The sequence below is a fragment of the Micromys minutus genome, assembly GCF_963924665.1.
Source record: "Micromys minutus genome assembly, chromosome: 9".
NCBI lineage: Eukaryota > Metazoa > Chordata > Mammalia > Rodentia > Muridae > Micromys > Micromys minutus.
In genome coordinates this window covers 53,311,537-53,599,894 of record NC_137978.1, presented here as the reverse complement: position 1 = coordinate 53,599,894, position 288,358 = coordinate 53,311,537, and the positions used below count along the sequence as shown (strand labels likewise).

The window sequence follows — 288,358 nt, the reverse complement described above, 5'->3', positions numbered from 1 at the left end:
TCAGCAGATTACCCAGCCTGTCCTTGTCCCGGCTTTTTGCTCAGTGACATGACATTCTGCTCTGTCGCAAAAGGGTGGCGGGAGGGAGGTGGGAATATCCTCCCTCAACAACCAACAAGAAACAATTAGCACACATTGTGTCATTAAACACTAGACTTTAATTAAATTGCGTGGGGATAAACAGTTGGAGAGACAGGAATGGAGGAGCCCGGCTCGGCCGAGCACTCGGCATAATGGAGTAATAGAGCCCCGAACAGCGCCAAGTCAGGGATTCTGACGCGATTAAGATGCTGACTAAATTGGGTTGTCACCTCACAGGCTGCGCCGACCACCTGAAAATTGCTCATTATCTTCTACGTTTGATCTTCCGGGAGCTAACAAGCCTCTGCACAAATCGCTGCGGTGATCAAAGGACCCGCTTGTGTGGGATTTTTGTCCCTTGTCGGGGTCCCTGGCTCTATCTCCATGTTCTCATTTGTAATGAACCATCGGCGACAGCAGCCGCTGGGGAGACTGGGTGAAGGTGACCAGTGTAACTCCAGAGATGATCGGCTTGGGGAAAGCATTTGTTCTCCCAGTACGGCTGATCAGAGTTCGAATCCAACTCCAGACGCCTCTCCCCCGTGGCTGATTTCTTCTGCCGGGGCTCCCAGATGTCCACAGTGACGTCAGTGTAGGACGCCACTCTGTCTTTATCTGTTCCCACGGTGACAGGGCGACACCTGTCAAAGCACAGAGCTTGTGAATAGAATTCCAGCACACACACCCGACCCGGTGCTTGAACTTGGACCCTTGTGTATGCTAAGAACAAGTCAGATGTCAGTGAAGGCTGGAGACCGCATCATCAGGGATGTGCGCACTGGTCAGGGAGAGCTGAGGGCAGGTAAGGCAGTTCAGGGTTTTCCTCAGACCTCTTTAGCATGTGGGCCTTCCCTTGGAAGGTACCACTCGGTGTGAGGGAGAGCCTTCTGCCCTCAGCTAACCCTTTCTGGAAATGTCCTCATGGACTGTCCCAGAAATATGTCCCTTAATTGGTTTTGGGCCACCAAAATAACAACGAAGACTGACCATCATAAGAGATTTGAGAGTTTGATTCAGCGGGAGGGGGCCCTGGTCTGGGATGTGAGTCCAGGGTTCTGTGTGAGTCAGGGGGGGAGGAGAACCTGGTTGGGGAGTGGGCCCAGGGTGCTTAGGTTCAACTAAATCCTTCTCTCTGGGTGCTGTGAAGGGCCTCAGATGTGCCCGGCTGTGAAGCTGAGGATGCTCATACCTCATGACTCATACCTCCGGGATGAGCTCAGGACAGACTATGATGGCGGAGCTGACACAAAGGTCACCCCAGAAAAAGGCTGTGCCCTTCCCCAGCACACCCCACCTAAGAACAGAGCGCTGCTCTGTGTCGCACTACAAGCCACTTGAGGTCAGCGAACATAGGGACTCAGTTTCCTCTTCTGCAGAAGGGGTGTGCGATCACAGGCCTGCCTGGTAGACCAGGGGGAGGAATCTTTACTAGGACAGTGATGGCCATGGGGCTGCTGTGGATGCAGCTGTTACTGTTTCGCCCGTGACGGTTCTTTTCATTCAGCCATTCGCTCATTCATTCATTCTTTTATTCATTATCTCATCATTCACCTTCTCATTCATTTATTCATTATGTCATTCACTAACTCATTCATTATCTCATCATTCATTCACTCATTCACTCATTCATTCATTCATTTATTCGTTATCTCATCATTCACCTTCTCATTCATTCATTCAATATGTCATTCACTAACTCATTCATTATCTCATAATTCATTCATTCATTACCTCATCATTCATTCACTCATTCATTTATTCATTACCTCATCATTCATTCATTCATTCACTATCTCATCATTCATTCACTCATTCATTCATTCATTCATTATCTCATCATTCACTCACTCATTCATTCATTCATTATCTCATCATTCATTCACTCACCTATTCAGCAGATGATTAATGTGCTTCCACCATGGGCAGGCATTGTGCTAGGTACTTGGGATCTGTCTGAGTTCGCTTTCTAATACACCATGACCAAAAGCAGCCTGAGGGGAGGAGCTTATTCCAGCTACAGTTGTAACCCATCAGAAAGGGGATCCAGGGCAGGAACTCCAGGCAGGAACCTTGGGCAGGAACTGAAGCAGAGGTCATGAAGGAAAGCTGCTTACTGGCTTGCTCCTATGGCTTGCTCAGCCTGCTTTCTAGTACAACTTAAGACCACTTACTTAGGGATGGCACCACCCATGGTGGGCTGGGCCCTCCCACATCAATCACTAATCAACATGATGCCCCCACAGACTTGCCCATGGGCCAATGTGACAGAGGCATGCTCTTAGCTGACCTATCTTTTCAGATGACCCATGCTTGAGTCAAGTTGACAAGAAAACCTAGCCAGCACAGGATCTATCCACAGCTAGAGAGGGAATGCTACAGCACACTGGCAGGGTGAAACGACGGGAACTAGAACGACTTTGGTGTGACACAGACACATGTGTGGTCTATATTCACACTCAGCCTCACGTGAGAGGAAACTGTCCTTTCCTTGTGCCATAGCTCATCCAAATCACACAGAACAGCTAACCTTCCCTTACACCATAGATAAGAGTGGTTTTAATTGTTGGAAAGTAATGAAAAGAAGGGGTCCAGGTGAGGGCCAGCTAGTACTGGACTCACTTTTGAGGAGGCCAAGGGTAATGAGAACAATCACTCTGTGTGTGTGTGCGTGTGTGTGTATGTGTCCTATGTATGTATAAGTATGTATATGTGTGTATGTGTATCTGTGTACTTTGTATGTAAGTGTATATATGTGTGTATGTGTATATGTATATATGTGTGTATGTATGTATGTGTATGTGTATATGTGTATATATGTATGGTGTGTGTATATGTGTATGTATGTGTGTATGTGTATGTATGTGCATGTATGTGTGTATGTGTATCTGTGTACTGTGTATGTAAGTGTATATACATGTGTATGTGTATATGTATATATGTGTGTATGTATGTATGTGTGTGTATGTGTATGTATGTGTGTATGTGTATCTGTGTACTGTGTATGTATGTGTATATATGTGTGTATGTGTATATGTATATATGTGTGTGTATGTACATATGTGTATGTGTATAAGTGTGGTGTATGTATATGTGTATGTGTATATGTGTGTGTGTATGTATGTGTGTATGTGTACATGTGCACTATGTATGTGTGTGTATGTGTATGTATGTATATTTGTGTATGTGTATGTGTATATGCATGTGTATTTGTGTGTATGTGTGTATATGTGTACTATGTATGTGTGTGTGTGTTTGTATGTATGTGTATATATGTGGTGTGTGTATATGTGTGTGCGTGTAACATGTATCATAGAATCATGTGCGTGTCAGAGGACAAGTTGCAGTAGTTGATTTCTTCTTCCAGTTGAGTACTGGGGATCGAACTCAGGCCGTCAGGCTTGGCTGCAGATGCCTTTGCCCAGGGATCCAGTGACAGATTTGCACACAGCACTTGTGATAGCTAGTGTTGATTTGACATCATTCGAGACACCACTTGAGAGCATCTGGGATCACCTAGGAGACAGGCCTCCACCCAGGCATGTCTGTGAGGGACCATCTTGATAGACTAATTAAGGTGGAAAGACGTTTCTTAAAAAAGGGCAGTGCCGTACCCGGGCTGGGGTCCCAGGCCACATACAGAGGAGAAACAGAGCTGGGCCCCAGCTCTCATCTCTCTCTGACTGCTGACACAATGTGACCAGCAGCCTCAAGTTCCTACCTCAGTGACTTTCCAACCATGACGGCCTGCAGCTAAGCCAAAATAGACCCTCCCTTCCAATGCATTTGCTGGGTATTTGACCACATCCCTGAGCAAAGTAACCGAGGCAACAGGTGATCATTAGAGGGTCCAGGCCTAAAACCAACAGAATCTGTCAAACATCCAGCCACACTGTGTCGACTAGCCCCCGGGAGAGATAGACAGATCACATCCTTCTGGTCCTGATGAAAGTCCCGCCCCATTCTTGCCACAGATGTCCTGCTCCAAGGACAAGGTCTCTCTGGAGGCATGGAGAGGAGATTGGACTGCAGCTGAAGAGCAAACATGAGGCTGGGGCATGACAGTAAGTTGAGCCCACGTAGGCTGACTCAATAATTCACACAGCTCCGTTAAATATTTACATCCCCGGCTGCTTAAAACGTACAACTCCATCTTTGAATAGATGCCTGCGGTTTGATCACAGAGCTGAAGACAGCTGCTGGGCTCCGAGGTGGAGGGCGTGGCCAGGCTGGGGACCCTTAGGGGCCATTCAGAGTAGCTAGTTTAGTTAGAGGACGAAGCTCCGTGTGGGTATTTGTGATCACCTGGAACGTGGACCGCAGTGGGGCGTGTGTGCAGGGTATCTCTTACTCTATCCATTCACTTTCTCATTAGTCTTGCTGGCTCTGGAGCCAGACATCCCAATTTCATACCTTGGCTCCATCCTGTGGGCCTGGCTGTGTGACCTGGGGCACACACTGTCACCCCTCTGGTTCCAGGTGCCCTCTGTAAAACGAAGAAGTAAGCAGGATTAAATGAGCACACCGTGTGTGGAGGCCCAGAGAATACTGTTGCTCAGATAGTAAGATGGCCGTTCATTCATTTACTCTCCGAGGAAATATTTGCTGAATGCCAGTGATGTGCTAGATGCCCTGAGAGTGAAGCAGGAACTTTAAAAGAAAGAAAGAAAGAAAGAAAGAAAGAAAGGAAGGAAGAAAGAAAGAAAGAAAGAAAGACGCAACTCTGCCTCACAGAGGCTCCACTGGGACCCTGGTCCTCTGTCAGGCAGAAGTCAGCAAGGCCAGATGACATTGCCTCGGGGCTTGAACGAAAACAGCCCAAAAGGAGCCTGAAGCCGGACACAGAGTCCCCAGACTTGGGAAGGTGTCTCAGCAGGGGTCAGGGAGATCCTGTCTAAAGCATGACCTTTAATTTGAAGTTTGCAGCATAAAAGGGGGCCCAGGCCAAAGAGCCCAGGCAAGAGCTCTGAAGTAGGGGGGTAGCCGTGTACTCGGTGTGTTTGAAGAGAAAGAAAGATGGACCGGACTCAGGAGTAGTGTGGTTTCCGGTAAAGCCATTGGGATGGGCTGCAATGTCTCTGGGGTGAGGCAGACTCAGGAAAGTGCGCAGTGGTTTGCGTTTCCCAGGTGGGTTTAGTAAGACCAGAGTGTGAAGTGAGGTCTGCCTGATTCCCAAGCCTGTGCCCTCAACAAACCTGCCAGAGCACCCCCCATGTAGGACCTCATAATTCGGGTCTGAGGCAACACGGACGGCCTGGCAGCCATGCAATGCCGCCTTCTCCAAAATGCTGTCAAGGAGATACTACAACAGGAGCATCCCACTGAACAGCCCTGGGTGGCCACACCGAGCAATTCCAGTGTCTTCCTGGAGGCTCTGGAGTGCTAGGTTCAGGAAGCAAGCTGAACTCTGATAATTTTACAGTTTCCCAGAGCCTCATCTCATCACCCCTCCCCCACAAGTCTTAAAGGACCTTTGATGAAAAGACAGATGCTCAGAGAGCGTGAGCAGTCTGCCCAACCTTGCACAGCACAGCACAGAGGCTCGTGTCTCAGATGGAGCTGGGAGCTGGGACACAAGGTGCACAAGGGAGGGGAGCCGCAGGGTCAGAGCTGCAGACTGGGAAACATCTCTTGCAGGCATGGGACTCCTACTGGAAGAGGCTCCAGCCCAGAACTATTTATAAAGGAATAGTTTATAAATATTTTATAAATAAAAATACCTCTTTCTGTGCCCCAGCTCATCCCCGACATCAGAAGTCTTCCATTTCGAAGTCATGGTCAATCGATTCCAGCCTAATGTAGGAACTGTCCCCACCATTGGGTCTCATTTCAGACAAGGCGGGGGGAGGGCAGTTGGCCATGCTGGTCCTGCAGTGGAGAGGACCTGAACTTGGTCTGCCTTTGATCCCAGAACTCGAGTGTGCACACGGCGGGCTGTGCGTGCTTGCAATCCCAACCAATGACAAGATAGGCGGGTATGTAGGGCATGCTGGCCAGCAAGGCTGTCCCAGTTAGTGAGATCCAGGCTAATGAGTGACAGACACTGTCTCAGAAACAAACAAATCAGTAACAGAAACCTAGGTGGATGAGGACACCCGAGAGTGACCTCTGGCTTCTGCGTACATAGGCACACATACAACCACAATCACACACTCACACCCACACACTCTCTCACACACACAACCCCTTTACCCACAATAGTCATACCCACACATCAGACCCACAAGGATGTGCATGCACTCCCACACGCTCGCACATGTATTTCCACACACACTCACACTCATACACACACTCACATATTCACATGCATATACACACTCACACATATGCAGTCACACACATGCACACATTCATATACATACACACACTCACACACACATACACACACATACACACACTCACTCACACACACATACATATACACACATACACACACATACACTCACACACATACACACACATACACACACTCACACTCACACACTCACACACATACACACACATACACACACTCACACACATACACACACACATACACACACATACACACACTCACACACACACACTCACACACACACACACATACACACCCATATGTACAGACACACAGTATTAACTGCCTCATATTGCATTTTATAAACCACTGAGCTGAGAGGCTGGCTGACACCTGACTTTCCTCTTCTCACCCTAAATATCCTCTATCTTGGTAGGGTCTCCTAATCACCATGTCCTGCCCGAACTCGTCTTTGGTTCTGCAATCTCTCTCTTCCTCCGTTCACCAGTCCCGTATCTCCCCCAGCACCGGGCTATCTCCTGCAAGCAGAAGCATCTTCTCTTGGGTAGCCAGGCATCACACAGCAGCAAGAACAGGTCCTGAATTCCTGTTGATTTTCGCTTCCCTTAATGTAAAACAGGATTGCCTTCATTTCCCATTTCGTGGGTTTATCTGACATAGCCAAAGCCCTGGTTATCTCTGCTCCACTAAGTCTTGAGATTGGTTTGGAGTGTAAGCATATATTCTCAGAAACTATTAAAAGTGCTTTAATTGGCTGTCCTGGGGTGTCTTCCACCCTGCGGTCCAAAATGCATCTTCTTTTGTCTTTATCGAGATTGGGGGTGGGGCAGCCAGAGTCTGAGGATCTGGGTGTATTTCTTTCTCTCTGAGGCCAGGAAACCTAGGCTCCAAGCAGCAGAGCCTAAATTTGTTCATGGCTGCGCATCCAAATTCTTCACCAGACACCCACTGAAGCATCCAAGGAGGCTTCTGGGGAAAACTCTGACTTAAAACATGGGGTACCAGCACGCTTAAGAGACGGCACCATCAGTAAGGCATTCGCCACATAAGGGCAAGGTCCTGGGTTCAGATCTCCACCTCCCATTTCCAAAATCAAACAAGGCGGGTGCCACACGGCCTGCCTGCCATCCTAAGGCTGTGGCGGCAGAGGCAAGAAGGTCTCCAGGGATCCGGCAGACTAGCTGAATCAGTGACCTCCAGGCTCAAGAACAGGCCTGTCTAAAACAAGGTGGAGATTGACTGAAGACCCTTGACAACAGTTTCTGACTCCCACATGCAGGCAGGAGTGTGAACACATGGGAAAAACAGCCCTGACTGGGAAGTGATGTGGGCATTCAAAAGGGGGTTCAGAGAGTCAGGGAGACAGACAGACCCTCCTGGCTTATGAGTCACAGTAGGAAGATCTGAGTGTTGTCAGGATGATCTGGCCTGTGGCTCTGCCGTCATCCATTAGTGGGACAACATGTCATGGGGCCTGGTTCCCATTCAGACTCTTCCAGCTCAGAATAGTGAGACCAAGAGAGAGTCACAAACCCCCCTGGGGCCCGTCTCTGTCAGATTCTTGGACAGTCAAGTGAGGGTTTTGGGTGTGCACACAGCACTAAGCAGGGAATCGGCACTATGTAGCTACCACGTGTAAATCTTCCGTGGCACAGAATGGGGCTCTGTTTGCGTTCCTGCAAAAACCAAAACCAGCCAAACAACCAAACCATGCAAGGAGGTGCACAGACAGAGATGGGCACTTCCTTGAGTCTTTCTGGAGCCCTTCTAGAATATTCCTACACGTTGATGAAGTGGCTGGGATGGGCTAGACACAGGGTGTTCATTTATTAAGTGACCAGCTATGAGAATCCATGATTGGGGAGAAGTCATGAGTGGCTGTGTTCTCTCAGAGCCACACCGTGATGAGGGGCAAGATTATGATCAAATAAAGCCAGTCAATATACTGCTTAAAGGTGGATTTAAAATTTTAATTTAATAACATGGGGATGGAGAACTGGCTTCATAGTTAAATGGTCCCTTCAGAGGACCGAGACAGTTCCCAGCACCCTGTCAGACAGCTCACAACTGCCTATAACTCCAGCTCTGGGTATCTGGCGCCCTCTTCTGGACCCTGTATGTAACTGCAGCCACACATGCACATACCTACACATAGGCATACAAACGTGCATGGATTATAAAGTAATAAAAACAAAACTTAAAGATGACACCACTCTATGGTAGAAATACATCCTAGATACTATATAATATAATCAAACATTATCAGGATCTTATTTATATAGAGAAATTATTTACAATGCATCATTAAAAGAAAAACAATTTGCTACTCAATCCTTCTGGATTATTTGTCCCTGAATTCTACATGGTTTAGACCCCATGAGAAGACCCAGAAATCATTAGTGTTTATTTAAGCGTTTTGGGGGGTGGGGAAGAACAATAAAATAAGACCCTATAATCTGGCCTTTGACCATATAGTTCCTCAAATCCACACTTGTAACCTGAGTGCCTGCTGGGCTCCTCCCCCACTCCATCTCCACTGTTGTCTGGTCAGGTCCCTTAGGTACTTGTGTTCAGCTAAGGTTCATGGCTAGGAACATTGCCTTAGTTCACCTTTAGGATTAGGCCAATCTTCTCAAATCACGCTAAACATAACCACCTCCCTTATCTACAGGATCACACTGCAAAGCCCTGAGTGGAACCCTAAACCCTGCACCATCTTCAGTCCTGGCGATAATGTGGTTTTTTTTTTCATCGGGTACTAAGAAAGCCAGGGGCAGGTAGCTTATGCTATGGGCATGTAATGTCAGAGATGACTCAGGTCCTGGGAGGGATGGAGCCCGGAGGTGGGAGACTTCCTGAAGACACTCAGAATTGTCTTAATAGTTAATTAAGCACACACGATTCTTAATAGTTAATTCTAGAACTTCTCAGGCCCTGGCTCACCTAGGGTAAAAGGAAGAGACATGCAGATGAGTTCGTTAGCAGCTGCTGGTTCTGCTGCAGCCTCGCCCCTGCCCAGGACACTGACTGCTTCCCTTCCTCCCCCCTGGAGCAGCTGGGAGGCTCGGGAGAGCTAAGTGCCTGGACAGGTTGTTGGGGGGGCTGGCTCTCCTTCTCTTTTAACACTGGCTCTTCCCCAGCCTGTGTGTGTGTGTGTGTGTGTGTGTGTGTGTGTGTGTGTGTGTGTGTGTGTGGAGGGCCCTGATTGCATGGTTCTCTATGTTCATTGATGTGTCCTCTAAGAACCTGTTGTTGCTTCATGGAGCCTAGCTCTGGAGGCAGAAAAGATGTGTTGGGAAGCCAGGAAGCTGGGAAACCAGGAAGCCACAGGAAGTATGGGATGGCCTGGTTCTCCTGTCTTCAGTGCCACAGTTTCCCTCCCTCAACCCCTGCAGACCCCCCACAATAGCCTTAGAAGTTCAGCTGAACCAAAGTTATGGACCAGGGGTCCAGACCACTGTTTACACATTTCAGAGAACCTCATGCCTAGGGCTGGGCCATCTTCTGTTGCTCTGGGTGTGCATGGAGACAATTTGAAACCCAAGCTCAGCTTGGGAAAGGCCAGTTGCTCTTCAAACTGTTCCCAACTTTCATGCCACCAAGTCTTCCCAGTAGCCCCAAAGGTTAGGCCACACGGCCTTCTGGAAAGTAGGTGACTAGGTTCTCTGTCCTCCAGTGTCCTATCCCTTTGTCCTTCAGTTCCTCTCTGCCCCCCTCCGCCATCCCTGTTCTTCTCTACCTGCCTCCCTCCTCCCCTCCCTCCCTCCTCCTCCCCTCTGTCCTCCCCTCACTCCCTCCTCCCCTCCCTCCTCCCCTCCCTTCCTCCTCCCCTCCCTTCTCCCCTCCCTTTGTCTTCCCCTCCCTCCTCCCCTCCCCTCCCTCCTCCCCTTTCTCCTTCCCTCCCTCCTCCCCTCCCTCCTCCCCTTCCTCCTTCCCTCCCTCCTCCCCTCCCTCCTCCCCTCCCTCCTCCCCTCCCTCCTCTCCTCCCTCCCTCCTCCCCTCCCTCCTCCCCTCCCTCCTCCCTCTTCTCCTCCTCTCCCTCCTCCCCTCTGTCCTCCTCTTCCTCCTCCCCTCCATCCTCCTCTCCCTCCTCCCCTCCGTCCTCCTCTCCCTCCTCCCCTCCGTCCTCCTCTCCCTCCTAGTGTTGCAGTATGCAGAGTCTCCTGCACTCCAGGTAAGCACTGTACCACTGAGCTGCATCTCCAGTTTTTGTTGCTTCTTATTCTCAGTGACTTCCTAAGTTTCCCAGTCTGACCTTGGACTCACCCTATACCCAAGACTGGCCTTGAACTTGAAATCCTCCTGCCTCAACTTCCTCAGTATCTGAGCTGACAGGCAGAGCTATCAGACCTGTACAAAACCTTGTTTCTAAATGTCTGGGCCCAGAGGAAATAGAATTCTAGAGAATTTTGACCCCCAAGTGCAGGGCCCCTGTTGCCCTGGGTCTAACTTTGTGCTTCTGGTTATTATTTGGACTCATCCAAGTCTGAGGTCGAACTCAGGATTCTCCCTGCTTTCATTTGGGACCAGAGTGATTGGCTCTCGCCCCCTCCGTGGCCACTGGGTGAACTTGGGTTTGCCACAAAATCTGTCCCTCGCTCCTACTCTCTGAGGTAAGTATCTTCCCCACCCCCTGAAGCTGCAATCTTTTTCCTGGGCAGTGTTTTCTTTATTTCCCCCTCCATGAATCCAGAAGATCTCCCTGGAAATATTAAAAGCAGCCTACAGTCACTAAACACGCTGTTTATCGTCTGAAGGCAAACGGGCCTTGGGCTTCTGCAGGGTTGTGCTTGCTAGGAGACGTGAGAGACCCTGCAATGGCCATTGCTCAGGAGATTCGCTGCACAGCCTCAGACACCGTTTCTGGGGCACAGGAAGCCTGTGAGGGCAAGAAGGAGACAGAGGAGAGGGTGTTTGTCCCAGAGGAGGACTCCACTGCTGTCTGTCCTGCAACAGTTCTGATGCATGCCTTTAGTAGAAAAAAGGGAACAGGATGGGGAGGGCTGTCAGCCCCCACCAGGATGCTACTCTGGAATTTCTGAAGCACTCACCTTACCCTTCCTCCACTCCCAGAGCCTGGCCTCTGGTGTTCACCCAGAGCCTCAGGAAAGAACCAGTATAAGGACTTGGGGGACAGATCAATGGTTCTTGCTAGACTTTCAGCACTTGGGAGACAGAGGCAAGAGGGTCTCAAGTCTGAGGCTAGCCTGGGCTACATAGTGAATGCTGGATCATCCTGAGCAACAATATGAGACCGTGCTTCAACCTGCTTTCCCCCAGCCCTCCCCCAAAAAAATGGAAGGTTTGAGGTTATATGTTTATATCTGCCTTTCCCCCTCCTATGACCCTGTTTGGGGTTAGGGTGTCACACTGGCAAACATTGCTAAGAGCTCTACAGTGTAGGGGTAGTCTAGGGCTCTGTGAGTCTGGAGGGGAGAGAAAGTGGAGGACCTGGTGTGATGGAGGAGGGAACCTCAGAGCTCAGGCAGCTTCGATTCTGGTGGGGGAACTCTGCACATGGGCTGAGAAGGTGCTGGTGGGTCCCTGACCTCCCAGTGGCTGGGAGCTCCAGGCCAGGGACAAAGATGCTTGTCTGGTCCCAGGGAACTGCACAGTGAGTAGAGAAGGAAGGGATTGTAGAAGTTAGACCTCCAACAGAGCCATCCCATGGCTGGAGGAAGGTGTTACAATGCCCACCAGTCCTCTGACATCACCTCCAGGGTGGCCTCCAGACTTTTGCTCCCAGTCCTCTGATGGCTCCTAGTCTGACTGCGTAGATCTCTCCCACTACCACTGAGAACTCATCCATCTGTTCCCATTTCCCACCTCTGGTAGTGGATGAGCAATCACACCTTCTAGAATGTGCTGGGTTCCCACGCCAGGCAGGCTCCTGGCTCCTGCAGCTCCTCACACCATCCCTGGTCACGTGTGTATACAACGCTGTGGGAGCCTCTGCTCTGTGCCTCTGCTTCCCCCGCAGCAGATGAAATCTTGCTGCTCTTAGGTCTCAATCCCCTACTTGGAGCTTTCTTGCTGACTTTTCTTATCATCCCTCATTCTCCCGGGGGAGAGGGAGGGGTAGCAGGGAGGAAGGGAGGGGTCTTGGTATCACCAGTTACACCCCCATTTAATAAATGACACCTGAGATGGTTGACTGTCTCCCGGCTCATCCTGAGACTACCGGAGAAAGGAAATGTATCTCTAATGTTTACTGCCTGGCCCCGGGGCTCAGGACGACAATGGCTGGGAAAAGTCCCTGGGGATCCTCACTGTTTGTCTGGTGATCTAGAGGCTTCTCTGAGCAAGCGTGCAGCCAGAGCCTTCGGGTCTTCCCTTGCATTAGAAACAAAGCTCGAAGACCTGTTTCCCCAGAGAGCTCACTCCGAGGACACTGTTTAGGTTAGGTCCCAGAAAAACACATCAGAAACACCACTTCCCTTCTTCAAATTGAGCTGGGCCCCCTCACATGCACCTTGGGGAATTGAGAAAGCGGGGTCGTGCCACAGATGGACAGCACAGTGGAGAGGCAAACGGGGTGCTGCTGAGAGAAAGGAGCACAGGTGCTATGCACTGAGCCACCCCACCATGCACCCCGATAGACTGGAGAAAGACCTGGCGTAGGTTCCCCCCAACCCAAGTGGTGAGGCATGGGGTCACCTGACACCCACTAGGGGGGAATCAGACTCTAGAAATATCTGCGGCAGAAGAATTGAAGATTTATGGGGCACGGCAGGTAGATCCCAAAACACAGCATTAAGTGGAAAAAAAAAAACTTAAGGCACAAAATGAGATCTATAGCCTGGTACAATTTATGTAAATTAAAACGCATCCGCACGATAAGCCACAACGAATATTTCACCAGAAGCATCCATGTCTAAGGATATGGATCAGGATTGCTAAAATGGGAAGGCGGGAGGGGGGCTTTGTGGAGGGAAGGGGATGGAACACAGCCAAGACAGGGAGAGGTGGGGCTGCGCATCCCAATGTCATGGCTGCTGTGGGGGCGCAGGGCTGCACCTCACTAATTCAGCAGTTTCCGGGAGATAGAAACAAAAGTGATACCCAGTCAACCTTCCTTTGCTGGAGCCCAGCACGATTCCAGAGTAGGGTTAACAAGGGTTCCCAGCCCCAGCAGTCTGACAGCTTGGGCCCACTAACTTTTTCTGTGTGTCCTAAGGGTGTTCAACAGCATCTCTGGTCTCCACCCTTCTGATGTCTCCAGCTATTGGTTAATGTATCCCCAGAAGATAGATCACCTCTAGTTGAGAGTCAGCCAGTTAGAATGAAGCCTGGTAACCTGGTCCGGGTCTTTCAGGAAAGCAGCCCATACTCGCTGATAGAGACCCACGTAATAAGAAACTGCATTCTTTCCTCAGAGCCTCAGGGTCCTCAGGGCTCTGTGAAGACTCCAGTTAACAGCTCACAACTTCTACAGTCCACAACTTCATCTGCCTCCAGCTCTTTTCTCATTTTAACCCTATGGTCCACTTGCATAGGACATTTGCATCTGAGATTACCCATGATTCTTGGGGAGACCCAGTCTCAGGCAGACCATAGCAAATATATATGTATATGTGTATGTGTATGTGTATGTGTGTGTGTGTGTATGTGTATGTGTATATGTATATGTATATGTGTATGTATATGTATGTGTATATGTATGTATATATAAACATACATATATAATTTCATTCTCCTTGCAGAGTAAGATGGAGAAAGGCAATGGAGGCTCAAGGAGAAGGTACTGGAAGGACCTTTCATCATCTATATTCAGGGGAGATGGGATGTGAACATCTCTTAGTCATCGGGTAGGGAAGGCAGTCGGTGCCGATATGAGGCATGAATGGGTAACTGTGGTGAATGAGTAAGACTCCTGGACTCACCAGGAATGGCTGTTGCTCCTGGCTAGGGAGAAGGTACAGTCTAGCGCCACTACCCAGGCCTTCTGTATCAAGACAGCATGATATGGAAGCTTTCTCTGTAGGGACCACTTCCTTCGCTCATCGGGAGAAGTGCTGAGGAGAGAGTCTTCCATAAACAGCCAAGCAGCTGTTTGTGGGTGTGTGCCGACTTACAGATTTATGAGCCAGGACATCACAGGAACAAAGCAATGGCTGAGCTAAGGCTCCTGTCACAGCTCAGCCCTTCCTGCTCAGTGCTGCGCTCAGACGGACCAAATGCCCTGCGTGGGCCAGTGCTTTGCTGGCTCCTTCCATGTTTCCTTCAGGAGCCCCAGGAACCCCAGGGAGGCCACACTGTCCACCCACTACCCAATGCCACCCCTCGTCTGGTGAGCAAGCTGCTGGCACTGACTGCTTAGTGCATGCACATTTACTTTAGATTTCTCTTCCACCTTTGACTGTGAACATCCTAGAGGCAGAAGACCAAGCCATCCACACTATTCCAGTCAGCAGCCCACTTGTTCTGAAGAGTTTCCTGGTCCCCAAGATGAGAAAACATCTTAGATGAAACCTTCTGCCACGCTATGGGTAACAGGAAGTGTGCTCGGTCACCTGTATCCCTGTGCATTTGATTCCTCCCCCTACAGTACACTGAGGGACCCAGAGAGCCCCTTATCTTATTGTTTCTTCATTTTTGGTTCCTAGAGCAGAAATTTTCAGATAGGAAATGGCCATGGATAGAAAGATGGATAGATGAAAGAATGGATGGACAGATGGATAGATTGACCCATGGGTGAATAGATGACTAGATCAACTGACAGATGGACTGATGAATGAATGAATAGACAAATAGATCAATGGACAGATGTATGTGTCTTTAGATGTATGTATGTATGTATGTATGTATGTATGGGTAGTGGATGACTGGGTAGACAGATGACTGGATAGATGGATAGGTGGATGAGAGGGTGGGTGGGTGGATGGATGGGTAGGTGGGTGGGTGGGTGGGTGGATGAGTGGGTGGATGAATGGATGGATAGGTGGATGGATGGGTGGGTAGATGGATAGGTGGGTGGGCGGGTAGGTGGATGGATGGATGAATGGATGGATAGGTAGGTGGATGGGTGGGTGGGTGGATGAGTGGGTGGGTGGGTGAATGGATGGATGGGTAGGTGGGTAGGTGGGTGGGTGGATGAGTGGGTGGGTAGATGGATAGGTGGGTGGGCGGGTAGGTGGATGGATGGATGGATGGATAGGTAGGTGGATGGGTGGGTGGGTGGATGAGTGGGTGGGTGAATGGATGGAAGGGTAGGTGGGTGGGTGGGTGGGTAGATGGGTGAATGGGTGGGTAGATGAATGGGTGGGTGAATAAGTGAGTAAGTGGATGTGACGGTGAATGGATGGGTAGGTGGTTGGATGTATGGATAGGTGAACAGATTTTTGGCTGATAAAAATATAAGCAAAAATCAGACAGCTGATAACACAGGCACGTGGTTGGGTGGCAGCTTGGTAGTTAGGTGGGAGTATATATTTATGAATGAGTGATCAAAGAAGCAGATGCGTGGGCGGAGCCAGAGTGGCGTTTGCATGAATGAGAGAGAGAAAGTTGGGGAAAGGATGAGTAGTGGGTGGACTTCAGGGTGGGCGCATTGCTGGCTTGCAGGGCGAGGGAAGTTCATATGGTGGGCGGTGCAAATAGGGTGGGTGGCTCCATCGCAGCTGGTGCTGTAACGGGGATACAAACACACAGGTGCTCTGCAGCTCCCAACATCTCACTCAGACTTCTTAAGAGAAATGGCCCTTCTGAACTCCATCTCGTCAAGTCCCATCCCAAGCCTCCCTTCTTTTCCGGCTCTCCTCCCCTTCCAAAGCTAGGCTATTGCGTGCCAGATGGAAGCCTTCCCAGGAAGTTGGGCTCCAGTCCCTGCCTCTGCACTTAGCGCTCGTAGCGAACAGATTTAATACTTAACTCCGGCGTCTCTCCGCTCCTCACCTGCCTGAGGAGGTAGAGGCAGCAATTTGCATATTTATTAAATATCTCTTAGCAGGGTACACAGCCGCATTGCTGTATCCCGCTCCTGCTGCCAGACGAGCCGCGCGATCAGCGCCACATCACCGCCCGATAAATAGCTATTAGGACCCGGGATGCTGGGAGGCGATACAGGGGCTGCGGGAAGCAGGGACCTTGCTGAGGAAGAGGCTCTGGGGGCCCAGCAGGCAGTTGTCACACACTTGCTAGGCAGCAGGCGCTGCCGTTTGTGGCCCAGGCAGAAAGGGCTCCTGGGGCATCTGTTCAGTCTCTACCTCCATGGGACACCTCTGGAAATCAGCTGTTCCTTCAGAAAGCCCCAGGAGACGAGGTTTCAAAGCACGTGTGTTTTGTGTTTCGTCTGCTGTTCAACATACCTGAAAGCTCCCCCTACCGTCTGCACCAAAGAGCGCCAACTTGCACACAAGTTGACTCCTGACCATGCTTTTGGGCAGAAACAGAGGTGCAACAGAGTATGTTGGGCAACTTTGGTCCAAAATAAGTCACTTCATGAGACCCAGCCTTGGTTACAAATATCCAGAGCCCTAGTGACAGGTGCCTGAATACATGCTAGGTGCTCTTCTGGGGATCAACAGGTTCCTGCAAGAAGCCAGGATGAACTAACTACCTCGGTACCATTCATGCTGGGGGAAGGATACAACCCATCTTTTTGCCTTCTGCCATAATGTCTAGGCTGGGTTTTAGTTAGGGTTTTACTGCTGAGAACAGACACCATGACCAAGGCAACTCTTATAAGGTCAACATTTAATTGGGGCTGGCTTACAGGGTCAGAGGTTCAGTCCATTAGCATCAAGGAGGGAACACGGCAGCATCCAGGCAGGCATGGTGCAGGAGGAGCTGAGAATTCTACATCTGAAGGCTGCTAGTGGAAGACTGACTTCCAGGCAGCTAGGAGGAGGGTCTTAAACCCACATCCACAGTGACACACTTCCTCCAACAGAGCCCTACCCTCTAATAGTGCCACTCCCTGGGCCAAGCATATTCAAACCATGCCAAGGATCCAACCTGTCCTGGTGTGGGTCTCTGTTTATTTCTTTCCATCTGGGTGACTTTGGGAAAGTGTCAGAACATCTTAGAGTCTCTCTCCCATATCTTCAATGTGGGTGACAGCCTTACCCTCCCAGGCTTCTCTGAGAAGTTTGGTACAAAGATGACCACCTGAGACTCAGCACCAAGCCCAGCTCTGGTCCAGCATCCGGGACATGTTTTCTATTGTTAATGAATCACAGAAAGTTCTAGATACAAAGTCAGGCTGGCTTAACTCCCTACGGTCAACTGGGGTCTGAAAATATGCAATGGAAGATTCCAGAATTCAGCAGTTCGTAACAAGGTTTCAATCTGATGCCACTCTTAATGACAGCTTTGCTGCCTCTCTCCTGCTTGGGGATGTGAGTTGACTCTCTGTCTGGTATGCCCATGCTGGATGCATTACCCATCCACTGGTCACTGAGAAGCCTCTTTGTTTACTAGACCAGCGGTCTCAGAGTCCCATGCCAAGTTCAGAGGACACTTGTTTTATTAAGTATTGACTCCAACAGCAGTAGGGGACAGAAAGGTGGAGCTGGGTCAGGACTACACTAAGGGATGGGTTAATTCTGGTTCTCCAGGGAAACACTGTAGGGCACGAAGAATGAACAGGATAAACAGAGCTCACCGCTACCCAGTTTGGACTCCCGTTGGGGATCTTGGACCCCGTCCATCATGGATAAGGGAGCTGCTATACTTTGTAGGTTGTATGCTGGCTTTGCACAGAGGGTGAGTCTTCACAGCTCTTCGGGGTGGGTGATAACTACATTCTCATTTTTCAGGTGATGAAGCCAAGTCGGAGAATAAGAAAAAAAGCTCACAGCATTACACAGGACTGGTCTCCTCATCCAGGGAGACTTACAAAAAGCCGACCTGGACTGGGGTGAGCCAGCTAGGAGACCCGGGGACGTTCCTAAGCTCTCTGGAAAGTTCTCATAAACATAAAGCCCACTTCTTGTATGGCTGCTACAGATAGATAAAAAAAATCTCTGGTCATAAAGTATTCCTCATAAAACAAAGATGAAAAGAAAAAAGAAACACAATAAAAGCAGCAATGTCCCTTAGGGAAGGAGCAGAAAGAGACGGAGTTCTGCAGCCGCCCCTGCAGGCTGGGTAAACCCAGGCTCAAGCCAGGAAAGCAAGTTTGCAGCCAGCACCGGGAGCCATTGCTGTTACTGTGGCTTGGATAGGGGTTGCTGCGAGATGGTCCCAGGTGTCTCCAAACACGTTCCCGAGTGTCCCTTTGTCACTTGTAGTTGGAGAGGGCCTGTCCTATCTCTCCTGGGAGGATGAGAGGAGCCGACTGTGCAGTGTGAGATCTGAGCTTGCTGAGGGTGGGAGTGGGGTGTGGTCAGGGTGGGATGTTTACGGGGTGGTAATAGGCTGTCAGGGCTGAGGGATGGGTAGGTTCTCATGGGTGAGAACGGCCTGTAGCTGGGTATAGCCCAAGCCTCTTCTGCCCATCTTTAGAGCCGCCCACGGAAGCAGCTCTGCTAAGTGAAGCCTCAGACTCCGGTGTCTTCTGTCCCTTCAGCTCCTGGCTGTTCCTTACATTTGACTTTATGTGCTGGGTCCCTGCTTCTCCACCTTGAAGGAAAGTCACGTTCCGTCTTCTCTCAGGCTTTAGGGTTCAAAGAGCAGTGTCACCCTTGCTGACAGAGGACCATTCTGTCTCTCCCTGTGCAAGAGCTGCTGCTTCTTTGGTCTCTTGCTATCCAAATCCCCTCTTAACCTCAGTAGATCCCTTAGGTGCCCATCCCAATGCCCCAAGGATGACCCCTTCGAACAAACCCCCTCTTCATCGAGCAGGGACCTGTTTCCAGGAGAATTCTGTAAGAAGCACCCTGACCCCTTCCCAGCATGCACCTCACTTATCTCTCTCATCCATCTTTCTTCTGAACAGAGCCAAAGGGCCACGCCATCCTCTTAGGAAGAGTGAGTTTGGGATGCATGGCTCCTTGAGAATCCTGGAACCTCCTAGGCTGAGACATGTTAGCCTGCTCCTTAGAATGCAGTCTCTCTCACAGTCAGATCCCAGACACATCTGTCAGGTGTAAAACCCTGTCCTCTCAAAGGCTTGACCCCACACCCTGCACAGAAATACTGTGAAGGGAGAGGGCCGCCAGGCTTGGGGCTGGAGAGAAATGGGCACAAAGCTTGCAGGGACCACAGTCTTACCATCTGGAAAATGGGATCTTATTATCTATCACCCCACAGAGCTGCTTGGAGTTAATGCAAACGTTCCAAAGAGAGTTCCAAGGCCCACAGCAAGTGAGGGTTTTTTCCGTCAACCGCTGTGTGGCCATGGGTGGTGACGTTGTCCCCAAAGAGGCAGTTGTCACAGTGGAAATAGGAATGACCACATCACACCAAATGGTACCCCCAGTACCTTGTGTTACCCTCACCATAATCTGAGCAGGGATTACCACTGTTCCCTGGTTCTCCCAGAGCAGTGGAGAGGTAGCCCCAAGCACAGTCAACATCTGTCTGCATCTGGATGGGACCTTGTCGTTGAGAGACTATGGACTAACCACACTTGTTTTCTGAACCCCCATTTCACCATCTGTGAAATGGGGTTGAGGAGGAACAGCATTAGTCAAGTTTGACTAGATGACCAGCCGGTCCCCTGCACAAGGAGCCTCCTGACCCTGAACTGCACAGAGAGACCAAGAGGTCGGTAAGGCGGATGGCAGGCACCAAGGAGCCTGCAGCGTGGTTCTGGTTACAGGTAGATGTGGGAAAGATGACAAGGTGACAGATTTAGAGGCTCAGAGCCCATCAGTGGCCGAGCCAGACTGAGAGAGGTGAGCCCTCTGCACCCGGTGACTAGAGTAACAGAGGGGGTCTAACCTTGGCTACACTGTGACAGCTTCAGCACCTCTGTGTGTGGCGCCTGGTGATCAATCCTGGCTGTCCTTAGGGCAGAAATCTGTTCGCCCACCTTGTTGGACTTAAAAACACGCTATGAGGTCAGTCCAGGATCACTTTGGAACCTGTGTGGCCTCCTCTGCCTGTGCGTGCTCTGAGAAGTCAGATCACTTCGTCCAGGTGAATGGGTCCAAGTCCTCTCTTTTGCATATTGTACAGGGTTGGGGTGGAGGGTGGGAGACGCACCACAGGACCTGGGGGTGGACTGACCTGGGCTGTACTCCTGGTCCATGGGAACCCTGGTGTCAGTGACATTTGTGAGTATCATATGACACATACAACTCTCTCTCTCTTTCTCTCTCTCTCTCTCTGAGTGTGTGTGTGTGTGTGTGTGTGTGTGTGTGTGTGTGTGTGTGTGTGTGGTTATTTGACTGATTGAGAAACATGGGCATTCCCTGCATGCCCTGGCTGAGACTGAGGGTCCACAGCAACCCAGTTCTCTAGGCTGAGGACTGTTCTCATACCTCATCTGTGTCCCAGAACCTTCCAACAGGCCTGAGGCTCTTCATTCTGGCCGGTTTCTGAGTCTGGGAGATGTCCTCCAAGCCCGGCTGTCTTACTCAGTTCTCCAGCTGGTTCCTTCAGGAAGCTGTACCTGATTTCCCTCGGCACTTAGGGGTGCCCGCCTCCTGTCTGCCCTAATGGCACCTTTAACAACCGTCTCTTCCTGGTAATTGCCAATTACGTGTCTGTCTGGAGTACCTCAGGGCAGGAAAGATGTCATATCCGTCCCTGGCACCCTGCATCTGGACTGGTTGCAGAGCAGATGAACAATTGAACCAATGAACAAACAAATAAATAGAAAGTGACAGGGAAGCCATCACAAACAGCCCCGCCACCCAGCCTCCTTCTGGGGTCACAAACATGAGTGACAGCCTCTCTCTCCGCCCCTACACCCCAGCTCCGATCACCAGAGGTTCTTCATTTCAGCACTTCACTCTTGTCAGTCTCTGTAGAGGAGGTTGTCTGGCTACCCACGAGGACTCATGCCTGTGGTACCCGGCACTCAGAAGCGGAGGCAGGAGGATTAGGACTGCCATGAGTTTGAAGCTCACTTGGGATACATAGTAAACGCATTTCTCAAACAGGGGAAGGGGGTGGGGCTTGAAAATTAAAAACAAGTTACCTGTACTGCCTGGTTTGGTGTCAACATGACACAGGCTGGAGTTATCAGAGAGAAAGGAGCCTCAGGTGAGGAAATGCCTCCATGAGATCCAGCTGTGAGGCATTTTCTCAACTAGTGATCAAGGGAGGAGGGTCCAGCCCATTGTGGGTGGTGCCATCCCTGGGCTGGTAGACCTGGGTTCTATAAGAAAGCAGGCTGAGCAAGCCAGGGGGAGCAAGCCAGTAAGTGACATCCCTCCATGGCCTCTGCATCAGCTCCTGCTTCCTGACCTGCTTGGGTTCCAGTCCTGACTTCCTTTGGTGATAAACAGCAATGTGGACGTGTAAGCTGAATAAACCCTTTCCTCCCCAACTTGCTTCTTGGTTGTGATGCTTGTGCAGGAATAGAAACCCTGACTAAGACACTACCAGGCTCATGAGTCTGAAAGGTCACATTACAGGACCCCTCTACAGCTAGGGGTTCAGGCCATGCTGAAGTGGGAGGATCCGTGAGATGCTTATGACAGCCTCTTCATTCATTTCCATCCTTGCACTGTCAGCCCACTGTCCAGCATCAGCGTCCAATCCCTTACCCTGGGCGTTCCCCACGGGTCCTGCATCACCAGGAGCATCACCAAGAACCGGCCACGCCCTCACCCCACCCCCTCACAGAAGTTCCCCTGGAGCCTGCGAGGAGAGACTTCTGGACTTCCAAGCCCTGTCTTCCTGGAGTTTGGACGCGATCTCTGGGTGGTCTGTCCAGAGGAGACAGTCACACCGCCACTCCCCATGTCGTAAAATGCCAGGATGTCTGTGCTTGTTATTTATAGACATATTGCTTTTCAACTTTTCTCACTTCAACATTTCAGCGTGTTATTTCTGAAGATAAATGCACATTACGGTTTCATAATAGAAACTGCATCTCTCCCGTGTGTCACCTCTAAGCATGTATATACATAAATATGGCGCATTGCCTCTGACAGTAATTTAAAAGGCACTTTGGGGAACATATTGATCATGACCGAGGAGCTGAGCTGGCACGGTCTGGATTTCATAGAATCTGCCTCCTCCCAACCCTGGAGTTGGAAGCTGGGCACTTATGGTTTTCATTAATCTTTGTATATCGGGGTGCTTGCTTATACGCTCTATGAGTGTTAGGAGGAGGGAGAACAAAATGTTATAGCGAGAGTGTAAACAAAAAATTAGGGGACAGTGCAGAAATGAATGCAGACTCCACACCACAGCAAGTGGCCAGGGCACCAGCATTCCTTACCCAGATGAACTTCAGGTTTTCCTGGGGGAGGCCATCCGAAGCTGCCCAGGGGCCCCGGAGCCTTTCAGCGTAGTATCCCAGTTTTCAAGGATGGCATGTATGGTCCAGACAGAGCATCCTCTAGAACAGGACGAGCAGCCGCTGTCATCATCATTTACCTCCTGAAGACCCCAGAGGCTCACCTTGATATAGCCAGCTATTCCCTTGGAGCTAATCATCCTTTGGAAACTGCTAGCATCCCATCTCTAGAAGTGTTCATGGCTACTCAGAGCTGCATCCCAGCATCTCATTCTCTCTGTGGTACCCTGGGTTCATCTTAAACATAATTTCTCTCTTAGTAACTTTGAAGATGGCATTGTCTGTCCTGAACCAGGTCCCTTTGTGTGTCACAGTAAAGGACACTAGCATTTGCTGAGGGTCTCTCGTCCACCAGGAAAGTTTCTTTGGCCCTTCTCGGTCACCTATGACAACCCTGAGGGATTCATTTATTCCCATTTTGCAGAAGAGAAACAGGCTGGGTAATTTCAACTAACCCTCACCATAAATCTTGAGATCTGAGAGGACATAAATCTGCCGCCACTGCTGCCGCCGCCACCACCGCTACTGCTACTGGGGTTTCATGTGAACCTTGTAAGATGCCAACCATCCATCCAAAGAAGGGTTTGCTGTGGGATCATGGGGGACTGAGTTTCATCCATCCAGAATGCCAGGCATGGTGGTGGGCTTATAATCTCAGCAGCAGGGAGGTAGAGAGAGATGAATCCCTGGGGTTAGCAGACCAGTCAGTCAGGCATAATCTGTGAGCTCCAGGTTTGTGAGTGACCCTGTCTCAAAAAAATAATAAGATAGCAAGGTGGAGAGCTATTGACAAAATACCAGATACCCAATGCACACAGGATATGTGCGCGCACACACACACACACACACACACACACTTGTTTTAAAGTGTGGTTGGCTGCTGCAGCTCCACTATGGCTATGAAACCAGAACCATTTTCCTTGGCTTGTTTGATGGTCTCCTCTAGGCTGGTCAACAGGTCGCCCTCTGCTTCTTCATCCCTCTCTCCAGCACGCTCTCTGTCTGCTGGTCCCTCATTAGTTCAGAGCACGGCCAGATCAAGCTGCAGTCACCACAATGGCTTCTCTACCCCCCTCCCAACGCCACCCAACTCAGTTGTCTTCTGGCACACACTGCACGTGGAAACCTAAGGGAGGTTTCTCAGGCAGAAATGGGTCAAGCCATTATCTTGCTGAAAACCCATTAGTGTGTTACAATGGTCCTGTTAATGGTCAGTGGGTGTGGCTCTACTGTGCCCCGCCTCTCAGCTCAGACATAGTAGATGCCCAACAAACAGTTACCAAGTGCAATCCTTCGTCAGCTCCCTCAGTAGGGAGTCTACTTCCAGGGTTCTGTGCCCATTAACTTTTCCTTCCAGAATCTTCTGAGAATGGTTCTTTTCCACTCCCTCAGCTCTGCCTTGAAGCCAAGAGCGAGAAGGGTTGAGCTGGCCTTTGCCTCTGCCTTCCCCTCTCAATTACATGGTAATCCCTGTTAAAATTACAAATTTATTTATGGCTTTTTTTTTTATCTTCTTCTTTTTCTCCCCACCCTGCAATTTTTACGGCTCATCGGCCATAACAAATTCTACTTCATAACGCGGAGGCTTGCCGTTATTACCACGTGGAAATAGAAGGGGGCAGTGACTCCTGTTCCCAGCCAGCGTGTTGTCTCCGCACATCCATAATAGCTTCAATCAATACCCTCGGGGGATTTGTTCTGCTCTGCGGGGACAAGAGCATTTGGAGCTGCGATTGGGGCTTCTGCCTTCTATTCAGCTGGCAGAGGTGGCCTTGCCCCATGAGAAACTGTTGACAGAGAAGTCTGGACTATTCTCCTTTCTGGAAACAAAGGAGACACGGGGTGCATGAAACCTATGGAATCACCGGGTGACCGTCATAATAGAAACTGTAAGACACTAGCTAATTATCATCCCATTTCCCAGAAGGGGAAAGTGGGACATCTGAGCTGGGCATAGTGATCTGAGCCAGGTTCCTGTGATCCTAGCGCTTGGGAGGTGGAGGCAGAAGGACCAGGTGTTCGAGGATAGTCTTCACAATACAGAATGCTCAAGGACAGCCTGGGCTTCGTGAGCCTTTTCACAAACATCAAAAAAAAAAAAAAAATACATGTAAGTCACCCTTAAGAAAACCTTAAGGGTGCAGACACTGGTGGAGGCATGTTTCTCCGGGCTCAAGACAATAAAAATCCTTGGGTTCCCTCCAACTTATTTCCTGAGCTCCACTGAGGGAGACCACTATGTCCTCCTCGCATTCACTCATTAGCTCATTCATTAGTTCCTACATTTATTCATTCATTCATTAGCTCACTCATTAGTTCATTTATTCATCCATTAGCTCATTCATTCATTAGTTTATTCATTCATTAGCTCATTCATTCATTCACTCATTACCTCACTCATTCATACAAACATCTTGGCACTTTCTGTTTGCCATGTGCTCTACCAGATTTCTGGATATTATGATATGACAACTGCTGTCAAAAGGGGACCGTTTCCTCCTCTGTCACGTGGAAGGGCATTTGTATAACATTTTAATGAGAGAAAGAGGAGGAGGCACAGACCGCTCCAGCTATTGAATCCAGTGTCAGCATCTTGGTATCATAAAGAGCAGGGACTGAGGGCCCTTTATTCATGATCTTGAACCGGAGACTGACATCCACTTTCTGTGAACAAAATGAGGGTTGTCCTGACACCCACCTTGCTGTGCCCCATCTTTAGTAACTCAAGCCAGATTCGTGAGGCTGAAGAGATGGCTCCGTGGGTAAAGAGCTTGCCTCATGAGCATGAGGGCTGGAGTTCGAATCTCCAGCCCCCATGGAAAAGCCAGGTGGGCGTGAAGGAATGTACCTGTAAGTCCAGTGTGTGCTGGAGAGAGATGGGTGAATCACCAGATCTAGCTGAACCGGTGAGCCTCAGACTCAGGGAGGGACCCTGTCTCAGACCATAAAGTAGAGAGCAGTCAAGGAACATGCCTAATGTCAGCCTCTGGACTCCGTATTCACATTTGTGGAAGCCTGTGTACACACATAAATGTGAGCACAAGCATGTGTGCGAGCAAACACACACACACACACACACACGCGCACGCACACACACCCATGCACACACACTGAGTGGAAAAGAAAAAGGGTTCTTACAAAATCAATGTGTGGACGGTACTCACAGCGCTCAGTCACATTCTTAGAAATTGTGCCAGAAAGTATTGTTTGTGACCGTATTTTACAGGGAGGTAAGGTGGGCCAAGGTGCCTGCAGTGATGCCTTTAGGGACAGTGGTGAAAACTTAGAGCCCTCAAGCTTTGCCTCCTTACCTGTCATCTTCAGAGCCTTCATGTTACCACCTTCTTATGTGTTGGTTTAGTGATCAGCCTTGGGCTCACCCTGGAGAAGTATGAACCACAGCCAAGTCCCCTCTCCCGTGGGTACATGGTGGTGGTCTGGGAGGTGGGAGCGTGCCTTTGACCAGGTAGCAGGGGCGATGGCACAGGGAGACTGAGAATTGCTGTCTTAGAAGTCTGGGAGGAAACGTGCTGCGGATGCAATGGACCAACCCAGCTCTTCCATTACCTGAGATGTCTCCACAGCTGCAATTTCTGGAACAATCTCGCTGTCAGTCAGGGATGCTCCTGAACAGGCTCCTCCCAGTGTGCCATGCCCCTGCCATTCCCCGTTGCTCCCCATCATGTTTGGCTTGAAACAGCCATATTCTCTTCCCCTCCCCACATCCAAGATCCCCTCAGTCCTAAATCCTCCAAGAACAAGTGGCCGCAGTATGCTATAAATAAAAGTGTTTAAGCAAATGTAGCGCGCATGCCCATTACCAGACGGTTTTCCCAACTACACAATGATTTCATTAAGGTCTTCCTTGGTTCTTTAATGCGTGCAGATCCACATATCTTCCTTTGTAGAGCAACAGTAGTCAGAGGGTCCTCCATGGGGGAGCATAGGCATGCCTCTTCTTTCAGACTGGGTTTGGGGATTGGGAGGACAGGGTTTATAGAAGGGATGACCAGTGTCTCTTGAGGGACCTGATTAAACTGTTGATTTTTCCTGTTTCTGCCTCCAGGTCTAACTGTATTAGGAAAAATAATCTATCATTAACAGGGAGTAACAGCACCCCAGTGCTTGGGCATATAGTGGGAAGTGAGTGACAAGGTCTAGCTTCTCTTGTATGCCTCCACAGACAGGCAACTTATTTCTGAGCTGTCCTGGGGTATCTTCTGATGGCTGACAAGGTGACTTCAGCTTATGGGACCCACTTCAGCTCCTGGATATCTCAAGACCAGTCTAATGTCTCCCATCCATGTCAGCTGACCAGACTCCTGGGGGTAGGATCTTCACATTCCAAGCTCACTCTATTGTATGATGAGGCCATAGGCACTGTCTGTCTTCCTGGAAGAAGGAAATGGTGTTGGACTTGGCTCTAATGCCACCCTGTTGGTTGTTTTAATTAACCCAGGATATATATGGGTCTAGCCATGCCTTTGCCTCTTGGCTAGAACTTGTTCTTGTGCCTATAGCAATCCTCACTTAAACCTGGGATGCTGGGTGCTAGGTTCCATCTGTCTGATTCAGTGGCTGACAGGTGTAGCTTAGCACATGGCTGGTGTCCTTGGGACCCTGAGTTCTTCCATCTCAGTAACTCTTAGATCTACTGAGACATGAAAGGAAGCTGGCTGGGTGGTACATGCATGTAATCTGAACACTTGAGAGGCACAGGGCAGAAGTTTAGTAGCTAAAGATTAGCCTTGGCTACATGGAAGGCAAGGCTAGGCTGGGCTATGTGACAAAACAGGCACATATTGTTTTTTTTAATACAAACAAATATTTTTAAACATGGATAGGGATTGCTATTTGTTTTCTCCTCCCACTGAAGTCAGGCTAGGAACTCAAAGTCCCTTCCAAGGTCCTCAAGGTAATTACTCTGTGGGTACCAGAAGGATTCTAGTGAAGCAGAAAGACAGGGATTGTAGGAGTAAAGAATGACCTAGAATCTGCCTCTTCTCCTTCAGATGTGTGTCCAACTCTAAGCTTCTCTGCTGGGTCTCACTCTCCACATTTGTAAAAGATAGGTAAAGACACCACACTAAAAAGTATCTTGTGAGATTTTTATTTTTATTTATTTTCTTGTTTTGAGACAGGGTCTCCTAGTGTACCTCAAGCTGGCCTCTAATTCTATGTAGCCCAAACTGGCAAGCTTACAGTGAACTTCCTGCCTCAACCCCTCTCAAGTGCTAAGATTACAGATGCAAACTCCAGGCCCCACTTGATTCTTAAACTTTTTAATATAGAAAAAAAGAGTACCACATGTGGGTAATGTGCTGTGCAGTTCGCAGTAAACTCTAGAAGCCTTGGACTTCCTCATCTTATTCCCTGCACACCCACCCTGGTTCTCCTCAAATTCCTCCATATCTGAGCTTTCTCTGGATCACTCTTAGATGAAGATGTTACCATGGCAACATCCACAGACAGTAAGGCGCCTGGTCTCTGCTCACCCAGCCCCATCCCTTTTTGTCCTTTCGCCCTGGCCCATTTCCATCCTTGTAGCTGCCAAGGCAACAGATCATATGAGATGCAACCAGCCTCTCATCCTGGGGCAGCGCCCTCTTCCTGGAGGTCTCAAGGTTTAGAATTTAGCAGGCACCATGGGCTTTTCTCAGCCTGACCCTCTCTGAGACATATTCTGCAGTAACCGGGACAAAGCATCATTATGGAGCTAAAAGCTGAAGCAGGCTGCCTCACTCCTCTGGAGGCAGACACTGAGAGGGAGGTGTTGAGCCATTGATAAGACTGTCTCCGGATGAGACCATGAACCTGTTGCAGCCTCTCTCCTTGTGGTAGCTCATTGGCAGTGTCTGGCTCCACTCGGCTTCTTGATGTCTGCTCTCACCTTTGCATGGCATTCACTCAGGGAAGGGAGTAGAGGCTGCCTTTTGTTTGCCTGACTGTTCCATTTTACTGAGGACACTGGACAACCTGAGACTGGGGCTCTGTTCAATGATGTTTTAACCTGATTATTTTCATCAAGATCTGGTTTCCAGGCATAAAGAGATAGCTCTGTCAGTAAAGTGCTTTCCTCCCAAATGCACGGAACATGTTAATACATGAAATCCATGTTAAGAATAAGTTGGATTGTTAGCCCATGCTTGTAATGCTGTCACTTAGGAATAGGGGACAGGAAGCCATACTCACACTCACACACACACACACACACACACACACACACACACACACACAGAAATGGTGGCTAAGGGAGGGCTGGGTATAATCCAACCTCTACCACTAGCTGTGTGGCCTTGAGAAAATTGTGTCACCTCTCTGAGCACCAGAAATGCTTTGCTGGCAAATGAGGATTAAAATAGCAACATCCCTGCAAGGTTCTTGCAAAAATTCCAAATGACAGAGGGGTACTGCCTGTCAATGGCTCCATAGTTGATGTGGCAAATGACAAGTGCTTTCCACATCTAGTAACAATGGTGTGAGGTACAAACATCACCAATTTATAAGTAAGGACATCCTTGCTATGAGACTGGTGTGGTTTCCCCAAGGCATGGTAGAACTCTGCTTAGCAGTTAAACAGCAAGCATGTGCCTAGCCATGGAGCCTCTCCCAGGGGAATTGATATCTTTTTTCCACTGTGAGGCTCTACAGATCCTTCAAGCCCAAGATCCTGGTCCTGTCAGTCCTCCCATCCCAAAGGAGTACTTCCACACTCCTACACCAATGGCACCCTCCGATGTCACCTCAGCACAAAGCCCCTGGTGATCTGTCTGATATTTTTATCTTCTCTCTGCTTGCCTTCAGTTGTTTATTGGTGCAACGCAGCCTGCATACATGTTAAATATATATGCGTCCCTGTGTGTGCGCCTTCGAGACTATATTTACACAGCTCCTCAGAAGATTAATTTAACCAAATAACCGGAGCTATTTAGGTAGCTGACATTCACGTGGAGTGAAGTTGGGGAGGTGCTGGCTGTACTCCCAGGCCTCAGTTTCCCCATAGTCAGGGCCCAATGCACATGGGGTGCAGCAGCTGGTCTGGTTCACAGTTCTAATCCAGACCCATAATAAAAATCTGTGTGGTTCTTGGAAAAGCCAAATGCTAAGCCTCTGTTTGTTCAGCTAAAAATGTCACCCCACCCCCAGCCCCTGCAAGAGCTGACATAATAACTAGTGGGTTGGGTATATCTGAGGCTTTCCTCATTGTGGGTATGTTGGTGGTGGTGGGATTTTCTGTCCCTTATCCCTTTACAGGGGAAGCAAGTGATACATAATGTGAAAGCAAAGCCCCCTGACCTGACACTGGGGGAGGGGGATGGTGTCCTCGGGTCTCTGGTTTAGGTTGCTTTTCCTTCCTGAAGAATATTCTAGCAATGTTACTTTCCCTGTGCTTAGGCACAGTGCAGTTCACTTGAGACAGCTGATAGTAAGGTGCGCTGTCAGTCAGTCATTGTTTCCACGATGCTGGGCTTTCTCTGGTAGCCCCCTATCCTTACAAGTAGTCTGCTTGGGTATGGGGTAGATAGAAGGCATTCTCACAGAGGCCATTATCCATGGTCAAGAGAGCTGTAGATCTGTGCTGCCCTCTTTCCTACTTTCCCAATGTTGGAAGATCTGGTTACCCTTAAATATGTGCACCCCATAATGTTCCTTGTTGATTTCGTCTACATCTCTCTCCCCCTGGGGACCCTTCAGAATAAATTCAATATACTAAATTTTTGTCTCAGGGGATCTTCTCCTTGTAACCCTTCCTTAATATCAAGCATGGTTGTGCATACTAACAACACCCTGGGCTCTGGGACCTTAAAGCTCACCTTAGAATCTGGATTTAAGAGGTAACAAGAAGTGATTAAGACTTTCTGAGGTGCATTTATATCACCCCTGTGACCAAAAGTGGTAATCACTGTGCATGCTCCACAGAGACACAGATGTAAGCAACCCCCTAGCCATCTAGCTTCAGTGAAGTCTGGTCACAGCCGTGGATCAGCACGTTGGACAGCTGCTGTAACCACAGAACACCTTTCAGCACTTTGGACAGCTGGTCTACTGGCCGGAACACTGTTCAGGACTATGGGCAGCCATTGGTCTTTTCTTTATTCCCTGTTTCTCTATTCAGCTGCATCCTCAGTGGCCCACACTGGGAACTTGTTTCCTGAGGTGAGTGCTGTCACTTCTCACCCTCCTTTCAGAGTCTGGCAGGATGTATTGGCACCTGCAGCCTGTGTCTCTCCTCAGGACCCAGCACAGAGGTATCAAGGAACTCCAAGCCCCTTATACTGACACATTCACAGGGTCTCCATGCTGCCCTCTCTCCATCACATCCTCACAGGCTGACCTGACAGACAGTTGGGCCATCAATCTTAGATCTGCATCCACTCTTCAGTACTGCTTGGTCACATCTCCTGGCTATGTGGCTTTTCACCTTTTCTCTCATAATGGCTGGAGCATCTCTGAACACCGCGTGGGAAAACTAAATTTGATTAATCAAATCAAACTAAAACTGTAACTCTTTGTGGGTGCAAAAGTATTGATTTAGCTTGGTGTGGTGGCGCACACCTTTAATCCCAGCACTCCTGAGGCTGAGGGAGGTGGGTCTTTACAAGTTCAAGGCCAACTTGGTCTACATAGTAAGTTCCAGGTCATCCAGAGAAATATGGTGAGACCTTCTATCAAAACAATAATAACAAAAGGATCTTGGCTTGTCAAATTATTTTCTCCATGATCTCAAGGAGTTCTTTGCCTCACTGTGCCTCAGTTTCCCCATATGGACTCTGCATCACGTAAGAGTTTTGCTCTGGTTAATTCTTTCAGCAGAGTAGAAGTATTCCCCTGCTAAGTATTAAGAAAATATCAGATCATGGTTGTACTGGCTTGTTTTGTGTGTCAACTTGACACAAGCTGAAGTTATCACAGAGAAAGGAGACTCCCTTGAAAAAATATCTCCATGAGATCCAACTCTAAGGCATTTTCTCAATTAGTGATCAAGGGTGGGAGGGCCCCTTGTGGGTGGTGCCATCCCTGGGCTGGTAGTCCTGGGTGCTATAAGCAAGATAGCTGAGCAAGGTAGGGGAAGCAATCTAGTAAACAGCACCCTTCCATGGCTTTGGCACGAACTCCTGCCCTCTTCCTGACTTCCTTTGGTGATGAACAGCAATGTGGAAGTGTAAGCTGAATAAATCCTTTCCTACCCAACTTGTTTCTTGGTCATGATGTTTGTACAGAAATAGAAATCCTGACTAAGACAGTGGCCATGATGCTGGTCCATCTCTGTCCAAGTAGTTTAGCAACTGCCCCTGCCCCCATCCTCATGGAAAAGAGTGGAAGGGGATGGAAGCCCTGGAGATAGGTTGTGTGGCCTGGTATCAATCCTCCCTGGGAACAGATGGCAACTGAGTCCGGAGGAACTGCCAGAGTCTTGCACCAGGATCCTCCCTGTGCTGCTGCCAACCTGTCCCTCAGAAGCAGAGATCCCCAGTGGTCTCAGTGGGGCCCCCTGGGCTTGGTGTATGTAGCTCTCTTTGTCTGGGATGTGACGCTTTCAGCACATGGCTTCATGCTTGACTGAGGCCAACTGCATCAAAGAGAAAGGACCCTGCCTCAGGCTGATGGAAAGCCATCCCCCGAGGATCCTTAACCACAGTGTGAGATTATCCTGTCATCCACGTCCTGAGGTGCACTCACAGTGTAAGAGTTAGCCTGTCCTCATGGCCACCCCTCAAGGCCAATACTGTGATCATCACGACCATTCCACAAAAGGACAAAGGATGCTGGAGGCCTGGCAGTTTGTTCGTGGCTGGGGTTTGGTTCACGTTTGTCTGACTGCTGAGCAGGGCCCGGGAACGCCTCCATCCTCCCTGAGGCTGGCACCTCACGGAAGCCTCAGTTCGCTCAGGTGACACCAATGTGTCCTTCTTACTGCTATGAGAGACAGGCAGGCTGGGACAATACAAAGTAACAATCTCAGAGTGAAAGAAAGACAAGAGAAGACAGGAGGCCATGGAAGCCTCAGGGCTGGGGCTGGGAACTGAGAGAAACAAAGAAGCAAAGAAAGTCCCAGTCTGGGGGGGCATGCTTCTCTGGGACTTCTCTACTATTCCTAGTATTTAGCATGAGCCAGGGCCCCACTCATGAGCACAACCTGTGCTTATTTTGAGCCTGCTCTTGTGGTGGTCCAATGTTTTCCCATCCCTAGAGAAGCTTCAGGGTGTCTCTGTGGCAACCTGAGTAACCCCTGCCCAGATGTTCCTGACAGCACTACCACACTCCACACACTAAGAATGTCCCTCCACCCTGTCACATAACACTTCAGGGGACCCTGTGCCACTCCCTATGAGAGTATCAGCATCCTCCTGCTGATACTCACCAGGAAGACATGGCTGAGAAAGAGGCAAGCCTTGGCTCATAGATCCACCCACCATCCTCATCCCCCACCCCTTTGTGATCTTGACTAATGGCACTATCCCTGTCCCCAGCTCCACTGTGATGACAGTGCTCTCACAACCCTCGTCTACCTCTCAGTAGGCACAGAGGGAAAACCCCTCCACACCAAGACAGTCTCCAGCCTCCCCAGATGGTATCTCCCAGAAGTTGGCTAGGGGCGGGCCTGTCTGACTTATTTGGAAATCTTAGAGGTTTGTTTGTTTGTTTGACTCCTTGTCTTTAAAGCTGAGCTGACACCCAGGCCCACGAAAGGAAACACCATAGAAAATGTCAGTCCCAAATCCCAAACCACACTCCACCGCCAGAGGGGATGGGCAGAAGGCTGGAGCCTCGGGCAAGAACCTCTGAAAGGTTAACTTAAGGGACAATTCAGAGCAGGGACGGGCATCTTAAAAGTCCATCCGCTTCCCACAGGGTCATGTGGCTGCGGTTTCCCTGTATCCTGATTCCTTCGAACCCCCTGCTCTGTACTACAGAGCGCACCATCAGCTAACAGCTGGGATTTATTTAAATGGCCAGTGAGACACATGGCTAATATACATATTAAGCAACATTTATGAAAATCAATACATTAAGCCCATAATTAATTCAGAGATTGATTAACAGGTGGAGAAGGCCAGACTTCAGGAAGAACAGAATGCCTGTAGCCCTGAGAATGACTACTTAGTTGAGGCTAGCCCTCAAGGGATAGACAGTGGCCCAACATGCACTTGTCTTTCGTATTTTCTTGTCTCTCGTATTTTCTCTTGCCTTTGCCTGGAGAAGCCTTGGGAAGAGCACATGGCTGCCTTGGCATCATGGGAATGCAGGATATTCGGGGAGCAGAGACATGACTTGGGGGACCAAATTTGCCACTGCCGGGACTTGGTGGAGAAGGCTTCTGGGTTTCTCCTGCTGACCTCTTTTCTCACGAGACTATGGCAGATTCAGATACCTGGATGCCTGGATGCCTCTTGTCTGAAGGGTTGAAGAGGACATAGTCAACATTCCAAATGCCCTAATGTAGAGGCTGTTTTTAGAAGCTTTGTGTGTCTCCATATTTACATGTGTGTGTGACTGTGGATAAGTGAACATAACCATGTGTGTATGCATGTGCTAGAGACCCCCTTAGAACCCGGGGACCAGGACCACAGGATTTGGTGTAGGTAGGTTTGCTCTGGGCATCCTGTCTCAGCACCTTGAGTGCTGGGACTACAAACCAGCCTCCATGCCCATGTGGTATTTATGTGGGTGCTGTGAATCTTCCATCTGGTTCCCATTCTTGCATAGCAAGTACTTTACCTTGCTCCTCTGCCCCTTTACCTTATCTTTTGGTGTAGGGTGTCTCACTAAACCTTGGGCTTACCTATTTCCCTAAACTGGCTGGTCAGCAAACCCCAGAATTCTTCTGTCTCCTCGCACCCAACCCTGGGGTTACACTAGGCATTTTTATGTAGGTGCTGGGAATCAGAACTCTCAGGTCTTTTTGAGCATCAGCCATATTTACTGACTGAGCCACCTCCCCATCCTGAAGCTGCTTTTACCTGTGGACAGTGTAACATCAAGAACAGCTATGCAACTTAACAGTTTTTTAAAATCTCCTCCGCCTTGGTATTCCCAAAGTTCTTGGTTCAAATCCCAGCTCTGCCCCTGTCTTCAATTAGTCATCCACTGTCTGAGAAGCTGCCACCACCTTGTGTCTAAGTGTGGTAAATAATGTCCTCCTCCACCCTGCAGTGCTTCAGAAGGGGAACACAGTGAGTGACTGACCAGAAGTGCTGAGCATGGGGCATGGTTAGGGTTCAGCAGATTCGACTTACTGGGGGATTCCAACAATGGCTCCTAAAGTCCTTACCCCAACCTTCAGACCTTATATGTGTGACGTTGTGACCAAGGGGACTCTGCAGATGGGATCAAGTCAAGGATCTTGGCAGGTATCTTGAGATTAGCAGCTCACTCAGAGTCCTTGTGGAGTGTTTATAACAGGGACAAGGAGAAGCCCAGATTAAGAAAGAAAAAGATAAAATAAAGCAGGGGGGAGTCAAACCTGTCACCCTAGTATTCAGAAGACTAAGACAAAAGGATCACAGGTTCAAGACTAGCCTTTGACTCTGTCTCAAAAAGCCAAGGCAACCTACCACAGTGACCGTGTGCCTCAGAAACCTTGGGAAAAGCCTGGGGAATTGTTAGGACATATTGGAAGTTTCTTTCTCCCAAAGATTGTTCTGTTTTGCACAAATGCACACGGGGCTGGGCTCAGGAACCTCTTGTGGAGGCAGAGGCTCCTGACTAGCTCACACAGTAGCTTGCTCAGCAGTGACTCAGACAGGGAAGCAGTGGGTGGCCACCTCCTTCTCTTTTGTTGCTTCCACCAGGCTGCTAGCTCTGCAGTTTCCTTGCCTGTCCCAGAAAGGGCCAAAGGGGGTGGGGATGGGAGGTACAGATAGAGGAGGGTGCTGGAAATGTCATGAGGTGGGGAAGTATGTAGGAAAGAGAGTGAGTAGTCACTACCACTGCAGAAAATTCTAGAACTCTGCTGAGAGCCCCCACATAACATTGCTAGAACGTGTGCTCAGGAACTTCACTGGATTTTATATGGAGGGAGATAAATTTGGAGACCAATAATCCCCATGTTAGTTTGTACCTGAAAAACTTGCACATTGGTTTTGAATGAGCTATGTCCACAGGGAGCCCCTGAGCTTGAAGAAGACAGCGAAGATGAACAGGAGCCATGGGGAGGAAAACAGGCAGAGACATAAAGAAAAGACTTGAGTCTGAGATGGTACTTGTGTCCAGTCAGAGCCCCCAGCAAGCAAACTTGAGCCTGGAACTTTTCCTCACCAGTCAGCACCAAGAAGGCTTGTCCATGCTCAGGGTGTCTGCCTACAGCAGCTGCCTGGGTGACCTCCTGTAGGCACTCTGCTCCATGCCAGCCATCCTCTGCACTTTGATGGCAGCTGCATTCCTCCCTGAGGGTCCTGGCCCTCCTTCTTGTCATTAGAGAGGTTCCTCCCCAGACAAACAGCTATACAGCCAGTGGTGTCCCAGAATGTGGACTCTGGGCATTTGCCTTTCTCTACACTGAGCCAAGAACTGGGGCAAAGCATGAGGCAGGAGTAGAGGGAAATCCTCATACTCGTCTTTATCTTTGGTTTAGGCTGACATTCCAAGAGTATGGCAGGCAGGAATGGATCCCATCCTAGATATGGGACCATAGTCTCATCAGGAAGGGTGGGAGGAGGAGGAAGTGGTGTTTTCTTCATCTTGTGACATACAGACGACACAACAGAACCATGGGTGTGAATCTCCATGAAGTATTTCTCCCTAACAGTTTGTATTCCTTGTTGTGGGGGTTGTTCTGGGTAGTGGGATGGGTAGCAGCACCCCTGTCTTCTTTCTACCTGTTCCCAGTCACAGTACCCTCAAAGTATACCCAGACAGTTGTACCTGAGGGGCAAAATGTCTCCAGCTACAACATTGTTCTGAATGCCAATGGCCAGCCACTAAGGTGGTAGACCAGTTGTCCTTTCCTCTTCTGATCTCTCAACTGTATTATGCCACAGTCTCTTATAGAGAGATAGGTGAAGTCTGTTTCCACATGTCAGTGATGTTGGCTTCAGCCACAGGCTGACTCTAGATGGTAGAGTGAGAACAGAAGAAAAAAATGGATCATGATGGCATTACTTGGTTGTATCCTTCACTTAGCCACAGCCTCTGGGGGTGTGCTCTGGAAACATCTTAATGGTGCCAAGAAAAAGTCATTCATATATGACAGAAACCTGCTCTCCCTCCTCTAGTTGGGGCTAAACCCAGCCAAACCTTCTAAACCAGGCTATGTTGAGCCAGGTTGCATTCTTGGGGAGACAAATGATTGATTTTCGCCTGCAGGCTATTTGTTACACAGCATCATGGCAACAGCTGACTGATAACACCTTCCTCTAGTAACCAGGAGACATCACATACCCCTCTCTGCCCTCACACACCCTGCATCATGTGGTGGCCTCCTTGCTCTTTCTGGAGTGAGGTCAGAGCAAGCACAGCAGGTGCTAAAAGGCACTGAAACAGGACAATGCTGGGTTGTCCTCAGGACTGAATTGCTAGTCAGGGAGGAAAGTGTGGCCACAGGCTCTGCTTTCTGGAGAACTCAGACTACAACAGTTATAAACAAAAGTAAAATCTCCGCTACTCTGGATGAAGAGGTGGCCTAGTTGATAAAGTTTTCACCATTCAAGCATGAGGACCTGAGTTCAATTCCCGGAACCAGAGTAATGAGCCAGGTGCTGTGACACATACTTGTAATTTCAGCACTGCAGAGGCAGAGACAGGAGACAGGTGGATCTCTGGAGCTCACCGGCAAGCTGGCCTCACTGAATTGGCAAGGCCGGTAACATATCCTGTCTCAAAATTATAAGGTGGTGGGCTGGAGAAATGGCTCAGCAGTTAAAAGCACTGACTGTTCTTCCAAAGGTCCTGAGTTCAATTCCCAGCAACCACATGGTGGCTCACAACCATCTGTAATGAGATCTGGTGCCCTTTTCTGGTGTGTCTGAAGACCGCTACAGTGTGCTCACATACATAAAATAAACATTTTATGAATGAATAAATAAATAAATTAAATAAATAAATAAATAAATAAATAAATAATGCTGGGTGGCACCCAAGGATGACTCTTGAGGTTGACCTCTGGCTTTCACATATATATGCACACACACACACACACACACACACACACGTACACGAGAATGCACACAAATTTTTAAAACAGTAATTCTAATTTTTCACTCCCCACCTTAGCTCTGAAACCACAGGCCAAGCTGATCACTGTGTGTTCATAGGTCTCCAGTGAGCACTCTCTAAGCCTGGGATACATTCAGTATGAAACATTCGTGATGGTGGGGGAGGGACGACTCTACCTGTTTCACACACAGCAACATCATCCATGAAGTCTTCCCTAATCCACCGGGCTTCCTACCTTCCTCTACATACCTTGTCCCTTGTCCATCACAGGCTGACTCCCAGCCATCCCTGACCCCGAGGGAAACACCCAGGGCCTCAAGCCCAACCTCCTCTCTCTTGATTGTTGTCCCACTAAAAGGCAGCTCCATCCACTCAGGGACCAGACAGGGAAGGTATGGAGAGGACTCAGTCAGGCCCTGGGTGGTGTACTCAGTCTTGGGTCTGCTGTTTAGACATGAAGTGCACTGGCTCCCACAAAGGAGCCCTTTAACCTCTCCAAGCCTGTTTCCTAAAGTGAAAGATTGGACAGTCATCCCCCTGCATCTCAAAGTCAATGACACAGTGCGTGACAAGTGCTTCGTGTCCTGTACCCAACCAGCTCCCAGCCCATCCATCCCGGCTCCTCAGTAGCAAAGTCACATCCTTCCTCCCTCATCCTGAGTACCAAGATGCAGGTCAATACCTATACCCAGGGCAATTGCATGCAACAGCAGTGGTGTGTGTGTGTGTGTGTGTGTGTGTGTGTGTGTGTGTGTGTGTGTGTGTGTGTTTGTGTCTGTGTTTCTCTCTGTGTGTCTGTGTGTATGTCTGTCTATCTGTGTTTCTGTCTTTGTGTGTTAGTGTGTGTGTGTGCATGTGTTAGTGTGTCTGTGTCTCTCTGTGTTACTGTGTGTGCCTGTGTGTGTGTTAGTGTGTATGTGTGTTTACGTCTCTCTGTGTGTGTCTATATGTCTGTCTGAGTGTGTGTCCATGTGTGTGTCAGTGACTGTGTGCATATGTTAGTGAGTGTGTGTGTGCGTGTGTGTGTGTGCATGTTTGTGTGTGTGTGTGTGTGTGTGTGTGTTTGCATGTGGGAGCACCCATGTGGCAGCCAACAGACACTTTCTGCGTGTCATTCCTCAGCCACCATCTACCTTTCACCACCATGCTCGGCTCTTTCCACATGGGTTCTGGGACTTGAACTCAGTTTCCTAGGCTTATAAGGCAAGCCCTTGTGGACTGAGCCATCTCCCCAGTAAGCTGAGTCCTTCTGATGTTTAAAGTCTTCCATGACTCCCTCCAGTCCTCAGCATGCCGTCTTGTTCTCTGTGAGCCCTTTAACACTGTGCCTGACCTGGCCTTGGCCTCCACAGCTTCCTGTCGTCCCTCAGTTTCCCCGTCTGTTTTTGTCTCCATCTCATTCTCTCTCAGATCCTCTGCTAATCTCCATGCGTCTTCCTCTGGACTCCTCCCACTCATTCTCAGAGCTGAGCTGAGCTGGGGCTGCCGTGGGGACACCAGCTTCTTAGCTCCGTGTCCCACTGTCCACCTGCTATGTTCCCCTTGTCAGCACCATGTCCTAATGTCTGGTTCCGGCTGCAAACACAGGCTTCTCGGCACAAAGTGAACAGCTGAGAATGCTTTAGTGTTCAGTTTCTGCCATTCCTTCATCTCTGCTGCTTTCTGGTAGCTAAGGCAGCATTGTACACACACACACACACACACACACACACACACACACACACACCTATACCACTCACATGCACATACAAACTGTATTACACACAACACCTGAATCATACACACACCTGCATCACACACACACACACCTATACCACTCACATGCACATACAAACTGTATTACACACAACACCTGAATCATACACACACCTGCATCACACACACACACACCTATACCACTCACATGCACATACAAACTGTATTACACACACACACCTGCATTATTCATATTCACACACACCTGCATCACACATACACAGACACACAGACACAGACAGACAGACAGACAGACATACACACACACACACACACACACACACACACACACACACCTGCATCCCATGCCTGCAACTTAGACATTCTCCTCTCTGAAGAGGCTTGGGCTAGCCCAGCCTTAGGCCTGGGTCAGCTTTAACCACTAGAAGGCCATGGGAGCAACAGATATGGGTTCTGAGCTCAGGCTTCAGCAGAACTCAGCTGTTCCCACGCTCTCCTTGGCTTTTTGCCTTCACCATGGGGGTATCCTCAGCTGGCTTGTCATAGCCTATGATGAGCCATGAGAGTTTCCAGAGAAACACCAGCATCTCACCCCCATCACACACACACACACACACACACACACACACACACACACACACACACACACACACAGCTATTCCACACACATACAGCTACTCCCTCCCACACAGCTGCTCCACACACACATACTACTTCCACACACACAGCCACTCCCTCCCACAGCTACTCCACACACATACAGCTACTCCCCCCCCCCCCCACACACAGCTGCTACACACACACATAGCTACTCCCACACAGATAGGCACTCCAGCTGCACAGAATCAGCAGTCACATGCCTGATATGCAGGGGGCCATGGCTGCAAAAGGAAGCCCTACCGCAGAAGCTTTTTGAGTTGGGTGTTTAGTGTCCTTTGCCACTGGGCTGGTAGACACTTTTTACCTGGCACTGTTCAGTCATTTACTGACTCAGAAGATACCCAACAAAGAGGCAGCTACGTGGGAGAGAAACAGCCTGTGGTCCGTTAAAGCATGCGTATCTGTGAGTGTGCAGCTCACCTTGACTCTCACCTTCTCTGCCACCATCCCTGCGGAGCTCCCAGACAGCGGCACCACTCAGACCCCTCCTCTCCAGCGGCAGAGGATAGCAGCATGGTGCTAAAACCCCCAGGGCAAAACCCAAGCTGCTCCCAACATGCCTTGGGCAACAGTGATGGGGAGACAGTGAAGGCTGAGTCGTTTGGGGAATCCCAGAACCCAGCCACACTGAAGCCCGCCTGCTCTGGTTTATGGCTCTCCATGGTGGCTTCTGGAGAGGCCCCATGGACTCATCTCTGTCCTCTGTATTAGGACAGTATGGTGAGCCTTTCCGTCTCCCGAAGGGTAGATGCTTACGATGACTGTCTACCTATGGACCCGGGGCGTTGTTTCCTGGCTGCCCTTCCACCTTGGTATCCATGGATACCACCTGTTCATGGAAGGTCCAAGAGAAAGTAAAAGTTAGGCTTGGAGATGTGATGCTCAAGCCAATGTCTTTCTTTGAGAAAGGGAGATAGAGAAGGAGTCGATTTTACAGAGGCCAGATTTTGTTGTATGTTATTTGCACCTGGCTGAGCTGGGCCTGAAGAACGCTGCTCAGCTTCAGCATCATAGCATGGAAGATGTCCCTCCTGACTCTTTGAAGCCACCCATATAACTCCCCGTGGTGGTATTCAAACTTGAGACCTTCCAAGTACTGAATACCTACTGGCTTAATGCTTGCTGCAGAGAACATTTAGCTGTCCAAAGAGAAGTGTCTTCTGAGTGTTCCAGAGGTTTGTTACTTGTTTTGATACTTGTTTGATAAGAATCAAGATGTCTTCAGATTACAGATGTGGTGGTACAGGTGGTACAGGGTAGCACAGGTGGTACAGGTGATACAGGTGGTACAGGTGGTACAGGTGATACAGGTGGTACAGGTGGTACAGGTGTGATGGTACAGGTGCAACATATATGTGACTGAGATTTCCATATTCAAGCACCTGTACCACCACACCTGTAACCCCAGAAATCTGGAGGCGGAGGCAGGTGGCCCGGGAGTTCAAGGTAAACCTTGAACCTTTAATAATAAGTTCAAGAATACCCTGAGAGGCATGAGATCTTATTTTTAATAAATGTATATCATGCAGAGGGTCTTGCTGTTTCATAGATGTACCTGGGCCTGAAAGAGGATTGTGAGGAGTGCCTGTGTATGTTGAACTGACAACCCCACACCAGTCTATACACTAAAGAGCCACACCATGTTAGTAACAGTGATACTGAACAACAGCTAGGAGGGTGTGCAGGCCAGGTGCTCATTAGTGAATACCTGAGTGAAGGCGGTGTGGGCTCTACATGCAGTGGATATGTGACTCAGCCTTTCATCTTCCAACAGGCACTTGAAGCAACAGCTCAAGGGAGGAAGGTTTTATTCTGTTTCCGTTTCAGAGTCCAAGGATGCTTGATGTATCCCTTCTGGCCTGAGCCTGGGGGGGGGAGGGCACTGTGGTGGTGCTAACTGTGTGGCGAAATGTGCACCTCATGTTAGTCAGAAAGCATAGAGGTCTCATAGGGGCCAGGGGCCAGGGACCAAGGGCCAGAGGTCAGGGGCCAGGGGTCAGGGGCCAGAGGTCAGGGGTCAGAGGTCAGGGGCCAGAGGATAGTTTCCTGAGGTACATCTCTAAGGATTTCTTTCCTTCCTGTTCCAAAATTCTACTCCGTCCCCAACACTCTTACACCTTGAACTTGCCACAGAGATCTTTCTACACCACAGTTTCCCACCACCTCCTTCAAGAACCCATCAGCCCCCATGCCAGTCAGAGTCTCTGTATCTGAGCCAAAATCCTGGCCAAAAATCGCTCCCAAAGACTAATATTGATAATTTACTTAAACCCTCTGGTAGCTTCCGAGAAGGTCCTGTTAGCTTCCTTATTTTATACAGAGAAAAACAGTCCTGCAGTGCCTTTGGCACTGGCCAAGCCTCAGTAATTGCTTGGTGGTACAGCAGGCTTCCCACCTATCACTGGGCCCAGGACCAGGTGGCATTTGTCATCAGCAATAATCTGGATGTGACTAGCCAAGTCCTTATCTGTGGACACTGAGAGGCTCTTTATCCTCTCTCTCTCTCTCTCTCTCTCTCTCTCTCTCTCTCTCTCTCTCTCTCTCTCTCTCTCCTAAACATAAACCTGTGTGGATTTGCATATGCACATGTGTGTACATACATGTGTGTGGACATGTGTATGGATATGCTTGAAATGCGTGTTCTGTATGTGCCTACACAGGTGTTCATGTACCAAGCATACATGTGTGGATATATATGCACACATACATGTGTGAGCCAGGCCGGTGTGTGCACTCACGCACAAGTGGTGGCACGTGTACACACGTCTGTGTAGGTATGTCTCGGTTTGTGTGCATACGCATCCTCTACAGAAATATCAGTGGGAATCCGTGAGGGGATGTCCTAGATATGACAGGTTATAGGGTTTGGTATCATTGCACAATTTCCTCAGACACAGTAGAATCAATCCACACTTCCGTCTGTGACGTACAGAGGGGCTGGCAGGAGACGCTTCTGAAGAATACTGTGGTAACTCAGGGGAGGCCCAGCCTCCTCAGTGAAGCTAGCCTCTCATGTGCCAGCCCCTTGGGGGAGACTAGGGTCTAGATCTGGATCCAGAATTAATACCACCCCAAATCTGGAGGCTGCAGAAAGTGGTGTCAAAATGTGCTGGGCTTTTCCCAGTGAAAGAAGCTGCTTTATCCAGAGAGTTCTGGGGACACCCTCCATGTGGTAATCAGGCAGGACGAGATGGCCTCTGGGTTCACAGCCCCCCCCCCCGTCACTGGCTGTGTGAACCCGTCTGTGCATTCCTTCGGCCTGCATCTTGGTCTCCGTTATGAGAGGAAGATGTCAGTGCTGAGACTCATCCAGACTGTCTTTAGCTCTGTGAATTTCAGCAGACACAGGGGATCCTACCATCCCCCTTCAGCCTCAGGCATCCCTCTGAAACGCAGCAAGACCTTCATATAACCCTGCAGCCAGCCTTCACTGAGCCCATATGCGAATCTTTCCAGACCTTCTCGATGGCCCTTCATCCAGCTGAGACTAAAAGCGGCTGTGTCTGTCAGAGCCAGGTGTGGTGACACACATCTGCCTTCCCAGAGCTCTGGAGGTTGAGGCCACAGGATTCTGAGTTTAAGACCAACGTGGACCACAAAATAAGACTATGAAAACAAAACCTAAGAGAAAATAATTCTAGGTGAGAGCTGTCAGGGGGTTAGTAGAGAGACCTATGCATTCTGTTTGACCCATTTAATCACTCAGGGGTTGCTCCTGCACTTTTTCTTGGCACCTGCAGTAAAGAAAAGGGCGGGGCAGCTGACGCTCAGATTCTGGCTGTCCAGCTGGCCGACCACTGGGGTGCCTCGCGGTGCTTCGAATCCATCCGTAAATGAAGCTTCTGTGGCACATGCCAAGGGCATCTTGGAGAGCGGATGAATGCAAGTTTGCATTTTCACCTAATATTAGGAAAGGGCATGGGGCCAAATCTGTAGAGAGAAGGTATTCAGAAATGCAAGGAGACTGGCACCTTTCCAGACCTCAGCTCCTCGGGGCTGGGCAGCGCTGGGGAGTGAAGAGGAAATTGGGGGCTTTGTTTCTCGCTCTGTGTTGGTTGTGAGAACCTCCTGACCCGGAGTCCAGGCTGCCCAGGGCATCAGCAGCTTATGTGCCAGGGTGAAGAGCTATGTCCCCCAAACCTCCTTTTCTCTGAGAATTAGGGAACCACTGTATTGTGGAGCTGGAATGACAGAAACATTCACATGCCAAGGCCTTCCCCAAGTGATGCTCAGCCCTCATTACTGATCATTCTCCCCTCTTTCTTGAAGGTCAGGTAGTCCCCCCTGCCCTGTCCCCCAAAAAGTTCAGGCCAGCACACCATGGACGGTCTATGGGAAGCAGCAGCCACAGTCCCACCCACAGGAGATGCCCAACCCAAGGTGCCATGGTCCCCACTCTTGACCATTAAAGGTCTCATTTGTCTTCTCTGAGAAGCAAGCACAGTGTGTGCAGAGCCCGGACCCACAGCCCCCGCCTCCCACGGGGCCCCACACCTTGACACTTCAGGTGTGAGACCTGGCACTGGAACAAGCCTCCCTTGTGACTCATGGTTTGAGAAGCCTTGTGTGACTGACCAACCAAATCCTCCTTATCCCATGGGCCCTCTCTATGGGCCAAAAAAGAGACAAAGGAAAGTACATGTCTGTCCAACAGTGGGGTATGGGTGGAATATGGGTCCCATATTACCAGAGCGGTCATCGGCTCCGCAGAGGACAGGACAGGAGACAGCTTCATCCTTACTTGTAGAGTGCTCTGGAGAGATCAGGTGATAGGGCGCAGTCTGTACCTCCTTCAGGACCCTTTGCTTTAGCTTCTCTCTCCACCTTGTTTCCAGAGTGATCTGGGGAAGACAAGGCGATCAGGGCTAGTGACGTTTAATGTGCCAGCCCCTCAGAAGGCACATTAAGGACGGCCACTTGATCCCACTTCAATAACCTGCCAGTCTGCAAGGCTGAACTCGGCTGCGAAATTGTTGAGCGAGAGGGGCCATCTCTTATTATTTTTAATAAAGAGCTTTTCATAACTGCCTTTGTCGGTGCCATTAACATGCGGCGTGAATAATAAGGCTACATTGTAACAAGGGGCCTGCCTCGTTACTTATGTGTTTGAGAACCCAGAGCAGCTGCGGGCCCATCAGCCTTCACGCTCCAGCAAATACCTGGGAGGGAGCCGACATGCCAGGCCTGCGAGAAAGCCCAGTCACTTTTGTCCCCATGCTCATGTGGGGCACACACCTGTTCTTGTAGGCTGTACAGATCATACACAGTCTTCACACACATGCAGGCTCTACACTCAATCAAATGAAACAGACCTGACCACAGGAGATGGGCATATGAAGGGACATATACCTGAATACACACACACACTCATACACACTAATATATGTGTGCCCATACATGTACACATACAAACATATGCACATATACATACTCATGTACACACATTCATATGCACACAAACAGGTACATATAAACTCATGCTCACACACACACAAACACTCACACACACAAACACACACACACACACACACACACACACACAGGGTTTTCCAATCCATGACCAGTTGGGACATCTGAAACCACTGCAACAGACCACCAGATGTCTCTGTCATAGCCTTCAGAGCAGTAACACTGGTGGAGGATGCCTAGAGGCCCCCACTCCCTGTGTGTGTCAAGCAGATGTGACTACACCAACCCAAAATGAGCATGAAGAGAGAAGACACTGCCTCCCTCCCTCCCCCTCTATCAGCAAGCAGGCCGCATTTTTTTTTTCTCAGTACAGTCCCTGGACAAGCAGGCTTTGGGCCCGAAGGTGCTCAGACCACACCCATGGCCAGCCTGGCTGAGGATTCGGGATGGAAAAATGGGAAGGAGGAAGACAGAAACCGGAACAGGTGAGTTGTCCGAGTCACCCATTGCCCTGGGTCAGCTTCACGTCAGCCCCAAGGTGGAAGAAAAGCAGTGACCTCATTTCCACACCTGAGACCTACAGAACTGTCATGTGCCTTTGACTCAGGGTTGTCGTGGGGCGGGTGCTTTGCTCAGGTCTGCTGATTTCGGTGAGACCTCAAAGGGTAACCACCTCCTGCCAACCCAACCCGTGCTGTGGGCCAGCTGTTCCTCTGTGGGCTGAAAATAACAGCTGGTATCCTCTGCGCATCCCTCCTCTGGCTACTGTGACAGGCACCTGTCAGCCTCTTGTCCCCGGCCTCTTCAAAAGGGATGAGAGGGGCCCTTTGTGGAGCCGCACGGAGTGGGGATGAAAAGAAGGGGCCAGCATGAAGGGGCGGGGAGACGGGAACAAAACCATCTTTTGCAAAGGAACACGCGTGCATCTCGGCCTTCTGATCTGTATGCCTCTGAAAACTGGGGTCTGTGGGGGTCCCTCTGAGCATCTGTTTTTATCCCGGCCTCTCTGTTCTGCCAAGCGGCTTTCCAGACCCATCATCGAGCAGACTCCCAGTGGAGCCATCGACAAGTCCACAGAAGACAAAACGGTGAACCCCTCTGCCTTCCCCAGGCACTTGGAGCAGGCAGTGACAATCGACGTTTTAATAGCTGTAGTCAGCGTGGCACCGGACACCCCTGGCCCAGACAAAGGCACTGGAGGCCTGTGTCTCCCTTCACAACCTCAGCCCAGCTTCTTTCTGGCTGGCAGCCCCCCCCGGCCCTGTTCAATGTTGGCCTCCCCCACACTGGGCCCTCTAAAAGGTCAGAGGGGCCATCCTGCTGCACTGAACCCGGACCTTGAACTTCAGAGGAAACAGTGAGAGGGTGCATGAGAGTCGAGGGCTGGCAGATGCTGATTCAGAAGAGGGGCCTGGGGAGGAAGGTCGCTCAGTGCTGGGAGCAGAGGGGGCAGGTGAACAGCGAGGGGGAGGGCATTGGTAGAAGCTTCCAGCGTCTGCTCAACAGCTCTCAAGTCAAGCGGAGCTGCCAACCCTCCAGCTACTGCGCTGACCTAGTTTTCCAAATCTGCATCTCCCTGCTCCTTTGCCCAGATCTACCCCATATCTCTGCCCCTCACACAGCCAAACCCAATAACAATAACAGACGTGCATAGGAACACCCCAGCACCCCCATCAGTGCCCACTGTCCCAGCACATGTCTCTGACCGAGTTTGGAAGCTCAGCAGGCCTTGGGGAAAGGCATGAAACATCAGAGGGGACCATAGTTGAGTGCGGACTGTCTGATGAGCAGGAAGGGAGGAGTCTTGTCATGTTATAATCTCCACCACGGAGACTTTGACAGCCCTGAGTTAGCCATTTACAAAAATCTGTTTAGTGTAGATACGATCTCAAAGGGAGATGTGATAATCTTTCTTTATCAGGTGGGGAAACTGAGTCTGAGAGGTGCCCTGAGACCATGCACAATGAGGAACTGAGGTTGAGTTGAGCCTGAGTCACCTGACTCCCAACATCAGGGATCTGGACACGTAGTGGGTGCTCTACCTGGAGGGCTTTATCCGAAACCTCTCTGATGAGGGTGGCTGTCCCTCCTATCCTTCCTATACTGATCTGATCACCCCCAAATACTCATGCTTATTGTTTTCTTGGACAAATGGACCCCCCCAACCCCATCAGATGTTGAATAATCAATAATGAACTGATTTCAGCTATCCTCAAAAAGCTAACTGAAGACTCTGTACCCTCATTCCCTGCTGGGGATGAGTACGGGCCTTTGAACCAGCTTCCCACTAAGGCACCCGAGAGGTGGAGCCTGGGATGTGTAAGGGGTGAGGAGATGAGCCTCATCTTAGGGAATAAGCAAGAACAGGGGTCTGCCTATAGGCACCGGGTTAGTTATGTTTCTCATGACTGTGACGGAATAGCTGTCACAAACAGCTTCAGGAGAGGTTGAAGATGAGGAAGGGAAGGCAGCATGAACAGGAGGCAGCTGGTCACATTGCGTCACAGTCAGGAAGCAGAGGGGGATGCATTCGGGCACACAGCTAAAGTCTTCTCCTGCTGCAGTCCAGGCCTTTGGCCATTGGGATGGTGTCAATCACATTCAAAGTGGCTCTTCTCATCCCAGAACTTTTGTAATCATCCTCACAGATGTGCCCAGAGGCGTGCCTCCTAGGTGATTCTAAGTCCAGCGTAGTTGACAAGGATGGGTCATCGCACAGCACAAGAGGGAACACCCAAAGGATGGGTGGCCTGTTTTCCTCTGCCTGTGAACTATGCAGGGAGACCTCTGGCCACCAGCCATATTGAAAGTCACCCTTGGTCATTGAGGGACAGCAACAGTAGGTCGCCTGGAGCTCACACTGGGCAAATAGACAGCCAGATCTAGCTTGTCCTGCTGTCTTCATGGTGTGACTTTGGCAAATAGCTCCACCATAACTGTTGACAAGACCCGGGGATGGCCCTATCTCCTGCTGTCTCTGGCACTAGACATGCTACCACACCTGGCTTTTATATACAGCATGCCCCCGATCCTCACATGTTTTTGTAGGGAGGCCCAGGTTCAATGAGAGACTACTGTCTCAAAAAAAAAAAAAAAAAAAAAAAGTGGAGACTTGTCTTAGTTAGGGTTTCATTGCTGGGAACAGACACCATGACCAAGGCAACCCTTGTAAGGACAATATTTAGTTAGGACTGGCTTACAAGTCCAGAGGTTGAGTCCATTATCATCAAGGTGGATGCATGGTAGCATCCAGGCAGGCATGGCATGGGTGAAACTGAGAGTTATATATCTTGATCTTAAAAATAAAAAAAGCCTCCAGGAGAAAATTTGCCTCCTCAAGCAACTAGGATGAGGCTCTCTCAAAGCCCATCCCACAGTGACACACTTCCTTCAACAAGGCCACACCACCTGATAGTGCCCTTCCTGGGCCAAGCATTTTCAAACCACCATAAGACTTACTGAGAAAGACAACTGGTGTTGACCTCCATGTACTTAGTACTTGTGCCCACTTGCACGCATGTGTATGCGCGCGCGCACACACACACATCTGTTTTAAAAAATGAAAAGCAAACACCACAGCAAAAAATAAGGAGGAGGGGGTGGTGGAACAGGTGGAGGAATAAGAAGAAGAAGAAGAAGAAGAAGAAGAAGAAGAAGAAGAAGAAGAAGAAGAAGAAGAAGAAGAAGAAGAAGAAGAAGAAGAAGAAGAAGAAGAAGAAGAAGGATAAATCTCTTGCTCTTAGGCTGTCTTGGCTCACTCTAAGGAGCTGATTTCAACTTACACCTCCAGAGTCTCTGTTGCCAAACACAGTCACATTCTGAGATAATTGGTGACAGCATATGAAAGGGGCACAGACTCAGCAAAGGAAGGTTGGTGGAGACAGGTGGGAGATGAAGCTGGAGGGATGAGACACTCAGAGTGCACACAGGAAGGGTACATTTGAGCTTGTGGAGGCTCAGGGGAGACCACAAGGAGGATGCTAGGCTGGAACTTCCTCTCTTTGCCTCTTCTGGACCAAGGTTGGAGCACAAGGGTGCCAGGTGTGCACAGTTGATGGCTGTAAGCAGAAATCCTGCTGATGCCAACGCATAGCCTCCCAAGGTACCACGCATGCATGCTTCAGCCGGTGATGCTTGGTAGATCCTCAAGGTAGAGCTCAAGAGTTTGCAAACAAACGGAAAAGCAAAACTAAACCATTCCCAGCACACTCCACTGAAAACGGCAAAGACAAATCAGTGACTCTCGGAGATTACAAGGTCTGTGTCCTGAGCATCCACCCCAGCTTCCATGTCTGCCCTGCCGACCCTGACAGCAGGCATCTCCCCAGGCAGACCAAAGCGGAAGTCCACACGGAATGGGAGTGGGTATGGCAGAGCCCAACAGCCACGTGAAGCTCTCAGTGCAAAGGACACTCTGGTTTCTTCAAAGACAAGGCTTGACCCAAGCATTTGACCAGCATATTGAGGTCACTGCTGGTAACTTGGCAGAGGTGGGGTGGGGTGGGAGGATGAGGGATGGGAGGCACAGATTGTAGGTTGGTCACAAAGAGATCTGAGTTGATGTCAAAATAAAAGTCTGTGGGAACCTGAGTGGTGAGCCTGGTAGGTGGAAGGAAAAGATTTCCATAACAAGCTAGTCCCCTCTCTCCCAATGTCTCTTGGTGTGCAGCACACACACACTCACTCACTCACTCACCATGAACTACAATTGTCATCTGACCTCTGTACTGGTCCACTACTCCAGATCCATACCAGGACTGTCTAGAAGGATACAAGAGCCACAAATAGCATTTTTCTGACATGTCCTCAGTGAGGGAGACGATATTTTAACTTGATAAGATTCATAATCACATTGGAGACAAACCTCTGGGAGTATCTTCGAGGGACTGTCTAGGTTAGCTGAGGTTAGCCCCCCTGAATGTGGGCAGCACTCTGTTATAGGTTATGGTGGGAGGATGGGTTAGAGGGGGGAAAGTAAATTGAGCACTAGCATTCATCTCTCTGGAAATACAATGTGACTAGCCACCTGGTTTCCCAGCATCATCTCTCTGGAGATACAATGTGACTAGCCACCTGGTTTCCCAGCATCCATCTCTGTGAAGATACAATGTGACCAGCCACCTGGTTTCCCAGCATCCATCTGTGTGAAAATACAATGTGACCAGCCACCTGGTTTCCCAGCATCCATCTCTCTGGAGATACAATGTGACCAGCCTCCTCATTTCTGGCAAGATGGGCTATGTTCCCTAGAAGTGTGAGCTGAAATAAACTTTCTTTTGGGGGTTATTTTGTTCAGAGTATCTTATGGTAGTAATGAATAGAATGTGAGTGGTAAATATCTCCTAGTCTATATTTAAAAGTATCCACAAAGGTTGTGGCAAGGTTACAAACCAGACCCTAACAGGAAAAGCCCAGACAGGAAGCCAGAAACCTGGGTTTTACTATTAGACACCAGGTTGGAGGTTTCTCTTCCCTCTGACTCCAGGGCATGTCCAACTTGCCTATATCTCTCCAACCTATTCATTCCTTATGTGAGTCAGCTGTTGGTGCTTAACAAGCATGCCAAAAAGCCAGAGGGTGAAATTACATTTGCTTGTTACTGTATAGTTCATACGGGTCAAGAATCCAGTTCCCATGGCTTGGAACCTGTTACCACTCCTGGTCATAGATAAAGATTCATCTGGAGATAGACCTCTTGGCTCTGGTGGTACTGGGTGGTATCCCACCTCTCTTCCTTGTGAGCTGGTACCAGGAACTCCTTCAGTTGTTGGCCACAATGGCATTGCCACAGGGCTGCTAATGTGGCAGCTAATATTACATGGCCAGAAAATGACAGGCCTGGAGAACACCAGCAATCTCTCATAACCTGGTCATGGAGAAGACATGGCTTCCCAGCCCCCATCTCACCCCTGAGAAGCCAGCATGAGTCTCCTCAATGGGAGGGAACTACCTGGCTTCTACTGTCTTTTCTCCTTGTCCTCTGCATCATTGAAGGCCAAGGTTCCTCCCTCCTGGACTTTCACAAGGTTCACCATGAAAAGGGGCACAGAGCCTAGGAAGTTGTAGCTGGAACCTGGGAGGCAGATGAACCCAGCAGCCCCTGGAGCAGGCGGCCATCGGAGAGGGAGCTGGGCATCTCAGCATCTATGGCCCCATCACCACGATCAGGTGCTTATCCAAATTGCATTTGGGGTACTATATCCTAATGTCTTAGATAGCAGAGTTAGGGCTGTGACTCGGCTGGTAAATCTGGTATGCGTGAAGCACTGGGTCTGATACCCAACACTTCATAAGTCTGGAATGGTGATGCATGCCTGTGATCCTAGGACTTGGGAGGGGGTGGCAGGGGATTAGAAATTCAAGACTAGCCTGGGCTATATAACACATCCAAGGCTAGCCTGGGCTATATGAGAGCCTGTGTCTAAAGGGGAGCAGTGAGTGAGATAAAGAAGCACCAGAGAACGATAACTGTTCACCTCTCATGTTTTCAGGGTTCTGGTGGCCTGCTAAACCCTAATTCCAAGTTACCAAGGCACTAGTGGGTGCTTCTGTTTCCCATATCTGTGCCTTCAGGCTGTCAAAGGCTTGGCCTCTGGGAGAAGGCGGCTGCAGAAGCCCCTCCAGCGTGTAAGGAGACTTTGGCATTGAAAGAAGCTGAGGACAAGGCATTGAGGAAGACTGGAGGAAAGGCCAGCATGGGTCCCCAAGGTCTTGCTTTCATTCTGTCTTAACAGGTGGCAAGGAAGACCTGGGACCTTGAAGTTGGGAAAGCCAAGTGTCCTTCCAAGCTCCCGAGAATGACAGATACATTGTCACAGGCAAGCCCCAGCTACCTGAGCAGGATAAACACTGAGACCTTGGCATCTGGTTTCTCCTCCCCTGGTCTAGTCTCCAGGGATCAGACAGGCAGAGAAGCTCCACAGACCCTCAGGCCTCATGAACGGTCTCATAGTCCCATGCTGGGCTGCACTGGGCTAGGTCTCTGGTAAGGCATGGAAAGGACGTATACGTGTCACCTTTGCTCTGGAGCTCTACAGTGGGGTGCAGTGCAGTGAGCCTCTGAGGCTGACCGATCGGCTGTGCGATTATTCCATCAACGTCAGCCTTTCTATTTGTGCGGGGAAGTATGTCTGGTCTTGTTTAGTGTGTGTTTTCAGCATCTCCTTCGAGGTCTGGCACTTGTACAAGGGATGAAGGAAGGAGACAATCAATCCATCAACCTGTGAGCTCTCCACTGAGAGAGGACCTGGCTTGGGGTGCTTCCTCGCGGATAGCTTTTCTCCCGTCTGAGCTGCTGTTATCTCAGGCCTCACAGCATGAACTGGCCCCCCATTACTGAGGGGTTCTGGGGCTCAGAGCACCCCAGCCATGTTTGAGCTTGCTTTTGTACTCCAACCGTTATGAGTTCAGCGATGTTGGCCCATTTGCTGGTCCTCTCTAGCCCAGTTCCATTCTCTGTAAAGTATGCTTGGTAACAATGCCTTTTAGGGATGGAACATTGAACACTCGGGATGGTGACGAGCACATAGTAAGTGCTCAACTGACACTAGCACCAGCATGATTACCACCCCCCAGCGTGAAGGCTCCAGCTGTTTACTCTGGCTGCCCCTGTAGTAGGTCATACATCCTGCATTTGCTTGTGGACACACATTTGATTTGGGAGGACAGAAAATCCCTGAACACACAGTCTAGTCCCTCAGCCGTTCATCTCTCCTCACTGCCCCGGCACCCCTCGATCTACACCCTGAAGAGAACTCTGGGTCCCTGGCTCCCTTGTCTTAATTTTTCATTAATCTTAATTCCAGAGTCCCAGCTCCTGGGTTGATTTTCCTGGGGGATGCTGATCAGTCGTGAGGAGGGATGTTCTCCTGAGCTAAGAAGGAATCAGGGCCTCATTATGGTATAACTTAGCTAATTAATACAGAGAGTTGGGAGAAAGGTTAGAATAAGAAGGCAAATAAGGAAAAACTGTGGTATGACTGAGGCTCTGGGCAGGATAAATACTGAGATCCTAGATTCTGGCTTCTCCTCCCCTGGACCAGACTCCAGAGATCAGGCAGTCAGAGAAGCTCCAGCATCTCTCCCTTGAGAGACACAGGAAGTCATCTTACTCTACTCAGACCATCGAGCTCTGGCGTGTGGATATGACCAACCTGGCAAATAGGATGTGGAGGCCAGTGGGACAGGGTGTAGGACAGGCCAACCTGAGGGCAGGGGGGTGGAGGGCAGCAGGGTGGAGGGCAGCGGGGTGGAGGGCAGCGGGGTGGAGGGCAGGGGGGTGGAGGGCAGGGGGGTGGAGGGCAGCAGGGTGGAGGGCAGGGGGGTGGAGGGCAGAAAGACAGGAGAACTTCAGGGCTGCCCGGCTTTAGTATGGGAGACATCAAAGCCCGACCAACATCTAGGAAATCAGAGATGCTGAACTGAGGCTCCTGTGCTCACTGAGCTGGTTCTCATTCCTCTGCTCTGTACTGCCCCACCCCCACCCCACCCCACCTACACCCACCCACACACCCATACTGTCACTCACACCCTACCCACACACACACACACCCCACACACACCCATACTCACACTCCCACCCCACCTACACCCACCCACACATCCATACTCTCACCCACACCCTACCCACACACACACCCCACACACACCCATACTCCCACCCATACTCCCACCCACCTACACCCAAACATACCCATACTTCCACCCAAACCCATGTTCCTTCCCACACTCACACCCCACCTACACCCACACACACACCCATACTTCCACCCACACCCACACCCATTCTCCCACCCACACCCATACTCCTACCCACACCCCACCTACATCTACACACACACCCATACTTTCACCCACACCCATGCTCCCGCCCACACCCACACTGATTCTTCCACCCACATCTACACCCACACCCATACCCCACCCATGCTCCCACCTATACCCACACCCCACCTACACACACACCCATACTCTCACTCACACCTACACCCCACCCCTACCCACACTGCCACCCACACCCCATCTAGAACCCCCACACACCCATGCTCCCACCCACACCCACACTGATTCTCCTACCCACATCTACACCCACACCCATACCCCACCCATGCTCCCACCCATACCCACACCCCACCTACACACACACCCATGCTCCCACTCACACCCACACCCCACCCCCAACCACACTGCCACCCACACCCCATCTACAACCCCCACACACCCATGCTCCCACCCACACCCACCCACACACCCATACTCCCACCCACATCCACACTCCCAGCCCCATCCACTGGGCTGCTAACATCAAAGGTTCTGCCTTTACCAGCAAGCAAGCAAGAAACAGAGATGGACAGATTGTCACCTGTGATCACCTCAAACGGGAACTGACACCCATTACTTTCCCCACCTGTATCTAAGATGTCATTCTAGGGCCAACCCAGGCTCCAGGGAAGGGTCGGGTGTGAGCTCCCGGGGACAGTACAATGGGAGTCACACCAGAGGCAGCCTTCTGCGCCTGGACTCAGCCTGCCTGGGAGAAAGGACTCAGAAAACAAGGACTTGCATTTCTACCCCTAGAAAAAATGGCTGGCATCAGAGAGACACTATGATTTTCTGCGGGCCAGCCCAAGGCTCCCTCCGTCAGGAAGAAGACTACAAAGAGTGATCTCCGCTCTCTGCTCTCTTCTGTGCTCCAGGAAGGATCTATTGCCCAGGGGACACAGCTTTCCTTCCCAGCCAGCCCGACCACCCACACCTCAAGAAAGCAAGCTCCACCCAGTATACCATGTGAAAGCCAGACTTGCGGCTGGGTAAGGCCTCACTGTGTTTGATCTGGGCCGTCGCTTGCCTTAGATATTGTTTCTTCGAGCGACTCCTCTTTGCTAGAATCAGATTCCATCTCTGGCTGTTTCTGTGATTCTATTAATTGCCACCTCCTCCAAGAAGCCCTCTTATCTGTACCACATTGCCTTGGCTACTATGCACATTATCTGAGACAAGTTACAACCTAAAAGCATATTAGCCTTGCTGTTGTCTTGGAGATTGTCTTTCCCCTGCCAGCGGACACCCATTGAAACAAGGTGGTCTCAGCTGTGTCTTCAACACAAGCATACTTTAATTAATCCCCACTTCCAGAGGATAGAAGCAGCTTTGCTCGAAAACGTGTCTAAGAGCTCAAGTCCTCCAGCCTTCCCTGGGCGTGGCTGCCAGATAAATCCAGGGAGGCACAGCTTGGAGCCTGTCCCTTGGCGGTTCCTGTCACTCCTGGTTTCTCATCTACAGTGTGACTGTAAAGTCTTGTTGAGTCACCTCTTCTAGGAAGTTTTCCCCGCCCCTGACTCTGTTGTAGAAATTGGGAAGAACCAGGGATTCCGAGCCAGAGTGGGGTTCACATCTCTGTTTTGCTATTTGCCCCAGTGCAGTCAGGAGCCCAACCCTGCTTAGAAGGCACAGCCCTGGCTAACCTCTAGAAGTAAGGCTCTCACCTAAGCAGGTAGGAGTAGCCTGTGGTTCTTGTAGATTTAATAGAAACATATGAGTTCCCCCCCCCAACTACTCAACTATCCCACAATGCACTTATTCTGTTCCTTTTGGTAATGAGCTACTTCCATCGAGACCTTCATAGGTGAGCAGTGTTGGCTTGATCTGGCTGGAGAATGTGGGGGTGGTCAGAGTTCCAGAGAGACACATCCAGACAAGGTCTGGTAGGTGGCTTCCTCCTCCCACCCCTTCTCCCAAACAAGCTTTCTTTCTCTTGGACCTTTTCTTGCCTATCGAAGCCTTTGGTCTGTGTCTGGCGATGTTTGGGTTTGTTTCCTTGCTTCTTTATTGTCCTCTGAAATTCCTTCTTCATGGCCATATGTGTTCACTCCTTCTCTGTGCTCCCATCATGAGAACAAGAAGAAGCCTTACTAGCACATCCTATCTAGAATGCTCTAGCCACCCCCACTCACTTGGTCAATCTTTTGGGAAGATAATGTATCTGAAATATCTCCTGCAGGCTCCTGTGTTCGAACCCTTGGCCCACATGTGGCGGTGCTGCTTGGGGGTTTGTGGCACTTGGCCTGCTGAGGTGGATCACAGGGGCAGTTTTTTGATGGTGCTATCTCAGCCTTGCTTCCAGGATGTCCTTTCTCAGTCTGAATCTGCCGCATAAATGACCTGTGAGCAAGCTCCTCTACCATGAACAGAGCCACCCAAATCACCATGGAGCGAGCCACTCGGACACCACCATGAACCGAGCTGCCCAGCCACCACGCTACCATGGACAGAGCCACAACACGCCACCATGGACAGAGTCACAACACGCTACCATGGACAGAGTCACTCAGACACCACCATGAACCGAACTGCCCAGACGCCATGCCACCATGGACAGAGCCACCCCTCATGACCATGGACAGAGCCACCCCTCATGACCATGGACAGAGCCACCCCTTATGACCATGGACAGAGCCACACCACACCAACCACCTTCTCCAGCAGGAAAGACTTGTATCCTGTAAAATGGTGGGCAAACTGTTTCTTTCCTCTGGGCAGTTGTTTGCCAGGTATGTAGTTGGAGCTGTGGGAGAGGAGAACCTGTCTGACCCTATAGAACTCTCATCCCCAGCAGCCCTTTGTGGTTAATTAGGACTGGCGCCTCTCTGCCATAGCTCGGTCTGCATTTGGGGCTACACTGCATGGGTTATTAGAGGAGCACCGTTTCTTTCCCCAGGGAAGGAAAATGCAGTGTCCACATGCAAAGAATATTCTTCAGCCTGAAAGGGGGAAGTCCTGGAGGTGGGGCTCAGTCGGTAAAATGATTGTTATGTAAGGAAAAGGAGCTGGGTTCAAGTACTCGGCACCTATTACAAATCTTGGCACACATCTGTAATCCCAGGGCTGTAGAGACAGGACTCCAGCCAGCTAGTCTAGCCAAATCTGTGAGCTTTGTATTCAGTGAGACCATTCTCAGAAAAGGCATGTAGAGAGATTAACCTCAGGCTTACACATGACTGTACACACATGTGTATGCAGATATGCACACATGCACACACACAGCAGTGGTAACATGTATCGTCACATACATGAACCACAAGAACATTGTGCTAAGAGAAAGAATCCAGTCATAAGAAGATGTATACCACACTTCAGTACTCACAGGGTGGATGAACCTAGTAACCCCAAACTCAGGGCAGAAAAAAGGGCTCTGGGTAACTGGAGCACCAGAGGGGGGAGAAATGGAAAGTCAGAGGGACGGAGGTGTTCAGTGTGTGTTCTGCAAAATGACCGAGTCCCGGAGATTGACTGAACTATGATGGAATTCCATGGAACGTTCCGACCTGAGCTCTTTAAAATGTGGAGGCTACTGGTTCTCTGTGGGGTTTGTTTGGCTTCTCACCAGACAGAGACACAGGGATAAGGAGCAAGGACTCAAACACCGGGGCAGGTGGGTATGGCCACAGGACCCATCCTGGTTGCTGAGCCTCACCTAAGGCCACCAGATCCTGCTTCTGCCTTAACCTGCTCATCAGCCTGCATGAATGTAGCTCCACCACCACCAACTGGTAATGTAACATGGCCAACTTGGCCTGTTCTTTTAAATTTCCTGAAGTCTTAAGTAAATCTGAAAGAGAACAGAAGTAACCAAGGACAAAAGGATGGGCTTCTGAATCTGATTGAGATCCCTTTCCCCAGCCTCCTTCCCCAGGGTGACTCCACCACCAGCCATGCCTGACAGCCACACTAGACTCTACAGAGAACCATGATGCTTCTCCTAGCAACCCCCCCCCCACCTCACCCAGCCTCTGCAGATGCAGAAGACACTCACGATAAAGCCAACTGTCCCGGTTGATTGCTGATGCCAGCATCTTAGGCTCTGCCTTCTCTAACTGGCCCAGAGCTTTCTGTAAGGTCAACTGGGATTACTGAATGATACCCTAGAAAAGAAAAGGGGGAAATAAAACTTAAAGTAAGAAGGATGGAAGATAGAGTAGGAGTGAGAAAGAGAGGCAGAGCTGAGGGACTGAAGTTCAGTGTCTTTGGATCTTTTGAGCACCTCCCCTCAAATCAGAACTGCAATTGTTCTTACATGCCCCCCCATGGTTCACTGTCTCTCTGACTCCTTTTTCTGTCTCTGTGTCTCTGTCTGTCTCTGTCTGTGTCTCTGTCTCTTCCTCTCTGTGTCTGTCTCTCTGTGTCTCTGTCTCTTCCTCTCTGTGTCTGTGTCTCTGTGTCTCTGTTTCTTTGCCTTTTTCTCTGTGTCTCTGTGTCTGTCTCTCTGTCTCTGTCTCTCTCTCTCATTCTCTCTCTCTCTCTCTCTCTCTCTCTCTCTCTCTCTCTCTCTCTCTCTTTCTCTATGTCTCTCTTTTTGGTGGATGAAAGTCTGTCTGCTTTGGCCCAAGACTAATGAAAGCCAGCCCTGGAAGAAGAAAAGTAGCTTTCATAGATGTCTTCAGAACCCTTACTTCCACGGGCAGGTTCTTCTGACAGGTCCACGGTGGAATGCCGTGGCTAGACATTCCATGGTGTGATGTGGCCTTCCAGGAGAGAGCAGTCACATGTGGCCACCTCTGGGAAAACCTCCAAGTGACCTTCAGTCAATCCTGGGCCTTGCAGCTCATTAGCTGCTTTTGTCTTTCCAACCTCCGACCTCTTCCATGAGCACGCACCATGCCTCCCACACACTGCCACTGCCGTGTTCAAGTTCGGTAATGTATGTAAAGCGTCAGGCCCTGTCACAGGAGATCTGCCGCTGTTCTCCTTCCCCAACTCCTCTCCCGGTGGGTGAGGAGGCAGGAACAGCCAGAGCATCCATTGCTGGCATTACCACAGCTGGCCTGCGCCATCACGAAGCATGTCTGGGGAGGAATCTTGATAAGCCTCTTATGCTTGTGATATTAGCATTCTCAGAGCTTACTGCAAATTCTCCATCATATTTGTTACTTAAGAGAAAAGGGAGGCAGAGTTAACCTCGGGTACAGCTCTCCACCCCAAGGTAGACAGGGTGAATGCCTTTTCCAAGGTCACATGGCTGCAAGGTGGTAATGCCAAGGTTCCCACCCAGATTTTTTTTAAGTTGCTTACATTTTTTTTTTAAATGTTTTGCTCTGGAAAAACCGGCTCAAGCCTAAAGCAGACATTCCTCAAGGAGATGGGCCATGGAAGGTGGTGGGCATCTTTGTCCCCATGGAATCTGTGCCCTGCATGAACTTGTCCACTGCCCCATCCCTCTCAGAGCATCCTTCCAGAGACCCTAAAGTGCTTCTGTGTGCCTCGTACATATTTATATGCCTGCGTGCTCGATAAAAATAAAACCACTTCACCCACGGCTGAAATGCAGCCACTCGGGGTGTGAAATATGAGACTTATTGAACCACTGAGAAGAATGACTCTCAGAAGAGACCTCATCCCTCCTGACATTGCAAGGGGTCTGTGAGGCAGAGGGAGGGTTTGACTGTCTTGTTGGCAAAGTTCTAAACTTGTGTAGAAGCAGGTGCCGTGGACACCCTTGGTTTCAGTGCTCTGAAATGTGTCCTTCACATCTCTCTCACACACACACCCCTGAGCCTCACTCTCAGACAGGCCCACAAGCATCAGGGGCTCTGGCCACCAAGCACTCCCAAACCCCATGTCCCTCAAGAGTCACTTCATGCTTTTCAAGAGTCAGAGGCTGTGATGAGGTGAGAGGTGTCTGATCAAGGACCAGCACCTTTAGTGTTTTGGTAAGCACCCACTCTGGCTGTATAGCCTTCCCCAGCATGGTGATTGTTCTACATGCTGGGTCAGAGCCATACCTTAGCCTGAGGTTTCACAGCACGGTTTCCTTCTCTGCCCTTCTCACCATCGCCTCTAACCCACTGGGACAGCACAGCATAGCGAGAGCCTTGGGAATATGCCACCACAGGTGTGCAGAGCCCATGGCAGCAAAGCTGAGCTCTCTGAGGGTGAGCAAGGATAGCCAGCTTCCTGAGAATAAGGGCTCCCGTGTAGGGGTGGGGCAAGGGGGTCGGAGTAGGAAGGTGGACCAGGGAGGGGTGCTTCAGTCGGGGGAATAGCACGAATGAAGCTCTGTGGCTAAGAGTGGATATAACCCCAGCTACTTAGGAGGTTGAAGGTGGAACATTAGGTTCAAGGTCAGCCTAGATACCTTAGAAAGACCCTGTATCAGAATAAGGCAAAACAAATCGGAACAGGACTGGGGTTGTAGCTCAGTGGCGGGACATGTGCCTGGCATGCATGAAGCCTTATATTTGATCCCCAGAATGTGAAATGGGTGAGCAGTGTCCCAGCAGTGACCTCATATGACACAGGAGGCCTCAGGAGCCGGTCTGAGACTAGAGGATAGAATATTTGGAAGACTCCAAACAGGTCCTAGATGGCAGAAACTAGGTGGAAAGCAGGCATAGAAGTCTGACTAGCAAGCACAGGTGGGTAACCTGATGTCGGCATCCAGCCCTGCTAACCGCAAGCTCCTCAGGGCACAGAGCAGTTTCTTTTGCTCTGTATCCCGGACACTCAGTGTGGAGCCTAGTCTAAGTCTAAGCTCGATATTCCTACATGGTCTTTGGTTCCCTTGCAGTAGTGGTAAACTTTAAAAACCACTAGGGGGTGGGCTGGAGAGATGGCTCATTGGTTAAGAGCACCGACTGCACTTCCAGAGGTCCTGAGTTCAGTTCCCAGCAACCACATGGTGACTCACAACTATCTGCGATGGGATTTGATTCCCTCTTCTGCTATGCATGAAGACAACACACACACACACACACACACACACACACACAATAAATAAATAAATCTTTAAAAACAAAAGAAACCGCTGAGGATCCTGGGACAAACTTGGTGACAAAGAGTGTGAACTATGCTTATGTAATTCCAGAACTTGGAAGAGGGGTTGGCCACAAGTTCAAGGCAACCAGAGCTTCATAACAAGTCTATGTTTAAAACACCAAACACTAACCTAAAAAGGAGGCGGGCTTGGTAACATGAACCTGTGCTGTGTGCTGTCAAGCTTCATTCAATTCGGGCACCTTGGTTAGATGTCACATAAAGGACTGGCGAGTCTCTGTCTCTCCAGATGATGTCCATTGGTTCCCTCCCAAGAGACAGAAGCTTTGAGCACTGAGGCGCTCTCTGCTAGGCTTCCTACAGACTTCTTCTCTGGGAAAGCTCTCAGCCTCAGTCACCAGCAACTTCTCTGCTAGGTCACCACCCCCTCCCTGGACAGAGGATGGACAGAAGGACCAGAGGCAGCCATGGAGGGAGAGCTGGGAGACAGGCTAGTATTAGCATGTCTGTTTTAGTCAGTTTTCCGTAGGAGAGTGTGGGGCCTATGAGCTGCAAGGATGGCACGAACCCCCAGGGATCTGGGAAATGGTCATCCTGATAAGTCAGATGCCAAACATCACCAGATCCGAGGACCATTCAACCCCCGCATCCTCCTCGATGTCTCCCACACAATCAGTGCCATTTCTGTGGTCCTCATCCACACATGGCTCTTAGCTGTCTCTGGAGACTCTGACAAACTTGGCCTCCCCACCCAGGCTCCAACTGCCCTTTCATGGCGACTCTGGTGTGACCGGCATGTCTGGAATGCTTCCTATGACTGATTCTTCCCCCAATCTTCTCTTTCCCTAGCCAACCCAGAACCCCCAGAGCTCCAGAGTCACATCCCCTCCAGAAAGGCCAGCTCAGTGCCACACACAACACTCTGCTTCATTGGTGGCCAAGGAGGAATAGGACAGAAGGGAGAGAAAGCAGATCCCTGCTGGACAGGACATCTTCAGCGACAGCTGGCCCAGATGTTGCCTCCTCCCAGTGAGAATCATGATGCCCACAGGAACAAAGTCACCTCTCCATACTGTAAATGGGATGGGATTTTTCTCTGGCACTTTGGGACCTAAAGGCACAGACAGAAAGCAGGTTTACAGAGGGCAGAGGCTACGGGGCTTTACCCTGAGGCTTTTGTAATTAACCAAAGTCCTTAGGCACACACACCATTATGTTCCCAATTGCATAACTGACTTTAATAGTCAGACCTCCCTCCTCAGCTTTCCAGAATCACATGACCTGGGCCTGCATGAACCAGAAACAAGTGACCGAGGTCTGCAAGAAAAATATTCTCAAGGAATGTCATGAAGAAGTTCTCAAGGGACAAGGTGAAATGGACTGAGACCTTCTGCAACATTCAGTGAGACCTCACAGTGGGAAAAGGTCCATTCTCTAGAGGAAACAAGGTTTCCATCCATACAAATTGCAGTTTTCCGTCTACAATATTCCCTATCCCATCATATAATGGACTAACTGGGGGTATCGTGGCTTTTCTTGGAAACATGGACACCTAAGGAATCTGTAGACTAAGAGGTTGATTCATTTTATGGACCATAGACACTCCAATTCAAAAAGGGGGAGGGGGGAGGGAAAATCATATATTCCATGGCGCCACCTATTGGCGATTTGCAAAATTGCAGAGTGGTCCAGAAAGTAGAAAAGGGAGGATCCAAGAGTGGCCTCAGATTATCAGCCCCCAAAATGATAACCCAGAAACAAGCACCCAAAAACGGAAATGGGTGGGATAATTCTCTAAAGGGCCACATGGGGGGAGATGAATCGGCTTCCCCCCTTTGCTTTGGATTATGGCCAATACTTTCCAAGTCTCTTCAGACCTCCACACTGTAGTGAGCCCACTCTTCTTGCTCCACTGTAGAGGACCCTGCACTGAGGACCACAGAAGCACCCAAGCTATGGGTCATAACACCGCTGCGTCGCTGACTGCCTCAAGTGTGGATTGAGCAGCCACAGCGCATCCTTGTGGTTTGAGCATCTTCTGATGTGATCACAAGCCGCACTGGTCACTCTAGTCCCCATCAGTATTTCGCAGGCAAGGAGGGTACTGGCCCAGGCATGTCCCAGGTAGGTGACCAATGAATTTGTCATGCTGGATCGGAAGAGAGTGCTTCCTTCCTATTGTCTGCCCAGACATCGCCTTTCTGAGAGTCAAGACTGGGATTTGAGTCTAGGTACCTGACCCCAGAGCCTGTGTTTTCAGGCAGACACTTGAGTGTGTCTGTGGTACCTCTGGTAATGACAACATCTGCTTCCCTGCTCTGTCACAGGCAGACAGTGTAGTGTATAGGAAAAGAGTAAGTCCTGATGGTATTTTCTAATCTATATCCATCCACCCACAACACGTCTCTGTGCTCACCCACCAAGCCTTTCTCTGATCTGTATACTTGTTTATCTACTCCATTGCTCATCCATCAATCTATCCATCCATCCATCCATCTATTCATCCATCCATCCAACCACCCATCCATCCATCCATCTATCTATCCATTCATTTACCCACTCACACATACATATATACATACATACATACATCTATTCATCCATTCATTCATCCATTAACCCTTACATCCATCTATCCAAGCATCTATCTATCCATCCATCCATCCATCCATCCATCCATCCATCCATCCATCCATCTATTCATCCATCCAAGCATCTAACCAACCACCCATTTATCTAGGTATCTATCCCTCCCTCCCTCCCTCCCTCCCTCCTTCCCTCCTTCCCCCTCTCTCCCTTCCTTCCTTCCTTCCTTCCTTCCAACAATCACTTTCAATCATTCTTGACCCAGATGATCAGATAAGTCATCTGTGGCTTTGCACACATTAGCTCCACAATGCCCTATGAGGACAGAGAGCAGACATCTCCAGCTGCAGCATGGAGAGTGGACTGAGGACCGTGGGTTGGGAGACATAGGTCAGAAAGCAGAAAGACAGGTCAGCAAGGGGTCATCTATTTTTAGATGCCAGCTTTACCATACACCAGGAAGACGACCTTAGACAATGACTTCACTATCTGTCCTGTCACCTCCTTGTCTATTCTATGGACCCGCAGATAGAGTCTGCTCCACAAAGCCATACAGAGCTTGATCAACTAGTACAAGCCAGGCACCCAAACAAGCAGGCCGTGTTTATTTGGTGACACATGCCATCAGTCTCAGGGGTCATTCTATTCACTGTTGTTGTCACCTGTCTACCACCCACAGACATGTGGGGTCACAGGTGTTACTAAGGATTAATAGGAAGAGGGGTGTTAAACAAAGGGAGATCTCTACACAACAGAGCTAAGGAGTAGGAACATGGGAAGGACTTTGGGACTCCTTGGAGCCTTTACTGTGCCTTTGTGGGCAGAGTGGAAACTACAGGCATTTTCCACAAAGATTTAGCTATGGTACCCTCTTTCAAAGAATTTTTTCTTGCAGGCTCACAAGTGGTCTGTGTGTGAGACCCAGTTCGGGGGAACATTGGCCTCCAACTCCCTCCTCTGGGTGAATGATACCTAGACACCCTTTGTACATCTCTTGAGATTACCACCACAGCCCACGGTGCTTTCTTCAAGGGAGATATGTGGAAACTTGACAGTGCAGATGGGCCAAGATGTTAAGGACGGGATGTAAGACTTAATTCCAAGTGTCTGGCTCACAATCGATTTGGGTATTGCCACCATTTCTGGTTGTGTTTAATTTAGATAAACACTGGAGAGCTGGTTCTGCCTGGGATGCATGCTAGTGATGCTGATTGTCAGAATAAAGAGAAGCAAGGAGGGGGGGAAGGGAGGGAAGGAGGGAGAGAGAGAGAGAGAGAGAGAGAGAGAGAGAGAGAGGGAGGGAGAGAGAGAGGTCCTCTAGGCACGGGGAAGCCCATACCTGGTCCCCTCTTGCCTTACCCAAATCTTCACGATTCTTCTTGCATCTCTGCAACTTGTTTTCCTTACCTGTAAGTCATGTGCACACAAATTTGCCACGGAGGACTTTTACGATGATTAGATGGGATAAAATAAATAGACACCATAGTCCCGAGAATGTTTTCCACCTGGCATGTATTCACACACGAGTGTATGCACGAGGATCCCCGGGTGGCTATGGCAGACAGCCCGAGAAGAGCATGCAAAAGTTCAAAAGCTCTAGCCTTGAAGGAGATCCTGCATTCGAATCTGAGTCCATCACTAGCTGTGTCCTGGAGAGGTTGCTTCACCTCTCTGCTGTTTGGTTTTCTCATCTTTAAAGTGGGAGTCATGCCTGCACACACTGGTGCGTCAGTGTTTCACAAGCTGAAGTCTCTGATAAAAGTAGGTCCCCATGTTCTCTACTCCACCAAGTTGTAGCCCCCAAACTTACAAAGCCCACCCTTTGGGAACCAAGCTGTGGGAGCCAGTAGTACCCTCTCCCCAGAGAAGGGAACTTAAAGCCCCATTGTGACCTCCGGGGGTGGAGGGGGACATCTTCTGGAACTGGGCAGAGAAGGTTGCTTTGTGCGTTAGCACCCTCTGTCGAGAGAGCCCGTCTCAGCACCAAGGACAGAGGACTAGGCCCCGCTCGCTGCTGTTAGTGGCTGACTGGAGGCCCATGGTTTTTACTGGACCAGAGCCCAAGAGAGAGGTGTGGCTCACTGTGTCTCCAGAGTCTGAGCGCCAGGACAGCCAACTGCAAGCACCGCCTCCAGCGGGCAGCACATCCATTAATAGACACAAACTAAATCAAAAGCCTGTGGCTGCCCTGGGTGACTTTTCCTTTGCCTAAGTTACCCGGAGTCCCCCAATAACTGACTGTGCTTCAGAGTCGTTTTCTAAGCAGTAGAAAAGAGGGCTCCAGAGCTGTGGTTTACGAAGCCAAATGGGGCGGGGCTTTTGGTCGAGCTGGGAGGCGGGCCGTTGCTATTATCATTACCATATGGTAATAGGCATGCATTGGCAGCCTGGCTCCTTGGGAGAAACCAGCTCTGCACCTGGGCCCGGCTCTTTGGTGGGCGGGGCTGGGCTTTACAATCCTGGATGTCTGGGAAGGTTCGTGGCTACAGTTTGCCTCTGAGCACCCACAGAGTACCAGCTTGATCTCAGAGCTAATGAGCAAACCAACCAGTGATCTAATCTCATTCAGCCTTTCATCCATTCTTCCATCCATCCAATACTCAGTGAAGTCCTACTACGCGTCACGGGTGAGGGTGACCAGTACTTTTGACACAGGGTCATGTTCAAGGACAGCGTGGATCGTGAAGGTGATTTGGGCATGAAGGTGTGTCCGTTGATTCTCAGCCGTGCACCAAACTTCCTTGGTTTCAAACTTCTCCTTTCCACCCTCTCCACTGCCATTCTTAGAAGGCTCTATGAAGGCAACACCCTTCTTTCAGCTCCTCCCCCAATGACAGTGCTGGGTGGGTGTGGCCAGGAAGCCACGCCCATTTTGTCTTCACCAGAAGAACTCTTGCCTGTCCTCCCTCACCTGGCTACCTCCTATTGCAACTGGTCTCTAAGAGCATGAAAGAGCACACAGCAATGCATGCTAGCCCAGTACAAGGAGAGGGGGCATCTGGGCTTGGAGCTCCGCAGCCAGGGAACCTCTCACACAGAGGGCTTAGGATCCTGGATAGCTTTTTCCTGAGCCAGAAACATAGAAGTGGGAGAGAGAGATTGGCAGGAATGGACGAGCAAGGGTTGTGCTCTTCCCGTGGCTGACTTGGGGTGGGGGAGATCTGGGGAAAAGATGTTCTCAAGCTCCCCCTTAGCAGCTTGGGGAAGATGAGACTTAGAGGAGGAGCAAGAGGGAGCGAAGAACCAGGGAGCCGGGGAAAGGATAAAGGCCCAAGACTCCAGTGTTCAAGCCAGATCCAGCCCAATCACGCTAGCAACCAATTAGTCTGATTCAAAAAAAAAAAAAAATACCCACGTAGGGACAAACTGTAATCAAACACCTATTTATAAGGGTTTATTACGATCATTATTATTATTTTACTGAGAGGATCATTCTAAAGCCTGTCAGGTGAACGTATTCGCTCAGATCTAAATAAATGCAAATCGCTCCTTCCCTGGAGCAGGGAGGCTGGGCAAGCCTGAGCCTCAGCTAGCTGCCTTGAAAGGCCACGTGCCGCCAAGGCTTCAGAGGGTAAAGGAGGGGAGTGGGTCACTCCGTGGGGGCATCCTGGCACACGTTTCTCCCAGCAGCACCTGCCAAGCCATAACTCACCCCCCACTCCTCTCCCAAGGCAGTGTACCCATTGCCTATCTGAGTAAACTGAGTCACAAGGATGCAGAAGCTTAGGGGAGCTGGGACTTCATGGGAGACTGAAGTATAAGGAGATCTAGGTCCTGATTTGGGGACTCAGATTCACTCTCTGGTTCTCCTGTTCATTCTGGACCTTGTCGGTCTAACTTCTGGGCCTTTGTGTAGCTCCTCCTCCTCCTCCTCCACCACCAGCAGCAGCAGCAGCCCCACCACCCCAAGCGCTAGGAGCACCTGCCTCCTCCTCACGTGGGAGATCCCAGAGCCCACCCAGGCTCAATGATGTGTGTGTGCTTCTGTGGGTCACTATCAAAGCAATGATCTGACACAAGTTGCGACCCAACCCCGATTCTTAGGTGGAGGAGCTGGAGGTGTCAGACCTGGTTTTATAAAAAAGAAGAAGAAGAAGAAGAAAAAAAAAAGGTGACATCTTGGTCTCTGACCGAAGAGAAAGTCGATGCCTCCCTTGCCCGGTCCTGCATGCATGCACAATGCAGCTCTACTGCGCGGGGCGCGGGGTGGAGGGTAGCCCTTATTTGTGGAACACTGAGACCCTGAAGCCCCTAAGGAGGATGCTCGTAGGTGTCAAAGCCAGCCCTGATGACCTACATCGCTCCAAGGGAAGCATCTCTCCCCTGGAGGGAGGAAGGGTGCTAGCAACCAACAAGCCGAGAGAAGGGGCGTCCAGGGACACTGCCAGGTAGAGGGGGAGGTGATTCTGGTGGAGCGAAGCTTGGGGTGTGTATATGGGAGGATGTGGCTCACAATCAAGCAGTTGTGATGCGAGGGGGAACTGGGGTGGGGGGTGGCAGAGAGTAGAAACCGAGGGGGAGGGGGCGAGTTCTCCTCTCTGCAATAAATCGGCTTAGCGGACGAGAGCCGAACAGCCCAGAACGGATTAAAGAAAAGTCTGTAGAATACGGCAGCGAGCGCGGCGCGGGGGGGGGGGGGGGGGCGGGGGCGGGGCGGCAGGGAAGGAGGGAGGGGAGGGGGCGCGAGAAGAGCGAGCGCGGGGCAGAGCGCGGCGGCGCGGGCAGAGCTTCGGTTCCAAACTCCGCCGCTGCCACGGATCCGACTCTGGCCGCCGAGGGCGCCGCTCGCAGCCGAGCAGCCGGGAGCAGCTGCGCGCCCCAGCCAGGTCCTGCGCAGCCCAGAGCAGCCAGTGCGTCTGGTGCAGCCCGGAGCATCTTAGTACAGCCCAGAGTAGCCTGTCGGTGCATCCCGGAGCATCCCGGTACAGCCCAGAGCAGCCCCGGGTAGTCTGGTGGCCGAGCCACGGTAGCATGGGGACGTCCCCGCGGCGCCCCTCGCTGCTCGTCACCGCCACGGCCGGCGGCCTGGGTCACAAGCGCTTCTGAGCCCATGGCGAGGAGACCCACTGCCGCTACCGCGATCGCCGCTGCCGCTGCCGCCGCCGCCGCCTTGGCCAGCGCCGTCAGCTCCTGGGCACCATGCGAGCTGCTCCAAGCCTCCGCCGCGCCTCCTGCCTGCTGCTCGCCGCGATCCTGGACCTGGCGCACGGTGAGTGTGCGGGCGCCCGCCGGAGCCTGGGGCCGGGGGACGCGCGCGGGGACCGAGAAGGGCGCGGGCCCGGGTAGCTCTGGGAATCTCCGGCGCAGTCCAAGGGGGCTTCCGTGCGGCGAAGCTTGGCAAGAGAGGATAGATCTTTTGGAGAAAACCCTCGTTGGTTTGTGCCAGTGTGTGTGTGTGTGTGTGTGTGTGTGTGTGTGTGTGTGTGTGTGTCTTTATTGGGTCGGTGAGTGTCCGAGAATCACCTATGTGTGGAGAGGGCACGGGAGTACATTTAGATGTGGCTGTGTGATGGTGTGTGGGTCTGTATGTGTGAGGGGGTAACAGAGAGTCTAGATCAGTTGTTAACACGGAAGGGTGAGAAAGTCTGAGTGTCTGGTGGTGTGAACTCCTTCATGAGGGTAAGTGTGTGAGCATCTCCACATGTGTGAGCCTGTTAAGGAAAGGATGTCTGAGGTGTGGCAGTTCACGCCGATCCTGGGTGTGTTTGCTGGTCTCTAGAGGGCTGTGTGACAGCCCTGTGACTGTATTTCTGTTCTATCTGGGCAGGAGTGTACCCAGCTACACGTGGAAGTATGGGACTTCAGGTCCCATAAGCTTTTGGTCTGGGAGCAGGTGAGGATCGAGGGAACCTGGGTGTCTGGTGGGCAGGGAACTGTGATCTGGGGCTGGAGGGAGTCCAACAGTACCGCTCGTGTCTGTGTGTGACCTGCATGGGCTTGGTCACGGGCTAGGCTGAACCAGATGGAGAGAAACTGAAGCTCAAAGGGTTGTCCAGAGGCAGTGTGCGGGGCAGTTCTAAAGTGCCTGGCTGGGGCTGCCTGGGAGGAGCCAGCGCCGCCCTCTGGTGGGTCTTAAATGATGTGGAAGTCGAACTTGACGCCCCAGTGCCTTCCCGGCAGGGAACAGGGGGCAGATGCCAGCCCAGCAAGGCGGAGGCATGGCCAACAGAGTCATAGGTGGGACTCCAGACAGGCGGGAGTGGGGTGGGGGGAGGAGCTCCTTCTCGAGGTCAAGTCACAACCAACCATGGGCATTGAAATCAGAGCAGGGCTACCCTGGGCGGTGGGACAGTGTGGAAAAGTAGGTATTGTCTCTAGTGGAGCCTTGGCCTCTGTCCCATTTAGACCGTGCTGGAGGATCAATTCTTGTCCCGCATACTGAGGAAAACCTACCTATATGAGCCCTGAGATTGTCCTCCAAGGGGCGTGCCTCTAAAATAACCTACAATCTTCAACCTCCCGAGTCTTTGAAGACAGCCTAGTCCGCTGGTGGGAGAATTTGAGCCTTCGGAGGTGGTTCTGTATTCAGTGGGGGGAGGGGCCGGTGTGACCCACAGGAATGCCAGGCAGGTACTTTGTCCCTCCTACCCTCTCTGGGTGCAAATACTTTCTGAAGTATACCAAATCTCGCTGTAACTTTGGGGACAAGAGCACTCCCTTTGAGATGGGTGCCTCTAGAGGGAAAGATTCTAAGTGGAAGAATCGGGTTCCAGCGCCACCGAGAAGATGCTAGGCTTTATGGAAATGGAGCCCTCACCTGGACACTGCAGGGAGCAGGATTGGGGGATGGGGACCGAACGGGAAGCACTCCTTTTTCTCAACCTGGGATGCGCTTGGTGTAAAGAAGCGGGGGAGAGGAGGGGAAGAACCGGGTAGGGGAACCCGGACTGCGTCAGGACCCCACCCTTCGAGCTAGAGCCTGAGCAGCGAACCCCAGTCTGTGGCTTGGCTGCGGCGCCCTGAAGCTTTGGCTCGCCTTGCTAGCTTCCTCAGGCTGCGGGGAGCGCTTGCTCCGGGTGCCGGGATGAACGCGTGGAACCAGGGCACGTGGGTGGGGGTACACGCCGCCTCTCAGCTCCGCAGGCCCAGATCTCGGACTCGAAACTTTGTGCTGGGCGAAGGGACCCCGAGGAGCCGAGGCTCCTCTTCTCTGTGGAGGTGCAAAATCCTCAGGGTGGGATCCAGTTTCCCTTTGCAGGCTAGGTGCCACCGTGCGAGGTGGGAGCGAGAGAGTCCTCGCGAGGTGTGACCGGCATGCTGGGCCGGAGGAGGGCGCCCTTCCTGCAGGCTGCGGCGACGTCCGCGATCCGTGCACCTGGCTTAGTGTTGCGGAGCCAATCGGCCAGGGTGAAGGAAGCCTGAGAAGAGGCGGGAGGGTGGATTCAGGCATTGCACCCAGAAACACACTGGCCTTCCCCGAGAGGGACACAGTCACTGCAGCGGGAGGGGCACGACCAGTGCGGGGGCAGAGCGAAAGAAATGTGTACCGTTTGCAATACTCCCATACCCCAGTCCCTACTACTATGCTCTTCCAAGAAGGCCAGTTTCTCTGGTCATCGCCTAGGGACTCCCTGAAGCCACTCTGAACCGGGCAATAGGAAACTGCGCATTTGAACTTGCGCAGTGACCCTAAAGAGAAAAGTGCGCCAGGCTGAGGAGAGGGGGAGATGAGGCTCTTTGGTCTTGGCCTGGTTAAGCTCTGGACCATTCTCCCCTGAAAACAGTGGGCTCTGGAAAGACCTAATTAGAATTAAAGGGTCCAGAGACCTAGACTGTCCGAGTCCGTGGGGGGACGGAGGGGGTGGGACGCCCCTGCAAGCTCCCGTTCTGCAGTTGGGTGAGGTCTGAGGGTTGACTCGATGAGGCTCACGACGATGGGGAACTATGGCTCTGCGAACAGGTAGATGGGCTTCATAGATGGTCCTCTTTCTGCTCCTCTCTAAGCCCCGCCGCGTGGAGACACTACACTCCTCCCATCCACTGCTGGGGACTGAACGGGGGGGGGGGGGGGCGGCAATCTCACCCGTCCAGGTCTCCGTGGCCCCGCCCCTTTCTAAACCACGCCTCCTCACACCCAAGAACGCGTTCCTGAGAAGTCTAACTTACATAATTGGGGGTTTTCAGTTAGGCTCGGAACGACTTCCGACTTCTGAGTTCCTGGGTCACTGAACTTTGTGACTTTCATCTCTACCCCTAAAATCCCAATGCCTCGAGCAGGGAGCTTTGTTTTTGTGTTGCCCTAGAGGTCAGTGCCCAGAGCTGGAATAGTCTTGGTTCCTGACTTTTGTTTGTTTGTTTGTTTGTTTGTTTGTTAACACAATCTAAGACCCCTCTCTTCCTGGAATCCAGTGGTATTTTGAACTTGGACTTCCCCTCCATAGCTTCCACTGTACCAACATGTCCTCACTCCCACTGCAAGATGACTCTGCAAACCTATTGTTACAGATTAGGAAACTGAGGCTCCACTCTGAGATCACAGACAGGCAGAGCTCCTTTTAACTCCCTCCTGGCTTTGACCCGGGGCTCTCTTTCCATTCTCCCCTCTGGCAGCCAACTTCCAGGTGTGCTAGCCAAGGCTGCCAAGGGCCCTCTAAAGGATGTCTTCAGCCCGAATACCCTGGCTGATGCTTACAGCTCCACGGAAGGTGGATCCTTTGCCTTGTGGGGGAAGGAGTAGTGAATGCCCTGTGCTTTTTTTTTTTTTTTTTTTTCCTGGTTGTCCCATTCAGCAGAGGAGGAAACTGAGACTCAGGAAAGTTAAGTGACAGTCAAAGTCACTCAGTCAGCAAGGGGGGAGAAGGGGGCTAGCACTGTGCTCTCTGTCTCCCAGCCCCGGCTCTGCTCCTTGGGAAGACTGGCACTCCCTCCTTATGCCCACCCCTGAGGATAGCAGGGGAATTCACATCTCAGTGTGCCCACTTCATCCTTCACCAAACTCAAGGTGAAAGAATTATTCAGTGCGTTCATCTGCACAGATGGGAGAGGGTGTGTCCCCAGTAGATGCTGTCATCATTAAGAAAATCAGTGGGCATCTGCTGGGGGGCAGGGTATATCTGCAAAGAGAAGGGCCAACAGGCATGACCTCATTCCAATATGTGTGTGTGTGTGTGTGTGTGTGTGTGCATGTCCCTGAAGAGATAAATGTATCTCTCATTCTTCTTTTCCCTTCTCTCTCCCTCCTTTCTTTTCCTTCTCCTCCCCTTCCTCCCTTCTTTTCTCTCCCCTTCCCCTCCCTTCTTATTTCTCCCCTCCCCCAGTCTTCTTTTCTCTCCCCTCCCTTCCATTGCCCTTCTTTGTCCTTTCCTCCCCTCCCTTCTTTTTCCTCCTCTTCCCTCCCCTTCCCCATCTCCTCTCCCTCCCTTCCCTTCCCCTTACTTCTTTCTCTCATTTCTTTTCTTTGCCTTCCCACTCTTCCCCTCCTGTTCTTCCTGTATGCCCCCCTTAAGTCTCATATCACTTTCTTCTCTTCCTTTCTCTCCCCTTCTCTTCCATTCTTTTCCCTTCCCATTCCTTAAAACCACAAATTGGCAACCTTCTTTGTGTGTGGAGACTTGGAGTCTCTGAAGCAGTCTGCACACAGCTGCACTGTCACCCTTGGAAGCCACATGGAGCTATGTGCTAAGGGTGCTGGTTTTTCCATTTCAACCACAGATGGTGACTCCTGTGGTGTTGCCCCTAGGAGGTGCCCATATTTAGGAATAAGTTCCAGGGAGCAAACAGGGTGGCAGGCCCCTACTGTTTGTTTCCAGTGGAGCAGAGGCAAGAGGGAGGCCCTTAATCCCCAAGGTCTACTGTCTGGTCAAAGTTCCACAGAAGCCTCTCCTGGGTGTAAAGCTAGGAGCAGGAGACAGACACTGTGGAGCCCAAGGCAGCAGAGAATCATCAGGTCTGGAAGTTTGGGCTTGATCTCAGCCAAGGAAGAAAGCTGGCATGTCTGCCAGCCTCTCCCTGATCCAAGGCACATAGACCTTTTCTCAGTTTGACTTAGACACATTTGCAAACTAGTGAGGGAGCTGAGCCTCCACGGGTTGCATGCTTCTGGCCAGAGCTGCTCCCGGATGCACTCGGGTGTCTCTAGAGGAAAGCTGACCTCAGGGACAGGCAGGTGTGGCCCCTGTGGCCCTCACGTAAGACCCCAGACATCAGATGCTCTCTGGAAGCCGAAGAGTCTGCAGGGTCAAGTAGACCGAGAACCACTCTCCTTTCCAACGAGGCCCTCAGAAACTTTCCTCTACAGTTTCCAGAGCCCAGTGTTGGTGGGATGATGAGATTTGCCTCTCAGGGAGGAGGTAAGATGGAGCCAGCTAGAACATTTGATAGCCTGAGGGTTGGGGAGGGGGTCCCTGTGTCAGTCATAGTTACCTCTGAGCACTTCCAGCTCAAGAGAAAGATAAACAGCACTGGACCCTGTTTGTGGAACAGGATTATTCTTCTCCTGGTCACACTGGGAAGAGCGTGTGTTGTCTACTGGCTAGAGGTGGTTGGTCCCATCCCTGTTCTCTGCCTTTCTCTGGAGACCAAGCCACACTCAGTGATTTCTGAGACCCGTGCCGTCACCTCTGCTGAGTAGGACAGGGCCCTCATTTGTTTCCGTTCAGTATTGTGTCTCACCCTAACATGTAGTGGATGCTGAGAGCAGGACTATTTGGACCGATAAGTCACCTATAACTTTGGATACTCATGTCCTGGCTTAGAAAACCCAGCAGGCAGCTTTCTGTTTCAGCAAAAGGGCCCGAGAAGGCTTGCAGCTCTCTGAGCTGATCTGGACTTTCCAGCAAACTTCCTGGCATCAAAAGCCTTCTTCTGCCCTTGGAACAACAGGCTCCCTTGCAGAAGCCTGGCAGGTCACTGACCTGGTCACATGAATGAATGATGTTGTCCCTGGAGCTGGCTTGTCTCCTGGCATCTCTCTGCAACCTCTGGGAGTGTGAGAACTTGTCAGCACACACACACACACACACACACACACACACACACACACACACACACACACACACACACTGGCTGGAATCTGGGCAGGCCAGTCAAGTGTAGAAGACTGTGGGAGGACCAAGAGGTTTCCTGTTACCAATGGGCTCCCCTGGGGGAGGGAGGGTACTGCCCTTGGCTGGTGATAAATTTTGGAGATGAGAAGGGAGGGAAAGAGAAAGAGAAGGGAAAGCTACTACTGAACAGTGACTATGTACCAGACAGATGTAGCCGCAGTCTGTGTTACACCCTCTTGAAACCCCTATTTGTAAGGTGGGTACCCATTTTGAAGACTAGACTATGAGGTTTGGGTAGTTCCTGTGGTCCACCCAAGGCTACCCTGCGGCAAGAAGGGTGGCTCCACACCAGGCATCTCTTTACTTGTCTCTCCTTAGCCCCGAATTACAAATGTGAAACTGGCTGTGCTGGGTACACCGTCATCCAGAAATGGTCAGCGCTGTATCCAGAACCCAGAAGAACCGGGTGGAAAACACCAGGCAGAACGGCTGGGCCTGCTGGGTCTACATCTATTTCTTCCCTACGGCCCAGTGCCCGGTGGATATACGAGCTCCTGTCTCCACCTGAACTGGGCTCAGAGCAGGCCACTGACTGGCACAGTGTACCTGGGCTTGTCACTGCCTACTTCAGTCTTAGCTTCTTTGTCTTTTAGAAAGCAAGAGCTGGGGACAGAGGGATGACTCGATTAGAGTGTTGGCCTAGCATGCACAAGACCAACATAGGCAGGTGTGGGTTACATGAGATCCTGTTTCACATAAATAAATATAAATAAATATAAATAAATAAAAAGCAGAGACTGGGGGAGGGGTGAGATTTTACATGACACACTCCCCATGCAGTGAGCCCTAAGGGGTGTGGTCTGGAAGTTTCTGACAGGCTACATGGATCCGCCCATCCTTCACTTACACCCACTGCAGGCTGACTTTGTATCTATCAGCAGATGCCCTTCACTAGTAATGACTACCTCAGACCCAAAGGGACTTCCATGGAGGGTCCCAAGTGTGAGAACACTCCACATAGTACTGCTTGGCTTGAAAACATTCAGAGAGTAAACCATTCAACAGACAACACAGAAATGGCCCGGAGATGAGAGAGCTGGCCTAGGGAAGCTGTGAGGATAACACAGTCATGTCCGTCAGAGCTCTTGGTCAAGGGGTCGCAAGGTCACACTCAGCCTCAACATGCTAAGAACGTGGCCCAACACAAAATCATAAACTAACTTAAAGTCTTAAGAGGATGTGTGTGTGTGTGTGTGTGTGTGTGTGTGTGTGTGTGTGTGTGTCTAAGAAATATGGAAGAACAAAATTATGCCACTGAGCCTGGAAGGTGTGGCCAGCAATTGAGCTTGCTGCTGGACTGTGGATGGGTGGCAGGCGGAGTCTTCTGTTCGCCAGGCCCAGGATCTGGTCAGTACTTGGAGCCTGGGAGTCCAAGTGAATTTGGCCCTGTAGCTGGGAGCTCTCTGGAACCTCTGTTGAGTGATGAATGGTTATTGGGGCTCCCAGAGATAAGATATTCTCTAGGAAGGTTCACTACCTTTCAGGGACTTCCCATGGCTCCAGATGTTCTGACTGGGATCTTCCATGTCTGCGTAGCCCAAACCAAAGCCACAACTGATGGCTGTCTATGGAGAAACTTCTAGATCTCTAGAAGGCACCTGACTGGTCAGGTCTTATCTCCAACATGTGCCCCAATGGTGGCAGTCATAGCTCTCAGCCTTGGTTTCCCCAAAGGCACAAGTCAGGGAGGGCTGCTGGAATAGGCGTGTCAGGTAAAAGGAGGCGGCCATGATGCCTGGTGCAGGACAAGCGTGTGAGCTGCTGTTGCTGTATCCACAAGCCCTGCCCAGCAAGTTCGGAGGCAAGGTGATACAGTACAGACCCAGGCTGGCATTGTAAAGAACCTACTAAGTTCCAAACTCTTGGAGCTACAGAGTTCTGGAGTCAGAGGAGAGGGAAGTTTTCTGTTCCTCTCAGTGTTTGATTTTTTTTTTTTTTTAATTTTACTTATTTTGGGACTCAAGGCCTTGTGTGTGATAGGTGAATGATCTAGTGAGCTACGCCTCCTCCAGAACTTTTGTTATTGCTTCTGTTGTTGCTTAGATGGAATGTCTCTAGTGGCTGTCCAGGAACATTTTAATGCAGACCAGGCTGGATTCAAATCGTAGAGATCCTCCTGTCTCTGCCTCCTGAGTGCTGACAATGAAGGTGTATACTACCACGCCTGGACCTTTTTCTTTTTGATACAGGGGTTCAGTAAATTGCTTCTGCTGGCCTTGAGCTCACATAATCCCCCTGCCTCAGCCTCTCAGTAGTCCGCCTGACTCATTTATTTTCCCTGTTAATAACATGAACTCAGAGGCAAGGGATAGGAAGGACTGTTTCTTAAGAACATGTAGAGTAATGTGGGCATGGGTGGGGGCGTGTTCCAGCTTCTCATGCCCGGAGAGCTCACTGTGAAGAGTTCCAGGGGAGAGTTTCCAGTGCTTGGTGGGGATTTGGCAGCACATGGGGCGGTGTGTGTGTGTGTGTGTGTGTGTGTGTGTGTGTGTTGTAGGGGCAGTCCCCAGCTTCATAAATCACAGGAGCTACCAGAGGATAAGGCAGCCGAGCTGCTGGGTATTTGTTCTTTTCCCAGGCTGTCCCCTTTGCCCTTTTGTTTCTGTCACCTCGAGGCCCCTCTAATGGCCTTGTTTGTCTCTATTCGTGGGCTCTACCATTGTCTCCCCAGCCAGCTCTGTCCTTCCTTCCTCTCACCCACCCCACCTAAAAGGAAGGCATCCACTAGGCTGCCTTTACATTTTGCTGGGCTGGATAGGCAGAACAGAGGCTCTGGGGCACAGAGGCCAGGCTGGGCATTTGGGGGGTGCTGGCAACAGCATTTGTAGCTGGCGCTCATGCCTCCTCGCCTGAGCCAGCCCTGGTATTCCATCAAGCAGAAATTCAAGCCATATAATAGCCAAAGGCCAGGTGCCTAGCTCCAGAGAGCAGGTGAACAGCTGCTAATTGTCACGGGGCACCTACTGTCCCAGGCAGGGGCGGAAGGAGCACCGTGGGGACAGCCATGATGGCCACTCCACAAAGGCCTCTTTGTTCCCTCCGGCTGCAGAAAAGTGGGTCACTACTCGATGAGAGGGGAAGCGGTGTGAATGGGGGTGCGGGGGATGGGCCTGCCGCCTGGCTGGGGAGCTTGAGGTGGGGTGAGACAGAGGCTAAGCAGCCTGCATGGAGGCTCCTGAGGCTAGAGCTGCCTGAGAGAGAAGGGTTAGTGGCTTCTAAGTTAGCCCGAACTGCATCGAGGAGCTTTTTGGCTCAGGAGCCAGATACGTCTTTCCTCCTCCTCCTCCTTCTGCACTCCCTGTGCAGAGGTGAAGATGGAAGGGTTCTGTAAATCCAAAGGGAGGATGAATGGGCTTGTCCTGGCCATCATGGGATGTGCAGTCTTGAGCCATAGCCATTGGATGCCATAGCTAGAGTACTGCCCGCAGAATTCATGAGAAAGCCAGGTCTTGTGCACACCCATGATCCCTGGGCTGGGGTAGGTGGATCCTCGGGGCTTGCTGACCTCACAGTCTAGCCAAAAGAAAGCCTCTAGGATCCTTGAGAAGCTAGAGAAGAAACTGAAAATAGGCATTCCAACAATAGCCTCTGGTCTCCACGCATGCCTGCATGGGAGTCAGTCAATACAGTTGTGCACACACACAAATACACATAAATACATACGTGCACGCATACATACATATATACCTACATAATACACACATATACATACAGACATGCACACAAACATACACACACACAAGTACACATACACACAAATACACACAGACATGCACAGCAGTTACATGAATACAAACATACATATACACACGCTCACACATACATACAAACTCAGACTTACACACACGCACACACACAAATAAAAAGATAAATACTAAACAAAATGCCCATGTGACAGATGAACGAGCAAAATCCAGTCTCTACTTGGCAAGATCATCACAGGTGCTGGTGGCTGATGGCCACTGTGTAGGATGGTTGGGAGGGACATTTCTACTGCAGCAGGTCTCACAGGGGGCAGGGCTGTGCCATATTCCTTTTTGGTGAGGACAGGTGCTGTCACTACAAACGGGGTTGGGCAGACGCTCTTGCATCTTTCCTTTTTCAGGCTGTCCTTCCTGGCCCAGGACAACAACTCAGGGGATGCCACCCATCTTGAGATCTCTGCCACACCCTTCTAACCTCCTCATTCAGTTAAAGGATAACGAGCCGGAAGTTGGGCTGGGTTGAAATGGGCAGGACTTCTTGTTATCTTAGAACCCATGAGGCTGAGGCTACCCTGGGCTACACAGCAAGTACCAGGCTAGTCTCAGCTACCCAGCAGACCCTTTCTAGAAGGACAGAGTTGCCTCACGGGGGCCATAAGCCTTTTGTGAGTGAGAGACCTCATGCTCCCGTTTGGTTTTCTTTGCCACTCGGTCTATTTAAAGCAACTAGTGTTGCCTTGCCATTTGGGGGCTGTGATTTAAATTCTCTCTCTTTCTTTAAAGTGGCTTTATCTAAGTAAATACCGGGCAGAGTTAAAGAAAAATGTTAAAGGCAACACAGAGCAGGTGGCGAGGATCAGGTAGTCTGTGGCGGCGGTAGTGGGTGGGAACTGTGAGCCACTGGGTAGGGAGGGGGCAGCAGGCTTGGGCTTTGGGGGAACAGCCTGCAGGATCTCTGAGTGCCTCAGGGTGACATGGGGACTCAGGGCAGGGGCCATCACAGGGTCATTTATGAAGGGACTAGGTTTCCAGTAGCAAGGGGGAACCACGGAGATCAGGAAGCAATATGCAGTGAAGCTTTCTGAGGCCAGAGTGGGCTGGACAGAGGGGACTTGACAGGGACCTAAAGAGGGAACTGTTGCCTGTGGGGTTTGCTGCTGGGACCCACTGAGCACCAGCTAAAAGTACCAGGTCGGGCTCCGAGGTACTCAGAGGTACTCAAGGTACTCTAGCCTGGGAAAGAGTGAGCTATGCTGCTGGCTCAGGAGAAGTTGCCCACTCCTGTTCCAGCCTCAGTTTCCCCATCTGTCAGGGAAAAGATGCTCTCGGTGGAGGCCTGATGTGATGGTGGTGGTGGTGTGAGACCGGCTTGTTACATTAACAGTGGCACTGAACAGGACCCGTGACAGGTGTCCCCTGAGCCAGGAAGGAGGTGACCTTACTTCTCCAGGACATGGCAGTGGGTGTAATGTTTGCCAGCGTCCATGCTGCTGGCCTATGGCAGTCTTTGCCATATGTCCTTCCAACTCTGGATGCGTCGGGATCTCCGGCCCCCCTGTTCCACTGATGGATGACTTCACCCCAGGGCATGCCGCTTCATCATTCCCGGTGCATTTTCCACTCTGTTTCCCACAGAGATTCTCTTTCTCCTTAGATCCATTCTGATTGTCTTTCTGCACATCCCCACCGGCTCTTGCCACAAGCTACCCAAATGACATTCATCACCAACACGCTCCAACCTCACCACTCCAAGCAGTGACCACTACTCTGCCTGACAAATGTGGGCAAGGGAAGAAGACTCATGAGTGAGCTTTACTTCCTGGCTTTTTAAAGAGCTCTCTCAGTAGGGAGTAGCTGACCCCAAAGTCTCCCCTGGGAACAGCCCCACACCTGGCCACTCAGCTCCCTGCTTCTTGACCCCCAACTTTCCCATCCTAGCCCCTCCTCCGTCTACTGGAGGGTTCAAATTGACTTTGATAGCTGCTAATTTTGCCAGTTGAAACTCAGGAGAGAAGCTTATGCACATGGCGTTCGGCGAAAATTGCTGTGACAAATGCCAGCCGCAATTTCTTCTCTGGCACCTTCTCTAAAGTGCTGGGGGCAAGACAAAACTCCCCTGCCTCAAGCCGACTCACAACTGTCCATGCAGCCAGTACTGCCATTGGCTCTGCTTCTGAACAGGTCCTAGCTCAGCCTTTTCCTTTTTTACCCACCCCTCTTGGCTCTGTGACCTGCGTGATCCTTTGGGACATCTGGCACCACCTTGGGGACTAAGTTGTAGCAGGTGATATTTCCAAGCTATTACTTTTGCTCTGCACCAGACTGTTCAAATTGTTTAATAAGGACCTACTTCTGTGTTCTTTTGGTGTACTGGCTGGCTTGGTGTCAACTTGACACAAGCTGGAGTTATCACAGAGAAAGAAACCCCCTTTGAGCAAATGCCTCCATGAGACTCAGCTATAAGGCATTTTCTCAACTAGTGATCAAGGGAGGAGGACCCAGCCCATTGTGGGTGGTGCCATACCTCGGCTGGTCGTCTTGGGTTCTGTAAGAAAGCAGGCTGAGCAAGCCAGGGGAAGCAATCCAGTAAGCAGCATCCTTCCATGGTCTCTGCATCAGCTCCTGCCTCTAAGTTCCTGCTCTTTGTGAGTTCCTGTCCTGACTTCCCTTGGTTGACCAACAGCAATGTGGAAGTGTAAGCTGAATAAACCCTTTTCTCATCAACTTGCTTCTTGGTCATGAAGTGTTGTGCAGGAATAGAAACCCTGACTAAGACCGTGAGTGAGTCACTGTACACACTCCTTGGGCAGAGAGCTAGGCTGTCTAAGAATTCCATTTCCCTGGGCACTGGGTGCTGGTGGATCCTGCCTGCTTTTCACTCTGCTCTGGTAGCCAACCCAAGAGCCCTTTCCACGGCCTTTGTTCCTGGCACGTCCGAACACACTGGTCTTCACATGATACATCACAGAAAGTACCACTCCACTCCACTCGCTCTGGGTATAATGTACACCTTGCTAAACCGAGGGAAACATTCATAGTTCATACTCAAACAGTCATGGGGCTGGCTTTCCAAGAGACAGTTTCTAATTGACCTTGACATGGGTCAGAGTTGGTGGGAAGACCTCCAGCCTGGGTTTCCTAAGCCCTGGGGAGCTTATGTCTATAAAATACCTCACCCCCACACATTCTCTCAACTACCCTCCTGTAAGCTAAAGGAAGCGTGGATCAAGGTGTATGTGCAAGCCAAAGATCTCTACAGGAGGCCATACATGACTGGGTCTTGAAGATTGCACAGGAGTTTGCATGGGAAATGTGGGAGCTGCAGAAACCAAGTGTCTACAAAGGACCTGAGGTACCTGGAGTTCTGGGAGCCAGGGAAAGAAGGGAGCCAGGTGGCTTCAGTGGATGTTGGCTAGACCTGTTCTGAAATGGTTTCCCTGGTGCTCACTGCCAACTTGACAGGACCTGAGATTGTCTAGACTGAGTTGTCCTTCAGCAGGTCATTGAGGGGTTATCCCAATTAAGTCATTAAGGTGGGGAGACACCCTTTACCTGGGGTCCTGAAGAGAATGAAATGGATAAAGTAAGCTGAGCACCAGCATCCTTCGCTCCCTGTTTTCTGCCCGAGCATATCACATGACTAGCTGTCTCACACTTTTGCACACGTGCCTTTCCTGTCATGATGGGCTGCTGTTGCGGTCCATTGCTACTATTGTAGTGCTAAATATTGGCCCTGGTTGCCCTCAGGAACAAGGCAATGCTCACGGAGACCCTAGTGATGTGATGTGACATTGCCCTTCCCCAAGTTACCCTGATTGGTGAGTGAAGATGCTTACAGCCTATAGCTGGGCAGGCGAGAGATAGATGGGGTTTCAGTTCCAGGGCTTGGGATCTGAGAAGACCATGAGGAGAGAGAAGAGACTGGAGAGAGGAGAAGACACCATGGGGTAGGGGAGTTATGAAAACATGGCAGTGAGGGCTGGCCAGTTGTAGTTAAGAGTGGTCCGGATAGTACATGACAAGCTATAACTCAGGGTTATTGATGAGGAAGTAGATTCTAATAGCTTAGAGAGAAGATATCTGCCCCAGCTTATAAATATAAAAGTCTTGTGCCTGTTATCTGAATGTGTGCTGAATGATCAAAAGTGGGGTAGAAGCACCCAATTGAGATTTAAAAAAAAATACAACTGACCAAACCATTGAATTGTAAACTCAAACTCCTCCTCTTTACTGTGTTTGCTGGTGTGTCTTAGTCACACATGGGCTTCTGGGACCAGTGGTTGCTAAGTCTTCCATTAGCTATGTGAACCAGGGCACAGTTCTGGTCTCGTGGTCCAAGATGGCGCCTCCCAGGCCCAGGTCCACTGCAAGCAGTCCCAACAACAAATGTCCTTGAAGCGTCCTCTTTGTGTCCGGTGTTGCATCTGTTCTCGGCAGGCTGAATTCACTCCCAGGACACCTTCCTCTGCCAAGCACTTGCTGGTGTGGATTCATCATTTTGCAAAAGAAAGTGTAGCCCAGAGATCTTAAGTCACTTTTTCAAGGTAGCATGGCTAGTGTGTGGCCATGTTTGCTGCCTGCTTGTCTCTCTGCCAGCCTGGTTTAACTTGAGCTTTGCTTTGTCCTGGGTGGCTCCTGGTGGGGCTCTGTGGCTCTACAACCACTGGGGAAGGTCACTGGGACCAGTCCTCTGTGCATCTCTGTCAGTGGAAGATGCTCCCTGTCCTGTTGTCTCTGGCTACATGATTACTATTGCTTCTTTACGGGAAGTAGCTAACAGCTTCCTGCGGAGAGCAAGCTGGGACTTTAGACTTGAAAGAAGTTCACATAAGCAGCCTTGCTTCACACAGAAGGGAACCATACATGCAGATTGTATAGTTGTGTTTAATGCCTCATTTGAGGCTCAGCAGACGTGGTGTGGGGTTGGGTGGGTGGGTGGTTGACCGGGGATACATAGCCCATGGTGCCCGGAAAGCACACAAGGTCTACAACCATCTTTCTCTCTTCCTGAAACCTCAGAGAGCACAGCTTCAAGGAAACCCATTGCTTGGTGTTCTGGGAAGAAGTGGAGGATGGGTGGTCTACTCAGAAGGCTACCGAGGACACTCAAAGCTAGACAGAAGGGCCTGTGCTCCTGTGCTCCAAGCTGCCCAGGACTTTTGACTTTTGTACACCCATGTCCTTTATATGTAATATGTAATGTAATGCCTTATGAGCCGTTTCAGCTTCTCTCACACAAACCGGTGCCAGCCCTGGGACAATGCAGAAGCCTGCAGAGTTTGGGAAGATGGCAGATATGTGTGTGCTCCTTGGGAGCTTAGGACCTTCTCACCAGGAACACCCAAAGCTTTGGATGGGATCATGAGGCCTCCAGAGTCAAAGTAGCAAGGAAGCAAGGAAGTTTCTCACTTCCCAATGTTCTATTGATCCACCTCCCCATTGATCTATATATACACCTATCTATTGCATCTGTCTGCCATCTGTCATACATCCATCCTCTCATCCACTCACAGTGTCACCCACATACCCATCCACCCATCTATTCATCTGTCGGTCCATCCACCATCCATCTGTCCATCCACCATCCATCAATCTACTCACCCATTCATCCATCCACACATCTATCCACCCACCCATCTATCCATCCATCCATCCATCCATCCACCCACCCACCCACCCATCCATCCATCCATCCACACATCTATCCATCCATCCATCCACCCACCCACCCATCCATCCATCCATCCATCCATCCACACATCTATCCATCCATCCATCCACCCACCCACCCATCCATCCATCCATCCATCCATCCATTTATCCATCCATCCACACATCTATCTATCCATTCATTCATCCATCCACACATCTATCCACCCACCCATCTATCCATCCATTCATCCATCCATCCATCCATCCATCCATCCACCCACCCACCCACCCACCCATCCATCCATCCATCCATCCATCCACACATCTATCCATCCATCCATCCACCCATCCATCCATCCACCCACCCATCCATCTATCCATCCATCCATCCATCCATCCATCCATCCACCCACCCATCCATCCATCCATCCATCCACACATCTATCCATCCATTCATTAATCCATTCACACATTTATCTATCCATTCATCCACCCACCTACTCATTCATCCATCCTTCCATTCACTCACCCACCCATACATCCACCCATTCATCCATCCACTATCTATACATCCACACCCCACACACATACATACACTCACCTACCCTTCTACCCACCCACCCATCTATTCATCCATCCATCTACCCATCCATCCATCCACCCACCCATCCATCTTTCTCCAACAAGCATTAACTGGATTCTCACTGTCTTAAAAGCAGCACAGCAGACACTGGGTGTGTGGTGAATTAGACTAAGGTAGAGGCTTTCCCCTTGAGCTGCCTCCTCAAGGGCAGAACTAGAGAACAGGGTCTCCGTGAAAGGGATGAGGCACCTGCAAGGAGCAAGAAGGCGGCTGAAAGAAGCGATGGCCACATGTGGGTTCAGTGGGGAGCGTCACATCTACCACACATCTGCTCTCCTTCAGGTGTAGGAGCTGCAAGAACAACGCACTGGACGGCTGTCATGGCAGGACCGCGGGGTTGGAGGCTGGGCTCACAGTTTTACAGTGAAGGAAAGAGAGTCCGGTGAGCTTCGAGGGGCCTTGGAAGCAGAAAAGGGTATCCAGTATCTGACCGGTTCACAGCTTCCGGACTGTGCTCTCTGGAATCTCCAGTCTTCCACTAGATAACTTGCTACCACCATGGGAGGTGGCACATGGGCCATAATGGTAGCAGAGGAGTGGCTCATTCCTGATGCTGGGATTCATGTTGTGCTTTCCTGGCTGGGTTTCCCAGGCATCACTTTGGAAGTAACACAGCCTTCAGGGGTGAGGACAGGAAGGGAAGGGGTAGTCCCAACCTTAGGCTGCAGGGGGCAAGTTCCACTTGGGGAACACTGAAGCCTAGGGAGCCATGAGTTGTCCCAAGCCACCAGGAGGGACATAAATGTCTCAGATTCTTCCCACCTTCAATGCAGAGATGCCCCTCTCTATCTCCTTACCCTTCCCTAAGACACTCCCTATGCCCTGCCCTCCCCACTCCCAATCTACAGCTCTGCCTCGCCTCACGGGAGCCTTGAATTAGCAGAAATGTCCTAGGATCCCACGCTTCATTGTGTTTTATTAAGAGCACCCGAGCTGGCTCTGGCTGGCACAGCTGCTGGCTATTCCTGCCCCTCCTCTCAGAGCAGGGCCTGAGCCACGTGTTACACGCTTGTGTGAGAAGGAAACCCTACAGATGTGCACGGATTCCAGAGGGAGAGCCCTGTGAGGTGTTCACACAGCTCTAACCCATCTGGTCTTGTAGTAGCCGTGTGGAGGATGGGCTTATAGAGGCTGAGGGGCTGAGCCAGAGTCACACAGCACAGGGTTCATGCCCCTAGTCTTGAGTTCATGACTCTTCCCTTGAGGTCTCTGCAAATCTAGGGCCAGACCATTGTCCTCTCCCAAGAGGAGTTACTCTCTGTCCCCTGCTGACCACGGGGATGACTGGGACTCACCCAGCAGCTCCTGAGTTTGGGACCAGAGAAAGCACCTGGTTATATCTGATGGAGCAGCACCTTCTCCCCACTGCTGACAGGAGCCGTGGAGGGTGAAGGGTGTGGCACATCTGTTAGGAGCCATTGAACACACACCATGGCGGTGTCTACAGAACCCCCTTGAAGGACTGGAGGTGTCTTTAGGAGAGAGGAAGGAGGGCATCTTGTTCTCCATATTACAACTGCATTGTTACCATCTGCAACTTGCTTATCTGACACTGACGGATCTGCCATGTGCTGGCAGATGTGGCAATACCTGGGACCCCAGGACTGACACCGGAGCAGCTGTAACATCTGGCTGTGCCCTGCAGCGAACAGAATACCCCAGGACAGGAGTCAGTGAGGGGCCTGGGGTGGAAGGAAAGACAGTCCAGGGTGGCTTCTCAGCGGAGGTGTCTTTGAGTGGAACAAGGAGATGAAGGGAAGCGTCAAGAGATCAGCTGTTAGTCACTGGCCTTTTCCTCTGTGGGTCTTTACCTGTCATCTGCAGGTCACTGGTACCCTTTAGCCTTAGATGCCAGAAACAAAGTTTTTCAATCCACCCCCCCCCCAAATCAACAACAACAACAACAAAGAACCCACCAACGACAATAAAACCACAGGGCAGGAGGTGGGACCAAACTCGTACAGAACCAACCCTGGATGACTTTCTGTGAAGCTCCCTGGCAGTGCTGTGTTTAGGGGAGCTGGGTTCCCCAGTGTCTATCCGTCACTCCTGACTACACTTCTGCTTCCTGGTTGTGTGTGTTGATGGACTGAGAGTGAGGGCCCACCCCTCGCCCGGTCAGCTCGACTGGCTCTGACTGCCTCCGGTCTCACAGGGCCCAGCGAGGGCACTACGGGCTAGGTGGCAGAGAGCCACGTGTATTGATGTCCCTCCGAGCTGGCAGGCTACTGGAGGCAGAAAGGTATTAATTAGCAGTTATTTGCCGGCACTGTGAAGAAGGATAGAGATTAAGGTGTCGGCCCGCACATCCGTTTTGTAGCCGCCGAGAAGCAGAGGTAAATCAGGGCTATGAATCAATACTGTGAGAAGGAGATACGTTTTAATCTTATTAGTGGTGTAGCGTTATGGAGCTGGGCTAAGCCACACTCCGGCCTGGGAGGGAGAGGCTATTGTGTGTGGCGGACAGCGGGGGATGCCTGGCCGGGGGGGGGGGGGGGGGGGATTCCAGTCAAGGGGTCAGCAGGGGGACAGCTTCCTGGTGTCTTTGCTGTGGATCTGGTCTACGTTGTGTCCCTCTGGGGCCTTCTTGGGAGTAGGAAGCTCTGAGGTAGACCTGAGTCCGTCTGCATGGCCTAGCTGGGGTTTCACTTCAGTCCTGGATGACCAGCATCAAGACAGAAGAAAAACTGCCCCTGCCTCTCCGTGACGTGAAAGACCCGGCCTGGTGAGAGATTAGATGGTGATACAGGGTATGGATGAGAATCATGGCGGGTGCTACTCTGAGCAGCGTCTTCAGTCCTTCCAGTGACTCAGGATGGTGGGCAGGTTTGTGCGTGTGAGAGCAGGTACGGGTGTGTGTGACGGGCGTGTTGAGGTCGGACGGAGGCCTCGGGTGCTGGGGACCCGCCTCCTCTACTCTGAGATCCTATCATCCTGCCTACTCTGGGGTAGCTGTCCCTAGAGCTTCCAAGAGTCTCCTGTCTCTGGGTCACATGTCACCATAGGAGAGCGGGCACACCACCTTGCCCGGTTTCCTGCGTACTCCAGAGACTCTCACTTAAACTCTCACTCTCACAGGTACCTTACCCGTGGAGCCTCCTCCTACCCTAAAGTGTTCTCTTTCCCCATCCTAGACAATAGCACTGCCTACAAACTCGGGCATTTCCCTGGGCCCTCTTGTCCATCTGTGATAACAGGACAGCCATGGGGTTTTCTTCTTCCTTTCCCGCTTGTCTTAGAAATAGGAAACAATGGTGGTCCAGGGTTGACTTCTTGTCCCCTCTTCTACACGGAGAGGGAAGGGAAGATGTAACCCCTCTGGACTCCACCTTGACTCCCTCATCCACACCTCCCGCTGTGATCATGTCACCTGGATAGAGGGTGTGGGAGTCAGATGCCAGTCCTGACCATGTGTGGCCCTGGGTGAGTAACTTGACTTCCTTTAGCCTTGGTTTTCCAGGTTATAAAGGGGATTGAGGGGGGCAGCTGCCACACAGGGTTGTTTTGAAAGTGAAATTAAGTAATTTCCTCATGCACAGAATGGCTCTTTGTACGACAGCGTAGCAGTTAGCCATGTGGTGCTGTAATAAGCAAGCCTCCAGCTGCCCTCAGAGGGCTGGCCGGCTGTCTTGTCTTCTGCTCACACAAGGACCCATTGCAGCTGTCCTTCCTCCACACAGAGTCACAGAGATCCAGACGTCATCCACCTGGCAGCCCTGATTCCCCTCTCCTACAGTAACTTTCTGCCCAAGGAGGAGAAAAGAGAGAGGGGGAAGTCTTTCCCAATTATGTAGTTTGGTAGCCACATCCTTTGCTTGAACATCTGTCACGTGCCACACTTGCGTGCAGATTGGGGACAGATGGGCCACTGGGATAGCCTTGCTGAGGGAGGCCATGGGTGTCTGGGCTTTCTGTAGTCGGAGCTCCATGCGCTCTCCTCCTGCGGGCTCTGTGATAACAGAGTCTCTGTTGCTTGGACTCATCTGCTTCAAGATGCTTATTACCCCAGCACTGATCTGGGCACAGTGTTTATGCAGCATTGAGACAGACGCATGGCCCTGTGAACAGAAAGAGCCTGGCCCAGTCCACAGGGCCCTGCGGCTCTCCTAGGATTTACTGCCAGCCTGTGTGACTCTGGGGACCCAGCCTCCAACCTGTCTCATACTATACTGTTATGGCTCTCCCTCCCTCCCTCCCTCCCTCCCTCCCTTCCTCCCCCCCTCTCTGTGTGTGTGCGTGTGTGTGTGTGTGTGTGCATGCTTGCACACATACAAATGGCAGATCTCATGTCTGTGGAGTGGAAGCCTCTAGGGGGCCAGAAAGATGGCCGAGGTGATGGAAGAGACCCCCTTGATCCTTGCTTGGCAGAGCCCTGAAAACTAACTCCACCAGCAGCTATAACTACCCCTCTATGTTCCTCTAGGCTTAAGGCTCTGGAGAGTACTGTGGTGGGTGTGGCAAGTGTCCTTGGGGTCACTTTACCACCTGGGGTGTTCCTAGTGGCCAGTGGGACACGCAGATAGTATAGAGGGTTGGGCAGATGGAGGCAGGAGGGGAGCACCGTGACAAGTTGAGTGGGTTCCTCTTCTTTGCCAGGCTGGAGAGAACTTAGCTTTCAGTTCTTAACCTAAATAGAGTTGTCTCCAACCTGCCTCCCCCTAAGATGCAGAGCACTTTTTTTTTTGGAGCAATTAAGGAAAAGCATAAATCAGTCCGGGTTTAAAAGCTCCCTCCCTCTGTCTAACTCTCTGGCTGGCTAAAATTAGAGCCTTCATAAAGGAGGGGCAGAGAAAGCAGAGGTTCATCAAGGCTGAGGCTGAAGCCATGCTTCTGGCCAGAGCTAGAGCTGGCGAGCCAGCCCCTCCCCCCACGCCTCGGATGACTGCAGCCCCCTGGCTGGCTGATTCCAGACTTGGGTCTCCCAGATGGCCTTGCTGGTGGAAGCCGTGTTTGCAGACGGATGGAATGCACTCACACATATTTGCTGTGTGACCTTGAGCGAATTGCTCCACCTCTCTGAGTCCACAGGGTCTGCACTTAACAGCCCGTTGTGAGATCACAGATGGCGTGTGAGCAAGCCCTTCTGAGCAAGCTGCCAGGCAGGCTGGGTGCCCACACGAATGCCCTGGTGAGATGGCTCTCAGGATTTGGACCTCAGACTTGCATGTGCCTAGTGAGCTTCCTGGAAGTGGGGCCGGACTCCGGTCACTTGGAATTTGGTTTAGCTCATCGGCATTTTATATGAGGGGCCCACAGGGAAGTTCAGACAAGATCAAAATGGTTCCTGGCACAAGGCAAAGTTTTCCAGTGTGTAATTTCCCACAGACGTCCTAACACACTTTTTCAGAAAGTTGCACAACTCAGAGAATCTTGAATTTCAGAGTTTTGTATTACAGGTGCTTGACCTGGGTCAACAAACAGCCTCTGAGACTACAGCACCCTTCTGCCCTCCCCCCCCATCTGTGACGTTCCCACCATAGCACAGAGTAAGAACCAAAAATCTGACCCTCAGCTTAGCCAATAGTCACACCTCCATGGCAGAAACCCTCCCTCTCCAAGCATCCTAGGCTAGCCCACCGTACAGGCACAACAACAGGGTTCTCGGGATCTGTTCCCGATGCTCTCCCTCCACTGAGAGCCTTGGCATCCTAAACACAAAGGGCATGATGGGAGCATCCCTTTGGCAGGCGAGGACCACCTGAGACCCATCCCACACCGGAAGACCTCTGCCAGGTCCCTGCGTGCTGCTGGGCTTCAGAGCGCTCGCTACCCCCAGGGGAGCTTGTGTCAGTGGGGGAGAGGTGTTGGAGAGGCTGGGGAGCACGCTGCAGCTCTGAGGTGAGCGAATAGCTGGGGAGCACGCTGCAGCTCTGAGATGAACGAATAAGAGGAAGGGTGAGGGATAAGTGGGTGACTGAGTGAGCAAGAGTGTGTGTGTGCACGTCAGTGTGCTCATGTAAGCACACACACACACAAGTGGATGAATGGGTGAGTTAATGAGGGAGAGTGGGTAAGGGAATGAGTGAATGAGCGGCTAAATGGATAAGTGAAGGGAACACTGCTCCTCCCCCCCCCAGACTGTCTTATCCCACCCACAGCTCCCATTCCTGGGGAGTCCATACACGCTGTGGAGACATGACCCTGCCCACCCTCTCTCTTCCAGGCAATGAGTCCTTCCTCCACCCAGGCTCCACCATGGCTAGGCATCCTCCCATCTTCATACCCGTGACCCCAAAAGCCTTGTGTATGGACCACTGTGACAGCCCCCTCTGCAGGGTGGGTTCGTGGCTCCCTCTGGGTTGAGTTAATTGCTCCCAGCTTACCCGCTCATCTCCAGGCCTCTTATCTGGGAGTGAGCGTTTGGGCAAACACATTAGGGCCAGCTAGAGCCTTTGGATAAACACCTGCCGCCTCTCCTGGCCCAAAGCTGGGCGCTTGGCCGGCCGGCACCTTTCTGTCCCACACCACCACGCCTGTCCAGCCACCCAGCATCCACCCCCAGGGGTCCTGTCACTCTCTAGCTTTCCATCTTTGGCTGTGAGCGGATACGCAGCTGCAGCTTAGCCATGGCCCTTAGCCACCCCAGGGAAGCAAGGCGAAGAAAGCCTGCACGCAGTTCCAGGCTCAGCATCCAGCGCTCCCCTCGGCCAGCCCTGAGATGCATGTCACCGTCATTCCTGCTTCACACGTGGGACAACTGAAGCCCGATACACTCACTGGTAGGGGTGGCAGTGGCTGTCCCAGCTCTCCTGTTTAGACCTGTCTGTAGCTCCCCAATACCCAAGGCTCCAGTCAGTGGATCACCCTGGATATAGGAGACTCGGAGTCTGCCCTGAACATCCCTAACATTGCGCCCAGCGAGGGGAGCCGTCCTTGGGGTACTGGAGACCGAACTGGAGCTCACAGCTGCGCTCTGTTTGCATGGGCTTCTACCACGGAGGGCAGATTTTCACATGTTTATCGTCTGATGATCCCACCACAACCCTTCGAGGTAAGCAAGACATATTTATTTAACAAATATTTATGTACTGCTTACTGCGCGCTGGGCACACTTTGAAGCGCCTTATGAATATTAATATTCTTAATCGGCACTAAAAACCCTCCATCGGATCCTATTGTTTGCCCCCATGGTTTGAATGAAGAAACGGAGGCACAGAGAGGTTAAGACACTGACTCAAGGCCACACAGCAAGTGGAGAACAGAGGTAGACCATGAGGTTGCAACTCCTGCAGGTTCCTGTGCCTGCCCAGGCTAGGGCTGAGGCTGGAGATTAGGGATTCTATACTTTAGGATTGCCAGGGCAGGGGTTAACACATGGACACCAGCATCAGTGAACTTTAAGATCCGTATCTTGTGCAGCTATAACATAATCCCTCCCAGGATGCAGGACGCCTTTCTCCCCAGCTGCAACTTGGTTCCGGTGTGGGTTTTACATCTTCTATGACCAGGCTGGAGTGGCCAGGGCCAGGGAACACAGTGTGTTCCCTCACTTTGCAGGGTCATGAGGTTTTGGGAATTCCTTCAAAGCAGAGCCGGATGCAGGGGGTTTGAACGGTGCCGGTATCTTTGGGAGACAGCTGCAGTTGGAGATCTGTCGATCCGGTGGTGGCAGGGGACGCTGTGGAGCACAAAGTCCTGCCTGGCCCCATAGCTGGCAACTTCCTTGTGGTTGACAACATGTGTAGGGGGTTCCCAGTGTGCTGGCTAAACTTCTCCAGGTGGGGAAACTGAGGCACGGAGAGGAAGTCTGTGAGCAAGGCAGGATTCAGGCTGCCAACATGGAGACCTAATGGTGTGTCCTCTGTGTACTTCTTGGTAGCCTGACTCCTGACAGTGGTCTCTGTGGGAACCAGCAAAGGAGCCTTTGTCCCTTCTGGGCTCGGTCTGTATTTTCTTGGTTCTTGCAGATGGTCCCACTTGTAGATGTTTATCTGGTTCAGTGAAGATGTGGCATATGTACCCCCAGCACATGACATTTAAACCTCTATAAAATGCTCTGCATAAGTAAATTCACTGTGTCCTCTCCTCTGCCGATGCACGGGGAAGGAACATGGTCAGGGGACAGAACAGGGGTGCAGGCTGACTCACGCTCATAACCGTGGGGTTGCACCTGGGACCGCCCCATGACGGCCAGGGACTCCCAACCTCTCCACAGCTGGAAAGTTGTGGGACTTCTTGGGTGATGTCTCCCTCTTGCTCATCTCCTTAGTTGGGGCATAGCCTCTTTCTGGAACCCAGGCTTTCTCAAGGTCTTCTCCCCCGACACACAAGAGTCACACAGCTGGATGCAGCCGAAGTCAGTCCCCATGGCCTGCTGGTAACTTCTGGCCTAATTCTGTTGCTGTAACAAAATACCAGAGGCTGTGTCATTAATAACATGGAAGTTTGTTTGGCTTTTAGTTCTGCAAGCTGGGAATCTGGAGCCCGGGGATGGCACCCCAACAGACAACTTGGGGTGCAATTGGAGCTTCAGCCTGACCTACCCTGGGTTGAAGTCTGGCCCTGCTATGTGCCAGGATGTCACCCAGGACAAGCTAACTAGGTGTCCTGGGCCTGTGTCTTCCCTAGTGAGATGGGCTGACTAAATTAACTGTGCCTGCTTCTGCCTGTTTCTGCCTGCACCCCAACACTGTGGTACTTCTTGTGTCCCCAGCCCACTGTAAGACTAGTGCTATCTGAGGACCCAACCATGTGCTGAGAGTCTAAATCCAACTGTGCTTCTGGATCAAGAACAATGGGGGGAAGGGGGTGACAGTTCCCAATAGCACTGAGCCTAGTTGCCCACAGACCAGTTGGATGAACATGTATAGGAAGAGAAACATTTGTGGCAAAAGGGGTGGGGGTGACCGAGGCTCCTATCCGCTAATAATGACAAGTTGGCTTATAGCAAGAAAAATCGGGATCAGACACAAGAAGGCACTTCCCACTCTTCTGATGAGCGAGGTTGGCTATCTGCTTCTCCACTGGCTGTGAGTGGGATGGAGGTGGGGGAGGGGAAGAGCCCAGGCCTGAGCTCAGAAAATGAAGACAGGAGAGGGGAGAGAGGGGAGGTGGGAAGGCTGGTACCAAGAGCCAGCAAGCAGCTTAAAGGGTCCACAGAGGCCTTGTTCCTTGTTCTGCTCTTGCTGGAGGAAGGAGGCAGATGGCTTCACCTCTCTGGGACTTCATTTCCTTATTAGTAAAAATGGGAGATGTACTAGCAAAGCCTGCTAGCTAGTTCCACTCTGTCTTGGGGCTCCATCTAGAACTGTCCTCTGTGCTGAGCCCCACACTTGGAGGCCTTTTTTTTTTTTTTTTTTTTTGTTTTCACAGCAGCCCGATGGTCCATGCTGTTTGCACAGTCAGGTCCAGAACCTGAAAACTAACCTTCTGGCTTGGGATGGGATATTGGAGTCGGTCTGGGTCTCCAGTGTCCACTCCACTGGCTGCTGATGAGAAGGCTCAGGGTCCTGACCCAGCAGACAAAAATCACGGCCTTTGGTTAGTTTGTAGTCAGGCACCCAGTAGTGCTCAGCTGACCCCGCAAAGGATGGGCGACCTGCACCAGGCAGGGCACTGGCTCCACCGAGGCCCCTCCTCTGAGGAACCCAAGGGAGATGTTCAGTGCCTCTGTGCCTCAGTTTCCCCATCTGTGGCCTGGTGTCCAGATGGAGATGAGCATGGCCCTATAGTCTGGCATCAACCAGGGCTGTCCCGGGAGAGGAAGTGTCTGGGAAGCCAGGGCTTTCCCACAGCCTCAGATGAGCCCACTTTACAAAGGAACTCTCTGGTTTTATTTATTTATTTATTTATGACAGCAAGGCCTGAAAGCTGCCGGTAATCACAGAGTGTTGGAGACACACAACAGAAAATAGCGCCTTCACCAGGTGTCATTATCCTGCACCCGCCGTCCTGTGCAAGGGGGGGGGGGGTGTTGTCAGCTGGAAGGAAAACAGAGAGAACAGATTTCCACCTTAGATGCTGTCACCCCGCATCTAGATGTGGCGAGGCTGCCTCGGCCTTTGTTCCCTGGCTCTTACACAGGTGTCTAAAAGCCACCCATTAGCCTGTTTCTACCACCAATTTCCTGGAGGTGTCCTCTCGAACCACCTGGGGGACTTTATAGACACACAAAGGCATTCAAAGTTAATGGTGAAGCCAGTGTGGAAACTCAGCCATAAACCCGCCTCCTCCCTGTGCCCAGGATCCGGTCCCTCCCAGCTCCTGCCTGGCAGTGTGGGCTCTGCTGCCCCAGTTGGCACTGGTCCCTGGGACAGGAGAAATGATGGTAGCGGACGTCCTGAGGATGACCTTCTCCCTGCTAGGGACATTCATGTCTGCCCAACAACACACAGGCAATAAATACTGTCATAATTTATGTAGGTGTTTTGGAGTCCCATAAGAAAGATGGGTAGGGACGAGGACAGTCCTATTCCTTATGTCAGCTACGAGAGCAGTGAGTAGTTAAGTTCACAGTGAGCGTGCATATAAGCCCAGACCAGAGGGGCGCTGTGTGTCCTTAGTTGTCCTTGGCCCCCAAAGGTCTCTGGGAGGAGACAAAGCCCCGATGTGGAAGAGATGTTTAGTGTAGCTTTGGTATATCCAAGGTCTGTGTTCTTCCTCCTGGGAGGTTTCTTAGCTGGAAGAGACAGAAACTCAGTCTGCTCTGTTAGGGTGGAGTGGACCAGAGTTGAATCTGCCCGTGCTGTGCAACCTTGAACAGGTCTCCTACCCTTTCTGATGCTGTTGGGACAATTGAGGGACAGGTTTGGCACTGAGAAGAGCCAGGCAGAACTGGAGGCGAGACAACCAGTGCATTGGCCTGGCATTCTCCCACTTTCTTGCAAACTTGGGTGGACCAGACTGGTTACTGAATCTACCTCAGAGCCCCGAGGAGAAGCCCCTTGCTTCAGGCAGACTGTGCTGTGTCTGTTCTGGTGCATGCCCTGGAGGTGACCTTGGTGGAATCAGCTGAGCCCGTACCTCCTTCCCTTCCATCCCCTCCAGGGAGCTGGGAGGGTGGGCTGAGGGAGGGGAATGCCAGGCCCTTCTCCGTTGATGGAGGAGGGGCTCTTCTCATCCAGAGGGTGTGAGAGGAGCAGGGCGGGGTCCCCCAGTCAGCCTGCGCCATGGCCAAGACTGCACCCATGGAGCGTCTCAAGAGTCTGTAGGGTTTCAGATCCATCCTCCACCCTCCCCCACCCCTCTGAGCACCCTTCTTTAACTATCTTCCAGCAGATCCTGTGAGGGTTACATGGTTCCCCCAGGTCATGGGGGAAGAGCATAGCTCAGAGAGGTTAGGCGCCTACTCAAGGTCTCACAGTGAAGCCAGCGTCAGGATCCACATGCGCCTTCTCTTCTCAGTCACCCCTCCCCCCTCACATCCAAATCCGTTGCCAGGGCCACCCACCACCCCTAACCCAGGTCACCATCTGCCTTTACTGCTCCCTCCCAGCTGGCCCTTGCTGCTGCTCACCCTCCATCTCAGCTTCTCGAGGAGACACATTATTAAAATGTAAATCAGATCCGATTGCTTCCAGGCTCCGACCTTCCAAGGTTGTTGTACCTGACTCCTAACCCCACAGCTCATCCAGCGTGCGCTCAGGCTGCTGCCTCTGTGGCCTTACCTCTTCCCCTGTCTCACCCACACACTTACGGCTTCGGCTCCCCCAGGGCCTCCTGGCTGTTTCCCACTTCTTGTGAGGAGCTGAGCAACCAGAGATGTTAGGTAACTCGCCTGAGGTAGCCCAGCTGGTTAGTGGTAGAGCCAGGATTTGAACCTGGGCAGTTCTGCTCAGCGTGCAAACTCTGAGCTGGTTTGCCCAGGGTAAGGTTTGCTTACAGGATAAAGGGACATAGACCCAAATGAGCAAGACCCAGAGGGACCCTCAGAGGCTATATCCAGAGAAGCAAAAACCCAAGTTGAGGAGGCGAGTTTGGGCCACTTAAGGAACATACATTTTGCTGTCACTAGTGACTGAGGTTGTGTTTGCTACAAATTGAGACCCAAAGCCCACAGCATGAGCTCAAACAGGTCATGCCCTGTGAGACAGCCTGCTGGAAGACATGTGCCTGTCTCCCCAGGTCCCCAACAGGCTGAGTATGGGAACAGGGTTCTGGGTCTGTATTGGTCTGAAGAGCACCTCACTGGGACAACAGGAGCCATGTATGTGTCACATGTGTTCCCCTGAGCTCTGCCACTCAGTGCTGGGACCTAGAACAGCATCCCGCAGGGCCATGGGGCCATGCAAGGTAGTGATGCATAGAGAAATGGGAGTTAAGGGTGGCTGGGTGCTTGGAAGGCCAGGGCTGGAAGGTCCTGGAGACCTGGGGGTGGGGACTGTGTGGCAGGGAAGGTGACAGGGAAGAAGAGACATCAACAAGTCCAGGTGTTTGGCTGCATGGCTAAATTACTAATTACTAATCAGTGCTGTCAATACCGGCCTCAGTGAGACACAGGACTGTCGCTGCTTTCAATTGGTGTCATGTGTCTCATGGAGCTGGCTGGATGCCTGACCAGTGCCCCAGTGTCCCCAGTGTTGGCACACAGCAGCCAGCAGCACACGTGGCCAAGGGGACTCCTAGTGGGGTAAGCCCTGGGCTCAGCTCTCCTGGGCTTTACTTACTCATCCCGCCTCAGCTCCATGACCACAGCCCAGCAAGCCCTTGTCACTTTTCTGTAGAGCGGCAGTTTTAAGGTCTACTGTAGGACCCGAAGCTTCTGGAAACCCCAGTGAATCCCTGAGAAGAATGTGGGCTCTAAGCATCTGGAATCCAGAAACCCCAAATCTGAAATGATACCAAATCCAAGTGCCAGCCCAGGTCCATGCCGGGAAACTGTTTTCTGCTCTGTATGTGGCCTGATAGTGTGGCTTAGTATACACTCACATTGCAAAAGACAATCATCCATCCATCCATCCATCCATCCATCGGTCTGTCCGTCTGTCTATCTGTCTGTCTGTCCATCCATCTATCCATCTGTCCATTCGTCCATCCATCCATCCATCCATCCATCCATCCATGCATCCATCCATCCATCCATCCATCCATCCATCCATCCATCCATCCATGTATTTATCCACCTGTCCATCTGTCCATCTACACACAATGATATGAAATTACCATGAGACTGTGCCAGAACCACGTGTAAAGCAAACATGAATTTGGTGTTTAGATGATGACTAACCTTAGTTGTCAGCTGGACAGGGTCTAACATCACCCAGGAGACAAGCCTCTGGCCACGTCTGTGAGGAAGTTTCTAGATTGAATCAGCTGAGGAGCAAAGACTCACCCTGGGTGTGGGCGACACTGTCGTATGGGGTACAGGGCTGAAGAAAATAGAGAAAGTGAGCTGAGGACCAGCATCCATCTCTCTCTGCTTCCTGCCTGGCCTAGATGACATCACTCTCTTGCTGTCATGTCTACCCCACCATGGATGCAAACCCCACAAACCCTTCCCCCTTGTATCAGAAGTCTTGACAACAAAGTGAGAAACGAGCCCTTTCCAGGGTCCTGAATCATGGATACACGGTTACTGTTCAGTTGGCCTTTGGATAAGCATTGGGAAAACCCTCTGGCCAGCAGTGCTCTCTTGATGCCCTGGACCTCTCAGACCCTCAGTGTTTTCACCTGAAACAAGGGACTACTGATGCGACAGAGTGAGAATAGGGCAGTTTTCTGATCTGAGGGCCTGTTGGTGCCTTCACTCAGCCTCTTAGGAGCTATGGGAACTGGAGGCAGCTTAGTTCATTCAAGCCTCAGTTTCCCCACAGGAGGACTATTAAAGCTATCTTTGGGACAAAGGTGAGGACCAGCAGAGGGGATACTAGTGTAGAACCCACCTGCAGTAAAGATGGAGTGAGTCATACATGGCTATGTGTGCCACAGTCATGGTGACACCTCTGGGGGCACATGCAGCCTGCCCTAGCTGCCAACAGCAGTACCACAGGGCACCAAATGGACTGGAGTCCCAGCTTGCAGGTGACATAGCTGGGAGGTGGGAGGGTACTGGAAAGTGCACCTCTTCCCCACCCCAAGGAGAGTATTGTGGCTTTTCCCTCCTGGAACTGTTCCTTCCTATCAGCTTCAGAGGCCAACACTAACACCCCTGTCCTCGTTGGGCACAGAAGGCCTTCTCAATCCCCATCCAGTCATGCATCTGGCCCATGCTCAGCTCACACCCAGCCTCAACTGGGTGCTGTGCCCAGACCTGTGCTCAGCTGGGCCCTGGCACCTGGCTTCCCTCAGGGAGCTGCAGCCAGCACAGAGGCTGCTAATTAAACAGCAGTGTCTGGATTCTCACCCTGAGCCAGGTCCTCTGCTCCTCTCACCCTCTGGCTGGGTTGCTACCCCACTTCATAGATAAGGTTGCCTGGCTCAGGGAAGCCATGAGACCTGTATAGTGGACAGATGGAGATGCTGACTGTAAGGGGGTGGGGGTTGTGAGGGACAGAAGGACAAACACCTGAAAAGGAAGAATAAAGATTTGGGTTCCAGAGATCCAGACCTGTTTTCATTTACACAGCTGTCACCTCAAAGGGGGCGAGAAATGATTAACTCTGCAGCCAAGTATGAGTGATTGGGGCTGGGGAACACAAATCAAGGTCACCCCAAATACAGTGTTCAACAATTCGGAGATTTGGTAGTTAAGAGAACAGCAGCTGCAGCAAAAAGGAGTCAAGGAATTGTTCAGATACATTGTAACAAACTAGGAACTGTTCGGATACATCGTAACAAACAAGTATTTGCTCAGATACATTGTAACAAACAAAGAATTGTTCAGATACATTGTTACAACCACAGATAGAGAGGTTACAGCTGGAAAAGCCCTGTAGTTAGCCTCAGGTGGTATCTGAACACATTCTTAGCCTGTGACAGAATCTGGGGGCCAGTTTGTACATTCCAGGTTAAAAACTGGTAGGCAGCTGATGGCTACTCAGAGGGCTGGAGATAGCCCAGGGTACCTTGCTTAGGATTTGCAGCATTCCAACTCTCCAGAGTCACTGAAGTACTCATCCAGTTAGTCAACCAACCTTGCAGTTTTTGATGCAGGTGCAACTTGCATTCACGCTCCTCCCATTCCTAGCTCCGCTTCCATCCGGAAGATGTGAATCTGTCACCCTCATCCTGAGTAAAATTCTGGCGCCAAACTTCTTATCTCCTGACCTTCCATCTTATTCCCCAGCTGAGTTTACCTTTCACTGAAACTCAAAGCAGGGCTAAGCCCATGTGACTCAGGTTGTAGAGGTGACAAGCCAAAAGCCTTGCTTTCTCTCAGGCCTCGGTTCTGAGCCCTCGTCCCCAGAAACTGTCACCACGGGCATGCTGGCGCTGGTGAGAATTCACCGTCCTCTGTTGCCTTTACGTCTGCCTTCAGATGGGGCGTGTATTCTCCAGTACAGCCTGGTCTCCAACATGGATCTGGGCCGGTGCTTGCCTGAGCCAGGGCTCCCATGGCTGCTGCTTAGGGGAGGGGAGCAGACAGACTTGTGTTTGTAAGCCCCTACACTGTTTATGATCACATATGAAGCTGCTGTGTCTCTGGCCCGGGGGTCTCCCTCCTCCACAATTTTGACCCCCTCCATACACACGGCCTGAATGGCAATTGCATTAACAACCAGCTCAGGATGCACTTCAGACCCTCACCCTGTGGGAGCTGCCAAGAAGCAATGGCTTTAGGTCCTGGCATTACCCTCTTCGTGCTGTGTGACCCCGGCACCCTCTCTGAGCTTCTGCGCCTTCTTTCATGTTTACAAAGGAGATGATAATGACTGACTAACACAGTTGCATGGGAGTGAACCCCCAGTCTCAGCGCACACCCTGTTGGACATTTCTTAAGAACCCATCCAATACCAGCTGCAGCGCAGAGACTGGCTACCACCAGCTCCCCCATTTCTCCATAGGTGCTGCTGCTGAGCCCCAGAATGGAAAGGGCTCCGGGCCTTCAGAAAGCTGAGTTCCTGCAGAAGGGCATCCACCCAACAGGCTACAGGGACAGAGTGGTTTTGTCAACTCAAGGATGACCAGCCTGAGCTGGGGGCTGAGGGTGGACTTCGCTGTGGTCATGGGCACAGGGACAGCTCTCTGGTAGGCATGGAAGCAGGGTGGGTTGAGTTTTCTGAATGCCTGAGCAGAGACATGACCTTGGTGTGCCTCGCTCTTGGACGAGGGGGGAGGAAGCTAACAGTGAGTGGGTTTAAGGCCGGGAGGCTAATTGATTAATGCTGGGTAGTGTTTTGATGAGAGACATGGGGCTGGTGAAAGGTGAGATATTAGTGCTCACACACATAATTTTATGTCTGCCCGTGGCAGTCTGTGTAAATAGTTACCCAGTGGGAATTGATTTAGTAGAGCAGCCCACTGCACCAGGCCCCCCCAAGGCCCCAGGGCAGAGGCTAGCCCCCTTAGCCCTTTCTACTATGAGGGCACTATGACTGGGTAAGCTCATGCCCAAGACTGTGACTGTCATTATCTAAGGTGTTACCTCGATAAAGAAAGTCCCGGTTGAGAAAGGATGCACACATCCATCTTCTTGCTTATGTGACGTCTCCCTTGTTCTCTTCACAGACCAGGCGACAAGTTCAGAGAGACTAAGCAATCAGTTCAAGGATGCACAGCAAGTGGGTGGCAGAGCTGAGATTCCTGTCTGAGGCAGCTTGGCTCTACCCCTGAGCTCTGCCTTCAGAAAAGTGAGGCTGAGGCCTCTGTTCCCAGGCCTGAATTCCAGCAGAGGCCTTCCTCTGTGAGCCTCTGCAGAAGTTTATGCTGAGGGCACAGAAGGGGGCTGCGGCATCCTGACCGGGAGGGACAATCCCAAGTGGCACTGGGTTCCACTAACTTACAGGCATGGAACCTTCATTGCCCTACAAGTTTGTGTTGTCTGAGAGCAGCCTCCCGGGGGGACATGGAAGTGACGGGGGTAAACTGAGGCCTGGCTCCTATTCGGCAGGTCTGGTGAGAATCTCCTCCCACTGCCTTCTTTATCAGTGGCTTGGGACCTTAGGCTCAGTTCTTCACCTGGCTCTGCCAGCTGCTCTGGTGCCTTCCTCTCCCACAGGCCAGCCCATTTCTCTCTGGTTCTCTCCGGATCTTGGGAACTTAAGAGGGGCACTAACACTGCCTCTTCCTCTGTCCCTTGGCCCAGAAACTAAGGTTCCAGTGGTCCACTTGCTGAATCTCCTTGCAATGAGGGACCTTACCCTGTGGCACCCAGTCCACAGGCTGTGGCTCTGTGGGTCTCTGCAGCAATCCCCATCTGAAGCCATCCTAGGCAGGGGCTTGGGTTCTCTCTGTGACCCAAGGTCATCCTCCTGCAGCAGCCGAGCCTGCTCCCATTTCTGCCTTGGGGTCAGGCCAGCAGCTGGGAATTAGGCAAGTTTGACCCCCCCCCCTACTGGCTGTAGGGCTAATGGACACTAAGTGGCTATTTTGCAGATGAGGAAGCAGCAATTAAGAAGAGCTAAGTAACTTTCCTGGGGTCATAGATTTGGCTCCTTCGGTTCCAGATTCATGGTTTTTCTGCTTCATCAAATTGCTTCTGACAGACAGGTCCTTGCAGGCAAGCATGCTTCCCCACTGGACCTGGGATTACGTTAGCATCGCCTCCATCAGGCACTATGGGCTCTGTAGGGACAGAAGCTATGCATTTTCTATTAGCCTGGGAGCCTGCAGAGGCAGGGCCGGAGCCTCCCCCATCAGACTAGGAAATTACCCACAGGATCATTTCCCACCATCATAATGGGCTCCCTCACTCCATGCAGGCTCCATGCCTCCTCCATCAGTCCCTGGAATATGACTGCCTTGCACATGTCCACCATAACCCAACCTCAGGACCCTCAGGACCCCTGCTTAGCTGTTCCCTGTACAGGACCAGTCCTGGGCCAGGGCAGAAATTACCAACAGACCACAAGCCCCAGGCACCCCAGGTGTTAATTAGTGTTGCCTGCTCTTGAGTTTTCGCCCATTTATGCTAATCAGAAAGGTAAGAGGCGGATAATGAAGTGTTTGGTTTAATACTGTGTGCTAGGAGGGAAGAGGGATTTTAATTACTGGCTTCTAATTGGATGGATGGCCTGTTAATATCCTCTTGACAGCATGTCTAAGCCACTGCTGCCCACCTGTCTCGGCCCCGCTGTCCAGTCTGGCTACGGATACTGGCATCTTAGATACCTGCCCAGCCTGTTCTTGTTTAGGGGTAATGCCAGCAGCCCTCTGCCCTGACATTTAGGACTCTGCGTGACATTGCTTAAGCTCTGTTTCTCTCTGAGCCTCCCTCTTTGTAAGGAGAAATAAGAAGGGCTGTGGGGACAGTAGAGGTTTGATGGAGAAGCGGGTCCTGAAGTTGGAGAGTGTGTATCCTGGAGCTGGGGGCAGCCTGGAGGAGAGAAGGGGACACAGTCACTTCAGAGGGCAATGTGCTACCCACCCTTCTGGGCTCGGCTTGATGGCATATCCCCAAGCAACCTCCAACCCCCAGGCTCCTGGCTGGGGGCATTTGCCCTGGGTTGAATGGCCTCTGTCCAGCCCCTACTTCTGCTTGTCTGTCACATGGACTGTCACCAAGCCCACCAGATTCAGAGCTCTCCAGGAGCTGTTCTGTTTTGCTGCCCTGTGTCCTGGGCCTGGATGCTGGAAACCCCGTATTCACTTTGCCCATTTGTCCAAGGATAAACATCTAAGGACGGTGTGGGTGGGCCTGCTTCCAGCTGGATCTCCTTGCTGAGCATCCTCTCAGGCAGTGTGGCCTGCGCTCCTGAGCAAGTAGGCAAGAGGATTGACAGACGGACGTTGAGGCTGCTTCCCTTTGAACATACAAAACCTCTGTGTCTCTGTTTCTCTTTCTCTCTCTGTGTGTGTCTTTCTCTTCCTCTCCCTACCCACCCCCCGCCCCGTATGTGTGTGTCTGGCTGTCTTTGTGTCTCTGTCTGTCTATCTATCTCTTTCTGTCTGTCCCTCTGTCTGTCTGCCTTTACCGCCCCCTGTGAAGATTTTAGATGTTTTTTCTCTGTCTCTGTTGTATTCCCAGCGACAGAGTCTTACTTAACCTGAAGCATCGAGCTAGGTAACTAGGCACCAGCCTCCTCTCTACAGCCCTGAGGTTGCAGACCTGTGTGGACACATCCACCTTTACATGGGTGTGAGGATCTGAACTCAAGGTCCTAGAGTTTGTGCAACAAGCATTATTACCCACTGAGCCATTGCTCTGGCCCTAAACTTCCAAAGCTCAACCAGGTTCAGGTCTGTCTGGGGAACACTGTGGAATGTTTATGGGTCTTCTGAGAAGGGGGTCCAAGAGAAGAGAAAAGACTCACTCTGTACCAGGGATGTCACTGGATTCTCTTACAGAGTGTAATAAGGGTCAAAAGTCCTCAGAAGCCTCTAGATTGGAGCCTTTTCCAGTGTTGTGGCCTTCTGAGTCTCAATGGGTATATCTGTAAAATGGGCAGACACTTCCCTCAGAAAATGTCTGGGAGAGTCAGCGACAAAGGGTCCAGGTGATATTGGACCTGTCCTGTCATCCTGGCATGAGATAGAAAGGAAACCACGTAAAGCGGGGGGGGGGGGGGTGACAGTCTTTTTAGGTTCCTGGCTTTGAAATCAGAAGTTGGCCCATGGCATCTGTCATAGTCCAATGAGCTGAGACAGAGTTGACATTTTAAGTCATACTTCATTCAGAGAAGACGGGGATCTGAGAGGACAAGGGATTAGCATCCTAAAAATCTCTGTCTTATCTCATCTCAGCTGCCAGACTGTATAGGGAGAAAGGAGGTGGGAGCAAAGGCTGTCAATCACTTTTAGGCTCACCCCCTGCTCAGGTGGTCTGCTGATTTGCTGAGGCCACGGTGTCTGGGCCTCTCCTTGTCTTCCCCACACTTGACTAGGTTCAGGCATTTACTGAGGCTCATCAAGACAGGGTCTTTCAGCATCCATCTGGTGTTATCTGGGCTGGAAGGGGTTAACCCACAATGAGCACAGCATCAACTAGTAATAACACAGGCACACAAATCCCATTCTTCGGTATAGAGGTCAGGAGTCACTGTACATCACAGAATGTGAAGAAGCCCTGTCTATCCCTCTGGCCCAGCTTGGCTTCAGATGGTCTGTGATGGCGTGGAAGGTCTGACAAAGCAGCTCAGGCTACGTCAGAGGGACCAACTGGTGGAGGCTGTTCCTATTGTGGGCAGCCAGAAAGCAAAGAGCCAAGGAGACTCCAGGGCCTAGCATCACTTTCAAAGGGCCCCTGGTGTCCACTTCCTGCAGCACAGGCCCTCTTAAATGTTTCAAAGCCTCCCTAATAGTCCCATCACCTGGGGACCAAGTGCTCAGAACAGGAGCCTTGGGGAGGACTTTGAAGATCTAAGCCACAAACCCAGGACCGCGCTCAGCACGGAAGAGGGGCACTCTTCAACGCTCATGAGAGGATATCGCTGTTAGACTCAAAGGTAGACTGGCTTCCTGGAGGGGACTGCTTCCCTAGCTGGGATAGAAAATGACTGTGGCTGGGTGTTACCCACACTGTGACCACTAGGAAAGGATTGCCGGTTGCTGAGAACAACCCTGCAGCCTCCGGCTCTACAGGGGTTTGGTCCCCTGGGCCTGAAGTGGAGATACGTGAATGGCTCCACTTTAAGAGACCAAGAGAGGGAAGAAATGCTACTCACCCCATCCCAGCGACCTTTGCCTTGCATTCTCAATGTGGCTCCTCTTCTCCACCAAGAATCTCCGTGGACTCACAGTGCCTGCTGGCCTCGGGAGAAAAACCAGCTGCCACAGAACAGAGTGACCACTGTATGCAGTAGGTGCTGCAGAATGACCACTGTATGAAGTAAGTGCTACAGAGAGGCCACTGTACACAGCAGGTGCTATAGAGTGATCATTGTACACAGCAGGTGCTATAGAATGGCCACTGTACACAGCAGGTGCTATAGAGTGATCATTGTACATAGCAGGTGCTATAGAGTGGCCACGGTACACAGCAGGTGCTATAGAGTGGCCACTGTACACAGCAGGCGCTATAGAGTGACCACTGTACACAGCAGGTGCTATAGAGTGGCCACTGTACACAGCAGGTGCTATAGAGTGACCACTGTACACAGCAGGTGCTATAGAGTGACCACGGTACACAGCAGGTGCTATAGAGTGGCCACTGTACACAGAAGGCGCTATAGAGTGACCACTGTACACAGCAGGCGCTATAGAGTGGCCACGGTACACAGCAGGTGCTATAGAGTGATCATTGTACACAGCAGGTGCTATAGAGTGACCACGGTACACAGCAGGTGCTATAGAGTGGCCACTGTACACAGCAGGCGCTATAGAGTGGCCACGGTACACAGCAGGTGCTATAGAGTGATCATTGTACACAGCAGGTGCTATAGAGTGGCCACGGTACACAGCAGGTGCTATAGAGTGGCCACTGTACACAGCAGGCGCTATAGAGTGACCACTGTACACAGCAGGTGCTATAAAGTGGTCACTGTACACAGCAGGTGCTATAGAGTGATCATTGTACACAGCAGGTGCTATAGAGTGGCCACTGTACACAGCAGGTGCTATAGAGTGGCCACTGTACACAGCAGGTGCTACAGAGTGACCACTGTACACAGCAGGCGCCTCTGTAGGACCTTCCATCTTTGCCACTCTCTCCTGAGCCTGTGACACCCGCTCCACTCCTCCAACTGTCCCAAGGCCAAGAGGCCAAGTTGCCTGCTGTGAGATGCTTCCTGGGCGTGTGAAGTACACCAACTGCCCATGCTAGCCCAAGGACACCATGGGGACCAGAAAAGCCATGTGCCAGTCTCAGAAGCAGGGCGGAGGGGCGGGGGTGTTAGCACCAGAGCCTTGAAAGGCGAGAGAGCTTTGAAAGAGTGAGAAAGAGTCAAAAGGAAAGACGTATCAGTCTGCGCCCATGGAGCCCACAGGGCAGTAGAAGAGGCCAGCACCAATAAAACCCCGGGCATGAGTCCCAGCTTTTCCTCTGGAGCTGTGTGACCCTGGGCCTGTCACTTAACCTCTCTGAGCCTCAGATTGCTCACCCCCCAAAGAAGGCTTAGAGGGTTTGCTTTTATGTGGCAGGGACAGCACAAGGCCTGGGGTATAAATATTCAGTCAGCGTCCATTCTGTTCTTGTTCCTGGATGCAATAGCTAGCCAAGGCTATGGAAGAATGTTCAATTCCCAGGCTAGAATGAAGAGAGAGGACATATGGAAGGGGCTGAAGGTAGGAGTGAGCTCCAGCAGAGTCTAGAAGGCCAGAGGTGGGTGGAGGTCTGTGCGTGTCACTGGGTGGAGGCCTGGAGTCAAATGCAGGGCGAACTGAAGCCTGCCTCGCAGGATTCTTCAGTAGTGAGGCTAAGTAGTTCCCGTTAGTCTGCTGTGGTTCCCAGCAGGCTGGGACTGAGCTGGAGTGTGGGGTGGGGGGGGAGGGGAGAGAGAGAGAGAGAGAGAGAGAGAGAGAGAGAGAGAGAGTGTGTGTGAGTGTGTGTGTGCATGTGTGTGAGTGTGTGTGTGTGAGTGTATGAGTGTGTGTGACTGTATGTGTGAATGTGTGAGTGTGTGTATGTGTGTGAGTGTGTGTGTATGTGTGTGTATGTGTGTGAGAGTGTATGTGTGTGAGTGTGTGTGTATATGTGTGTGAGTGTGTGTGTGAGTGTATGAGTGTGTGTACGTGTATGTGTATGTGTATGTGTGTGTTAGTGTGTGTGTATGTGTGTGTGAGTGTGTGTGTATGTGTGTGAGAGTGTATGTGTGTGTGAGTGTATGAGTGTGTGTGTGAGTATGTGTGTGTGAGAGCGTGTGTGAATGTGTGTGTGCATGTGTGTGTGAGTGTGTGTGTGAGTGTATGAGTGTGTGTGTGAGTATGTGTGTGTGAGTGAGTGTGTGTGTGAATGTGTGTGTATGTGTGTATGAGTGTGTGTGTGTGTGCATGTGTGTATGTGAGTGTATGTGTGAGTGTGTGTGAGTGTGTGAGTGTGTGTGCAAATGTATGTGTGAGTTTATGTGTGAGTGTGTGTGTGTGAGTCTGTGTGTGTGTTCCACTCTGCTGGTGCCTAACTGCTGGCTCTGCACTAGCCCTCCATGCTTGTCTGAGCTGCTTCCTCCTATGCTGCACGAGAGGGACGATGGTACCCACCTGGCAAGGTCGCTGCCAAAACAGAGCCCAGCAGGGCACCAGTGCACACCGTGGAACTCAGGAAGCACTATTGATTCCGGTGTTATCACTGGGGCCACAGCTAGAGCAGTGGGCAGTGACCCTGGCCGTGTAAACGAGGCAGAAGGCTTTCAGGGAGCGGGATGTGAGGACCACTGTGGAGCTGTAGTTCGGGCAGCTGCCCTGGTTCCAGCAGAGTGGATGGAAAGGTTCTGAGTCTGAGAGCTGCTCAGTCCCCACGTCCCCACAGCACCCTCTGTGTCGCCAGCTTTCAGGGTGCTGGCAAATTCTCCCTGCACCTCCTTGCTGCCAGGGCCATGGAGGAGCGAGGGCCTCACCTAGGGGAAGGAATCACAGTCTCCGAAACAAGCTCGGCTCTCGGGGTCTGCGGACTGGCCAGGACGAAAAGCAGCACACCCTGGGCGCTGTCACTCAGGTCCAAACTGCGGATTTGCAGAATCACTTGACTCAAAACAAGCAGAGGCCTAGGAAAGGAAAACCTGCCCAGCTTCCCTCGAACGGTCAACTTGGCAGAGCCTAGAGTCATCTGAGGGGAGAGTCTCGGGTGAGGCACCACCCGGCCAGGTTGGCTTGTGGACACGCCTGGAGGACAGGCGGGTAGTGTCTAGTCTCTTAGCTGATTCAAGAGGGCCCAGCCCACCATGGGCAGCGCCATTCTGGGCTCTATAAGAAAACTTGCCAGGCATGAGCCCGATGGAGCCAGCAAGCAGACTTCTCGGGGGCCCCTGCTGTACTTTCTAGGCTGCGAGTTCTCTCTATATCCATAGAAGGAAACCAGAACAGTGCCGGTACAAGGCTGCCTACTGGCTACAACAGTCAAAGAACGGTAGCGTTGGCACACAGTGACTCACAAACAGTTACTTACTGTGCCATTTACAGGTGTGTAAACTGAGGCACAGATGAAGCAAGAAACCTGCCTAAAATTTTAGTACTGACAAGTCTCCGGCTGGAACCTGGGTCCCAAAGAGACTGCTCTAGTCTGGATGAGTGGTCTTTGAAACCTCCAAGGCTTTGTCTCCGGGTAGGGCACTGTGGCCTTTAGGGGCTTTGTGTAGAAATGGAGGGAAACATTAGAACCCCAATCTCTTCCTCTTGCTCCTTAGTTTCTCACACGATGCCACCCCAGTGGGTTGATAATTACCCTGCATTCAAATGAGCAACTTTTGCTGTGCAAATGTGCCATGTGTGTTTCTCTTTGGGAAGTTTATTTCCTATTCTTTAACTCTGCTTCACGGTTAGCACACTTTCTTATTTGTTTCCAGGAGCTTTTTATATATTCAGGATATTTATGGTAATAGGTATCTGTATTTGGATTTTTTTTTCTCTGTGGCTAGTAGATAGCCACTTTTGTGGTCGGTGGTCACTTTTGTTGTAGGTGGCCACTTTTGTGGTAGGTAGTCATTTTCGTCACTTTTCTGGCAAGTGGCCACTTCTGTGGTAGGTGGCTACTTTTGTACTATGTCCACCGGCGTTTTCTCTGTTTTGTGTGTTCACATTTTCTCCACATGGTAAGAGCAACTGTCCATCATATTTGAGCCAATGTCACCAGCTTCACTTCCCTTAATTCCTTGTTAAGTGCTTGTCTCCAGTGCAGTCACCTTCTGGGGTCTGGGAGCTTTAATAGAGGGGTTCAGGGTTACCAAGTCAGAGCTCTTAAAGCCCCGAATATTTTTCTGTTTTCTCCTTTGCGCCTGCAACTTCTCGTAATCACTGCACAGAACAGCTTTCTTAGATTCCCCGAATTGGAACGCCTGGGTCGGATCTACTACCGAAAACGCTGCTTCTCCCCCCTCCCCCAACCCCTGGCCTGTCTTCTGAGACCACAGAGCTCATGGGAAAGGATGCGGCAGAGAGCTTTGAAGCTCCTTTGACCTGAAGGCGCCAGCGACAGGCAGTCCAGCGACCTTGGGTATCACTTTGCCCCATCAGCGTCTCAGAGTCTCTATAAATGAGCTAAAGATAGCCAGTGGCGGGGTTGGAGGACAAAGTGAGGTGATGTCTGCCCAGCCTGTGGCTCCCAGCTTGGCGCACGGGAGGGGCTCGCGGGCAGTGGCTACTGGGACTGTCCTGATAAATTGAAGCTGGCATTTCTCAAGCACCCAGGAGATGGAGAGACTTGGGCCATGATGCCCTAGTTCCCCGTAGAAAGAACGAATAAGCAAATGTAGCTTGAAGTCCTTGTGTGTATTCATTGGGGAACCAATGGCCAATCAAGGGCTCCCTGGAGGACACCATGCTGGCAGGGAGACAGTGCGATTTGACACAGGTGGCCTGCAGCCAAGAAGGAGTGGAGGAAGCCCAGAGTCACTGTGATGTGGTGTGGACAAGCCCCGGGTAGCTCGAGAAGATGACAGGAGAAAAAGAAGCTTGGTGGCTTTTCACTGTATTCTCCTCCCAGTCTTGGTGACGAGCACGTATGGTACGTCACTGGCCTGGCTGTACAAACAGGGAGACAGACAGGAGGCTGGAAACAGAGTTCAGGCAAGAAGCAAGTAGAGAGAGCTCTGCAGGCCTTTACCTGCCGGAACGGTCTTGGGACGAGTGGCTGAAAATTGTTTCTGCCCTCCCACCAGCCTGCCAGGCACAGTATTCCCTAAAGCAAAGCTGGACTTCGTGGCTCACCTGCTGGCTCCCTCAGGGAAAAGGACCTGCTGCCCACTGTCCGGGAGCCTCCCGTGGTACCTCCACCCTCACGGTCTGCAGGGCACAGGTCAGCCTTCCCTGCTGACCCAGCAGAGCCTACACTGTCCACCATAGCAAGAGAAGCTGTGATGGGGGACTTCACGCACCCAGGGGAGAAACGCAAAATGTACAGCCGATCTTCCTGGCTCCCCCGGTCTGTTCTTCTATGGGCCTCTTGTATTTCTCCCTGTGCGCATGTGGGGGTGACCCTGGACGTCTTCCTCTCACTTTCCAATGTATGTTTTGAGACCAGGTCTGACACTGAACCTAGGACTCACTGATCTGGTTACACTCTGCAGCCACTGGGCTCCAGGGACCCACCTGTCTCCCTAATGCTATGGCCATGGATACTGCAAACACACCCACTTTCCCCCCAGTATCTATATGCTTGCCTGGCAAGCATGTTCCGGACGAAACCCATCCCACAGCCCCTTCCTAGAGGGCTATTTTTAGTATTGGCCTTTATGGGTCTTCGTGGATTGGTGGGGGGAGACGGCAGGCTTAGTACCACGATCTGAATGCTTCCAAGACTGAGACAGGTTTCTCCTGCCACCTTGGCATGGATGTGGGCATCGAGGGCTTGTAACAACAAAGCAAATGGTTAAACTCTGGGGAGGGTCTCGGCCACTGCTAACAACCGCCCTTCATATCCCTCCACGGCCAGAGGAGTCCATGAGGCTGTTAACTCACATATAATAACCCTTAAACACCGTCATTAACTCACCTCTCATTCCTGCAAACTGCCCAGGAAGGCTCTCCGTGTGATCGATGGCTGCTTTTAAGCCAGAACCCAGCCGCTCGCACGCTCGGCCGGAAGCCCATGGGCAGTGTTGCATAAATAGACCAGCGGCAGCATCGGAGTGTGGTCCAGCTTCCACCCTGGTCTGCTCTCAGGACTGTCATCTCTTGGATAAGAGGCACCGAGAGTGGGACCTCTGGGTCCCTGGATGTCACTGTATCTGATGACTTCAGGAGAGTCAGAGGCTTAAGCATCAGCCCCCTGTCTGTTCCCTGTCCCCACTCCCCCAAGGGCATGAGGACTGAGGTTGAGCTGTGAAGGGTCACATATGAGGTGCTGGATGCTCCTCAGAGCATCACAACAAACCCTTGGGTTTATATTGTGGTGTAGATCTGTCCATTCATAGACGGGAGTCCCCCAGCACCGGCCCCTGGGCTTCATCTTATTATAGACTAGTGTTCACTGGTGTTGCTGTTTCCTGCAGAAACCCAGGCTCCCGGCTGGCTGGGGCATAGACGGTGCTGGTAGTTATGAGCGCAGGGTGGAGAGGGGAACCAGGAAGGGAGCTGAGCGCTTGATTGGCTCTGGTTTGCGGTCAAGGGCACGGCGCTCACCCAGAGGCTGCACACACATCCACGCTGCACTTGGCGACGGCCGGTGTTAATATTTAATGAGCCGCGGTGGCAGGGGACCAAGTACTGTTTGCTCAGCCCTTCACTCTCCCTCCTCCCTGGAGGCTCAGGATCCATGAAGGATCACAAGGGCCCGGAGGAGGCTCTGGGCTAAGGTCTCTCAGCACCCTGTCTGTGGGGGCAGCTGTGTGAGTCTGACAATGCGTCACGGGCCTGACCCCACATTCAGCAAGGATGCAAAGAGTACAGTCACCGTGCTCAGGGACCACTGGCTGCAGTGTCCACTGTCACGGGTGCTTCCTGCTTGTCGAGGACTAAATTACCCAGTGTCCTCGCTGGCTGAGAAAGAAAAACGCAGAAAGGGAGTGGGGTACAGGCATATGCCTCTCGTCCCAGCTCTAACTCAGCTGAGGATGTCTGCAAGTTTGAGGCCAGCATGGACTACTGAGTAAGACCCTGTCTCAAAAGACAATCCAGGGGCTACGGCTTCTTGGGTGGAATGCTTACGGAGCGTGTGAGAGGCCCCGGGCTCAATACCCAGCACTCGATGAGCAGAATATGGCGGCCGCACTTGTGATCCCCGTGCTGGAGAGGTGGAGACGGAGGATCAAAAGCCCAGAGTCATCTCAGCTACATAAGAGAGTTTGCGGCCACTCTGGTTCCACCAGGCCCTGTCTCGAAATACAGGAGCAGGAGGAGCTGTGGCTTGTGTGCCGTGCGCTTCGTGGAAAACAGCACACCGTGTGTTCGGCGGGGAAAACTTTTTCAAGTCGGGGTTCCAGACAGAAGGGGAGAGTTGTAGCTGGTGACCCAGGCACTGAAGGGTTTGGGGTACACAGACCTACAGGCGTGAGGATTGTGGGTGCAAGAGAAAGGGTAGGAGAGGAGCTGAAGCTGGCTACTGCCTCACTAGTGGCTGTGTCTAAGAGGAACCCCAGTGCTGGATAAGATACAATCCTGGGGAATCCTGACTCAGGCGACGGGATATTCTGCTAGAGAACAAGAGAGGAGACCCCGAGGGAAAGCGGAGCCTGGGGTCTGATCCGGCTAAGGGACGAGGTGATGATATCTCAAAGGGGACCAGGTTGTGAGTAGAGCTTCGGCCCATGCGGGACAAGGCAGGTCTGTGGCTCCCACAAAACACACTTGAACTCCCGCCGACTAGCTACAGATGACTCATTTGAGGTGATATCAAAGACACAGATGCCTGGATCTCACACCACAAAGAGGCTCCGTAGGTACAAACACCTACTGTGAGGACTTGAGAGGCAGATCTTGCAGACGGTTGGTTCGTGTTCAGTTCCCAGCACCCACGTGGGGCAGCTCATCGCCCCACCCCATGGCAAATGTCAGAGGCAGTGTGTGAACCCAGGCTGCCTGGATCCAGAACCCGTACCTTCTGTACCTACTATGCCAGCCCTTCTGAAGGCTGGGGCGATCTTGTTGGTCTTCCCCGTGCGACCTTCCTTCCCTCTGTCTGCGGTTGTCAGAGATGCAGATTTGGAGCTCGCTGGTCTGCCTGTGTTCTTGGGTTCAGAGAATAGGGCGCTCAGAGCAGGTAGGACTTCCTGTACAGTGCGGTCTGGTGTACGAAAGGTGCAGGAGAGGAGGGGACCCAGGTTGGAGTCCCATATGGTATGGGTTGGATAGAAGCGGATGGTGTTGGCTGCGCATGCCTGTTGGAGAAGTCTGTGTGGGAGGCGGGGTCAGGGCAGTGACCGTGAGGAATGAAATGGAGGCCTCGTCTGAAAGGTCCTCTCCTCGAATCATCCTAGATGATGAGATCAAAGAGTCAGACTCCACAGGGAGCATTCCCAGCCCCAGCTGTGATTGGTCAAAGGCTAAGACAATCCCAGCTAACTCCTTCCTCTGCCAGTGATTGGCTAAAGCATGAGCATTGGCCACAGCTCTAACCAATAGCAGGAGTCACCTGGGATGGAAACACTCTCTCTTTGGACTGAGTTTTAGCTGCCGTGTCCAGTTGATGTCTGGAACTACAGCAGCCATCTTGCAGCTATGAGGTGAACAGGCAGAGGAAGGCCAGAAAGACTGAGGAACGAGACCTGGAACCTTGGGGGGGGGGTGCTAATGAACAAATCAGTCTTTGCATTCCCCAAGCTCAGAAGTGCCGATGTGAGGTAATTTTCATTATCGTTTAAGCCATTGTCAAGCTTCTTTCGGGGTTTCCTGTTACTTGAATAGAGGTAGCTATGGTACACCTTGCATTAATTAAAGTTCATTAGGCAACGATTAGTCCTGGAAAGAGTCACGTATGTATTTCACCTCATAGCAGCACATCAGAAGAGAGGACCTGACTTGTCTCTGTCAGTCTGTGCCACCTTCGGTAGGCACCGGCCCGGCAACCTGGGGCTCAGCCACGGGAGTCTGGAAATCTGAGATCAGAGTGTGGCAGGGTCTTTTCGGTGTCCTTGTGGAGTGCAGGTGTGTGTGTGGGGGGGAGGCAGGTAAATAGAGAGAGTGAGAGACAGAGAGACAGAGAGAGTCAGGAAGAGAGAGAGAGCGTAAGGGAGAATTCCGCCTCTGCTCATAAGAGCACCAACTCTCTCCAATTGGGCCCCACCCTCACGATCTCCGTAGTGCTCTGATTCCAGATGTGGTCACTCTGGGGACTGGAATTTTAGTGTATGAATTTGAGGGGGACACCCTCAGAAGGGATGTGACTTCTGTGAAGACCAGCTTGCCAGGAGACCAAGCTGAGATGTCAGGACTGGTCTGACTGGTTATTCCAATCACTGTGTGTGTGTGTGTGTGTGTGTGTGTGTGTGTGTACATTTATCCTTTTCCCTTATTCTAGTGACAAGAGCAAACGATTCTTCCTCAACCATGGTGGAAGGCAGACCCACACGTGAGGTGGTTCTCCAACCTCTTTGTGTTCACCTACACTCACATACATGCACACACATCATAAAGGTTTTTTTTTTTTAAAGGTGTGGAAGATAGTATACCCCACAGTCTGTTCTTTGGCTTTGATTGCTCCTTCAGGCCCAAGTGGCTGCGGAGCTGCTTCTGTCTCAAAGGTGAGCTTTTACTAGATTTTCTATAGAACCAGGCAACATGTGTTTGGAGGACCTTTTTTATCCCTCCTAGCATAATGCATTTGAGATTCAGCCCTGTGTAGACACAGATATATAACCCCCTTCCCCTTTATGGGTGAGCAGTATTCTACCGTGACACCAGGTCAGACACGGGCTTATCCTAATGTGACCCACTGCCTTCCTGAAGCCTGTTGTTTGTTGCTCTCTGCCCCGTTTCCTCTCGGCAAGAATCACACACCATCTGTGCTGCTCGACAGAAGTGACACATGGCTCCTACTCCAAATAGTTCTGGTCCCTCGGTGTCACCAGAGAGTCCGTGCCCCAGGCCCTGTAGGACGCTGCTTGCTCTTCACAGCCTGTGCTTAGCGTCTTCACAGATGGACAGTTAGTCCTCTTTCTATCTAGTCTCAAACCTTCATGCTTCATTACCGTTCTCTCTGCCATTGCACCACTGCAGAGGATGTGGGAGCTTTGAAGTGGGAAATGTCTGGGTCTGAAAGAGTAGGAGAGATAGGAAGACCTGGGCATGCATCCCTCCCAACACACCCCGCCCCCCACACGCCCCGCCCACCCACACGCCCCGCCCTCCACACGCCCGCCCCCCACACGCCCCGCCCCCCACACGCCCGCCCCCCACACGCCCCGCCCCCCACACGCCCCGCCCCGCTGTCTGTAAAAGACTGCTTAAGGGTCGCTTCTCCTCTCCCTAACTTCACGGAGTTCACTTCCCTGTCTGGCCAGGTCCTGTGTCTGCCTGGAGGGGATTCTTTGCTGGCAAAGCCTTTCAGCCTTCTCCGTGCTGCCTTCTCCCCCCAGGGAGAAAGCAGACTTCCATCACCCCATCAGCCACTCCTGAAGCCAGCGGGACTCCAGTGGCCACTGGATGGGCATCTACATTGGCCAGGATGTCTCTGGTCACACCCGGGGTTTCTAGAGTGCTGTAGTCCTTGAGCTCAGTTGTCGCCGACTTTTCCAAGGTTGGCAGTTGTGTGGTTAGTTTTAACTGTCAACTCGACACATCCTACAGTCGCTTAGGAAGAGTCCTAGTGAGGGTTTATGAAAGACTGTCTTCATTGCCTTAATCGATGTGGGAAGGTCCAGTCTGAAAGAAGGCAGTACTTTGCCCTGCTTGGGTCCTGGGCTGTGGGAGAACAGAGGAAGGCAGCTGAGGTAGGCATACGAGCCTCCATTCTCCCGGCTCCTGACTGGGTTTGTAAGGTGACTGCTGCTTCACGCGCCTGCCTTGACTCCCCCGCAAAATGGAGACTTAACCACCTAGAGTCGTGAGCGGAAATAAGCCATCTGTCCTCTAAGCTGCTTTTCTGACGATGTATTTTGTCACAGAAACAGGAAGGATAGCCATGGCGGTTCTTCCCTTTAGCAGGGACGTGAGGGGAGTGGTGTGGCACTCGCCGAGTCTGTGCTGCGAACCCGATTGTCCCTGTGATGTCCACTGGCCCAGCGGTTCTAGGGAACATATATTGCTTGATCCTGAAAGCTTATGGCTGAACATTGGGGATAGCCCCCTCCCCCAATAAACAAACGATTGCAGATTCTGGTGGCCCCATGAGGAGTCCTCACAGGGACCCAAATAGCTTCTATGTGCCACAATGTCCTCACACATCCACAGGAAACAGATCACTTGCCTCCTTGGATTACTGACCTTGGTGGGGTTTTCCCAGCATTCCCTTGTCCCCTTAGCTCACACTTTCTCAAATGTACCTAGTGACGACGGGCCTGCACCTCATTTGTGTGTGTGGTACCAGGAATGACAGATGACTTCTCACCTTGCTTAGGCAGGCAGAACTCTTTATAGCAAAGGTGACTGGACACTGGGGATTAGACCAGCAGGGGCCATGGTCACTTTGGAAAGTGACACTTGGTAAGCTGCTGGGGATGGGCTGAGGAGCTCCAAAGTCAGGGGGTGGATCTGGAGGGGCAAGGGCCATAAAAGCCAAGGAGTCCCCCTGCAGCCACTGACAGCCACCAGCTGGGTTTCAGTCAGGAGAGTGAGCTATGACCTTGAAGTATGAGGTTGTGGGGAAGAAGAAAGAAGAGGGGAGGAAGAGAGGGAGGGTGGGAGGGAGGGAGGAAAGAAGGGAGGGATAGAGAGATGCACGCACACACACACACACACACACACACACACACTGAAAGCCTACTATGTGCAAGGCCACAGGTCCCTTCTCCCTCTCTAGAGGCAGCTCCAGTGTCAGCCCAGAGATGCACAGGACCTGCAGGGTTTCATGTCATTCTTGACACTGAACTGCACTTTCTCCATTGATAACAGAGCAAACAGAAGCTTGGGGAGGGAGGGTCCTCAGGCCTGAGAAGGGATAAAGATTCCAGCCTGCCTGGGGACCCCAGTTCCCACACTCCTACCCCACAGCTCCTATGGCCAGAGGACTTGTTCACTTTCCTTAACTTCCCTCATCTGGGCTCAGGGGAGTTAGGAATGACAGTTAGAGAACAGCCAGGGGACAGGCTGGGAGAGTTCAAGGTTATTCTGAGCTAAAGGGAGGAAGGGGTTGGGGGAGGAACCTCTTCCTGTTTCTCTTCCTCTTCCCCCTCCCTGTGACCTCAGCCCCTTTGATGCTACTCTAGGGTCTCCTTTTATACCCGCCCTTGTCTCCTACCCTGGAGCTTTGGCCCCCAAGTGACAGGTGCATCTGAGCCCTGGAGCAGCTGGAGCAATGGGCTCTATGCTGGGAGACCTGTCCCCGCCTCCTTCTCTTTGAGGCTCAGAGGGCGTAAGTTAGATAACCATGACACCTGTTTTAAATTAGCCCTCAGAAGCCTCCGACAGCTGAGAAATTATTTAACAGGGAAAGAATTGAGTACATGAATAAATATTAATATTAAATCACAGCGTCTCTCGATTTGAGGGGAAAGGAGGGGGCCCTCAGCAAGAAACAGGCAGCCTCTGAGGGAGAGACGCTGCTAAGCATAGTCTGAGGACAGCTCATCGGTCACCGGGTTCTGTCAGAGCCGCACAGAGACTCCATCTGTCACGGAGGCCTGCAGGTGGCAGAGGTGACTCCTGAGAGCCTCGTGGTGGCTCAACAGGTATCTGAGTTCTAGCCTCAGCCTCAGGCTGTGGCAGAGGGTGAAGGAGAGACAGTGCCCCATGGGGAATGCTTCCCATTCCGGAGCCCAGAGAAGAGCAGCTGTCTTTGGTGGCCTCTGTGGTGCTTCCCCATGTAACAGTGCTGGCGTGTATGTTCAGTGAGTGCTTTGGTGTGAAGACAGACATGAGCCAGGCGGAGACCTAATTATCTGCCCATAGATGTGCGGACCAGGCCAGCCTTCCAAGAGAAACACAGTAGAAACCTTTCTCCTGGAAGCTTCAGGAGGTATCTTCCTAGTCCATCTGGGCGGCTGATGCCACACAGAGGGAAGTGGAGAGAGGGTGTCCTGGAGTGGGGGGAGACAGGACAGAGTAAGGCCTGGGAGCGCTTGGAAGCTGGTGCTACCTTTCACACCCATATCACAGGTCAATGCCTAGCCAGAGTCAGTCCCTATGAATAACAAAATACCAAGTATATGTTATGCACCCTGTTTTAACAGGCAGGCAGAGGGGGTACTCTGAAAACTACCCAGCATCCTCAGGACTCAAGGTTCTGATGTCTGATCTCCTTCTCCTGTGACCCATTGAGACATTTGTCCCTGTGACTGAATACTTCACATGGATGGACAGTGTGAGGTGAATGAAGGGGGGGATTTAGCTTTCAAAAATGGCTTGGGGGAGGGAAGCGTCAGTCCCTGGCCACTTGGTTTTGTATCTCCGGGTCCCTGGTGAAGCTGAGCGCCACCGTGGCAGAACTGAGTGAGAAGGAAGCTGCTCGAAGCATGGTGGATCTGAGAGGAAGGAGAACACCAAAGGTACCCCAGCTCACTGCCAGTGACACACTTTCTCCAGCGAGACTCCACCTCCCCAAGTTTCCAGATGCCCCACCTTCTTCAAGATGGTTTTAGCAGCTAGGAACAGGGAATTTAGCCTGTGAGCTTTGTGGTGGCCATTGCACACTCAAGCCTTAAGGCATGGAACCCTCTTCCCAGGTGCAGCACCTGGCTCCTTCATCCCCCTAGGACCCCTTCCTTCCATGTGCCCACCCCAGTGGCACCCTTCCTGGTCTTTTGATCTAAATAGCTCCCTTCCTCTGCTCACCATTTGATTAAGGCTGTGCTGCGTGCCTAAGAGGCTTTCCTAACAGGAGTACAATACACACTGACCCAGATACTGTTTCAGATCAGGGTCCTCTGGCCACGCAGCCCTTCCCTGAAAGGGAAGATAGCATTGGGCTTCTTAAGTGTTGGGAGCATTAGATGAAATCGTGTTGTTCTCTAGGGACCAGAACCCAGCAGCATCCTGGCTCAAGTCCCAGACCCTGCTTGCTGTGGACAGTGGCTCTTTCCAGCACACCCTGGAAAGAGGCAAAATGTCGGCCCTTCTCTCAATACCAGTTGTTGAAAGATGTCAGGTGTTGGTGGTCCAGAGGAGACCTTCTCTAGGGATCGTCACCCTACTTCCATCTCTGCAGCATGCAGCTTTGACTCCATGGGGCTTTGTCCCCAGACATAGGCACTTGTGGGCCCTTTGTGAAGTTTAAGCATCCATTGTGGTGGAACAGCTCTCATCCAGTCACATGCTAAGTGAGGATGGGGCTGTGCCAGCTCAGTCTGGTGAGTTCTACCAGATATGAACAAAGTGGACCCAGAGAATATATATATATATATATATATATATATATGTGTGTGTGTGTGTGTGTGTGTGTGTGTGTGTGTGTGTGTGTGTGTGTGTGTGTGTGTATGTATGTATGTATGTATGTATGTATGTATGTATATGGGAACTGAGTCTTCTGTTTGTTGAAGCAAAACCTGGAATGTCTGGCAGACCGAGCTTCTTAATCAGAAGGTGGGAATCTCCTAATTTCTGGAATTTGTCCCATAAAGGTCATCTCCTTCTGCTCCTCCTGAACCCTGCATGCTTCATAGAGATTGTCCTGTACAGGCACCTGGGGCTTTTTCTCCTCAGTGACTCCTGAGCCTCAAATAAGCATCTACTTATACTTTCTCAGGCATCACTGATGGGATTGGGAGGGGTGGGCCAGAGGATAGATAGGGTGTATGGGAAGATGGATGATGGATAGATGGATTAATGGGAAGGCAGGTGAGATGAATGGAATAGATGTGAGGATGAATAGATGGATGGAAGTATGGCTGGCTGGATGGATGGATGAATGGATGAATAAATAGATGGATGGATAGATAGATGGATGGACAGGTGGATGGATGGGCGGATGGATGGGTAGATGGATGGATGGATGGATGGATGGATGGATGGATGGATGGATGAATGGGTGGGTGGATGGATAAATGAATGGATGGATGAGTGGATGGATGGATCAATGAATAGATGGGTGAATGAACATATGGATGGACAGATGGATGGATGGATGGATGGATGGATGGATGGATGAATAGATGGATGGAAGTATGGCTGGATGGATGGATGGATGAATGGATGAATAAATAGATGGATGGATAGATAGATGGATGGACAGGTGGATGGATGGGCAGATGGATGGATGGATGGATGGGTGGGTGGGTGGATGGATAAATGAATGGATGGGTGAATGAACATATGGATGGACAGATGGATGGATGGATGGATGGATGAATAGATTGTGGATAAATTGAAAGATTGATGGTTGGGAAGATGAATGAATAGAAAGATGGAAGATAGATGGGTAGGTGAGTGAGTGAGTGGATGAATGGGTGGAAGAAAAAAGGGTGAATAGATGAATAGACTGATGGGTGAAAATATAGATTTCTAATGTAATAATAAATGGGTAAATAATGGATAGGTGGAAGAGAGGACAGATGGAGGCATACATAAGTGAATGGATGGATGAGTAGATACATGGGTGGTTGGATGGATGGATAGATGAGGGGGTTAATAAATAAATAACAAATTGATGAATTACAAATGAATGGATGATGGGGAGATAAAGGCATAGATAAAAGAAGGATAGATAAATAGATGGGTGAGTGCACAGGAGAATGGATGTTAGGTAGATGAGTAGATGGGTAGATGGATGAATGGATGAATGGTTGGATGGATTGATATCTGGACCAGTGATTCATGGTTAGATGAATGGTTAGCGATGAATGAAGGAAGGATGGATGATGGATGGATGGGTAGATGGATGGTTGGTGGATAGATGGATGACAGACAGACAGATGGATGGGTGAGTTAGCAGGTAGATAGATGGATGAAAGTATGTATGTATGTATGTATGTATGTATGGATGGATGGATGGATGGATGGATATATGTCACACACAGCTTACTCTTACGTTCTGCTAGCTCCTGAATGGGACAGTCAGTGAAAACTAAGCTACCTGGCTCTGCCACTCTTGCCTCAGAAAATCAGCTCTATATAATAAAGTATTGAAACTTCAGCTCATTGACTTTAAAACATCATTTTGCTCTCGGATCTGGGAACTGGCCCCTGTGGTAACTAGCAAAAAAGCGGATGCATGCACACAAGATGTATGGAAGTCAAAAAAAATGTTATAGGAACACTGAGGAGCTGGCCATCAGAATGGGAGAAAGGTGTCAGTGCTGTGGGAGCCACAGCTGCTGTTGTGACTGCCAGACCTAAACTCAGCAGATTAAAACATACTCAGGTAGCCAGAGGTAGCAGTGGCGGCGCATGCGCGGCTTTAATTCCAGCCCTTGGGAGGCAGACAGATGGATCTCTGTGAGTTCTAATCTACAGGGTGAGGTTCCAGGACAACCAAGGCTACACGGTGAAACTCTGTCTCAAAATAAACAAAGAAGCAGCAACTGTAACAAATTAAATAAAACAAACAAACATAAAAACAGAACAAAACCAAAATACCACACACACACACACACACACACACACACACACACACACACACACACACGTGCTCTTAGGGCAGGGTTGATGGCAGGTGCGGTGCATAACTGAAGCTGAGCTCCATTGGCCTTTCTGAACTGTCGGTTCAGTTGCCCAAGCTCAAGATTTCAGGTTGAGCCCTGCGCCCATTCTGGGTCTGCAAGTCAATGATGTTCCTCTCAGAAGACAGCAGGAGGATACCACATATTTGCAGCATGCGCTTGCCCCTGACATCCCATCTACCATAAAGCAAGTGACATGGCCAGGCCAATCTTGGTGAGACAGGCAGAGGGAAGAGGGAATGGATGGAGATTTATTGACCAAGGGTCCAGGCAGCCACGTGGCAGCACAGGGTTAGGGTTAATGGCACACCAATCTCACCAGCCATGTCACTTTGGATGGAGAACTTTTCCTGTGTGCCTCAGTTTCCCAATTCAGGGTCAGACATCACAGACCATGGTCTACCCAATGGTGTGATTCCCGTGAGACTCGGGCTGAACATCCAGGGAACATCTGCTCCTCCTTATCCCTCCTTTTCCCGGGTTGAGCCTCCCCTTCCCGTCCCCTCCTTGCCAGGGTCTCCACTCTCTTCAAATATTGGGAAATGTCCCTGATCTCGGTCACGGTTTAGCCCAGCCTGGGAGATTTGCTTGCTTTAATCTTTCCACGTAAATGAATCCCGCTGAACCTCTAATCATTCGCCGCCAGTGAGATTCAGAGGAGACGCATTCTGGGGCTCCCACTGTCCGAAGCTGCTGCTGACAGGCTGTCACACTTTGTGGGGTTCTCGTCTTAAGAAGAGAGCGTACTCAGAGATCAGAAGTTCTGAGCCTCAGGAGCCTACACCTAGACATCTGTCCATGCCTTGATGTGTGGGAATGGGGGGAGGGAGTCCCTACACCCATGTGTTTCTTGAAGTAGAAATAGGGCTATAGGCATAAACCCTCCCCCAGCTAGCTCCTCTTGTGACCAGTTGGCCACCATCTATCCCTGTGAGGAATGTGTGCCAAGTTTTTTTTTTTTCCTCGACATATGGGAACTCTTTATAGCAATGATCTCAACCTTCCTAATGCTGCGTGCGACTCTTTATAGCCGTCCCTGCGTCGGTGACCCCCAACCGTGGAGTCATTTTCGTCGATACATCATAGTTGTAACCTTGCTACTGCTGCGAATCGTGATGTAAGCATCTGATATGCAGATTATCTGATACAAAGGAAATCTGTGTCTGACTCACGAGAAAGGGTGGCTCCACCCCAAGGGGTTGAGACCCACAGGTTGGGAATCATTGCTTCGTCGCCTTCTTGAGAAGTTGAACAAAGCAGCGGGACCTCTTTGTACATGGACTATGGGCACTTTGTGCGTGAGTAAGTGACCCTATGTGGTCACCTGTAAAATAGGATGATATTTCTAAGACTATTTGGCTCTGAATTGGCTTAGGGAAAGTGGCATAATTGTGGGAAGGGCACAAAGGGAGAGGGGACAGGTAAGTATGTGCCCCAGTGAGCGTCTAAGTGATGGCAAAGTGAACTATGTCTCTCTCTCTCTTTTTCTTTCCCTCTTTGCTTCCCATGTCTACCTCTGTGCCTGTTATCCCTCCAAAATCTCCCAGAGCTGCCAGTTCCCACCCAAGCTTTCTCAAATGACTAAGGCAGCCTCACCCCACCCCACCCCACCCACCCCACCCCACCCTACCCACCCCACCCCACTCCACCCCACCCCACCCACCCCACCCACCCCACCCCACCCCACCCACCCCACCCCACCCCACCCCACCCACCCCACCCCACCCCACCCCACCCACCCCACCCACCCCACCCACCCCACCCCACCCACCCCACCCCACCCACCCCACCCCACCCCACCCACCCCACCCCACCCCACCCACCCTAGTCTCCCTTCCTGTCTTCTGGGGTTCATCCTCCTGCAACGGCTGATGATGAAACCTTTACAAAATGTCCCATGGTCCTTCCTCAATCTTTCCTGGACTTTTCTATTTATAGAACAAGGCCCAAAGTCCACAAAAAGCCCAGGTGGCACCCCACTTTACGGATGAGGAGAGTAAGGCCAGTCAAAAACAAAACCAAAAAAAACCAGCCCCAGAGTCAAGCGTGCAGTCCTGCTCACCTCTGTGGCTCTCTGCTGCCTCCAGCCGTGCCAAGCTTTCCTGATTCCCTGGGCTCACAGGCTCCAGCCAGTCTCAGAGCCTTCCTCGTGCTTCTCTGTCTCCCCCAATGCTCCTTCCACTCACCTCTGGGTGACATCTACTGGTTCTTCAAGCCACCACTGGCACGTTTGCTGAGAGAGCATCTCGGAGTCCTGGGGCCCACTGTCGTCCATCTGTGATCCCTCCCACGACCTTTGGCTTCACAGCTGCTTCTCGAGCCACTCAGTGAGCTCCAGGGCCACTCCATTGCCGCAGCCTGGCAGTACAGAGGGCAGACCCTGAATTCCCATAGTTCCTAGCTCTGGAGGGTAAAGTTCAAGCTAGGTACCTGCAGTTCAGCTCCTGATGAGGACCCTTCCCCAATATTGTGTCCTTACAGGGAGAGAGAGACACGCAGTAGGGAGGTCTCTTGTCTTCCTTTTATGGGCACACTAATTCCACCACAAAGACCAACCTCCATGACTTTACCTCCTCCTCGTCGACAAATCCCCTCATGCTGGGGACTGGGGCTTTGCTGTATGAATTCTGAGATGACACATTCAGTTGATGGCAGGCAGAACGTTCTGGATCGCTGGATCCAAGCTCAGTCCTTGGCACTAAGAAAACATGAGGGATGTTTGCTGATTGAACAAACAATCAAACGAAGGAGAGGATGGGGGGCAAAGGTCATGCTGGAGAAATGTCTCACTGTCCTTGCAGAAGACTGAAGCAGGTCACCACCACCTTTAACTCCAGCTCCATGGAATCTGGTGCCTCCTCTGGCACCTGCACACACATGCACATAAAGCACATAAATAAATCTTTTTTAAAGTAATATAAGTGGAAAAATTAATAGTCCTCTTTGGATAGCAGTTGAGATTGGACTGGAACCCCGACTACCACCTCCCCCCAAATGTCCCAAGCAGTCTGTGATCACAAGGCAAATTCCCATTCAACAGAGACTTGGGTTCTGATTGACAGCAGCCACCTCTAAGGCTGCAGAGTTCTAAGTTGCTTGTAGAGTTTTCCTTTTTTCTCCTAAACATAGAAGCACACTTGGGGAAAACAAAAAAAAAAAACAAACAACAACAAAAAAATAAAATAAAACAGAGGAGGAGAGGAAGTCACGTCGAACTGCTCTGATCTCCCAGCCACAAACGACACCCCTGGGATGCGAGCCCACCTGTGAAATATTGCCGGGCGATTAGATCTCAAGCTGTGAGATATAACCATGAATTTCCATTTCCACCTTGGAAATACAGTTTACTGTTGGATCATTGGTGAAGTATGGCTCAAGCCGGTAAAATACGGCCTTCGATCAGATCGCTACGGAGAGGGCAAGGACGCTCGCTGGGACTGGGGACTTCACCACGACCTGGCGAAGAAAATAGAAATCCTTACAGGGGAGAGCGCAGAGAGGAAAATTGATGACAGTGACATTTAGGGACTTCTTGAAAGTTGTCAGCATGGGAGGGGGGGTGGCTGACAAGACAAAGCATGAGCTGTCCTCTGCTGGGTAATGGCTGGGTGAGATGTCCCCACTTGGGTCCCATGTAGCTAATGAGTACTCAGCCTGTGTGGGTTCCTCTGGTCGTGTGGGTCCTGATTGGCTCAACCCAGTCTTTAATATGAGAGGGTAGGTTCAGGGCCACACAGTAGGGCAGTTGCAGAGTTGAACACCTGCAGAGTTGGGCCAAGCCAAAGTGACCTCTGGATTTACAGCAAGTACCTCTCTCTCTCTCTCTCTCTCTCTCTCTCTCTCTCTCTCTCCTTCTCTGTCTCATCCCCCAACCCCCAAATGCTGCCTTCTCCCTCCCTTCCCTCTTTCTGGAGAAAAAAAAAAAGACTAAATTTAGGTGCTCACACTTGGCCCAGGCTCCAGTTTAGCACCTAAATCATGTGACCTGGGTGGCACAGTGGGCACCATGCCAGCCACTGCCAGCCGTGTCCAGAACAGGTTCCTGTCTCAGAACTGCCCACACCTAAACACTGACCGTGGTCCAGTATCTGTGTCAGGATTCCCTCAGATCACTGTGCACCAGCAGGCTCAGCTCTGGTCCCTTTGCTCCTTCATGTCTCACAGCTGCTGTCCCAGGAGACCCCCCTGAGAATGCCACTGCACACAGCAGTGAGGCTCTGCACATAGTCTGTTTCCAGAGAGCTCTGCCCGTAGCAGACACCCCCTAGCCGGTGTCCTCCTTCCCACTCACCCGTCCCAGTGTGCAACTATAAAGTGAGACTATTCGTTCACCTGTCCCAAGCCTTTTGGAGGCAAGTAAACTCTGAGTGTGCACATGTGTGTGTACAGAGGGAGGTGTGTGCATGTATCGTGTGCATGTGTGTGTATATCTAACACCGTTCTGGGCATGCCGACGTGTTCCTCAACGTTCCTGATACACTATTGAGCCCAAGCCACCATTTCTCCCTGCAGAGGGGCTCACGGGCCTTGCTCTCTCCTGGGGTAACTGTAGTGTTGTCTGCGACAGTTCTGACCGTGGGGGGGCTGGAGCTGGTGCCTCCCAGACCTTAGCTCTCACTCTGTGCTCTCCCCTGGTGTGGGTGCTTAGAGAGACCCCGGGAGAGAGGGAGGCCTGGGCTTATCTCTCCAGAGCCAGGCGTCTGGCTCGCCTTATCTCGGATTTGAGCTTGTAAAACATGGCTGCTATCTCGCCATCTCCCAGAAGGAGCCTGGGTGCTCCCAGGGGAACCTTGTGCTGTTCATTATGACTTGTGATCGGTCAGAGAGTTGGGGACCCTGACACACTACAGAAAGTCCACCGAGGAAGCTGGGGCCACCGGGGCCAGGCCTGACACCATATTGGAGCGGGCAGAGTTAGGGTGTATGGCATTTTTATCTCTTACTCCCTGCAGCAGGGCAGAGCAGCTGGGGAAAGGAGCTCAGCAGTAGAACATTCTAGAAGAGCAAAAGGAAAGCCGCATCTACACCGTTGGTCTGCGCCGTTCACCCATTCTTTCCTTGATAGGTACTTTACTAGGTACCAGGCCCGCGTTAACAGGCCAGCGCGCTGGTCTTAGAGAATGAAGGTTCCGGAACCTCACTTCGGTCTGCTGTGCTTCAGAGCCATGCAGCCCCTGGCCGGTCCTATCTGGAACGAAAGAGTGGTGCCCATGGCATGGGGTTATCTAAGGCTCTCTGGAGGCAGTGAGTGTAAAAACTGCCTTACAAACCATGGGGTGCTGTGGCCACTGAAGTGACCAAACCAGAGGAGGAACCACAGGTAAATCAGAAGTTCAGCTCTGCTTTGCTCCGGACTCTGGGGGAAGTGGGATGAAGCAGACACAGTGCATCCCGGGGAGCATCTGCAGGACTGGGGGGTCGGGCCCCAGTGTGGGCCTTGTCAGGGACATGAGAGCAGCCGGCCCAAGCCAAGCGGATCTGAGGCTGCCTCGCTGGCGGGGGGGGGGGGGGGGGGGGAGGCTGGGCCCATCTGGCCCTGTTTTTCTCCTGTCACTCTGAATCCTTTTGTGTGGAGCTCCCTACTGTCACCGCTTGCCTGTGATTCCCTTTGAACTTGGCATCTGTCTGGGGCTCCCTCTGGCCCGCCCTGTGAGTGTAGGCTCAGATCTGTTGGCAGCCCTGGCATCTGTTCTGGGGGGTAGGAGGTGATTCCAGCTCCAGCAGCTGAGTGGGGGAGGGCAGGACAAGGACAGGTCCTCCTGGAAGGCATGGCCCTATACTTTCGTGACACAAGCAGGTGGCACTTGCCTGTCCCGAGAGCCTGGCAGGCAGCTCCTTCCTCCGTTTTTTCCTTAGGCCTGCCAATGGCCCCTGTTCTCTGCAGCGCTGTCTCCTGCCCGACTTCTGATAGCAGGAAAAACTGTCCACACCCAGCTCTTGCTTAGGGCCAGCAAGTCTAGATGGGACCAGCTCTGCCATTGGCTGGCTCCAGCCTCCAGTGGCCTGTCCCTTGTCTCTGTGCAATGGAGATAAGGCCAGATTGAGCTACCGCAGGACACAAATGGCCTGGACTGGCCCAATCCTGTCTGCCTGTGGATAGGGGTAGGGTTCTGAGTCTAATGTCTGCATCTGGGTCTACCCAGACAGTTCATCTCTCCCTGAGCCTCAGTTTCCTCGTGCAGAAGATGGGAAGAAGATGCAGCCCAGAGATGATGGGCATCCTTGATGAGCCCATGTGTCCACAAGGCCCCGAGAGCCATGCCTGGTGACTGTCATCAAGCCTGCTCTATGGCTGTCATGAAATCAGAGCCTGGTCTATAACTTCCTCAGGGTTCTCACCACTTGGCTTCTAGCCCCTGTGAGGCTCAGCCCAGCTGGGAGCACAGCGCAGTAAGGATAGGGATGCAAGGAGAGTGGGGATGGAGGTGAGCCCAGAGCCCTCTGGCTACCCACTCTGTGCCCTGACTTCCATTTTGGTCTGGGGAAAACTCTCCGGTGAGAACTGGATAGGAAACACAGCAAATGAGCCTTTCTGGGAAACCAAAGCTTGAAGCACTCCGTCTTCATTCATTTGCCGGAAATCTCACCAGGGCATCGGCGAGTGGGAGGCGTGGCTCTGGGTGCCGGGGTGGAAGAGGACCATTTATCATGAACCTTGAGTAAAAGGGTGGGGGACCTACAGATGGCTGGAGCTTGCTGGGGCAGGAGGTCAGCTGGAATGAAGTTAGGCCGAGGAGCCCTTTCTGCTTTTCCTCAACCTTCTTAATCTGTGCCATGTTGGATGGGTGAGCATCCTCTGGGCCTTTGATGCCCGTGTACCTCTGGTGTGGAAATCTTCTCTCTACCTTCTGTTTCCCAACCAAGCTTCTCACTCACCTGGCCGCTCTACTCTTGACTTTCCCCGGGCTGCTGCCTGAAGCAGGAAATGGTGTGTAGTGGGGCTGCTGTCAATCCTTCTCCTCAGAGAGCTTTGAGTGTGACACCCCAGGAACCAGAAATCAAGCCGGAATGGTGGAGACCTGGTAGCTAGAGATTCCAGTCCTGGGGCGGTGGGGTGATTCAGGGGTCCACAAAGCCCAGCAGGGGGCTGAGTCATGACCTAGTGTAGGAAGGAGTGGGAGCCAGCATGCCGATAAGTTAGTTGCAAAAGAAAAGGAGAGGAAAAGTCTTCTCTGCAGGATTGAGCAGTTGCTGCTGAGCCCTCAGGCAAAGGCCAGAGCTCAGAACCACGTTGCCAAGGGCATCTTGGTTGAGGCCCAAGGGTGTGGCAGAGACACTTCGGGAAGGGAGGCGGTGACAATGTCTGGGTGAGGCCAATGGGTTTTATTCAAGAGGCTAACACAGGGGTGGGTTGAGGCAAGTGTGTCTAAAGTAGGGGACCAAGGGTACAGTCACTTAGGGCAGAGTAAAGCTGGAAGCAGGGGGGCCCAGAGAGGAAGCTGTTCCTAAACAAGACACCCATGGGCTGGTCAGGTGTGGAGTGTCACTAGGACCTTGGAACTTCGTTCAGTTCTGACCCCGCCCCCACCCCAGGACTCCACCTAACCTCCTGGCTAGAAGGAAAGGCTGAGCTTAGGGTCCAAGTTCCTGTCAGGTGCTTCTGCCAAATCTTGAGTATAATGCATAAACCAGAGGTCAGCTGGTGAGCTCAGGGTCTGTGCTCGCAGCCAAAGCTCAACAGTGAGACCCTGAGTTTCTGGGGGTGTCTTCTGGGGTTCTGGAGCTGTTCTGGGGGGATGCCTAGGGAGTTCTCCATTGACAGAATCTGTGTATCCATCCGGTGTGTGACAGCCCCAGGCGGTGTCCATCTGAAGGGTGTAGAGGCTGAAGCTCTGAGAGGGAGTGACATCTCAGATCACATGGCCCTAGAGCAGGGTACTTTCTCACACCTCCTCAGCCCAGGATGCTGCCTTCACCCCTAGATGTCCCCAGGAAGTTGGACATCTTAGCTCTGCAGAGCTGAATGGCAGCATGCAGCTGCCCGTCAGCAGGAGGGAAGGAGGAAGGACGAACTGCCTTCCGTGATTTCCCTGGCTTCCCGGTACCCGGTATATATTTTTTTTCTAATAGGCTCAGCTGCTGATAGTTATCTGGCTCTGCCAGAGAGCGAAAGAGACTTTGTGTCAAATGCTGAAAAATGACTTTTCAGGCAGCCTCTCTGTCTCTTGAAAGGAGGTGACATGCTCAGAGCATACAAATCGCTCAACAGTCAGGCATCTCCAGGCGAGGAAGGAGTGTGTTTAGATTGCTAAAACCACTCTCGTCCCTTCCCAAGGTCGTGGGCAGGCAACCCAACTGTGCTAGCCCCTGCAGGACATGGAGCCTAGAGCTTGACAGAGAGATTTTTGTGGGATGAATGGACTCTGGGCCCAAGCGCAGGACAGGTCCGTTCAAGGAATGATGGGTAACAGCCCATAAGGAAGGTTGATCTCATGTTCAGATCTCCATGAGCCCATGGCTAGCTGTGTGTTCTTAGACAAATTCCTGGACATCTCTGGTCTTGAGACACTTTCTGTATATAACATCTCTCAACTTTTTTTTTTCCGGCTAAGCCACCCACAGACCAGATGTTCTGATAACTGAATTTCTTAATGCCCAAGAACTTTCAGAGGTTCCCAGGTAGCAGAAGATCCATCTCCAGTGTCCATAGGCAGGCTGGGTGGAGAAGGTTGGGGTTCGGTGCATAGGATGCCCAAACCAGACTTTGGAGGCTTTAGTGGCTTCAAATCTGAGCTCTGACACTCAGTGGTTGTGTGACTTTGGGAGACTGTCTTAACCACTCTGAACTTTGGTTATCTCCCCTGTCATCTAGAAAAATAACCAAACCTACCACACAAGGGTTTGTGGGGAACTAGGGCTCAGAACAGTGTCTGGCATGTGGATGTCCCCACGCATGTCACTACTTCCTGTGTATTGACTTCATCTTAGCTGGGCTAGGTGGCCTGTCTCCTAACCTTACCACACCTTTATTTCCCCATCTATAAAGAGGGAGGAGCTGAGAATCTTTCAACTACTTGGCACACAGTGGGGAGTTTATCCTTTGTAGTTTTCTAGCTCTTTGCAAAAAAAGAAAAAAATATGCAGCATTTGGCCTTCAAGTGTCTCGGAGGTTGTTCGATCCCATGAAAATTACCAACAAAAATTCAGGGAAGAGAAGTCTAGGCTCCACTGCCTGCCCTTTCTGGTGATGAATACTTCCTGTGCTAGGGTTCACCGTGGGCCAGAAGGGATCCCAGAGAAGGGTTCAGCTGTCACAGCAAGAGCCTAGATGTCCAGGACTGCAACCAGGCTCCTGGTCTGCCAGGAAATATTCACCATCCTTGGTGCGACTTTGCTACAGACCAGACCTGGTCTTCAGGGAGGCCCGTGATGCTGCCCAGAGCCTGCCAGCAGTGTCCCCTTCACACTGGGGGAAAACCAACAGCCACCCTAGCTGGTAAGCCACTGAAGGCAGATGAGGCCAGTCACAGGCCAGGGAGTGAAGTGTCTCAGATGTGGGCTCAAGGGGACACTGAGGCAGACTGTAGCGTGGATGGGAGGTTTTCATCATAAACCTGAAGCCTGGCTCTATGACCCTTAGGAGGCAGGGAAGGGGTGGGGAACAGGTGTGTGGCCACTGATATCCCCTTGATGTAAACTTACCTCTCAGGTGAGAGATCCTGACTCATGAGAGTCTGCTAACTGGGGACACACAGATGGTGTCTTGGTAGGTGCCTGTCAGTGCCCGTGAAGGGGGGAAGAGCTGAAGCAGCTGGGACCTGAGCCATGGCTGGATCCTCACATCATGTTCTTACATGCATGAAGGGGCCAGTGCGGTGCAGTGGGGCACAGAAGGGTGGGGTGCTGGGCTCAGGGAGTTTCCCCTATTCCTGTCTCCTGTTTCTTCCCCTCAGGCCTTGGATAGAGGTTCAGTGCCTCCAAGATGGCGAAGGAGAGGCATGAACCGAACAGGCCATACGCTCTCAAAACCGAGCTCTTTCAAAGCAGTTCATGCTTGGCACCCCCAGTGTCCACAGCTCTAAAGAGATCAGAAGGGCCTCTGGTGACGCAGTATGTCCTCCGTTCCTTCTGTTTCACCTCCTCAGTCACAGCAGCAGCTTGGACAGTTTGTCTCTATTATACTTGCCACTCAGGGTGACCTCTGCCGGAACCAGGTTAGACCGTTCGCTTCTGGTCGACTCACTTCCGGCCGGAACCAGGTTAGACCGTTCACTTCCGGTCCACTCACTTCCGGCCGGAACCAGGTTAGACCGTTCACTTCCGGTCCACTCACTTCCGGCGTTATATGGCATTAGGTTCACAGTCCACACTGAGTTGCCAGACAAAGTCTACAGGGTACAGAGCTGGGAAGCTGCCCCTGTTTTTTTAAGGACCTCATCCCTAAAACGTACGTTGTCTGAAACGTACCCAAGGAGGTCTGTGACTAGACCAAGTGACACAAGGAGGAACCAGTAATGGCCCCGAGCTCCCTCTCCTCACCTGCATGTGGGTTCCCCGTGTCCCATGCTAGTTGGGGAACCTGTGTCCATTGAAGGGTGATGGGGAGGCTTATTTTGGATCTGGGTTGGCATCCCATCTCTGCCTCCTCCTAGAGGTACAATAGTCACATCCCTTCTCTGGGTCTTGGTGTCGTCATTTATAAAACACAGAACAAGCCTAGTTGCCTCAGAACGGAGGAGCCTCAGAGAAGCCACAGGGCGGGGATCTGATGGTAGGACAGCGCTTGGGTGTGGCCCGCTGCTTCTTCCTCTCACACTGCCTGCCTAAGGTGACTTGAAGCAGGAGGTGCCCACCCTTTCGGCCCTGAAGCGAGAGGTCAAAAGTCAAAGTGGGTGCCTGTGAGGAAAGAGACTACCCTGCCCCCTGGTTTTGGCATCTGTGGCCATGTTTGGTGTCTCACAGACTATGGTTGCCTGGCCCCGGTCACCGTCTTTCTGTGGGTGTTTCCACATCATGTGCCACTTTCTTTTAAGGTCAGTCTGTCTGATCAGGGACCAACCTCACTCACTGTAGTTTAGTCACATCTACACAGACCCCATTTCTAAATAAGGCCATTCTGAGACATTTGACATTGGGGGTTGGGGAAAACAGACTGTGTCCCTCAATGTCACTCTCCAAGCCTGACATTCTGTGGCCCTTGACAGGAACCTGTCTCTGAAGAGTCCCCCCAGGAACTGTCACATTCTTTATCTTTTTCCGGGGGAGTGCTGGCATCTCCTTTTCAGGTCCCTTGCCCCATCCAGCTCTCTGCCTGAAGACTGTGTCAACAGATCACATTGTTTACATGGTTGCACTGGAGAGAAGAGAGTTTACAGAAGCCGAGATACTGTACCGCTTCCACACTGAGGGAGGGCTGGAAAGGTCTCGAGGGCCCAGCAGAGCTGAGTCTTGAAGGGCAAACCAGACACTTGGGGTGGAGGGAAGGTGCTATCAAGGGCTTGGAAGAAGGAGCCTGCTGTCGCTGTCTGTGATGTGGCTAGTCAGTCACTGAGTGTGGCTGCTGAAGATCCAGCTCCCAGGAGACTAGGCCTGGGAGAGTCAGGCTGAGGTTTAGATGCTCACTGGGGAGCCAGTGAAGGTTGGAAATCTGAGCTCAGATCACTCAGCAGCAGCAAAGATGTTCCAAGATTAGTTCATGGCAAGACTTTGCCACAGAGACACATAGTTACATGGTCACCCCTGGGATTGCAAGACGATGTCTTCCAACTGGAAGTCTCCTCAAAGGATCTTCAAATGAGCCGGGTGACAGCAGCCCAACAACTCGCCTTCCCTGGCCTTTGTCCCTTCCTCTCATGGGGACATCAGAGAAGGGCCTGGGAGACCCAGCAACCAACTCCTCGCCCAGAGACAGAAGAAAGAATTGGTACTCCTTAGCTTGTGCCCTTTGCCCAAGGGTGGCGGCATAACCCTCCTCGCCTGCATCTTCTGTTCTTTGCATACCTGGGGTTTTAACGCCGACCTCCAAGACCAAGCTTTTCCCTTACCCAACCCCGGAAACCCACAGTTTGGCTCAAAAAGGTCTAGGCGCCTGCTCTCAGGCCTCATTAGCGGGCAGCCACCATTTATTAAGAGCTCAGCCTTTCGTTCACACCTGCACCCCATTCCCAGAGAGCAGCTCACTGTGTGCAGGAAAGTCCTGAGCTCCTGCACAGTCGCATCTGGGCCTCCAGTCGTTCCTCTCCCCGCCTGCTGGCAGCCTCACTTTAACTATGTTTACACACTGCAAAGTACATACAATCACTATCATGTCGTTGCCTAATGTCAGTTTCCCAGTGATGAGCAGGAAGCTGTAAACACTCATATTTCCGCGAGCCATTACATCCCTGTGAACTCACGGCCAATGAGCTGGACAGAATTGTACACCCAGCATACTAGACCCTGCAGGGAATCAGGCGGGGCAAAGCTGGGAGCCTGGCCTCTTGGGTTCCCCTTTGCCATTCGTTGACTACCTTCAGTACCCAGAAGGCCTTTCTTCCATCCCCCACTCAGTGTCTGTCTATTGCAGTTGTCCCCATGAGGCAGAGGACATGATTAAACACCAAAAAGGGGGGTGGGAACCACAGGTTTACAGTAGCATGCACCTTCTGGTGCTGGTCATCTTGGGAGAGGTGCCTTGCGCCTGGCCTTCTAGAACCATGGTTAGCTAGGCTCTGAGGAGAAACACATCCTTTGGAGTTACTGCAGAGAAAAGCGAGGATACGGCTGGCAGTTTGGGGGCAGTGGGATTTCAAAGGCCTGATCCTTGGGCAGGTACATACCCTTTCTCCAGAGGCATCAAGATTCAGATGTTGGGGGAGGTTCTTTTTAGGCTACCTTTCCCACAGACCGCCAGCTCCTTCCTGCCAAGGAACGTGGTGTGAAGCTATATTCCAGAAGGCTCTAGCACCATGTAGGACCTCTGTTGTAGCCTCACCCAGAGATGTGTCCAGCTGGGGCTGGAGCTCCGTGGGAAGTGCTGAAGGAATGATTGCAATTGAATGCGTTGATGCTGTGTGAATCAGCTTTCTGTTGCTGAGACAAACAGCTTAAAAAGACTAAAGGTTTCAGACATCTGTCTGTGGTGAGAGATACGCTCTCGGGGCGAACGCAGGTAGTAGAAGAGAGCTGTGCACACCACAGAGCTTGGATCTGAGTATCTCTTTCATGGGAAGCCATCTAAGTGTCCTAAATTTCTTCCACTAGGTTCTGCCTAATAAAGGCTTAACTGGTTTGAACAATGCCACCTTCCGGCAACTATGCCTTCCAGACAGGAGATTCGGGGGGGGGGGGATTAAGATCTGAACCAGAATATCTGCTCAGAACTAGCATGACAGAGGCTATGGGGACAGATGGGAGGAGTCAGAACCCAGCCTCCAGCATTAACAGATTCTGAGCCTGAGGTCAGAAGACGTCCCCTGTAAAGAACCAGATGGTAGACATCTTAGGATCTGTGTGCCAGGAAAAGAAACAAGAGAACCTGCCCAGGCACTAATATAACCACTAAAAATCTAAGCATTTGAAGATACAAAAGTAACTCCAGGGATCTGGTGGGCGCTTCTACAACGGGTAGTGCCAAGACTTGACCCTGGATGCAGCTTGCTGAGTGTTGCTCTGAGTCCATTTCCTTTATCCATGCTTTGTAATCCCCATCTCAGCATGAAAACAAATGTGCCTGGCAACACTAAACAATGGGGAAACTGAGTCACGAGAGGACATATGCCAGTAAAGTGTCACAGATGGGATCCCCAGCGTCCCCACCAGCAGCCACCAGCAACTCTTATCATTATTGCTAAAGTTCATTTCTGTCGTCCATAAGCGAGTGAATCTAACAAAGGTCAGGACACAAATCCCCACGGGAGATGGGCACACTAGCCTGCCTCAGCTCATGGGGCACGCATTTTTCTATTTTGTGTGGCCTCCGGCTGCCCTTCTTGCCCAGCAAACATCTTATTTCCAGATATCAACGTTTTCCTTCTCAGTGTTGCTGAAGGAGGCCTGAGGCTGGCTGGAGCCACACTTTGGAAAGCTCCCTGACTCTGGGCTCGGCTAGAGAAGTTTTGGGTCCACACTGTGTAGAGAGAAACCATGAGGTAGTTGCAAGGTCCTGATTTAAGAAAAAAAGAAGGAAAGAAGGAGAAAGGAAGGAAAAAAGAAGGAAGGGAGAAAGAAAGGAAGAAAGGAAGGAAGAAAAGAAGGGAAGAAGGAAGGGATGAGAAAGGAAGGAAGAAAGGAAGGAAATGAGGGAGGGAGGAAGAAAAGAAGGAAGGAAGGGAGAAAAAAGGGAGGAAGGAAGGAAGGAAGGAAGGAAGGAAGGAAGGAAGGAAGGAAATGGGGGAGGGAGGAAAGAAAAAAGGAAGGAAGGGAGAAAGAAAGGAAGGGAGAGAAAAGGGAGGGAGGGAGGAAGGAAGGAAGAAGGAAGGAGGGAAAGAAGGAAGAGAGGAAGACGGGCCCAGACAGATACGAAAAGAACTCCAATGGACTCACATTGTCTTTCTCTGTGCGACTTTTTCTTCTTATGTAAGTTACTCCCAGAGTTTTTCCTTTGGACCTGAGCTCACAGAAGGCAGAAGCCATGGAGGATAGAATCACACTCAGGAAGCTGCCTGCTCCGTGGCAGGTGAGCCCTGGGTGTGGAGGCGCGTCTGCCTTCTGGGTTCTTCTGCTTATCTCTCTGGCATGGGGGAGGTTGGAGGAGCAGCTGAGATGGAGCAAGGCCCACGGGAGCAGAGCTCTAGAAGATCTGTGTGACAGCTGATCACTGGGGACAAAATGAAAAGCCATGTCCTGGACATAGCTGCCACCTGAGAGTCCCATTCAAACCAGGAGAGTGGGACTCAAGGTGACCCATGGGAAGAGTCTGAACTCAACTACAACCTAGACGCAGACTTAAGAGAAACTATAAGTGACAGCTGTCAGGACTGGTGACGAAGGCCCCAAGAGAACCTTGAGAAGCCCGTGTGGGGACGATCTGTCTTAATGTGGGGACTGCTCCACTGTGTTGTCATTTCACATGAGCACAGGCAACATGAGGCACAGCCTGGGCTCACTGGAGGCCCCTCGGGCCACCACCGCCAACCATCCCCAGATACGGTTCCCAGAGCAGAGCCACGGCAGTGAGGGAAAATGAGACCCATCCCTTTCGACTGACATCCTAGCTGGGGCTTGAAGCGTGTACATAATTGGCCATAAACAACAGATAAACGTGAAGTACAGTCAGGCAGAGACTCATAAAGAATAAAGCGATTCTGGGAGAGGGAAGGCAGGTGAGAAGCTCAGGTTTGGTTGTCAAGGCCTCAGAGAGCAAGGCACAGTGAGTGGGCCGTGTGCATCGATGGGGCAAGGGTGTTCCTGCTAAGACCCTGAGGGGGGAGTGAGCTTGAGATGGTTTCAGACAAGCGGGTGTGGCCATTTGGATAATAATGTGCCTCCTAGCCTCACACCTATATCGGTTTCCTAGTTAGTGCAACTGTTTAGGAAGGATCAGGAGGCGTGGCTTTGTTGGAGGAGGTGTACCAGTTGGGCTGGGCTTTGAGGTTTCAAAAATGTACACCAGGCTCATCCGTTACCTCTGCCTCCCACCTATGAGCCTGATGTCAGCTCTCAGCTACTGCTCCATGACCACGCCTTCCTGCCACCATCCTTCCCACCATGATGATCACGCTCTGAAACTGTAAGCAAGACACAAATCCAATACTTTCTTTAATAAGTAGCTTTGGCCATGGTGTCTCCTCAGGACAGCAATGATACAGTAATTAAGACTGTGGTCAGGAGCCTGGGGAACCGTCTCAGTCAGAAAAGACTTTGCTGCAAAAGCATGAGGAGCCGAGATCAGATCCTCACCACACATGTAAAACTCACTGTGCCAGTGAGCCTGTAGTCCCAGGAAGTAGAAACAGGCAGCTATGGGAAGTTCCTTGGTCATCCAGACTAGATCAGTGATCTGGAATTTCTGTGAGACCCTGTTCTAGTTCCCTCTCCCGTAGTTGTGATAAAAATTCTCTGGCAAAAGCAACTTAAGGGAGAAAGGGGTCAAGGGTAAAGCCCATCACCTCAGAGAATTCATAACAGCAGGAGCTTGAGGGAGCTGGTCACATCACTCCCACAGTCAGAAACGGAGAAAAGAACACATACACATGCTGGTTTCCCTTTCTTTACTTACACAATCCGGGATCCCAGCCAGGGAATGGTGCCACCCTTAGTGGACAGGTCTTCCCACCTCAATTATCAGAAATCAAATTAATCTCCCTAAGCATGGCTAGGGTCTGTCTTCCAGGTCATTCTAGTTTCTGTCAAAATGACAGATGACACTATGACAAAGTCTGTCTCAAAACAGAGAATGAGGAAGATGCTTGATGCTGACCTCTGGCCTTCACAAGCAGATGAATATGTACCTGAACACACACACTCATACATACACACACCAGATGCATGTGTATCTGCACATGCACATAAAACAGATGCATGTGTATTTACATACATACACACAACAAATGCATGTGTACCTGTACACACACATACATATGCATGCACATGTACATGCACACATACCAGCGAGTATGCACACCCACCCAAATGTATGTCTATCTGCACAATACACTTAACAGATGCATATGTACCTACACACACACATACAACAGATTTATGTGTATCTGCACACATATACATAATAGATGCATGTGTACCTACACACACACACACACATACACACATACAGCAGATACATGTGTACCTGCACACATACACACATACAACAGATACACGTGTACCCCCCACACACATACACATCACATACCAGATGCATGTGTACCTACACACACATGCAACAAATGCATGTGCACTTGCACACACACATACACATACAACAGATACATGTATACCTGCACAAACACATACACACACCACATACCAGATGCATGTGTATCTGCACACTTACACACAACAGATGCATGTGTATCTGCACACTTACACACAACAGATGCATGTGTTTCTGCACACTTACACACAACAGATGCATGTGTACCTGCTCTCTCTCTCTCTCTCTCTCACACACACACACACACACACACACACACACACACACACACACTCACTCACTCACACACATACACACATACAAACACGCAGGGTTGATATGTAGCTATGAGCCTACCAGCACTGTTCAATGTGACAGAAGCTATTGAAGACTTGGAACTGAGCAATACAATCACGCTGACTGGACAGGGGGCTGCTTCCAGCTTAGAGCCACAGAGTGCATCAGTCTGTCATGGCACCGAAACAGAGTTGATCCAAACAGCTCCAGTAAACTTCATCTGAGATCTCTCTAGCTCTGTGGGTTCAAAGTCAGGGAGAGCTCCCTTCAGTCCTCTGGTGTAGGTCTCACAAAGTGGAAGTCGGATTCTTTCCTGACTGGTCTTTCACCACAGGCGCTGAGCAAGAACTTTCATACCCACTGCTGTCTTGGCAGAGGTCAGTTCTCGGTGGGTATGGGCCTGAGGTCCCTGTCCCCTTTCCAGCTGTTCATTCTTGGTGTGTCCAGCGAGGATATGCTGAGTCCTTGGACTTGGAATCTTCTCTGGCCTCCTTGTGTCCCAAATGGAAGAACACTATCCACTTGTAAGAGGGCTGGTGCCGTCACATAGGCCCACTGTGGCCGTACCGCTGTGCCCGAATGAATACCCGTGTGCCTGCCTGTGTGTGTGTGTGTGCGCAAACACACATGCACTTGTATGTGCTGTTGAAGCCAGAGATCTGCACTGAGTGTTCTCCAACATTTTTTCCCCTAGACAGATTCTGGGGTGGTTAATTTCAACAGAATCTAAAATCATCTGGAAGACAGGCATCTGAACACGGAGCTTATATGATTCCTATCAAATAAGATGGAAAGACCTGCCCACCAAGGGTTAGTGCCATTCTTGGCTAGACACATGGTGTAACAGACGCAGCATAACAACCCCAAGTAGTTGGAAAGATAAAAACCAGGAACAGGAGCTCCCAGGGACTAAACCACCAACCGAAGAGTACACATGGAGGGATCCGTGATTCCAGTCGCATATGTAGCAGAGGATGGCCTTGTCGGGCATGAGTGGGAGGAGGGGCCCTTGGTCCTGTGAAGGCTTGATTCTCCCAGTGCAGGGGAATGCCATTGCAGGGAGGAGGAAGAGGGTAGGTGGATGGGTGGGGAGCACCCTCATAGAAGCTGGGGAAAGAAATGGGATAGTTTCCAGAGGGGAAAGTGGAAAAGGGGATAACATTTGAAATGCAAATTTTAAAAATCCGATAAAAGAAAAGGGAAAAAAAGAAAAAGCATACATGAAAATATTAATAAAAGAACAATTAGATACTAAAAAACAAACAAAGCAAAACAGAAACAGGAAGTATCTCACAGGGACGCTGGGGGAAGATAAGAAATCAGACTGTCATCTCTGGTTAACCACAGGGATCCGTTCTCCGCCACTGATGTTCAGGCCCCTGTATGAAGTGGTGTAGGATTTTCAGGTAACCTGTGCACACCCTCCTGTATATTTTACATTGTATCCAGTGACCGGGATACTTGATATACACTGTGTCAATGGTTGTTACAGAAGCTGGAGAGATGCTTTGTAAACAGAAGGGCCCGAGTTCACATCCCCAGAATCCACACCAAAAGCCAGGTGTGATACACACAGACTCCGGGAAACAAAATGAGGTCAAAGACAGTGCTGTGATTCGGGGGAGTTGGCTTTGAAGCTTGGGGGAGAAATTGGGGCAGAGCTCTTCTATCAACCAAGTGGCCTGTGGACATTTCCCTAGGGGAAGCTTTTGTAGAGAGAGTGGGGTTGCTGTGAGTGACGGAAAAGATGTCCCAAGTGCCCACTGGAGGAAAGGAAGGAACCAGGCAGGTATGGCAGGAGTGACCTTTACCTTCTAGACCCAGCAATAGGAGAGAAGGGGGGAAGAGGGAGGGAGGGAGGGAGGGAGGGAGGGAGGGAGGGAGGGAGGGAAGAACTATTTGTGTCACGGTTTAAGAAGTATACTGTCCAGCATGATGGGAAAGACACGGCACCAGGAGCATGAGTCAGCGGATTACATGGTCCCTGGGGTCACACGTCCCAAGTCTGGGACAGAGATCAATCTTGGAGCCCAGCTCACTTTCTCCTCTAGGTTCAGCCTCGAACCCCCAGGCCATGGGTTGGTGCTGCCCCCACTCAGGGAGGGTTTTTCCATCTCAGTTAACCCAATCTATAAACTTCCTCACAGACAGGAATGCCAAGCAGTTGATGTGGAGAAAGTGAAACCAGGCTCCAGACTGTGTGACCTTCTTTACAGGGGGTCAATTAGAAAGGAACTGAGCTAAATGACCAGTAGAAACAGAGGTCACTGTCCTTGCTTTGGGAGCTGTTGGAGATGGGGGAAGGCTTTCGGTCCTGGGATGGTCTTGTTGGCTGTCCTCTCGGTGAGTGTGCCCTCTGGGTGTATATGTCTGTGCACATCCATCACTCCTCACGTGGGACCCATGCATCTTGCTGTCAGTTCTGCCCTATAAGAAGTGGTTACCACTGTGAGATCACAGCCACAGGATGGGTGACACTGTCTGCAATCTCCGGCATCAGGAGCTGACACCAGTTAATAAATGAAAAGACTGAGCCCTGTGGGAAAAAAAATGGCAAAACAAAGACTCTGGCCTGCTGGACCACCTCCAGCCCCGCCCACCTCTACCTGGACCCACCCCTCACCCACACCCACAGTGTGACTATTTGCACTCCGTAGGCTCATTGCGAATAGACTTCTCAGTGTCATGGGAGGATAGCTGGAGCTCGCTCTGCCCCGCCCCTCATCCCTGACTGAAGACATCTTCCAGCATCCTTGTCTGAGCCCCAGGCTGTCACTAGGAGCAGGCAACCTGCATGCTGGAGGCCATAATCAAATGTCTCCTGCTCACTTGTCTAGCCTGCCCTTTCCAGGCCTAGCCCTTCCGTTCTGAAACACCTGCCACCTAGACTTTGGCCTCTAGCGAGATGAAGTCCAATGACAATCAACTCGGACCCCCGGCGCCTCCGGCGGCAGGCGAGCGCTGAGCGCTCGATCACGGAACAAATGCAAGAAATAGGTTGATGTTTATCTTGCAGGCTTCGTGCACTTAATAAAGTATTAATACAGGGAGCAGATTGCTTCTCCCATCAAGCAGTGTGATTGCAGAGGAGAAGGGAGCCCTTGCTTCCTGGAGAAGGGAGTCCCAGTGGGTTTGTTTCTTAGTGGAACGAACACCTTCTGTCAAAGGTGACTGCAGGGGACATTTCTCACAGCATTTCTGGGTTGTCAAAGCTCCACACATTCCAGAAGTCGAGACAGGTACCCCTGATGGGAGGTAGGGGCTGACCCACTTGGGTGAAGATGAAGCTGTCTGTGCTGAGCTTTGGGCAGCCCATATTTCCAGGCTGAGATGGCTGGTCCTGAGTTTGGAATACTCTACTTCTCCAGAGGACTCCTGACTCCACACCCTAACCCTCTGAGGAGTCTACCGCCTCCTTCAGTGTTGGGCTTTCGACCTCTGTGTTGCTGACATTTGGGGCCAAGTGACACTCGGTTATCTGCTTCTGGGCTGTGTCCCATAAGGTATCACACAGAACAGCTCTCCTCCAGCTGTCTTTAAGTCATCTCTTAAATGTTTCCTGAGAGGCAAAACTCACCCTTAGCTAAGAACTATCGAATGGAGGGAGAAGATCTCACCAGACCAGGCGCGCTGTGTTGAGAGTCTAACTTGGGGTCTGGGCAGAGTGCTCAGTGTGAGGCACCTATACAAACTTGAAGGCCCACACTTGGTCCCCGTGTAAAAGTGGGATGCAGTGGATGTTATAGGGAGGCAGAGGCAGAGGCAGAGGCAGAGGCAGAGGCAGAGGCAGAGGTAGAGGCAGAGGCAGGCTGATGAATCCCTAGAGATGGCTAAGCAGGCAATCTAGCTGAACTGTTTCAAACAGCTCCAGGTCCACCGAGAGAGCGTGTCTCAAATAAGAAGGTAGAAAGTGACTGAGAAAGATGCGCAGTCTGCCCTCTACTCCATATGCACATGCAAACATGGACATTCGTAATCATCCCTCTCACATACACAGGCACATGTGCAGACAGGTGCCTGTGAAGACACACACTCACACAGTCACACACACTCTCACACCCTCACACGCGCACACAAACGGGGGGGGGGGGGAGGTGGGTGCTGCAAACCAGAAAAACAGACTCTATTTCCATTTGGTCATCAGAAAACTCTGGTCACATGAGCTCATTTGGAACAGATGCAAGCCATATCTTTCAGATCACATCTTAAAATAACAGGGTCAAGGAAGCAGAATTGTCACCACACAAACTTCAAATTTTCAAGCCTTCAGCGCCAGAATGAGGTAATCCCGTGCCATGCCAGTTGCTTTTTTGAGAAGAAAAAAAAAAGACAAAAACATTAAAGAAAGATCCCTTTCTACTGCCCTCAGCTCCCAGGTCCTTGCAATTAATTCTTACATGCTGAAGAACTTCTGTGTTTATGAGGCATTATTATTTAATGGAGGCCTATTTTAAATTGTAATTTTTTTCATTAAATTGCCTCATTTTACTTATTAAGACCAGTTTATATCCTAGCTTAGTCTGTGTTTCTTGAGTAATAACTATTTTTCTTTTAAGATATTCTGTAATGACTTATCATCCATATTTTAAGTTTTATTCCAAGTTGGAACACCTCCCTGTGGCTCACAAGACTGTCTCTGTAATGCTGTGTGTAAGAGTGGAGGGTGCCGGAGCAGGTGGAGGGTGTGGGAGCAGGTGGAGGGTGGGGGAGCAGGTTGAGGGTGGGGGAACAGGTGGAGGATGTGGGAACAGGTGGAGAGTGCAGGAGCAGGTGGAGGGTGTAGGAGCAGGTGGAGGGTGGGGGAGCATGTGGAGGGTGTGGGAACAGGTGGAGGGTGTAGGAGCAGGTGGAGGGTGTAGGAGCAGGTGGAGGGTGGGGGAGCAGGTGGAGGGTGGAGGAGCAGGTGGAGGGTGTGGGAGCAGATGGAGGGTGGAGGAACAGGTGGAGGGTGTAGGAGCAGGTGGAGGGTGGGGGAGCATGTGGAGGGTGTAGGAGCAGGTGGAGGGTGGGTGAGCAGGTGGAGGGTGAAGGAGCAGGTGGAGGGTGCAGGAGCAGGTGGAGGATACAGGGGAAGATGTAGGACACAAGACATGTCCTCTACAGTCCCTGCTCTGGAGTCTCTTCAAGAAGCCAGTGAAGACAGTGTGGCCTGTGGACCCTTGAGACATCCAGGTCACTTGATCCACCCTCCTTGGAGCTTTCAAATGTCAACCTGTAAAACAGTGTCACTAGGAGGGTGGAGACACAGAGGGGTCAGGAACAAAGGCCACCGCCACCACATTGACCAAGTCCTTGCGTACCAGGCACAGCTCTGAGATGTTTACCTTTCTGCCTCTCCCTTGACAGCTGTAACAGGGTCATGTGCATCTGACAGAGGTGGAAACCGAGGCATAACTCCTCAGGACAAGTCACTCGGGGTTGCATAGTCAGCCCATGCAAGTCAGAAGCTGTTACAGGCTTGACTCACTCTCAAATTTAAGGTCACCCTCTTTGGGCACCAGAAGGCCCTGACAACATTCTCACACAGAACACCCTCTTCTCCCTCAATACTTGTCCTGAGTAGTAGGCTGCCCTGCCCTGACTAGAATGTGATCACATGGCCACATCAATCTGCAAGGGAGGCTGGGTAGTGTTTCTGACTGAGTGCTGGTGTGTGGGGGGGTGGGTAGGTGGGTTTGGAAGGCACATGCTTAGCACAGAGTAGGTATCACATACAAGAGGGGGTGTGAGCATCCCAACATAAACTTGGGTTAGAAAGTCATGGTGGCAGCTGCAGTCTGTATTTATGTACAGGTTAATGTACCTGTGGCCCTGCAAAGTGTTTCCCTGGGCATCACCTTCCCTGAAAGACACATCAGAAGCAGAATAGACTGGGAGGATCCTACCTGTTCTGAGGCAGAAGGATGGATTGAGAAAATCCTGCCTGTTCTGGCCTCAGTGTCTCCTATTCATAAAATGGCAAGTAAAGTCCCTCACTTTGTCTCCTGTGGGGAGATGGAGGAGCCTCAGGTGTCTGTGAACCGCCCCAGGGTCTCCTTATTAATAGCATAACTACATCATTATCAATAATGAAGCACAAATTAATAATAAATAAACAAACTAATGATAAATAATACATCACCTTGAATAATACATTAATATGCCCAGGATTCCAAAGCATCTCTTGCCTTTGACGAGGGGACTTGACGAGCTGACTAGAGATCACAGGGAGGGGGTTCTGGCGAGGAAGCCAAATTACAGAGGAGGGTCCAGGACATCAAGCATGTTCTTGTCATACTGAAAGTGCCTTGGTCCCCAGGAGTCCACGGCTGAATTGAACTTCTGCCGGGACTTCGGGGCCAAGGAGCCTAGTGGAGTGAGGTGCACCTTCTCTTCTGGTTGTTCTTGCCTAAAACAAAGTTGGGGTGGCAAATTTAGAAACTAGAAGGACCTGGATGTGGCTCAGTGATAGGGTGTTTGCCTGGTATGCCTGAAGTCCTGGGTTCGATTCCTAGTACTGAGAAAGCCAGTCTTAATGGTTCAAGTCTGTGATGTCAGTCCTTGGAAGACAGAGGCAGGGGCATCAACAGTTCCAGATCAACTTTAGCTATATAGTGAGTTTTACCAGGATGATGGTGGGAGATTAAAAAGGAAAGACAGACAGACAGACAGACATGCAGACAGACAGACAGACCTTAGGCCTTAAAGGAATCAGATATTGTATGCCAGGCTAGCCATCCATGAGACCTGTAGAATATTTTTGTTCATCTGGTCCTTCATCTCCTTGGAGACGGAGTATCATCTCATGAAGCCCAGGCTGGCCTTGAACTCACAGCCCTCCAGAGTGCTAGGGTTATATATGCATTCTACCATTCGCTGCCCATCCAGTTTGTCTTGAGTTAGCTAGTAGCCACAAGCATGACAGCATAGTGGGGACAGACACTTGGCCTTATGGGAACAACTAGCTGGCTATGGGAGACAGAGTGGCTGGCTGGAAGGGGCGTGGCCATGCGGTGCACTGGGGTCATGGTAGATGCTGTGGGAAGCACTTGACCCAGATTTAAGAGGCTCTACTGGGACATGTGTCAGGGTAGCTCTAGGGCCAGTAGCTCTTTGCTACCACCTAAACATGTGGTAAGGTGGGAGGACATGAAAATGTCATGCCAGGCAGAGGGAATGGTGGGCACAGAGATCTAGTCACCAACAGACAGAAACCCACTGCATATGGGGAGGCATGAGTGGCCAAGGCTCAGAACAAAAAAAGGCAGAGGGCTCATGGGCTGTGGATGACAAGGGGTGCCTCAGCTGAACTTGCTGGGGCTGGTGCTTCATCTCCAGATCAATGGAAAAATCAGACTTGTGTGTGGGGTAGGAGCGGGGTAGGGGTGTGGTGGGCTCTTCAACTTCACACTGGTGCAGCCACTACATGCCCACATCACCTGGGAAGCTGAAGGTGTCTGAGGGTGGAGAAGCAGCATGGTAGATTCAGTGGAACTCAGGTGGGCTCCCACAGAGATGCTCCCACAGAGGTCGTCATACAGAGATGCTCCCACAAATGTGCTCACAAAGATGCTCCCACAGAGGTGCTCTCACAAAGATGCTCCCACAGAGGTGCTCCCACAGAGATACTCCCACAGAGGTGCTTTCACAAAGATGCTCTCACAGAGGTCCTCCAACAAAGGTGCTCCCACAGAGATGCTCCCACAGAGGTCCTCGTACAGAGGTGCTCCCACAGATGTGCTCTCACAAAGATGCTCCCAGAGGTGCTCTCACAAAGGTTCTCCCACAGAGGTGCTCCCACAGAGGTGCTCTCACAAAGATGCTCCCACAGAGGTGCTCCCACAGAGGTGCTCCCACAGAGGTGCTCTCACAAAGGTGCTCCCACAGAGGTGCTCCCACAGAGGTTCTCCCACAGAGGTACTCCCACAGAGGTGCTCTCACAAAGATGCTCCCACAGAGGTGCTCCCACAGAGGTGCTCTCACAGAGGTGCTCCCACAGAGGTACTCCCACAGAGGTGCTCTCACAAAGGTGCTCCCACAGAGGTGCTCCCACAGAGGTGCTCCCAGAGGTGCTCTCACAAAGATGCTCCCACAGAGGTGCTCCCACAGAGGTACTCCCACAGAGGTGCTCCCACAGAGGTGCTCCCAGAGGTGCTCTCACAAAGGTGCTCCCACAGAGGTGCTCTCACAAAGGTGCTCCCACAGAGGTGCTCTCACAAAGGTGCTCCCACAGAGAGGCTCCCACATAGATGCTCAGGCAGGCTCCTGCAGACTGGACTACTGTGAGCTCCTAGGAGGGAGCATCCGTTTAGTGTAATCCCAGGCCAGGAGAGCATGATGCTAAACCTTCATTAATGGGCCCACCTTGCTAAGTTCAGAGAAGGAAACCCCACAGGAGGAGGGAGAACAGGGTTGGGGTGGGGAGAAGGCTCAAGAGAACTCCCAGCGGGGGGTTTCAGGATAGTGAATGCTGCATGTGAGACTGATTGAGTCTGAGGGGATGGGAGAGGGGAGCTCATCAGGGGCCCAGTTGGCCTTGACAGATTCTGAACTTGATCCTGAATTGGAAGGCAATGGGGCGGGGAAATTGAACGACATTAACCAGAGACACGGTGTCTGTATTTGCATTTCAGAACTCTCCAAAGTGAGGGAGATTAACAAAGGGTCCTGGGGAGCCGCCTTTCTCACAGTGAGGGAGAGAGAGCCAAGCCTAGGGACAGTTCTAATCCATCTGACTCAGAGACTAAACCAGTAGCTTTGACTCTGGGTAACTCTGGTGGCTCCCTTTCCTCTTGCTGTCAGAGAGAGTGGTCAGGGATACTCGTGAGGCCACGCAGAAGGGCATATTTCACAGACCCCCGTGTACCTGCCTGTAAGGTTGCTCCTGCAGTAATTGGTTCCCTGTAATAATATTTATTGCGACAGTAATTACGCAGTGCAGGAGCCCAGGGAGGCTGTCGGTGGTTCTGCAATATGATATTTATCTTCATGAGATGGGGGTGACCTCATCTCCTCGTGACTGGTAATGCGTTGAGGCTCTCTGGCTGCCAGGCGGAGATAAAATCCCAGACCCTCGGCAGGGGGAGGGGCGTCAGGAATTGACGCATCCCTGATTCCAGCAGGTGGATGGCCACCAACCACCAACGACATGTCCTCTTAGTTTGAGTCACAGTATTATCCATGCTGATCCCCAGAGAGACTAGCTCTCTAAACTGTCTTCACTGCTTGGTACTCAGAACAGAGCTGAGAGTGCCCATGCTCACCAAGACCCCCTTATCTGGTGGCAGACACAGCCCCCGTCCTGAGGTGGAGAAGCAGAGAGCTCAGCCTGCTTCTCTTGACTGAAAGAGTGACTGATGGTTTAGGTAACCGGCCCATAGAAGGCCAAAGTCGTTGGTCTAGAACAGGTGTCAGGGGACTGTGGCAGGAAGGAGCAGAAATAGGCTGCTGATGGATTCGAGTGCTCCCACAGGCTCATGTGTTGGATGTGAGTGCTCCACATACTCATGTGTTGGATGTGAGTGCTCCACAGGCTCATGCGTTGGATGTGAGTGCTCCCATAGGCTCATGTGTTAGATGTGAGTGCTCCCACAGGCTCGTGTGTTGGATATGAGTGCTCCCACATGCTCATGTGTTGGATGGAAGTGCTCCACAGGCTCATGTGTTGGATGTGAGTGCTCCCACATGCTCTTGTGTTGGATGTGAGTGCTCCACATGCTCGTGTGTTGGATGTGAGTGCTCCCATAAGCTCATGTGTTGGATGTGAGTGCTCCCATAAGCTCATGTGTTGGATGTGAGTGCTCCACATGTTCATGTGTTGGATGTGAGTGCTCCACAGGCTCATGTATTGGATGTGAGTGCTCCCATAGGCTCATGTGTTGAATGGAAGTGCTGCCATAGGCTCATGTGTTGGATGTGAGTGCTCCCATAAGCTCATGTGTTGGATGAGTGCTCCACATGTTCATGTGTTGGATGTGAGTGCTCCACAGGCTCATGTATTGGATGTGAGTGCTCCCATAGGCTCATGTGTTGAATGGAAGTGCTGCCATAGGCTCATGTGTTGGATGTGAATGCTTTCACATGCTCATGTGTTGGATGTGAGTGCTCCCATAGACTCGTGTGTTGGATTTGAGTTCTCCCACAGTCTCATGCGTTGTATGTGAGTGCTCCCACAGGCTCATGTGTTAGATGTGAGTGCTCCCATAGGCTCGTGTGTTGGATATGAGAGCTCCCACAGGCTCATGTGTTAGATGTGAGTGCTCCCATAGGCTAAGATGTCTAAATATCTGCTCCCCATCTGGTGGCATCATTCAGGAAGATTGTGAAAGTGAGGTGGAGTCTTACTGTGGGGAGTGAATTTCTGAGGACAGGCATTGAAGTCTGATAATCCAGTCCCACTTCCTGCCCTCTCTCAGCTTCCTGAATGTGACAGCTTGAATGCAAATGTCCTCTGCATGCTTCTTTGGTCCCCTCCTTCTTGGGCAGCTTGGTCTAGAGAGATTCAGGAGGCGTTACCCTGGGTGGTGGAGGAGTCGTGGGCAAAGTCGCTGAGGTGGGTGGGGTCATGCTGGGTGGAGTGAGAGAACAGCCGGGCTTCCTGTGAGTGTGGGTGAAGAGGGAGGGAACGCAAAGCAAATTGAGGGTGGAGAAAGTAAAGTCGGGGTGGTAGGCGGGGGTAGGACTGGGACCCACTGGGAGGATCTGCAATAGAGCAGTCGCTGAGAGATGGTACCCAGGGCAGGGAGGTGATGATGGAAGCAGGTGGACTGTGGACGGATTATCTGGAGCACCAGGCCTTGCGGCTTCTCAGACAAGAGGATAGGGGTATACTAGGAAAAGACTGGGTGCTTGAGGAACAGGGGAAGTACCCCAACACTTACTTAGGTGCTACCCTTCGAAGTTATAGAAGTCATCCAGCCACGTGACAGGCCATGTTATATCATGCCAGGGGTGGGCACCAGTGGATGGCTGCATCTCTCTGGGCAAAGGCTCCTGGCCTGGGCATGAAAGATCATGGAGCCAGATGTTGGGTAGCAAGAATGACCTGCAGAGACTGGGCTGTGGCCGAGATGGAGTTGCCTGGAGTTACAGGGTTGCATTCAGGAAACCATGGCAGCTCTGTCTGTCACCCTGGGTCTGCTGGCCTGTAGCTCCTCTCAGGTGGCCACTAGTGCTCCCTGATCCGAGCCTGTCATGCTGAAAGCTCTTCCCGGACTACTGCCAGTGAGTCTCATTGCCGGTCCGCTTGCTTCCGTCCTGCCCTGTACTTCCTGCTGACCCATGGCCATGTTGTACAGCATCTCGAGGAAGCCAGGCCGCTTCTCACCATCCAGAGCTGGCTTTCTCCCTCAAAGGAGTCTTTGACCTGCAGCCACGAGAGGCCCCTGGGTGCTTGGCTGGCACAGACAGACCGGAAGGCTCAATCAAAGGTAGGCTGGAAGACACTCGAGGGCACCAGAGATCTTAGTTTACAAGGACAAGGTACTTCTGATGGTCCCCGAGACCCTTGTCCTCTCTGGCTCTGTGACAGTCATCGGGAAAGGTAGTTCATTTTGTCCTTGTGAGATCTCCAAGCAAGAGTGACGGCAGACAGAAACGGTTCCCACAGCCAGTTTTGTTTTCATTGATGACGGGGTCTCACGTAGCCCAGGCCGGCTTTGAACTCGCGATGCCCTTGAACTCGAAATGCTAGCCCTGCTTCCACCTCCTGTGTGCCAGGATCGCACGCATGCACCACCCTGCCTGACTAGGGAGAGGGCTCATAGTAATTTACCCAGGGCCACTCGTGGACCAGGTGGCGAGGCGGGGGTATGACTCACTCAACAGTTCGCAGATGTCTCTTCAAGTTTCTGCATGCAGAGTCCCTTATCCTCAGATAGGGTTGGCCTATGCATCTCTGGGCTCCCTTGCTGATTCATCGCCTGTGGGGTCAGGTCGAAGCCATGTCTGGTCATAGCTTTGAGCCTGATGCTCCAAGATCGACTCCATGATGTTTTTAGGTCTCAGTCATCACCCCGAGGCAGATGTGCCTGGTGCCTAAATTGCCCTACGATTTGCTACATGTACTGTACCCCTTTCTGCCTATGCAGTCAGAGATACAGATGACAGCCACAGTCGTGTCTGTTTAAGAGCTGCTTAGTTAGGATGGAGCCAGCTCTGCCCTCAGTCCACCCCACCTGATACTGTGCTCAGCATCAGAGCTGACTGGAATTGGAGTGAATGTCTGCTATCACAGAATCCATCTGCCTCTGCTCTCTGAATAATTGGTGGATACACTTGTCTGACATGAGGGCTGTCCAGGAAGGAAGGAAGCCATGTGCCCGCCTCTGTATCTGAGGAGGAATTCTGCAGAGCAGAAAGGCCCTTTAAAAAAAAATTCATTGTTTCGTGGACGAAGAAGCTTGGGGCCAGCTGGAAGGTGCCTAAGCCCCTCCAGAGCTGGTCCAGCAGCAAGGCTGGGACCGATACAGAACCCTGCACCCGTCTCTCTGTTCTCAATGCCCTAGACTGGAGGATGAGCCTGTGTCCCCTCACCCCATGCTCAGCTGCCTCTGGCCCACCCAAGTCAGGGTTGGGGTTCTACAAGGCTCTTTGTCACTGATCCCAGGGCATACACCACATAAGCCCCACTGTACCATCTTCTGTCACGCTGTGGTCAAGATGCTGGCCTCTGTCTTTCCTTCCTGGGACTGACCTAGAGGAAGAAGAGGCCAGTGGCTAGGATGCTTGGTTTTACCCCTGCATGTGGGCAGTAACTGGGCAGTGAGACCCACCCCTGTCTTTGCTGGTTTGAACTCAGTGGATCCATGTCTGCCTCCCACAAGAAGAAATACTTCTGCAGAGGTCCCATGTCCTGTCCAAATCTCTGTGGAATGACAGGAAATGATGCTTGGCCAGGCACTCCCCTAGGTCTTCTTCAGAAGCCTGGTCTGAGAGCCAGCTTCTAATGGAGATACACTAGCAGTCAACAAAGCCACAAATTGAGGTGGGCAGCCCCTGAATTTTTGTGGGCCTTATTGAGTCGTGTGACTCTGCTCTGGTTGGTGGCAAAAGGTGGGAGGGAGAGACTGGCTTTAGAAAGTCATGTAGATCTGGGTTCGAATCCCAGCCTGGCTACTGCCGTCCACATACCATGGGACGAAGTGCTTGACGGTTCCAAAGAGCAAAGTCTGTGTTGACAGGGCCATGAGTGGTTGAGAAAGCTGGAGAGTCGTCCTTCTTTATCATTCTGTCTCAGTGTTCGGGGGATAACCAGGGACAGAGACAGATAGTAACACTCTGGCACGATTTCATTGTGACTGCCTACAAACGCGCACATTGCTCCCCAGCTGGTAAAAAAAACAATAAAAACAAAAGTTCTGGGCCTTATTCTACCTTCCCTAGACTGTGGAGTCCAAGACCCTCCTGGGTTCTGTATGTGTATGTGGGAGGGGGGGTTGGGGGGGGGGAAGCACACAACCAGGAGCCTGGAAAAAGCACCAAGGAGCCACTGGCTCTTAGGAGCGGCCGGGAGAGGACGGGCCCTTTACCTTCTGCCACTCTCTTGTCACAACCTACTCCACTGCACCCTAGTCCCATACGAAGCTCCGCCCAAGACTTGCTTCAAGTTGTAGGATGTTAGGAAGAATTTTCTACCATGGCCTAAGCCTGGAGTCCACCACATATCCCCAGAAGGCCTCTGTTCCACTTGTATTCTATCTGGCATGCTCTCCCTAATTGGCTCATAATTTCAGACTTCTCAGAGAAGCTTCCCCGGAATTCCTGTCCGGAAGACCTCTCCTCCACTTCTCTCCCTGGCGTTGCCCTGATGGCTCCTTCCCCCTCTCATCTGTCCCCATGCGCTGTATTCTTGATGATCAATAATGGCTTTGTCTGCTGGAGCATCAGCCCAGGATAGAGGGCAGTGCTACTGTCATCAGGATACCCCGTCTTAGTTTCTTTTCCTGCTGCTGCTGTGTAATCAAGTACCCCATCAAAAGCAGGGCACTGCTCAAGTCTATCCGGGCAGGGAAGTTGAGGCAGCAGGAGCTTGTAGCAGCTGGTCACATTGATTTCCCCTGAGAAGAGAGCAAAACACACACTGTTGGTGCTCAGCAACTCATTCAGGGGCCCGGACTCCCTGCCTAGGGAATAGTGCCACCCTCAGTGGATGGGTCTTACCACCCCCAATCAACAGAATCAAGATAACCCCCCACAGACATGCCCAGAACCCCATCTCCAGATGATTCCAGATTCTTTCAAGTGAACAATTAGTGCCAACCGTCACAAGCCCCATGACCATCCTATTAAGGAAGGAGAGGTGTCGTTTCCTTGGCCAATCATTTCTCAGAAGTAGATGGCTGCAGAAATTGACTTCCCGAAGTGGGAATCAGCAGCTCCATCTCTACCGACTCGGAGGAGACTCACCCCTGAGAACCATGCACAATGTGTCCACCTTGTATAGTACTTCCACTGTCTCAGCCCCGCCTGGTACCCATGCTGAGGGGGAGGGGTGGGGGCGGGGCTGGCCTGTCATACCCACTGCTTATGATGTCATCTGCTGGCATTGCTCACACGTCAGCCCCATCTCTGTGCTCACTCCATCCCCACCCCCAACTCATGTCACAGCAGTGAACTGTGGTCCTCCACTGCCCTGACCAACCCCGCTCCGTCAACTCACTCATGCAAGAACCTTTCCTCCTCCCGCCTCCGGTTGTGAGCCCACCACCTGTCCTGGTGGTGCTCAGTTCCTGTCTACATTTCAAAAGTAGAAAAATGGTGAGAGAGGTCTGGATGACCAAGCCATGTCCAGAGGGGTCAGTCACTGGGCGGCTGTGTGATTCCCTCAGTCACACCCCCCAGAATCCCAGAACAAAGGAGAAGAGTGCGGGCTGCAGGGTCCCATGAGTTTGCTGCACATCCCTTCATCCCTGCTGTCCCTGGAGAGAGGCTGTGAGATGACAGGGTGTGACTTGGCAAGGAGTGGAAGAGACTAAATGTGAGTCAGTTTTAGTGTGTGATTCTGGCACTTAATAGGTGTGCTGGCTAGTTTTATGTCAGTGCAAGCTAGAGTTTTCTGAAAGAAGGGAACTTCAACTGATAAAATGCCTCCTTAAGATTCATTTCTTAATTAGTGCTTGATATGGGAGGACCCACCCTATTGTGGGTGGTTCCATCCCTGGGCTGGTGGTCCTGGGTTCTATAAGAAAGCAGCTGAGCAAACCACAGGGAGCAATCCAGTAAGCAACACCCCTCCATCGCCTCTGCATCAGCTCCTGCCTTTAGGTTCCTATCCTGCTAGGGTTCCTGTCCTGACTTCCTTCTATGAGGAACAGTAATGTGGCAGTGTGAGCCAGATTAACCCTTTCCTCCCCAGCTTGCTTTTGGTTGAAGTTCCACTACAGCAATAAAAACCCTAACTAGGACTACAGGGCTCTCTCTAACAGGCCGGGGCATAGCAAACACGCCACCCTTTCCCCTTCCCTTTCCTTTGCTTAGCTGTTAGATTACATTCCTAAAGTTATCCCCCAAAGTCTATTCCCTTACTTGGCCACTGATTGAGACTGACCACCAAGATCCAGCTATCTAAACACCAAAGTTCAGCAATCAAAACTCAGTATTTGGCTACTCTGGTTAACCTGTCCAATACTAACGCATACAAACACACTTTAGCACACACTTCCCCCTTTCTCCATAAAAACCCACTCTTACAAAACACCTGCTATCTGCCTTTCTCGGAGCCAGAAGAAGCCTCCCTTCAGATTAGTAAGTCTAAGTCTGCTTGGTGTAACAGGGTGGGTATCATACTCCATCCACCCCTATATCACAATGTACCTCTCTGTTCTCCTGTTAGTGTCGGCGGTGATACCTCTTCCTGAGAACTGGTATGATACCTCTTCCTGAGAACTGGTATGTTGGCTGCATGTGACACGTTTAATTAGTGCCTGGTGCACATTATGTCAACAACATCACACAGGCTTGGCTTGCTCAGGAGCCTTCCAGTTCCTTCAGGTCCTTTGGCTGATGGAGGTTTCCTTGTTGGTCACAATTTGGGACCTGGATCACAGAAGCTGCTCCCAGATTCCCTGCTTCCTCCCATCTCTATCTGGTCCTGAGAGGCAGGCACAGGACCACTGCCTCTATTTCTCCTTTGTGTTTCCTCAGAAGACGTGGTCAGATCTGTGCCTCCCCAGGTCTCCCTTGGGGCACATGAGCAAACGTGTCGTAAGGCTGGCCTCATAGAAGAATGGCGGCTACCTTCTTAGACCTCATGGCCTCAAGTTCTCTCTGTGAACAGGACTTCAGCTTACATTAGAAAGAGCCCCAGAGCGAGCCCTTGTCTTCAGCCCCTGCTCTGGAGCTGTGGCCATGCAGATCCAATTCAATTCCCACTTCCACATTGATCTCTGAGGTCTACTCTTGTTTTTGCCTCTCGGAGTGTTGGACCCATTAAGCTACACGCAGGGGTCAGGCCCCTGGGGCTTCATCCTCTCAGGTTGCCTACACAATTGAAATCCCAGCCCATCCTGGCTGCTTTTCTCATTAAGATGATTGGACTCGATTGATCTAGTCAATCAATAGGCAGACATCAGCAGTGGGAAGCCGATCAAATGAGTCTGGGTTGATCAGCCCCAGAATGAAGTCCCCGCCAAGCTGGAGCGGGCATGAGGCCTTCTGGGATGGAGGTGGGGAGGTGGAGGAATGAATTGGAGGTCTCACTGGACTGCGTTGCGGTGTGGACACAGCAGCATCTCTGAGGTGTGGCTATTGAGGTGCCTGTAGATATCCAAGACCCCTTCTCAGCTGTGCACCCATTAGTCGGCACCCCCCATTACCCAGAATGGGACCTGCCCTCCCTTGAGTATCTGGGAATGTGGTCATGAGAATGCTGGGTGCTAAAGAAGCCAGTGGTGGCATCCTGGGGCCTTCTTCCTAAGAGTCAGTGGCTCTTAAACTGTAACAGAACATTGGGTTGACCAGATTCCATTGTGTCTCAGGGACCCTGTGTTGGGCCAGTGAAGGGGCCTCCCAGGTAAGGAAGTTTGGAGACACTGGGGCAAGTGTGTTTCCTCTTCAGCAGGATCTATAAGCCTGTTGTTTTGTTATCGTATGCAGGCTCATGTTTGAACACTTGGTCCCTAGTAGGCAGTGATGTTTTGGTAGACTGGGGGTTGTGGCACCTTTTGAAGATAGAGCCTGGCTGTAGGAAGTGGGATTCAGGAAGGAGAGCTTTGAACCTTACAGGCCTGCCCTACTTATGGTCAGTGGCACGTAATAAGCCAGAGCTGTAAGCTCTCACCTTGGTGGACTTCAGCTCCCTGCCGTGAGGGACTGCACCGTCTCAGACCATGAGCCAGGATGAACCAATTCTTCCTCCCCAGTGTTTTGTTACAGTGACTAAAGCCATAACCTGTGTACCAACCAGGTTTGTGTCTCTACTCTGAAGGGGGAGGAGCCAATGTTGGATCCCAGCCTTTCCCCTTTGGTCTCAGAAGGTCTTACCTTTTTATTTCTTATTTGTAGAAACAAAGGTTTCCAGAAAGAAATCGCATCTGCCATGAAAGGTAGAGAGGGTGGGATGTTGCAGGGTCAAAGCTGATTACAATTTCTCTGGGGTGTCTAGCCCACACATATTTCCTTTCCACTCCTACTTCCATGTGGGACGGACATCAAGTGAAACTTTTCTGGAAACGTGTTAACTTAGCAGACCATGAACTTCCCCCAACCAAAGAGCTAAGCTGACTGCCAGCTGTCATCTGAGGCCCGTGACAGAGGTTGTCCCCTTTGCAGCAGTCCCCATCAGATGGCCCCACCAGTGTATTTCAAAAGTGCCTTGACTCATGAGTTTTCTTTGTTCTGTTGCTATAAAAACCTATGAAACAGCTTCTGTATTGGAGCATGGAACTCAGGGTGACCTAGATCTGTGCTCCCAGGCCAGAGTCACCCATATTTGGCTGCAGAATAAATTATTTCTTACCCCATTTGAAGTGAGAGTTTTGGGTTCTTTGTCAATCTTAGTGTGTGTGTGTGTGTGATTGTGTGTGTGAGTGTGTGTGTATATCTGTTTGCATGTGTCTGTGTGTTTGTGTGTGTGGGTTTATGTGTGTATGTGTCTGTGTCTGTGTTTGTATGTATGTGTGTGTATATATTTGTTTGCACGTATCTTTGTGTGTGTATGTATCTGTGTGCATGTGTATATGTATGTGTGTGTGTACACAACTGTATATCCTATGGTGTGCGTGTGTGGAGGTCAGAGAACAGCTTTCAGGAGTCTGTCCTCTTTGAGTTGTGGGTTCGGGGAATTGAACTTGGGTTGTCAAGCTTGCACGGCGAGTGTGATTACCCACTGGACTGTCTCGTTGGCTCTCTGCAGGTCTTGTAGATGAACGGACGTCCTAATGTTGGGGAAAATTTTTCAGGAAGGAGAACTCATGGTCTGGGATCTATGGGAGCCAAAGGCTGGCAGAGGGGAAAAGCCAGTGAGAGGGAGGGAGAATGAGATCATCTGATCATCTGGTCATCATAGTCTGAGGAGTGAGCGGTGACCTCTGCACAGTAGGCCTACTCCTTTGCACAGTAGGCCTACTCCTTTGTAGCTGCTGCCTCGGTTCCCTATTGCAGGTGGTGGTTGCTGTCCAGACTGGGGGCTCTTAGACCCTCAGCGTCCCACCCAAAGAATGGAAGAATTCATAGAAACAGCAGAAAAGGAAGGAGTTTGAGTCACAAAAGTGAGAGTGCAGACCAGGGAGCAGGGCTATGCTCAGAGGAGGCTTACCCCTGCTCCTTCTGAGAGTTCAGGAAGAGGAGGGAGCCGGGTGTTCAGGTGGGGGTGGGGCAGTATTCTGTTCTGATAAACAGGCTTGGACTGTGAAAGCCTTTATTCGTGTGAACGTCTTTTCCCGTAATGTATATGATCTTAATCATGCACATAGCCAATCGTGCATAGGCCAAAGATGGTATTTAGGGCATTTCCTTCAAAGTTCATTCTGTCACTGGTCACCTTGACTGCAGCATCTGAAACCAGTTCAGGCTGGACAGGCTCACTGGTCTGAATTTCAGGGTATATTTGGTCTCCAAAAGGAAGTTGCTAAGGGTTGCTAGGTTGCCTACTGCACCATTTGGAGCTCGATGATACAGCTCAGTGTAGGTTGGGGTCCAGGTTGCTAAGCTACTCAGTATGGTTACCTGGCTCATCTTCTGTCTCCTTCCTCCACAGGCTACCTGACAGTGAACATTGAGCCCCTTCCCCCTGTGGTGGCTGGGGATGCAGTGACCCTGAAGTGCAACTTCAAGACAGACGGCCGCATGCGTGAGATCGTGTGGTACCGGGTAAGTGACTTAACGGTCTCTGTTCCCTCGGGCTGGGACAAGATCCACAGGTGAGGTTACACCTCCTCTCTACCCCTAAGGAACCCTGTGCTCTCTGTCTCTCCCTGGCCTCTTCTGTGCCTCTGATAATCCCAGGAATCCATCTGCACCCCAGTGGAAGTTATCGAGAAATGCACACACCCTGGGAACGGTGTGCATCTGAGAACAGTATGGATGTGGTCCTAAGAGGATGCTCCGGCTATGCTTTTGGTGTGCGAGAGAGGACAGAAAGGCTTCCTGTCTTTAGAACTGCCTTTCAGCCAGGCGTCGTGATGCACGGGTCAACACTCAGGAGGCTGAGGCAGGAGGTTTGCTGGTTTTAGAGCAAGCCTGGGGTACATGGCGAGAGTCTGTCTCAAACAACCACAAAACACAGTACATTTCAGAGATTTCCACCCTATAAGTTTACTGCACAAGGTCCAGTCTGCCATCTGCCACCTGGCACCTGGCACCTGGCACCTGGTACCAGATACCTAGGCCTGAGGAGGAAGTGGCTCAAGATACGTAGGCATCATCTGTCCAGGGCCCAGGTGCCAACGGTGACAGTAGGAAGAATAGCTTTGGGTCTTAGGCGAAGAAGCCATTCCAGCCACGGTTGGATGAATCTCTGTGCATCTGAATGGGTATCCCAGCCTGGTACCTATTTGAGGAGCAGCAGCCTGGCTCCAGAAAAGAGGCTTGGAGGCTGATCTCTGAGACCATTTTTTAGGATTACCACAAACAATTACTCTCCTGGGATCTAACTCAAGGGCTGGTATCATTTCCCGCTGAAGGTTAAGACTGTAAACATGTTCCTTTCTGCCTACCGTGGGGAGTTGCAACTCCCCCACACTATTCAGAGACACCATGTGAATGAGAGGACACGCCACATCCCCAAACATGCTGTGCGTGGAAGCCGGCAGCTAGAATGCTGTATCATTTTCTCTTGTCATGAAAATCTCCCTCCCTCCCTCCCTCCCCTCCTCCCTCCCTTCCTCCCTCCCTCCCTCCCTCCCTCCTCCCTCCCTCCCTCCCTCCCTCTCTCTCTCTCTCTCTCTCTCTCTCTCTCTCTCCTATAACAGTTAAATTAAAAGCCACACTTTGCCTGTGGGCTGTGTGGAGATAGAATACGGGCAGAGTGGACTCTTGTCTCCTGGTTAAAGATTTCCTCCCAGTGGAAACCATTCTGTGGGGCAGGTGTGTGGCTCAGTGGGTAGAGAGCTTGCCTGGCACATATGGAGCCGTCGGTTTGGTCCCTGACACTGTATAAAACCTGGTGCCATACAGATCTGTAATCTCAGCACTATGAGGTGGAGACTGGAGGGTCGGAAGTTCACGGGTATCCTTGGCTACTCTGCCTGGCACTCAGCCATGGAGCCTGGAAACTTGGGGTAAAAGAGAGAGCTCTGGGCACCACAATGTTCCACTCGGTCTTTTCCCCAGGCTCCCCTACCTCAGTGACTGCCTTGGCATTCATCTTGAATTTCCGATCTATGATTTACCATTTTCTGACAAGTTGTGTGTTGTTTGTTGGCTGTGGCCATGTTCCTTTGAACCCAAACCTGTCCTCTGTCTCAGTATCATAACCACTCCAGGTTGGAACCAGCACTGGTGGCTTCTGCCCACGCCCTACAGAGCTACACACTTGAACCCATGGTCCCTTTCAAGGCCAATGGGATGCTTGCCATGGGTTGTGTCATCTGTAAGATCACAGGCTATGAGGTCTGTTTGGCTGTCACAGACTATACACATCAAGAGCCAAACTCACATATGCTGGCTGATCTTGGGTTCACCTCCCACCCTCCCACATTCCTGGGTGGAATCAGAGGGAGGAGAGACAAAAGACAGCCATGGACTGGTAGGAACTGTCCTTGCGATTGAAGGTGGGGTAGAGTTAGAAATGGAAAGAAACCACGGGCCCCAAAGCTTTCCATGGCTCCCAACAGTCATCATGCTGAAGGAGATGACGGTCCTTCTGAAAAGAGACAGCTTCCAGAAGGAAGACAACGCCAGGCCAGGCTGGGCCCATCCACAAAAGTGTCCCTGTGGCTCTCTAAACCAGAGGTATAGTCTGTCATGAGCTCTTAAGCTCCGCTTAGCCCAGTCTACCCCTCCACCAGCAACACACACACACACACACACACACACACACACACACACACAGAGAGAGAGAGAGAGAGAGAGAGAGAGAGAGAGACTGCTTAAAGCAATGGTTACTTCTCTGACAAGTGTCAGGCCCTCTGTGTGGGGCTATGGTAAGCTACATTAATTTATTTTATTTCATTTCACATCCTTTGACTGAAGGCCTCTGGAGTGGTGGGTATGCAGATGTATGCAAATAGTATGCAAATTGACCACTGGAGCCAAATGCCGGGCCCTTTTAATTCTGTAGCTGGACAGGGTGGTGGCTGGCTGTCTCGTTGCTCTTCTTGGGACCAGAGGAGCCCACGTGCTCTGCCTGTGATGAGGAGGAGGGATGCAGAGAGGGAAGGAAATTCCAGGAAAGAGGTTCCATGCTGCCCGGTTTCTTTCCCTCCGACTACTGCTTTACTGATCTCTCTTTTCCCTCAGAGCCAGCTGGAGAGAGAGAGATAAGAACTGACCTACCCAGATAGAGGCTGCAGGGCCTGGGGCTGGGCAGTTTCCAGAGGGCATGGGAGAGACATCCAGGAAAGCCCCAGCCTCCTTCTCCAATAAACACCCCTCCACTACCAGCCCAGCCCCTCAGCCTACCTCATCACCACCCCACCAGAAGTCTGGCTACAAACAGCACCCTGCCCAGTGCCTTTTGTTTCCAGACCCCTGTTACTCCTCTCCTTCTTCTTCCCCATCTCCTGAATGAGCTTACAGAGCCTGACTTGGAAGGAGATGAATAGATCCCACAGGCCCAGCCAGGCTTTGGCCTCCAATCGCTTCAGAAGGGAAAAGCAGAGACATTGTGTAGTTACCACTGCCCCGATCGCTCAGTCCAGTGGGCACAAATGCGCCCAATGCGTGTGTCGAGCCCTCTACCTCTTCTCTGCTGTAGAAAACTGTACAAGCAGTAGATATCAGAGTTTTTCTATGGCATAGAAGCCTGAGTGAGTCGCTCAGTGGTAGAACGCTTGCCTAGCATGTGCAGGGTCCTGGGTTCGATTCCCAGAAAAACACAAACACAGAGACAGAGAGAGAGACTTTCCAAAGTATAGAGAATTGATTGGTCCTTTGAGAAAATTGGGGAGCCAGTAATATCACTGATCTCTGGCTAGACTTCTGAAAATGCCTAGAGAGAAGAAAGGTGATGGGGAAGTGGCCTGAACGTGGACACATTGCCTAAGGTCTGGCTAATAAGAGAAAGAACTCAGGACAGTTTGGTGACAGCACCAAAACCTGTTGGATATTCTTAAAGGAGCACAAGAAGTCAGAACGTGCTCCCACCTCCTCCCTCATGCCAATCTGCGCCATCCACGTGGCTGCCCCCGTCACACATGGCTGTTCTGATTAAAGGGGAAATGCTTTCCCCATTCACTCAGAGGAGCCATCTCCACACAGGGCTGGTGGCATCAGGTTGCAACAGAACAGACAAAGGACATTCCCATCTCTGCGAGGGAATGCCTCTGACATTCAGACCTCCACCCCTCCAGAGCCTCTAGAATATACTGTGCTTGCCTGTCAAAGGGACGGGATGTCTCTGGCTGTTCTCGGAGTCATTTCCTGGCAAACTCATGCCACGGTGAGTTCCAGCAAAGTGAACTGTATTGATTTTTGCGAGCTAACATCATTACAGCATGTGTGTGTGGTGAGGGAGGGTGCGAGGAAGGAAGCTGTTATCCCTCTTGAAATACGTTTGAAAACAGAGCGCCAGGGGACTGGTCAGGCTGGGGCCTCGGGTATTGTGGTCTCGGTCAAAGTCCTGTGTTATCTAATGATGCCTCCCATCCTTCTCTTCTCCAAGGGACTGTCCTGCCATTGCATGGGCTCATCGTCTAGACTGGAGTCCCTGTCTCCACCTGCAAGCCCTGGCTCATTTTTTCCCTCAGCAACCTACAGTAGCTAACAGGGTAGAGGTGCAGTTCCATATGTGGCCAAGAGGAGCCCTACCTTAGGGTTCCAGGAAGACCTCCAGATGGAAAGCTACACAGTTACTTTGTCCTTCCTGTCCCCAGGGGTCATGCTCAGAAATGAGATGAATGCCAACCTGAGTGGCTGGCATTAGTGTGACATTCCTGGGGGTCGAGGACAGGGTCAAGGGCTTCACACTTCAATTTCATGTTGTCACTGTGAGAGGAATAATACTGTAAATTCACTTTTCAAGGGAGGTGACCGGGGCTATTTAAAATACAGGGTCTCCGGCTCCATTGTACCTCCCAACTTCTTCAGAAAATTCTAGACACACCCTCCTCTGGGCACCTCCAGCATTAAGACAGATCTCCTGTGTTCTGGGCAGCTACCTCAGAGACACCTTGGTAGTGTTGGTTAGATTAGCAAAGACTGGGCTTTGGGAAGGTGGAGCTGAGGGTAAAAGAGGTTGCAGTGCAAGTCTGAGTATCTAAGTTCAAATCCCCAGAACCCAGTAAAGCCAGATGTGGAGTACATGTTTGTAATCCCAGAGCTTCTGTGGGGGAATGGAAGACAGGAACAAGGGAATCAATCCCCAGAAATCCTCAGATCCTTGAGGGCCAGCCAACTAGCCTGGGGGAAACAGAAGAAAGCCTGAAAAGATCCCCTCTCAAACAAGATGAAAGGCAAAGACCAGCAATTAAGCTTAATCTTTACATTTATGTGCCCACATTTATACACATGCATGTGTGTGCATGTTCATACGTGTGCACACACACACGTATTCAAACACACACACACACGTGCACACACACAGACAGCATCCATGCAGCCTCCAGTCTTGAAGGTACACATATCCACAGAGTCTGTCTAGGGAAATGCAGGTCTCTGCAGACCGTCTGTGGAATGTGGGCACCAGGCACATTTCTTATTAGGAAATCCTGTCTAAACTCATTTAGTTAGGGGTCGCCTGCCCAGCAGGCAAAGCCAAAGGTCTGTTTATATCATAGAAATCCATTAAGCAACCACAGGGAATCATGGGAATTTAACCTTTCATGGTGGTTTTTATCATCCCATCTTTGTTTTTGTCTCCTTCCTGGACTATTTATTCCCAAGATCTGCTCCGAGTGCAGGTTACAAGGCCATGGGGTGGGGGAGGGGGAGCCATAGAAGGAGATGGAGGGGTAGGAGACAGACTGGAGCCCTTTAAAGGGGAATTTATTCATTTGTTATATGTGTGCACCACATACCTGCTGGGGCCCAAGAAGGCCAGAGGGCATCACATGCTTCAGAACCAGAGTTACGGGCAGTTGTGAACTACCTGATGTGTGTGCTGAAAATCAAACCCTCTGAAAGAGCAGCGAGGGCTTTTAACTGCTGAGCCGTCTCTCCTGCCCCTTTCTGCTTCCTCCCACCCCTTCTCCTTAAGTGTGGATACTGGCAGCTGAGGTTGGGTTTGTGTTGAGATCCAAATGGTATTTCACGCTCCTCCACTTTCCTGGGAGATCTGATGGAAGCCCTAGGGAGCAGCAGGAAAGACACTGAGCTTGGATCTGAATGAGACAGTGCAGAGAAAGACCTGGTAACTGGATGTCTACAGTATGTTCTGGGGGCTGGACCTTTGGTGGTGCATGCTTTGGAAACCCCATGTGTTCTTGGGGCATATGGGTATACTTGGTGTCAGATTCGCCAGGGAATATTCTGCACACGGTAGCCATTGTCCGACCCTGTTTCCTAGTGACCTAAGAAGTCCAAATAAGATAACTTTAAAAGAAGAATGGATAGTGGAGGGGGAGGTCACAACCTCTGGGCTCACGGTCAGCAATGCTACCTTTTGCCCCTGGGTGGTACTGCTGTGACCTTAAGAGTTCTAATTCCTGGAAGCAACTTCCCAACAGTGAAGACAATCCATGGATCTTGGCTCTCCCTGAAGTAGGAAAACCTTTCAAATGGTCTCTGCTGCTGCTGGCTTTCTTTTTATCCCCTCCATACTGTTCTGTTTGAAGACAGATGGGTGACAGTACCCATAAGACAGTGCCACAATCCAATGACATCTGCCACCTTCTCAAGTGTCAGGTGGACACCACAGTGCATGTCCCAAAGAATGAGCCCGAACCAGTCCCTAGACCCTGGGACTTGGAGCCCAGCAAGGATGCTGCTTGTCTGAGCTGTCCCTTGCCTCTTCCTAGACTACACCTGTCCTTGGCCTCCCGAGTCTTACAGTTTCCTGGAGGAGGAAGACAGGGAGGATGGCCCTTGCCTAGGACTGCTTCCTCCTGGTCCCTGATCTCACAAAGGGGGAGGTACTCTGGAATGAGGGGTACAGTGACCAGAATTATCCCACCAATCACATGGGATGGGAGAGAAGGTGACCAGGGAAGGCCTGGTAAGCAGAAATTAATGGTTGCCCCCGATATCTCTAAGAAAGATCAGGTTAGACTCTCCAGGCTGGAGTCCCAGGACATCTACATTTTTTAACCAGCTCCCCAACTGACTGTGGTACCCTTGACTTAGCAAATGGCCCTGTTTTGTGGTTTTAGAAGAGGGGTCTAATCTGCTTATGTAATCCACATTCACTCACCATGGGTTACAGCATCAGAGCCAGGATGGTTCTAGGCACTGAGGGTGCAGCATGATGTGGAACCATAATCCCTTACTCCTGCAGAACCCCTGGGGGATAAGTTTAAAAGTTACACTAGCAAGAAGGACTCCAGGTGTCAAGGAGTTTGATGTGTATGATTGAAGTAGGCTCGTGGGCTGACAGGCATCCGTGGTCAGGAACAGACCTCTCTGGGAAACTGAGATTACCCAGGGAGCAAAGAATCCTCTTCCCCAGGAAAAGAGAAGAAACACTCCTGGTGAAGTGAGGCACTAATGCCAAGGTCCTGTGTTAGGCTGTCAGAGAACAGGAAGTACACTTGGATGGCTGAAGCAAAGAAAAAAAACTGAGATGCAGAGACAGGCAGGGACCATTTGTGCCCAGCCTATGCTCTGGGGAGCCGAGTCCCAGGGTGTGTGTGTGTGTGTGTGTGTGTGTGTGTGTGTGTGTGTGTGTGTGTGCAGTCACACACACACCCACAACACTCAGGTAGAGGTCAGAGGACAACTTGTGGGAGTTGGTTTTCTCCTTCTATCCTTACGGGTCCTGGGAATTGAACTCAGATCTTCAGAATTAACAGCATTCAGCCATCTCAGCAGCCCAGCATTGATATTTTTAAGTAGAAACTACCAGCGGCTGGCTTGCCTTACGAATCTCTGCTAATGGAACATGGGATGGAGCAGTGAGATCAGACACAGAGAGATCACGCTGGAGGTCACGCTGGAGGTCACTGAGGCCAGAGGTGACCGGAGTTAGGTGAGGACCATGATGGTATAAATTCAACCTATGCATTGTGTGCTCTAAGGAGCGTGGGTGTGGCCTTGAGGTTGTGACCATCAAAAGGACTTGACCTTGAACTTCCATTTATGAACTGCAGCAAGAACTGCAGCAAGGTCAGAGGTCAAGTTGCTAAATGAGCAAGTGGTGATGAACTGGGGGAGGGGGCTGGGGGGGGACCTTCCAGATGGCTCATGGCTGTGGGGTTGGAGCGGCTGGGTAAGGGTCATGGTTGCTGTTCACAGAGACAAGGACAGAAGAGAAGGTGGGAGGGACAGCCATCAGAGATTGTGTCAGTCACATTAAATCGAGGTACCACCAAGATACAGTGATGGGGTTGTCACAGTAGAAGCTGGGGAGTTCAAGGCAAGACCAAACCCGGGGGTGATAATGGAGGTCCTCGGGGTTCCTGGAGTTGACACCTAGCCTCTAATGTAGCAGTGCTGAGTGTTGATCGATGTCCCTTGTCTTTCCTGCTACTCTGCCTATCCCTGCCACACTTATGGCTTCAGAACTGTATTCTGATGAACCCCTGTCACTAGGAAACCAAACCTTTGGGCCTCAGATACACAGTGGTTTGTGTTGGCTTATGGTCCTAAGGCTAAGAAGCCCAATGCCTCACAGGACAACAGGTACGCGACCATGTCTACAGCCTGGAGGGGAAACCGTAGAGTGCACGTCTCCATTGGAAACCAGTCCTGGAACCGTTAATCTCCTCACAGCACTGGCATCCATTAGTGTGTCAGCAGAGCACTGTGATCCTCCCTCTCGTGTGTGTGTGTGTGTGTGTGTGTGTGTGTGTGTGCGTGCGCGTGCATGTGTGTGTGCGTGTGTGCACTCTACTGACTAAGTTATCGTCATAGACTGTGTTGTGCCATTTGGGGGACCAAGACACTGCAGCTCCCAAAGTCACCTTATTTCCCTTTACAAAGCACAGGAACCGCGGCATCCCATGCCTGGGTGGGCGGGTCGCTTTCAGACATAAAATGTGTAGTGGGGGGTCACAGACGTCTAAACTCGGGCACCTGTCACTCTCCACGAGCTTCCAGAAACCAAGGTGGGGAGGAACGGGTCCCACAGTCAGCATGGATGGGAAGGGCCACCGCCATGGGCTGGGATCAATCCAGGCCCCCAGCTCCATCAGCTTGGGTTTGCACAGGGCTGCTCCTGGCCGGGGGAGGGAGATAAGAAGGAAAGAAAGAAAAGCTTGATGTGGGCCGTTCATCACTGCTCTTTCTGGCGCCAGGAGAGGAAATTTGGACCAGAAAAAAAAAATCCTGCTCTTGGGGATTAAGATCAAGTTCCTGATACTGGCAATGAGATCTCTCTCTGCCCCATACAGGCTTGATAAGAGCTCTTGGCTCGCAGGCTGTCAGGAGGGAGAGCCAACAGTTGGCAAGGACTCAGGAGTATCAGGATGTTCTATTGGTCCGCATGTGGACTCCACAAGCAACGGGCTTTCTGATTGGACGATGCTAGCCGTGGGCAACTTGGAGAATCCAGAGCCAACGAGGTGATGGCTGAGCTTGTCTGGTATTTGTCCTCATTTACCCAAAGCATCCAAGAGAAAAGAGCCAGGACCTGGCACAGAGTGTCCTGCTGTGTGGCCTTGGACCAACCACTTCCTCTCTCACAGCCTCAGGATCTTCCTGTAAAACTGAAGGTTAATCCCAGGCAAAGAGTAGAAACTATATTGCTACCGTGCCATCTTCCAGCCTGCCTTGCCTTTCTCTCTTATTCCAGAGGATCCTGGGCTCAGAGGCTGCGCAGCCAGGGCACCCCCTCAAGCTGAGGCGGGAGTCCCAGCCTGAGCTGCTGCAGGGGCTCTGAGCTGCTGGAGTGTGGAGCTATATTAAGCCTGAAGTGTGATTTTCAATGTCTCTGCCTGACTCACGCCCTGCTGGGTTTAAATGACAAGGGGCTGACTTAACTTGTCAGAGAAGGATTAAAGACAAACTTCCACTCCGGCACACCAGAGAAATAAAACACCACAGCAGAAATGAGGTGTTTCGGAAAGCGGCTCCATCCAGCTCCATCCAGCTCCATCCCCCCTCAGCCCTTGCTCCTCCTAGTCCTTGCCTTTTCTCCTTGGCTGCTAAACCCCTCTGGCAGCGCATCTCCTAGCAGACAGCCATAGCCACGGGCTTTTCTAGAACCTGTTTCTCTCTGTCCCACCCTTCATACAAAAGCTCTCCGTCGCTCTCAGGGTCAAGTTCAAGGTCACCCAACCCAGCTGCCAGACCTTTCTGGCTCCAGCCTCGCTGCTTTCGAGACCCCCGGTGGGCACAACACTCGACTGATCGATCGCATGGCTCACCCTCAGCCATGCCAACGTTCCTCACCACCTCCCAGCGCTGCATCTGCTAACACGGTGCCCTTCCCTCCCTCCATCTGTCAAGCGCTAGCGTTCCCTCCGGGTTCAGCATCAGGGTCACCCCCAGGGGCTGATGCCTAGGCTCTTTCTTCCATCCTCTCCCTCATTCCACCACCTTGACCTTGTTGGAGTTAGAGCCTCGTGTGCAGAGCCCTGCTCATGATTCAACACAGGCATCAGACCTCCCTGAGAGGTTGAGTCTCCTCTGACCAAAAACTCAGAGAAGGGAGGTGGTTGGCCTGAGGCCACATCACAGGGTGTTCACCCCAGGCTCCTGGCTCTTTTCTCTTGCACACTTGAGGAAAGATGGGCTGAACTGTCACCTGCGCCAGCTTTGATCTTCCGCCACCTTTTGGGGCGGGGCCTGGACTCAGGGGCGTGACTCATTCAAAGCACACCCTTCTGATAGGTTGGGGCTGTACTCTGTATCTTCTCCCCTGAGGAGGGAAGAAATGGCATCAGACAATTTCTTCAGTCAGTCTCCACATTTTGTTCTGAGTCGGGGTCTCTTACTGAGTCTTGAGGTTGGTAGTGCAGCTAGACTGACTACCACTGAGCTCCAGGGATCCTCTTGTCTCCACCTCTTCAGAGCTGAGAAGGAGGGGGATGAAGGAGGGAGAGAGAGAGTGTGTGTGAGGAGACTACTGGGGAAATGTAAAAGTTAAATTTCGGTTGATCAAGCAACGACTTTTATTACAGTGTGAGCTTTTCAACCACAGATGGGGCATCTTGGGATGGGTGGGTTCCCCACTCAAAGGTGTCTACACACCTGTCCAAGTGGACACCGGCCAACATGGCAGTAAGGAAGGCTCACAGCCAGCCGAGCACTGGGTGAGTGACTCTGTGGTTCTGATCTGGGTCTCTGGACTGTCCCAGACTGCACTGCTCCTCAGTTCCTTTGTGATAGGGATGGAAGCTCTTCTGACCTCGCTGATGGTGACTGAGTAGTATTCTGCAGAAAGCTGGTGTTTGGATGACTTCTGCATGATCTGGGGACCAGAATCATTTAGAGGTGATCTCTGAGTAAACATCCATGGGTGAGGCCAGCCACGCCTGGGAGCTGAGAAGAGAGGAAATTGGAAGCAATTCTAACTGAAGAGGGTGTGTACCCCGTGGCCATAAGAAAGTTTATCTCTGTCTGTGGTACTCCAAGTACAGCTAATGCCAATCACAGGTCTGAGGACCAAGGTCATTCCTTGTCATCCTCTACAGCTCCACAGTACCCAACACCAGCCTGCATCCCCATCTTCCTCCTCACGAACTCTTTCTTCCATGGATACAGAAGTTGGGGTTATCCGGAGGCCTTCTGGAGCTCCCAGAGAAAAGGCAAGGACCACGGCTCTGGAAACTTAAGCCAGGAAGGGTGAAGCACCTTGGCCAGGCTGTGAGGCTGGAGAATGGCTGGTTAGACCCTAAAACGGAGTCCTTTCTGCTGGGAGCTCCAGAAGGCCAGATCCACAGCTAGGGGTGTGAATGCCTGAGTGGTTGGACACCTGGGAAGGGCTGAGCCCTCTGGGGTAAGGGGCTACAAATTGACAAGACAGGGCTCAAATGCTGACTCCCTCTTAGCTACCATGAATGCTAACCATAGGGTTGGTCAGCTGCAATGCTGGGTGTTTGACTAGCCGCCTCTGAATACTCACGACCTGGGGACAATGAGAGCCAGAGAAGTAAACGAACTGGCCCCAGGTCACACATTCAACAAGGCGATCTGAACACTGGCCAGTCCGGTGATCTTGGTGCAGGTCTCCAAGGTTTCTGGACCACTTTAAGGACAGGAAGAGGTCGCGTGAGGTGGAGGAACAGATTGGGCCAGAGGCTTCGGAATTCTGTCATCATTGCCTGGCTAGAGCCACCTGCCTGCAGAGGCACAGTCCCATGAAGGCATCGTCAACATCAAGCAAGGTTGCGAGAGAGACACGGCACGGTTCACCTAGCCTGAGATGAGCACTCGGGGCTGGGAGGCAGTAGCAATACATCCCTCCTCTCCCGTCCTTACAGATTCCTCCAAGCTGGGTGCTTCTTAAAAAAAAAAAAAATGCTGGGCACAACTGTCCAGAGGTGACTCCTAGTGGAGACAAGACACACAGAGAGAGACCTGAGCCATCCTGGTGATGGAGGCAGGAGCCTGGGTCAAGCAAGCCTGCTTGGGAGAGAATTCAGCAGCCGATGCTGTGTGGCTGTTGCTCCTACTCTCTTGCAAGGTGGCAGAGTGACTCCAGTGAGCACAAACATGTATTGTGAAGCAGCGGTTCTTGGGGGATATGCTTTAACGGCTACAATAATCATCTTAATTGGCACATTAATTATACGAGAGCAGGTGCTTCCAAAATAACTGCGGATGTCGGAAAAGCTGTTTATTCCTTAAGTGGCTCACACGGTCCCCTTTAACCCTCGAATGTCAGGCCACTCAAGGTACAACCTGGAGAGGATGGAAGCCGGTCTCATCTGTCAGTTCAGAACCAGGGTGACTCTCCACCCAGATCCTCATGACACCCCTCAACCCTCCTGGTGGAGAAGAAGCATCTCCAGAGAGCTTGGGTTTTCACACGGAGGTCTTGTCCCAGCATGCACTCTCCTGGGACAGATAATGGAGTCCTGGTGACGGAGAGGAATCCCCTAGCATAGAGCTGGGACAGGTGTGGCACACTGAGGGAAGGGAGGTGTAAAGGGCCCGAGGGCGGCCCATCTCGGCTCCATCAGGGCCTCAGTGAAGGTCTGAGAGTGAAGGGAGGAGAAGTCTTGTGGGTCGTGGGGACATGTCCAGAATGCACTATGTTCACCTACCACGCTGTTGGGCTTGGACAAAACCCATGAGGGGTGATCCAAGATGGTTAAGAGCAGCAGGTGCGCGGGCATCCAATCTTCTAAAGTTGCTGTATCTCCGGCTTGGCACGGCCATGTGTGAAGCTCTGCTCTGCGTCCCTGCTCCGCCCACCCACCCCCCCACCCCGTTTCCTCATCATAGCAAATGACATCACCGCCCACAGATTTCCTCAGCCAGGACTCTTAAGATCTTTCCTCCGTCCTCTGGGTCCCTTGCCACTACTCAATCACATTAGTCAACTCTAAACACTTGCGATGAGTCCACCTCTAACAGAAGCCTCGGTCGCCACTTGGAGTGGGCCACCCGTCAACTGAACCCTTTTTTTCTTGCTCAGCCTTCCTGTCCATGAGCAACCAGGGTGTCTCCAAACATCTAAATCGAGACAGCGCCATCCCCTGGAACTACTTGGTACTGCAGAGTAAAAACAAGAGGCCCACATGGGGAAATCCTAGGATTACACCAAAGCCCAGGAAGAAGGTGGGAGAAGATGGGTGCTTGAGAAGAGCAGGGTGGGGCTTTCGGCTTCACAGAAAAAAGCCCTGTGGCTGAGGCAGGTTGACTGGAAAGAGAGAGCCTCAGAGTCTTCCTTTGACAGTGACCAACATTCAGCTTCTCCCACAGCCCCATTCACCTGTCTCCCAAGCAGCCACTGTGCCCCTTGCAGCACTCTGGGGAGGGAAGGAAACTGCTGGTACCGTCTAGGCGGACACTGTAAGGACACTCTTCAGCTCTAGTAGGCTGTCTTTCAACTTTCTTAGTTGTTACATAATTACATCACCTGCAAGTAGCAATGACTTTCCTCTTCCTAATGCACGTGAAAGGTACCATCTCCTGAGTCATGAACACTCAGATCCTGCAGCCAAGCTGCTCAGCTTCCAATTCAGCCTCTTTTTAGACTCTCTGTGACTCTAGTGTGGTGGGCTGGACAGAAGGCTCAGGTGTCAAGAGTGCTTGCTTGTTGTTCCTACTCAGGACTTGAGTCCACTTCTCACGGTTTCCTGGAACTCTAGCACCAGGGGTTATAACACCCTTTTCTGGCCCCTGAAGATACCAGCACTCACTAGACATATGCAAGCAAACAAGCAGATAAGTAAGTAAATGAATAAATGCATCTATTTAAGATGGTTTGATGATGCCCGCCACAGACTCACATAGTTGAATGATTGATCCCCAGTTGGTGGAACTGTTTGGGAAGAATTAGGAGGTGTGGCCTTGTTGGAAGAGGTGGATCAAGATGTGAGATCTCAGTTGTTCCTGTTGCCTTGTCTTTTTCTGCCATTGTGGTATCGAACCCTGAAACTGGAATTAAACCCAGTTAAATGTGTTCTTTATGCTGTCATAGCAACAGAAATGTAAGTGACGGGCTACATAAGCAGTATTTTTTCTAAAGATTTATTTATTTATTTTATGTATGTAAGCACACTGTAGCTGTCTTCAGACATGCCAGAAGAGAACATCAGTTTCGTTACAGATGGTTGTGGGCCATCATGTGGTTACTGGGAATTGAACTCAGGACCTCTGGAAGAGCAGTCAGTGCTCTTGGCCGCTGAACCCTCTCTCCAGCCCCAGTGTTTGAATGTATTGTCATTTCTTAATTTATTTCATTATCTGAAACTTACAGGATTCTTGCACAAAAACTTTTCGTGGATTTCATTATTTAACTGATATTTATTTTTGTTATTTAACTAATAATATTTCTGATAAATACTTTTTTTTTATCATGCGTAGGAAGGTTCCCTCTATTTCAATTTTCCCAAATATTTTTAATAAGGAAAGTTAATTAAATGTCCCTTAAGAACCCATTGAAGTAATCATATGGTTTTTCTCCTTTAATTTTCTAATGGGATAGATTATGTTGATGGTTTCCCTAATACGGACCCTCTGTTGGGTTTTTATAATTTCACTAAACAAATAGCTAGTGCCCCAAATTAAAAGAGCACTCCGGTACTTATTTATTAGTATAAATGGGGCTTGTTTTGTTAGCTCTTCTGCTGGTCTCTGGGATGTGAGAGCGCCTGGCTATTGATTTTCTGGGTGCGCTTTTTACCTACTCTACAAATGAGATGTGCTTGGCTTCTTGGCTTTCTGTCCCTTTGACTGGTCTCGTCGTCCTGTCTCCGCAAGCTGGTGTCATCTCCCTCACTTCTGAGGTTTTCTGTGTAGCTGTGTGAGGAGTGTCCATCCTGTGCCAGACACTGGGCTGTGTTCTCTGACTGTGCTGGCTGGTTTTGTGTCAACCTGACACAAGCTGGAGTTATCACAGAGAGAGGAGCCTCAGTTGGGGAAATGCCTCCATGAGATCCAGCTGTAAGGCATTTTCTCAATTAGTGATCAAGGAGGGAGGGCCCAGCCCATTGTGGGTGGAGCCATCCCTGGCCCAGCCCATTGTGGGTGGAGCCATCCTTGGGCTGGTCGACCTGGGTTCTATAAGAAAGCAGGCTGAACAAGCCAGGGGAAGCAACCTCTCTCAATAGCCTCTGTATCAGCTTTTGCTTCCTGACCTGCTTGAGTTCCACTCCTGACATTTTTTTGCTGATGAACAGCAATGTGGAAGTGTAAGCTGAATAAACCCTTTCCTCACCAACTTGCTTCTTGGTCATGGTGTTTTGTGCAGGAGTAGAAACCCTGACTAAGACACTGACCCTGGCTCCTCTTGCTCCCTGTAAGGCCAGAGTGGTAACAAAAGCATCTCTTCAGCTGATATATCGAAGGCAGGGGTCCAAAGAGAAGAGACCCCAAAGCCATTTAGAGGCTGGTGGGGATTCAAGCACTGTAACCCTCAGAGAGACATGAGGGAAAGCTGGGGCTGGGATCATAATGGTCAGAGCCTGCACTGACTGGGAGGATAGATGTTCTCACCCTAAACCTCCCTAATGCTCTCTGAGAATTATGGTCCGAGCTTAGTGTCTGGGGCTGGTACTGCAGTCTCCCTTACTCCTGGGATTTCCCAAGGCTAGGTGGGACTGGTGATATCCCAATGCCCACCAGGGTCCCCTCTGCCCACCTACTTCATACTGCCTCCATTCTGGCATTTCTGCTGCAGCGAGCTCTCGGTCGCTCTCTGTGGCATCACCAATGAGCAGTTTCCTTCCTCTTCCCAGTGTCCACGCCTGGCAGCCTGCATCCTTCCACTTGCTCATAGAGCCCCAGTTACCTTAACCATCCCCAGACCCCCTACCTCTGGTCTGCTGCTGGTTCTCAGTGCCTACTCTGGGCTTCTGTCCCTTGGGTTTCTCTGGTCTCCTGCAAAGATGGCGGCTGACATCTTACTGCCCAGTGTCTGCAGTCGAGCCCTATGAAAGAAAGGTGCCTGATAGGAGAGCCGAGGAAGCTGGTGCCTTGTGTGTTCCAGTCCCTGGGCCCTATGCTCTGCTCAGCTCACATTCAACCATGTAAACTACCATGTGGATTTGAGGCAGCACGTCCAGTGTACTTGTTTGGCAACAGAGAGCTACTGTGTACACACAGTCTTCAAGCCCAACAGCTCCCTGGGTAGAACTCTCTGTTCTGGACTCTTGGAATATAGTAGGAAACCCATCCTAGCTAATGTGGGAAGCTGTTCCTCATTCAGGAAGGAGAGCTGAGTGCCAAGAACTTCCTGGGCTTCACCTGAAGTCCCACTCACCTTTAAGACAGGGATACCGGGGCATAGGGATAAGATGTGATTTCTCAGAAGTCACCCGGATGGATTTGAACCTAGTACTTCTGATCCCAGACTTTCCTCTAGCTGTTTTCTTGTTCCCTCACAAGGGTGAGCTCTGTCAGGCTGCAAGAGCACATCTGGATGCCTGGCCTATGTTGGGACACATGTAGCAGACATAAGCCCCTCCTCTTCTGTGCTGTCAAAGCCCTACCTGGGAGCCTCAACCCAAGGTCACACCCAGTGGACACTTTGTTCATCTGGATGTCGACCTGGACCAAAAGCGTAATCTTCCTTGATAGTGAGCTTCCAGAGTCTTTACCAGAGTGGGTATGAACATCTGGAGCCACAGGTGAGGTTCCATCGGATTCTCCAGGCTCCAGACAAGCAGTCTTCCTGGTCCCAGGCCCCTCAAGGCCCTCTCTGGAAATGAGAGAAGCAGCGCCCCCTGTCCAGCATTGAGGGAATCACATACTCTTCCTCCGTGGCTTCCCATTTATAAGCAAAGGGTTTATCTAAGGTTTGATCTGGTCGTTGAATCATCACACCCAGTCTGGGGTTGTGCGCAGTCGTCATCGTCTCCGGCTTGTAAGGGGAGCTACTGAGGCTCAGAGTCAAGATGGAACAAGTGTGGGTTGGCATGGCACCCAAACTCTGGTGGCTTGGCATCTGCACATACATTCTCAGTCCTCCCAGACACCCCCTCGCCCTTGACGGAGGACACGCTTCGGGACCTGAGTTCTATAGTCTCTTCTACACAGTTCCACAGTGGGGCTGGAGAGATGATGACTCAGAGCACACGGTGTTTGTCATGCAAGTGTGAGCAGCTGAGCTCCTCTCTCCAGATCCATACAAAGCCAGCACAGGCCCCTCATCCCAACACTCCTCCAGGAACATGGAAGGGAGAAGCCAGAGAATTCCCAGAAGCCCATGGGCTAACAGCGAACAACACCAAGAGACCCTTGTCTCAAAGCAAAATGGGAGGTGGAGACCAACACGGGCTGTCCTGTGTCCTCCATGAGCGTACCAGGGATCATGGGTGCCTGTGCTCAGCCACACACAAACATAAAATGCCACATCTGAGATTAACCTACACAGTCCCCCGTGTGCTCGAGTCACCTCTGGGTGACTTCTACAGACGATGTCATTAACCATCTTGTTCCCAGTTAATATTATTATACTCTGTTTAAGAATCGGCAAGGGGGCTGGAGAGATGGCTCAGCAGTTCAGAGCGCTTGCTGCTCTTGCATGGTCCCTGGGTTCTGTTCCCAACACACACATCAGGTGGCCCACAACCATCTGTGACTCCAGCTCCAGCCAATCCAATGACAGTCCCCCCTTGCAATGCACAACACAAATAGGCAAAAATAAAAATCCCTTAAAGGGGACAATCAAGAAGGAGAAAGATGCATGTATGCTTAATGTAGACACAGCAATTGTATCCTGATTATATCTTCAGTCTGACCACCAGGAACTCAAAAACCCGAGACAGTTAAGGGAACAGCCAGACCTGCCCTCTCACGTCGCCCCTCCCCAGGCCTCTCTCCTATACACACAGATATATTAGCTGACAGAATAAAAATTTAAAAGCCCAGAGCTGTCTCCAAGCCCTGGGACTCTGGTGATGGGCACAGTTGCCCACAGAGCCTGAAGAAGAAACCCAGCCAGCTTGGAGGGATTAAAAGCTCCCAGGCTGAGATGTGCCTGGTTCCCTGCCCCCAGGGGGGATGGCTGAGTCTGTGCACACACCCAGGATCTGGCAGACCTGGCCAACTGGACTTTTCGGGGGAGATTTAAGCTGATAGAGTGAACCCCACCTCTCAGTGCTCACACAGCGCAGGGCTCTCTCTCTCTCTCTCTCTCTCTCTCTCTCTCTCTCTCTCTCTCTCTCTCTCAGCGCTGCTGGAGGTTGGGGTCCAGACTGATGGCAGCCTCTGCAGAAAGCCGTGCTGGGGTTTTCTATTAGAAATAGGAAGCTTGCTGCCTGCCATAGCTTTTTAGAAGGTTAGAGGGCAGGCTGGGAAAATACTGACAAGCAGCTGACACCTTCTTTGTGGGTCTTCAGGAGTTTGCTCAATGTGTTTGCCTCCTGCCTCCCCCCGGAGTGTGCTCGCCTCTTCTGCTATGAAGAGAGCAAGACTAAGGTACAAGTTGGAAAGATGGAACCCAGTGCTCATGCCTCTCAGCCTGTCCATCTGTCCTTCAGTCCTTCCTTTGTTCATCAATCCTCTTTCTCCCTCCTCCCCACCCTCCAAGTCCTAATACATTCATCCACCCTGTACACGTGTCTCCTATATGCCTCCCAGGTACTGGGCTTCTGCCCTTGGTGTCTGTGTGGGTGTTCCTTTGAGAGAAACCTACTATGCCTCCTCTCTCAGACTCCAGCTATGCCTCCTCCCTCAGACTAGAAACCCCTACTGGCAAGAAGTAAGAGAATTGGCTAAACACAGAACACCTTCCTTTCTCTGTACCAAAATCTTCAGTTACAACACCTTCAAGGCTGGGGTTAGGACAGTATGCTGGTTACTTGCTTGTCACAAAAGCAGCACAGTGACAGAAGAATTTATTTGAGATCACAGTTCAAGACTCTGGTCTTATTGTGGCAGGAAGCATGCGTGACACATCTACCTAGTTGCATCACATTGGCAGTCAGGAAGCAGAGAGCGATGGATGCTGGTACCCAGCTCACTTCCCCCTTTTTATGCAGCCCAGGTCCCTGGCCCATGGGATGGTGCCACCCACATTCAGAGTAGTCTTCCCACCTCAGATAACTTAATCCAGAAGATTCCTTGCAAGCATGCTCAGATGACTTGGGTTCTGTCAAGCCTTTTCAATGACTTTGGATTCTGTCAAGCTGACAGTTGATATTAACCACTACAGATGCTCTGTTAAGTGCTTAGCTGGCAAGTATATGGAACTGAATGAGATTCCCAGTATCCATGTGCAGACCCTCACATTGGGGAGGCAGAGAGGGGAGGATCCTTGGGGTTCCATTGTCAGCTTTTGTAGCTTAATTAATGAGCTTCAGGCTGACCAATGTCTCAAAGGAGGTGAAAAGCTCCTAAAATGCCATGCTCAGAGTTGTCCTCTGAGCCCCATACACATGCATATGCAACCCAGACACACACAAACACATACACACACTCTCAGAGAAAGAGAGACAGAAGAAGAAAGAGAGAGATTCAGAGACAGGGAGACTGAGAGACACACACTCACACACACACACACACACATAGAGAGAGAGAGAGAGAGAAAGAGAGAGAGAGAGAGAGAGAGAGGGCACTTTTCTCCTAATTCCTTTAAAGGAAGCTCAACTTACAAAACAGAAAGATGGCTGCAAAGCCAGTCACAGCCAGCTGAAACTGAGCCCTGATGCAGCTCATTTGGGATTCTCTGGGGCTCTGTGTCCTCTGGTTCTGGTGCAGGATGAAGACTCCCGACTTCACTGAGGGAGAGAAGTTAATGTCCCTCATCTATAGCATGCCTAATGTGTCCACACACCAGGAACTATTCTAGGACCGGGATATAATTGTGATAAGACAAACAGAACTCCTCCCCCAGCGGGGTAAGGAGACAGACCATTAATTAAGCAATTAGCAAGAAAATAGCAGGCGGTGATAAGTGCGGTGCAGATAGATAATTGTGGGTGGTGTGATGGGGGAAGAGCTAAAGTCTCAAAGTGCTGGCCAGAAAGTGACATTCACACTGGACTGTATGACGAGGAGGGAGGCATGCACAGACCTAGGAGGAGAGTATCCTGTCGCTCTTCTGTGGCTGTGAAAACGCCTGACAAAGGCAACTTGAGGGAGAAAGGGTTTGCTCCCTCCCACAATTCAATGGCACAGTCCATCATTGTGGGGCTGGCAAAGCAGCAGGAGTGCGAGGCAGCTGGTCACATCACATCCACTGTCAAGAACAGAAAGAGATGAATGTATGTCACTGGTCAGCTCTCCCTCTCCATGTACACAGTCCAGAATCCATCACCTAGGGAATAACACCGCCCACAGTGGATAGGTCTTCCTTCCATAGTTAGCTTCATAAAGATAATCCACACAAGTCTGCTCAAAGATCTATCTTCCAAGTCATTCTAGAGGTCTTCAAATGGACAACTGAGATTAACAATGGCTAAGAACAAGCTAAGCAGGGGTGCTACCTCACCAAGGAATGAGCTTATTCATACTGTTGAATTCAAGCCGTGGGCCCAGAACACAGAGGCCAAAAAAAAAAAAAAAAAAAGACAAAACCAATGAGACAGAGCTATCTCAGAGCAGGCCTGGCAAAGTCCATCCTTAGCACAGTGGGACTTGGGATTCCCTGGAGTGGTTTTGTAATGTGTGTGTGTGTGTGTGTGTGTGTGTGTGTGTGTGTGTGTGTGTGTACACATAGACCAGAGGTCAAGTGTCTTCCTCTATGGATCTCCTCTTATTTTTTGAGATAGTATCCAAACCCAGAATTCACCAATTCAGCTAGACTATCTAGCCAGTGAACTTCAGACTCTGTGCTAAGTGGCAGAAAGGAGCCACTGTACCCAGCTTTTATGTGGGTGTTGAAGATTTGAACACAGGTTCACACAATTATCGAGCAAGCACTTTGTGGGCTGAGCCATCACCCCAGCCCCTGTGTTGAAGGATTTCATAGGATCTAACTTACTTTTGCTGAGGAATTATGGCCGTGGAGCAGAGTCTGGACTGATAGTCAAGGTGGTGTCATAGCAACCAAACATCCCCCTCCCCCCCAAAACAGAGTATTACAAACAGTATTTCACATGGACTGAGTCAGAGGTGCAGCTGTCCTCAGAGAGGTGGCTCTGGGGGTCCAGGCTCATTGTGTCTGTGCTGTTTTATTCAACCCGACAGAAGTTAGAGTTGATTTGGAAGAAGAAAAACCCTCAACTAAGAAAATCCTCCCTCTAGTTTGGCCAATGGAGCACTGGGGTGGGTGGGGCTTAATGATTGACATGGGAGGGTGCAGCTCACTGTGGGCAGTGCCTTGTCTGAGCCGGTAATCCCAGCTGCTATAAAAAAGCAGGCTGAGAAAGCCACGTGGAGCAAGCCAGTCCATGACCCTGTCTCAGTCCCCACCTCTAGGTTGCTGCCTTGAGTACTGACTTGCCTCAGTGCTCAAGTAAAACCTAGCGCGGTGTGATCTGGTAAGCTCAGAGTACTGTCTGTGATCAGGGATAAGTGTGGGAAGGAGAATTAGGAGGATCCTGAGGACCTCCAGAGAGGGGCTGATGGTGACCCCATATGACTGGAGGTAGTGGGGATGCAGAGAGGCAGACAGATGTTCAGTGTCATTGGACACCTGCTGCTGTGCTCAACTGATGAGCTCCAGTAGGCAGAACTCTTTTTATAGTCATTCCTCACAGCGGGGACATTGTCTCATCTCTTGCAGGATGAGGTCAAATTCTCCAAATGGCTTATCTCTACCTCTGGGAGGTCATCGGGCAGAGACACTCTCCTAGCAAGGCTTTTGAAAGCGAAAGTCATGAACTTGGAGCGTTATGCAGCAATGGTCTTTAGAGATGGTCATGTCTTCTCTCTGCGTTTATCAGGGGAAGCAGTGTCCCGGAGCTGACCAGACACTTGGCCTTGCTGCAGAGGTGGTCCGGTCGGTGTCTACGCAGGGGCTGAGTTCCGGTCTCTCATGTGCCTCCCATGCAATGTAGTGACTTGCAAATGCCCCCTTCCTTAGAAAGCCAAGGGTGCAATCGGCTGGGGAAGCTTCTTGGGTTAAAGTGTCTCTCCTGGTGACATTTGTTGAGACTCAAGGAAAGGAAAAAGGACACTGGATCCTGTGGTCATCGTAGGGTCTTTTCGACCTCAGCCACCTCTTTATTTTGCCTACTTATTTTCTACCCCAAACCCCAGACTTTCCCTTTAGAAGAGGCCGAGGATGCCAGCCAGCCCCACACGGTTGAAACTAGAGTGGACACTGTGAAGTCCTCAGTGATGTATCTAGGAACAGGGCAGGGGATACAGACCCCCCCCCTGCAGCCCAGCCCCTCACACTACACATGCTAAGGCCGGTCAGCTTATCCTGGGTCCCAGCAACTTTGCCAAGTTTCTCATATGTCACCTTTAAACTTGCAAACGGCCCTCTGTGTCTCTGGCTGCTTGCTGTTGTCATGGTCCAGACCTTTCTGCCCTGCCGGGTGTTGGCGGGTGCTGGAGCCAGGCAGATAGCCTCCAGGCCTCTGCTCTACTCAAACCCCCATGAATCAGGAGGAGGAGCGTAAGAAATGTCAGAGATCTACATCAAGAGGGCTTCTCTCTCACACCACCCTCCACTGTGCCTGGGGACTTGATCTCTCTGCCTTAGAGTGAGGCTAAGCACCCTACTGCTCTGAGCCAGAGATCTCAGGAGCCACAGGAGCTTTTCTAAGTCACTGGGCCAGTCACACTCTCCCTGGCCTCTGTACATAGCTGAGATGGGCTTCTGGTGGGTAATGGTGGCACACACTCACAGACCCAGTACTCTGGAGGCTGAGGCAGGAGAATCTTAAGCCTAAGACCAGCCTGAGCTACACAGTAAGATCCTGTCTCAGAAAAGGACAGGAGCTTCTGATGTTTGTCCCAAACCAAACTGAACGGGTGTGGGAGAGAGAAAAAACTGTCACTGGGGACAGATCCAGGTTCCTGGATTCCGGATACAGTTCACGGGCCATCAGAAGCTGTGTGAGCCCTGGCCAACTCTGCGGCCCTGCTCAGGGGGGCTGCAGGCTGGACCCCATCACTCTGCCATCATGCAGGGGCGCTCAGAGGTAGTTCAATAAAGAGAATTTTAAAGGCTTTTAATGCTTTACAGGGAGTCTATCCTTTGCCAAAGTACCAATTAAAGAGGTAGGCAGTTCGACATGACTTTATTACCCACATTTGGTCTGGAGGGGACTCAGACAATGAAGGCTCTGAGACCTCCCCATCTGCTTCTTCCAACAGGGACCGTATGAGTCTTCTCCAGGGGCTTACCTATACCTGTGCTCTAAAGAGAGCAGGCAAACTCCCTCGGGAGTGTCCCTGTCGGAGAGAGAAAGGTATCACAGAACTAGGAACTCTGAGACTCTCTCAGATCCGAAGTCACCAGCTAGGCGTTAGAAGACATGTGACTCAGAGGCCTTGCGAGCAAAGTCAAGACCAAGGGAACTAATATAGAATGACCAGCATTCCAGGCCATTCTGGGTCCTGAGCACTGCTAAGTACTTTCTACATGACCTTTGACACGTCAGCCCACCTGTGTCCTCTGTTGTCACCATTCCGCAGATGGGTGCCTGGAGGCCGGGTCTGCCCACCCAGCCACTCTTCTGCAGGTTCTGGGGCCAGGCAGGTGTTCTCAGAGTCTCAGTTCTCAACTCCAAGACTAAAGAGTGGGAGAGGAATAGGAAAGATTCAGGAGGGCCACATCTGTGAGGAAGACCATGTCCGTACTCATAACCCATTGTTCTCTGTTTCCCTTCTAGTTTCCCCCCAGTGTGTCCACTCACTGTGTCCACTCAGGCATCAGCTCTGGGCCCCTCATCCAGACTGGCCCAGCTTTGACCTGTCTCCTAGTGACTGTCTCCACCCTCCCTGTTCTAGAAGATGCCATTGAACCGATATCCCTCCCAAAGGACTGTCCGAGACATGGTTTCCCCAGGTTCCGTTGATGGCCCTACGATTCCTTATTGACAATCAAGTAGGCTGCTGCCTGCACCATGCTCGACATAGATATCCCACCTCATTCAGGGATCTTCTGAAGAGACTCTCTCTGTGTTGAGAACCCATAAGAGCACAGGGGTCACTCAGTTATGTGTCTCTCCATCTATCCATCCATCCATCCATCCATCCATCCATTCATCCATCCATTCATTCATCCATCCATCCACCCATCTATCCATCCATCCATCCATCCATCCATCCATCCATCCATCCATCCACCCATCCATCCATCCATAAATCAATCCATCCATCCATCCATCCACCCATCCATCCATCCATAAATCAATCCATCCATCCATTCATTCATCCATCCATTTATCCATCCATTCATTCATCCATTCATTCATCCATCCATCCAACCATCCATCCATCCATCCATCCATCCATCCATCCATCCATTCATCCATCCATTTATCCATTCACCCATCTATCCTCCCATCCATCCATCCATCCATCCATCCATCCATCCATCCATCCGTCTATCCATCCACTCATCTATCTTCCTATCCACCCTTCTACATATTTATGCACACACACATACATACATACATACATGTACCTATCCATCTATCTAGTCATCCACTTACCCATCTATCCAACATTTCCATCCTCAACCCCCCACCCATCTATCTGTCCTTCTACATATTATTTTATTCACCTATTCATCTACCCATCAACCCACCCACCTAGCCAACCACTCACCCATTTACCCACCACCAATCCATCTATCTTTTCATGTATCTACCCACCCACCCCATTTGTCCATCCTTCCACACATCTATCACTTGTCCATCTGTCTGTCCATACATCTTCGGTAACCATCCATCCATCTTCCTTCCATTATCCATCTGTCTGCTCACACATGCATACATCTGTCTATCCTCCCATTCACCCTTCTACCCACACACACCTGCATCTATCCATGCACACACATACACACATGTGCACACATACACACATACACACACACACACACACACACACACACACACGAATGTGCACATCTGTCTAGCATCTATTTTTGAGCATGGATTCTTCCACTGTGCCCTTAGCACTGTGGCTAGAACTTGCTAGAGACTGGAGGGTTAGCTCGGAGGGTTAGCTCGTGCCGCAGTCGCAGACTGCCATCTGTCTTCCTTTGAGCTTCGTCAGTCCCCTGCTGTAACCTCAGGAGAAGTGACAGGGCAGGTACTGCCAGTCCCCAGTTCTCCCTTCAGACGTGAGTTGAGGTGGATGGAGATCTGGGAAAATGACTCCCTTGGTAAAGTGCTTGTAATACAGGCAGGAGGAGCTATGTTAGGTCCCTGGTCCCAAAGCTGGTGTGAGCACTGCTTGTCACCCCAGCACAGTGGCTCAAGGACTGTCTTGGTGTTCCCTACTCTCACAGTTCACAGAGGAGCAGCAGAGGAGACACCACTGGCTGGTGCCGCAGGGCTCCCTCCAGCAGGGTTCTCAAGCCTGGTGTGTCTTTTCTGGTCTGTCTATTGTGAAAACTTCTCACTGGCTGCCAGCCCTGACTCCCCAATTCTGTCTGCCAGGAGAGAGAAGCTAGGCCAGCTAGGTCCCCATGATGGGGGGGGGATTGTAGAGCAGAGCAACCCCTGTCCCTTGGCTCCACGGCTCTGGTTCCTGTCAGGAAGGGGCTTGCTAGCAGTCTCCACAGTGGCTCACCGTCTCGGTGGCTTCTCTCTGCTCTTGGTAATATTGGATTAGCCCACTTTCTTGAAAGCTGATTTTCTATTTGCATAATCCTCCCCTCTTGGAGTTGCAAGGCCCTTGGTGATAAGCCGATGGGGCCAGGGCAGTCAAGCGAATTATACTGTTGATTCTGAACAGCCGTTCAAAGTGGAGGGAGTTTTCGTTTTTTTTTAAAAAGAGGTCATACATATTATTTTTAATCTTCATACTCCTTGTGACATTCTCATGTGGAATGCCTTTGCCTGTGCCTCCTGGAAGGCAACCCTCTTTACCAAAGCACAGCAGGAGAGATGAAAGTCAGAGCTAAGGGGGAACTTCCCATGGAGCACCTGCCCCTCCCCCCTGCCCCAAATGCATAGGAAAGCTCCATGGAACAACAGTGCCTTTCATTATATAGGGATAAAGCACACTCCCATCCATCACTGACCTGTGACGTACCAGCGGCTGCCAGGACAGACACATCCCCTGGGGGATGGTGGAAACCGCTAGAGAGCCAATGTTAGGTCCCGGGTGGAGCTGAAACTGGCTGTCTCTGGCTTCCCTGATGCCTGACTAATATCTCAGTTCCCACCAACAGTGAATGCTGACCCGTTCTGTGGCACAAAGCTTTTCACTGAGCTCCTACTATGTACCAGTTCCCAGGATACCACCCAGAGGTACTCACTGCCTATTACTGATCTGTGCCCTTCTTGGGGGGTGGGAGGCTCTTCTCTCTGCCCAGAACTGGAATTAGAACCTCCCCAGATTCCTCTCCCATGCAGCGTCTCCCTCCCCCACTGCTTCCCCCCACTCACTTAAAACTGGAGATTTCTGGCCTAGAGAGAAAATCTGGATGCTGGAGTTTCTCTTCCCACCCTTCTTCTTAGAAGCACTCTTTTTTCTTTAATTCTGTAGCTCAGGCTGGCCTTGAACTCATAGCATGTGCCCTGCCCCTGGCTCAGCTTCCTGGGTGCTGATATTACAGGTAAAATCCACCAGGCTCAGCTTGTCTGGCCTGATTCAGGAATACTCCGTGTCACGGAGGCAGGACAGACAAGGTGGTCTCTAACTTTTGGGACTCTAGTAATCTTGATCTTGGTATTTTGGGAAAAGCCAGGGAAGGCGACAAGAGGCACCAGACTGGGAAAGGGGAAGTCCACTGGAGCCTCAGTTTCCCCACATGTAAAATAAAGAGCTCTGTGTAAAAGACCCTTTGAGGAGGGTGCCCTTCTTTGAGGAATCCTAGACTGGGCTATGTCCTGGAACGTAGATTGTGTCTACAAAGACCCCGGAGCCCCACTCATGGAAGGCAACAAGCTTCGCCATATCAGTGAAGGGGAGGTGTACAAGCAAAAGCCATACTGGGCGCCAAAGATAATTCACCGCAGGCTCGTTCCCAGGGACATGTCCTGCGGCTGTAGCCCACTAGAGCAGGATGCTCCTCTGACTTCTTAATGAGCAGAGGATGCAGGAAGCCAAGGCCCAGCTCCACCATCCTCCCTCCCCGCCGCCCCTGCCTGGTCCCCCCGGAGAGCAGGTAAAGCATTAATAAATATTGGGAAAGAGGAAAATGGCCATGGCTGCTGAGCTTCTGGGTGAATGAACGGAAAGCAGAAAGGAGTGAAGACCACCCCAGCTTGGGCGCCTGCCAGACCCCTCGGAGGCCAGCCGACAAGCGGTGTTAGTGTGCTGCAAAGAGCCAGTGCTTGGGGCCAGCCTGCCCGGTATTGCGGGACCACTAAAGCCTCTGTCTCTTCAACTGTAAACGGAGCGGCTCCACACCCACCCGTGATGCTGGATTAGAGAAAAAATTCACAGGAGTGACAGCAAGCACACAGTAGGTGCCAAATAGAAGCCCGACTTCTACCCTGTCCCAAAACTATGGCACAGAAGTAGAGGTGTTTGCATCTGTAGTCATCTGTGATGACAGTGAGGGACAGAGAGGGCCAGGGCATGGTGCCCACTCACCTCTCGGTGACAGTTTGCTTGTAAGTGACATCCGCTCCCCCTCAGAACCTCATACATTCTTGCTGTCTCTGCGCCTCTCAGGGAGGACCTCTCCCTCTACAGGACAGTGAGGATCTGGGACTGTGTGTGTGTGTGTGTGTGTGTGTGTGTGTGTGCATGTGAGTGTGTACATGAATTTGTGTTTATGTGTTCACTTCTGTGCTTGGCACCCACTCCTGGGCAGGGGGAGGGAGCCAGTGGACAAAGAGGGTTTGGAGGGGAGAGGGAGGTAAAGAGACAGGGCTCGTGGGATGCCACAAATAAAAGATGGTAGCAGGATACCTACACGAGGCTCCCTACAGATGGGCCCAGCATACCACAGTGACAGGGAAGATGTCACCTGGGTACAGACTCTGGGTGTGAATGCCAGCTGTAGGCTATGTGTGTGTATGTGTGTGTGTGTGTGCATGTATATTGTGTGTGTATGTGTATGTATATGTTTATGTATGTGTGTATGTATGTGTGTGTATGTATATGGATGTGTATGTGTATGTATATTGGTGTCTGTATGTGTATGTGTGTATGTATATAGGTGTGTGTGTATGTATATGTATATGTGTGTGTGCATGTGTCTGATTGTCCAGGTCCCTCCATCGCTGAGCCTCAGTTTTCTTCCTTCTCTGATCTAAGAAGCCCTCTCCGCAGCACTGACCTCTGTGTGTTCCAGGGCAGCTCCAGGAAGACGCCTGGCCCATGGAGCCATTTTCACTGAAATAACCTTTCCTACTGGGGCTGTAGGAGCAAAGTAGATGGGAAAAGGCCCAGGATAGACACAGAGGGAACCCTCGGGAACAAATCATCAGTGTCATCTTGGAAGGGCTTTCTGTTAGTTAGCATAAAAGGAAAGAGCAGGTGGCCAGACCAGAGGCCTGAGAGCAACCAGGAGCCAAAAGACCCAGGGATGCTGGCAAGATGGCCGCTTCCTCAAAACTACGGCATGCTCATCAAGGAGGCCCACTTTGGCCTTGTCCAGTGGTCCTGCCCACCTGTGTGAGGGAGGCATCAGGGCTGAGGACTTTGTGGGGTCCTTCGAGTTGAGGACAGGGACAGCCTGACAGATCTTAGTATCACTTCCTCAGCGATACGCGCTGTTCCATCAGCCAGAGCACAGAGTGGGAGCCCTGTGCTGTCTCACCTCAGTTCGTTCGTGCTCCAGCTCCTCCTCCTCTTCTGCACTGAACCTGTGAGAACCGAGAGTGCTCCAGGGGACCTTGGACTGTTGCATGAGGTGACACATGAGGCAGCATGGTGGCTGACTGGGAAGGGACACCTCTTAGTTATCAGTGGGTTAGAACAGGAAGAAAAGGACATGGGGAGAAAAGGAAGTCCTAAGGAGGAGTATTGAAGAGGATGAAGAGAAGGGAGGGATGAAAAAGGAGAAGGGAAAGATGAGGAAGGAGAAGGAGGAAGAGGAAGGAAAGGAGATGATAGCAACAGAGAGGAAGAGGAGGGAGAGGAGGAGGGAGGGAGGAGGGAGAGGAGGAGGAAGGGGAAGAGGAAAAGAGGTGGAGAGGAGGAGGGAGAGGAGGATAAAGAAGAGGAGGAAGGGGAGGAGGGAGAGGAGGAGGGAGGAGAGAAGAAAGAGGAGAAAGGAGGGGAGGAGGGAGAGGAGGAGGGAGGGGGAAGGAGAGGAGGGGGAAGGAGAGGAGGGAGAAGGAGAGGGGGAGGAAGAAGAGGAGGGATGGGAGGAGGGAGAGGAGGAACAGTCAGCAGCAGCATTCTAAGGACATCTCCTTTGGACTTGGAAGGTACCAGCAGGAAGGGCTGGGGTTGGCCTGTCGGAAGCAGGGCTCCTGGCCTCTGGGACAGAGATCTGAACACCAGCACTAAGTATTCTGGATGTGATACAGGGAGGGCTGTGGGGGTAGAGCAGATGGAGGAGAGCAAGTGAAGACCACCAGTAGGAGTGGCTGCTGAGCCCCCAGAGAAGCCCCCGGAGCTCCTCCAACTCCTGCACACCTAAACATCGCCCCAGGAGGCCTGTTAAAGAACATTCCAGAACTTGTCTCCAGAGAGCCTGACTCAGAGGACCTAGGAACCAGGGGTTTGCACACACTAGACAAGAGAACGATGCTGAGCCACACTCGTGGCTCAGGCCCTGCCGGGTGACCCCACCCTGGGAGGACGGCCCACCGCTAGCCCAGTGTTAGAGGAGAACAGCTGCTGGGCTATTGCCTCTGGCAGGGCTTGTGCAGAACTGTGCAGGGGTGAGAGTGTAAGAACCGTCCTGTGTCTGGGGAAGGGTCCAGCTTGAGTACTGTCACAACCAGTCACCTACGTGAGTTGGGACAAGCCTACCTCTCTAAGCCCCAGCTTCCTCATCCTTAAGGCAGAAATAATTCGGACAGAAAAGTCATTCTGAGAACTTCAGAACAGCCTACTGGGCATGCCCAGAACATAGTAGGAACACAATAAAATGATACAGTTGTGCTGGGTTTTCATCTCAGGTCCAGTCAGTTTTCCTACCAAATATATCAAACACACACACACACACACACACACACACACACACACACACACACCCATACACTTCTCACCCCTCTGCATGCATACACAAACATACACTCACACACACATAAACACATACTCATACATATGTACATGCACACACACATACACACATACATCCACACACACAAACAAACACACACACACACACACACACACACACACACACTTGAGCATGCATGAGAACACAGGGGCACAAAAGAGCACTCACAGATACACACACCTGTACATGCACACGTGTGCGCACACACACATATACACACATGCACAGACACACACATGCACACACACACACACACACATACACACATACACACAAAGCGATTTTAAAAGTTAATTTAAAATTGTAGGTGCTAGTACCCTTGAGGTCTGCACCTCCACATCCATAAAACCGGGTACCCGGAGCTCCCACTGCCTGCCCATCCCCCACAACTCCCTCCTGCACACTCTCCTCCCTTTCCCCAGTTAAACAAAGCCGCCCAGCCGGGCGGGTCACCTGACAGGACTGCATGTAATACATAAGTGAGAACAGCAGCCAGACACAGCCCTCACAATGGCCCGGGATGAAACTATTTTCTTTTCCATCTTCCCTGAAAAGTGACAGATAATAACCGGCCTGGAGATTGTAATATTATTAGGGCCCAAAATAAAATAAACCCCTTAACTGCTTCCTTCCACACAGAGAGGCCAAATCGCTCCTCCACTCATATAAATGAAGTGATTGCTTCCCTGATCCTTGTCTGAAACTCTGAGAATGGGGGTCCCTCCCTCGCCTCTGAGGGAGTGGTCCACTTCCCCTCCCTTAGCACCTCCAGTGGGGTTTCTCATCATGGATTCCTGCCGGCATTGCATTGAGACCCATCAGCAAGAAGGAAGCATTTATGGACCCCCTACAGTATGCCTGCTCCTACAGAAACCCCACCAGCATACAGAAAGTGCCCAGCTACCATTACTAATAGTGATGTTGTGTGGACCAGGTTGCTGCTATCGGACGCTGTGGACCATGCCTTGGTTTTTCCGGCTGTGAAATGAACAGGCCCGGGCAGATTCCTCTTGGGATTCACCAGACAAGACAGGAGAACAGGTTGTCCCTGGGCGGAGGATCAGAAGTCTGTGGACCTGGACACCTTTTATTCTGGGGACAAACAGAAGCTACATCTCTAAAAGGAGGCTCTGCACTAGAAGGAAGTGTGAAGAAGCCTTTTCTTTCTAGGCCCTGAGTTCCACAGGGTGCTGAGGGTGGCCTTCCTTCTCCACATCTCTGAGCAGCTGTAACACACCTTCCCCTCCTCTGGCAAAGGGACAGGGCAGCTGTCCATCGAGACTCTGAGCTGGATCTACCACACGTGACACTTGTCTTAAGCCTGCCAGCAAATGTGGTTGCCGGTGACATCAGTCACAGCTCCACGATTTCTACCAGCCTGAACCCTTTCCTGCAACCTGGAAACTCCTAAATATCTAAAAGCTGAAAATCTGAGTTTTAGGGAGATGGTTGGGAGGGAGGGGTGAATTTGGTGGCAGACAGAGCACAGCATGAAGTTCTTGATGCCAGCCCCAGCTGGGCAGTGGGAGGTTTTCCTGTGATCTCTATTAATCTCACTTTCGCTGCTGTCCAGATGTGGAGCTGCTGAAATGTTAGTGTGGGCGATTATGAAGTGAGCCCTCCACCCTCACATGTGTGCCAGTGTGTGTGCCAGTGTGTGTGTGCTAGTGTGTGTGCCTATGCATATGTGTGCCTGTGTGTGCCAGTGTGTGTGCCAGTGTGTGCATGTTCCAGTGTGTATGTGTATTCCTGTGTGTGCCAGTGTGTGTGCCAATGTGTGTGTGCCACTGTGTGTGCCAATGTGTGGTGTCAATGTATGGCTGTGGGTGTGCCACTATGTATATGCCTGTGTGTGTGCCTGAGTATGTGTATGTGCGCCAGTGTGTATGTGCCAGTGTGTGTGTGTGTCAGTGTGTGTGTGTGCCAGTGTGTGTGTGTGCCAGTGTGTGTGCTTGTGTATATGTGCCTGTTTGCATGTGCCAGTGTGTGTATGTATATGCCTGTATGAGTGCCAGTGTGAGTGTGTGTGTGTGTGTGTGTGTGTGCCAACCCCCCACATTGGTATCAGATAAGGCCTTACTTAGTCCTGGCTTCCTGTGTTCCAGATGTGGGTATGAATTGGCACCTGAGGGTATCTGGGAGGATTCACACCTGCTTGTGGTTTCATTCTTTCCCTCCCCCAAGCTGAACTCCTGCCCCCTCTTGCACACACTGAGTCTACATGTTCAGGTAGCCCATCCTGGGGCCACCCACAGGCTCACTGCCCCCACACAAGCTGCTGGCTCAGTGCTCTGCTCCTCACACAGAACTTTTATTGTTATTTTTATTTATTTGGGGGGGTCTCCAGATCCACACAGCCACGGAGAGCAGAGCAGAGGTTCCCCGCACCCCACCCCACCAGCCAGCCTACTGTCTCTTCTGAATGCTCAGTGGGCAGCCACAGAGGCCTCCAGTCAATCTGTTATGTCCAAGACAAGGACCTTCCCTGGCATTCTGGAGGAGAGAGGGTTAAGCATCTCCTGGGGTCCCTTTTCTATAGGCTGTGCCACCCTCGCGGAGACGGCCCTGAAATGTATATCTCAGGTTCTACAGTACCGTGCTCTTACAAGTCCATGCTACTGACCACTGGCTATGTGCCAAGCACTATGTTAAGCAGCTTCTGGGACCTGGATCTTTCGTACCCTGCCAAGGGGTTCACTGTCATTCTTACCGGAAAGGTAAAAAGACTGAATTCAGAGAAGCTAAGTAAGTTGTTCCAGGCCACGCAGCCCACCTACCGTGGAGCCAGGAGCTCCTCTCAGGCAGCTGGACTCTAGAACCCAGATTCTTGACCACCCGTGGGTCATTATCTGTTGCCATGGCAACACTGCGCAGCAGATGCCCGGGGAGCCTCCTAGGCAAGCAGCAGTAGCAATGGGGGCTTTGTGCTCACACGTCTGGGGGAATGTTGGGGCAGCTGTGCTTGCTCACATGTCTAGGATTGGCTTACTGTTAGTTCACCCAGGCTGGCCTGACAGAGACCGCAGCAGTGGCTCAGCCCTGTCCCCTGTCGGCCTCCAGCAGACAGTTCAACAGGTTCTCCTGGTTCCACCAGAAGCCTGTGCCCAGTCACAGTCCTTGAAGCCCATGTCACGTTTGGTGCCCTCTGGCCACATTCCATAGCCAGCGAGTAACTCTGTCAGAAAGTGGATGACAGAGAGACACTGAGTGTGGATGGGGGCAGGGAAGGGGAGATGGGGCAGGGTCTCAATTTACCACATGCAAAGGTTCTCTGCTCCATCCACTTTGCAAGTTCTGGGCCCTCCGGGGTCCCTTACCTGTGCAGCCATTGTCCCTGCCTTTGCAAAGGTCCCAACTGATCCCTCAGGAGCTCAGAATCGATGGCACCTGTGTTCTGCCCCCCAGGATCTCCCAAGGCAGAGAACGGGGGACACGTATGCAGAAGGGGACTGACCTTCGGCTTCAAAGAGACTGGAGAAGGACCAGGGTCCTCTTTACAGAACTCTTATCTAATGCAGAAGGCACCGACCTCCTTCTAATGAGATTGTGCTGTCTACAGTGTGCTGATGACCACGTGATCAGAATACTGCTCCATAAGGGACTACTAGATTCAGGGATCCACCTGGTAGGCATCCCGGAGGAAGCAATTTGGCCTCATTCGGGAAACAGGGGAAGCTCTCTCACTGCTGGTGGGGGCAGGGGTCTGGGTGCTGGGGATGTAGGACAAGGCAACTAGTTGTCCCCCAGTCCTGGCTCATTGGCAAGCCTTCCATCTGCCCTGCCCGTGGCTCTTCCTAGGGCTGAGACTCTTCTGAACCTCCTCCCCTCTCTTCCTTTCTCCATGACGGGTGCTTCGGGGAAGAGAGAGGAAGTGAGGATGAGGAAGAGAAGGCCTGAGGTTCCTTCAGAAAGCTGGGAGGGAGGACAGTCAAGGAGGATGGGAGGGAGGGGACAGCAAACTCCACAGAAGGCCCTGGGATGCTCTCAGGCTACAAGCTTTTGGGAACAGCATCAATGGAGTAACCAGCTCTTTTTGAGGCCTTGAAGGTTGGAGTGGGGAGTAGTGATCCTTGGGCCTGATGCTTGGGATGGAGGGAGCCACAGCCCAGGCCCCAGGCCACCCACGGAAGGGTTACCTGAAGGCCACCCTTGCACCCATCACTATAGTGTGACAACAGCCAATGAAATGTTTGCCAGTCAGCACAGTGAGACCCTAGGCTTCAGGCAGCGACTTCGAGGTTCCCACTGAGGACATGTCTGGTATTGGGTGCGATTCCCAGGCTCTGTGTCTGACTCATGGTCGGTGCTTAAAGCAATGGGCCACAAGCAGAGTGCATAAGCGGGCTTTTCTCCCAACCTGCTGGGTGTTCAAAACGGGGGCTAGTTAATCTAACTGCATACTGAGTTATGCTAGGCCTGAGTGGATGAAGAAAAGCCAGTGTATTCATGGGACACGCGGCTGAGCGCACCCGTAAGAGTATCTCTAGGGAGGATTTGGGGAGGACTGGATGACACACCCTGGATACAGGAAGACCCACCATACAGCCTGGGGTCCCCAAATAAATACAAAGGGAGAGAGGAGAAGCCATCTGAGCACTCTCTCTTTTTCCTGGTCCGCCAAGTGTGAGCCAGCAGCTTCCTGACCGCAGCAGTTCCCACCTCTGTGTCTTCCGTCCCACAATGGACTAAACTCTCAAACCATTAGCAACACAGACCCTTCCTCCCCTAGGTGGCTTCTTGTCAGGGATTGCTCTCCAGCTGCAGTGACCTGCACCCAGGCCTTGTTCTATGTCCTGTGGTCATCTTTGAAAGATCCAAGTGGCACATCCCTTGGTATCCTGTCCCTGAGGACCAGCTGCCCTCTGCCAGACACACTGGCGTGAACGCACTGGATCCTGAGTGCTGTCATGGGGCTGCCCGGGCCTCACTTTCCTCATGTATAACCCGAGGGGCTTTCCAACTCTGGAGAATTCCTTTTGGTCCTCTGAACTCCTGGCGCATATCTAATGGGGAGGAGGAGAAACCTACTTCCATCCTTCTTCATCATCCCTGTCCTACCCAACACACGCACGCACACATGCACAGGCATGTGCAGGTATAAGTGCACAGTGCGCACTCGAGCACTCGAGCACACACACACACACACAGGAGCGCACATCACCCACATGTACATGTGCAACCATGCATATGTGAGTAGGTTCGTACACACAAAGATAATGCATTTCCCAAATCCTGGCTTGTCTAAGGAAGAAGGGCAGAAGACAGAGCATTTTCAGTCACCTGTATCCTGGTCAGTTTTTGATATATTTAGTGTCCCTCCCCTTCCCCCGCACCCCACCCATCCACTCCATTTGCCCCAGGATAGTAGGAATCTGTGATGGTTTGTATATGCTTGACTCAGGGAGTGGCACTATTAGAATGTGTGGCCTTTGGAGTATATGTGGCCTTGCTGGAGCAGGTGTGTCACTTTGTTCGTAGGCTTAAAGACCCTCATCCTAACTGCCTGCAAGTCAGTCTTCTGCTAGTTACCTTCAGAACAAGAGGCTGAACTCTCAGCTCCTCCTGCACCATGCCTGCCTGGACACTGCCATGTTCCTGCCTTGATGATAATGGACTGAACCTCTGAACCTGTGAGCCAGCCCCAATTCAATGTCCTTATAAGAGTTGCCTTGATCATGGTGTCTGTTCAGAGCAGTGGGGACTGTAGAGATGATGGCTCAGCGGTTAAGAGCACTGACTGCTCTTCCAGAGGTCCTGAGTTCAATTCCCAGCACCCACATGATGGCTCACAACCATCTATAATGGGATCTGATGCCCTCTTCTGGTGTGCAGGTGTACGTGCAGACAGAGCACTTGTATATGTTCACGGTGGTAGAACCCTAAGACAGCACCTTTTCTCCCCAACTCACCTAGGGCACACCCACCCAGTGCTGGCATGTGTCACTCATGGTTACTTAGAACTCATGAATGACTTCTTACCAGTGTCTGACCACAGCGATGGAGGCAGTATTGTTGTCCGCACTGGAAACAGGCTGGTCCTGGGACGATAGCTTTTCCCAGAACCCTTCATGCCACACCTATCAGACATCAAAAGGGAAAGAAACCGCTCTCACTGGTGCCATGAAAGCTGTCGGTCACTCCTTCCCATGCTAGGCTGTCTGTGGATCTGATGGCCCGGGAGACTTCCCACCAAGGCCGCACCTTTGCCACTGGAAGAATCACCTGCCAGTGCAGGCCTTTTCCAGCCTCCCCCTCGACGGCTGAAGGGGTCTGGAGGAAAGCGGGGCCTGTATCATCTTGGGACATCAGGTGCCAAAGAAGCCAAAGCATGGGAGTGATGAGTCCTTTGGGTCCAGACAGGCACCGAGGGCTGGTTCCTCTGCTCATCCCGTAGAGTGAGAGACAGGGGGTGAGCCTTTGTGGGCTCCCATGCAGCCTCTGTTAGCTAGGACAGAGCATTGCTCTATCTTCAAGGCCCTGACAGCAATGAAGCATTGACTGTACTCGATGGAACCTGTGGGCATGTGTGTGTATGTGTGTGTGTGTGTACATGCAGAATCATGCATGTGGAGAGCAGAGATCAATATCAGGGCTCTTTTTTCAATTGCTCTCTACTTTATGTACTTGTGTACATGTGAGTGTATGTGTGTGTGTTTGCGCGCACACCCTTACACACACACACACACATATATATGCATATACATATACACATATGCATATATACATATGGGCATGTTCATGTCATGGAGTGCTTGCAGAAGTCACAGGACAACTCTTGGCAGTCACTTGTCTCCTTCCTAGATCCGGGACCAAGCTCAGGTTGTCGAACTTGTATAGCCGGCACCTTTACCTGCTGGGATATCGCTCTGCCCTTCCCCTGCAGCTCATTGAGTCAGTGGGACTGGCTACTCAGCAAGCCTCAAAAATCCTCTTATCCCCACAGTGCCGTGACTGCTAGCACACATACCCCTGCCAGCATTTACAGGGGTGCTAGGAATTTGAACCCTGCTCTTCATGTTTGTATGCCAAGCACTTTACACCAGCCAACTGCCTTCCCACTGTTGCCTTCCCCACATACCCAGGGTTGTCCCATGACCACTGTGTAACTATAGTGGCTGCCTCATCTGCCTCAGCCTTTGGTCCAAGCCCTCATCTACCAGGCCTAGGTTGAATCCCATGACACCTGTGTTGTGTGAGGATGGTTCTGCCTCCTGAGGCTATAGATAGGTGTCCAGGTCACCACCAGTGTCCCTGGAAGGTTCTGCAAGTGGCTGAGGTGACAGAGAGCATTTGAAGAGGGGATGGGGGCTCTAAGACTTTTCCTAGGAAGATTTGAACAGATGTCTTTCACTCCCAAGCAGGGTTCAGACCAAAGAAACAATTCCAGTTTAGTTCACTAAGTCCAGTTCGGCAAATCAGTGAGTGGTTTTGGCATTACTTAAAGAAGCATGTCTCCTGTATCGCCAAGGAATCCACTTCCACATGCATGGCTTCTTACCAAAATGGTACCCCTGGAGTTTCCTGCATGACTTGCAAGATTTCTTTACAAGATCCTCCTCTCTGTAACAGTAGTTCCTACTGAAATAGCCTTGGGTGGGATCTTGAAATCTTGCAAGTTTTAGGAACCTCCTGAGACTTGTGAGATCCCTTGACTTCTGGACCTTAAAATAATCTAGCTATATAACAGGCTGGGTTGTAGGCAAGATGTCCCCTGAGATCATTGTGAAAGGTGGGGCTTTCTGGCTACATCTTCCTGCCACATGACCACTGCTTTAATACATTCACCTACAAATAATCAGATCCTATTTCTGAGTGCTGTAGTGAATGGATACAGAAGCTGTGCACAGAAGCCCTGCTTGTGGTCACCTTTCCAGAGGTCACTCTTGCTGCCCATGTCCTGGCAATGTTGTCCTATACCTGTGTGACTGGGCCAGCTTCTTTCTAACTACAGATCTGACATGCTTCCTGTCCCCTCTCTGAAGTCATTCTGTCCCCACACTTCTGTGAACAAGAAAACAAAATATACCAGATCTGTAATGAAAAGCAAATGGAATTATTTTTCCTGGTTGTAATAATACCAAGTGTTTGTTCAAAGCCAGGTAACGTTTTTTGTTTTTTTTTTTTTTTGTTTTGTTTTGTTTTGTTTTGTTGTTTTTTAATACAGCAAGAGATCTTTATTGGACAGCCTTCTCGTCATCACATTTTCCTCCAGACTCCACTCTTCCCAGTCACGATGGAAGAACATGTCCCCTGCTGATCAGAGGGACAGTGGGAATTCTATGTACTCCTCACAAAGATTCAAGCTGGGAGCTAAGTCCATTTCAGCCTATTGGACAAGGCTCACCCTCTGGGCTCTGGGAGGGAGTGAGGGCTCCTGGGTGAGACCCAGCTCCATCACTAATGAACTTTTGTATGTTATGAGGCAAGTTTCTCAGTGTCTCTGATAGATGTCCACAAGGTCTACTGCAGAGATGATGTGGTCTGGGCTGGGAAGATGGATCAGATGGTAAAGTGAAGTCCTGTGTTTGAATTGCTAGAACCCAGACAACAATCTCTCTCTCTCTCTCTCTCTCTCTCTCTCTCTCTCTCTCTCTCTCTCTCTCTCTCTCTTTCTGTGTGTGTGTGTGTGTGTGTGTGTGTGTGTGTGTGTGTGTGTTCGTTCGTGTATCCCTGTGACCTCAGAGAGACAAGATGGAAAATGGAAACAGGCAGCTCCCTGGAAGTTTGCTGGTCAGCCAACCTTACCTACTTCATGAAGTTTCAGGCCAGCAGAGACCCTGTCTCAAGAAGCAAGACAGACAGGCTGGCCTGCAGAATGACCCCCCCAAGGTTTACCTCTGCTCTCACATGCACCCACACATATGCAGGAACACCTAAAGACACACACACACACACACACACACCACAAAAGGAGCCCTTCAGGTTTTTGCAAATATCACATTTTTAAAAAAGGTTTATTAATGGACCAGGAACTGTATATTGTGGCATCCAGGCAGAAAATTTAGAAGCCAGGCAAACTGACATATGCGATTTACCAGGCAATGTACCCGGTGAGTGAGGCACGTGGATACCCGAAGAGACAGAGACCAGACCGATCCACAGAGTTAAGTCTCAGCACAGAGGCCAGGTGCCAGGCACACTGGCACTGGGTGTTAATTCTTCATTCTCCTCTGGGTGTTCAGATGGACTAAGAAGCAGAGAACAGGGTCCGAAACACAAACTCACAGAGTCTCACCCCGGGCTCTGTGCAGTGTGGACTGCACATCTGTTCCAGGGCTGCTCCCAGCTCTGACTGCAGAGGACTCTAGGACCTCGGTCCCCGCCTCGTCGCCTGAGCTGTGGCCCCTTCCTCAGCCACCCACTCTGATGTGCCATGCCCACCCACCCATGCTAAATGAGGACACAGCCCCTCCCGTATCTAAAAGGGTTCTTCCATCTTTATTCTGAATTACACCCACCTCCCCCCCCCCCCCGTACATCACAGGGTGCAGAAGAACAGAGACCGTACCGCCACACCCCTTGCTTCTAAAACAGTCTCTGGCAAAGAGTAAAAACAAAAAAAAAATTATTAATTTTATGTATGTGAGCACACTGTCACTTTCTTCAGACACACCAGAAGAGGGCATCAGATCCCATTACAGATGGTTGTGAGCCACCATGTGGTTGCTGGGACTTGAACTCAGGACCTCTAGAAGAGCAGTCAGTGCTCTAACCACTGAGCCATCTCTCCAGACAAAGGACATTCTTATTGAATGAGAAGTAAGTGGCCACAATCTGCAAGGTTCAGTGTGGCCCCTAACTGTAGACATCTGCCACCTAAAGACTACCTACACTGCTCGAACTTCCCTACGGTAGGTAGGACAATAACCCAGAGGAGAGCCATCCATCCCAGTTCCATTGAACAAATAAGAAAACCTGAGGCTGAGAGGTGGGATGTAAATTTCCCAGCATGCCCTGCCCAGTGGCTGAACAGAGATGGGGACCAGATTCTCCCGAAGGCCATCCCTCAGGACTCTTTCCTCCCTAGCACTCTGCTGAGTTGTGTTAAAGGACCCATCCCCAGAAGCAGCCAGCAGATGGACAGGCGGACTGGTTCCGCTTGGCTGAGCTGTCTACGATGCTGTGTTAATTACACAGGGCGAGAGATGCCAGCCAACACTGCAGTGTAGCTAGCCTGGTATAGCAGGTGCACAGACTGGAATGACTGCTGGTGGCCACAGCCAGGGATTTGCTGGCGGCCAGACCCGCTGACACACCCCAACTATTTGCAGCACCACTGAGCACAGGGGCCCAGCCACATTGTCACAACAAGGCCTCTCCCCAGGGACTGGCACCCTTCCTGATGGCAGCGGTTGGACTGATCAGCCTGAGCCTAGCAGCTGTTCTACAGTGACAGTGTCCACACAGGTGTGCTCTCAGACAGGGTGGAACAGGGCTCTGGGGACTGAGTACTGGTAGTGCTCCCGGGCTGTGCTCCTCCTACCCCTGACTTATAACTGACAGGGAGATGTGCTCCCTCAGCTCGGAAGGCAAATGCTACTCAACTCAACCACGCAAGGAAATCAGGGCTTTGGCGCGGCTGCTGCTGCTTAGGTTCTCATCCCACATCCTGGGAGCTATGCTGCTTTTCAGCAGACTCCATGAGACTCCCCAGGACTGTGCTGTGCTCTGAAGTCCAAGAGCCTGGCCTTAGTCCTGTGGTGCCTTTCCTGTCTCTTGCTTCCTGCTTTCTAGCCTTGCAGTGGGGAGAAGGGTGCACCGGAAGTGATTTGGGACCCTTGTCTATCCAGTACAGTGTAGGAGGTCAGGGAGGCTTCCTTGGGTGTGGGAGATGTAGGGACAGCCAGCCCGGTGCTCTTGAACATCTGTGGAAACCCTGCCCTAGTGGGTACGTACCTTCTGTTCCTTGAGTCACAGAATAGGGAGGGGATATAATGACTGGGTTGCCACTGGGTAAGGGCACATTCGCCATGTGCCTCAAACAGATATGCATATACCCCATGTCCCATAAAAAGTGTAATCATTCACATACACACACACACACACACACACACACACACACACACACACACACACACGTGCATGCATACCTCTGGCAGTTCAGTACACCTGAGCCCCACAGACACATCCCACCAACCCCCAGAATGCAGGCCCTCACACTGCAGCACAGGCCCGCCCATATATGCTGCCTCTCACCCCACCTCCCATTGATACAGGCATCACACTGCTCACCTGCCCACACGGCCAGCTCAGGACCCACCAGGAAGCTGGCAACCACCCTGTTCTTCTCTAACATTCTCAACGCCACCGCCCCACCACCCCCAAGTCCCATCCCTGAGTGCCTGTCTGCCATCACACCATAACCAGATGAGACAAGGCAATTTATGATGCCAGCTGTCTCTGTCAACACCGGATCTCCCACACACGCCAGGGAAGCCAATCACCCCAGCCCGGCCTTGCCAGGAGTGGGAACTCAGAGGCGACACAGCAGGGTAGAGTGCTACTCAGGGAGGTGGGTGGCCTTGGCTTTAGAGATTTTTCCTCCTTCTCCTCCTTGGCTCTCACATATTCCCCCATCCTCCATGCATCTGTGGCTACAGCTCCCTACCAGAGTAGAGACCCGGTGGGCAGGAGCTTCAGAGGAAGAGTGGTCCAGGGTTGCCGTGGCAATGAGACCACGAGAAGCCCTGCCCTCCCAAACTGAGAGGGCCATAAGTGGCTTCAATCCACATCCTTTCCCAAGCATCTTTGCCCAGGTTTCCCTCTCTTAAAACACCTGTCCCTTTCTTAGCTCTGGTCCTGACCCCAGCCACCTCCCTGGGGCGTTTCCAACCGAATCTTCAGAGTCAGACTCATTCAAAACTCCACCTCACAGCCTGAGTGGCTCACATTTCTTTTCTGGCTGCAGTTTTATTTCCATGGAGTTGGAGTATTCGCCCCATGCTTGACTTTATTGCAGAATTTGAATGCACAGCTCCTGGCCACACCCCATCCACTCCACCTCCACCTCCAGTATATGCTAGCGTGCATGCAGGAATGCACAGTACCAGCTCCCCACTGCCGCCCTGCTGGAAGGATCAGGAAGTGCAAAGCTAGCTGGATGAGAAGCCAGTTCCTTATGTCTGCATCTGCTTGGCTAAAGCTGCCTCAGCACAAACCCAACCTCACAAGGAAGATGCTTATCTTAGGCGCACAAGAAACTCAGGTGGGCCCGACTCACTTTAGCTACCCTTTGATGAAGCTCAGTTCACACGATGTCATCTTGGGTCCCTGCCTAGCTCTCTTGGTTCAAGTACCAAGGATAGTAGGTAGCTAAGGACAGGAACCCTGGAGAATTTATTCCTTCCTTTGCTGAGCTATTTGCTTATTTAACACATGTCTTTGAGGACCTACTCTGTGCTTGACCCATGTCAGACATGCAGGGTTGAGTAGCATGGGGAAAAGACCTCTGGGTGACAGTTGTGTGGTAGAAGTTTCTAGAATCACTTTTCATTGTCTCCCACTGTGCTGTCTAGATCAGAATTGAAATTCGGGGCCCGGAGTAGCGATGTCCCTTCATGTTTCTGCCTATTTCTTACAGCGTTTAGGACGGGGTCTCATATAGCCCCAGCTTACCTTCAACTTGCTGTGTTGAGGATGACCTTGAACTTCTCATCCTCCTGCCTCGACCACCAGAGTCCTGGGAATATAGGTGTCCTGCCTGGGTTTTCTGCACGCTTACCGGACCCTCTACCCACTGAGGCTCTATGCTATGCTATCGTTGGTTCTGAGTGAAGGCCCAGCCTCCCTTTTTCACAGCCGGGGACCGAGTGGCCTTGCTGGGGGCTTGAACCTGTGCCTGGCTGATGTAAGCTCCCAGGGGCCAGCTGTTTCTCCACATCTAATCAGTTCATTAAAGTCTGCCTGGCAAACACTCCCCTTCGCCGCCCAGGACACGGAGACCTCAGCTGCTCCGTTTCCAGGAGAGCGAATTCCTTCCCCGCTGGAGAGGAGCGGGTAATGTAGGCAGGCAATTTAAACAGCACCGCAAACCCGCAGCCTCCACTCGCCTCCACTATTATACTTCCCGGCCGCAGCGGGATCGGCCCGTAAGTGGGATATCAAGTTTATTGCGGCCATTTCCAACCTGTAATTGGTTTTGTGGAACACAAAGAGAAAGGCTGGGGGGGTGTGATCCCCTCTTTTTTCTTCTTCATTTTTTTTCCCTTTCACGGATGGTGGTGGCATCTAGGGGTATCGGCGAGGAGGCTGACATGGAAGACTTATTTGTGTTTTCAAATTAAAACTTGGCTGGCTGACCAGTGGGCCTCCTGCTGCTAGCTGGACTGGACCTGGTGGCCGTGATTCTATGAGCCCACTTGTAAGTCCCCCGGCCTGGCCACAGCCAGATGGGGAAGGGGACTGGCACAGAGAGCGTGGTGGTGGGACATAATGAGCTGGGGTTAGCTAGGATGGCTACCTAGAGCCACACCTCTGAGCTATGCGAGGTATTCAGAGGCTACCAGGCCTTATCATCCTTGTGGAACATTTAGGGAAACTGAGGCCTAGATTGGAAACAGTACAGAGACAGTTTGTACATAATAGCTTGGGAAACTTATAGCAGCGTGGTAGGACATAGAGAAAATCACTATTTTTTTAAAGATTTATATATTTATATGAATACACTGACACTGTCTTCAGACACACCAGAAGAAGGCACCAGATCTCATTACAGATGGTTGTGAGCCACCATGTGGTTGCTGGGAATTGAACTCAGGACCTCTGGAAGAGCAGTCAGTGCTCTTAACCGACGAGCCATCTCTCCAGCCCGAAAATAGCTTTTAAAAAAAAGCACTTACTGTGTGTTAGCTGCCCAAAGCGCCTAATGTGTGCAGACTGCCCAACCAGGCCACAGGACAATGTGGCTCCACGGAAGCTGATTGTCGCTAACATATATTGACCATGTGTGAATCCGGGCCTGTGCTGAGAAGCAGTATTGAGCAGATGCTAAGAACTCAATGAACGTTGGCCATAGTTGGTCCCCTACCCAGAACGCTGCTCTCTATAATTTCAGTTACCCTTGTATGAGGGCTAATCTTTACCATCAGCGTAAAGGGTTTAGAATCATGGAATGCCTGCCAAAGATTTTTCTAGATAAGGCTGAGGTGAGAAGCTGCACTCTAAAAGCGGACAGCACCATGCCAGGGGTTTGGGGGCCCCTGATGAACAGGAAGTGAGCTGAGTACTGGCGTCCATCCCTCTCTGCTTCCTGAGTGAGGCTGCCACGTGATCAGCTGCCTGGCGCTCCTTGTCGCCCTGTCTTCCCCACCAAGACGGACTGAGAGAAAATGAGCCCTTCCTTCCCAACGGGGCTTCCTGAATTATCACAGCAAGTGGAATAAGCAACTGAGTCTGAAAACATTAAATAGGAGAATCATCCTTGGGGAAGGAAGAAGCCATGCACCCCAGTCCTTGGGTAGGGCTCGGCAACGTGTCTTGAAGCTGTCTGTCTGTCTGCCCACAGCCACTCTGAGCTATGGCAACATAAGGTGTCTCCGAACCCCTCTCCGGGTTCTTCTCAGAGCACCCTCGGCTACTGAGAGTCAGGTCTGTGCCCTGCATCCTTTTCTGAGTCGGCTCCCCAGCCGCTGGCCTTCTGCTACCTTTCCTGGGCTGTGCTGAATTTATTTCCAGACTTCGTGGTTTCATGGGAGCCTCACACTCTTTAGCGCCAGCCAAGAGGGCGGAGAAGAACAAGCCCCCTGCAAGCCACTCCCACAGGTCATCACAAGGATAAAGTTGTAAGCTGACGTGGCCCCATCCCAGGCTCTAGGTGGAAAGGGAGATCTGAGAGGTGAACCCATTGCTCAGGAGCCCAGAGTTAATGATGATATCATATACATGTGACAGAGTAGGAAGGGCTTCAGGCTTGCTTCACACCCAACGTCCTCCTAGACAGGAAGAACCAGCTTGGGTCTAAGCTGTCCCCACAGACCCAGCTGTGGCCATCCGTCTGTCACTGTGACAAAATGCCTGAGGATGCTTCAGTTTCGGGGAAGGAAGGGTTCGTTTAGCTGATGGTTGTGGTGGGGAGAGTATAATGACAGAGCAAAGTCCCTCAGCTCCTCAGCTGGTGGCAATCAGAGAGGGAGGGAGAGGAGAGGGAGGGGGAAGGGGAGGGGAAAGACTTACATATGGGCTGATACAACCTACAGCCCTTCCCCTTAGTTAATCCCCTGAGAACTTCTGACTATCACACACACACACACACACACACACACACACACACACACACACCCTCTTCAAGATTTTCCTGGTCACCTTCCCTCCTAAGGAACTCTCGGCACCTCCAGGAGCATTGTGGGTAGCTCTTGGGCACATGCCCGTCATTGAGAACTTGCTCTCTCCACTCCTGCCTCCCACATGGCAGTGGACTGAGCTCTGCGCTCACCAGATCCTGAATGGGACATGAAGGGTTGTAGCTGTGCCACAGTCTCCTCTAGCCTGAGGACTGAAACTGTGACCCTGCCATTCACCAACCCTTGCCCACCCTTACAGCCCAGCCTCACCTCAGGACCTCTGACCGGAAGAAGCATCCTAATATCCCTGAACGGTGTTCAAACATCTGTCCCTTTTCACCAGCTAACGGTCAAGATAAAACATGACCAGTCTGCAGGCTGCCCCAGAGAGAAAGCTGTGACGGAGACCCAGGGGTGACAGCACAGGCCTGGAATCCCGGTGGTTCAGTGGGCAGAGGCGTGACTCACACTCACAAGATGGAGGCCAGGCTGGGCTGCCCACAGCTAAAGACTGTCTCATAAAAAGGAAAAAAAAATGTAAATAAAAATAAAAAAGCAGGCTCGTCCTTGAGGCTCTCTTGCGCCGTGGCCTGCAGCAGGGATTTACAGCTCAGGTGATTTCTCCTCGCTTTATCTGGGGTGTGTAGGGAGGAGGAGGTAGACACATGGGGGCCAGTGTATTTTCACAGTTGTAAAACCATCAGTCCCTGCGAATAAATCTGAGGAGACAGTTTTACTGACAGATTTTTTTTTTCTTTCCTTTGTGTAATAAAAAAAAAAAAATGGAGTGAAATTTGAGATTGGGGCGTTGAGGGCTTGGAGTTTTTAAAGGAGATAAAAAGCTAGACCTGGGGCTGGAGAGGTGGCTCAGCAGTTAAGAGCACTGGCTACTCTTCCAGAGGTCCTGAGTTCAAGTCCCAGCAACCACATGGTGGCTCACAACCATCTGTAATGGGATCCGATGTCCTCCTCTGGTGTGTCTGAAGACAGTGACAGTGTACTCACACAAAATAAGTAAATTTTTTTTTTCAAAGCTATACGTGAAGGCAGACAAGGCTGGAACGGTGGGGAGGTGGGGGACACTGGGGAGCCTACTGTCTGTCTCCTGCTCCAGTTGTCATTCAAGATGGTGCCGGGGGCACTCAGGCAACCTCGCCCGTCTTACAGGGTAGGCGGGGAGTGCCAGGTCCCAGTGTAGGGCCTCAGCTGTGTCTTCAGTGGCAAAGTGTGTTGCTGACATTGAGCTGTTTTCCCGGGGCATGGGCGCAGCACACAGATGAGAGATGGAACATCTCCCAACCTTGACATGTACACAGGTACATGTGTAAGTGTGTATAGGCATGTATATGTGTAAGTGGGTTTAGAGGTACATGTTTATGTGTACCTATGTTTTTATGTAAGTGTGCAGGTGCACCCACTTATATAAAATACATTTGTAGGTGTGCCTGCTCATATATTTAGGTCTCTCTCTCTCTCTCTCTCTCTCTCTCTGTGTGTGTGTGTGTGTGTGTGTGTGTGTGTGTGTGTACATGTGGAGGTCAATAGTCCATATTTGTTTTTAAACTGGCACTTCCTCCTTAGGCTAAACTCTTGTCCAGAGAGGCACCCCATGCCCCTGTCTCTGCCTCCTCACTGCTGGGATTACAAACACCCAGTTTTTTCTTGTGCTTGGGGATTAAGCTGCCTCCTGACCTCCCTATCAGTGAGCAGCACTGTGTAGAGGAACGTTCTGAGGAGAGTCCTCTTCATCCAAAGGGACAGTTATAGTCCAGAACCCCATGGTGACACCCTCCTATGTTCAGAACATGCCTTGTCCTGTGGCAGAGAAACGGGTAAGAATTGTCTTCCGGGGACTGGAAAGGTCGCTCGGCAATTAAGATCACTTGTTACTCTTACAAAGGACCTGGATTTTGTTCCCAGCTCACAACCATCTGTAACTCCTATTCTAGGGGATCTAATGGCCCCTTCTGGCCTCCACAGGCATGTGCATGACACGCGGACATACAGTCAGACAAAACACTCATAGAATAAATAGAAACAAAATTCTCTCCCAGTTGAGGGTCCTGGTTGAAAAGTAGTTTGGTGTATCTGAGGGGTCAAAGCATCCCTGAAGGGTTGGGAAGAGGGGAGCTGGCTATAGTTGTATGTTTGTTCTGATTTGCAATTGGCCAAGCCGCTCAGCCCCTCCCACCCCAGACCCTGCATCGCGTGCCCTCGGTCAGTCCGTCTGCAGGGCATACACTGGGTTAAGACTCAGTCTCAGACGCTTGCTGCGGGCGTCCCACTTCCTGGGCAAGTGCTAATTCTCACAGGGGTCTCCTTATTCTTGGTTAGTCTGTTCTATGGGACAGGTAACAGTCGTGGCCTGTGCAAGTAGAAGCTGGCCGGGTTGCACCAAACCTGGGCGCAGATGAGCTCGGAGAGACCCGTCCTCCCAGTCGAGGGCCAGATGCCTGGGGAAGCCACTCTCAGCAGCTCCCCATCCCTGACCACCTCCCTGGCGGCACCCCCCTCCCCTGCTTCCACCCGAGGAGCCGCAGGGAGTTAATTCCACTTCTCCAGGCCCAGGCATGAGGCCTCCCGTCGCAGGCTGTTAGCGCGGAGCCCAGCTGAGCGGCGAGAGGCTGCAAGCTCGCGGTCGGTAATAGAGTTGCTGAGACAAGCGGAAAACTGCAGCCTAGTAAACAGATAAATAATTGAAACAGTGACAACATATACCTTGCTGCTTTGTGGAGTAACGCTTTCATTAGCGGGAGGCAGTGGGGACCAGGCGTGCGCGTCGGGCGGCCACTGCTGGGGAGCCCCCACACTTGGGTTCAACAGCTGCGAACAGCAGGACCCTGTGGCAGCCTGTACCCCAACACTGATTTTACTGCTACCTCCTGAGGCCCCCTCCATCCCACAGCATCCTCCACACACTGGGGTGGAATGGAGACCTTAAGGCCTCCTTCTGTCCCAAGGGTGGCTACAGAAAAACAAAAGCCCGTGTCCCATGCTGATAGACCCCCTTCTAACCCACCTCTGGGTCTGGCTACCCCCACTGGACTTGCTTCAGGAAGTTTATAAGCAGAACCAGAATCTGACCCTGGATGGCTGGTGCCTGTGGGGGAAGGGCTTTGCTTTGTCCTTGGGTCTTCCCTCTTGCTCCAGGCACTCTGAACAGAGTCACTTTCACCGAAGCAGCTGAGCTGACCCCTCTTGCTCTCTTAGAGCCTGGGCTCTCAGTACCTCTCTGTCTGGACAGCCATGCGCTGCTGGGCTGACTCCTGCACCTCCGGCAAAAGCAGCCTAAGTACTGCCCTTGTGGGAACTCCCTGCCCTCGGAGAGTGGGTTTCCCTCTCCTCTGAGTTGCCATGACATTCTGGGCCTAACCTGTCAGGATGCCTTGGGCTTGTGAGATGGCTCAGCCACTGAACGTGCTTGTTGCTCAAGCCTGGCGACCTGAGTCTGATCCCTGGAACCCACAGGAAAGAGGTGAGAGGTGGCTCTACATAGTTGTCCTCTGACCTCCACAGACTCCCCTCACACATCATGCGTGCATATGTAATAATAATAATAATAATAATAATAATAACAATAATAATAATAATAATAATAATGGCAGAAATGTCTGCATTACAGCTTAGTTGTTTTTTCCTGAGTTCTTTGCCCACTGATGACCCTCCCCCCCCCATTAGCTAGCCTGCTCCCTCTTCTTCTTTCTCTCTACTATAGCTCACTCTACACAGCTCATTCTGGTCCTACCCACAATTCCCGAGGCCCTGCTCGTCATGCCTGCACAGCAGCACCATCATGGGGCATCTCCTGGTGCGTGGAAAGATGCAGAGAGGAGAGGCTGCTAGCCCTGCCCCCTCATATCTGCAGGGCCTCAGGGAATTGTGGGTAAGTGCTCCAAGAATTGAAAGTCCACTGTTTCCCTGCTGGGAAGAGGTTGCTCTGGTGGCTGGCACTGGTGGGAGGGAGCCAGGGTCACTCACAGGCTGGCAAAGCTGTTGACACACTACATCCAGGGCTCCACAGTGCACAAAGCTTTGACAAGAGGCTGGAGAAGGAAGAATGGGGCAGAAAAGCTCAGTGGTGGGTGATCTTGGCCTCCTGGGGCCAAAGGCTGTCATTCCTTCTATTTGTTTGCTTGTTTGTTTATATTTGTGTGTGTGTGTTTGTGCATGTGCACACGCTCATATGTACATGCCACAGTGCCTGTGGAGGGAGGTCAGAGAACAACTTGCAGGAGTCAGCTCTCTTCTGCCATGTATGACATCCAAATCGAACTCAAATCCTCAGGCTTTGGCTGCAAGCTCCGTCACCTGCTGAGCCATCTCTCCCACCCCATGGTTCTTTTTCAAATTCCTAAGCTGTCCTTTGGTGCTTAGAGTCAAGAGCAGGGAGGCCTTACAAAGGCTCTCAGGATGTAAAGGAGGGGCGGCCACTGAGCATCAGTGGCATCTGCAGCATCTTCAGCAGGAAAGGGTAGAGAGGGAGGGACCAAGGTCGGGGACAGGCCAAAGGCAACTTCTGAGGACAGCCGTGGCCAGGGCAGGCTGGGCACTCACCTGTGGCTCCTCTGCTCTTTGGCAGGTGACAGATGGCGGCACCATCAAGCAGAAGATCTTCACCTTTGATGCCATGTTCTCCACCAACTACTCCCACATGGAGAATTACCGCAAGAGGGAGGATCTTGTGTACCAGTCCACTGTGAGGTAAGGCCGCCTGAGCCGATGGCAGGCATGTGAGCAGGAAGAGGAAGGGGTGGGGCCTGGGCTGTGCTTTTCCAGCCCCTAGATACTCTTAATGTTCCCAAGTGTGGGTCTTGACCCTTCCATAAGGTTCACAAGCCAGATATCCTGCATAGCAGACACTTTTGTTACAATTAGTAACAGTAACAGGATTCCGGTTATGAAGTAGCAACAATGTAACTATACGGTTGGGGGTCACCACAGCGTGAGAAGCTGTGTTAAAAGGTTTCTCTGAGGGGATGTACCTGCCTCCAGGAGCTGGGGCTCTCTGCAGAAGTGGAGCCAAGCTCTGGAGGGAAGAGGCAGGGAAAGGTGAGGCCACAGCTCCTCCTAGAATTCTGCACCATAGACATCACAAACCCCAGGTGAGGAGCTGAGGTCCAGAGAGAGGTGGAGCCGTACCTACACGTCACACAGCCTGGAATGGCAGACTTGAGAGACTGCACCTCTGCCCAGCCTGGGAACATATTTTATTGTCCTCCAAGATCTCCAAGGTCCCAAAGGTCCCAAGTGCAGGACTTTCAGGTTAGGATAGAGCAGGGTGAGCAAAGGCAGCAGAATCAAGACAATTTAGCCTCATGCCAGCGCCCCACACATTCCCCAGAAACTTCCACTGCGTTTTATTTCTCTGACCCTTTATGCATGCTAGTCTCTCTCCTCACAGAGGGCCCTCACCTTGTGTCACCTGGTAAGCTCCTCTTCAGCCTTCAGAACCCCACTAAGGCAGGGCCAGCATGTCAGTAGGATGGATCTCCCTCATCCCTCACCCTCCTCCAGCAAAGAATCTTATGACCTCTATGGAGTAGCTTAGTGGTGCTAGGTGTGAACACACACATACACACACACAAACACATATGTACACACATATACCACACACAACACAAATGCATACACACACATAATAACATATACACACATACACACACAACATATACACACATATACACAACATATATACACACATACAAGACACATACAAACAACACATATACATATAAGACACACATACAAACAATATATACACACATATACACATACACACATACAAGACACATATATACACACATATATACACATACACCTCACATAACACAAATACATACACACATAATAATATATACACACATACACACATATACACAACATATATACACACATACAAGACACATACACACAACACATATACATACATGACACACACATACACACAGCACATATACACACATATAAGACACATATAAACACACATATACACATACATACAACACATACATACAAGACACACACATACACGCAACACATATACACATATACACACACAATACACACATATATATGTACACACAACACATATACATACATACAAGACACATACATATATACATACACATAATACATATACATACATATACACATATATACACATACACCACACACATATACACACATACACACATATACACATTCACCACATACACCACACACCACACACACAGTGCTCTTTCATACTCCCAGTCACTGAGCTAGGACCTCAATCCCAGCTTTTTTTTCCCTGAGCACCTAAGACAATGGGGGCGCCCAGGGCTCTCCGCCCTCCCCCTTTCTTTTTCTGAAAAGGAACTCGAGCCAAGGATAAATCAGTAGCCATCAAGATGAGAGCGGAGATAAAAAGCATTTTGGAGAGGAAAATAAGCAATGCCCAGGGAGCTGCAGAGTCCTTAGGCAGGGGACTTCCTGGCTTATAGCCAGGCTTCCTGAAACCCATTCTCCACTGGGAACCCAGCAGCACCCAGCATCAACAAAACCCCACACCCCACCCTCACTCTGAGAAAGCCAGCAGGTGCCTGAAGACCAGGCTTCAAATCCCAGCACAGCTACTCCTTACCCAGTGACCTTGAGCCAGTCCCCCCACCCTCCGGAGAACAGACTGATTCACATTCCTGTAATTGTAGAATTTGGTAGAAATTGCTGCCCATTCCCCCCAAGTCTGGCTACTCTGCTTAGTTGACAGGCGACCCGGGGTCAGAATTTCTGGGTCTCCAAACACAGTTCTGAGAGGAGCACGTTCACTCCTAAGCTTCAAGCAACCCTCTCTCACCACCACGAAACAAACCCCACCTTGCACCGGACCCCCCTAAATCCTCCATGTACACTTTGTTTTCTGTTTCTTTCTTCTTCACCACTAACCCCTCAAACTTGGAAAAGTAACATTACTTTTTACCCCCCCCCCCCATTTTCTGCGTTTTATTTTACAGAAGGGGTCAAAGTTCAGTAAGGCCAAGGGATGAGCAATCTAAGGGTCTCCCATTGGAATGACACGAACTTGATCAAACCCCAAACCACGTCTTCCTACACCTGTACCATGGCGCCATCTTTGTTTGGCAGTTAATAAAAATAAGGCCCAGAGAGGGTATAGGACTTTTCCAAAGTCACACAGCAGCATGGACTTAAAAACCAGTCCTAGGATTTATGGCCCAGGCTCCTTTTGTCGTCCCCCCTCCCCCGTGTTCATGCTGGGTTTCTACATCCTTCTTTCTGCGCTCTGAGACACCGGGGTATCCTGAGCAGAGGACACCCCAGGGAGCAGAGCCACCCTATATAGGGGAGAGTGAAAGAAGAGACCTGTGGAAGTGAGCAGTGTTGAGAACATCTTCCGGTGCCCAGCCGGTAAAGAAAGAGCGGCAGAGCCAGGCTGCAAGGCCCCATTAGGGCCTGCGGCAGGGCTCTGGGCTCCGCATTTACATATAAATGAAGATATTTACAAATTAATTCATCTCAGCCCAGAGTCCCAGCCCCACAGATGTTCGAGCTGCTTCCTCTTCAGCTGGGGAAGCAGGGTGAGAATGAGGCTGGGAATATTACCAGGAACCGGCAGAGAACAATTTTCTGGGGAGCCTCAAGGAGCCCCAGGGACTCCCTGTGCTTGTCCCCAGCTGGTGGGACTGTGACAGGCAAGAGCTGGTAGATGACAGGGTGCCTGCCTTCTGTGGGCACAGGTGTGCGTCCTTGTAATGCAGCCTGGGGCTGGTCGCTGGGCCTCAGAGGTTTCATCCTTTCAATGTGTGAGGGACTCGGGGTGGGCGGTGGAGGAGTCACTCCTTACACAGAAGGGAGTGGGCAGGGCTTTGACTAGAGTACTCTGTAACAGGGTAAAGCAAGGAGCTGTAAAAAGCTGAGCGTGTGTGCAAATGTGTGTGCGGGTGCGTGCGTGAGTGTGTGTGTGTGACTTGTGTGGGGCCACAGATGTATGCAGGCTGATACTTCCTCAATTGCTTTCTTTATGCTATACACTGAGCCCAGCTCTCTCACCTGAGCCGCAAGCCCAGCAACTTCTCTTGTCCAAGGGATAATTTGGCTCTGGGGATAGATTCTAGTCTTCACACTTAGGCAGTAGTTCCCCTGAGCCATCTCACCAGCCCCTGGAAGAAGTCTTTTTGTGTTTGGGATTTCCTGACACCCCGTGGCAAGAAGGACAAGGCCAGCTCTGGCCAATGTGTGGGTTTGGCCAGGTTTCCTTTGAGCCGTTTATCCAAGCAATTTCTAGTGTGCGGCCTCTGCTGTGCAAATCAAGGCCATGTAATTAAGGGTCTAGCAAATTGGAGCCACGCAAATAGAGGCACTCCTGATCAAGCGCGGGTCTCAGGCAATAAGGCCTGTAGGTGCCAGGGGTGTGGCAGAAAAGCAGGGCTCAGTCCAAGAAACAGGCAGAGCACGTGCAAAGGCTCCAAGGTGAGAAGGGCTGCCCTCAGGGGCGGGGCACAGCCAGGGCATGGGAAACAACAAAGTAGCAATTTACCCCCAGCACCCCAGAAGCCACCCAGGGCAGTGGCTGGCCATGACCTGCATTTGAAAGTTCACAATTGGTTACTGAGTAGAGAAAAGAAAGCAAAGTGGTCCCTGGAGGAGGCTGGGACCTGATAGCCGAGTCCCACAAACACCTGAGGGCACAAGTCCTTGAATCCACAGCACCACAGCACAGCATGAGTTGAGCACGCAGCCTTACCCTCCCAAGACAGGAATGCAGAAAGCAGGGTGGGGGTGGGGCATTGGCTGGTAGACATTGAAGGAAGTGACCATCCCCGTGGCTCTCTCTGACATGTTTTTGGTCTGGAGCGCATTCAGAGACCTACAGAAAGAATTAGATACCCTGGAGTCCCGACTTGGCCTAACCTCTGCGGGGTTTAAGGTTCGCCCTGGGATTAGTTCATCTTCTTCATCAGAGCACCCCAAAGTCTTTTTGACATGTAGAGAGGGACAGTAGGTAGTGGGGTCCCAGAAAGAGGCCAAGCAGAGCCCGAACAGATGTGTGGCTAAGCCAGAGCGGCTGAGAAGTTGCTCAGACACACGCCAAGGTGACTCAGCTGGCGGGGCTGAGGACACGGTGGTCACATTGGCATCGAAAGTGGATTCAAAATCAAAAGTGGCTTTGAGACAAAGCGGGTACGGGTGGCAGGGAGGGGGGCGGACAGGAGCTCTAAGTGGAAGGGACGGTATGTTCAGTGGAGGTGGGAAGGTTCTGAGAGAGGGACAAGGCCACTCCGAGTAGGCAGACAATGGTCCTTACAAAAGCCCTCTGGAATCAGCTCTAATGAAAACACACTTCTGGGTTTTAAATAGACACATTAACGGTTCAGTCCAAAGAGCCAGGCATCCGTGGCCCTTTGAGAACTTACATGTCTTCCCTGGATGACATGTTACTGCGCAGCTCAAATGCTTGTCTCACTGTGGGTACAAAAACAAATGCCATCCTAGCCTTGATAATTTGGAAGCCAGAATTCTCGGTCCCTTAGTCCTCTGGTTTCGATCGTAAGTCACGCATCTGGTTTCTTCAGAATATATGTAATGGGAACTGCTTGCCCATGAGCAAGCAGCACACATTAAGCACCTACTATGTGTAGAGCTTGCTGAGCAATTGGACAAACTCAAGCTCAGTCTCTCTGGTGCCTCTGTCCCAGCCCAGATCCTTGAGAAATCTGAATAGGAATAATGTGATGAGAGCAGCCTTGGGCTCCTTCGGGTATGTGAGTCATAATAGTTGATGTCCAAATTAATCATAAACAGGAAACCCCCAGCCTCTAGCCTCTGCAAACCCCAGCATTCAACCATAGTTGCAAACCCTATGGCAGAAAGTTTTAGAAGGGGTTGCAGTTCTCCTTCTGGACACTAGGGGCGCTCTCCGTGATTTCCCTTTTGCATTCTCTGAGCTACTTCCTAGGACCTGGATGTGGTGTTCTTGGAAGTCGCTTGAAAAATGTGAATTCCAGAAAACTATCAGGGTAGAATTTGATCCAAGCCTGGAGTTCATCCAGGCTACCAGAAAGCCGGACATACATACATACATATATATATATATATATATATATATATTATATATGTATCCCCTACACTGTGAATATGAGCCTTCATTGGACCAAAGGCCTCTCCTCCCATTGATGCCAGACAATGCTATCCTCTGCTGCATATGCACCTGGAGCCATGGGTTTCTCCATTCAAACTCATTAGTTGGTGTTTTAGTCCCTGGGAGCTGTGGTAGGCTCGGTTAGTTGATAATTTTGTTCTTTCCATGGCGTTGCAGACCCTTTTAGCTTCTTCAGTCCTTTCTCTAGCTCTTTCATTGGGGTCCCCGTGCTCAGTCTGATGGTTAGCTGCAAGCATCCTCCTCTGTATCAGTATGGCTCCAGAAGAGCCTCTAAGGAGGCATCCATATCAGGTTCCTGCCAGTAAGCACTTCCTGGCATCAGCAATAGTGTGTGGGTTTAGTGGCTGCATATGGGATGGATCCCCAGGTGAGGCAGTCTCTGAGTGATCTTTTCTCCAATCCCTGCTTCTCCATTTGTCCCTTTATTTCCTCCCATGAGCGTTTTGTTCTCCCTTCTAAGAAGGACTGAGGCATCACATTCTGGCCTTCCTTCTTTTTGAGCTTCGTAAGTTCTGTGAATGGTTTCTTGGGTATTCTGAGCTTTTTGGGCTAGTATCCGCTTATCAGTGAGTGCACACCATGAGTGTAGGAAGTTGGATTTTAAAATGATGCTGGCAGCGAGACATAAGCCCCTCACCACACACCAGCTCCTGCTATGGACGTGTGCTGAGGCGTGGCTCCGTGGCTAAGAACACGACCTGCTCTTTTAGAGGGCCGGATTTGGTTTTCAGCACCTGCATCAGGCAGATTGGAACCATCTGTAACTCTAGCTCCAGGGAATCCTATGTCCTCTTCAGGACTCCACGGGTGTCTGTGCGCGTGCATGCATGCATGCTCGAGTGCGTGCACACAAAAAAAACATACACACACATACACCACACACACACACACACCACATATACATACACCATACACACACACCATATACCATACACACACCACATATCTCACACACACACACCATACACACACACATACCATATACAACACACACACACACACCATACACCACACACACACACACACACACACACACCTGCTGAGTGCTCTGGTCAAGGAAGGCAGACCAAACCCAATCCCAGCACTGGGAGGGAGACTCTATTTGAAGCCCCTGCCTGCAGCCTGGACTGGTGGATTTAATTCTATTGACCTACAGGGGAAATCCTCCGCCTAAGAGGCTGTGCTGCCCAGGTCCCCATGGGCCCCATCTGCCTCTGTCCTTGCTTCCTTCTCTCCTGTTCCTGCCCATGGTTTTGACCCATCCCTTCTCCAATGTGTCCCTTCTTCTCAAGAAGCACCTTCCCTCCCTGCCTTTTTACCCTGAAGTGCTCCAGGTCCAGCTGAGACGCCATCGGACATCACAGGCCCTCTCCTGCACACACAATCCATCCTTCAGGAAACCTGCTGGCTGGCGTTTTCTTTAGTTGCCATCCCTGCTGATCATGAGCTGCCCTGTAGGACACTGCCTGTCCTTACCTCCCCCGCTCCGCCCATTCCCCAAAGGGGGACACTCACCATCCCTTCCCTGACATTGGCCTTCTTTGGTTTTTCCAAATGTCTTTTTTTAAATCTCTCCTCCTCTTAGGTTCTCCATGCTGGCTGAAGTGTTTATCTTGAGCACACGCATTCGCACAAGCACGGACACATGCATGCACACGTGTGCACACTTGCATGTGCAACACACTCACCTCTGGCTTGGAGCCCCTCCATGGCCTCAACATCTCTCTGACTATAGAGCCCCTGCCTGTTTGCAAGGTTAGCAGAAGGGCCAGGGTACTTCTTCGTTGTATCTTGGGAAAACAGAGGCATTTTGAGGCAGAAAAGGGGGTGTGCCTGCTGAGCCCAAGCTGCTATTAGGCAGCCTCACCTACCCACTTTCCCTGAGGAAGACCACTGAGTTTACAATTCATGGATAGAGTGGACAGATTTGGGGGGGAAGGGGGCAGAACACATTGAAAAGCTCTCTGCTGCCCTCTGGTGAAGCACCAGGATATTACAAGTAGGGGGTTGCCTTGTGCTTCCCGCCCCATCTCCAAAGATAGATTCCTAAGGGTGGGCAGGCACCCTCTGCCCACTGCTGTCGCCAGGCCCCCAGTGCCCTGCGCAGCAGTTTAGTGAAGGGTTGTTAGGCTAATGAGCTGGTAGCTACTGCTCTCCAGCAATCAGCCTGTCTTTGGTTTGCACTGTCTGATTAAACCCAGCATTCGCTGTGTGATACAGCCCTGCAGGCCTTCTTCACAGGGCTCCAGCTGAGGACAGAGTGACTTAGCTCCCTGGCAGCCTGTCCCGAGCTGACTAACGGGCAGCCCCATCTCTCCTCTGGGTGGTGTTACACCTCTAACCAGGAGCCTCCCAGGACTGTATTGCCCCCAAATTGTCGGGAGCGACTAGCCAGCTGTGCTCTGGGTGAGCGGTGGGAATATGGCTTTAATTCCTGCCATGTGCCTCTGCCTCATTGCACATCGTTTAAGAAAAGCTTCCTTGCTAACTGCGGGCACGGGGAGCCGGGACAACAAGGGAATTTGGGCTCTTCCCCTGGAGCCGACATTCCTAGCTCTGGACTGTTAACAGTAAAGATCGAGAGGTGACTGCAGCTTCTCTGTGGCCTACACAATGAAGCAGACAACACTCCATCGGGGAACAGGCATTCTGCATGGAGGGGACGGACAGCAGCTTGGAGCAGGTGGCGTGTGTTTAGAGAACCCAGAGGGCAGGAACTCGGTGTCCCTGCTGAGTGATGAACCAGGCTAAGCCAAGAGGCCAGTAAGGTGTTGCAGAGCAGTATGGAATCTTCCGGTGAAACACAGCTTCTGAACCAGACTGAAGATTCTAGAACCCAACCACTGCCCTGACAAGGCAGCACTGTCAGTCCACAGGCCAAACAGACACACAGGGGAGGGTGAGACAGGTGGGTTGCTGCGGGCTCGAGGCCAAACAGAACTAGAATAGAAGTCTGTCTCAAAAATATGAATAAAGAATAAATAAACCATCTGAGTTCTGATTCATTAAACAAACCAGTGGGGAAGCAACCCAGGCATCAGGTCTGCATGAGCCCAAGCTGATGTCAACCAGTGGGCAGAGTGAACACAACAGCCCAGAGCATTCTAGGCCGTGAGAAATCTCAAGTTGTGTTCTAAGGGTGCAGAGGATCCCCTGACGGAAGTCCATTGTAGCGCGACCCCCCTAAAAGCTAAAGGGTCACCATGGGTCTGATGGGAAGGAAACTGGAGCTGGGGGGACACAGTGAACCCTGACGGACTGGAGCTGAGGGGCGTGAGGAGAGGAGAGGCTGACTGGGGCATGGCTGCAACACAGAGACAGGGAGCCAGGCTCCCCTGAGTTGGAAACTGGTGAGGCCTGGGTGGGGTCAAAATGGGGTACCACAGTGGTGGACCCTTAAGTGGACCTGCCAGAAGCTTTCAGCACCAGCCAGGCCAGCCCTCTCTCCGGACTCCGGACGGGAAGCCAAGGTCCAGAGAGTGAAAGCAGCTTTCCTATGATCACACAGCAAGCCAGTAGCAGAATCAAAACTAAAACTTCAGTCATCCGAACCTGGTGTCTTCACGACCCAGCCTGGGGGATATAATCACTAACATCATTATTAACCTATCTACCCAATAGTCAGAAACACACACACACATACACACATATAACACACATACACACACATAACACACATACACACACATACATGCATGCACACACATACACACATATAACACACATACACACACATGACACACATACACACATATACACATACATACACACACACAAACACACACACAGTTGTTTTACTTGTAAGTAAAACACCGGTAACAGGCTGCCAGCTCTACTACTAATTATATCAGCATTTTATTGCTGGTGTTAAAACAAGTGAAGGCTGAAACTGTCCGGGAAAGGCCTAATTTAGTAAACAGCTCAGAACAAAGACTTTGTCACGGAGGTGTTGCCGCACATTAGAGGGGCGCTGGATGATTCAGACCTCCTCCTTAATATGTTACTGTGGTCTAACAACATCTCCCAGGTCCGAGAGGAGCTCTGTTGCCATGGAAGGTTTTGTTTGTGGCAATTGAGTGTTGGGGCGGCTGGTGGAACTGGGAGGGGTGGCATAGATGGACAGATGGACAAACAGGAAGATGGGCAAACTAGTGAGTGCATGGATGTGTGGGTGATGGATAGATGGATGGATGGATGGTCAGTTGATGACTGGAAAGCTGGGTAGGCATGTGAACATATGGATGGATGGACAGATGGACACATGTACGGGTAGTTTAGCTAGGTGGTCATGGATGGGTGAGTTGAGGAAAAACTCACCCCAGGCTTGCATTACAGAGACAAGGGCCTGGGGAAAGTGAGAACCTTCGGAATAAAGCTAGGGTCATTGCCTCAATTTGCAAGTGATACCTTCACCTGAGACCACGCAAGGCTGACGAACATGGCAGTCCTTCCGTTTACAGAAGGAAGGAGAGAGAAAGAGAAGTGAACTGAGCAGCTTCAGGTCACATGGTGTGACAGAGCTAGGCAGGAGTTTCTCACACGCCCGGACAAGGGCTGTGGGCTTCTCTGCAGTTTTGGGACCTTCACGCTCCCTCGTGTGCAGCACCTTTGCACATGCCTCTTGTGTGTTTCGTGGGGAACACAGGACCAACTCCAGCCATTGTGTTCTGAGTGCTCTAATTTAACATCCCTGCCTCCGTTTGCTTCCTGCTTGGGAGCCATGATGGGCCCCAAGTCCTCAGACTGGAGTAGCTGAGCTATGGTGATGTGTTAGGATGTCGGGGCACGCCGCACACACGGTTCACAGTTCACACGTTTGTGAATTATTCCCTCATAACGTTGTAGCAAAACAGACCCTGCTGCTGCCTCTATAGTGGGCCAGAAATGAAGCTCAGCCGATTGTGGGAATGACTAGCAAGAGGCAAACCTTCTAGTGCGCCCCGCACTTCACCATGGTACTGTCCGTGGTGGGCAGGTGAGGCCCAGGGCTGCCAAGAGCTGTCTGTGGTGAGGCTGGGAGAAAAGGGGAGTCAAAGCTTCTTCACTGGGAAAAAAGTTCTTATCTTGAAAATGCCCTTCCTTGGCCTCTGGCAAGCAGGCCTGAGAAAGCAACAGCTGTTGTTTTGTGTTTTGGTTTTTTTTTTTTTTTTTTTTTTTTTTTTTCTTTTAATAGTGTGTTTTGTGCCTTACCTTCACGGTCTGTGTTCTGTGTGGATCAAACTGGATGCCATGCAATAGAAAGAGTGGGAGAAGAAGCCAGTGCATGCACCTCAGAGTGAGCTGCCCCCAGCCCTCCCCATGGTCTTCACTGAGGGTCTTCTCATCGCCCCCCACGCTGTGGTTTCCATCTGTGTTGGCCTTGTGCTCATCTGCCCCCCTCAACCTCCCCACCCCTGCAAAGTTCAGCCTGGAGAAGGGATGGAAAGGAGATGAAGAAAAAAGGGGGGGCTCTTCTGGCTTTCTGAATGGAAGGGTATCCTGGGTACTCCTTGTGGCCCACCCCTTGAAGGGCAGCACCCACAGGTCTACTCCAATCCCCTGTTGACCAGGGACTCTTCAGGAGGGCAGCAGGTGCCTGGTAAGGCTTGCTGAGCAATGGCCAAGCTGGTCTTCAGACCCCCTTCCCCCACTCTGAGTAAGCGCCGACACAGATGTCCACATGGCTTCTTCCTTGGGTTCCTCTCGGTCACTGTTAGGATGTCTCCCCTCTGCAGAAGTCCTCCTCCCCGCCCACCTTGTCTAAATCAGCAATCTGGGCTGTGGAGACGGCTTGGTTGCTAAAGTACTTTTAGTACACAGTGCTTAAGGACCTGAATTTGATTGTAGAACCCACATAAAAAGCCCAACAGGGCAGGCAGTGCATGTCTGTTATCCTATCCTGGGAAGGCAGAGGCAGGCAGCTTCCTGGAGCTTTCTGGCCACTCTTTCTAGCCTAAGCAGTGAGCTCCAAGTTCAGGGAGAGACCCTGTCTCAAAGACTAAGATGGCGCGCTATTAAGGAAGACACCCAGCATCAGCCTCAGATCCACACTCACTGTGTGTGTGTGTGTGTGTGTGTGTGTGTGTGTGTGTGTGTGTGTGTGTGTAATCACCTCTGCATTGCTCTCAGGCTCCCCATAACCCATTGCTCACTGACCTGATATGGAAGGAGCTTCCTCAATGGTTCATTTTCTGCCCCTTATATACTAGAGAGAGATTCTTGTATTCACTGCTTTCTCTGAGATCCTTAACTTCTGGACGCCTGCCTGGGGCTGTTGGTGCCATGATTACAGGGAATGGGGTGAGTCGAATCCGAGGTGGCTGCATTTGGGGGCCCTAGAGGGCCGTGTGCAGGAGGCTGACATGGGTCACGATGGAGAGGCAGGAGCTCACCGCTCCGAGGTGTCTGCTGTCCTGAGCTCTTCTGTTTTACAGCAGTAGCCCATCACCCAGGCAAGCTTGGAAGCTGCACTGAGGTTGGGCTTGCGGCTTGGTTAGTACAAAGCTTTCCTGGAAAGGATAAAGCCCTGCACTCCGTACCCAGCGCCATAGCAACTGGGCAGGCAGAGTGAGGCAGGGTCTATAATCCAGGGCATGGGTTGTGGACATAGGAAGCTTAGGGATTCAAGGCCATCCTTGGCTATTTATTAAATTCGAGGTCAACCCAGGCTGCGTGAGACCTTGTCTTAAACAAGAAAAGGCAGTGGGGCAGACTTAGCACATGTCCTAGAAACCAAACACCTGCCACGTCTGTTCCGAGGCTGGGCCTATGACCTGTGACTCCCAACTTGTTGCCTCTTATAGCTATAGCTTATAGGAGGTGACATATTCAGACACGCGTATCTCTGAGGGGGTGTCCCCACAGCTGCGGGCATCACTGTAGCACCAGATCTGAGTGTCCTTGGGAATGGGGGAGAGGGCGTCCCGCTCCTCCCTTTGGAACCCTAGCTCCTCTGACAGCGTCTGGTCAGCAGTAAAGCCACATGGCACCTTTGAGACAGGGATCCACTAACCTACGCACGTGCTCCCACCAAAGCCAGCTTAGATCCGCGCAGTGAGCATCTGTGGGGCTGAGTCCGCACCCTGCCGAAGAGGCTGTGTGGGGCCAGGAGGAAGCTCCCCTAGCGAATGAGAGAGGTGACGCTCACAGTGGCAGGACTGTCCCTCAACCCCTTCTCATGGGTCCCTGCCAGGTCCCAGTTGTACAGCTGTGAACAAAAGCCGAAACAGCAGATGCTATGCCAAGAGGTGGCACGCCAGAGTCATTCTGGAGTCCCGATCTCTGACTTGCCACTGACTGCTTTGGAGGCCCAACAAGTCACTGTCTCTCAGGGTCCCAGTGTCCCCACCTCCAAAGTGGAGAAATCATCGAGACAGGCGGTGTCCAGGACTGGCCCAAGGCACATGCAGACAAAGAGCTGATTTCTAGGGGAACCGTATGAGTCACAAGCCTTTAGGGAACACTCACCCTTCCTGGCTGTGGGTCAGGCATGATTCTGGGCTCCAGAGAGACAACTGTGTGCAATCCAGCTGCCCAGGGTTCCCCTTCACCACAAGGGGAGAGCTCACCATGGCTTCCATTGTACAGAGGGGAAAACTGAGGCCTGAAATTGTCTATCACTTGCCTGAAAAGCCAAGGAGCCAGCATGTCTAACAAACCCTCGCTCTCAGCCTCAACGCTCTGAGCCCTCCTCACTCAGTGCCGGTACTCAGAGCCCTGGGACCCTGCCCCGGATCTGATGCGGTTCCTAAGCAGGGGTATCGTCTCCTCATGACGGCCATCTAGGGATGATATGAAAATTGGGTTTTGATCAAATTAGGCCTGTGTTGCGGCATACCTTTCTCCAGTCACCGAGAAGCTAATAAACTAATAAATTAGACAAATGGAAACATCACCGGCCGGGGCCACACACTAAAGCATCACCGTAATCGCTTTCACCGGCCGGGGCCAATTTCTCAAATTTCACCTTGGCCAACTTTCCCCATCTCACCATGTCCCTAATAAGGCATAGCTCACTCTATAAACATTGAATTGGCTTACTTAGTTTAAATACAGTAGAGCCGAAAAGCACCCCGTGAACCCACTCTCGTGAATTTGCTTCCTTGGGAGGGAAGTCCATCCAGGGTTTGCAAAACCAAAGATAAACCCAGCCCAGTGCGGCTGTTTCTTCCTAGCCAGAGTGCACTGTCTGAGGATCTTGTAAACTGTCCACACCGATGAAGATAGCACAAGTTTTGGGTTGTAAACCCCACTCCTCGGTTACCTGGCAACAGCCAGGTATGCTCCACCCGTTACCTGACATTATAAAGGGGGCTGCTTGCTCCCTCCTCTCTCTCTTGGTCTCTTGGCCTCTCACACTTTTGCTCTCCCCTTCACCCCTCCTCCCCCCATTCCCTTCCCCCCTCTCTCTCCATGAGCTCATGGCCGGCCTCTACTTCTCTACTTCTTTCTTCTCTCTCTCTGCCCCTACTACCTCCTTAACTCCCCTCCCCATGCCCTGAATAAACTCTATTCTATACTACGCTGTCCTGTGGCTGGTCCCTCAGGGGGAGGGGATTTCCAGCATGGGTCCCCCAGAGGCATCCCCCAATTCCCCATGCCTCACTGCACCTCCACGGAACATACCCTCCCGCCCCCACTCTCTTCATCCTTTTCCTAACAGCTTGTCTCTGGAGCTGTGTGAAGCCCTGTGCTGTGACTTCCTCAGGCATCCATTTATGGTTCTGACACGGACCATGCGCTGGTCTTTCTCTAACTAGCCCTGCTTTGCAAGAGAGAAGAGTGAACAAGACCAAATGCCTTGCCTAGAGCTACACAGTGTGACCCAGCAGAGCAGAGGTCTGGATGGGATTCGGTTTCCACAGCCCGTGTGCCTTGTCTCTTGCACTGTCCTTGTGGGTGACTGTGCCATTTCCGGTCTGGTAAACAACTGGGGACCCTGACTCCTAGGAGAGCCACTCCTTGAACTTATGGGAGGTGTTCATGGCCTTGTGTGGGGGGCTGGACAAACAGGGCTGTGTCTGTGCTCAGGGGCTGGTACTTGGTGATGATAAGGGTATTATCCCCAGAGTCTGCAGTGGTCACCAAGGCTCAGCTGGAGGAAGTGAGGGAGGAACAAAGTCATCGTGCATTAGGCAGAGATCATAGTTGGTGTGACGGAGCAGGCTGTAGCTGAATGAAGAAGAAAACAGTCTTCCAGATATGATGCATAACAGAGTTGTAGACTGAGCAGGTGGCCAGGGATCCCCATCTGCTGTGAAGTGGGGAGTCCCAGCCGCAGACAGCACTTCTCACCCTGTGGAGACCTGGGAGATGTCATCCGAGAGTCCTTTCATCTTGGGATCTCTGTCCTCAGGGCTCTTCCTAAGCTTTGCCTGACTGGCCAGCTGCTTAGGGATTTCTCTGGGCAAGCCCGCCATGCCCATCACACTGACGATTTAAAGTGCTTAGGTGGCTCTTTCCATCCCTGCCTGCAACACGAGCAAGCAAACTCCACTGGGCAGGGAGCATGGCTTCACTGTTATTGCTGTCCTGGTCATTACCCTGGGAACCATGAAGTGACACATGTAAACTAAGTGGCGTTATTACTTGTAGGGAAGACGCTGGATGGATGGACAGACAAAAAGATGGGTAGGTAGATAGATGTGGGGATAGTAGCTTGGAGATGGACGGTGGTTGGATGGATGGACAGATGGATGGATGGATGGATGGATGGATGGATGGATGGGTGGATGGATGGATAATAGATGAATAAATAGATGGTTTCACTAGATGCTAAGACCCAGAGTGGCAACCTCATCCCATGGCTGACGCAGCAAAGTCATTCCCTGTTAATGAGGTTGGAAGCAGAAACCAGGCATGCTCTAACTTGGGGTTCCAGCTAGTCTCTGGCTCACTTTCTGGAAAGCAAAGCCCTTGATGAGAAACCGGGACCCAAAGCCAACCCCAAACTTGAGGCATGACAGAGGCCAATTGGGGTTGTCAGCCATGCCAGTCACCGGGTCTGGGCTCTGCCAGGCAAGATGCCAACCAGCAAGGCAAAGCCCTGGAGACCTTGGCCCTGTCAAAGCAGAGCTGCCCCCGTGGCCTCTCCTTCCTGGCATGGGCCCGGCCGGCCCCATGACCTCCAGCATCAGCTCCAGAGCTGAAGACTGGGGAGGAATATCTCCTTTCGACAGGGACAATCACCCTAGGCTTTTTAGTAGACATAGCTACCCTGGTCCTGCTCAGAGCTGAAGAGGGTATTCCTCCTGCATGCTTGCTTCAGCACCATCCGTCTCCCAGGACAGGCATGAACCGTTGTCTCCGACACATAGCAGCCCCTGCCTCTCTCCCTGAGGTTCCGACCTGCCCCTGTTCTCATCCACAGTCACTCTCAGGGTTGCCAGGAAAAGCCCGGTTTTATTTGCCTCATGTTTCCGGGGGTGGGGGTGGAGGTGTCGTTCTTTGGGTGTTCTATGGAACATGCAACTTGTACCTCTGTTTCTCCAGCTGCCAGCTCACCCTAGACTCTCTCTGGAGCTGTGCAGAGGGCATGGCACCATTCTCCGTCCCCACTCTAGCTCTAGGGTATGGCATAAAATCAAGTGGCTCGTAGGCTGTCCCTAAAGGACATGGACAGGCCCTTGTATTAGGATGATTGACATTTCTTTCTGCCAGTCCCTGGGGATTTTTGCATCTAGTGTCTGCTCCACGGCGGGTGGGCATGGGGAGGATGGGATTAACCATCCCACAAATCAAGCTCTCAGAACTCATACAGTCTCTAGTAAGACATGGCTGGTGTCTTTCCATGCCAGTTCCTTCAGGGTCTGCATCTGGTCTACTGCAGGGTCTTTGACTAGGGAAAGAACCTTCTAGTCTTTCACGCACTGTTCTCTCACTCCCATGCAGCTGGCGGCAGAAAGCCTAATTTTACAAATTAGGTTGAACCAACTGTCCATGGTCACAGCGCTCCCTAGTGGCAGAGGGTTTCAGCAATGATCGCAGCGCCCTCTAGTGGTGGGGCTCAGCTTTCACCAATCTGCTGGATTCCAGGGCAGGAACGAAGGCCACTAGTTTCAACCCTGTTCTGGGAACTGCAAAGCTCTCAGAACTCGGATCCCAGAGAACAAGGACTAATGTCTGAAATACAGCCATGGAGAGCATATGTCAATAGCAGCATCTGCCGGATCCTGCTGTGCATGCGGGTCCCAGGACCTCACTGCCCTTCAGCCACCTGGCCTCCTGGCAGGACTCTCAAGGACCCCCCCCCCCCAGGCAGAGCCGGTAACTGGAAGAAAGCAGGAACTCTGACACAGGTGTGGAAGCTATAAGGTGCTGCATAACCTTGTTGCACACCCGTGTTGGCTCTGGGCAGCGGCTCTCCGTAACATGTTATGTTGCTCGATGCTCTCAGCATCGCTTAGAGAAGATACTGTAATGGTGCCAGTTTTCAGATAGGGAAACAGAGGCACAGAGTAAAAGAGAAACTTTCTCCAAGTCAGAATAGGGAGGAGAGAGGTTCAAAGCCAGGGGGTCTCTATAGTAATCTCTTGGGTTCTGGTCCTTGGGTTTGGATACCGCACAGCAGGTGTAACCTTGGCAACAGAAGCCTTGCCGCGCTGGCAGTGGGAGCGTTGAATAAACTGCACATGCGCAGCACGGTGGGCTGCACCGTACCCTGGTGCTGGCTTTTTGTGGGGTCTGCTGGGATATAAATGGTGTTGCCCCAGGAATGAGGGGAAGATCCAGCCAGTCCTTCCTCCCAGGCTCCCCTCAGCTCCCCATTTCTCACTTCCCCAACACTGCCACAGAGCACGACCGCCACTCTGGCGCTAACCACACAACAGATGACGGGGGGGGGGGGGCTTTGGTCTGTGGTGTCCACTAGCACACACCAGCCTGGAGGCTGCTGAGGTGGGCCTGTGTGTGTGTGTGTGTGTGTGTGTGTGTGTGTGTGTGTGTGTGTGTGTGTGTGTGTGTACATAAGTGTGCAGATGTGTACGGATTTGTATGTGCATGTGTGAGAGTGTGCTTCGTCATGTGAGACTGTTTCTGTCTTGGCTTTGGGGATAATCTGAATGACTCCCATAATACTGTGGGTTCACGGGAGACACGGTGAGCATAGACCACTCCCAGTTCTGCTGAGGGGAACCCCTTTAGCACCCAACCACCCTGGCTCTGCCTCTCTCGCTCTTTTGGAATCTCCTGAGAGTCCCTCCTTCACTAAGCCTGGAACTTGAAGGTCAGTCTACAAGTTCCGTGTGATTCACATTGATTATTTCTGTTTAATTGGATCAATAACAAACTCCGGAAGATCGAGCGATTCCTCCCGGAAATCTGTGTGTGTTGGGTTTCTGTGAGGAGGCTAAACATGGCGCTTTGACTTCAATCGCTTTTTCCAAATTATAGTCATCAAACACGTAAATAGAGGCTTTAAATAATCATTAAAAAAGGCCTCTTTGTTCCTCACGGCCCACAACAATATATCATAAAAATGAGTTTGAGAATATATAGGAAGGAAGGGAGGAAGAAGGCAGGGAGGGAAAAAAAGAGGGAGGGAGGGAGGAAGGGAGGTATCGGCAGAAGGAAGAAAAGGAAAAAGGAGTTTAAACCAGTTTAATCTTGCTCTGCATATGCTTCCGGTGTCAGGGATTCAAGTCACTTCCCTTTTGGCATCCCCATTTTTACGGTCTCCTCAAAGTTCAAAGTAGTTGCTGTAGCTCCAGCCATTGTTTCCATACTCCCATCTGTCAATGAGCTTTCCTTGTGACCAAATACTGAGATGGAGAACTTAAAGGCAGAAAATTTTGTTTGGTTGGTTGGTTTGTTTTGGGTTTGGGGGGGTTGTTGTTGTTGTTTGTTTGTTTGGGTTTTTTTTTGGCTCTCTCCTGGCTTTCTGTGGTTACCTGGCTTTCTCCCTGGAGTCTGTGGTGGGACTGAATATGAGATATAATAAGTGGTGAAGTAAACTTCCTGTCACCAGGAAGTAAAAATAGAGCAGGAGGAATCGAGACAAGGTCTCAATCTCCCCCCTTTCCCAAGAGGGTTGCACCAGCTTCCGTTAGCCCCTCAGCCCTGGAGTCTTAGCCTTTTAGCATTGGCAGAGATAGAATTCTGGAAGTCCTACCTTAACTTCTCAATCACATGGCTACAAGGCAGCCTGGGAAATGTAGTTTTCATTTCAGCCAGCCTGTATCCATAGTAACTGCGGGGTGAGTCTTCCTCTGAAGCCCCTGGGACCAGGATTGTTGTGGGGTTAAAAATCATTTCAGATTCTGGAATATTTGCACAGGTATTAATGAGTCTGGAGTCTAAGTGTGTAATCCATGTTTCCCATGCTCCTAACATACACAGATAGAAGGCAACTACATGCTGTATTTTTGGGTTTTTCTTTTTAAACAATTTTGTTCATGGAGCAAAGCTTCCATGGAAGTCTTCACAGTGGCGTTCTAAGAGTGCTCACCCAGAGCTTCATGTTTGGGATGCTCTGCCCGTGCAGGCATGAAGAGGGGAGATGCTGAATCATGCAGGTGCCTTCTCCAGGCTGAGAACTCATGGGCATGAGACCCAGCTCTGTCTGGCATCTCAGTGTCTGTCATGTCTGGGAATTTACTTAGTGGTTCATCTCATAAAGCTGGCCTGGGGGACTCACAAGGACAGGAGGGTGACCAGCAAAGCAGACAGGGTTTAACGTAAGCTTGGTAACTGTTGCTTCCATCCATCCATCCCTCTGGATGTCACATGACCACCCCTCAGGTCAGGTGATGTCACACGACCACCTGTCAGGTCAGGTATCTCTTTCCCAACCACCTTCCTGGACACTAGGAAAACCTACATTAAGGCTTCCCCCACCCCCACTCCAAGAATACTCTACCCCTGCCCAGTCTGTGTTTTCTATAAAATGTGCACATGGACATATGATCATGCTACCTGACATGCTGTTCTGCATGTGCATATGCATGTGTCTGCCTGTGCATGTGTGCATGCACATGTATGTGCATGTGTGTATGCACATGTATGTGCATGTGTGTATGCACATGTATGTGCATGTGTGTATATCAGCATCGGAGGCTGAAGACAACCTCGGATGCTGTTCAGGTGCCATTGTCTGTATTTTGAGACAGTTTCTCATTTACTTGATCCTCTACAACGGGGCTAGGCTGACTGGTTATTGAATCTCCTGTCTTCCACCCCCACCCAACCTCCATCACTGGGATTACTAGCTAAGCCTGGATTTCTCACAGGGGTCCCTGGGCTCGAACTCAGGTCCTTGTTTCTTCAAGGCAAGCACTCTACCGACTGAGCCAGCTCCTCCAGTCACTGCTTTACGTGTTCAAAGCTTACTTTACATGCAGCCAGATGTGGACTCCCGTGGACAGTGGTTGTTTGTGCCGTGTTGGGTTTAGATTTTGAGATGGCTCTCACTGCCTAGCCCTAGCCAGTGAATTTGCTCTTCGAGCCAGGCTAGCCTCACACTTGGGGCAATCCTCCTGCTTCTGCCTCCCCAGCACTGGGATCATAGATACGCATCATCTTGTCTGGTTAGACAGTAGATTGTTCTGCTTTTGCTTTAATCTGCCTTATTCATGGCTATGTTTCCAGGACATGAGACAGGCTAGCACATAGTAGGTCCCCATAAAAAGCATGCTGACAGAATAATGAATGAATGGTAGGATGCTCTCTCTCCTCCACCGCCTGGCACTGCTGTGCTCCTTGTCAGAGACAGACCAAGAAGCCAACAACCTTTCAGCTTCCGGCTCCCCATGGCAGAGAGCCCAGCACAGAGCACACTAAGATAAATACCTATTACGGCGGATGGGATCTCCGTGCCAGCTAAAGTCCAGGCATTTTAATTTTGTTTTGACAAAGAGGCTGATGGGAGAGGTTAGCGAGGCCCCCTGTCTCCCATCTGCTGCGGCCCTGGGCGCCCCCAGCCTGCCCTTCTCTGCCTTTGGCAGCGTGTAGCTCAGGACTGTGAAATGTAATTGGCCTGCCCTACTTTTTAACAGAACGCAGACTGAAGGATTGGGTTTTTGGTGGGCTGACCCGTTTAAGAGCCTTAAGAGGGAGCTGGGAGTTTCAATTTTCCACTGCCAAAGCCAGGCTGTTTTTAGCTTGGCTTTGATGAAGCAGCAGGAATCAGGTTCGGCCTGGGGTCACCCATCAGCTGACCTCATTGGGAAAGGCCTCCTGCAGGGCTCCAGGCCCAGCTGCTGCCGGTGAGAGCTGAGGTTTGTTTTACTGATCCAAGTAATTGGTCCTGTGTAGATGCCATCTTTCTCACCCATCCATCCTGAAGCAGAGATTCCCCACCCCTAACTACAGGACGCACTGTGAACTGAGTTTTCCAGACCTGTTAGCGGAGGGACGGACCCCTGAGTAAGAGGCCTCTCCGGGCCTCAGTTGCCAGCCAGTTCATCCAGCATTCTCTGTCTGAACTGTACCTGGCTGACCCGGGGGGGAGGGTCAGTGTGTATCAACTGCTAGGCCTGAGCTGACCCCTGGCATGTCTGAGGCTTTGAGGTCATAGCATGAGAACCGCCTCCCTGCAGGAGCCGCACAGTAGGGCCCAGCCAGGTCTGCCCTGCCCCACCCAGGAGCCCACTCTGATCTGTGCTGCCCTGGCATCCTGCGGCTTGGCCAGGGGTCACACTCCTTCACTTTGAGCCCATCTTTTAATCCCTCGTCCAGCTGTGCTGAGCAGAATGTCCTGCTGGGGCTTTCATCCCAAATCAGAGGAGTGTGTGTGATTTATATATATATATATATATATATATATATATATTAGAATTTGCTTCCAGGGGAAAAAATTAAGATATGATGCCTACGGTGACCAGAGGGCCTTCTGCTTGCCCATGTGACCCTCTAGTCACAATACCCTCCCCTGGTAGAAACTCACTGGGCCTCTTTTTTGAAGGCAAGAATCCTACCCCAGCCACACCCCACAGGTGTGCTGGTGGCTGTCATCACACTGGCGATTAGGGTTCCTTGAGGAGAGCGACCAACTGGGCCACAGCTAGTGTCACCTCTGGAGCCTCTACCAAAACACTGCCCAGCTGAGTTCCCAAACTTTGAGTCTAAAGTGACCACCATGATGACCAATAGCCTGTGCCTCAGTTTCTCTCTTGAAGCTGTTGTGAGGGTTGAGATTGGAGAATAAATAACCTGTCTTAGGACACTCACTCTTATCCAGGCAACACTGGAAGCTCTCTGTACATAGACGGTTCGAGAGTGATACAGCAACTGTTCCTACAGCCATGATTGTCCCTGGTGGCTGAGCTCTGGGGGAGTGTGGAAAGAATTCAGCTTTAAAAGTCCTCAAAGAGGGTGCCATGAAGCAGGACTCAGGGCACAGGCACAGACACAATGCAGGCCTGTCCTCTTGCGTGCTCGGGACAGGTGATCTCATTCTGGCCTCACACACATAGATGAGCACTTGTGTTCTCTAAACAAGGTTGGGTTGACAACCAGGATAGAGGTGGAGGAAGGGAGCTGGGAAGTGGGGGCACATGCCTTTAATCCCAGCATGCAAGAGTCAGAGACAGGAAGATCTGAGTTTGAGAACAACTTAGTTAGCACGGAGGGCTCCAATACAACTAGGGTTACACAGAGAAACTCTGTTTTGGAAAACAAAACAAACAAAAAGAAGAGGAGGAAGAGGAGGAGAAAGAAGAAGAGAAGGAGAAAGAAGAGGAGGAAGAATATGAAGAATAAGAGGAAAAGGGGTAGGAGGAAAAAGAAGAGGAGGAGAAAGAAGGAAAGGAGGAAGAGGAAGAAGAGAAGGAGGAAAAAGAGGAAGAAGGAGGAGAAAGAAGAAGAGGGAGGTGGAAGAGAGGATAAGAGACTTCCCACACTTCTCCTCTGCTGACCATCAACTCTGGTCAACTCCTGTGACCTTCCTTATGCTGCTCTGGCTGGCTTGTGCAGGGACAAAGGACAGAGACTTGCAAAGACAGAACCAGCAGAACTTCTGGCTCCCTTGATACCTAGCACTCTCCGTCTGATTTCTCTTTGGCCAGTTGCTTAGGTTCTGGTCCTTGTCTCTGATCCAGTGTCCTTTGGTGTAAAGTCCTTACCCGTGCTCACCCGCTGTGCCTGCTGGGCCCAGGGGCAATGGGGTAAGGAAGAAAGGACAGGAACCTTCTGGTCCCTTGTCCCCACCATATTCCTCTCCACCACTGCCCACAGCTGAGAGCCAGCAGGCATGAGCAGCCTGACTGTGAGGGGCTAAATGAATCCATCAGGGCCAGGAGGAAGAAGTGGTTTCCATGGTAGCGGCAAGAGGCCAGGAAGGGAGGTCTGGAGGGGAGGCAGGGAGCGGGATGGGGTCTGAGTGGGAGAGGCAGTGGACAGAAAATCCGAATGGAATCTATAGAAGAGGTAGAGAGAGGACAGGGAATGTGAAGGTTTGGGTACCAAGCTTTGGGTGTCACCCTACATGACAAGAAGGATCATGACAGGTAACAGGCATACAGAGTCCTCTACATATTCCCAGTCTGTCTTCTCTCAGGGTCCCTCCTGAACTTGGCATCCCCAGGCTGGCTCCCTGTGGCTTTTCTTAGACACAATAAAATGGCAGGTTCCCAAGGGGAAGCAGGTGCCAGCCAGGCTGCCCGCTGATATATCATGGCCTGTACAGTCTGTGGAGCAGCCCTCGGAAGCCGAGGAGCGTGTCTTCCAGGCACTCCCCACCCCCAAGAGCTCCACACTAAAGGTTCAGGACAATGGGTTCGATGCATCAACAAGCCAGGAAGGTTCAAAGAGCAGCTGGTGCACCGATCCACCCAGACTTCCGCTGACTGCCTTGGACAGTCCTTGATACAGTCTGAGACCGGAGCCTCTTCTGGGTGCTTCTCACACAGCGCAGGGAAGGGCTGCCTAGAAAGTGGGACACCTCAAACTCTTAACAGAAGGAATGAATGGTCCAGGACAGATCTGTTAGTCTAACCCACCTGTGCCAGGTGAAGGTCCTCCAAAGATTCCCTGAAGAGAACAGGGGAAGGAGAGCCTAGTGGGCATCCTTTCTACACTCCCCTGTCCTGCTGTCCCTTATCATTACCCATCCCATCCCCTACACGGCCAGCCCGTATGTGATAAGATGTCTTTGGTGTTCGGTACCCACAGAGTAGCTGGAAACCCTTTTCAGGTTCAAAGGCATGAAAATTATGCTGGTGGGTTTTAAAGGCCCTGGGAAAGGAGCTTGCACAGCCTCTGCCAGGATGGGGGAAAAAAGAGGAAGAGACAGCAAAATGGTACCCAGGTCCCCACCTTTTATGAAGCCTGCCCAGCTTTGCCCCTGTTCACTTGGCTCTAGTCAGAGCATCAATCCCTGGGTCCCAAGCAAGAGCACTTCGGGTACCAGGAGAGCCCGCCTGGTGTCAGACCCAACCTGTGCCAGGCGCCATGTTGGGGTATAATCCCTATATTTCTTAATGCCCTGGCTAGATGCCACAGGTCTGGTCAGACCTTGGAGTGGCCATTACTGAAGCAGACTTGGCTCCATTGTCCCTGTCTGTCCAAAGATCAGACCCGACAAATGGGAAAGCAGTAGCCCCCGCCTGCTCCCAGAGGTCACGTTAACTAACATGATTGTGGCAGAAGGTCTTCCCCGAAAGTCATTGCCTGTCTCCAGGGCCCACTCTAACAAAAGGTATTATAGTGATACCTTCTCTTCAGCCCACCCAATTCCCCTCAACATCAACTACTGCAGCAGCTGACCCTCCTCCAATCATTGGTGGTCCACCTTTCTTGATGTTCCCAGGAGCCAGGGAGTTGTTTTCTATTTCCTTACTTGTGGGTGTGTGCTTGTATTGGTGTGTGTGTGTGTGTGTGTGTAGCTGCATTGTTGGGTAGGATGCATTTGATGCCAGAGATCTAACTGTCCAACACTGACAGGGTCTCTCACTAGCCTGTTTTTCAGTGACTAAATTAGCCTGACTGACAAGTCAGCCCCAGGGATCTGTCCTCCCAGCCCTGGGACTGGAAAGACTTGCCCTCCAGCCTCAACTTTTATTTTTTTAACATGGGCGTGGGGGTCTCTTTTTGTATTGGGCATCAAGGTGGAGGAGGTGGGTCCAGAGAACCTTCAGCTCCCTGAGCAGCTGAGACTGCAGATGTGTGTTATTATGACCAATTTCATTTGGGGGTTGTGTATCTTTTCTGTTGTTGTTCTCCTTGCTACTTTGTTTCAAAAAAAAAAAAAAAAAAAACCCTCAGTGGCTGGGAAGGAGGGAGAGCCTTCCCTTCACTCCTCCAGGGGAAAGGTTAGAGAGAGAGAGGGCTGCTATCCCCAGTGAACACTTCAAACAGATGTTCTGTTTGGGCCTGGGGGAGAAAGAGGACCTCTGTCTCATGGAGACCATGGCCACCGGGCCCTGAGTGCCACTATGCAGCCACTCCTGGGGAAGTGCTTCCTGACACTGATGATCAGGTGGTTCTTCCTCAGGCACCTGTAGTGAGTGGTCATCTTCTGGGCCCCTCTTCTTAGTATTCTTGCCTGTTCAGTGTGAAGTGTGGCCAGCCATTCTGACATGCTGGACCTGAGGACCTTCTGCTGAAACCAGGCAAGTCAGAGACTGCCCTCCACACCCAGGACTTAGATGGTCAGCCTGGTTAGACAAGCAGTCTGTACTAGGCAGTCTAGTAGGGGAGGGACAAAACTATTTGCATCCCTGTAGGGAAGGTGCTTTTGCTCAAGGGGACAGGCTCTGTGTGTGGAGGCCAGAGGTCAATCTCAAAGATTGTTCTGTAATGCTGTCCACATCGTGTTTTGAGAGGGTCTTTCTTGGGCCTTTATGGAGTTCATCCATTAGTTTAGAATCCTCTTGACTCTGCCTCCCTAATGCTGGGATGACAAGTACTTCCTTACCATGGGAAGTGCTCCCCATCACAGTAAGTGCTCCTCACCATGGCAAGTGCTCCCCACCATGACAAGTGCTCCCCATCATGGCAAGTGCTCCCCACCATGACAAGTGCTCCCCATCATGGCAAGTGCTCCTCACCATGACAAGTGCTCCCCTCCATGGTAAGTGCTTCTTACCATGGCAAGTGCTCCCCACCATGGCAAGTGCTCCTCACCATGACAAATGCTCCCCATCATGGTAAGTGCTCCCCACTATGGCAAGTTCTCCCCATCATGGCAGTGCTCCCCTCCATGACAAGTGCTCCCCACCATGGCAAGTGCTCCCCACCATGGCAAGTGCTCCCCACCATGGCAAGTGCTCCCCATCATGGCAAGTGCTCCCCACCATGACAAGTGCTCCCCATCATGGCAAGTGCTCCTCACCATGACAAGTGCTCCCCTCCATGGTAAGTGCTTCTTACCATGGCAAGTGCTCCCCACCATGGCAAGTGCTCCTCACCATGACAAATGCTCCCCATCATGGTAAGTGCTCCCCACTATGGCAAGTTCTCCCCATCATGGCAGTGCTCCCCTCCATGACAAGTGCTCCCCACCATGGCAAGTGCTCCCCACCATGGCAAGTGCTCCCCACCATGGCAAGTTCTCCCCATCATGGCAGTGCTCCCCTTTATGACAAGTGCTCCCCACCATTGCAAGTGCTCCCCACCATGGCAAGTTCTCCCCAACCTGCAATACTTCTTCGCACAGGTTCTAGGTTCTGGGTTTAGGGATGAAACTTGAACTTAGGTTCGTGCAAGGCAAACACTTTACCACTGAGACGGCTTCCCGATTCCTGGGGCGGCCTCTTCCTCCATCTCCACCCCCCATGTCATTTTCATGAATCCACCCTTCTCCGGTCAGCTTTTGCAAAGGGCTTTCTGAAAGAGAAAATCCAGATGCATCCCAAGAGGTGTGTGTAGGTGTACGGCCATCACTTTTAATTCTAGACTGTTCTGTCCTGTCTCCTGGGAGTTCAACTTCCCTCTTTGTTACCACGTGGCTCAGGGATGTGCCCACACTATGGTGGAGGGTGACTCAAGTGTTACCACTGCAGGTAGCTTTCATCAAGTCAGATGAGACACGCTGTCCTTGACCTTGGTTCAGAGCTTATATTTCTTCTAGACTAGGCTTGAGTGTAAGTTCATCTCTGGGAGGGGGGGGAATGAAAACCGGGGAGGCATTAGAGCTAGCAGAGGCGGCTAGGAACAGAGAGGTTCCAGAGAGCAGGACAGAGGCTATAATGTGTGTGTGCGAGAGTGTGTGCATGCATGTGTGTGTATAAGTGTGCGAGAGACTGTGAGTGTTTGAGTGTGCAAGAGATAGAGTGTGTGTTCAAAAGAGTGTGGGTATGTGAGAGAGTATGTGGGTGAGTATGTGTGAGAGATTGAGAGAGTGTGTATAAGAGAGTGTGCAAGAGAGAGAGTTCGTGTATGAGTGTGCAAGAGAGAGTGTGTCTGTGTGTCTGTGTGTGTGTGGTTAGCTTCCTGACAGCCCCTGTGGTTGAGGGGAACCCCTGAAGGGCTGTGACATCTGTCATTTATTCTGACCATTGACACCTGCTATGGTCCAAGCATAGCCAAATTCTACCTTCTGGTTTGAGGGTTGGAGAAACCCATAGATGGGAACCACCTGGCCTGTTTGGGGAACAAATTTCAACACAAGGATCGTCCCAGATAACAGCGAGAGCCAAGAACAGGAAACTCTGGCTGTGTTCACTGGACAGCTGTAGCCTCAGCTCCCCCACCCCATCCAGAACCTGTGAGATGTGTTGGCCCACCACAGGCTCCAGGGGGATTTCTGTGCTTGCCTAAGGTTGAGCGATGTATCCAGCACCCACCTGAGGTCTTCCACCGAGGAACCCACCCCCAGCCAAGTTGAAAGCATCCTGTTGTCCCTAGACACCTCCCTGGGTGTCTCCCAAACTAGGACATAGAGAGGGGGACTGTGAGTTTGTCTCTAAGGGGAAGATAAGATGCTAGGAAGACAGCTGGGGACAGGGAACAGCTGGGGCTGGCTGAGCAGGTGCACATCTGGACCACTGGCTCCCACTTAAGCCATTCCCAGCTCCAGGTCAAGTTCTTCCAATTGCACAGGCAGGAACGTGAGACTCGGGGCAGGAACTGCGCTTTGCCCTTTTTCCCTACAAGGAGGAAGCAACTCTTATTAGCAACTACCCAACGGCACCCAAGGCTGCCAGAGACTTTACGGCCATTTTTATTAGCTCTGCCCAGACAGAGCAGGTATCAGCCTCAGAGGGCATGAACCTGAACTCAGAGGGAAACAGGCGTTTTGTCGGAGACATGGGGACCGCAGGGTGGGAGCAGAGCAGCCAGTGGAGGCAGCCTGGTGCCTTCAAGAGCTAGACAAACTTCATAACCTCACACTTGGTCTCTTTCCAGCAGGGGTGAGGGACAGCTGAGCCCCCGGCAGGCTCTCAGCTCCTAAGATTTCAGGGGGTGTGTTTAACCTACTTTCAAGCAAGAACTCTTCCCAGCCCCTCAGAGGCTCTGTTTCCATGCAAACAACGCTGTCCAAATGAAAAGGCCCTCTCATCTCTTCATCAAAGTGCGGCCTCAAAGGACCCATTGCTACCTGAATCCGCACTCTTAGGCTGCACTGAGGTGTCGCGCGCGTGTATAAGCGAAGACGTTTGAATTACGAAATGCCTTTTAAATAGAGTACTTTATCTAAGCTTGGTCCTGAAGAGTCTCCTCATTTGATTGCTGGATTTTGGCAAGAGACACAAGGCCACACGCCATTTTCTTCTTTCCATCTGTTCCTTCCTTCCTCCTTTTGGGCTCCAAGCCAGATCTGAGCTTGCAGCTAGACTGGACTTGACCCTTACGAGAAAGGAAGCCAGGAGTAGGCTGCAAGTGTGGGGAGGGACGGGTTGCATCCTCCCCATCAGGAGATCGCCATGGCAGCAGGATGCAGGTAGAGCAGGCTGGATGGGATGGAGTTGGGGGTAATGGGAAGAAAGGAAAACAGCAAAGAGAGGTCCTGTATGAACAAAGGAGGGGCTCATGGAATCTGTCCCTGAATGTACCCTACCAGTTCACGGAATGGAGAAGAGGTGACCAGAGAAACCGGCTTCCATTTCAGAGAGAAACCCAAAGCTCTCTACCACTCACCCAACCTGTTTTGTCGGGTTGGTACCGCTACAGCCCAGGGCTTCAGGCCTGAGAAGGTTAGACTCCACCCCTGAGCTTCATCCACAGCCCAGGGCCCGTTCCGCCCACACGGCACACCTGCTGCCCACTGGATTTGGAGTTCGGGTATAAAGCTCACTGCCAATGAGTTCCTTGGCTGGGGAGGCAGACTGTATGTCCGGAACAGGTAATGTAGGAGAGATTCGTCTAGAAGGCACACAAGTGGAAAGGCAGAGTTCAGTCTGACGAGCTGGCTCAGCATGATGGTGGACGTTTGTTATCCCAGCAGCGGGGATCCAGAGATCCAGAGGCAGATCCGTGGGGCTCACGGGCCGGCCAGCCTAATACACACACATACACACACACACACACAACTGGGTCGCATACATGTGAACATACACCCCCACACACATACGCAAGTGCTTGTCTGAGCTCAGTCCCTGGGAAAAGTCATATGACTCCACAAATCTATCCCCCAACCACCAATACATGCCACAAATCACACACCCATACACAACACCCGGGCACACTCACTCACACACAAAATAATACACTTTAAAAATAATTAAATCTGAGAGGATTGGGAAGCTGACTCACCAGGTAAAGGTGCTTACTGTTGAGCCGGACAACCCAAGTCTGTCTCCTAGAACAGCTTGTGGTGAAAGAAACCGACCCTCAGTGCCTGTTTTCTGACCTCTACACACGTGTCATGCCATGTACATGCTTGGGCACACCCATGCACATACAATAAATAAATAATTGTGATGAAAATTTGAATACAAAGACAAAAGCAAGAAGCCACTGAGGCGCAGGAGGGGGTACTTACCTGATTCCTTTAGAGCAGTGGTTCTCAATCAGAGGGTCGCACGAGACTCCTCTGGGAACTTGAACGACACTTTTGAGGCCGGGGACATAGCAAATATCCTGTGCATCAAATATCTGCATTATGATTCATAAAGGGTCGCAGCAATAGGAAGGTTGAGAACCGCTGACCCGGAAGACACCCCAATGACGCTGTTCCTTCGCGACTACCCAGGAGAAACGAAAGCAGATACCCAGGGATGTACTGCAGCTGCGTGGTTCGTGGTGAGAGCCTAAGGCAACACATGTGACCATCAGTGGGCAAACAGATAAAGATGTCCGCAGGGTGGGATGACACCCATAGCCAGATCCACGCAGCAACAGAATGTGACTCAGCCATGCCCAGGAAGGAGGTGGTGTGGACAGAGACCACCCATAAGTGAATGGCAAAGTAACGGTGAAGTTCTGAGTTAAAGGCTCTGACCCCAGCTCGGTGCTACACCAAGTTCAAAGAATTTTTTAATATCCCTGTGTGGGTGAAGGGAGTCAGAGGTAGAGTGTCAGAGAGAGATGGAGCGAGTGTGTGTACGTGTGCCATGGCACACATTTGTAGGCCAAAGAGCATCCTCCAGAGGTAGTCCTCCCCTTCCACTGCGCTGAAGTACTTTCCGTCTTGTGGTCCCTGCCTCTGCGCAGCATACTCCTGGCTAGCTGACCCGTGAGTCTCCTGTCTCCATTTCCCATCCCACCACAGGAGGGCTGGGATTATAGATGCACTCTACTGTATTCAGCCCTTCATGTGGGTTTGGGGATCAAACTCAGCAAGCCCCTTAACCCACTAAGTCATCTCCCCAGCCCAGCCTTAAGAGGTTGGGCCTGGTGAGCATCTTTAAGTTATTTATGGTACATCCTTAGCTGGGAGAGTGAGACCTGCCTCTGTTGTTTACAGTATATCATTAGATGGGAGAGTGAGACCTGCCTCTCCATTGCTTGTCTTTTCTAAGCTGTTCTGCTTCTCCTTGCCACCCATATTATGTCACAGGCCCCCAGAGCATCAGGGCCAAACTCTATAAGCCATCATCTCTGAAACAGTGAGTCCAGATGAACCTTACTTTTGTTTAAGGTGATTGTCTCGGGTGTTTTGTTACAGCAGCAAAACTAAGGCAGAAAAGCAACAAAGTTGCAAGTTCCATAAGATACAATTTACAGATTGCATATCCTTTGCAGTGTGTTTCCCAGGGATAGAGAAGGAATCCGGGGCCACAGGGATAAGTAACCAATCTTTGGCCTTTGTCATTATTTATTTATTTATATGAGGTTTCTGTCTGCATGAATGCCTGCAAGCCATAAGACATCTGATCCTATTATATGTGGTTGTAAGATGCCATGTAGTTGCTAGGAATTGAACTCGTGACCTCTGGAAGAGTAACCAGTGCTCTTATAACCACAAAGCCATCTCTCCAGCCCCAAATCTGTGGTCCTCTAATCATGGGGGAAAGGATTCAAAACAGACATAAAGAAGCTTCAGGGCAACACATGAGTTTATTATGCTGATGGTGGCCATAGTTTAAATATGCTGCAATCTGTTAAATACGCCTGCCTTGTAGTTCATCAGTTATATTATAAGAAAACGTAGGACAAAACTGAAGACCAGCAAGCACGGGGCAGTGGCTCAGTTGGTGAAGCACTTGCTGTGGAATTATGAGGACCTGAGATTGATCCCGATGCCCGTGTAGAAAGCCAGGCAAGATAGTTCACGATTGCTTTCCCAGCAACAAGAAACCAGAGACAGACAGGAATCTCTGAAGCTCACTGACTGGGGAGCCTATCATGACTGAAGAATGCCAAGCCTCACTGAGAGAGACAGACTCAAAACACAGGGTAGCTGGTTCCCAAGGGACAGTATCTAAGGTTAACGTCTGGCTTACACACACACACACACACACACACACACACACACACACACACACCTATGTGCATGTACAGCCACATGCATGTGAACACCCCTTCATATACACAGGCATGTACACATGAACAGTAAAAATAAATGCAGAAGAAAGGGAAGGCAGGGAAATAATTTGGTGGTTAAAAGCACACACTCCACTGCCGGAGGACCCAAGTTAGATTCCCAGCACCGTAATAGATGGCTTACAACCACCTATATCTCCAGGTAGGGGCATCTGTTGCCTCTGGCATGCTTGCACTCCTGCACCCCTGTGCACAGACACATGCACATAATTAAAGATAAAAAATAGTTATGTAGCGAAATTTAAAGCATAGAAAACCCCAACACAATGATGAGGCTCTTGGGATACATGCTAAACAATAGTAAAGCTAACCCAGCATAATCCAAAAGCCCCAGAGGTGACAAGGTTGGGATTGGCTTTTATTATTGTTGTTGTTATTATTATTATTATTGTTGTTGTTGTTGTTGTTGTTGTTACTATTATTATTATTATTATTATTATTAGGCTCATTATTGTCCAGCTCAATTCTTCTGAGAAGGGAGGCGTCTATGCAGCTAGGACAGAAAAACAAGTTCCCAGTGGCTCCGTTCAAGCGTGTGTCTCTCTCTGGCTCCTGGTTATAGACTAAGCATTGAAAACAGCATGGGGCAGTGGCTTAATAATTTGTCTTAACATTTTAATCAATTAATGGCATAGGAGAAAGTAGGGCACGCGCTGAGAGCTCCGTCAGGCTCAGTTCTCTCTGCATTTTCAAATTCCTTCACTGGGTCTCTCTGTAAAGGTCTAGCGCTGGTTTTCCCCGTCCCCAGCAAGGCCACACAGTCGAGTCCTGCACAGTCCAACCCTGCATCCTTTTCCTGGTCAGGTTTCTAAGTCCACTGCCCAGACTCTGGAAGAAGCTGAGACTCTCTTCCCTGTGTCAAATCAAAGCCAGAACAGGAGAGGTGAGTGTAGGGGCTGAAACCTGCCGCGCCTTGACAGGGAGATACCATGGACACCATGAAAGCTTGAGGAGAATTCAGAGAAGCATAAAGCCATCGGGTTTTTGTTTGTTTTATTTTTATTTATTTATTTATTTATTTATTTATTTTTGGTTTTTTGGTTTTTCTTTTCCAGCAGGGAGGGAGCACATGGCTCTCCGTACCTGGGGAGGTGGCAGGCTCAGAATAGAAACACACAGGAGAGGCCTAAATCGCTCAGGAGGAGCTCAGCTCAGGAGCAAAGGAAAATACAGTGGGGGTGGGGGTGGGGAAGTGCGTTTGCCTCCTTGCCTGCTGCCTGTGGTTTGAATTTACACCAGAGCACCTACCTGCTCACTAGGGTCATGCTGTATCTTGTCTGTGTGCCTCTGTTTCCTTATCTGTGCAATGGGAGATCACAGCCCTACAGTAAGGTTCAGTGAATTGGAGGAATGCTCATTTTGAAACCTCCACTGTGGATCTACAAAGGACCAGCACCTTTAGGCATAAAATTCTATGTGGTGTTAGTGTCACACCCAATCATCAGATAGGAAAATCGAGGTTCTGGGAGGCTAAACAGACTCAGCAAATACCATAAGCAGGTTCACAAGAGCCCCTGGTTCTTAACAGCTTTCTGCTGACCTGAACCGCCCAGATACTCAAGAGCACTAGATATGCTAGTGGACAAGAAGCTTCCAGAGAACCCCTGGGCTGGGAAGGAATGCAAGTGAGCTGTCAGACACGGAGAGGAAGGAGCTGAGTCTGTCTACACAGAGGATGAACAGTCAGGGCGGCCTTCCTGGCAGAGGCAGCTCATGAGTTCTATGCACCCCCAGGATCTATGTCACCAGACACTCCAGCTACACCAGCCCTAAGTGGTGCCCTCGGATGGGCCCGGATGGTCTTCCCAATAGTTTTGTGAGCGGTGTGACAGATGGGGAAACTGAGCCTGAGAGAAGTCACATGATTTCCTAAGAGGTGCAAATTGGGACTAGGACTGAGCTGGGACTCACATATTAATCCAACAGCCAGTTTTAACCTGCATGCTTTTAACCTCTGCCTGCTGGGGTCAGGGGTGATGGCTAGAAGCTTTCTACAGGACAGGAAAGAGGAAAACATCCCAAGTAGAGGTAGAGAGTATCTGGGTCTCTCTACCCCACCACAAGGCTCAACCTTGTAGGACACACAGAAGGTTTAAATGCTGAGACATGTAGTTGGTCTAGATACCAGAACATGCTATAGGCGTAGATTAGGGCACACAGTAGGTCCAGACTCCAGGACACATAGTGGATCTAAATGCTGAGGCATAGAGTTGGTCCAAATATTGGAGCACACAGTAGGCTGATATGCTAGGACATACAGTAGGTCTAGATGTAGTTCACATAGTAGGTCTAGATGCAAGTCACACAGTAGTTCTAAATTTGTGTGCAGATGTGGCCCTCAGAAGGGTCTTGCACCCTGCAAAAGCCCTTCTCCTCACCTGGATAAGGCTCAGGCCAGCAGGCAAAAGCAACGTTTCTGCTCCGCCTGTTCCCAGCTTTTCCAGAACACAATTACTCGCCCTTCAGAGATGCCGTCAGTGTTGGTAAACTCCAGCCGCTAAACTGCATTGCCCCTGTTCGTGCACCAACTCCGCGGTTATTAATAGTTTATCGATCTGATCTCAGGCCATTGCTGATGAGAGCAGCCTCCTCCCCATCCCTGTGGCCCCCTGTTGCCTGTGAAGGCCTTCTATCCAGCCTGCAGATCAATGCCAGTCAGTGCTGGGGGCGGGGCGGGCTCTGGGCCACTTAATCCACTTTCAGAGGGCAACAGTGAAAGCAAGATCTCAGGGTTTGATGAAGGAGAGGAGGCGGTTAGGTCCGGATCAAAGCGGTGACCTCGAAGCTTTGGATCGGAGATGAGAGCCAGACAGAGCACGGGATGAGGCTGCGTCCATCCGGATTCAGATGGTAGCCGAGATAGGAGAAAGGCGGCGTGGGGTGCGCGGGACGCTCTTATCTTGGCTACTTTCCTGTGATTTAAGATTATCCAAAGTAAAATATGTTATCTTACAAAGCAGAAACAAGGTGTCTGCAGGAAGAACCGGCCAGAACAGAGGGGCCGGGACTAGAGGAAGAGGAGGGGGTGGAGATGAGGAGGCCGAGGAGGCTTTCTGTGCAGATTCAGATCTTTTATTTCTCCCAACTGCTGAGGCAGCTTCCAAAGGGGTTTAGGCTGGTGAGGACCTGGTTTAGATTCTTCATGGAAGGGATATTAAAGGGTACAGAAACCCCACTTAAATCCTGGGCTGGGCTTCGGGTGAGAAGGGGGATTGGAAATACAGTGCAGGGTCCATGAAGAAGTGGATGCCCAGAACCTGGCCACTGACTGCCTGGGACTGAGGAACAAGAGCTATCAAGCGTGCTCGGGGTGAGTGATGTGGTTAATGGGCTGGCCAGGCCAAGCCAGGCATGAAACCTGGAGCCCAGCAAGGGGCACCAAGCAGAGCTGTAAGAATAGACCCAGACGAGAGGCTATCTTTTTTTAAAAAGTGCCAAGGCCAAGCTGCACATCCACTGAGCTGTCTTCCACACCACCTGTGAGATGTCGCCCACACAACATATTGCTTATGTTACCGTTCCTTGAGCGTGTCATCAGGAAGAATGATTCCTGAACGCGTCCCCAGTGCTGGGATCACGTAAACACATCTGCACAGACGTGCCCATTGGGTGGTCACCTGTGCGCCTCCGCCTATGTGGCAGCTGTGCCCCTGTCTGGTGACATCACCCAGGAGCCTCTGGTTACACCCATCCCTCCACCCCCCAGCCTATTTCTTTACACGCCCCCTGCACCTGTCTCCCTCGAAAGTCACTTAAGCAGGTCGACTGCATAATAGACACCTGTGAGGACAGCCGAAACATGTCACTTAAGGTGGCTGTCACTCAGCTACCAGCCACAGCTAGTACATTGCCATTACCATTGGGGCTTTCAATCTAGCTAGCTGTGTTACAAAGAAGATCACTCCCAGGGGAGACAGGCTCCCTGCTGCTCCTACTGTCAAGGCACTTTCTCCTGGAAGAGGCAGAGGGTGGCATCTTCCCCCTCCCCACAAAAAGGGCGCTCCCCACACCTCGGTCCTTCCTGACAGTGAGGAGACCAGATGGCAACCTCTGTGTAGTCTATGCAAATGAGGGTGTTGTTTATGCTAATGAGCGCTGGGTGCTGCGAAAGGGAGGGGCAGCTGGGGAGCTAGCTCAGCTCAAAGTGACAACTGCTTAGAAAGAGGCTGGGAGCCCAGGTGGGGGGAGTGGCCAGAGGCACGTGGCGGGGTGGGGGAGGGGATGCAGAGAAGTGACTTGTAGGCAAAAAGAAGCTGAGACAGGCTGGAACCTGAGGTTAAACTGCTCCTCACAAACGGATGGAAAAGAGGCTTAGTGCAGGCAGATGGGGAGGAGGGATGGAGGCTTGCATGGAAGGGGCCTCCCACCTCAGGGGTGACCCAGGAAGAGCCTGGAGCTAACACTGACCTCTCCATCCCCCATGAGCAGGACTATAAACAAATATGGGTGTCTCTCCTGGTTTTTTGCCCACTTTGGGAACATGAAGATTAATACAGGGTCCTTAAAAACAGGCCAGTATAGGCTGGGACTTGATGAAATTTGAACTTACCCAGTTTAGCTTCACCAAGTGAGGCTCCAGCTGGTCAAAGTGTCTGGATTCCCCTTGGCAAGCATTACCTTCTCTTGGAGCATCACAGGATGAGGGCCACCCATGGTCTCTGGGCAGGTACGTGCAACACTCTTGAGTGCTTTGTGGAGTCCATTGGTCCTGGACTGGTTTGCACAGGGGTTGGCCTCCTGAAACACTGCCTACTCAGCCCCAAAATACCAGCCTCACCCCTTCATTTGCTTCTCCTCAGGCTGCCTGAGGTCCGGATCTCAGACAACGGTCCCTACGAGTGTCACGTGGGCATCTACGATCGAGCCACGAGGGAGAAGGTGGTCCTCGCCTCTGGCAACATCTTCCTCAACGTCATGGGTGAGTCCATGTTCCGGGAAGGAGAGACGTGGGTGTGTCCATGCACACAAAAATGGGCTGTCCTGAGACACCTTGTTAAATCTCTGTGGTATATGTGCAGAACCATCTACTGCTCTTGCCTGGGAAGAGGAAAAGGCCAGACCATGACAAACTGTGTTTGTGGCACCTGGCCCCAGTGGCCTGTTAGGGACTCATTGTCTTCCCGGTCTCATGCAGTAAGGGCCCAGAGTCTACTTCATCCCTGACTCTCATGGACTAGGTATGTGAAGGGCTGCTTGATTGCTTGATGGACTGAAGGGAAGAATGGCTGCTGTCCAGGGACAGCAAGCTACCATAATCCTGAGGTTTGTCACAGAAGTTTGATGTCTTAGTCAGGGTTTCTATTCCTGCACAAAACATTATGACCAAGAAGCAAGTAGGGGAGGAACGGGTTTATTCAGCTTACACTTCCACATTGCTGTTCATCACCAAAGGAAGTCAGGACTGGAACCCAAGCAGGTCAGGAAGCAGGAGCTGATGCAGAGGCCACGGAGGGATGTCACTTACTGGCTTGCTTCTCCTGGCTTGCTCAGCCTGCTTTCTTATAGAACCCAGGTCTACCAGCCCAGGGATGGAATCACCCACAATGGGCTGGGCCCTCCCCCTTGATCACTAGTTGAGAAAATGCCTTACAGCTGGATCTCATGGAGGCATTTCCTCAAGGGAAGCTTCTTTCTCTGTGATAACTCTAGCTTGTGTCAAGTTGACACACAAAACCAGCCAGTACAGCTGACAAGGAATGTCAGTCTCTAGAGCCACCCTGGCATAGGTCCCGTGGGATGGTAGGGCTCGAGCAGGGAGGCCCTGAGCTTGTGGCTAGTGCAGCTGCCTTCCTCAGGCTGAGACCAGGGCTGTATCAGGAGAAGCCCCAGGGAGCGAGTGCTAGGAGAGTCCCCTACAGGGGCTGACTGCTAGAGCCTCCAGGAAGGGGACACAGCACCTCAGCTGTGACACACTCCAGAGACCCCCTCTTTTTTCCTCCAGGAAGTTAGAGGACATTCTGAGCTGAGTGTGGGGGGGGGGCCTCCCAGGTTCTCACTTTGGCTCCGGACCTCCATTTATGCATCCGGGACATGGGACAGCAATGCCATTATCTGTCCAGTTGATGCATCATTGGCTGAATCGACCCTCACCCAGCCTCAGTTTCCCTGCCGGAGATGTAGAGGCTCCCGGGAAGTTGCACCAGCACCACGCTCTTGGGACATTCCATTGGCACTCCTCTGGAGGAGCTCTTGGGTTTGGCCTTGACCCATCCTCCGTGTCTCTGTTCTTCCTATCAAATAATATTTGTCAGGGCAACAAAGCCTGCTATAGTCTGACAATCAATGAGAGAGCACAAAGGCCCTGCGGAATGTCCTCGATCCGGGGAAATTGAAAACCTCCAAGGGTTTGCAGACCTCGGGAGCAACATTGATTCCACCACAGTAGCCCGCTCCTCTGACAGAGTGCCCAGGGCTCGGCTCCGCAGTGGCCTCCCCAAGGAGGAAATGCAGCTCAGCCTACACCATCCAGGGTCTCCCAGTCCAATGAGAGATCCAAGCCCCATTAATTACTCCTCAAATGTTCGTGGCGCATCCAGGGCACCTTCTCTGAGGCAAATTTGAACAGAATGAATTTCCTGTCCTTGGTGAGTTTGCGGTACAGGGTGAGAGGCAGGCGAGCCAGGCGTAAGGCGCATGCGCAGACAAATCAGTGCGCTGTCAGGTGACTGTGACGGCGAATAGAGTGGCGGGTAAAGAGGGCTGCGAAGGGAGGCCGTGCTAGCTAGGAGGGTGGGAGGCAAAGGAGGCCAAGTCCCTCTGAAGTCACTGGGTGCTTAACTAGGTCCTTGTACATTTCCACACATGGTGGCGCTCCTGCCTCATGGCTAACCAGGAAGGAAGGTCTATCCTGAGCCCTGTTTATTTTTGTTCATTTTGGATTTTGAGACAGGTTCTCATGTAGCTCTTGCTGGCCTCAAACTCGATACCTAGCGAATGGAGACCTTAAACTTCCAATCCTTCTGCCTCTACCTTCCAAGGAATTACATGCGTGTGCCACCATGATCCGTTTGTGAGGTACTGGAACTCAAACCCAGGACTTCATGCAGGCAAGGCGAGTACTCCACCCACGAGCCACACGTCTGGCCTTGGGAGGCACATTTTGTAGATGCCTCTCTGTTTGAACCGTGTTTATGGCTCTCCAGAGCCTTGAGTCATATGAGGAGCGAAGGTTCTGGAAGTCTGGAGTGCTCCTGGGAGTGGTGTGAGCAAGGAGGGTGCTCTGCCTACTTGACTTCCCAGCCTCCTCATTAGAATCCGCCCATTGTTGACTCTGATGTCCACCTGTCTTGCCCTGGAGTAGGACCCAGGATCTAATGCAGCCTTGAGGAAGGCAGCAACCACCCACATGCCAACCCAGCTGTGGGAGTCTCCCCTCCGATGACATTTCACACCACCCCCACCCCCACCATGTCACTACTGCAGCGTCCTTTCCTTTCTTTGTGGCCTGCACCCAGTGACTCAACAACCGCCAATCAATATCTGCAACTGTTTAATGATGTCTTGGCACATGTTGTTGGGCACATGTGTGTTGTGTGTACGCAGAGACCAGGGGGAGGTAATGGGTGTCCCCTGTCACTCTCGGCCCAGTGGCAGGCTTTCTTCGTGGACTAGGAGCTTGAGTTTTCCAGCTAGACTGGCAGCTAGCAAGCCCCAGCAGGCCTCTCTCTTCTCAGGGAGCTTTTATAGGAGGGGTGCTGGGATCTGAACTCTAGCAATGAGCCATCTCTCCAGCTCAAAGAGGTTTTAATTTTAGCTATCCATTTTTCTTGTGTATTTGCATGTGTGTGTATGCACATGTGAGCACACGCATGTATGTACGTGTGAAGTGGGCATGTTCGTGAGACCTGCCTATGGACACCAAGCTTGATATCAAGAGTCATACTCAATTGCTCTTCTACTCCATTCATGGAGGCAAGGCTTCTCAATCGAACCCTGAGCTTGCTGATTACACTAGCCTGTCTATCCAGCTTGTTCTAGGGAATTCCCGGTAGGCCACCACACCTACCCACCATTTACATGGACTTGAGGAAGGGGGATTTGAACTCTGGTTCTCACACTTGCACAAGCTCTCCAGCCCCTGAGCCAACACCCAGCCCTGAGAGGTTTTCTAAATTATGCTTGCCCCTAACTCCACAATTTCCTTCCCATTTGTCTGGGTCAGAGCTAATTTCCAAAATCATAGGCCCCCATGATCTAAACCTGTCTGCGGCCCCACCCACATCCTTCCTCAGCATCTCAGGAACCCTCCAAGTGAGTAGAGGCTGTTCAAGGTCTGGGTCCCCTTTGTGTCAAGAGTGTGTGAGAGCTAACAGAAGGCAGGACAGGACCCCACACTTGGGAGCACTGAGAGCCTCTGGCATAGTGTGGTGCGTAGCCCACAGAACCCAGGCTTCTTCCTTCAAGGCCACTGCCCACCCTCGGTCCATTACAGCTGCCCGCAGAGGCCTCTGGGTGGAGATGAGGCTGAGAGATCGGCTGTAATTTCACGCCTCTCACATCTAGCCGCTATGTGATAGGAAAGACATTTGGGAGGCGTGAGCGACACTCAGGGTGTGTGCTGCATGCAGCCATTAAAATGCTTCTACCCGAGCTGCCGACAAATCGGGAGCCAACTTGAAAGCCATGTGCCGGGCTCTGGGAATATGTTCCACACAGTCACGGGAGGTGAATCTGCCTCCCGGAGGTGCAGGTCATGAGGGTGAGCGTGTTAAAAGGTTTGTGTTACAAGCAATTAAACATAATGAGGCCCGAGCTCTTCACCCCTACCAGAGCTGAAGTCTTCCTCCTGAGTGCCCAGGGGCACCATCTCGGCCACGGGTCATGACATTTTGGCTGTGCTTGTCCCACCTCAGTGAACACACCAAGGCTGATCATGTGTCTCTACAAGGGCTCTCTTACGGACGGTTGTCCTTGTTTTACAGAGAAAGGGGCAGAGGCCCTGAGAGTTAAGAGACCTGCCATGCGATAGACAGTCTGGGGCTGGGAGGTTGTATATGGCTCATCTTGTCCACAACTAGCAGCCCTAACTCACCCCAGACTCTCAAGAGAACACACCACCTTTGACATGGGTTGTTTGTAACCCAAATACCCACTATCCTGACGTGTAGGCTGGAGGCCTCACTCAGCCCAGGCTGGAGCACCTGACACTGAACTCGCCTATGATATATATGGGTAAGATTGAAGGGTTCACACCACTTCCTCCTCTCCAATCTCTGCCCAGAACAACCCTTCGCCCCCAGACACCCCCAACAGAGCACCGAACTTGGCCTCCTTCAGACCAGATGACAAACTCCAGTTAAGTTAGTGTCTACTCTGACTCGGGTGGAACACACCGTTCAACTTTTTTTCCAATATAAAATAAACTAAAATAAAAAAATAATAGTTATTAATATATAATGTCCTTCTTATTCTTTTAAAAGAAGGCTCTCATGTAGCCCAGGCTGGCCCCATACTCATTGTATAACCAGCCATGACCTGAACTTTTTTTTTAGTTCATCTGTTTTTATTTTATGTGTATGAATGCTTTATTTTATGTGTATGAATGTGTCTGTACATCATGTGCATAAAGACACACATGCAGTGTCTTTAGAAGCAAGAAGAGGGCATCAGATTTCCTAGAACTGGAGTTACAAAAGGTTGCTAGCTGTTGTGCTGGGAATCGAACCTGTGTCCTCTGCAACAGTAACCAGTGCTCTTAACCACTGAGCCCTCTCTCCAACCTCTAGAGCTTTTGACGTTCCTGACTCTGTCTTCCAGGTGATGGAATTACAGCCTGCACCATGCCTGGTTTTCTGGGGGTACTGAGGACAAAACTCAGGTCTTGATGTAGGCTGTGCAAGACTCAGCCAGCTGAGCCCAGAACAATAGATCAGAAAATGACTCTCATGTCCTCAGGGATCCTCTCTGTTTGGGAAGTATTCATTAAAGAGCTAGCAAGCATGTCCAACCCTGAGCCTATGTGTGTGGTCCCAGGTCATTCAACAGAATCTGGAACTATGATGTACTTTGCAGTTTATAGATGACATCATATCGCAAGGTCAAAACAATAGACATGCCTGTGGCACATTCCAGGCACCACCCTGCGCACTGGAACAAGACAGATAAAAGCGCCATGTACTTTAGGTGCAGACAGGAAAGTGGGCTCTGAGCCTGTGCCACAGTCATTGTGCCCAAAAGTGGTCAGGGACCAGCGGAAAGGTGGGGGTCATTTTGGACAGGGCCCCTTGGAGAAGGAGTTCCTTACTCCGCAGCCCCTATCCTCAGTCTTGCTCTAAGCCAGGAGTCCAGCAGAGAGCAAGATGGAGTCCTCAGAGCAAGATGGAGTCCTCACCTCAGTGACCTGCTCCGACAGGGATGGCACAGGTTGAGGTGCCCACATGGAAACTGAACCTTCAAAAGTGTGTTCCTTTCCCAGGCCTGCCTGGGGCTTGTGAACATGAATGGTGACCAAAGTGCATGGTGGCTGGTGACTGTCACTGCCTTCACGGTTCTGTTCCGTGACGACTCCCTCATGCAAGCTGGTCTCCGCCTCATTGTGCAGTTTCTTTCCAGAAGGCCGGTCGACTTTTCTTTCTTTCTGATTTATTCTTATTTTATTTGGAGACTGGGTCTCGTGAAACTCCGTGCCTTGGAACCAAACGTGACCTTGAGCTTGTGATATCCCTGTGCCTACCTCCAGATGGCTGGGTTTACAGACACGCGTCACCACATCAGCTCTATGTAATTCCAGGGATCCGACCCAGGGCTCCGAGGACGCCGGGCCAGCGAGCTACAGACAGAGCCATATCCAGTCTGCTCTCTGCACTTCCTCCTTCTGAGGACGCAGGTCGTTAGGTTAAGACAAGCCCTGGTGCCCTGTGTTCTTATCTCCGTCTAATCACATGCATACAGCCACACTCTCGGGGGCCAGGGCTTAGGACTCACCATATGTTTGGGGAAACAGTGTGAAGCCGCGATGGTAACGGAGCGAGAAGGGAGGAGGCTGTGACTGGGAAGCCAGTGCTCTGTGGCCGCACAGCATTGTGCGGGTAACACGCCAGGCTCTATTACTGTTTACGTTCTCTCTCGAGGACACTGAGGCGCTCAAATAGGCACTCCTGCCACTTACTCTTTACGAGAGAGGGGAACGAAAAGGTGGTGTTCCTTGCCTGGTTTCCATAGCCAGAAAACAGGGGGCAGGGGTGGGGACCAAGATCTATCCTAGGCCATCACCATCACTGTGAACCTTAGTTCTGGTCCGTGGTTTGTTTTTATTTAGTTTTTAAAGTATGTATTTTATTTATATGAGCACACTGTAGCTGTCTGCAGACACACCAAAAGAGGGCATCAGACCCCATTACAGATGGTTGTGAGCCACCATGTGGTTGCTGGGATTTGAACTCAGCACCTCTGGAAGAGCAGTCAGTACTCTTAACCACTGAGCCATCTCTCCAGCCCCCTCTTCAGTGTTCTATTGCTGTAAAGAGACACCGTGACCACTGGCAGCTCTTATAAAAGAAAGCGTTTAATGGTGGCTGGCTTATGGTTAAGATGGTTCATTATCGTTATGGCAGGATGCAGGGGGCTCATGGCTATGTCCTATCTCTCCAGGGACTGGCCAATTCCTAGGCTTTATTCCCCTCTCCCATCCTGTGGGCTTCACTTTCAGGAGGGTGACCCCAGAAGAAGTGAGGGCTCCCATCCACTGGTCTGTTCTATCTGCTTCTTCACTGCCTTGTTAGCACCTCCATTGGGGAACCCTTGGCTAATGCCAGGTGCAATTTACTAAATAGTTTTCTTCTAAGGTTTCTATGACTTTAGCTCCTTCACTGGGCTGACATTGCATGTTGAGATATTGTACTGATGTGAGATGTAGGGTCCAGCTGTCCTGGCAATTTCTGTGGCAAGCCACTTATCCTATTGAGCTCACCCAGCCTGGCTAGCAAACACACACTAGAGTGGGAAGTTCTCTTAGTTTTGATCCTTACACAGGTGGCAACTGGGTCTCACCCCGTTCGTGGGACTGTGCCTTGCCATCAGATGCACGAAGGGGAAGATATGACAGAGTCAAGTCTCAGAACTATCCAGGGCTTGGGTAAACCACAGGTGCTTTATGGAGTACTGTCTCTTGGCGTGAGCAAGCCATCTTTTAGTATATATGCATATAAAATGTGTATTGGTGGTTGACCTGGGTATATGTCTCTGAGAGTGTCAGACCCCTGGAACAGGCAGTGGTGACCTGCCATGTGGGTGCTGGGAAATAAACCTGGAGCCTCTGGAAGAGCAGCCAGTGTTTTTAATCTCTGAGGCGTTTCTTCAGTCGGGCAAACGCTTCTCACACACCTGACCTGTGTTTTAAAGTTTGCTTATCTCGTTCATTTCTGTGTGCCCCCTGCATGAGTTTATGTGCATCGCCTGCAGGTGGGTACCCACAGAAGCCAGGGGGCACCTCCTCCCCCGAGAGCTGCAGTTACAGGCAGTTGTAAGTCACCTGATATGGGCGTTACAAACTTAATCATGGGTCCTTTGCGAGGGCAGTATGCTCCTAACTGCTAAGACATCTCTCCAGCTCCCACAACTGGCTTTTTATGTGGGTGTTAGGATTCAAATTCAGGTCTTCATGCTTATCTAAAAAGCATCTTGCCCACTGCAATGTCCTTCCCCAACCCCAACACTTCTGGGACTCTCCCTTCTGTCTCATAGGTCTGTGTCAGCCCCTAGGCACACCTGTGACTGGCTCAGCAGCAGTGTGACTTTGGGCACTGGGTTCATGGGGAAGATAGAATAACCCAGTTATTCCTGCTTCCCCAAGAAAAGAAGCTTGCCCTGGTGGATGGAAGCTTCTAGAAGAAAGGAACCAGGGGTTCCTAAGGATTGGTGGAGGCCACTCTGCCTCCCTGAGGTCTGGCTAGAACACAGGTTTTCTGTCGAATCCTACCCAGTGCCCTTCTCTTGAGAATGACAAATTCCCAAGATGAGTTATTTGTAGAGTCCCTTTTTGTCTTGAATATTATTCTAATGCTGTGATAGAATACCATGACCAAGGCAACTTACAGAAAAAAGAGTTAATTGGGGCTCATAGTTCCAGAGGCTGAGTCCGTGACAATTATGGTGGGGCAGTGGGAGCATGGCAACAGGAAGGCTCTAAGGCCGCAGCTGAAAGCTCATATCTTGAGTTAAAATCCTGAGGCAGAGAGAAAGAGACACCACACAGGGAATGTTGGTGAGTTCTTTTGAAAGCTCAAAGGCATCCCCTCCTGTGACATACACCCCCTAACAAGACCACACCCCCTAGTCCTTCCTGAACAGTTCCACCATCTCAGGACCAAGTGTTTAAACATATGAGATTAGGGGAGATATTCTCATACAAATCACCACACCTCTCAAGAAGCCAGCATTGCTCAGGGAAGAGATGAGGTGAGAGAAGGAGTTGAGAGTCCAGGGGGCACAGTCTACCCATGGGTAGGAACACCCTCATCCCAGAAAAGCACTGAGGTTCCTGGTAGGGGCTGTTGAGAGGCAGGGCTCACAGCTGCAGGACCATACACCCCAGGACGCCTGCTGAGAGGAAATTATCAGCTCCAGCATCCCCTTAAACCACCCCCGGCCCCCGGTCTGGGAGCCTTTGAAGATGAGCCAACCTCTGGGCACATACCAATTACAGTAAATATCTAGGACACAGCTGCAGATTACTGAGAACCAAGATGTGCCGAGAAGCCCGGCTGTGAACCCCCAACTCTTACCCCCTGCCGCAGAGCTCTCAGAGCCTCGGATCAACCAGAAGCCAGCAAGGCCAGATCTGTGACCTGTCTCCTGGGTTAGGGTTAGGGACAAAGCAATGTTGCATGTCCCCCAACCTACAGAAGGAGGTGCCTGAGCAATCAATCTCCAGTTGGGGAATTGCCCTCAGATAGATTAGGTCCATTGTGTGGATGCATCCCACCTTGTGGAGGACAGGCATGGAAGGTTTTATGTTTGAATCTAATTTTTCTACCCATTCCCGAGGCTGTCTACTGAGTGTTTATTAGCCACCAGGCATGGCTCAGCACCTGACGGATCTTGGATAGCAGCCCTGTAAGAGAGGTCTGTTACTTGTTTTTCTGTTTCACAGATGGGAAAACCGGGCCGAGGAACTGTGCCCAGAGATGCAAGTCTGAATAGGACAGGACAGCAGTTTCCAACTTTGTGGGTCCCCACCCCTTTGGGTGTTGAATAAGCCTTTCACAGGGGTCACATATCGGCTGTCCTGGATATCACATATTTACATCAAAGTTCATAACAGTAGCAAAAGTACAGTTATGAGGTAGCAATGAAGATAATTTCATGCTTGGGGGTCACCACAGAGTGAGAAACTGTTAAAGGGTCGCAGGAAGGTTGAGAACCATTGAAGCCACTAGTGTGGAAGCCACCAGGGCAGTGGGCTCTCTGTGAAGGCCCGTGGATGGGAGCTGACTGTGCAGGGCAGAAGCTGAGAACTGTGTAGACTGCAAAGGTCACTAAGGGGGTGACATAAAGCAGTGGGGGGGGAGGGGGCATGCCATATCACTCTTGTGACCTGGCTTCAAGAGAGCAAGAAAGGAGAAGGGGGTGAGATAAGGTCCCCAGTGACCCTAACCCTAACCCACCTCTCTAAGTTCATACAACACAGGCTTCCTGAGCAACACCGCCCTGGTGGAGGGAGGGTTGAATCTTTTCTCTGCCACCTTGATCTGGGAATCTCCTCCATCCTTCTCCATCCTCCTGCCTCACCACTGAGAGCCATTTTATCCACTGTGCCCTCCACCTCTCAGTGGAGCATGACCTGGGATGCTGCTTCACTTCCCCAGGGGGCCTCAGTCTTCCTGTCTGCTAAGTGGGGTTACAGTAGCGTCCACCCCACTGGGGCACGGACATGTGACTATCAAATGGAGCCCTCTGCCCCAGGCCCATGGTGATAGCTGAAGGCGTTTCTCCCCGCTCCCCCACCTCTTTGGCGGGCACTCTCTTCTGTCAGCATCAGCTTCAGCAGGGGCGCAGGTGACAGCTGTAAGAACTGCTAACGGCCAGGGGCAGATCTCTCAGCAGGATGGTGGCAATTCTGTCCCCTCCCAGGGGGTTGGCTGCCAAGTGTTGGAAGAGCATGAAGCCAGCACCCCACCCCGACCCACCCCTAGTCTCCATGGTACTTTGTCTTTTAGTGGGTCTTCTTCCCCGGGAACAGGTCCCCTCCCCAATGAGGCTGCTACCTACAGGGCACAGATGATGTGGTACCTATGAGTAGACAGGAAGTCCTCAACCTGCTGGAACAGGAAATGCGCGGCTCCTACGCCACATACTGTCACTGGGAAGGTACAGAGCAGGCATAGAAAGGCGGATGCCACACAAGCCAGCCCCCAGGACTGAACAGTAAACACAGCAAGCAGGCGTGGAGGGACCATTCCGTGCACAGCAGCCCCCAGGCATGGCGACCAACTGGAGAGAGGAGGTCAAGGCGTGAGATGCCTGGAACAAGGTTGAGGTGGTCACGGGAGAAGTACCAGGATCGTCGTAAAACCTCATTCAGTGCCCCCAGCTTCAGGGACATGGGACAGAGACCAAATGCCCAGGCACCTTTCCTGTCAGGCAGATAGATGTTCCAAGGTGGGGAGCTGGATAGGCAGGTCAGGGCCTGAGGTAGAGGCTGGACTACACTGTGCTGCGCTGCGCTGGGCTGGACTAGGTTAGACTGGGCGGGGCGTGACGGGGCGGGGCGGGGCGGAGTTGTGCTGGGCTGGGCTGGACTGGGCGGGGCGTGACGGGGCGGGGCGGGGCGGAGTTGTACTGGGCTGGGCTGGGCTGGGCTGGGCTGGACTGGGCGGGGCGGGGTGGGGCGGGACGGGGCGGAGTTGTACTGGGCTGGGCTGGGTTGGGCTCTGCTGCTCTGAGCTAAGCTGCTATGAGGGTCCAGAGCAAGGGATACAGTTTAGAGGACTCAGGCCAAGGCCCTCTAAGCCAGGTATGAGCATGCCTAGTGCCTAGAGCCTGGTGCCGTTGTCTTGAACACCTGGAAGCAGCTGAGGGTGGGGGTCAAGAAAAAGAATAATGTCCCCTCCACGCACCAGCCCACCCATGGCCTCCCAGTTGCCAAAGCCACCATCTGAGTGTCAATGTGGCAAGGCAGACAGATGGGGCGAGCTCAGAGGAGCACTTGGAGTGAACCCACAAGGATAGCCATTTCTCAGCCTCGGCCCCAAAGGTCTGTGCCTGCTGCCTGCCTCCTGCCCAGGTTCCTCAAATCCCCATCCACCCTCTTCAAACATGGCTCTGCCAAGTCGGGGTACCCTTGACAGAAGCCCCACTGCTCACCTAGAACAGACCCAGCACACCCCATCAGCCAGCCAGCTCCCGAGCCCCTTTCGAGGGAAGCCGGACAAGAGATATTTCAGCTAGGGGCAGCAGGATAGCCAGATGGCCACTGGAGGATAAGTAATCCCACCAGACACCGACATGGCCAGCATGAGATCCCCAGGCACAGTGTCTGCTGGTGCTCCAACAGCCTGGTTGTCAACAGGTCCCTAGTTTACGGAGGAGGAAACTGAGAGGAACTCAGTCAGCCTCAAATGCCAATCTTTCTCCTTATGGTTTAAGCTGCGGGTGGGCACACTGCCACCAAAGCCCCTTCTCCGTGTGGTTTGGGAAACTACCTTAGCTACCTTCACCATGATTGTGAGCAGGTAGCTTGGTCAAATTAGCACATACGGCTGTGAATGTCGGGTCGCTGGGACCACAGAGCCCCCACGGCCTCCCCACTCCTCCCCAGGGACCTCAGTCAAGGGGAAGAGAACAGGTCATGCGTCCACCCATCTCTAATTCAAAGCATCTTGACAACCATCCCCCATGTGTCTGCTACATTGAAGGGATGAGTCCTCGTCTTTCTACAGAGCGCCACCTAGGGGAGAGATCAGGTCACTAGCGGGCAGCCAAGGAAGGGTGGTTATCAGTGCAGACTTTGGCCCACACTGATAAGGAAACTGAGACCCGGGAAGATTATCACAACCGACCACACAGTGAGTCAGGGGCAGAGTTTTCTTGCAAGCCCAATAGCCCGTGTTCCAGAAGCTACTCTATGGCCTCTTACTGAGACGCCCATCCTGCCTTCCTGAGCCAAACAAAAACATCTCATCTCATCACCTTGAACCATGCAGCCAAGTGGCCACAAGCCTCCAAAGTCCCTGCAACCTTCTGGCCCTTGCCAACAGAGCACCCGTCTATTTGCAGAAACGCACCAGCTCCGCCTCCCGAGCATGTCCGCAGGAGCCCCTGACAGGTGTTGGGTCAGCAATGCTTTATCCCCACACCCCCCGGAGCAGGATTTAGTGTCTCTGGCAGAAGGTAGACACCCCTCCCTGGAACTGGACCCTTAATTACCTGTGATATGCGGTGCTGGGGTTGCAGCGTGCCTCGGGGCCCCCGGGTTGTAAAGAGAGCAGAAGGCTGGATTTTCCTGGTGTTCCTGTAGCCGTCTGACAAGCAAGAGAGCTTGAAGCAGGAGCAGTGAGGGGCTGGCAGTGTGGGAGCCAACCCTGGTCCTGAAGGGAGTGACCTGAGGGAACACAATCCTAACACCATGTATTGTAGGGGAAGCTGAGACCAAGATCACCCTGCACGTGGTCTCATCCTGGGGCTTACAGTCCCAGATGCTGATCTGACTACAATGGATTCCTGGACTTGGTTTTCCTATCTGTCCAGAGTGAGTCGGGGTCTTTTCCTTTATTTTTAGTCATTAAAGCCTTGGCTGGCTGAGGTTCAGGATGAGCCAAGCCCTGGGCAGAGTTCTTCTGGGATGTTCTCACAGAAACTAACATGAGGAGACAAGTAGGATTCTTCCCACTTTACAGAAAGGACAACTGAGACCCAAAGGCTCCGAGGGCTGCTGTGTGCGTCCAGGGCCTGATCTCTAAGCTCTGGGACTGGCACAGGGCTAAAAGGCCCAGTCTCTTCCCCAAGGAGTTCATGACTGACAGGGCAGGAAACTGGGTTCCTGGAAGACCAGGAATGGGAGTAATGGGGAAAGACTAGAGTGTAAGCTGGGGTCCATGTGCATCCTAGACAGCAGTCCTGTCCTAGGTGGTGCTGGTTCTAGCTGGTAGAAGCATCCCGTGGTGCCAGACAGAGGAAGGGAAGCATGGTATCCAACCTCCAGCAGTGTCTTAGTGTCTTAGTTAGGGTTGTACTGCTGTGAACAGACACCATGACCAAGGCAACTTTTATAAGGACAACATTTAATTGGGGCTGGATTACAGGTTCAGAGGTTCGGTCCATGGTCCATTATCATCAGGGCAGAACCATGGCAGCATCCAGACAGGCACGGTGCAGGAGGAGCTGAGAGTTCTACATCTTCATCTGAAGGCTGCTAGTGGAAGACTGACTTCCAGACAGCCAGGATGAGGGTCTTAAAGCCCATGCCCACAGTGACACACCAAGAAGGCCACACCCACTCCAACAAGGCCACACCCACTCCAACAAGGCCACACCCACTCCAGCGGGACCACGCCCACTTCAAAAGGCCACTCCCTGGACCAAGCCTATTCAAACCACCACAGTTAGTCACTGTTCTGTTGCTGTGAAGAGACACAATGACCAAGGCGGCTCTTAAAAGAAAACATTTAATTGGAGATTTGCTTACAGTTTCAGAGGTTTAGTCCATTATCATGGTGGGGAGCATGGCAGAGAGCAGGCAGGCACTGGAGCTGTGGCTGAATGTTCTACCTCACAATCTGCACGCAGAGAGAGGGAGGTGGGTGTTTGGTATGGGCTTTTGAAATCTCAGATTCCATCCCTCTAGGGACACACTTCCTCCAACAAAGTCACACCTACTAATACTTCTCTTTCAAATAGTCCCATGTCCTGATGACTAGGAATTCAAATATATGCGAGCCTATGGGGGGAGGAGCATTCTTATTCAAACCACAAGCAGGGGACACTACTGTATGCTGGGGCACAGGAAGAGGCAGTCAGGGAACTGGCCATGCACTTAGCAAGTTGCAGGCAAGAGTCTTAATACCTTCCATAGTATTCAGTAAAACCCCATAAAGCCCATATGATGATGGTCCCATTCTACAGATAAGTAAACCGAGGCACATCAAGGATACGTTACCAGCCGACAACACCTAGCACTTGTCAGAGTCAAGATGCAACTGTGAGTCACCAGAGTGTTAGGTTAGAAGTGAGTCAAGTGGCTGAGGTCTCAGCAACAAGCAGGCTCCTCCCCCGTGCTCCAGCATACAGCAGTGACCCTGCTTGGGGTGGTTTGAATAGGAATGGGGCTCATATATTTGAATTCTTAGTCACCCAAGGTGTGGCATCCTTTGAAAGGATTAGAAGGATTGGGAAGACAGTGAGAAGGGGATACGAATCCTGAATCTCTGTGGCTTCATCCAAGCCCCGAAGGTTTGCAGAATAAGACTTCACTTAGCTTTAATGGATCCAAGAGAGTGTCAGTAATAGAAGCAGTTGGGAATGTATAATCATGCTCCTGCTCCAGTGCTTTTCCAGTGTGTGTGTGTGTGTGTGTGTGTGTGTTTCTGCATGTGCTCATAGTTGATATCAGATATCATCCTCAAATGCTCTTCTACCTTGTTAATTGAGGCAGGGGGTCTCAATCAAACTCAGAGCTCACTGATCAGCAGGTCTCACTGTCCAGCTTGCTCTAGGGATCCTGTGTCTATCTTCTGAGACTGGAATTATAGGCAAACCACCAGACCCACACAACATTTACATGGATTCCAGGGATCAAAACTAGAGTCTTCATGCTTGTGTGGTAACTGCTTTAACCACTGAGCTCCCCAGTCATGATTGAACTTTATTCTGTATTATGGAGAAGGAAATGTGGGAGACCCCTCCCTGCAGCTCCTCCTGATAACTATATGATAAATAGCAAGCCAAACAGATGATTAATTTGCCTCTGACTTAAAAATCAATCCTGAAATGCTCATAGGATGGTGAAGACAGGGGACTCAATGCCTTTGGGAAATCTGCCCATCCTCAAAAGAAAGACTTTGAGCTGGAGTATGGGGAACAGGTGTGTGGTGAAAGTGTGGGATGCAGGTGTGTGGTGCAGGTGTGGAGAACAGGTGTGGGCATAGGTGTGAAGTGAAGGTTGGGATACAGGTGTGGGGTGCAGTTGTAGGATGAAGGTAGGGTGCAGGTGTGGGGTACAAGTTCAGTGTGCAGGTGTACGGTGCAGGTGTCGGATGCAGGTGTGGGGTACAGGTTTGGGTCAGAATCAGGGTTGACTCAGCACCCTGCTTTTCAGGAAACTGGGGAGGACCAGAGGGCTGAACTAGTGGCAGCTAAGGCTGACTGCTGTAGAAGGTTAGTGTGTGCTTGAACCCCTGGACACTGTCTGCTGTGGCACTGTTTAAATGGGGAAACTGAGGACAGGGAAAGGAAAGTCATCTAGAGGTCAGAGTCAAAGCCTTCACAGATTGTAGCCATTTGATTCCCACTGGTGCCTTTGTTTCCAGTGCAATAATAAACCAAAAGAGCGAGAGTGGCCAGAGCCCACGTGTGCTCACAGAGTGCCCAATGTGGCCAGAGCCCACGTGTGCCCTGGAATAGGCTGTGGAATTCCCATCTTCACCTCCTGATTGTGCCCTAGTGTGGAGAGTCACCCCCAAGACTCCTAGATCTGGGAAAAACTGGAACTCAAAATTCCACTGTACATGTATACTACTGACTGTAATTGCTCCCTAGACGGAACCCTAAGCCGGGTTACTACCATCTCCATCTTGCTGCTCCCAGAAACAGTCCCATATTCCCGTGCCACAGCTGCCCAGGAACACAGCTTGCCCAGCCAAGACTGCAGTCTCCCAGCTGGGTTTCCCCAGCCTTGTGCATTGAGGCAGGGCTGAGCCCTGTTTCCAGCCACAGACACAAGGCTCTGCGTGTGCTTGAGAGACGTAGCTCAGCTAATGGGACAGTGGGGTTCCAGAGTGGGGCTCTGGGTAGCCCTGACCTTGATGATGCCTTGAGGAGAGGCTACAGAGCAGATTGGGGGAAGACTCTTCTGTATGCTTCTCTACTTGCAGGGCCTCCCAAGTTTCCAGAGACTTCCAGAGGCTTCTAGTACACAGAGACACACTGCATAGAGTGAAACTGCCCAAGCGTGTAATATGTACCTCTGTGGTGTACTGAAAACCCGCCCCCCCCAAACCTACTAGCCCTGCTGCTATAAAGCAAATCTGTAGCACACCCCATAGATTTGATCTCTGTACCTATGGCAGGTCTTTGACACATTTTTCTCTATAAATCACAACAGCCATATAGGGGTGGAAGGATGGAGGATGGGAGATGGGGGGGGAGCTGAGGCTTACAGGTGGGAGCCACCCACCTAGGCTCAAGGCCAAAGAACCCCAGGGCCAATAAATAGTCTACTCCATGAGACTGGCAGCTTTAAAGGCCAATCTGAAAACCTGGGTTATTGACAAGGAGCCAGCCTAGGTGAGCTAGAAAGCTGCCCATGGTTGTGGGAGGCAGGGCTTTGGGGTGTGAAGTCCTGGACCCAGTGCAGAGGGTTGGGGAGCCCTGGAGAGTTCTGCCCTCGTCCACTGTGCCCCCTTGGAGGACAAGGTTACTATTCTCTAACTGTCTGGAGCCTGCTCTTCCTGGATAGTAATAACCTCTTATACGGACTACTGAGCATCTCAGCTGCACAAAGCTTTCTGTTCACACAGCAACTCTGGGCTGAAGCAGCTGGAGCATTCGAACTTGTTCTGAGAACCAATGGCTTTGAGGCATAGTCTAGAAACAGCACGGGAGGGCAGGTGAGATTGCTCAGCAGACAAAGGGGCTTGCTGCCAAGTCCAATGACCTGAGTTCAATCCCCAAGACTCACAAGGAGGAGGAAGAAAACAAACTCCCACATATTACCCTCTGGCCTCCTCATGCATACATGTTACAAGTGTATACACACACACACACACACACACACACACATACACACACACACACAAATCAAAAGAGCTCTGTGGTGGGTGGCAGTCCAGATCCAACAGGGACTATGACTCCCTGCTGGAGTGTAGGAGTGTTTCTTCCCCTCCCCCATCTGCCTCACTAACTCATTTTTTGTGGGCTCACAACTCCTCTGGTGTCACCTGCTCTCCAGAGCAGTTAGCCTACGCTTCCAGCTGACCTGTTTATCACTGGTCAGCGCTGGCGGGGAGAAGCAGACAGGGGAGTGGACACTTTTCACAGGTTCAGGACAGCAGGTGATCCTTCGCATGGCTGGGCTCCTGCTTAGCCCAGAGAGGTCCCCACCTCAGGGTGGGAAGGACCTGAGGGACAGCAGGTATCCTCACTGGCAAGGATCTGGCCCCAGACTCCCTCATTCTGCCTTTGCCTTCGAACAGGGATCCCACAGCCAAGCTGGGAGTCACAGTGGGGATTCACAGCATCTGTGGCTCATGTAGTCGCTCTCCTGTCATGGGCTGGGCTTGTTCCTACATAGGGCTGTTAACTATTTGGCTCAATCTGTACTTCTCCCCTAACTGCAGCTTTGAGGCTTTCCCTTCCTCTCCCTTTTCTTCATTGGTGGGATCCACCTCTAGTGAGAAATGTCACTGGGATAGAGAGAGGGTGACGATTTCCACCCTTTTAGACGGTGCCGGGACTGGAGGGTGTGACACCTAGGTCCTTCACCTATTCATCAATGGTACGAACATTTCTTGAGTGAAACTGCGTTAGGAAACAAGAGCCATTCTATCAGGGTGTTTAAGGGAGGGTAAGAGGGAGGTATCTTAGGGTTTTATGCTGTGAACAGACACCATGACCAAAGCAACTCTTATAAGAACAACATTTAATTGGAGCTGACTTACAGGTTCAGAGGTTCAGTCCATTAGCATCAAGGCAGGAACATGGCAGCATCCAGGCAGGCATGGTTCAGGCAGAGCTGAGAGTTCTACATCTTCATCTGAAGGCTTATAGGAAAAGACACACTTCCTGGCAGCTAGGGTGATGGTCTTAAAGCCCACCCCTGTAGTGACACAAGGCCACACCCACTCCAAGGCCACACCTCTCCATTGAGGCCACGACCTCCCTGGGCCAAGTATATACAAACCATCACAGTAGGGAAGAAGGGAAGGGGAGAGGGTTGCAGAGAGAAAGGGAGGAGGAAAGGAGGGAGGGAGGGAAGGAGGAATGAGACAGATGAAGCTCAGTGTGTTTGGAGCATGGTGACAGGATAGGTACTATTAGGAAAAGGATGAAGAGGATGGGGGAGTATGGCCCGTGGAGGTGCGGCAAGGCCTGGGGGCAAGGGAGATGCCTCTGTGGGGCCCCGTGTTGGGAATCCCTTCCCCCTGAGGGACCAGCCACACTACGGTGTAGTACAGAATAGTTTATTTAAGTCATGGGAGAGTTAAGAGGGTAGTAGAGGCAGAGAGAAGAGAAGAAAGGAATAGAGGAGTAGAGGCCGGCCATGAGCACGTGGAGAGAGAGGGGGGAAGGGAAGGGGAAGAGGAGGAATAGGTTGGGAGAGTAAGAGAGCCAAGAGGCAAGAGGCCAAGAGAGAGAGGAGGGGGCAAGCAGCCCCTTTTATAGTGTCAGGTCACTGGGGCGGAGCTCACCTGGCTATTGCCAGGTAACTGAGGGGTGGAGTTTACAGAATCCCAGCAGGTACTTGACAGAGAGGGCCAGAGATAAAGACAGGCAGCTGAGGGCACTTACAGGGTGTCCTGGGCTCCCTGTCACAGTCTGTCTGGTACCCTCTGTGCTCACAGAAGTGAGGGACACAAACAGGAATGGAAATTGAGCTCCTGTGTGGCAGGCTGCCAGAGGCCTGAGGCCGGGACGAAGAGGACAGAGTCCCAGACTCCAGCAAGCACAGCCTGGTGAGGAGAAGCAGAGGCCCACTTCTGTCAGAGTGACAAGCTGCCTGAGGGGGACCAGCTCCTGGCACCCAGAGAACAGGCCTTGCCAGGTTTGGAGGGATGTCTGAGGAGGCCATACCAGAGGCTAGCCTTGAGAGAGGAGACTGAATCAGCTGGAGAAGGCATCCAGGCCCAGGGTGAGTGACTGTGGAGGCTGTTGTGCTGGGATGCTCTAGCCGCTATAGCTGGGAGGACTTCCTGGAGGAGGCACTGTGTTGTTGAGTGGTATCTTGAAGCAAAAAGAGACTCTGGGGAGGATGGGAAAGGAACAGAGACACAAGATCAAAGAATCAAAGAAAGAAATAAAGGGGGTCACTCGGACATTTATATTCATGGACATTTATATTAGAGGCTACTTCTCCAGTGTTTGAGATCCAGCATAGAGGCCAAGGGCTGACTGAAAAGGGAGGCCGTCGATACAGGGAGCATGCCAGAGAAAGAATGGATTTTTCACAAATAATATAATGTTGAACTTGTCCATTCCTTCTTCCCGCCCCTCCCCCAAATCTAACGGATGCTCTCCCACGATGTGATAAACCATCCTCTGGGCTGGAGCAGGCTCAGCACCTTCCCAGAGAGGTAGCTGCAGGGCAGGAGTGAGGGTCGCGCCCTGAAGACAATGGTGCTCCCGGGAGGCACAGAGAAAAGGCTGTGGGTCAGCGGAGAAGAGAGTTGAACAATCCTGTCTGTTCAGCATTTCAAATTCTCCCAAGAGGTTCTCTGTCCATTTTTCTTCTGCTTCTCGCAAAGTTGCCTGGGAGCTGGAAGGTTGGCAAATGCGTCAGATTCAACCCATTTTACAGATGGGAAGGCTGGGAATGGAGGAATGGCAGCCGATTGGTTCAAGGATATTGACACCTGGTCTGAGTGTGGCGCTCTGCTGAACCTTTGCTAAAGTGGGCTCACCAGGAAAAGGGGGTGACCTCGTGGAGAGAATTAAATCCTGGCGGGGTGGGAACACAGCTGGACAGACCTAAGGATGTACCTTTACTGTGTCCCCAAATTGCAAAGACAGAGCACTGGAAGAGCCGTGCGGGCTGCTGCGCTATCTCAGAAGTGAGTTAGGGAGTCCGAAACAAACTACCGCTCGCAAGATACAGACGGGCCATATTTCAGGATTAATTTCATAAAACAGATCACTGGCCATCATCATCCTCCATCAATACGAATTGCAGAACCTAAAATAATGCCACGCCGTAACTTCCTCGGTGACTATGGGATGGGGTGACAGAGGCTGGCTGGGCTGTGTGGCCGTGTCTGGTTGGCAGCTGCTGGCCCGTGAAAGCTGCACACAGAAAGAGCCAAAGAGTCGTCCAGAGGCAGATCCCTTCTCCTAAGACAAAGCAAGACATCAAGCCAGAGGGCCTGCTGCCATGCGTGGGCAGTTTCAGAGCAGCGTCCGTGAGTGCAGAGTGGATGATACACAGCTGAAAGGTGCCCGCAAGGGCTGCTGGGAGCTCTGGGCACCAGTGGAGAGAGCAGAGACAAGGGAAGAAGCTGGGTGAGACCAGCCGTGGCCCGGATGAGGATGAACACAGCCAGGGGGCATCACACACTCCAGAGCCTACCATTAAACTGGCTACGGAGGAGGACCTATGGTTGTGCTGCAAGCTGGCTGGGGATGAATGGAGACTGGCTCTCAGGTCAAGGACACAGAAAAGGCTGCTTGGTTTTGACCTTGATGGAGATCTATCCAGAAGAAAATCCAAGTGGGGGTTGAGGCGGGGAAGGAATAAGGCAGGAGTTGGGAGACAGCGGTTGAGATGGAGACTGAGGTAAAGGTAAAGATGGGTTTAACCCTAGAACGTAGGAGGGCAGGGGCGGATGGGGGGATTTTTGTGAGTTCAAGGCCAGCCTGGTCTACATCGTAATTCCAGGCCAGCCAGAGCTACATAGCGAGGACCTTGTCTCACAAAAAGGGTGGGGAGAGGTAAGACTTAGAACGGTAGGGTAATTGGTAGAGTGCTTACACGGTGTGCCTGGAGTCCTAAGTTCGATCCCCAGTGCCCTATATAAATACAGCATTACCTCTCTTGTAATGCCGGCCTTCGAGAGGTAGGGGCACGAGGATTAGAAGTTCAAGGTCATTCTCTGTTACATATCAAGTTCAAGGACCGCCTTGGCTTTATGAGACTGTCTCAGATAAGATGGGATGGGCGTGGGAGTCAAAGGGGAGAGGGGAGGGAGGTAAACGTGGGGGCGGGGCCTGGAGGTGGATGGAAATTTAGATGGAGGCAGAGAAGGGATGATAAAGGCGAGGCTGGAGATGGATGGAAGTCCAGAGCCTGGTGGGAGGGAGATATACTGAGAGAGACCAGGGTGAAGGGACACAGGTGATGAGCCTAGGAAGCAGGGGCCTGTCTAGGACAGAGGCCTGGGCAGACACGGTGACGCATGCGCGGTAGGGACTCAGCCGTAAACAGCCAGAGTTGCCAGCTTGGAAACGGCTTTCTGTTTGCTCTCAGCCTTCCAAGGGGCGACGGGGGGGTATAATGTAGAGAGTGCCATTCTCCCAGGACACGGTGCCGGGGAGATGCTGGTGGGCAGAGTGTGCAGCTCTGCTGGCCACGCAGATGCTGGCAGGTCCCATTTGTCATTGTCCACACAACAACTGCAGTCTTCCGAGCTTGAGTTACCTGTTCACACATGCTCAGAAATGCAGCGAGGGGAGGAGCGCAGCTTCAAGTCAGGGTCTGCGTGGTCGGGTGCAGGGCTTTAGAACAGGTGCGTCTGTGTGTGCATCTCTGTATGTACATGTGTGTGCATAAGTGTGTGTATTAGTGTCGGTCTTTCTGTGTGTATCTTTGTCTCATTTGTGTGTGTGTGTGAATGAATGTGTGTATCTCTGTATTCATGAGTGTGTTTATCTGTGCATATATGAATGTTTGTGCATGCACAGGTATATGTGCATGCATGTGTACATGTGTGCTGGGTGAGTGTGGGGGAGTGACAGGGGAGTGTGTGTTTTGTGATGTCTGAAAGACCTTCCAGAATCTGGAAGGCTGGTATTACTGAGGCTCTGCTATTGACCTGCAGAAAGCAGATCTCTGCATCTCTGACTTCAGTACGCTCCTCTGTAAAATGGTAAGCCTAACCAAGAGCTCCCAACAGACACACTGTGGACTCTACCAGTCTCTAAGTCTTCCAGTGAACACATGGAAAAAGGTAAAATACATTATTTTTAAAAAGCAAACTGAATTTAACCACCCATTTATACCTAATATAGCTAAAATGTTATACCATTAACACAAAATCAATGTAGAATTATCATCCGATGCTATCCAACCACTTTTTATTTTATTTTTACTTTACGTGTATAGGTATTTTGCCTGCATCCATATCTTAGTACAATGTGTGCGTCTGGTGTCCATGGAGACCAGACAAGGGCACCATATCCCCTGGGACTGGATCTAAGATGCTTGTGAGCCACCATGTTGGGGCTGGGGATTGAATCCAAATCCTCTGGGGGAGCAGCCAGTGCTCTAACCATTAAGCCATTCTCTCCTGCTCTTTTGCAAAGTTCTTTTAAAAATTAGGTCTTTGAAATGTTAGGTGTACTCAGGGCTGGAGAGATGGTTCAGTGGTTAAGAGCACTGACTGCTCTTCCAGAGGTCCTGAGTTCAATTCCCAGCAACTACATGGTGGCTCACAGCCATCTATAATGGGGTCCAGTGCCCTCTTCAGGCATACAAGTACATGCAGATAGAGCACGCATATACATTAAACAAATAAATGGATCTTTAAAAAGACAGACAGATGCTTTATGTGCTTTTTATACCAGAACACGTGAGCTTGAACATTCATCATTTGGGGTGCTCACATACTACAGGGTGCAGGTGCCTACTGGGGTCATGGGTGCAAATGTCGAGTACTTCTTGATCTTCTCAACTGCAAGGAGAGACCAGACTTGATCCCCCAGTTTCCAGCAAGTAGCCTAAAACAAAGAATACGAGCAGGGAGGGCCTCCAAGAGCAACAGCTATCACTCTACTTGGGACACTTTCAAAATATTTGCCGGTTCTACTTATTGGATCTCTACAAGCCCCTTCATTTTCATTCTGTAGTCAAGGAAACGCTGAGAGAGGTTAAGTCACCTGCCCAAGGTCACACAGTTGACAAGTAATGTGGCTGGTCTTTGAACCTCGAGAGCTCTGGTCTAGAGCCCACAGTCTATCCCAAGGCCCCTCCCTTCTTCCTAATGATGTGGAGATGGGTGTGAGCAGAGGGCTGGAACATTTGGTGAGCAAGCAGGAGATTCTAGAGTTCTTCACTAGCACAGCAAAAATGAAGCCAGCCAACAGCATTCATTACCCTGACTAGAGGGCATGTCAGGTACCATCTAGTCACCGGCTCATGTACTGCTTGAACAGTTCTATCAGATAACTTCTTCCCAGTGTCACTTCAGAGACATTTGACTGTGGTGGTTTGAATGAGAATGGCCCCTGTAGACTAATGTCTGAATTCTTCGTTTCTAGTTGGTGGAACTGTTTGGGAAGGAGTAGGAGGTGTGGCCTTGTTGGAGAAGATGTGTCATTGGGGGTGAGCTGTGTTGTCTCAAAAGCCTCCTGCTATTCCCAGTGTGCTCTTTGCCTCCTGCGAGCTCTCCCCTGTTCCTAATGCCATGCCTTTGCTCTGCCACCTTGACTCAGACCCTCTAGAACCGTAAGCTAAATTAAACGCTTTCTTTTATAAGTTACCTTGGTTGTAGTGTTTTACCTCAGCAATAGAAAGTTAACCAATACAGTGACACAGGAGGAGAAGGGATTTTGAAGGGTCCACCTGCCCTTTCGGGCCCTTCAGCATTCTGGAGGATGTTTTTTAGCATATTTTGGAGATGAAAATGAGGATGAAGTAGAGATGGTGGTGTTAAGGATGACGCTGAAGATGGAGGCTGATGGAGGTAGGGATGGTGCAGAAAGACATGGGGATAGAAATCCTTCAGGGGGGATACTAAAGGTGCTGGGGAGCCACACACATTAAGCTTAGGGCAGGGTTTTAAGCTTAACTCTGACTGAAGGGAGGGTCTTAGGCCTTTGAGGAAATGAACTAGATGCAGTTCCGAAGGAACTCTGGAGATGCTGAGGGTACCAGGGAATGGGAACTCTCAGCAGCTGAAAGGGACTGACAGAGACCAGTCTCTCTGAAGGTTGTGCTGGCCTAAAGTGAGAATCTGGGCTCCAGACCAGGCATTGATGGCACAAGCCTTTAGTCTCAGCATACAGAGGGAGCGACAAATAGAACATTAAGTCTAGGCTAGCCTGGTTTTCATGGGGAGACCCTGTTGAGCCAGGTTACCACTATTCACATCACAGCTCTACCTCATGCCCGGTCCAGTCCCGTACCTCTTTTATTCACCATCTGGAGAATGGGACTAGAACACCCACCTCGCAGGTCAACAGTGAAGCTGGAGTCAGCAGCTCATGGAAGCTGGGCTGTCACCGATCTTTCCCTTAAGATCTCCTTTTCAGCGCTGTTCTGAAAAAGTTACACTGCGGAGTTTGCAACTTCTGGGTAATTGAAGTGTTCTGGTGTGCATTTCCGCTCTCCCAGTCCCTACTCGACTTACCATCTGTTTGGAGCCATCTTCCACTTAATTACAATTCTCTGTCTATTGTTCTCCCAGCTCTTGCTCGGCTTCCCTTCTCTTGCCCCCAGCATGTGTGACTGCCAGAACGAAGCAATGGCTCATACCTGGCCCCATCTCACTGGGCCCTAAAACACAGTATCCCCGTGCTTGCGGGCCCCCACCAGCACACGGGCTTCTCTGCATGCTTATCTCCTTCCTCGCTGGATGCCTGCAGCAAGCCCCTGGCACTGAGCCCCACACCTGGCGGGTGTCAGGAAATGCTCAGTGAACTTAATTAAACTCAACTGGGGTGAAAACCCCCTGCAGGAAGGCGAGGTCTCCTGCATCTTTTGTTTGTTGTTTGCTCGCCCCACCGGCTCCCCGACTGTGGTGCTCAGAGGCCCAAGGCCAGGGAAGCCAGATCGGACTGCCTGCCCCAAGCAGAGTTCAAAGATGGTGTGCCTCCCGCAGAGGTCGAGAAATCGCCGCAAAGAATCTTCTCCAGGTTGAATTCCCAGCATGAAGCCCTGCGGGTTCTCTAGCTTGAGTTCTGTCCCACATCCACAGCTGTTGAGCACTGTTCCCACTTAACGGGAGAGGTCAGAGGCTCACAGTGTGGCAGTGTCCCCAAGACTTGAGGGTGATGGTGACTAAACTGGTCAGTGGGGAAGGAAGAGGCGGGGTGAGAGGGAGGCTGCCTCCACAGTATACCCTGGACGGGGTTCCAGGGAGAGCGAAGCCCCCAGCTCCGGATGACTCCCAGCCCATGGAGTCTAGGACGCTGTCTCATCCAGCTAAAGCCCATGCTCTGCATTCTAGCTCTTCAAAATAAAGTCACTTCCCTGTCCCTGCGCTCTCTTAAAACATTCAGTGCCCCCTCCGCCGCGTTGTGTTTTTTTTTTTAAGATGAGAGAAGGAATATTTTTGATGGATGGGTACTCAAGCGTGGGGAAAGGGGGTGCACCTCTGCGGGCTCATGCTGAGGTATCCCTTTCCCACCAACGGTATAGTATAGAATAGTTTATTCAGGGCAAGGGGAGGGGAGTGGAGAGGGTGGTAGAGGCAGAAAAAGGCAGAGAGTAGAGGACTGTAGGCCGGTCATGAGCACGTGGAGAGAAAGGAGGGAAAGGAAGAGGAGAGAAAAAGAAGGGACAAGAGAACACAGCAAGAGCAAGAAAGCAACTGAGAAAGATGGGCCAAGCAGCCCCTTTTACAGAAGCGAGTCCGGCACGCCTGGCTGTTGCCAGGTAACTGTGGGGCGGGGCCTAGACTAAATGCCAACACCCACTACTCGAGAAAGGAGAAAAGTTTTCTCCCTCATGAGTAGGGAGCTGGTCACACAGCTTTCCAGATTTCCCCCGGAGGAGGTCGGTGCTGGAGGCAGAGGAGGGGAGGTGGAGGCCTCGATCCGCCGCAGGTGCTGATACCATAGTGTAAAGACACCCACGGGGACCTGTTTACGTTCATAACAGTTTAACAGCTGGTTCACAAAATTCCTGAAAATGTCATAGCCGCCTGTACAGGTTGGAGCTGGCTCCAGCCCAGACAGAGAGCGAGCAAACTCACTGCCCTGGCTTCCTAGACGTTGGGGGCAACACGAGCACCCAGCTCAGCTGCCCTTCCCCCACTCCAGGCCCTCATTGGGCCCTTGCCTGTGCTGTTTCTGCCTTTCGCTCAACTGCTGCTTCCTCGGATCACAGTCCAGTGTGTCTTCTCTGGCAATGACTCCTCAGGATCTCATCACTTGGGCGGGGTTCCCTTCTTCACTTTTCTAGGCTTCCTCCTGGGACTGGATGCCCTTACCGCTCCAATCCCCTATGCCTCTTGAGCGTGCCGGATTTCTTCCATTGTGCTTAAAGTCCCAGGAAGCAGGGCCCGACTCTTGTCTCCCCAGCAAGGGACCCCGTGCTCCCCAAAGCCTTCAATCCTAAAGCCCCACCCGGGTAGAACTCTTTCTGTGTTCCCCAACTGAGTCGCTATCTCCTTCCTGTCCTTCCCTCCGGAAGCTCCTCCCACCTCCATTGAAGTCGTGGCTGCCGACTCCCCAGCCCCCTTCAGCCGGTACCAGGCCCAGAACTTCACACTGGTCTGCATCGTGTCCGGAGGGAAGCCAGCGCCCATGGTAAGTGCTTAGGGGCCCAGCTCTCAGTACGCCATGACTCCGACCCTCTGAACCTCCTTCAGGGACCTCTTCTGTGCCAGGGCAGGAAGTGGCCTGTTCCATCCTGCCATCCTAGATCTTCCAGGAGTACCCAGCACCCAGTAAGCCCCTCCTAGATACTGAGGAGAATGGGGGAACAGTGAATGGGGTCCAGAGATGGGAAGGGACTTCTCCAGAGTCCCCCTGATACTCTCTACAGAAGAGGGACCCAAGTTCGTGTTCGCATGCTTTAAGCCCACCGCTCCTCCTAGACCTCCGTGGGCTTCACAGGAAATCTCCCCAGAAGGAAGAGAGGAAAGAGAGAGGGGGAGAGAGAAGGAGTGGGAGGAAAGACAGGGTGGGGTGCTCGGTCACAGGGAGAGGTAGGCATCTAGAGCACCTGGTCTGAGCTCTTCTTCTTGTCCTACTAATCCCCAGGACCGACCCTGAACAGGCGACCCTTCCCCTTCTTGGTTTTGGTACAAGGCCAAGGAGTTGGACGCCTTCAACATCTCAGAAGCCATGGGACCCTTTTGACCTAACAATTGCTCAACGAACCCTCACGTGTCTAATTTCTAGCAGGGGAGGCATGGGTCCCTCAAGTTCCCTGGAAGCAACCCTGCGCACCCATATCAGAGCCTTTAAGCTGCATTTGGGGGTGATTCTAGTGTGGGCATTCTCGGATTTAGCAAGATGGCGGTGGGAGGGTTACAGCTGGGATAATGAGTACCTGCAGTTAGAATTCAGATGGACAGGTAAGTATCTCCCACCTTCCCAATGCGACTGTTTCTCATGCGTGGGCCAGTGGTGGGACATGGGGATCTGAGCCTGGGACCCCAGAATCAACTGTCGAGGGCAGAGGAGTGAATAGGTATTGAGAGACCCCATGGTAAGATGCAGGAGAAAGCCGGGGCACAGAGGTCGGCAATATAAGATGTGGTGGTCAAGGGTTAGGGGTGCAGAGACATAGGGGTCTGGGGTACAGAGGTCAGGGGTGCAAGGCACAGGGTTACAGCCATGAGGTCACTAGCGAGGCACAGAGGCAGGTGGTCAGGACTCAGTGTGCAAGTTTAGATTCGTATCGAAACCCCAAGCAAGCAGTTCAAGATACAGGTATCCTTAGAGCCACCAATGCTGAAGACAAGGCTCACAGATTCCCCACAGAATCCCTAAGAATGTCCAGCCTCCCCCAAATCAGGGAAGCTGGTCTTTCTTCTGGGAACAGGAAGACATGAGGGGAGGGTTTCCTGGTCCTGGAGCTACAGGAGAACCCTCTTCTCACTTCACCACCAGGCTGCCACTTAAGACACTTATATTAAAAAAAAATCCCCCCCCAACTGTTCCTTCTCGCTCCTTTCCTCTCTTCTCCCCCTTTGTCTCTGTGAAAGATTCTCATTCTCTGACAGTCTGGGCATCTTATGTCTGTCTGGAGCGTCAGAACTTGAAAGCAATTCTTTGATATAAATTACAAACCTGCTTTTGAAGCACTTTTCAAAAAAGAAAGAAAGAAAGAAAGAAAAGAAACGCAAAGAAAGGGGAAAGGAAAAAAAAACCCAAAACCCCAAAGCAGACCATTATGTGCCAAGGATTCTTCTGCAGAGTTTTACACTCTGACAGGTCTTCCACATCCACATATCACCCCTCTCCTTCCATCCCTACCCACTCCTCGGCTCCTCCTCCATCTGCCCACCCCCAGGCTTCTCTCATATCCCTGGAGTCACTGAGCTCGCTCCATCCTGCTCTTTCCTCTCTCCCCGTCTCCTATCGATTTATTTATCTGATTTATTAAAAAATACACCCAATCCCCACAGGCTTCCGGGCGCCTGTACCAAAATAAGAAGACAGCAAATTAAATTAAATGCTGCCTCTCAAAACTTGAATTCCCTATTAGCAGAGAAAGGGAGAAGACATCTTCTTTCACCTCATTCCCTCACCTAGCTTCCTCCCACACACGCACCTGTTTTCTGCCTAGCAGCTCTGAATTACCAGGTTGTGTGAGCAAGCAGGACACACACACACACATGAGCGCGCATGCGCATGGACACACACGCTCAGGCATACACCCCTTTTTCTCCCTTCCTCTTCTCATGTCTCATTTTGCCAACGTGCCCCATTTCCTCCTCATCCACGTCCCCAAACCCCCAGGGCAACTATACTAGAGCCCACTAAGCGACCTCTAAAATCAAACTCCCCATGCGACTTTATTTAAGTCCCCAATTGCTCCCTGGAGTCAATTGTCTTATTTCTCTTTACAAGTGGAGAAACTGAGGTTAAAAGTCCCCCCAACTCGTCGATGATGGCGTTGGGCTGAACCATCTCTCTCAAGAGCTCTTTGTATTCGCACAATGCACATAGCTCTCCAGGGGCGAGTGGGAAAGGAGTGGGCGTGACTGTCTCCTTCGGTACTGGGAAGCCCAAGCTCTTCTAAGAATCGCTCAGGAAGGCAAACCACCCGTCCACTATCTTTCCCCTTGTCCTGCTGTAGGTTTATTTCAAACGGGATGGGGAGCCGATCGATGCCGTGCCCCTCACAGAACTGCCAGCATCCAGCTCTGGTCCCGTCCAGGACAGCAGGCCCTTCCGCAGCCTTCTGCATCGAGACGTGGACGATACCAAAATGCAAAAGTCCCTGTCCCTTCTGGACACCGAATACCGGGCTGGACGTCCCTACACGGAGCGCCCCTCGCGCAGCCTGACCCAGGACCCCAGCCTCTTCGTGCAGCCCACCACGGAAAACATCCCAGAGACAGTGGTGAGCCGAGAGTTCCCCCGTTGGGTACACAGCGCCGAGCCGGTCTACTTCCTGCGCCACAGCCGCACCCCAGGCAGCGATGGCACGGTGGAGGTGCGGGCCCTGCTCACCTGGACCCTCAACCCACAGACCGACAATGAGGCCCTCTTCAGCTGTGAGGTCAAGCACCCAGCCCTGTCTATGCCTATGCAGGCGGAGGTCACGCTGGGTAAGACCTGGCAGGCTCTTCTGCAGCCCATCAGAGATGATATACAGTCCCTGCAATGGGGACCACGGGCTGCTGGAAGTCAGGGGGGAGGGGAGCAACTGGAGTCAGGTCAGCTCCGGGGAGAGACAAGGGTCTTCGGTAAGGCTGTTTGTTGGACTGGAGAAAACGGAAGTTATCAAGTTTGGGGGGGGCGGCGGTGTTTGTTACGGTCAAGTGCATGGCTGTTCAGTGGGCATTTGCTTGTCACAAATAGAAGCTTGACCTGTAGTCCCGTTACAGATAATCAAAGCTGAGGCAGCAATTAGTGACGGGCCGCTGGCCCTGAGCTAGGTTCTACACAGTAGAGCTGTGCTCTTAAGCCCTATCTGCTCACACTGTGTACACCCCGAAGGCCAGGTGCCCTTGACTGACTGTGATCCTGCTCGTAGAAGATCCCTCCAAATGGATGCACACCCCTGCAGCTCCCACAGAACATCAGAAGAGCTGTTTTTTGCTGGGTGCCTGTCGGCTACATGCTGCTCGCCTCTCTCATCTGTTAACTAGGAGCCCAGCTTGAACCCCTGCAGTACTCATTATGGCCACTGAGGGCGCTGTCCTTATTCCCGTTCTTTAGGTGTAGGAAGAGCATGCTAGGTCGATTAGCTGGGGCCTGTCTGTCCCAAGAGTCCACTTCCTTAGTGGTGCTCAGTTGAGGGCTGTGGCCAAGGACATAGAGTCATGCGTGTGGCCTGCACAGCGAGGAACCCTGCACCCTGAGAAAGGCCGTGGAGGGAATGGAGTGGTGTTGGGGCACAGAATTCACACACCCAGCAAGGACCTTGAAGCCCAGGCTACTGGTGTTTGGGCTTTGTCTTCTGCCGTGGCCCTTTCTCTCGCCTGCATTCATTTTTTCGGGGATGTCTCTTGTGGCTCCAGTGCCACTTCCTCCAGAAAGCATGGCTGGTCCCGCTGATTGTAACTTTTTAAAGCCCCTCCCCTCCTCTTCCTACTCTTTTTTTTTGGGGGGGGGAGGCTCTCTGGTTGGCAGCCTTGAAAGTCACCTCAGTGGTGACAGTGACATCTTCCCATCAGTCATCGGCCAAGCCATTAGCCTCAAGGCTATGCACTTTCTCACAATCTCCTTATATCGAGGTCACCCACCCACCTAGCAGCACAGCCTCAGAATGGTACCCAGGCCTGCCTTTCTCCAGCTTTCCCAGCAGCCTATCCAAGTGTTCTGCATCCATCCCCAGAGTGCAAATGGCCTCCAAGCTGGTCATTTTCCTTCCCGTTTCTCCCCACCCCCACCACCCACACTGTTTTTCATCCCAACTGATCTACTTTCGATATAAATCAGCCCCAAACTCAGATAAACAGCAGCCCAGACCCTCCAGTGTAGACGCTAGACTGACGGAGAAGAGAGCCCAGAAACAGACCTACAGGTAAAGTCAATTGATTTTGATGGAGATCCGGAGGCTGTTCAGAGTGTAGTCCTCTAACACACGGCTGCGGCTGCGAGGAACAAGAGAGCATGAGTGTGGGGGAGGTGGGCCTGGCCCCTGGCTGGCACACACACACAGGTTAACCTGAGATGATTGATAGGCCCCGGTGTAAAAGCCAGCGTCGTAAAGCTTCCAGAACAAAATGGAGAAAAATGTCTTTATGGAGCCAAGGTAGCCAGCCTTTCTTAAAGCACTCATAAAACAAAACACTAGAGGAAAAATTGAAAACTGGTTGGTTGGACCAAATCAAAATTCAGATAGTTGGCTCACAAGAAGACCTGTTTAAGAGAGCGGTACGGTGAGGTGTAGAAGAAGGGGGATGGGCGGGGGGGGGGGGTGGGGCGGGACATTGGTGCCCAGGATGCAAAAAAAGCAAACAAAACAAAATGGAAAACAAGGCCTACTAAGCCAGGTATGGTGGTGCATAGCTGTAATTTCAGCCTCGGGGTGTGGGAACAGGGGAGCAGGAGTTGAAAGTCAGCCTCAGTTACCTGGGTAGTCTGAGGTCAGTCTGGGCTGACCCCCACCCCCCATATCAAAATTAGAAAAGTGAGAGAGACAATCAGTCTTACAGAACCAAATCGGGGAGCCCCTACCAGAGATAGCCGAGAAACAAGCAATATTTGTTGTCACTGGCGGAGTCACTTCAGCCCATGACATCCCGCTTTTAAAGTCGCCCATGGACATATTAAAAACAGTGTCAGCCATTGGAGAAATGGAGATTTAAACCTCAGTGAGGTAGCATTTGTAACTACTAGACCGGGTAGTTTCCAAAACTGACAGTGACAAATGTTGGCAAGTGTGCAGAACAACTGGAACCATCATCGGGGGTGGTATGCAGTGGTACCCGTCCACGGGGAAACTGGCATAGACTCTCAAGTAGCATAAACACCTCATTCCTGTGACCTAACAAGTGCACGTGGAGGGATGGTTGGGTAGATGGATGGATTGAATGGACATGAAGGAAGGACAGATGAATGGATGGATGGATTGATGGGTGGGTGGGTGGATGGATGGGTGGATGGATGGATGGATGGATGGATGGATGGGTGGGTGGATGAATGGATGGATGGGTGATGGTTGGGTGGATAGATAAATGGATGTGTGGTAGATGGGAAGGTGGACTTAATAGATGGTGTATGGATGGATGACTGCCTTAATGAAAACCCAGAATTCCACAGGAATCCCAAAGTAGCCCTTCCTTGAGACCACATCTACTATCCTCACAGACAGGAAGAATGCCACAAGTGTACACACATACATGCATATGTGTTCATGTGTGTATGAGACCCACACGTGCATGTGGGAAATGGGAATTTCTGCATTCCCTTGAGCCAGGATTTCCCTCTGAGTCTTCACCCCTCTCCCCACTGTCATTTTTAGAGCATCTCTTGTGCAAGTGACAAACAGATGAATAGACAGACTGAGCGGATGCTCCACCCCACACAGCCTGAGAGGGCTCGGCCTAGATGCTGGGCCTGCGCTCTGCTCTCTAGTTCCTACAGGCCAGGGCTTGAGAGGAGAAAATACCAGCATCTCTGCTTGGCCTGCTGGGTTAGACTCCCAGAGCAAGAGGGGGCTTTCCAGGAGCTGCAGAAGACTTTCAGGTGGTGGTGGCATAGGGACATAAGCAGCTGGCCTGACTTCCATAAACAAGTGGCACCTGTCAGCCTTGAGGGTGTGAGCTCCCGGACATCTGCTTCAAACACCCATCCGCATGAGAGCTCAGAGGGACAAGAATGTAGCAGTCTCCTCCTGGCCCTCCCCCTCAGCCCCTCACGGTCAGATGCACATAGGGACACCAGAAACAGTTCAGGGCAAGCCAAAGAAGGTGTGCCTTGCTACTTCGCTTCGCTGCCCTGGGCTCTGAGACTCTCCAGACCTCTGTCTGAGCCCTGCCTTCTCCTGTAGTGGAGGCCTTACAGCGCCACCTGCTGGTTGAGGCTGGCAGTGACACAGACTCCCCACACCAAGCGACCCTACACACACACACACACACACACACCCCTGAGGCATTCCCCCTCTGCAAATCCACCTCGTTCACCACAGTCCGGGTTAGCAGCTAGAGGAGGCAAAAATGTTCCTTGGTTTCCCCGAGCCGTTCTGTGCTTTCAGGACAAGCTCTGGAGGCTGACCGGTAAAGTAGGGCAAAACAGTGCTCAATAAAGGGGAAGGGAGTGGTTTAGAGGTGGAGCCTTTCCATCCCTAAGCCCGCCATCTGCACAGCGGTCCTGGCCAGCGCTGCTTCCACACAGTTGGCAGGTGGACGCCACGTCTCCTCCCCTCAGCAGCCTTCCCTCCCCTCTCGGCAAGCCAGGCCCTTCTCTCTGCCCATGCGGCCCTTCAGATGTCTGTCTTCCTTGCAGTTAATTAACAGTTTCTCCGTCTTTCTCCCAGAGACTGGCAGAGCCTGGAGCCTGCTCACATCTGCCTGCTGCTCTGATTTCTGTTGTGTTGTTTAGTAGGAAAGACAGCTGTGGAAACTATGTGCTCTGTCCCCTGCCCTGCCAGCTCACTAGCTGACCTTACCGTCATGTCTCCCGCCTGGAACATCCCTCATGGACTTTCTTTCTCCTGGACACTGTGACCACTGCCCCTCCGTGCCGCCTCTGCCGGCCTCAGACCCCGTATACAATACTGGTCAATGTCTGGCTGAGTCTGTTTGCAAATTAAATGTCTCTTCCACTAAAGAAGGAGCTGTGGGACGCTTGGCTTTATCACTGTTCCTTTACTAGTTCCCAGCCCTGCTCCAAAGCCTGACATATGGCCAGCTCAGTAATTACCATTGAATGAGCAAATGAATTAATGAGGGGCGGGGAGTCGGGAACGCTCGTAATTGACTCTGCAGGGACCTCGGACAAGCCTCTTCATTACAAGTGGGCCGAGGGTTCTCCCCTCTGGAAAAGAGAGAGAAATCCAGGCAGTTCTTCAATCTCCTACAGGCAAGGGACACCCAGAGCCAACATATCACCTCGGCACACACAGCGCAGCTGAGGAAGATCGCACTGGGGAGAAGAGAACCAGAGGCAGGGAGAACAAGGCTGTCTAGGGAAGGAGATGCTGGCTTCACCCTGCTCAAACACCCCCACACTGAGGTTTCAGGATGTCCCCTGGCAGTAGGGATCCTCAACCAGGAGTCTGGAGGCCTGGATTCTGATCTTGAGTCTTCCTCTTTGACCTTTGGCAAATTCTAATGAACTCTCGGGGCATCTGTGAAGTCAGCTGGGCAGGGGACAAGGTTGGATCTGTTATTCCTCTCCCCCAATGACCTGAGATCCATGTGTTTGTGGGTGTCGTGGAATCCCCAGATCCCAGCTGTTGTGGGACACACAGTAGGGCTGTAGGAAATATGGAGGGAGGCAGCCATGGCTGAGAGAGTGAATGAGCCTCCTTGGAGTCAGGTTGGTCGAGCACACCGGCCTCTGGAACTTCAGCTCTACTCACCTCTCAGTGCGGTTGCATCCACCCACACCCCTCTCTGGCCCCACCCATCGCCCTCGATCCCACCCACCAGCCTTCTCTGACCCCACCCACCACCCCTTTCTGGCCCCACCCACCACCCTTCTCTGACCCCACCCACACCCCTCTCTAGCCCCACCCATCGCCCTCTTGATCCCACCCACCACCCTTCTCTGACTCCACCCACCAGCCCTCTACATCTACCACCGCTTTCTGACCTGAACTTTTTTTTTTGATACAGTAGCTCCCAAAGGACCCAAAATCGTGATGACGCCCAGCAGAGCCCGGGTTGGGGACACGGTGAGGATCCTAGTCCACGGATTTCAGGTAAGCATCTTTCTGGGTACTTGAGTCCGGTGGTGGGTGGGTAAAGACACCTGGGGACCAGCTTTCCTGGTTTACTCTTCTATTCCCATGAGCGAATGCAGCTCATGTAAGTCCTCCGGGCCTGAGCCCTAAGTCCTCTCCACCTAGACGCTGTTCTCCAGGCTGTTTTCAAATTTTCCATTTAGCTGAGGATGTTTTGAACTTCTGACCTGCCTGCCTTCTCCTCCTCCTCAGTGCTAGACAGTTAGGGTGCTGTGGATGGAACCCAGGGCGTTGTGTGTACTGAGCGAACGGTTTACCAACTAAGCCACATCCCCAGACCCCTTCCTGGGGTTCTGAGGCGCTACCTGAAGCCTAGTAGATGAAAATTAGGGTCTGGAAGCCTCTGACTCTCCTGTGTTGGCAGGATGCTCCCTTGTGACGCTACTGTTCCCTGCTCTGGTCCACAGAATGAGGTCTTTCCAGAACCCATGTTCACGTGGACAAGAGTGGGCAGCCGCCTCCTGGATGGCAGTGCCGAATTTGACGGGAAGGAGCTCGTGCTGGAACGGGTTCCTGCTGAGCTCAACGGCTCCATGTACCGCTGCACTGCCCAGAACCCACTGGGCTCCACAGACACACACACTCGGCTCATTGTGTTCGGTATGGACCCCACAGGACCACCCGAGGATAGGCCCTGGCTTAAAGCTGTTCACAGAAGCCCCTTGACTTTGTCTCAGAGAGAGGACTCGGTTTCCTCGTTATGATAGCAAGGGCTTTACCATCAGAGAAATTCCAGGTTCATCTCTCGGTTCGGCCACTTAGCGGGCCCTCATGTCTCTGTCTGTGACATGGTCAGATACATGATACACCATCCCACGGTGTACAGTAGCATATAGCGGGCTCCTGGGCAAAGCCCCCCACTCAGCAACACCCACCCACCCTGCTCCTCTCTGCTTCTTCCTGACAGAAAACCCAAACATCCCAAGAGGAACAGAGGACTCCCGTGGTAAGTCTCTACCCTCGAGACTGCATGCTTGAAAGCGAGCGCTTTTCAAGGCCTTGGGGAAACACCCGTGGCTAAAACACCACCTGCTTCCTGTGGTCCCTCCTGTTCCTTCAGGTGACCATCACCTCGACTAGGCAGAGTCAAGTTTGGGAAACTGTAGGCACTAAGCTAGGAAGGTTCTACACCCCCCAAACAGCCAATTGGATGCCAGGGGCCAAGGATGTCCCCTTTCACTGCTACCCAGACCACAAGTGTCCTTGGGTGGTACTGACCATGCTGAGGGTCTCTGACAACTCCATGGGACACTAAGGAGTTTAGACAAATGCCCTGTGCTGCTCCCTTCAGCCACCCCGACCTAGAACCACCCATAGGATGCAGACGCTATCCATACATTGCAGTTCTCACAGTTCTCAGTGAGGCCTCCCACTCCTGTTGCTCACTGGACCACCCTGGTGGCCTCAGCCCAGCAGACCTGCCAGGGGACTGACCACTGGACCCCTGGCAGGCAGGCAGCAGAGCTGAGCTTCCAGCCCAGTTGCCTGATTCTGCCCCCTAAGAACATTGTTGGGAACAACTTACCCTAGAGTTTCAAGCCTAAGGCCCACGGTGACACACGGGCAGGTTGGGGCCCTGACAACACCTCCCTCTCACAGGTTCTGCCTCTGGCCCCGCTGGTGTCCGGCTCACCCTGGTGCTTGCTCTGACAGTGATCCTGGAGCTCACGTGAAGATGCCGCCTCCTCCTGATGCTCCAGCGGCCCGGCATCTCTGCGATCGATTTTCATTTCTTTTCTAAACTATTTCCAGTCTTGTTCTTAGTCTTGGCCCCGTGTCTTGGCTTCCTCACTGGGTTTAATTAAACAAACAGACCAAGTTTCCCCACCTCAATGTGTGGCTCAACTTTTTTCCTTAGTCTAGTAGCAGCTACTGGGTACCTGCTGGCATCCAGTCTTGGGACAGGCACAGTGATGGGATGGCAAGGGAGACGGAAAGCCTGTGCTACTGTGAGAACGGGTGGACATGCAGTTCTTGTCTCATCCAGTCCTAAAAACAACCAGGTATGGGAAGTGACCATGTTCCCTCAGGGGAAATGTAACAGTCAGTCATAGCCAAGACAGTGCTGCGTAACAAGTCAACCCAAATCTTGGTGGCATGTGACAGCAAGCATAGATGCTATGTACATAGAGCAATGGTCCAGATGATGTCATCCAGGCTCACCTGACAGCTTAGCTTCAGACAGCAGGACCTTCCCGCCCTCCCACTACAAGCTACACTTCAGCCAACCTTCTCATCTGGTCTCTGAGCTTGTAAATTCTCGGTGTGCTTTTCCTGGAGCTGGAGCAAAGGGAGCAGTAGTTACCTGACATCTGATCCCCTTACGGTGTGTACTGGTCATCTTTCTGTCACGGTAAGAAAATGCCTGAGATAATTTCCTGATCGAAAGGAAAGGTTTCTTGGCTCAGGGCTCTGAAGATACAAGCCTACAACCCAGCAGTCCCATTGCCGTGGGCCGCTCTCAAGGCTACACATCATGGCAGGAGGTTACGGAGCAACAGAGGCTCATCCACTAAGAGACAGGCACAGAGGAAGAGACTAGGTCCCACATCCTCTCTGAGGACACACTCCGCCTGTTGACAGACCCACTACCCTTCACTAGGGCCGACCCAGAACACACACGGCCAGGGAGATAGTGAGCATCCTAACTAGATCACAACAGATCATAGAGCTGGAGGAAAAGCCGGCCGTTGTAAAGCCTCTGTCTGGGTCATGTCTGTGGACAGTGGGTGGGCCACAGCACATTGCACGGCCAAGGGAGGGGTGTGGTTGACTCCCACCCTCAGCTGTGGTCAAGATCTGAGAGGCACAAGAAGATGATGGAAGTCAGGGTTCTTGAGAAATATTGGGTAACATGGAATGGGGTGGGTTGGGTTGGCACTGAACCCCGAGTCTCACTTACTAAACACACCAAAGATCAATAAGATCTATTCCAAGCTCATGGCCAACCTGAGGCTGCTGAGTAACCCTCTCCTTCCTCCAGCTACACACTAACACCCTTGCTCTCGGGAGCATCCGGTGTGGAAGAAGAGGCCACTGCCCCAGGCCATGACTCCCAAGATGCCCCTGCCCTGACCACCGGACCTGAACAGAGTCGCTGCCCTGGACCAGCTCTGAGCTGGGTCCACTTTCACCCTAGGAGCTGGGGATAGCTGGGGCCAGCTGGCCCCTGGTGGCTTTGGATGTGATGACTCAGCTCTGTGCCGTGTGGCCTCTCAGGCTCCATCAGGCCAGCTCAGTGAGGGTGGAGGAACACCAAGGCACACTGGTTTTGTGAGGCCCCTGGGAAACCAACATAGCATCGCTTCCACTGCAATCAAGAGAGAACCCTTTTGGGGTGAGGAGCTGAGAAGTCACGTGGTTGTGAAAAAGGGAGCAGGGTGGGAGCAGTTGTGCAGGCCATGGCAGCCCTTCGTTCTGACTTGAAGTTCATGCTGGGCTTGGTGGTACTGTAATATCAGTGCTCAGGAGACGAGCTCTAGAGGATCGGAAGTTCAAGGCTATCCTCAGTTGAATATTAAGCTTGAGGTTACCCTAGGCTACATGAGACCCTATCTCAGAAAAGACAATCAGCCTTTGTATTTTACTTTCCGAGTATGTGTGCATGTGTGTGTGTGTGTATGCGTGTGCACGCATGTGTGCATGAGTGTGCACATGTGCATCCATGGGTATTCCTGAGTGTTCACTTTCCCATTCCCGCCATGTGTCATCCATCTGAAACAGCAGAGATTGCAAACATTTACCACATGTCCAGCTTTTAGTGGGGTCTGGGGTTTCGAACTTAAGTCCTCATGCCTAGGTGGTAAGCATGAATCACCTTCTGAATCACCTCAATCTGACAATTAACCATTCATTTGTTTGTCTGTTTATATTTATGTGTGTGAGTGTCCTGCCTGCCTGTATGTCTGTGCACCACACACTTGCCTGGTGCCTAAGGAGGCCACAAGAGGTCACCAGATCTCCTGGAACCGGAGTTACACACCCTTGTGAGCTGCCACATGGATGCTTGGAACCAAACCCAGGTCCTCTGCAAGAGGCTGGGCTAACGCCGAGTCATCTTGGCAGCTCCCTGACGTTCAGCCTTTGAACTTGACATTCTAGAGTCTTGGTTTCCCCTTGTGTCCTTCTGCCTCCACTTAAATTCAAATTCTCCTGCCCACCAATTGGTGTTTTAAATGCATCAGAAACGAATGATCGATACAATAAACGTTTGCCTTCCTGAGTTTGGCCCGTCAGTCAGCAACAGCAGTGGCGTTGATGATTCTCTTCATCCGTATGCAAACATACAAGACAGATGCGCAGGCAGCCACACAGTACCATGAGCGCCTCCCCCCCAAGGAACAGCCCCACCCACTCTGCTGCTTCCTAGCAGTTCTACATAAGGACCCGACTTCCTGAGGTTTCTGTTTTCCGAAGACATTTTAATACAGAGGTTTATTCTCTCTCCTTGCCTTCTTAGAGGAAAGCCCACGTAGGCATGAAATTGGACTTGCTTCGCCCTGTTAACAGCAGGGTTGCTGGGCTCCACTGACCCCTGAAGTGCATCAATAGCTCAGTAGTCAGCAGATGAGCCATGGGAAGTGGTGGAGGATCGGGGAGGAGGGACTGGCTGGGAGTGTTCAGGGCTCCTGGGCTGCAGAAAGAGAGACAGCCAACCATTTGCTTAGTCTTTTCACTCAGCCTCCCATGAGTGCCTTCTTCCATCCTACAGACTCTAAGCCTCCTCCAGTCAGGGCCTGAGCTAAGCCAGAGAAGGCACGGGCCCATGATTATGTGATTATGGAGCCCCCACCCTTCAGAATGATGAACCCCACTATCAGAGCTGTACTCTATACTTTGTGTGCCATACATGGAAGGTAGCAGAGTACCCACAGGGAGACTGTCTTGGATGGTTCTTGCCTTGAAGGACAAGAAGGACAACTGAAGTCAGCCCCACCTGTTAACATTTTGTCTAGGCTCCACCCCAGAGTTACCTAGCAACAGTCAGGTGTGCCTGACTCACAATAAAAGGGATGCTCCACTCATGCTCTCTTGCCTTCTTGCTCTTACGCTGTCCTCCTGTCCCTTCTCCTTTCTCTCCATTCCCCTCCCCCTTCTCTCTCTACCTGCTCATGACTAGCCTCTACTCCGCTATACACACTCTCTCTCTTTCTCTGCTTTACTCGGTCTCTACTACCCTCTCAACTCTCCTCCCCATGACCTGAACTAACTCTATTCTACACTGTACCGTATACCATCATGTGGCTGGTCCCTCCTGGGGAGAAATGCCTCAGCACGAAACTGCAGACACACCCCCTTCCCCTGAACTTGACTACATACACATCCACCAAACCTATTCCTTTTCTCCTTATCGTTTTATGAAACACAATACTACCCCTCTGTGGTATGGTCTCCTGTTGGTCCAGGTACCTCAAATGTGACCCAGTTGTGCAGGTGGAGGAAGATCCGAGGTTCCTCTTTGCTCGGCATGAGTCCACAACGCTACCCCTTCAGCCAGACTTGCAGCTGCTGGACCACATCTTGTCCCCAAGAGCCTGCCTTTCCCCATCTACCTGCCACAGTTCCCCGAGGCCCCTGCTGCTCACCTGCCCCTGGGCTGAAGTCACCATAGATCCCCTGATCCTCGAGAATTTCCACTGTGTCCAGCTGAGCCAGTGGGTATAAAGATGGCTGCAGGGTCCCAACAGGCTAGAGTCGTATATGATCAGGATGGTCACACTTTCTTTTCTGTTCCTCTCTGAGTTGGCCTCATGAGCAAGTGACACAAGTAAGTTCAGCTGCTACAGGCGTTTAGTGTCCATGCTCCCAGCCCAGCTGTAGACAGTCTTAGACAGTCTGCATCTAAGGTCCCCACCCCACTGGAGCAGGACTTTGGGGATACTCACAACTTGTATTCCTCTGTTGGGACAGTTCAGGCTGCCTGTCTGCTGGGAGCTTTGAAGAGATTCAAGCCTGTGGCCACTGTCCCTTCCACAACCCAGGACACCAACCTCTGAAACCACTGTGACGAACCTGCTTCATCCCCCAAGGCTCCTACAAACACCGAGGCATAGCTTGCTTCCTTCTATACTACCTTGGGCTTTTGTTAGTCCTCCACAGGAACTCCTTCTTCTGGTGAAACCTGACGGGGAAGGCAGTTGGATTGAAGGCTGGGTAGAGTGGAGAGACAATGAGAAATAGGCTGGGCAGGGGATGCGGGAGAGGCAAAGAGAGGGAGGAGAGGGCATCAGTCACCTGGGACTGTGAGGGCACGGTGGGTCAGGCTGCCCTGTGGTCAGCTGTGGAGAGGGCTGGATTCTTGAACATTGGAGTATGGAAGAAGAGAGCCACTTGGAGGAGAAGAGGGAAGAGAAGTCAGAAGGCCAGCTGGGCTCCAGAGGACCAGAAGAGGTACCGCATTCAGGGGAGTGCCTAGAGAACGGGAGAAACAAGGAGTAGACCAAACTGAGACCAGGGACAGAGATACAGAGGTAGGCAGACAGGCAGTGCCATGGATTGGACAGGGGAGGGTAATGAGGAGAGAAAGGGCTGAGCAGTATGTACAACCAGCAGTCTCATGCCCCTCCCTCCAGCCTTATGCTCCTCCCTCCAGCCTTATGCTCCTCCCACCAGCCTCACGCCCCTCCCACCAGCCTCACGCCCCTCCCTCCAGTCTCATGCCCCTCCCACCAGCCTCATGCCCCTCCCACCAGCCTCACGCCTCTCCCTCTAGCCTCATGCCCCTCCCACCAGCCTCACGCTCCTCCCACCAGCCTCACGCCCTTCCCACCACGATGGTCTTTAACCTTGAATTTTGAGTTGAAATAAATTCTTTCCCTTACATCCCTTTTGTCAGCATATTTTATCACAGCAATATGAAAAAAAAAAAAAAAAAAAAAAAGCTGGGACACAGGGAGAGGGTGCAGAGAAAGTGAAAGAGAATAGAGCCAAGGCAGGAGGCAGCTCCCTGTGTCCAGCAAAGTGGGACCCGGTTTTGATATCTGTGGCCAGTGGAGGAGTGCCCTGTGGAGGGAGGGAAGCATCCCAGACATCACTTAGGCTCTTGTGTCAGGAGCAGCTTTCTCAGCCTTTTCCAGAACCATAGCCCCAGGTGATGGTAATGGGTAGATAGTAAAAGGCGCGTAAAATAGAAACACGATTTTTCCAAATGCCAAAGTCTCAGTGATAAACCTAAATGTCAACCAGCCCTAGGCCCACTGAGCTCCTGACCTTGAGCTGAGCTTCCCTGGCCTCACCCTTGTCCCTGTCACTCCCCTTGGGCCCAGTTTAGGATCTCAGGATCTCACAATCTCCGCTCTAGGCTCCTAGGCTACTTGCCTCTGAGGACATTCCCAGAAACACGGATAAAGAACATTTGGGGAAAGAAATTCTTTTTCTAAACGCAGCCTTTTACTTTAAAATCAGTGGAGATCTGCCTGTTCTGCCCTGAGGGAAAATCCGGGCCCCCGAGGTTTTGCTCTTCTGCGAGAAGAACAGGTTGTCCCTGACAGCTCCACCGTTCCCTCCACAGCCTTCCTCACATCACCTCCCTGTGTCTGTTTCCTCTTCTGCAGAGAGGCCATGTTCCTGGCACCGTCTTCAGAGACCTCAGTGAAGACACAGAAAGTACATCCCCCGTGCCCGGCACTCAGCAAACATGAGTCAGTGTGGTCTGTACTGTGTGACAGGGAACCAGGGAGCCGGGGCGTCAGCATCACAGAAGGTGTGGTGCCACACTACACAACTGTGTAGCACACCCCAGCACCACAGCCCAGCAGTGTAGGCACACTGGGAGGGGTAGGTCTGGACCCCTGAACCAGTAGTAGGGTTACCCCTGGAGCTCGGCAGAACACCCCAGCCCTCGTTCTTGAGATGCGGGATATCTCAGAGAAAGCAAGCTAACTGTTCAGGTAGACAGCTGGGCGTGGGAGGAAGGGCTGAGTTCAGAGAACTGAGGAGTGGCCCATCCCTTCATTCCTGACCGGTGTGTGCCTTTGTCATCCTGCCTGGACTAGGTTCTTATAGTTTCCCGTTGACTTTAATCACAGAACACAGTAGTACCAAGAGATGCCCTAAGGATCTCCTGCACTCCAGAGATAATCTTTCTTACCTCCATTGAGGAGGAGTAATTCAATTTCCCCTTGGTAATCTAGATCAATCACCCCTCCTAACACTGGTATTCCTTTCTTAGCCTGTTGGCTTTAGGGCACCAGAAGCCCAAAGTGGCGTGGGGGAAGTCTGAACTTCCATTTCAGTTCAATGGACTGTTTGTTCTAGCGCTTGGCAGGAGCACTCCCCACTTTGGAACCAAAACTTCTAGGCTGTCAGAACTTAAGGTCACAGAAACAGGAAGCAAAGATCGTCCTAATGAAACACTAGAGAGAATATTGAG

General features: G+C 51.4%; 1 protein-coding gene across 2 annotated transcripts; it reads left to right on the top strand.

The window, feature by feature from the left end:
- Nucleotides 1–69,167: 69,167 nt before the first annotated feature.
- IGSF21 (immunoglobin superfamily member 21) lies at nt 69,168–281,660 on the top strand (the record flags this gene model as incomplete). 2 transcript variants are annotated; one of them, XM_080920972.1, is made up of 10 exons in its annotated part: nt 69,168–69,237; nt 158,562–158,674; nt 208,734–208,855; nt 244,949–245,067; nt 271,585–271,700; nt 274,204–274,678; nt 279,860–279,945; nt 280,395–280,587; nt 280,895–280,930; nt 281,587–281,660. In XM_080920972.1, 10 exons carry the CDS (start codon nt 69,168–69,170, stop codon nt 281,658–281,660), a joined length of 1,404 nt encoding a protein of 467 aa, XP_080777098.1. The 2 variants fall into 2 exon arrangements, with proteins under 2 accessions (XP_080777098.1, XP_080777097.1); XM_080920971.1 differs by having other exon boundaries at nt 280,895–280,933.
- Nucleotides 281,661–288,358: the final 6,698 nt, after the last annotated feature.